The 245,083-nt window shown below is 37.5% G+C and overlaps 2 protein-coding genes across 7 annotated transcripts; both read right to left on the bottom strand.

Moving 5' to 3' along the window:
• Positions 1 to 14,321: 14,321 nt before the first annotated feature.
• B3GALT1 (beta-1,3-galactosyltransferase 1) lies at positions 14,322 to 185,856 on the bottom strand. 6 transcript variants are annotated; one of them, XM_063162051.1, is made up of 7 exons: positions 185,781 to 185,809; positions 183,838 to 183,939; positions 106,630 to 106,773; positions 61,836 to 61,939; positions 61,640 to 61,691; positions 17,144 to 17,182; positions 14,322 to 16,570 (listed from the first exon to the last, which is right to left on the bottom strand). In XM_063162051.1, exon 7 carries the CDS (start codon positions 16,339 to 16,341, stop codon positions 15,361 to 15,363), a length of 981 nt encoding a protein of 326 aa, XP_063018121.1. In that variant the 5' UTR covers positions 16,342 to 16,570; positions 17,144 to 17,182; positions 61,640 to 61,691; positions 61,836 to 61,939; positions 106,630 to 106,773; positions 183,838 to 183,939; positions 185,781 to 185,809; the 3' UTR covers positions 14,322 to 15,360. The 6 variants fall into 6 exon arrangements, 5 of the variants coding, with proteins under 5 accessions (XP_063018121.1, XP_063018117.1, XP_063018118.1 ...); XM_063162047.1 differs by lacking the exon at positions 61,640 to 61,691; XR_010028562.1 differs by lacking the exons at positions 14,322 to 16,570; positions 17,144 to 17,182 and adding an exon at positions 57,823 to 58,359 and having other exon boundaries at positions 185,781 to 185,832.
• A 12,479-nt stretch (positions 185,857 to 198,335) lies between these two features.
• Positions 198,336 to 223,414, bottom strand: XIRP2 (xin actin binding repeat containing 2). The gene is made up of 8 exons (XM_063161396.1): positions 223,343 to 223,414; positions 220,137 to 220,290; positions 216,178 to 216,314; positions 213,718 to 213,849; positions 207,497 to 207,563; positions 206,681 to 206,814; positions 200,618 to 200,751; positions 198,336 to 199,704 (listed from the first exon to the last, which is right to left on the bottom strand). Exons 1-8 carry the CDS (start codon positions 223,412 to 223,414, stop codon positions 198,336 to 198,338), a joined length of 2,199 nt encoding a protein of 732 aa, XP_063017466.1.
• Positions 223,415 to 245,083: the final 21,669 nt, after the last annotated feature.

Here is a 245,083-nt window from a genome sequence, read left to right as displayed (position 1 = left end):
GCGGCTGCAACAGGCCGTGATGGAGCCTTTCCCCAGGCACTGTGTCTGCGGGCCCCGGGCTGGGCTGGCTCCTGGCAGCCGTGCGGCTGCGAACAGGCCGTGATGGAGCCTTTCCCCAGGCACTGTGTCTGCGGGCCCCGGGCTGGGCTGGCTCCTGGCAGCCGTGCGGCTGCGAACAGGCCGTGATGGAGCCTTTCCCCGGGGCTGGCCGTGGCCGGGCGGCGGGCAGGCCTGGCCCGGCTGTGCGGCCTCAGGGCGCAGTGCAGCCGTCTGTGGGGCAGGACCGGCTCGCAGCTGGGAGTTCACCTTTGTGCCTGAGTTGAGAGTAAGTAAAAAGGGACCTGAAACGTGCACATACCAGTGACCCAGGTGATAACTTGCAGCACTGCGATGGGGAGGGGCTAAATTCTGAGCGTTGCTATGGGATTATTTTAATGTATATTTCTCTAAGCATTGCACTATTATTGACTAATCCACCTGCACTACTGCTACAATACTTTCTCAGACGAAGTGAATGTTCAGGGAAGCTTCTTGTTTTCACTGTTCTTTATATATATATCAATATATATAGAATATATATCTGGATGAAAATCATGTTTCATTCGCTATACACCTCCCCAGAAGCTGGGAAAAAGTGTTGGGATATGAGTAGCAACTGTCAGAAGTGCTCATCTGCTGTGCTGGTTGGGGCTACAGGCAGTATCTAAATAAAGAATCTAATGCTTTAATTGAGGCAGGCAGCAGTATTGTACCAAGATAAAGTTGTAACAGTTGTTGCTCACTTGTGGTCTGATGCAGAAACATGGTGATGCTCCTGTGGTTCAGTGAGGCAACAAATTTGTGTGGCACTGTTGTCACAGCTGTTGGGTTTTAAAACTTTTTTCTTGTTTTTACTGCTGAGATATTGTGTATAAATACAATGTGAGCAAAATGCATTTTTGAAAAGGTAGAAAGAAAGGGTAATTAAAGCTTTAGTGTGTTAAAATTACATTTGTAAGTAGTTTATACTTTTAGTATATACAGAAGGTAAAAAGAATTTGAAAATATATAGTGCATTGCAGTAGAAAGCAGTGAGCAAGCTGTGATGAGTAGAAGTAAATGGCAAACATCATAGCAATTTATATTACTATTAACACATCATTTTTATTATTATATACACATTCTCTGTTGGATAATAAGGAAGAAATCTAGCAGCTATTCATTGTTCATGTTTTCATGAAAAGTGTTTAGAAGCTGGGTGAAGTTCTTATATATGTGACATTACTTGCCCCAAAATAGTGGTGGTGCTGGCTACAGCACCTGTCTTGTTTGAAAGAAAAGGTCTCTAATTAATGAGGTGAAGCTGGAACAGGGGAGCTACCATGTAGCTGTCTCTAAGGCCAGGAAAATAGGGCTTAATTAGATGGTGCTAAAAATATAATCATCTGTATGGTGATTATATGCCAGTGCCTGCAGCTGGGCACTTGCAGGCTCTGTGGACTGATTAGTGTCAGGTCCATGGAGCCAGCCATGCCAGTGTGCTGGGCTTCAGCTTGCTGGGAGCAGCTCTGTGGACTGAGATGAAAGTCATCAAAACGCAGTTCTGCATTTATTAGTTTCAAAGTGTTAGGATGAATATAAACATAGAATTTAGCTTAGCACGAAGCCAGATCTGGAGACTGGTTTTGCATGTGTAAAGGAGTGGGAGAGAAGGGACGTTTCCAGCCTTTTATCCTGTGGGACTCCAGCGTGGGCTTTAGGCCAGGAAAGCTGTTTCCCATGCTGGCAACATATGCTTTTTGTGCCAAGAGAACAGGAGCACATGTCTTCCTTCTGACAAGTGCTGACCTCACAGCTTCCCACCAATGTGTACAGAGTTGTGCATTCAAACTGCAGTTCAGCTAGCTTGTTTGATAAGTATTCTTGTTTTCTAAAATATTACCGTATGTACTATCACAATTTCCTCTGTTGCCCTAGAACACCCTTAGTGAGTGGGAGTGGAAGGAGGAGCAGGGAGATTAGTCAGGAAACATAACTGAATTTCCTCTCTCTCCTATGTTCTCTCCTAAGATAAAAATGTGTGCCTTTACACATAGCTTGGTCCATTGTCACATCTCCAGTTTTGGGGCTTCCAGAGCAGTCCTATGAAATTTGATTGTGAGGCATCTCTCTTCAAAATGTTTTTAAACACCGTTATTTCTCTGAGAGGGAATGCTGTGTGCAGCTTATAAATGGTGTGCCTCCCCCTCATGCTTTTCTTTAATCAGAGATCTGTTTTCCTTTTCACCACCTACCTCTGCATAATGATGTTGAATGGTGAGATTTGCCTGTGCCTGAGATCAATTAGCTCTGATGAGGATTCTGACACAGACCTAAAACATTGCTAATTGAGTGCATTGAAAATGCTGATTTCTATTTAGCAGGGAGCAGAGGATGTTGCCACCCGTTCCCACCTTACCCTCCCCCATTTTACCAAAGCAGCAAAAAAACCAAAAGAAACCTTGTTGATAACAAATAGCAGTTAGTCTGTTTTTTCTCTGAATCAATTATGATAGAACTTTATTCAGTCACTTGCTGTGGGTTTTTCTGCTGCTTCAAGTGGGCAGCCTTTCCACTGTCTTGCAGTGTACTCATGCATGTGCATGCACCAAGAATGCTAATTATTTAAAAATGAGAAGTTGGAAAAGGATCAGGAACCTACATCTTTGGGTTCCCTGTGCATGAGCTCTGCTAATGAACAGCCAGGTTTGCTCAAACCACAAAAACTCCAGCCAGGTCTGGTTTCCTTGCATTTTGTTGCACAGTGGCCCAGCTGATGAAATAATCCAGGCATATTAATTGAGCATTGTGACATTTTAGTTATTCATTTTCCCTCAATGACTAAAAGTAACATTGCAATGGACATAAAAATGTGGTTTTATATCTGCTTTATGATTGTTAGATTGATGCTCATCAAGCTGCTTTCACAGTTGTGTTCATCTGAGATGTTCAAGCAAACTGAGTAGTTGAGAAGCTGTCTGCTACTAATGACATTGCAAATATGGGCAATGGTGGCTCAGTGAGCAATTACAGAGACATGGAAGAGTATGTGGTAAGAAGAAGAAATATAATTTTCCCTGCATAAACCAATAAGGAGGCAATCTTGCCCTCTTTGGGACGTGCATAATTTCTAAGCATGAATTTGAAAGGCTGTGCTTGTTTATTGTCTCAGTAGGGTGTAGGAAATCACTTGTGCAAGTGGATGTGTTTATGTAGAGGGACAGATATACAGAATAGAATTGGAAATAGAATTGGAGTATATGGAAAATACATGCCTTTCCTCATTTTTCCCCTTCTAAAAATTAATTAAAAAATCAGTAATGTTTCAAATAGGGAGGTTTGTTTTTATTTATTTATTCTTATGGAAAGAGACCAAATTGTTACCTGGTTCTTTTTCATCTATGTAATCCTTCAGACTCATTAAGGAAAGATGTTGTTCATGAGTAGGAATGCTGGGGTTCTTTAGATTTACTTTGAGTAAAAAGGCTTTTTGAGTTGTGCCATGTTTACTCTGTAGATGCCATCAATCTAGTTTTCTTTCCTTTGAGGAAAATTGAGTTATGACATATCAAAATGTATAGGAATGTGTGGTTATTTGGTAATACAATTGTCTTTTCACATAAAAAGCAGTGTGCATAGCTGTCATCAACAGGCAATTACAAGTAATGAAGTAGAAGAACCAGAGAGTGTCTAGAGGGTTTGAGTAGGTGGACTTTGTGCTACTCTTGTCCTATAAAAATAAATCAGTAGGCAAAAAGATTTAACCTCACAGGTAGTAAAAGTGCTGTGTTCTGGAAGACAGGCTGTGTAGCACTAAATTGCTGCTTTAAGGGAGAAGCCTGCATTTCTACCTGCATCTGTTTTTGAAAGCATGGAATTGGTTTTATGAAGCATTCTGGTATTGGGAGGGGGGAAAACCCACCGGACTGCTTCCCCCCTAACCCACACCTGTACTGTGCCTGTGGTGGTTTGTAATGGAGAGGGCGAGGAAGGCTTTTGAGGACTGTTACCTTATCTCTGGTACTTGTATTAAGGTTGCTGAAAGTTTGGTTGTTTCCTTCTGGCAAATGAGAATCTTTTGTCAGTGCTCTGCATTGTGCTACTGCTCTGCTATTGACCAAGGAAGAACAAGGTGTGAATGGTCAGCAAACACAAGGATTTCGGGAGAAGGGAGGCGTGGGTGTCAGCGCTGCCTCTCCTGCCCGGCCTCCCCGCGGTCGGGCCCTGCTGCTCCCTCCGCTGCTCCCCGCCGGGAACTGACCTGGGCTCCTTGCTCTGAACGTGCCTGAGCCAGAGGTTAGCAGGGCTCCATTCTCATGGGAAAAGTACCTTCCTAGAGGCACATTTACTGTGCCTTTTTTGCAGGACTTTGTACTTAGGCAAAGAAATTGATTTTATGCTTTCCCAGCTTGCTTCTCTTGCAGAGATCTTATCACATAAGCTGAAAGCTTCAGCTTTCTGATAATGCAAGATGGGCAATTTGTGAAATTAAATAAAATTCCTAACCCTTTTTCCCAGCTTTGTGGAAAGCTTTTTGTGAAGTGTTTACAGTGAGGAAAAGTACAATAGTTATATGGTTGAGGTTATTAAACCTGCAGCTATTCCCATCATCTCATAGAATCAGCTAGGAATCCTGTTGCATTCAGGATCTATTTCTCTCTGACTCTCTCTCTTCTGTCTCCTTGTTAGATCACCTCTGATTAAAATAAAGCACTGGAACATTTACTCTGTATTATGAGAAATAGGAAAAATGTGGGGAAATCTGCCTTGAATTAGAACAGAGGATCCAGAGGGAAGGACCATTATTGAAATCTTGGCCCCATGAATTACTAATACTTCAAAACAGCTTCAGTGGGACTAAAATTTCACTCCCAATCTGTGTCGATTATGAGCTCCTCAGTTTACTCCTGGGGCTAGAAAATGGAAAAGGATCCAATCCTGATTAAAGAGTAGGTGTGATTTGAATGGAAGGTGATTACTAAAATCTCTCTGAAGTCTTCTACCCTGCTTGTGCTGCAAGCTTTTCTTATTTATAATAGCATAGCAGAGCTATCCAAGCAGAAAATTACACCAGAGAGAAAGAGTTTTCTGATTATCTCTGATTAGGTTCAGTGCTAACCTTGTAAATTTGCCTGTCAGGTGGGGCACGGCCAAATCACCCATAAACCTGAAGCTCTACAAAAGATGGAGAGGAAACACCTGCACTTTGTATTGCTTGTTGCTTTCTTTTTTGTTTTTTCTCCAAAAGGATTTTTGCAAAGATGAATCTAGACACTGGGATGAGAGCTACTGAGCTACAATTTAGTTACATTAATTACTCATGTAGAAGTGCCTTGTGTTCATGGCATTCCTTGTATTTATGGATTTATATTTGTTGTATCAAACATGTAATTTTGGCCTAAATGCAGTGACCTGAGTTTATTGGGAAAGATGTTAGAGTTGTGGGAAGAAGACAGAATGCATACTAATCCTCCTGAAAATGCTGCTTTTCATCATGATGTGGCTCCTGATGTGATTAAAATTGCAATTTCACAAATATGTACTTTCAGAACTGTTCAGATAAATCTGTTGCCAATTGTCTGGTGTGTTCCAGGCAGCTGAAAATCCCACAAATGATGATGTCTCACCCATTGTGAATTATTGCTTAAAGCAAATACACGTCCTGGCATTACAGCAAACTTGAGAATAAACACACAAATTAGAAGCAGTGGTGTACATGAAATTTCAGGACATGTTTATTTTTCTAAAGCTTTATTATCTGACACAGGTTTGAAAGAAATGAATATTTTTGTCATCTGCAGTTCCCACGTTTTTTGTCTAGTCCTTGTACATAAGGTCCCTTTGCTCCTCCTTCACCTCTGGGTGGTGATGATGTGGTGTTCTCTTTGCTTCCTGTCAGGAGGGGTTGGCTTGCAAGGGACCTTTAAAGGGTCATCTGGTCCAACCCCCTGCAAGGAGCAGTAACACAGAGTCATAGACTGGTTTGGGTTGGAAGGGACCTTTAAAGGTCTTCTAGTCCAACACTCAGTCTTTGATTAGATCAGGTTTTCTTGCTCTCCAGCAGTAGCACAGCAGCACAGCTAGTAAAAGTAATACCTGGCAAAGGGCAGTGCTGTTTGCCCTAATGTCTCCTCATGAGCTGTCACCCATCTTCACAGTACTTGCTGAGGAAAAAGCAAAATTTTCTCATTTTATTTCTGTATTTCATGTCCATGTTGCCAGCCAGCCATGCACATACAAGTACAATTTTCCAGATGGATTTTTTCTGGTTTTTCTTTTAAAAGTTTGCATTACATTAAGCTTTTTTTTTTTCATTAAAAAAAATGCAGCTTTACAGAAATTGTGATGCATTAAAAAATAGAAATTAAAGGCATAGAAAAGAAATTATGAAATTATTGCTGGAAAGGGGAAACCTGGCCAGGTGGTAGTTTTGACAATTCATATGATTTTTAGTTTAGTTACTGATATGTCTGTCCCAGCATTGAAATAAAATGTAGTGTACTCCTTTGAAGTGGTGTATCTGTGGTGTTTAGCAGAAGATAAAAGTGCAGGCTTGTTTTCAATGACATTTCACACAGCTATTTCAAAAGCATGAAAAAAAATTCAAAAGCATTTCATTTTAAATGTTCAGGAAATAGGTGATTTGTCACAAATGAGATAACTTTGTCTGCTAAAGGTTCACTCTCCTTAGTTCATAGAAATCCTAAAATGTAATATTTTGGGCCACCATAATCTTTTCTCCAAGTTAAAAGGTGCTCTTCCCCAGTGTAGAATTTGAGGCAAAGTGTAACCAAAGATCCAAGGTTTTTGCCTGCTTATGCCAGAAAGCTTTCCTAAAATTGCTGCTACAGGGTTTGGTGACCATTACTGCTACAGATTTTGTTTGCCTGTCTGATACAGGTGTAGTTTGCTGTGGTACTTAATAGGCTAGACATTTTTCTACTTGTTGACTTTAGGGGATTTGGGGTCTTCCAGGAATTCAAGACAAGAAGCAGCCTCTGGAGTTTAAACCTTAAATTGACTAGAGTAGAGGCCGAGATATTTCAAAACCTGTTACGTGTGCTTGTGGACCTTCTTCCCAGTGTCTCGTGTTTCAGTGAATGCCTTTGTCCTAAAGAAGGGCAGCAGTAATCATCCCACACCAGATAACCAGTAATGTAACCAGTGGGGTATTTTGGGGAAAGTAAGGGTCACCTATTTACATTTACTTAGTCTGATCATCTTCACCTGTCTCTGAGATGCAATTATACATCAATATCTATCATGATAGGCCTGTGGTCTTGTGTGAATGGTGAGCTTTTTTGGTCATGTTTATGAATTGATAAAACAAACAGCCAACAACTATTTTGTCAAATACTGACTTGCAAGGCTCAGTTTATTTTCCTATAGGTACTACACGTTCTAAGTCCTTTTTAATGGAATCTCTGAACCATTGTGTAATTTATTGTGCCAATTAACACAAGCCAATACCTTTGCAAGTAATTAAATCAGTTTAAAAATGTTGCACAACTCACCCATCTGTTTGAAGTGACAGCTAAATTGCAGTATAATACAATTTAAAAAGCATACTTCCATAACCTCTACTTCTGTGACAGCACCTGCACTGTGTGCATGTATATTCCCCTATTAAAAAATGTAATTTTAATTACATGCTGTATATATTCTTTATCCTAGCCCATTACTTTTATCCCCATGTGTAGAAGTGCTGAATCCAAGAAACAAAGCAGTAAATAATGCTGCCTTTTAATGAGCAATTAAAGCAGCCCATCATCAACCTTGGCATCAGCTGTGTGACTAATTCAAGGTCCAGCTATGCTCAGCATGAAGCGGTGCTGGGGAAGCGCGGGCAGGCTCATGCTGACAGGACGCCACTCTCCATGGGAGCGGTTCTTCATTTCATAGCCCATCCTGCCAAAGTGGCGGCAGACGTAACACGGAGCTGAGTGCACCTCGCGCGGTTTGTCCTGAATGCGCTGGGCCTTTCTGTGGCCTTTCTGAGGGGAAATGGCGTTCGGTGTAAAACTGATTAACCTCAGACTTGTAAGGAGTGTGGGCATGCCGGCAGCTGCTGGGGAATTGCTGGCGCCGGTGGCGGGGCTGAGGCTGCGGATGGAGCTCGGGGGACACGAGAGGCCGCGAGGCGCCAGCTCCGTGTGACAAAGGGCGCCGGTGCCGCGGGGATGGGCACGGCGGGAGCCGGGGCTGGATGGGATCAGAGCCCGGCCGTGCCCTTGTTGGGAGCGCTCGGCGGAGCGTCGGACCCGGCCGTGCCTGCGTCACCCCGGCTGTTTGTGTCACCCCGGCCGTGCCTGTGTCACCCCGGCTGTCTGTGTCACCCCGGCCGTGTCTGTGTCACCCCGGCCGTGCTTGTGTCACCCCGGCCGTGTCTGTGTCACCCCAGCTGTCTGTGTCACCCCAGCCGTACCTCTGTCACCCCGGCCCTGTCTGTGTCGCCCCGGCTGTGTCTGTGTCACCCGGCCTTGTCTGTGTCACCCCGGCCGTGCTTGTGTCACCCCGTCCGTGTCTGTGTCACCCCGGCTGTGTCTGTGTCACCCCGGCCGTGTCTGTGTCACCCCAGCTGTCTGTGTCACCCCGGCCGTGCCTCTGTCACCCTGGCCCTGTCTGTGTCACCCCGGCCGTGTGTGTCACCCCGGCCGTGTCTGTGTCACCCCGGCCATGCCTCTGTCACCCCGGCCGTGTCTGTGTCACCCGGCCGTGTCTGTGTCACCCCGGCCATGTGTGTCACCCCAGTCCCAGCGGGGCAGTAGTGTCCCTGGGAGTGCCGGAGCCTCGGGAACGGCGCGCTGGGACATTCCCTGTACAGCACCTGCCATGTCTGTAGCTGCTGCAGCCTCGCAGACTCAGTGTCTGTTCCAGAGGCTGGCGGAAGTTCATCTTCTGCTGTGAATGTGATATCAGTAAGATAAGCTGTCCTGTGTGGTGAAACGAATCTGATAATGCAGTTTTTGATAGCTCAAAGACAGCGACAGAGTACTGCTGTGCTCAGCCTTCATGCAAATACTCTGGTAACAGATTCAATACCAGATGTCTGACTGTTAGGGAGATACGAGGAGAGCAGAGGCAACACAGAGAGCAGAAGCAGATAAAAAGGTTAAAACATTGAAATTGTGGAAAAAAGCATACTTGATTAAGTGGAAGTTAAAGTGAAACATGAAAAAATGCTGTTTTGAGTTCTGATGAACTATCCAAGGTTGTGAGGAAAGGTAAAAGGAATAAAAGCCAAACAACCTTAGACTTGTGATAGTGATCTCTGCAGGCAGAGGCAAGATGAAAGATGATAGATCTTTTTTCCCCCATATACCTGAACTAGGTAATATCAAAAAAAAAGATTTTTGAAGAAACAACTTAAAGTGCTTGTCCCTTGAAACTTGCTGAAATGAGTTTGCCAGGTATTAGACAGTGCAGGACTGTAAACGTATCAGGTAAGGGCCCTCTCTTCATAGAAACTCTGTGTTCTTGTCTTTGTGGCTGGTTTGAATTGATACTTTTAAATGAGAGAATGTTAGATGAGAGAATGCTGAGTCATACAAAATCAAATAAAGAAAATTGAAAGAGTTTAGGAAATAACAGGGAAATGTACCAGATTGAAACAGATAGAGAGTACAGAAGGACAGTGGCTAAGTGACTTATGTAAATCAAGGGAAAAGCTTGTAATGATGCTGTGGGGTGTTCTCTGCTTCCCTCTTGCTTTTACTGCTATCCTAAGATACCTGGAGGTCCTGTTTCTCTTTGGAGAAAGATGTCATGTTAGAAAATAGGCCAGAGAAAGGAGCTCTTAAAGACAATAGGGATGCTTGATAGATGCAGATATGGTAGGTGTTAGCCAGCACACCTCAAGTTTGGGGTATTTGCTTCACCCAAATAAAAGTTGTCTGCATTACAAAACCACCACACTTGATTCTGTCCAGCTTGATATGTAATGCTGCCTTTGCAGAACAAGTGCTCAAGGATAAATCTTGCATGACTAATAAATGCCTCTTGCTCTTGGCTCTTTCAGGTGAGGCAGAGCTATAATGCAGATTCAGCTAATATGCAGACCTAGCAGAAAAATGGTTTTTTTTCCTGTGTTAGGCAAGTCATCAGAGGAGATACTTGACACAACTTAATTGCAGGTGCGCTTGAATAAATAAGGTACACTCTTTCTTTTTTTCTTCTCCCCAGATGACTCCTCTTCTTCCATTTCAGAAATTCATATTTTTTAACAAGAGAAAAGGAAGCAGATGCTATTCAGTACAATGTTCTGTGTCATATATATATTCCTTTTTTGGTGCATTGCTGCTGTAACAGGCCAGTGTCAGCACTTTAAAGAAGGTTTTCTACATGCTATTTTCACTTAGGGCACTGCAAATTTCTCTGGAAAATCTATGAGAATCAATTAAGTAAATGAGAAAATGGAATGCTTGTAATTAAGATAATCAAGCTACATGAAATCTGCCCTGCTAGTGCTGATATCTGTATATCTCCAAACTGTCTATTAATTAAACACCATGTAAGTGTTGCAATTAGACTCAGGCTGCTTTGGTGGAAACAAGAGAGATGAAAACGATTGGAGGGGTTTTGCTGTATGTGAAACTCTTGGTTGCTTTAAAGCATCTCAGTGTGGTTTGTAATGTTGCTGCATTGCTGCAGACATTCCTGGGATGCCTGAGGACTCTGTTGCAGCTGCAACTACTTCTGGTGACCACTTTGGTTTGCCAAAGCTACCTTTCTTCTCAGGGGTGGGGTTATTTTTCCCTCCATTGCAAGAATGAGTTTTGGATATTGAGCTCCAAGGGCAGTGGAAAAGAGCTTGGATACTTTGTTCTATGTAGGAAACTGCAGGGGAGAAGGGGGAGAATGAAGAGGAGAATGGGGAGATATGAATTTTTCTGACATTCTTACAAGAAAAGAGACTTCTTCCTACTTTTGTGTTATTTAGGTTTTTTACTTTTATTTTGATATGAGGACACTAAAGTTGGCCAGACCTCCCTGAGAGACAAAACAGTATGTTAAGATATGTGTGTTGGGAGACAAAGGCTACGTGAGACTTCCTGAGTAATCTGAGTGTACTCAGACTGTGATTCTTCATTTATTTTCTGGTGCTTTGTGGGGTGTGGGGAAAGCAAAAGGCTCTGTCATGGTCACTGTGTCTGTGAGAGACTGGGAGGACCCCTTCCCTCTGCATGGGTGACCCAGCTGATGATACAGCAACTTCAAACACCTTTATTGTGGTTTTATGAGATGTGGGGTTTGGGACATTTCTCCTTTTCTCCCGTGTGCAGCTTTTGATGGCTGCAAGCCCACACGTTAAGACACCGTGCCAGTAGCAGAAGAGCCCTGCTGAGGGTGCCAAAAAGCTTTGCCACCTCCGACTGGCCAAACCTGGGTCTCATCGGCCGGGGGTGCCAAAGCAGCTAAATAGGGCAGAGCAGGGGATGAGCCCGTGTGCTGCTTTGCCAGATATTGCCATGGCTGCATTAATATTACTGCTTTGAAGTTCACAAGCTTTAGATGAAGTAATACACCTGATCCGGGTGGACATCAGCTTGATGAAGTTGTTGCACAAATAATGAATAAAAGTAATATTTTGTTTGGCTTATTTATTTTAATTTTTTAAAAAAATCTGCATTAACAGCACAATATTCTTCCTCATGACAAATGAGCCAATTCACTTGTTTTCAGGTAATACAATTTACATATCTAGAAAGAGGTGAAGAAGAAAACTTACAGGACACCTTCCATTTTTCACTTGATTTTTTTTATTATTATTTGACATTGATACAAAAAAATAGTATCTTGATTAGCAGCTTTGCTGGCAATCCCACAAAACTGTAAATAATACATTAATCTAAAAGAATGCACTCCTACAGACACTACAGATAAAACAATATATACAATTTAGACAAATAAATACATAAGTACAGCCAGTCATATATAATGATACACCTAAATTTCGGTTACTGTTGACAAGCTTTTCTAGGTAATTACACTCTTCATTTACAAATTGCCATTGCCATCTACATTATAAAGACAAAAAACCCTCAAAGAATCAAAATTAATACTTAACATTATTATTAGGAAATGTGGAAAATGAACCTTGAGGCTTCTGTTTGAATACTCTCACAGTTTTAGCAAAATAAAAAAGGAAAAAATGCTTTTGTGAAAAATTCCTCCTAAAGAGAGGCACTTTCCCCCCAGCTGTTTCACTCAATGTGCTTTTTTCATATGCATTTTGGAATCAAAATGTGATTACAGTCAAACTTTTGAAGTGACGAGAAGCCAGCATGTTTAACCAAGTTGTCATTTGTCCCATGCCCAATGAAACAAAATGACCTTTAAGTAATGTAAATATTTTTTTGATTAAAGGAAGTCTATTGAAAACATTTGTTTCTTAACAGTGTCCCACATGGCACAAATACCACTGAGTGGAAGGGAAGACTGTCCCTATAAGTAGATGTATTGCTACCTTTCCATATCCAGTTTCCAATAGTGAAATTTATGAGCAAAGTGAAAACAATAAATCTAAGTGTAACGAGCTAATGAAATCTAATACCAGAAAATTAATACAAGTAGAAAATTAGGATTTTGTTGTGTTGTTTTAAATTCACTTGACAGCAAAAGAAAAAGTATCTTGTACATTCAAAAGTTAGGGCACACATGCTTAAGGCTCTTGAAACACTGGACAAATATAATGTCTCACTCAGCTCCATGCATAACAGAATTCTACATAGCAAGCAGACTGACACATATATACAGCTGAATACAGAAGAAAATGCCTTAGAAATATGTACATCAGTTTCAAGATGAACATTTACATTTCTGTTGAAGGTCTGTCTATTTATAAATGGCAGGAAATACACTTTTTCAGATACTATTTTCAAGGTGTACCTTGCAATTGTTAATGCAATCTACTTGTGTTAGGAGAAATTCAAGGCTACCATGCTGCTTGAGCCCTGAGGTATCTGGACTGGGAGCCCTGCTGTCCTCCTGGTTACTAAGCAAAGGCCACAGAAGCATCAGCAGAAATAAGGCAACCAAATCCATTTGTTTGTGATTCAGAACCCCCAAATTGCTGCACAGTGCAGAGGGATAGCAGCAGTGATTGCAGCCTGCGGGTTCAAATTATTACAAAATATGTTCTGGGCAGGATGGCATCTGTGCTATCTGATTTACCCAAGGGCTAGGGATGAATTCCTCCCGCATTTCCATTCATAAACAAGAATATTATGGGACTTATGTAAGGAACTCTGAACTTCACCCAATCAGTGTGTTATATATTCACTTATGCAATTAGTTGTACCTTGGAAGTTCTGGATTTAATAGGGCATAGCAGCTTTAACAAGGACTATATCAACTAGGGAAGGATAACTCTTTAATTATGCTGTAAGAGATTTAGTGTTCTTATAAAATTACTGGGGTTTTGGTTTGGGTTATTTTTATTTATGAAGGGTACACAAGCTCCTGTTAACAGTAACTCCTAGGCTGCCTATTGTGTATCTTCATCTTCAGATCTGACATAGATTTGCTTGAGATGGTTCCTGCTAGTGCCTTAAAAGCCAGGTACACTTTACCTTATTTACAAGTAGTTTCTTTTGAAATGATAGTGCTGCATCTGTGAACAACACTAACAATTTGCCATGAAACTGCAAACCTTTTAGGATAGCATCTTCATTCCTCTGTTACTGTTCTAAAGTGCTGGCTATGTCTATGGCAAAATCAGGTCAAAGTTTCCCTTTAAATTCTTCTTCAGTTAATTTCTGACAACTGTATAGACATTCTGAATAACATACAGACTTAACAGTTTTGCATATGTTACACATAACGCCCGCTGCAATGAATGAGACTGTGTATGCTGAGCATGGTGTGAGCAATCTTCAGCTGATAATGTACATGGTGAGTTTTGGTTTTTTGTAACTTGTGTGTGAGTTCTTCATTCCAAGTTATTTGCTGAGCAATACCATGTTTCACCTCCTTATTATAAGGTGGTACTGAATAGAGATGGTCTGAATTTATCAAAGAGTTTTCATGATATTTCATAAACATTCATATTCAAAATACGTGTAAGCATGTTATGAAATTTGAATAAGTCTTGTGTACTTGATCTCCTGAGTGGGACCTCAGTTAGTATTGACTGTGATGAGTAAACTGAGAACTTTAAAAGGTTTTTTAAAAGGATATAATTTGTGTAGCTTTAATAGATTTTGCTTAAAACCCCTCTCTTTTGCTGTGAAATTTGTACATATATGTTATGTATTCTGTTGTATGTCCAGTCAACAGAAAATTGATTGCATTCTTTTATTGGGCTAAATTCCTCATTTCTACACCATTAAAAATCTGTTAGGACTTGTTTCTAGATGTACTGCAGCACAAAGTAAAGCTTCCCCTTAAAAAGTTGCTATTGTGTTACTTGTTTTCAGGTAAATAGTGCACTGACTGATGTTGAAATGTGCTGTTTATTGACACTTTTAGCATTCAGGATAATTATATATTGCTATTCAAGGTGTTTAATGGAGAATCCATTAATACTAATGACAGACGTTGCCTTGCTTTGAAATTAAGAGTTAAGATATTCATGCTTTTCTCATATATTTTAAAGATAGTTTTTCATACATTTCCCCTGCCTTATTTCACCTACAGATTTACTTAATTTTTAAATTGTGTTACATATTTTATGGGCCATTTAAGAAGTGTAAAGAAATGGGCTATTCTGAAATAATTTAAAGTAATGCCATTTGGTGGATGAAAATATATTTCAGTGTGTGGGTTTGTTTGTAAGGCCAATGAAACTTTGATGTTCTTACCTGTCTAAATTCTGCTATTATACCATTAGTAAGCTATTTGGGAATTGCACAAGTACTATAAAATACACATGTCAAAGTAGGTACATCATTTCAGTGCAAATGTATGCTGCTTAATTTATTAACAAGGTTCTAAATAGAGACGGTTGTAGGGTGTCAAAAGGAGAATAAAAGTATGTTTGTAATTCTTCATTTCTTAGAGCCTGAGTCTTATCTCAGAGGCTGGGGTGTGAATTGTTAAGCAGCTCATAATAGTTGATTACTGTCCTTTTACACACAGATGCAAGAATGGATATGTGCAATAGATGATAATTTACAAAATCTGAGATTTGACTCCAGATTCTTTCAGTTGGCATAATGTCCTTATGAAAAAGAGCCTGAAGTTTGTAAACCAGTAGTCAAAGTGAGAATGAAAAATCAGTCATTAAAAAGCCTCTCACAGTTAATATCCCACAGTTTAACCTGTAAGTCAGCAGATCACTTTGTCAAAAAATAACCAAACTCAACCAAAATTTAAAAAAAGGTATTTACATCTGTAAAAATCTTAACATCTAAGGTGTTTCTTGCTGGACATGTCATTCCAAATTTTGTGCATTTCTTCTGGTGTTATCTGGTGCACTGTGATCACCCTGCGGTACCTGCACAAGCTGTAGGCCATTTTCCAGTGATTGAAGCCACTGTTTTGGAAGGGGTGAATGCCCAGCTTCCGAAGGCAGAGTCCAACGTACACATCTTCAAGATGTAGAAGTCTGGTATGAAGGGAGGTTTTGTAAATCAGTTCTGCTACATCAGCTGAAAAAATGTAGCCAGTGCCTGAACAGAAGGGTGGGTAATTGCTGTCGGGATACAAATCTCTGGGCATGTACCACTTACTGCGAACATCTCTTATTGGTCCTCCGTTTATAACATAACCTGTGAAGTACCTTCTCCTTGGCTTGGTGTTAGGTTTCAGCAGCTTATAAATAAGATTGTCCATATTTACAAAAATATCACTGTCTGTCTTCATGACATACTTCGCTTTTGAACAAAATGTTGCTACCCACCTCATCCCCATCAACGTTTTCAGAGTGAGGTTATGGTAAGAGTCGATAAAATCTTCCACAATAATGTCATGAAAAATTTGGCTTTCTTGCTCTACCATTTGATTTAACACAGGATCTGCATTTTTTCCAAGAAGAAACAGTGTGGAGATTTTGATTCCTTTGAAGTTGTTTTCATCGCCCCACGTTTCTCGAATGGCCTGCCTTGCATCAAACTCTTTGTGAGTTGTACTGATAAGAATGACCAAGAATGGGGCACTCTTCTCACATTTGTTGGGTTCATTGATAAGGAAGTCAAAGGAATGTGGATTTATAGGTCGAGTTCTTATGTTGCCAAAGGAAACGTTTTTTCTGGCTATGGATATGCTACTGACCTGTCTGTGGCCCGTGTAGGAAGAAGTCGGACGAGTTATACTCAAGTACCAAAGAGCACTTGCCCAACAAACTACTGTCAAAATGTATAAACACGAGACCTTTGAAGCCATTGTTCCTCTAGCTCTTCTATTCCACGTGACGAACCGATAGCCTTTGTAGCGTGAGTGCACCTGTGTCCTGGAGAGGCAGCATATTATTAATGAAACTTGAAAGTTCGATACAGAAAAGTAACTCTGTACTCATTCATGGATCTCAAATAGGAGCTATTAACCCTGATGATACTCAGCTTTTCTTCTTTCACTGGCAGCGGCTTCCATTTCTTGGAATTTTCTGTTATTTCTGAAAAATATGAAGAAAAATTTTCCACTGTGAGACCATAAAAGCCTAGGGCATGAAAAATGAGCTTATATATAGTTGGCCATTAATAAGATAAGTGTCTTAATGCATTTCTCAGATATTTCTTTTTTTTCTCATGAGGTACCAAAATGCAAGGTAGTGTAATGGAATAGAGCAGTGTAACTGAAGTAATGCCTTTATGATTGGTAATTTCTCAAAGATGGTTTTATATAAAAGAAGATAAGCATGCATAGCATGTTGACCATTTAGATAATTTTAAAAGTATATGAAAATAATTTTATGGTTTCTAGCATTTTCTTGCTTCTTAGCATTTCTTCTGGCCAATCTTTCAAAATGTCCTGTGGAACATTTTAAAATTATTTAAAGAATGAAAAATAGTGTACTTTGTTCTAGGATCAGCAGCATCTGTGGCAGCTATGCACACAAATACAAGTCTAATTTGGTCTAAATGTTAATATGTGTCCTGCTAACAAGAACACACTTTGGTGGAAATCAGACAGAATGGAACTGATTGGGAAAGGTACAGAAGAGAGAGAGATATGTATGCTGTCTTACCCATGCAAAGATCAGCGCTCAAGTAGACTCCATAAAAATCTAAAAATAAAATAACACAGTTCAGTTATTCTTATTGGTTTCCTTCTCCTCTCCCCCCAAACCAGTCTTTCCATGAGCAATCCTAATTTGTGGACCATGTAAGATGAATCACGATGGCAGCCTAGTAGTGGTGGTACTTCGCTGGCTGGTGTGCAGGGAGTTGCCTGCCTGGACAGGGCTCTGGCACTGGCAGCCCCATCTTGGGCTGTTCCAGTCTTGCCTCCAGCATCAGGTATTTTTCCTGGATTAAGGGAGTGTTACTGTCCCGAACCTTCCATTTCTCTTGGCAATTTTGCTGGGAACCAGTTCAGTTTATCATAATTTTGTGGAAATGAGACAGGCTGCCTCAAGCCTGCCAGCTCAGTGCTGACTCCTCCAAGGCACATCAGTAGCTGGAGAGTGCCTGCAGGCTCCACCTTCCTGAGTTTTACTGTTGCATTACTTCAGAGCTAAAGGATAGTAGAAGCATGCAACAGAGGAGCTTTTTGCAAGAGTCTCAGAAATATTTAACATTTACTTTGGATAGAAAAAATATGTATTCAGATAAAAAGATAGAAGCCTTGTCTTAGAAACGTCCTCTCTGGTTTCACACCACTGACAGTCAGACCACCCCCTAGGCAGGTCATCGGAATGAAAGGACTTTTAGTTACCCTGTGCATTATTTCACACTGAGGTTTAACAACAACAGAGAAACAACCTGAGCATTTGCTAAATCTATACAGACTGTATTCTCCTTATAAATTCTTACAGCTAGTCTTCATTACATGCACTTTTAATTGTTTAATGACCAGAACTCACATGCTGCTCTTCCCTTTCACAAACTAGGGTAATGTGAATTTTTTGCCTGTTTCAGAGCTTCATCACTTTCAATTCGTTTTGCCCTATAACTGGGGAAATTTAATTATCTAGAGGTGGGCTATGATCTCCTTCGTTGCTTGTCACAGGACTCAGGGTTTGCAGTCTTTTCCCATCAAGCAGTACCAGCAAATGTTTGGGAGCAGTGCATTTAATTGGGATCTCTAATTGTTCCACAGGGCTGCAGAAGACAACAGTCTTGGGAGGGCAGACACATGTACCTCCTAAATAAATGTGGTTGTGATAAATTTATACACAGATGCTACTGTAATGTCCAGAGAGGGGATGTATCATGCTTTAACAACCTGCTGTGATACAGTTCTAAGAAAGGCAAAACTCATCCCTGGTCTGGTAGGTTGGTTGTGTTTCTGGCTTCACTGTGAAGCTCTGCTAATGTTCCCACTGGAAATGCCAGTGAGGAAAACCACCAAGTGCAAAAAGCCATAATATAATGAAGACACAAGAGTGTCAAGTCTAGAAAACTGCATTAATAAAGAAAGAAATACAGCAGTCGTGGATTGGAGCTGTAGAGCAAGAGATGCATAAGTCAGTGTGTTTAATGGACTCCAGCATTAGGGTCTCACAAGTAAGTGTAATATTCTGCATATGATGTATTATTTTAGGAAACTATATATTGCATTATCTAAAAGTGTATGATATTCTACATCTTTTCTTTCATAAGGATAGGTGCATTAGTTACCATGAGCACTGTGCAGATCTGAGGGAAAGAAAAATTGTAACCAATGCCTCTTACAAACTGCAAAATTACATAAAATTGCTTTTCAGTCCACTAATGTCATGGCTGTGATATCCAATCTTGTGTGCTCTGAAAGGATTAGAAGAAACAAAAGCCTTACTCCATTTTGAAAAAAGATCCTGAGCTGTTGTAGGGAATTTTTTTCTCAGTTATGAAATCTATAGGTAGCTGTGTGGGATGAATGCTTCTTATATTGACCCTTGGATTGCTGGGTCTTGAAACAAATTTATCTTTTTCTGTTGAATATTTGGTGGGGTTCTTTTTTGGTTTACTTGTCTTTTAAAACAAACAGTAAGAGTTGATATGGTTTGATTTGGTTTGGAGCGTTCTACACCAACCCTGCAGAATTTTTGAGCAAAGTGCAGGTGAAGTGGTTAAGAGTGCACAGGCTGTAGTTTTCCTGATGAGTGAAATTTTATATTTACTTATTTTTTAGGAAGATTGAGGGGAAAACCAAAATGAGAGCTTCCTCCTATTCCAGCTTTTGTGAGGTGAAAATGTAAAAATTAAAGTTCGTATTCCTTCTTTACTTGAGCTCTGTGCTATATGTGGGGAAGAGATTTGAAAGAAAAGAGCATAACCAAAATTGGCAAATAGTGTGAATACAATACAAGTACAAATAGCTAATGCAAGTAGCTGAGAAGTCTTGGTCTGTAATTCAGGTGAGATTATTTTTGCATCCAGGATTGATCTTGCTTCCTCTTTGTGGGATCACAAAGGGGTTGGATAAGTAGCTATGTTGTGTATTTTTCTGGCCACAGGGCACATGCTCCTACAGGTTATTTCTGGTAACATTGGTCCTGCCCAGTAATTTCAATAATGTGTATTTTGTATTTGTGTAAGAAAATACCTAGCTTGATTAGGCCAGGAAATATGAACTAAGCAGGGAAAGACTTACTTTGTGATGATTTAGCAGTCAAGAATTTCAGAGGTAGCCAAATTCTATTATTAAAGATGATGCTAATTAATCAAGATCCTAAACTAACACCTAACTCAGGCTTACTGCAGCACAGGAATAATTCTAGGAATTTTGCAAAATTATTCACAGTATCAAAGTCTGTGACAGCAGACCTTTTTGCTGTCATGTCTTGTGACCTGTAACAAATTTACAGCCTTGTGGGACTTGTATGTCAAGGATGTGAATTATATGGACGGAAATCAGTGTAAAACTCATGTACTCAAACTATAGTGAATTAAAAATTTTGTGTTAATTACTCATTTGGAAAGAGGAGGAGTAAAGTATGTTAACTAAGACCACTATGATCAGAATAATGACTGAAAGCACTTCAATGCCCACATTGCTGCACTTCCTTTAGCAGTTTGGCCAGAAGTTATTCAGAATATTTTTAACCTCATCAATTGTAAGTATTTCAAAAGTTGCCTTCAATATTTAAGTGTGTAGCAAATTCATTTATATATTGTATTTTAATCCATTTAGATGATGGATTCAGTATATCATTACTAGAAGAATATTCTTTTTTCACTTGTGCCATGATCTTTAATTTGGTGTTGAAATTCGAAAACCTTCTAACCAGGAGGATAAGGGATGTCAGAGGGAGAGTGAAAAGCTTTTATCAGCTTTGGATTTTGGAGTAGAAATAGTCTGTTGGAACAGACTTTATCACATTTGGGGATAAGTAGACAGGCAAAGGAAGGTGACATGTCCTTTCCTTTCTTCTTTCAAGTGAAAGAAAGCTTTCTAGCAGGACAGTTGCAATGGTTAAGCTCTTGGATCCTTGTTTTTAAAATTGTTTTAATTTAATCTGTCCCTTTTCTAACCTGGTAGTCATACTATAAGTAATAAAAGACTCAATCACTGAGGATAGACGATGGCAAAAAGCAAATGTTGAGCACTGTGTTTCCATACTGTGACACGAAGTTGTGCATTTGGTTGCACTGATCACAGCTCGTGCTGTGCCAGCCAGTGGGAGCACAGAAAGCTGTACTGTGTAACTTCTGTAAGTAGTTGTCTGGATGAGGACTGTATTTGCAGCCAACCTTTTATGAGCTGACTGCACATGAAGAATAGTCCTCCAGATAATGAGCACATTTGAGAATCTTGATAACTACTCATGGGCAATTTTCAGGCAGATGCCAAATGAGTTCAGCTAACGCCACTCATCAAGGACAATATTTTGCCAATATTTTGGAATGCTGCTGTCTCTGTGAGAGGCTGTTGATCTTTCTTTCAAGAAAGCCTGTCCTATGTAAGTGCAGGTGCAATAATGTGTGTAGATCACAGTGGACGCCCCTGATAGAAGCCACAGCTCCTGAAGCCTGGCTGGTTGCCATAGCTGTAATCCATGCCATGCCACTACTGCTGAGGGAGGTGCTGGGTGCAGGATGCTGACTGAGTCCTGGGGATGACCCTGGGTGAGAAGCCACGGGAGATCACAGCTGTTCATCCTGACACCCAGGAGTCTGTTAGGCAGAACACAATTGAGTCAAATTAACACTCTGCATCTCTGCTAAAGGGTACCTTTTCCTTTCCCTGGAAAAAAGAGGGAATGCAGCCACTAAATTATTTAGTAAATGTAGCAAACTCTTCTCATTTTCCCTGAAGAGACATTTTTGTAAGTTTTCTATGATCATGGCTTATAGACCAAGATGCTGAAATGTCTTCACCATTTATGAAATCTGTAAATTACCTAAGGAAAAGTCTGTCATAATTACTAAATCTCGTTGAGAAGATAATTATGCTGAACATTAAGAACACATCTACATGGAAATCCAGGGATCTCTTACGTTCTAAGCTCTATGTTTTCATAGTTTCTGGGGGAAATTTTGGACAGATGGCACAGGTGATTTAGCAGAAGATTGCAACCTCCTTTCTGGGAACTTAATATAAAGTTTCTTAAATACTCTAAATGCTTATTCTGCCTGGGTGTAATGCATCTGAAACCAAATCAGTGCTGCAAAGAAAGACTTTCTTCTCTATAACATTGTGGAAAGGGGCTGTAACAGAGGCAGAAGGCACAGTCTTGGGCTGAATAGAGAAAAGTACAAACCTTCATTTCAGGTCCATGTTTTTTAGACAAAGAAATTCTTCTATTAAGAAGGTTCATAGCTGTCATATGTTAAAAGAGGCTGGCTTCCCTTCTCTTCCTCAAAGACAATGAGGGCAAATATTTTCTGGATCATTCCTTGTTCACAAATATATTGATGATAGATTTTACCCTAGGCAGACCCTTAATGTGAAAGCAAGTATTTGCACAAGTACCTATTTCATACTAACAGTTCTCCTTTCATGAATCCTGACTTGCAGGTGGTTTTGATTGTAGCTCATCATTAAATCAAAGAATTGATCTCTGGAAATAAATGTAGTATTTATAAATTGTTTTTCAGTATTTATCACCTGCTTGTAATGTGAACTAAGAGTAAGAATGTACTGTCCACTGGGGAGTCTTACCAAAAGCTTCTATAGGGAAAATGCAAGTTATAGAATTTTCAGCATAAGCTTCTGTCCTACTGAAACTTCCCTAATCTTTAAAGAGCTGCTGTAGTCTTTTAAGAGTTAAACGTTGTCTACATGAAAGTAAATCTGCCTGAGTGAAAATACAGGAAAATACAGAGATCTGTATTTTCCACTTCAGATTTTTTCAATGAATCTATCTATAAAACCAGGATTTTCTCTTTGTTTTGAAGAAGTGCTGAAACAGCCCACATAAAACAACTAAATGGCAATTTAATTGCTTTCTTTCTCATGTTTAAGAACAAATCATGGAACTCTTTTTGGCAGCTGATTAGTAATGACTGAGATCCCCCAGTTTATTGGGGCTCTCTTGGTCAGGGCTTTCTGAAAGCATTGCCTTAAGCCTGCTGGTTGGAGCAGTGTGGGCAGTACCAGGCGGGCAGGGCTGGCTGTGCCCCTTCCTGTGCCCTCTCCTGTGCCCCTCCTGTGCCCCTCCTGTGCCCCCTCCTGTGCCCCTTCCTGTGCCCCTCCTGTGCCCCCTCCTGTGCCCTCTCCTGTGCCCCTCCTGTGCCCCTCCTGTGCCCCCTCCTGTGCCCCTTCCTGTGCCCCTTCCTGTGCCCCTCCTGTGCCCCCTCCTGTGCCCCCTCCTGTGCCCCTCCTGTGCCCTCTCCTGTGCCCCCTCCTGTGCCCCTCCTGTGCCCTCTCCTGTGCCCCTCCTGTGCCCCTCCTGTGCCCCTCCTGTGCCCTCTCCTGTGCCCTCTCCTGTGCCCCTCCTGTGCCCTCTCCTGTGCCCCTCCTGTGCCCCTCCTGTGCCCTCTCCTGTATCCTCTCCTGTGCCCCTCCTGTGCCCCTCCTGTGCCCCTCCTGTGCCCCTCCTGTGCCCCCTGCCCTCCGCTGCTCCACGTTCCAGGGGCTCCACCCTCACTGCTCCAGCTGCCTCCTGCAGCTCTGCCCCGGCTTCCCAAGAGTTACCCTGCAGGGAAGGGACAGGCGTGTTGGGAAAGGGACTCGCTCTTTGACTGAAAAGAGGAATTGTTGCCTTGGATGTTTGCCTTAAATACCTGGAGTGGTGCTTTTGTGCAGAAGTGTTGGTGTGGCCACCAGCCAGTGTGGGTGCTCACAGGCCCACTGACCTCAGCACAGCTCAGGGCCAGCACTTCTGGCTTTTAGCTGTGCATAATTGCCTTGGAACAAAGAAACAGCTTTCTTTTCACTTTGTCATAAGTAAATGATAGATAGGGTTTTTCTCAAACCTAAATCAAAACCTACTTTTATTGGGGATTGAACAAGAAAAATTTCTGCTGCAGAAGAGAGGGCATTGTTTTGCAAAGCTGTTAAGATTTGAGAGAAAGCTAGCATCGGACTCAGCTAGCACATATGGAGCATTTCACAGACATGACCCCAGACTATTTGTCAGCATTTAGTTTCCTGAAGCTTGCAGTTGAATAGATGGCTGGGCAATGTTACACTCAAACATTCATTCAACACTAGAGGCCCTATCTCTTGTGGCATGATTTTGAAATGGGCTCGTAATAACTGGAGTTTCTTGGATGAATGAAATAAAGGAGTACATGCTGTAGTTATTTGGTAAATATATGTCCTGGTGAATCCATGGGAGTAAAACTGTCCTCATTCTTCTATGATATTTCAAAAGTGCAGCAGCTTGTGTCCTCAGCTGAGAGGATGTTTGAAAAATACTGTTTGGGATCATAAATGGGTGGCTGCCTCCTAAGCTGAGGTGAAAACCCATTCTGGGTTATCAGCTATGCCTACCTAGTCAACCCACTTGCTCGAAAAACTGTTTCTTCATTTTTCCACTGTATCTCCTTTACGAAAATTGTGAAAACTGTGTATTAGTATCAGTGAAAGAAATTTGGGTGTCTCTGTAGAAGGCAACCAGTAAACAGCTTGTCTGTTTGTGCTCAGATCAGAATTTAACCTGGCTCCTGTGAGAATTGTTAAAAGCAAAAATTGAGGAAGTTTTCTTGCAAAGTGTTTTTGATGAATATTTTGTAAGATTTTTTTGTTAATAACTCTTATCTCCCAGCTGGGCAGAATATGGCTGATAATCTTAGGTATCTGATAAAGCAGCAGGAAGAAGTGCATTTTGGTAGAGAGTGAATCTGAATTCCTGTTGAACTTACTTTTATCACTTTTGTCCTTAGAGATGTCCTCCATGTGTACTTTAAAAGCTTTCACTAGGGAACATAAATTTCAAATCCCAGCTATCTCTGTGAGCAGTCAGGAATACTAACTAATTTCTTACATCTTTTGTCTGTGGGCATTGTTAATTAGGGGTATTCACAGTGACTGGTAACTAGGAAAATAGCTAAACAAACTTCTTCCTAATGTTTATCCTTATGTGTTTGTCTGTCTGTCACTGAATGTATCAGTCACTAAATGTAATGGGCCATTTCTGAGGGCTCATTATGCTGATAGTACATTTTGTTTTCTCTTTACCCTATTGTGATTAAGGAAGCATAACCAGAGCTGCCCAGAATAATTGGAAACTCTTCAGCTGGCTTCTCCACCTGTAATTGCATGGTCTGTAGTGGGCTGATGTAGGTATAAATGGAGACTCATTTGTCCATTACTGAAGGATTTCTCAAAACAAAGGCAAAGAACTGTTATATAAAAGATGACCTCAAGTATATTCAGGATTGAGAAGCAGGGAAAACAGTCTTGCTCCTCTATGCTGACTCTTACTGAAACTGCTGTGGCACAGGTAAAGTGTGTGATTACAGGACTGCTCCAGAGAGGATTATGCAGCCACTTGTACTCAGTGTTGCTCAGAGTTTTCTGTTCCCACTCCTGGCCCTGCACAGCACCCCACAGGAGTCACACCATGTGCCTGACAGCATTGTCTTCCTTCAACTCAGTTAGGCTTGGTGCTGTGAACACTTCCCTGGGGAGTTGGTTCCAGTGCTCAACCACCTTCTGGGTAAACACTTTTCTTGATACCTAAGCCTCCCCTGACTCAGTTTCATGCTGTTCCCTTGGGTCCTTCACTGGTCCCAAGAGTGAGGAGACCGATGTTTGCCCCTCATGTTTCCCTTGTGAGGGTGTTGAAGACCCTCACAAAGCAGAGGTTTCTCTGCTTTGGTGTCTTGTGCCTTGATTCTGCCTTGATTTTGATGCAGTTCAACATACAAAGTTCTCTTTTTATCACCCACTTTTCCTTGGGATGTGTTGGCTCCTGCTAGGATAGGAATGGAGTGCAATACTGATAGAAATCAACTTTGTGAAGCAATAAACAGAAAATATGTTCTATCACTATGCCCAAGGGAATCATATCAAACCTTAGTTATCCATGTGTTTGAGGCCAAGCCTTAAGGAAAAAGAGGGTACATGAATATATGGTATAAAAATATAGATTGCTTCTCTTCACTCTCTGTCTGTGGACCTTCAAGAGCTCTATAAATACAAGCTCACTGAGCAGCTGTATACTCCAAGGAGGCAGATAACACAGTCATAAATATGCCAAGCAATTTAAGGGTCCAAATCTTGATACATACCACAAGGTTGTAAGAATTAAATAGAGTAGTTTTAACAGAGACACACTCTTCTGGGAGATTTTTCTTATAGAAGCAGTATAAGATCAAACACCCCTTTTGATCATTTTCCAGACTTTGGAGGTGCTTAGTCTTTGAGCAGAATCAGAAGAGATTGCTATATAAATAATGTGAACCAAGACCTCTGGAGGAAGGTGTTTGGTTCATCTAGGTGGCTGAAAACAACAGGGATTCTCCTGAGCTTGTTTTAACTCTTGTGTAGGGCTCCCTCAGCATACTGAAAACTTTTCTCACTTTTAGCAATCTCCTTTCAGCATTATTTTAATCTGAAAGATCTCTTGAACAAAAGTGATTTTAAAGCAGTCTGCAATTTTTGATTCCATTTATTTCCTGGCTACTCTGATATCAAAGGCAGCAGGAAGCAAAAGTGAAAAGAAATGCAGTAAAGCAGCTGCAGGACCAACTATTGTGGGATCACACAGGAGCCCTGCTTTGCTGTGTGACCAAGTGCTCCATGTGGGGCTCCCTTCCATGACACAGCCAGGGTCTGTCTCCACTGGCACTCTGTCTGTCCATCAAGGAAGAAGGTGTGCTCAGATTCATTCTCCTCATGTGGAAAAAGGGCAGGAAACATGAAAATTGATGCAAACATCAGTAATGCTTTGTCCTGCTGCTTGGGAGAAAAGGAGTGACTTCCTGACACTCTCAGGAAAGTGGGGCAGGAGCTGCTGGAAGGGCAGGTGGTGTCTGGCTAAACCCTCTTGGGTGCACAGAGGAAGACAGGGAATCCTGCCTGGATTGCAGAGTGAAGCCTCCCCATAGGTAATGGTTCAAGGTGAGAGGAGGACAAATGATCTAAGTGCACAAATTTTCAATTTATTCTTTAAAAACCTTTCTTGCCAGAAGAGTAATGCCACAAAACAAAGGATGTAAATAATTTCTTATTTGTCTCTTGTGTATGTGGTAACAATGTAACCAAGAGCTACCCCAGTACTTTTAATGAGAACTTCACTGCTTTGTTATTCTTTCTCAGTCTTCCTTTGTGTTTTTCTTCGAATAAAACAATTTCCCTGTCTGTATAGCTCAGAGAGTGTGTACTTTGCAAAGATGCTGCCATCTGCCATTTACTTTCCTTTCTGAACTGTGATCTTAGACATATATTTCAGGGAAAAGGAAGTCAAGTGGTTGAGTTTATTCTCCTTTTGTGTGAACAACAATGCAAATAATTCCAGAGCCAGGCAGTAAGGCTGCCTGAAATGCCAACTGCAAATCTCCTTTTCAGCAAGGCATTAATTCATTCTGTGAAAAATATGCTGGGTAAAAAACTACATTTCAATTCCTCCTCCTGTGCACTGGCTGGATCAATTAAACTCCATATAGCAATTTTTTGAGATAAAGTCAAATAATTTTGTACATTTTCTAACCCTTATTCCAGATCATTTTCCTCTCAGCTTCCTGCTACAGGTGCAGGGGACAGGGGAGCAGTGGTGGATGCTGCTGGACACATGGCAGGGCCAAGGCTGACTGTCCTTGGGTCACCCTGTGCTGCCGCGAGGAAGTTTCTCACCTCCAGCCAGGACATGGCCCTCTCAGAGCCCAGGACCCCCCAGTGGGTGAGGGGGATTAATGGTCTCCTCCTTAACAGGGAAAATGAGAGTGTGAGAAAGGAGCTCATCTTGCTCCTCCTCAGCTGCTTGTGCCTTGCTTTTGGAGGTGAGTGCTTCAGGAGCTGATAAAAAAACTACATGAGATCAAGATGAAAAACATTTCTCTGCATCTGGGAAACTAGAGCCAGTGTGTCTGTAAGCTGGAAGTGCCACAAAAATACCCATGCATTCATTAATGCTTCATGATGATTTTTAGTCTGATCAGTTCCCTGGTCAGATGTGCCTCATGGTCACACAAAAGCCTGGATCAGCACAGCCAAGGGGCATTGTCACTTTGAAATGAGAGGATGAGGCAAAATGGGGCAGACCTGTTTTCATGACCACACTCCTGTCTTAAATGACTGAGAACTGAGGCCTTATTAGGGAACTGAGGGCTCCCCTTATTCCCTTGGGAACTGTAGTAATAGCCCCAAGATTTCCTTACATAACAGTAAGACCAAGCACTCAGCTATTTCCTCCTCTTGCATCATTTGCAAACAAGTAAAAAACAAAAAAGCTTTTGCCTACCTATCAAATATTTATGTTTAAATTTCAGTATCTACTGGAAAGTTTTGGAAAACAATTCAAGGACTTGTCAAGAATTAAGAAAAATACTCTCCCTTTAAACTTTATTTTTTGTTTTCACAATACCAAATAAACTGTTGGATCCTTTAACTCTCCTGAGATCACTCTGAAATTAAACTGGAAACCTAATTGGATTTTAACAGGAAATCTGATCGTGCATCTATCAGCTTTAAGTGGCATGAATAGAATAGCATTTGAGAATGTGCTGCTATTTTGAAGATGGATGTGATTTTCTGATTTTGACAGAAAATGAAAACACAGTGAGAGGCTGTCACAAGCTTCTGAATCAGCCAGATTCTTCTTAGAAGCCAAAGACAGCTTGGCTGAGGTAGGCTATTCTCCCACACGTGTCTTTGCCAAAACAGAGAGTGTGCTGAGGCTTTTTTGCTGTTGTTTTTTTCCTCCAGATGGTGTAAGGAGGGATAGACTGCTGGTTGCTTGCCAAGGGTTGTACAATATTGTGGCAAAATGCAATCCCAAGCTGCAGTTTTGAAGGTAGCATATCAATCACTTACTCATCAGGTTCCTATAGTTCTTGCATGTGGGGTCAAACCTTTGTCATTGGGCCAAGGCTATTAACAAGTTTAGTCCAAATGTTTTGAAAAAGACAAAATTTGGTATGGTTTTCTCTCCAAATGTTGATTAAAGTGTCCACTGCTAGGAAGGTAAGAGCCAATATGCAGCTAATCCTTTATAAAAATCTCTATCTCAAACCTAAATTGCTAAATCCCTCAGGTCAGCTAAAAATAATAATGCTTTGGGTTTGCCTGTGATTTTTCTCCATATACATCCAAAGTAAAAGCTAGAAGTTACTTGGTGTCACAAATTATTTACCTTTATATGGTTATGGTTTGAAACAGATTGAGTTTTTGATGTTTTAGAAAATTTCTTGCACTTAAATGAAGTTATAACAATAAATAGAGCTAAAGATGAAGATTTTTTACTAAAAGGTGTGCAGTTTTTCACCAGATTGATATGTACATCTTCCTCCTGTTGACATGTGTTTTCAAAATAAACCTGATATTAATTGCACCTTCACTGGGTAACACAGTGGCAGAATGATCCACCTTCTGACAGTCAGGGCTTTGAGTGGGATTAAACACTTCTAAGAACAAAATTACCCCCTGAGAGTAGCAAATGCACACTATTTAGCCACTGTACTTGGGAAAACTTCCAATCTAGGCAGGGTTAGTGACCAAAACAGTCGGGGAAGTCAATCTGTCTCGTCATCTTTCAGGTGTAACTTTATTTTACATAAACTGTTCTTGTTCTAGGTGTTCATTTGGCCTTGCAGCAATCTAAGATGCCCAAGGTAATGGTGACTTAAAATAAGTGCACTGGCATTTATGAACATAAAAGAAATTTTAATATAGGAATATGTTGCCATTTTAATAAACTACTACAAGTAGTCTCTCCCTTGTAGCAGGAGAGGGAAGGGTTGGTGTTGGATAACAATTTTTAAAAACTTCAGAATGACAGCGTATACGAAAAACACTTGTAAGAAGATTGCTTTGCAATGAGTTATAAAACATAGGAAAAAGTTCTCCAAAAACCAAGATCAGTTTTTAAAAGTGACTTGACAAGCTAAGTAATAGTAAGCTTGCTCTCTAATTTAGGCTGTTTGGAAGAAGCATGGATGGGATTTTTAGTGTCTTAGTGATATGACAACAGACAAAAATCTACAATCATTCTTTAGGTGCCCAGTGTGCTGTATCTGGACCACCAAAAGTATTTTCTTCCTCAAGCAATAACAGATTATCATCCTGGCTGGCAGGAAATAACCTGTAAATTATATCTATATCTAGCACATATGGAAGAAAAGCCATCAGATAGTATCATACATGAAAAATCAGTTGCCTTGCTCTACTAACTAAAAGTTTAGCCATAACATTTTTTAATTTGAGAAATGATGAAACCAGCAGCAGCAAGAATAACATTGCTAGTTTCCAAAAGTAGATATATTAGATTGAGAGGTAGGTCATTTGTCAACCACCCCTGTAGATAAAAATGACAAAGACATTTGCTCAATATCACAAAGCCAGAGACTGCAGCACAGTATTCCATGTCAGTATATAAGACTATGTATTCTAAGGCATCTACCTCTTTTTCTGTATACCTCTAGAGTCACTGAAGAAGGTCTCAAATGTCAGCATGCTCCAGCATCTCAAGTTCTGGGGAGAGAGAGAGGTTGCAGGGAGTTGTCTTTATACAGCTGGATCTGTAACCTTGAATGCCAGTCATAAATTAGACTCCTATTGAATAACAGTGCCCCATGGCACCTGCTGTTAACAACTGCCCTTCAGAGGGACTGAGCAATCTTCTGTAGGATGGATTAGGCATTTTACAGTGCTCATAAGAAACCAATCTGAAAAATAGGTCCCAAACCAATTAAATCATCTCTGTTGGTGGATCTCTAAGTTTTTAAAAACCTGCTGTGTGAAGTTCCTTTTGCAGTATGTTTTAGAAATTAGTTTAGCTATAACTTTAAGTGATAGATGCAGAAAAGAAATGTAGTGGGCCATTTCAATTCTACCTTTCTACTTTCTTTGGCAGTTGATCTTGAGTGCCCACAGAGCCTATTAAACTCATTTTGCCATAGCTTTACTGTTGACATTTGAGATTAAATGCTAGGGTATGAAGGAAATTTTTTTAAGGACTATCATTTTTTGTTTCAATACAGCATTGTCAGGACCACAGGACTGTAACAGCCTGCTGTGGCATGTTATTTCAATCATTTCTTCTTGCCTAGGGAAAATATTTCTGATTAGTGTAGTTACTGTCCCTTTGTTACAAGGTTTATACAAAATTCAGCAGTGTTACTGCAACTGAACTTAAGAGGAGCTGTAAATGCTTGGCCATGGCTTTTCCTGTTGACAGTACTTGTTTATGTCCTCTTGTCTGATAAGCTACAAACCAGGATAACTCCTTTCCCAGAGCAGTTGTGAATCCTGGTGCTACAATGAAAGATTTTTCAGTCCCAAAACAATGCCACCCAGTTGTCCTTCAGTCTGAAAGAGATGGAGGCTGGAGTCCTGGCTTGTGGGGGGATAGAATGTAAGAGAACAGAGAGAGTGCAGAAGGCAATCTCACCCCTGAGGAGCTGCAGCTGTACTAATTACCAAAGATTGGGAACAGGCCTGCCCTTAATAGGCCACAGCTGTGTCCAATAAGGATGGGTGCTATAAAAGGGTGGGTTAGCTGCTTGAGGAGAGAGTTGGAGTTGGCTGTGCTGTGAGGAGATGGCCATGGGAAATCACTGGGAAGGTATGGCTCTTTTGCAATAAGATGATAACACTGGGGTGCTTTGGAGGCTGCTCCAAGAGTTCCCAATTGGACTGCCCTCCCCACAGCTGGCAGTGGGGATGGGTTCAAAAGAGGCCAGAGCCAATGCCTCATGGTTTTACCTCTTGTGTTTGTTCTGGGACAGCATCCCAGCATATCTGTGTTAAGGCCTGGGAATTTAGTTCTGTATCTTTCTCCAAAACACCCAGGACAGCCCACGGAAATGGACTTCTGCAAGTGTAGAATACCCATGTGTAAATTACACACATTTTTTAGTGTTTTTTCATGCCCTGAAATGATCTGAAACTTTCAAGGGCAATGTGTGGTAGAAGAGGTCTCATAAGGTGTTTGTATAATTGTGATAGTATGCAGGCTAATCATACACTTTCTGCTCTCCTGCTTGATGGAAGCTTTTCCTTGATGTCCAGTGGATATTAAGTAATTTAATGACTTATGAGTAAGAACAAGGTGATTGCAGAAGTAGTCTCAGCCAGCTAAAAGTGAGCCTGCATCTCTTTTGCTGCTCTGCTTTCTGTTTAAATGGTGCATTTAATTGTAGGCGTTGCATTTGGGAAGAGGTGCTTGGTTTGCAGCACGTACCTGACAATGTCATTGGGAGTTTTCTGTTACAGCGAAGACTTAGCCTGAGGATTTGCCCTGAATGGTGTTATATTTTGTATCCCACCCAATGCATAAGAAAGGAGCTTTGGGGAGCAAACCAGTCCAGGCTCACATCTACTGCTGAAGTCACCCAGGACTAACAGCTTGCATGCAGCTTGGAGTGCAGTGCTTCTGGGTGACTTAAGAGAGGGGTTTTGGCCAAGTGTGGTTAAGTCTTTACTCTTACTTTTGTGAGGTTATTGCAGTCTGCCTGGGCCTCTGTGTTAATAACATTTACACAAACCCTGTTGTCAGCTGTTGCTTGAGGAGAGACTCTTCCTTTTTGCTGCTCATTCATTCTCTCTGCTCCAAGATTATGTGCACATACAGATACAGCTTCCAGTTACAGTTTTGACTTCTAAATTTATAAATGAGTGTCAAGCTTCTTGTGCTACTGCTGTTGCTCTCATCTTTCATCTCTAGTGGGATGGGTCTTGTTACATTTGCAGGGTTTTTGTTGCTTAGTCTTCTTGAAGGACACTCAAGATAGCAACAAATACTTCTGAAATGGCTCCACAATGTGTTTCTTGTATGTGTTTTGGCCTCTGGTTCAGCTGGCTTTCTTTTTTTTTTTTTTTTTTTTTTTTTTTTTTTTTTAAGTATTTTGAATAGAGCCTAGATTTGATTGATAGATGTAGTGGGAAGAAATTGAGTTGTTTACTGAGAACCCTGTCTTGCCCCATGGCAGCATAGTTAACTACAACAGCAGCTACAGTTGTAGACTCCAAATATGAGAAATCGAGAATGTGTTCTGAGGAAAGGCTGTGATTTACCAGGGATCATTTCCAAGTCCTGCTGATGCCTGGTTTTCTGTCTCTGGTGTTTGAAATTGGCCTGGGCAATGCACGGCTGTTGGTATCTCACACCATGCACTGCTTTATTTCTCTGGTAAAGGTTAATTGTTTAACTGATTAATTATCCAAACAGACTAGATTTAGCAGTGGCAGCTCTTGGATTTTGAGAGGATGCAGCACATTGACTTTATAAATGTAGCATCTGGCTTTTCCTATTTTAGCATGTGATAACATTTAAAGAGCTGGTCAGGCTTCTGGAATTTTAAATACCAGATGGGAATTTTATATTCCCTCTTTTCTTTATTATGCCTGGTAAATACTGAAAGAAATAGTGGCTGTCCCAAAAAGTGGACCTGTGCTTTTCAACTCCCAAATGACTGGGTGATTATTTCTGTTGCTACTTTTAGAATTCTCATTATCACCTCTGCCCCTTTGCCACTCTAAGCCTTGTCCATGTCCAGCACATCTGCTTGTTGTTTCTAACACCTTTTTTAGGGGCAGGATGCTCCCTTCTTTTGTTGTCACAGGAGCTAAACTTAAGAGAAAATGGCAGATAGGAGTTGGGCTATGCCCAGATCAAGTTTCCAATGCTCTCAAGCATTTTAATATAAACATAATTATTTTCAAATTAAATAATGCTTTTAGAGCCTTTACTTTGCATTAGAAAAATAAGATAAAATCCGAGAAGACTGCAAGACAACAAAAATTCTTAAATGCCAGTGGACTTCTGATGTTCTCACATACAAGTCATCTGTTTTGTGTTCTTTGTTATGCTTTACAAGCAGCAGAGAAATAAACTTTATGTAGTCAGGGTAAAGTGAGTCTCACATTCTCCTGAGAGAATCTAAGCTGCAACAGGCATTGCATCTGCAGCTCCTGTGTGTCAGCTGCTGGATCTAGTCCCCAGTGGAAAGAAAAATTAATTGTTTCTGATGAAATGGCTCTTTATGATGGGTGGTGTCAGTAGTGGAGATGCTGAGATATTTGCAAAAATAAACATGTACACTCCAATATGTGAGCTCATTAGATAGTTGCAATAGTTGTTGATCAGTGCAACTGTAATATTTTCTTTGATTTTCTAGCTAAAGATCTACATCTTCCTTAATGAGGATGTTGCTTAGACAGAAAATTAATTATTCAGAATTTTGATATAAATGGATCCCTCAATATTATATTAATTTAGATTTAAGTGTGTAGATGCAGAGAATTTTGGTTTCATTTTTAAATATAATTTTAAAGGCTTTGAAATAAATAAATGGGGTTTTTCTCTTATTGTAATTAAAAATGTAAGCACCACATAACTGAAGCAGAAGGGCCTGTTCACTTAAGATTTACAGCTCTCTACTGCATGCTCAGAAATAAGACCCTCATCTGACCTTCAAACTTCTAAATATTTGATTTTGTCTTCTGATGTACAGGAATTCCTTCAAAAATATGAGATCACAAAAAGTGCATAATTAGCACTGAATGCTCTGCATAAAGAACAGTACTCTAGAATTTTCACACTATAATGCCTGTTCCTCATGGTAGATCTGCTGCACAGCCATTAAGTTATTATAGCATTATACAGATAAGCAATTGAAATGAAAATGAAACTTGTGTTATCTGAGATTTTTCAATTGTGGTTTTGATGAACAACATGAAAACAGGAAAAGTGAAAGAAAAGTTTTCTGTTCCTTACATTTTGCTGACTCTTATCCTTACTTGTAGCTTTTCTGCTAAATATCAAAAGATCTGGCATAATAGAGGATGACAGGAAGCACATCTGACCAAACTCTCTTAAGTCTTGTTGAATAAAACATTTGGTGGAAATGGTTCTTGGCACCATCAGGTTAGCATTGGAAGTGTAATGGCTTTAAAGCAAGCCTAAACACCCCTTGATAAATGACAGTTCCAGATTTTAACATGAGCATTACAGATGCTGCTGAAGATATCAAAAGGAATGTGCCCAGCAGTTGCCTGGTGCACTTGCTCATGACAATACTGTTTGTGTTGTGTCAGAAAATCATCCATGGTGGTGATCTAACACTGATGATGCTGCCAATTTCTACATTATGAGAAGTAGAAGCCTTGATCATTTTGTCAGTTATGAAGCCAAGGTTCTTGGCTTTCTCTTCTCTACCAAAAGTTCCCGTTTCAGATTTCTCTAGTGTAGTTGGAGGGACCAGTTTGTCTGAATTAACAAATTATTTCCATTTACTTGAAAAGTAAATAAAAGAAAAAACAGCCAATAAAAGCTATTCTATTTTGCTTACTGGTTTTCAATAACAACCGTGCTAAATACTATATAGATTTTGGAAGATGTAATCCTGGACAGAATCCAAACTACACTAGGTTGCACCTAGATGGTCTTTAGGGTGTCTTCTAACCCAGAAAACTCTTTTGTTTCTATGTTGAAGACTAATATAAGAGTAAATTCCAGGCAATTATTTGGACTTAGCTGCACATGTTTCCCACACGGAGGTTTAGCATACAGTTTGGAAAACCACAGGCATGGTATGTGCTGAAGTTGACAGCTGCTATGAACTAGTCATTGTGTTTGCATGAGTTTTGTAGCATTCTCCAGCTCCCCCAAAGCCAAAGCACCAGGGAACATTGTGTCCTTCCACCTCTGATGCTAGCAGAAGTGCCTGTTCATTATGGGCAATTATGAATGCAGAATTCTTTTTTATTGCCATACCTAGACACTTAAAATGAAAGACTCCTAATATGGTCTCCTTGGCACTGGTAAGGTCAGGAAGCATTCAAGGAGGATCAGAGTCACTGGAATGAGAATGAAGGTCTTGTCACTTATTTTACATTTCTCTTGGAAAAGTTATCTTTCCGGGAATTATTGTACCTCCACTTATCAAAAAGGAATATCAATAAAACTTGGAGATTTGAATGTGTATTTCAAAGATTTATATTTAAAAATTTAAAATCAAGTTAATTGAGCAATCCTGACCAAAATTGTCTTTTATTTGGTTTCTTGATAACGGAGCTTGGAGATAAATTGAATAGAACATTACTCAAGCTGATAGATACAGTTTTAGATTTAGAATTCTATTTAAAACATCAAAAGAAAATAGCTCATTTAGCTTTTAAATGCTCTGATATCAGGCACTTATTTAAAAGTAGGAGTATTTCTTATTGAAAAACAGTTATGGTCTCATCCTTATTAGACACAACTCTCATTGGTATCATTCTGAACTTTGCTGGGCTCAAATGAGACCACTGACATTTTCAGGAGGCTCACTGTTACATCACTTCTGCTTTGCTACATCTTCCCTGCCACTCCTTTCTTGTGGCAGACCACTTGTCCAGTTTCTAAAAATCTATTGACTTTTTTTTAAGAGGAAAAAAATAGGGGAAAAAAAATCTGTATCAAAGGAAATGAATATTTGTGTCTCAGGGAATACTTCATTTTGACAGTTCCTTGAAAAACTTCAGTAATACAAAACCTGAGATAGTCTTGGTAGACTGTTGTGTATAAATATCTGTATTTTGACCCAATCTGTTTCAAGTGAGTCCATTAACAAGAACATAATGTATTTGATTTTTACATTGGTATAAAACAGCAATCAAATTAGCTAGATGCTGAGTGTATTTAAACTGTATTTTTTCTTCCAGTAGGTCATATGGTGAAGTAATTTTTCCAGAGATCCCTCTTCCTGCCTTCTAACAGCATTCTGGTTCTGGCTACTATTGCAATTAGAAAGTTCTTACAGGAGAAAGTGTGAGAATTCAGTTTTATCTAGCATCATCATTTCATGTAAGAAGAATATGGAAAAGAAATTCCTCAGTACTCTTGGATACAAATAATGTATTCAATAGATACTTTTTTAATGATACATTATAGTTTTCTGTGTAGGACACCCTCAATGTTTCAAGGATAATAATTAATTAGTTGTCTGTCAAACTTGTCCCACAGGACCTAATCATCTCCATTTTTGCTAATACTACTTTCTACTCCAAAGGTGCTTTTTCTTTCAAATTTAATAAATGATTACCATAATTAATTTAAACATGGAGATTTGTTTGCAAGCTACCCTTAGGCTGAAGTCTGTGGCTTCTTTTTCAGGCCTTGCTGGTACTGTGTACCTAAAATCACATCTGTTCTTTTGTCTGCTATATAAACTCATCTCACAAACAGTGCTACCTCTCTCTGCAAACTCAGGAGTACTTAGAAAATACACTAATTAGTTTCCATTATCCTTCTAATTTGCATATTTTCCTCTCTACTTATAGTTTTATGTAATTTGCTTTGCTGGGCTTTGGTTTTTTTCATTATTCTGTGAGCTTTTAAGTTTGGGGATATAACTTAATAGGATCTGATTTAATAAGATGCCGGCAGGTAGTACAGGATATAAATAGTTGAAATAATTGTTCATAAATGCTTTTAATGCAAATATATCTCCAGTACTCACTGTAGAGCGTTTTATTTCAAATTTTCTATTTTGATCTAAAGGTTCCCTTTGTATTAGACTCTTGCTCATCCAGCCCTGTGAAGTTAGGCACTGAAAGTTCTGCTGCTGCCAGGGGGTCAAGGGGAGATGTCACCAGCTAAAATCTGAGTGGTTTTAATTGCTTTGTGCTACTAATTTGGTGACCTGCCACATAGGACAGGTGTAATAGGGTATTTATTCAATGTTCCCATGTTCCCTAGCTTCCAGGTATCCTTGTCAGGTCTAAACAGAGCCCTGGATTTTTTGTCATCAAGTTTTGGGTTAGAATCTCAAACTTAAGCTACTTTGAAGCAAATAATTTTGTGAACTTTATGAAGATGATTAAAGAGAAAAGAAGTTCTATCATCTCCAGACCATTAATGACAGACCAGATAACATCTTCCATCCTAGAAATGAGGTTAAGCACTTTGAAAGCCAAGGCATATCAACAGAAGTGAAATTGAGGTTTTTCAGAGCAGGCTATCCAATCATCTCACATTGCAAGTGAATCACTCTGATTTTTATAATGTGGAATGTTTTTAGAGTGCTATTGCGAACTTCATATCCTCCTGAAGCATAAGCCAGCATAGGCCTTCTACAGAAATGACCCTATTAGGAACAGCTGAACAAGTGACAAATCTGCACACAGACTGCCAAACGAAGTAGTACAAATTCTGTGAGTAGCTGTGCTATTTAAACCTTTGTTTTGTGAGATACACTTCTCTGATGATGCTCATGTTGTTATTCCAATCATAGATTACATCCGATCACTCTAGGATTTTAAAGTTAGGGAAAATATCAGAAAATGTAATTTATCATGCATTTTCAGTCAACTGTAGTGATTGAATTGACATGCCTCTCCTCCTACAATTTTTTGGATCACTTTTGCGATTTGGTCATGAATTTGGGAAGAGCAATGCTGAGCCATTCTACGCTCTTACCACAATTGTGCTGGTGATGCTTGCTATCTTTGTCAAAGGAGGATAGAACAATATTTATCTTCCCAAAATTGGAGACCCACTTAAATTACAACCAGTTTTTGCACCTCAAACCAATCAGATCTATAGCAAAATTCAGTGAGCAGTCCTCACTAAATATCTCAGGCTACTAAGCCACTGGGTACTTGGCTTTTTAAAACCTTCTGATAAAACAAAAAGACATTTCAGCATACAACATTATTTAAATCCAGGCTTGAGATGTTACTTCTCGTGTTTTTAGAGTTTTCATATTTTAAAAATCTTCCTATTCATGGCCAGGTAATTTTGCAGAATGGAGTGAAAGGAGGATATGGCTAACTTGCCAGTAAAAAAAGTGTCATTGCTTTCAGGATATAAAATTGTGCTGCAAAATTGGAGACTTGTGGAAGCTGTGCCATCTGTTTTGTTACTCAGTGTTACTCAGACGGATCTGGTCTTCTGTTTCTACTTTGTGGCCAGCCACAGCCATGTGGTTCCAGCACAGATGATGGACATGGAAAGCTGATTTGCTTTAGCCAGTTGAGGTTGTGTCTGCAAGCTGACTTGTCCTTACTGTGCCCTGCTTTATTCTTCTCAATTCTGTGTAAGGAAAATGGGTCTGAATTCTGCATATATTCTCTAAAGCACTTTGAATGTTTGTTTCACGTTATCATTGGAGCCTTACTGGAGCTGTTTTTAATCCTTTGTTTTTTAATCCTTAAACATGGTTTAGTAGAAAGCATAGAGAAGAGAACATAGTAATCCAATGTCCATGAGGATTTGCATCAGTGATGTAGGATGGGCAAAGGACACATCCCCCAGAGCTGTAGATCCCCAGTTACAGGACTTGCCTTGTGCATGCTGGAGCAGCAGAAGCTTTCAAGTCTGCAGCTGCTCTCTACACCACTGCTGTTGGCTCACAGAGCAGGAATTGTTTGCTTTGAACCTCTCCTAAAGTTTGATTCCCAAAGGGATCTTCACCCTGCAGTGTCTGAGAGATGTGGTGGGTGGAGCAGCTACTTCCTTGCTTCTCCTCACTGTCAGGCTGTGCCCATGTTGGGAAGCACCAGTAAATGGATGTGTGTGTGGGGAAGGCAGAGGGATGTTCTCTTTAAGAGTCTTTCAGTTTTCCCATCACTGAAGCCTGACAGAGACTTCATTACTTATAATGACTGTAATTTTCTGTTGCTGAGCTATAATGCAAAATGCCTGTGTGGATATTTTTATACATTTACACTATTGTCTGGCAGTTGGGGACTTTATAAAGATGCAACTTGTGAATTCTGGGTGGTTTTATGAAGCCATTGTATCATGACTGCTTTGATATACATGTGACCCATGATAAGCTGAAGAGGCAGAACAGGACTGAGGGCTGGGTTAGGAGGAGGTGAAGTGGCTGCTGTGTGTGTTCTTCAGGACTTGGGTATGGGGATGTGAAAATTCAGCCTTTAAAGGTGGCCTGAAGAGACTGGAGCAGTTATATCTAGTCACTGGAGTTGCAACAAGCCTAAATTGTACTCATTAATTAATATTCTAATGTTTGCCTTGAAACACTGTTGGTTAATTTCAGAGCATGCCTGTATGTGTTCTCTCCATGTAGAAAATATTTCCAAGAAAAGTCATAAGATTTCCTTTTCCATTCCCTGATTTAAGTTAAACAGGAGGACATGTGCTGCAGCCATCTTTTTACCTTGCAGCATGCTGCTATGGTAGTGTTAATATTTTTTTGTGAACTTGTTCATTTTGTTCAGTAGCAAAGTAAAATGCTAACAAACAGTACCAAATTAAAATGCTAACAAATGAAAAACACTAAAGCAGAACTCAGTAACACATCACATGTTACTGCTGATCCTTTGATGAAATTATCTTGTTGTTCTAATGTAGCAGGATTAGCTTTGCCTTTCACTCCAAAATGTGATCACATCATAAATAGCACATGCAGCGTTCTGTGTACATCCTGTAATTGCACTTAGGTTTGACTGATTCTTGTGCTCTTTGTTTCACTGAAGTCAATGAGGTTATGTGGTTCAATGAGAGCAAAATGTCCTCCTTTCATTTAGGCTAAAATGGCAAATTACAGCTGTGAGTGCTTCTGGGAACATAGTGAAAGTCACAATAAAATTTAAATCTAATTTATGCATTGATCTGAAATAGGAAACTTTGAGTGCTCAGGAATGTTACAGAAAATTGGAGTGACTAGTGTTGAATGTTGGTCCTGTTTCTTCATTGCATTTTCACCACCTCTGTACAGCTCATTACAGAAATTGAGAGCTGGTACTGCTTCTTACAAAAGAAGAAAGCAGTTTTTGTCTAGTGACCAAAAAAAAAGTGTTGGATTCACTCTTTACCAGAAATAATCTTTTAAAAAAATAATTGAAGGGGATAAAATATTTTTGTAAGATTTTTTCTTTTTGAATGCAGATACAGACTGAAATTAATACCATTCCATAATAAAACATCAGAACAGTGACTTACTTAATCTTCATCATTATTTTAAATCTGAATGAAGAGGGGCTGTGATTTGCACAAGTCAAAACATGCTCATCTGCATCAGATGTGCAACAAGACTTGGCTTTTTCCTATCTCAGCTTTTTCTGCTCATACTATGGTATTTTCTGCTTTGACACATTAAATAAAATGGAAGATTAAAACTTCAGATTCTAACACCCAATCTAAGTGTGAAAAATCACCTACATGTAAGTTTTAAAGACCAGATTGTAGGATGTCTACTAGCTTTTTTATCTGGAAGTACAAAGCACTAGCAGCATTTGTGATTTATCAGGCACTGCAAAGAAGAGGCTGGTTTCTTAAACACACTACAGCACTTGTCTGGCCCAGGCCAGAGCTGGTTCTTGGTCCACTGCTGAGTTTTCCAGTTAGTGGGATAGATGCTGCATCCTCTGTGGGGACAGTGAAGTCAGTGTCCTGATGATGAAGTGAGGAAGGCTTAGATGGCCTCTGGAAAGCAGTGCTTGGTGTGATGGCATAGGTAATGCTCTGGGGCATCTGTGAGGGAAGTGGTGCAGCAAGGATTTTGTGTAGATCTCAGAAGTCTGGGGAGTTTGGTTTGAGGTAAAACTTATGGCAAATGGAACTGAGATATGAATTGGTGATGTGTGAAAATTACAGGGATGAATATTGATTCTCAATAGAAAGACATGATTATCTCCTTTTTAAAATGTGCTTAGCTTTATGTAGAAAAAATAATCTAGTTCTAAATATCAGTGTAATATTTCTGCAGTAGTGAATATTGCACATAGAAAAAACTGGACAGATAAACTGCACTGACTCACCTCTACATAAGTAACTACTATTAATACCACAGTGCACGACCTCACAGTCAGTGGTGGATGGGTGTGTAGCACTGACCTGGTTTTGCAGAAGTGGAACATAACACCCTTTGGGTCCAGTTGCTTTTCCTGCACTCTCAGAAGCTGTTTGGAGCTTTCTGGATGCATCCTAGGGAGCTATAGTTTTATACATGCAACTTAGTACCTTTTGAAAAGTCATAGAGCAAATAAAAGCCCCAAGCTGTGGCTCTCATGTTCCCCTCATAGAGGCTGTATGTAGGCTGGTTAAATGGATGAAAGGAAAATGTAGCTTGGCCACAAGAAAAATAAGTTCTCTAATTGATTGGGTCAAGAGGACCTCAGCAACCCCTGCTTGATGAAAATGGATTGTCATTTACAGCAGAGACAGGAAATCTGACCTAACACAGCTAACACAAATCAGGAGCCTCAGAGATTCAAGCTAAAACTAAAGTTAGAGGTAAATATGAATAGCTAAAGCTGTGGAGGGCCAAACTTTGTACGCTCTGAGGCCGTATTAATTCCCAAGCTGATAGATAGGCCAAACCACTATTGTTATACTTTCCATGAAAAGCAACTTTCTTAGGAAACTGTGCTCAACATCAGAGTCTCACTGGGTTTTTCAGCTGATCTCTCCCCCTAGATGACAAATCTGGCAGGCAGATAGGTAAAGTCAGGGTCTTGAATTGATTTGTTGGCAATTTGAATGGGTGAGGACAGGTGAAGCAACAACAATAAAACCAGCCACAGTTTCCTGTACAGTGGAAATTGAAATAATGGTTTAAAGTTACAGTTTTCAAGGAATGCTCTTGTATTCTTTCATCTGCATTTTGCATAGGAAACTGAACAATATATTCTTTATGCAGTAAGAACAATCTGGAGTACTGTTGATAATAGAAGCAAAAATCTAAAATCAGCTACTATGCCCATAATACCAAGTATTAAAGCCTTTTATGTCTCTCCTTCCCATTCTAATGTTTATATCTTTTTCCACAAGTGTTCTGGTTCAAGCCTCCCCAGCAGGATTTTCCTGGCAGGCAGAAATTGATGCAGCTGCTTCTTGCAGATGCTCACAAACATCTTGTATTGGTCATGGGGCTGTGGCAGGTGAACAGGGTGGTTTTGTATGATGAGTGATATGATGGCTTGGTGGGAGGAGCACAGCCAGCTGGAACAAAGGAGTGCAAAGAGCTTTCATGTGCTCAGGAGGTGGGGCAGGGAGCCCGCCCAGCCGGGGGTGCTGTGGCTGCAGGGCAGCCCCGAGTTGTGTGTGGGAGGTGAGTGCTGTGCACAGCTGTGGGCAGCAGTGCAAGGGAGGGAACAAGCAGCTGCACTGACACCAGCTTGGGGGCTGCACAGCTACAGAAGAGCAAAGGTTTAGCTCATTTGTATTAATTGTCTATACATGTTGGTGTGGGACAATAGAAGTCACTAAACCCATGGGTTTGGTGACTATATATAGTCATATATAGTGACCTATATAATGTACTTGTATATCTATGTAGCAGTGAGGGAGCTTTCTGTAACTATGTAAATGCTGATGGTTTCCTATGGCTGAATGATGTGACCCTTTATTTTGAACTTTGAAATGGATTTTTTTTTCCTAACTAGAATATTAATGAGCCTACAGGAAATGCTTGCTTTTCAGAAAGTCTGTGATTTTTTTACAACAGTTTTCTCTGAATTAATGGCAGAAACTGATCTTGACCTCATTTTCCAGACCTTGGAAAAAATGAATCTGAAGCAGTTGACAGCTACATAAAAATGACAGTTTTGCACAATAACTCATTAATTAATTTTCCTACTTGGAGATGACTGTCCTTGTACACAAGGGTTATTAGTATTTTTGTTATCTTCATTTTCCATTTAGCTAATATAAACATGCTATTAGTGTTCTATACACTGCTCTAGTCACACGAAACTTATTTTGTTTTTGTGAAGCTGTTAATTATTTTTTCTACACAAGTTTTTAGTGGGCCTGCAGGAAAGAGTGGTTCTGGTTTTGATTTATTTTGAAGTAAGATTCCTGAGGGCTGGATTCAGTAATACAATCTATTTGTCTTAAGCACTGCAAAGGCTCCTGGCAAAGCTCTAAAAATCAATTTTTTGAGAGACATAAAACGTATAGCTGTGCAGTGGTTTTAGCAGTCCAGAAATGTGAGGGTTTTTCTTTTTTTAACCAGTCTTTAAATGCTTATAGATTTGTTTGTTTTAATAGGATTAGAATCAAATATTTAAGTTGCAGAATATAGACCCTGTAGGCAGAAAAAAGTGGACATAATTTATAAAAGCAAATAAGATCTATTAAGGAGTTCAAAATAAAATGTTATTAAAGCACATTGATTAGAGTGTAAGATCTCTCCTACAGAACTGGACGTAAAACCAGAACTAGAGTGTGATTTTAATTGCAAATAATTTAATGCTGTAGTTCTGTTCTGACTAAATACAAAATATGAGTGGCCTGCCTGTCAAAAAGTTAACTTAGAAGCAAAATCTGGGATAATTTGAAAGGCTGGTGGCCCACCACACCTGCTGACATGGGGGGAAAAGAGATATTTTGGTCTTGTTGGTGTTGCCTTGAGTTCAGGTGTGTCCCCAGTGCAGAGCTGGTGGCTGGGACAGAGCAACCTCTGCAGCCTCTCAGGTGTGTGACAGGTGAGGCTCTGCCCGGCCTGCCTCCCTCTGCAGCTCTGCCAGGCTCCTCCAGGGACAAGGAAGGTGCTGGCCCCTTCTCGGGGGCTCAGCCAAGTGCTGCTGCACAAGTGGCCTTGCTTGGTCACCAGCACAGCGAGAGCCTCATCTCACAGGGTTAAATCAAATTATAGAGGTTTATAAAGTGAGTCACTTTGTGAAATGGTTTCCAATTTTGTGATGCAAGTTTGGGAGTGCAGATGAGGTTCAGGGTCCTTGGTGTTATTCAGCCCTTTCTGTAGGGAGAAAAGCTGTGGTGTGAGACAGGTTGATTGTAGATTTAAGTGATTACTACTGACTGTAGTAAATCTGGAAAAAAAAAGGGTGAAAGATTTATGGATAATGTTATACAAAACAGAAGGAAGGAACTTAAGTATGATTCTGACCTGCAATACAGCAGGGGATCCAAAAGATGGTTTTGCTTTGCTGCTGTGGGACGAACACTGGATGTGCAATATGTGTACTGGTAATATTTTACCTAAATCCTTAAAATGTTAATATTGGTGTAGATTTGTTTGAACAGAATAGAGATCTGTTCAGTTCATTGAAAGACTTTGCAATATTAGCTTAGAACAAAGCTGAAAAAATAATTTAGTAGACTTTTTGTGAAATATGAGAGACCTAATCCATGCTTCAAAAATGCATTTGCATGGTTTGAGGGAACTTCTGGGACTGAAAGAAGGTGAAAAAGAGGCTTAAAAGTAAAGAATTATACAGTGGTGAGACTTTAAAAAGACACCAAATTTAATCCTATAAGTCCTTGTAGGAGTTACAAGGCCAGACTTCAGCTGATAAAGTTTTTGTTGCCCCATTAAAGTAATTCTTGTGTATTTATGGAGGATATCTGAAGGTTTATATTTTCAAACTGTATTCCTATTAAAAAAAAGATCTCTGAATGGAAGTCTGTGATCAGGGATTTTCCTAAATACAGGTTATATGGCACTGCTGTCTTCTTGTAGAGCTGCCCAGGGCTGAGGACAGGGGCTGGGCAGAGCCAGTGCTGAAGAGCAGGTGATGAGACAGACCTCAGTGCTATCTTAGGGCAGGGAAAATGCAGGTTAATCTGAAGTAATGATGCACCATCCTCAGCCCATGCATTTCCTGCAGGAAAGCATCCTTCCCTTTTTTCCCCCCCACCTTCTCAGCTTGTCAGCCCTGGCACAGGGAGTCTGGCTGGACATGGGATGGAGCGAGAGCCCTGGGCTGTGCCCCGGCCCGAGGGGTTCTGCTTGGCACGGTGTGACAAACAAACAATCCCACCTTGGGCTTGGGCTGGGGGGTGTGTGCTGGGCACTGCCCTCGTGCCTCAAGAGCCTGTGACCACTGGCAGCTGGTTGGAAAGGCAGTGTTGCTGTGGCCACATTTTGGAAATGGAGCTCTGTGGCTTTTTGTTTGTTTTGTGAACTTCATAACTGGTAGAGATGAAGCAACTCAATGAATGAGATGAAGCTGGAACTTCTAAGATCAAAAATAAACCAGTTTAGGCACTGACTTGCTGCAGGGACTTCATAACTAAGGACAGGCACTTTTGCTTCCATGTCACAGTTTTTTTAAAGAGAGATGGGTGCCAAGTAAAAGTTGATATTTAGCAATATATTATTTGCTAAGTTATTAATGGGTTTGCTCCTGTTACTTTGTTAATTTTGAGGCACTAACTGCTAGCAAATTCTCTTTTTAGGAGTAGTGACTACTTTTAAAGTTATAAAGATTTGCTAATCATAGCAAAGCATGGAATTACGTAAAAATGCTAAAAGCTGGCATTTTAGTTTGCCTAAAAATTATTAAAGTGAAATTCCTGGATATGTATCATCCTAGTTCCTATAACTTGAGGAATGAATAATTCATCTGATTAATGTAGTCTTTTTTTTTTTCTGTTGGTGCAATATCAATATTTAGGTCATGATTTCTTAAGTGTTCATGTTTATTTGCCAAAACATCTTGAGTTTTTTACCTCAAAGAACTGCAGTTAAAAAAAATGTGCAGTGCTAATTAATTGTGCCTGTTTGGATAAGCAAAAGAGTAGTTCTTTATTTTAATCACTGGATAAATTTGTGTTGTTTGTGTGTCTGAATTTACCATTTTATTTCTATGTATTCTCGTTTGGAGCTGTGCTGGCTTTTGTGGATGCATCTGTGGATGTCGTTGCTTGTGGGATTCTACCCTGTGGTTTTTAAACCAATCAATTTTAGAAATTTGATTCTTGCATAATTATTTCATTAAATATTTATTAACTGTGCAAAAATTTATTGAAGTTAACTTTTTTCCTTATCCACTCATGTAGATTTGCTTATTCATGTTCTACCTGTCTCACTTGGAGCTATGGGACACAATGGTCACTGATGTCCTACTTTTTCTGCGAACATCACCTAAAGGAAGCGGTGAGGAGAAGGACACTTGACTGGCAAAACACCTTTCAGGTCCTCAGGCTCCACTTCAGATGGGAAAGTCTAAAGCATCAGGTGAGTCTGAATGAATGACTGCTTTACTATCAGATACATATATCACAATTAGGGAGCCAAGAACAAATGCAACTGTTTCCTGGGCAATGAGGCATGAGATGAAAGGTTGATGTCCAAATGTAAGAATCCAATTAGCAAGTGACTTATGTCTGTGGTATAAAATCAAATGCTCCCATTGCAGTTACATGTTCCAGCACAGTGTGGGTTCCTCTCCTTGTAAACTACAGAAGAATTTTTTCTGAGAAGTTAAATGTGTATCTGGAATAATAATAAGTGGTGTTATAAAGAAATGGCATGTGAGAAATAGTGTACAAGTGGTGCTTTCTTCCACTTCATGTTTTCCACACTGAATGCTGTACACCAGGGCCTTTAGTGGTGTAAGTTATTAGGGATACTGATTGCAGTTTCATAGCTTCTGATAAGTTTGGGGATGAGCCAAATCAGTAGTTAGACACTGGGTAGGAGAGGCATGTTCTTGAGAGGATGCTTGCAGTATCAGACTGCTGCATTTTGCAACGGCAATCAGTTCTCCACAGTCTAATAGTGCTTTGGACCTTCCTGTGATGTTTTTCATAAACCTAAATTAAATAGAGGGGAAATTGTACTGTTCCTTTGTGATATATTCCTTGAGGAGTGAACCTATGAAACTTAAGAGATTACTTTATGAGAGGAATGTGGTCATGTTAAAGACTTGAGATTTTGGTGGGGGAAGGACTTGAAGGTTATAGACTAATTTAGATAGAGGCTTATTTCACAGATCATTTATTTGGAAGATTGGGATTTTACAAAAGGAGTCTGGGGAAGTACATTAATTTCTTTGAAGTGACTAAAGTGTATGGTTTTATGATCTCACTTTATTGGGTAATGCACCTTTCTGATTTCCTTTCAACAGCTCCCCAGAATGTATTTACAACTTATAGGATCCTGCTTAAGCTCAGTGCCTAAACATGCATGTTCATTGCCTGCATGTAATAATAAATGATAATGGAAGAAGAATATTGAGCTGTTAGTTGTAGGGATTAGAAACCTCTTATTTGATGACCAAGGATAAATACGACTGATGGAAGATAACTGAAACTGTGTTTATCCTCCCAGGAGCACTGGGCATAGATTGAGACAAATGTACATGCAGAGGGGGGAAAATTGAGGACATATGCTGGCCCTTCAAGCAATGTAGGGAATGTGCATTTAAATATACTTACATGTAGGTCTATAAAGTTGACCTAAACACCAAATAAAAAAAGTCAACCAGATGTGACCCTGTATGCCTCATAAACCCTACTGAATAACTGCTTTTGTTGCTTTGCATACAGTGCCTTGCTAAATGTGATTATGGAGATCTTAAATCCACATTGGTTTAGGGTAATGCAAGAAGAACTCTGTTTAAAATCAGCAGGTGAACACATCCCATGTTAATAGAACCTACATCATCTAGGTCTGGCCTTGTGGTTTTTATTATCATGGTTGACTTCATCCTAAATTGTATAATTGAAATATTTCTATATTACTTGCTTATTAGAAGGGGCTTTGAATGAAGCAGTTGAGAAACTTGGGGTGAGAAAATAGAACAATTTCACTCTTTCATTGTTCTTTATGCTTAGTGATGCTTGGTTCATCCTCACCCACTATCACTGTTTGTGGTGCTTTGCTCTGTTCTCATCTTGTCATGACACCTGCTCAGTCTGTGTTGTGGATTTCACTACAGTGTCATGTTTCCTGATGCTGTCAGTGTCTCTTTTAAAAAAAAATACAGTTCAGAAGGTAGCAAATGTGAGAGTTAATCATAGTCTTTTATGTGAGTTTTGCTTTGCTAGATTTTCTGGTTTTATACCATGAAACAATTTCATTAGAGAGCACATAGTTACTGTAACCTATCCTGATACTGTTTGTTGTTTTACAGTGTTGATGCAAAAATTTACAGTGAATGAGAACCTCCTGAAAGTCTTCAGTGTCATTATTAGTCACCACAGTACCATTGGCTCTATAGTGCTGCCAGAGACTAAACTCCATTTTTCTTTTCTGGTCCTTTCCTGCTGCAGTTGCATTTTCTGAAATTAGGACCACTGAACTTTCTAAGGAAAATGTAGGATTTCATGTTAAATTTTACCTTACTTCTACTCTTCCTGTTATAATTTAGGAAAATATACTCAAGAGATTGAGAAGGTGATTCAGATAAGGCATCAGATGGAAATGAAAACCAAAAATTTTGGCTCTGAACTTATGGATGAGGTTATTGAACCTCCTAGGTAGACCCTGTTCTATTGGTGGTACTACTTGTACTGTTCACTATGGCTTATGAAAAAGCATAATACAGAGAATGACCTGACTTTTTTTAAACTTTTTCCTTGTTTATACCTGGTACTTCGTTCTTTCAAATCCCTTCTGCTTAAACTTCAGTTTTTCAAATTCCCAGTAGATAATTTTTTTCCTGCTAATTAATTTACCAAAATTAGATTGAGTTTGTCTTTGGATATAAACTGCATGAATCCTTGTCTACACAGAACAATTAATAAACTTCTCTGTAAAAGGAAGATGGGTACAAACTAAAGATGGAGGAGGGAGCAAAAAGTTATAGGGAAGAGAGAGGAGAGACCTTCTTGATTTTAACCATCCCAAGTATGGAATATTTACAATATTCTTTGTTCAAGAGATTCAGTTCATTGTTCCAAAATGCCTGGTATTTTAATATCTATAGTGGAGTTAATGTTCTTAATTTCCTAAGATTTCTGCTGTTTCTTGAGATGCAGGGAAAAAACCAAATGCATTTTAAGATTCATATTTTCTTCATTTATTGAATAAAATCATCCTGACAGGAGAGGAAATAGCTATCTCCCTGCTGTGGATATAAAGGATACAATCATCTTTCTGCTGAACCTCTAGATCTCATGCATGTTATTATAATAGACTTTGTTACTGTTGAGACATGAAATAAAGCTTTCACCAAAAGTTTATTTGAAATGCACTAGTTTTGAAGCCTAAAGTAAGTGTTAAAGTAATGAAATGTTTTATATTCAGCTTTAACACTGGACAGTCATGGCAAAAAGGAAATATTGCTGCATTCAGCCAGGTATTTTGTAATTCATATTACTTATGCTAGTCAGGGAGAATAAGACATGCAGAGATAGCATAGAGATGTCTATGATTTTCCTAGAATTTTGTTTCTTGGTGAGGTTTGTGAAAAATGTGATTAGGATTTTTTTATTATTAATATTGCAAACTTTATTAATATTGCACCTTGTTCACTGTTCTGTTAAATATAAATTGTGAAGCTCCAATTCATTTCAGCTTTGTTGTAACGTAGGGCCAGATTCCACTCTGCAGAAAGGGAACATCCTTCTGCTAGGCCTGACTGTATCACTTGAGAAGTCCTTAATGTCAAAGTAGCTTCTATAAATAGTAACACACTAGTGTGAACAGATGGGAAATGTCTGCTCTTCCCTGGAAGTTCACAGTAATTTCTTTCATTTATTGAGATATTTTCCACTTCTTTAGAGAGGTGTGCCTCTATGCAGTCTGCTTGGCATCTAAAGGGTGTGGTTCTGGACAGTTGTAAATGAACCTTTGGTTTAAGGGGAGGCATTAGGCACACTGAAAAGTCACTCCTATTGGACTGTCTGCTACATAAAAACAGAATTAATGCAGACTTGAGTAGCTGGACTGGTGAAAGCATAACTTATGAAAAATAAAATATGAGCATTTCATTTTGTAGGACTCTTACAACTGGAAGTGCAAAGAGTACTGGGTAATGACAGTGCCTGGAGGGGCGAGTACCTTGTAAGGGTTGGAGATTCAGTGCAGCCATCATTTGTATGACTTAGATTTTATTAAAACCAGCAGATATTTTACCACTCATATTCACTCCACTATCCCCTGTGGTATAAAAGCTCTCAGAAAAGTACAGAGCATTTGTCAAATCTCACCATAAATTGTACATTTCTCTAAGCTTGTTGCTGCACATAGTTTCTTTAGAATTTCAGTCATCCATATCAAACCAAAGCATGTTATCAAACCTTTGGTCAAATGAGTATGCAGTGATGCACAAAGCATATATTTTAGATTCTGGATTTTCAGGAGATTATGTAGGCTTACATGGACTAATATGAAACTAAGCTCTTGCACATCTGTCCAGAAACTAATGTTATTTTTAAGTAACACTTCAGTATTCTTGTATGTTTTTTGCAATGCCTTTTCTGTAAATATCTGCTGTTGCAGATATTCACAATGCAGTGTTTAGATGAGTGTAGCCACTGACTACTAGGAAGTGTGAGAAGAGTTGTGTAAATCAGGTCTAGTAGGATAAACACAGGTTACAGTACTAGAAGTATTATGTTAAAGGAAGTACAAGTTTAAGATTTGACATGCCATTGTTCCTGGAAATGTTTATGTAGACAAAAATTAAAAAGCCAAAAAAAATCCTTCCAAAAGGCCAAGGAAAACAAGGAAGAAGAGTCCTAAATGCTTAGGTCCTGTAAGGACAAACTGATTTGTTACACGATACATCTAAATAAATTTTAAAATGTCTTGATAAATTCTCCTTTTCCAAGGAACTCAGAGGATTCTTCAGTCTCAGCTTTAATTGCAGTCCTGGCTTTGAGACACAGGTACAGTAAAGGAGTGTAGTCAGCTGCCAAAAAAGACAGGCTCAGTCTATTGCTGTGCAGTGTGGCATCCCTGATTGCCATCACCAGGCTCATTCCCTGAATTCAGCACTTCACAGTGGTGGTCATGGTCTGTCTCAGGCTGGTAACATGCAACACACTGCACCAGAGGAAAGCTGCAGTCTTGTATCTGTCCTGTTTGAGGCCTTCCAATTAAGGTATTCATCTGATCCTTTCTATTCTAAATGTAAAAGAAATAAATAGTCCTGAAAGTGAAAATTAGAGCTCCCTGTTCTTAGTGCTCATGGGCTACAAAACTCCTTCTCCCTTTGTTTCATATCCATAAATCTCTCTGTGGAGGGCAAGTGTTTTAACTGGCCAGGTGGGCACTGGGATATCATGAGATATTGGAGACAGGCCTGGATTTAGGGTGTCTCTAATGCATTTCACTTTGGAAAAGCAAAAGTATATTTCTGGACCAACCTGAATTCCCAGGCAGATGTGCTGGATGAGCCAGCGGGGCAGGGCAGGCCTGGCTGAGTGTGGCTGAGCCGGGCCCTGCGGTGCCCCAGGACTGCCTTTGCCCTCGGGAGCCGCTCCCTCACTTGGCTCCTTCAGGGCAGGAGCCACAAGGCTGCAGCTCGTGGTGTGAGGAGCAGCAAAGGTGCTGAGTAGGACCAGCTTGTGAGAGCCACTGAAGTGGAGCTGGCTGCTGCCCCATGCTGGGTTTGCTTGCTCTGGGCTGAACATCTGAAGTTAGGCCTGCTGTTAGATATTGAAGATTTTCTCTTAGTGGCTGAACCAAAACCCTGCTTGTTAGCACACACCCAGACCAGGCTTTCTTGGGGCAGACACAGCTTTATTTCAAAAGAATCCACATAGGTGCTCTCAAGCTGGTCTCACCAGAGGTCTTTATTAAAAAGTGAACTGAACCCTTGGTAACCAGTGTCTGTCAGAAATAATAATCTGAGAAATGGAGATAGCTGCTGCTTTAATAAATATTATCTTCCAGTGAAACATTTCCTAGAATCTAAAACAAGAATATATTTTAGGAGATATTAATTGTGCTGTAAGGTTTCCTGCTGATTTGGTTTATGGCCTCTGCTCTTCTCTATCTATAAAATGTAGGTGGTCTTACATCATTCAGTGGTTCAGTGATGTTTGTATCATTAATAATTCTCAGCTGCTCCTGGGGAAAGTTGCACAGTAGGATAAATCTTATATGTGTTGCTGCACTGTTTGTCAATAGGGAATTCCAGGCTTTTAAAAAAAAGTATTTCTCTATTAAAAAGATGATTGGTCAGGAGTACTGATTTTATGATGATGTATGCTAGATGCAAAAGCTTTAGAATAGCTAGAGATGTACATAAGTTATGTGCTGTTACCCATTTTCTCTTGGTTTTTTTCCCCCCTCGTAATTTCTGGATGGATCTTTCTTTGGCAGGCTCCCAGAACAGCAAGTAACTAGGCTGTTGGACATATGCTGTTAAAACTGATTGTCCATGGCAGTGTTCAAACAATTTATATATTCCCTAAAACTGATTTTTAAAAGGTCTTTTTGTTCACTCTCTATCTTAAATGCCAGTTTCAACAAGCATTGCTGAGGTTTTGATTTACTGTTATGAGTGAGGTTTTAAACGTGCTGGTGCTTTCACAGCAAGATGAAAAATACTCTTGTCTTATTTTTTTCCAACCCTGCCTGTGATTTCAGGCACAAAAGGCATATTTTGCTTTTCCTCTACAAAGGCTTCTCTGAAATTCCCAATGATATTTAGGTGTGGATTAATATTTTGTTGATTATTTTTAGGCTAAGTGTTACTAAATACCAAGTGTGACCATGTTGCAAATCTTATTCAGAGACTATTCATTCTTATCTGTAGAAGTATCTGTCAGTCCATAACTTCATTACAGTAAAATAATCAGCAGTTATATACCTGAATGGGATTATAAAATACTAAGAATCTATGAATGTTATAGCTTTGTTAGTAATAGGATTACTAAAATTCTGAGGGTTCTATAGAATTGTTCTATAGAAAATATGGGAGGTGACAAATTTGGGGAATGCTGAATCAGTGCTGAAATAATTGCACTAGGAAAATGCCAAACTGAGTTTACAAATATTTTGTGTTGATTAAGAATAAAGATATATGGGTATATATTCAGATTGGGTAATATAGAAAGATAATACTATTAACCAGTCAATAATGCCTCTTCCATCCATTTTTCCAGACCTTTGAATTGTGGTCCATCCTGTAATATGGAGTTAGACACTCTTGACCAGCTACCCTGTAACCTTACCATGCCTTTGTCATGTTTGCTAAGTCAGCTAATAGTCTTTTTCAAATACCTGCTGCTTCCTTTGACAGAGAAGCAAATGCCTTTGTGGTTTAGGGGTGCAGGTTTTTGAGTAATGAAATTTCTAATCTGTGTGCATTTAGACAAATGTGATGACTGATAAATGTGGGAAATACACAAGAATTATAGCCCACTGAGAAGCCTAAACATCCAGTCACTTGTGTTGGTGCCTTTTGCTTAATTGCTTAATTATTCTAAATGCTGTGTTGCTTCTGAAATACACACTGAAAGTGAAGGTCTTAGTGGTTTAAATTTTCATAGAAAGGATGTGTAATGGCTGATTCTTAGCACTTCAACTGACATAATCCTCTCATGCAGTGGGCAAAGTTTGATCCTTGGAACCACTGATTTGCATGGCTTACTTATGCACTAGCATGTAGCTAGAGGTACAATAGATGTGCTGTGGAATGACATTATAATGGCAATATAAAACTCCAGTTCCCTAATTAGACAAACAGAACTTTCAAATTAATACCTTGGTACTACACATAGAATGAAAAGAAAGACCTTTTCTCTAATAGTATGTACAAAACCTGCTATTTTAACTGCTAGCATTTGCAGTAAAATGAAACCTAATGTTGACATAGCTCTGAAGTAAAAGAAAAGACGACCATATCATTTGCAGGTATTTACTAGTGTGCATTTAAATGACTTGTAGATTACATTCCTATGAATGTATTCTACAACAATTCTAGTTGGTTTATGTTCCTTTAGGTTTAAAAAGAAATTCCCTTCATCTCTATTCCTAGTCTGTTTTCAAACAATAGAAATATGCCTAAATGTGAAAAAATTAAACCTTTCCAGTAAACATGACCACACATCTGCCAGAAGCTGCCCTAGGGTAGGACATACGTTATGGTTAGCCACAACATTATCAAGTGTTTCTAATCAATACTTTTGTTCTGAGTTACTGTTCCATTAGTGATTTTTGTGATATTAACTCAACTTTTTGGGTCAAGGTGCCTCTGGAGACCTTAAAGTTTCAACACCTTTCTGAGCAATTAATAATCTATTTGTGCAAATCAGGAATTTTGGCTCTATGGAGACATGAAGTAGCATTGCAAGTTTGAAATTAGAAAATAGTGAACCAAAATTTTTATATCCAGGTAATCAGTCAAGTCAAGACAGATGAAAAATGTTAAATACTCCCCATTCCTAATCTCACTGTTCACAAAAGTGTCTCAGCACTACCTTCAGCATCTTCAGTCACTGTAATAGGAAATGTTTTCCTTCATTGCCTATCATGTCCTGATGCAATTTTAATTCTATAGTTGTAGTCAGTCCCTTTAAAACTAATGTGTCAGATTGTTTTCTTCAGAATTATTAGACCTGGGATATGTGCTTAAGCCATTTCCATATAATGGCAAGAAGGGCTTATGGAGTCTGAGGTACTTGATAGCTTCAGTGCTTGGAATAGGGATTGAAACAACATAATTCTCACCGCAAACTGGGAATAAGCAATGTTTGTGCACAACTTAATTATTAATTAAAGGGAGCTTGAAACTGAGGGTATTATTGGTGAATGGTAATGCCCATCCTTGGCTACTGTACCATGTTTTCTGCCTGGGTGGGAGTTTGAAGCAGGATTCTCCATGGGCAATGCTGTGAGTTTGTCATTGTTCTGCCCTTTGGTTATTTCATCCAGAGATGCTGTGATACACTGTGCATTCAGAATGGCACCAGATGCAACAAGAATTAAAATGGAATTGTCAAACTTTTTTTAAAAAATAGACACTTTTCAATTTCCTGGAACATTTGTTGATACTCTAGGGGAGGATATATCTTCTGATAGTATTTCATCAAGGTTGCTCTGTAAGTGTAATGTAACTTATTCTTGTATTTCAGGATCATTGTCTTGCACTGTCCAAACTACTTAGGCTTTAGACTTCATCTTTGAGCTTACATAGTAGGAGACATTAAGAGCATTGATAAGGTTCATTTCATACCTGTCATGGAATATTGATAAGTTATGGTCTTGTGCCTTTGCAATGCACAGGAAGTTATGGAATGAACTAAAGATCCAAGTTCTGTTAGACCATTTTTGTGCTAGCTTTACTGAAAAAAAAAATCTGTATAGAATTAAACATTCAGTTGCACTTTTATCCATAAAACTGAAAAGGTTCAAGGATGTACAGTTATTACTACATCTAAAATGTGTCATTAGTGTCAGTGTTGAATTGCTTCAAATTCTTTTGTTTTTTCTGGAATTTTTCTTTTAATAGGATTGTTATTATGTGTGTAAGGAAATATTAGATTTTTCCATGTGTTTGGATTTTGAAATATTTACTGGTGGTAGTAAAAATGCTCATTATTTGCTGAAAAGTAACAGCAGCTGTAGTCCTGTGCAATAATTTCACCATGGTATTTGATTCAAGATGAAGTAAAAAGCAAATTAGTCATGTGTCCAATTTTTTCTTCCATTACTTTGCCTCAGATGCTTTATCATATATTGCCAGTGCATGTTCTCCTAAGTGAAAGCAGTTAGTAGTTCAACATATCTTAGCCTGAGGATATTCATCTGGGTATGATGGATACACAATACACCTGTAAGGAATGTCAGCTAGTTTATATCTGAGCTGATGCATAGTTGAATTCTTATCTTTCTTTAGTGTCACTTTACTTGGGCCAAAATAATTTTGTATGGAAACTGTTTTACAGCTTCTGTGGAATGAACTTGTGCTTTTGATTTGTTTTCAAATAAGGTGATCTGGGTTAGTAACTGTGAAAGCTGCCTTTACCTGGCACATTTTATGGTCCCTTTGTCAAGATTGAAGAGATAAGGAAAGCAAATCTTCAGGGAACTACTAAACATGCAGAGTTTTTTAGATTACTGGTGAGATATGAAGTGGGTAAGTTTGATCCTCATGATGTAGTCTGTTCTGTAAACAAAGAAAATGTCTCATCCACAATGTTTGTTTGGACATTTTCCCCAAAAGATGTTTTCGTTTATGAAAACCTCAGAAATTTGAATGTATTTTGTACCTTGCACCAGAAGATGTGCAGGCACTGTCAGAGAAATGCTGATCCTACATTTCACTATCCTGTCTTTAATGCAGAGGATGCAGTTATGCTGTGATGTGTCTTTTACAGAGATATCAGGGTACTTTTTACAACATGGGAAGAAGAAATAAAAGATTCAGCAGGACAGGAAATTATGTTAGTAGCCAAAACAATAAAATCTGTCCAAGAAGTGCCACTTTTGAGCAGCAGTAATTCTAACAAAGACATATAACTACTGTTGATCAGTTTTTACATGAATAGATAGGGATATAGGATAGTCCTTTCTCAGGTGAAGAATGGGGAAAAGGGGCAATGCTTAATGACTGCTGCTGGCTGACAAACTGCTGTATATAAATGAATAGAAAGGAGTAATCACTGTTTGACGTGTTGCTAGGGTTGTTTTTTAGATTTTTTTATGATTTCGTCTCATCTGTTTCCTAAATGTGTTCAAAATATGGAGCCTTTTGAAATCCACTTGTAAGTGGTGTGTATACTTATCCTACAACTCACTAAAAGGATTGAGTGTACCTCTTGTTTAAAGCTTTGAAAACGTACCCTCTAGATACTAAGCCTCCTTTCTTTTTTTTTTTTTTGCAAATTGATTGTCAAAGTCATCCATATATATGCAATGAAATTATAATGTATGAACAGAGGTGGCCTTATGCTGTCAACACTGCTCTGGCCACAAGTTCAAAACACAAACTGCTGTGAAGAAAACTGGCTGTGTCCCAGCCAAAACCTGAACAGTGTCTGAAAGGAAGGGACAAAGCCAGCAGACAAAGAGTTAATCCAAAACAGGTTGCAGTACTGGCCTGACCAGAAAAGATCAAAAGCTACCAAGCAGTTGTGTGTTACCTATGAGTGCTTTGGCACAACAAGGAAAGGAACAGGCTGGCCATTAGTGTGGTGTATTTCAGTGTGCCACCAGTGGTTATCATGGATGAATATGCAGCCTTGACTCTGCTGAGACCTGGGCCTATCTATGTTCTGTCTTGGACATTTCTACAGTTCTCCTTACTATATAAGAGCATTCAGTGGTTGCTTTGCAAGTAAGGATATCAGCATCCTCTGAACTTGAATAAATAAACCAAGGAAATAGAGTTTCTTCCTAGGAGATCTGACACTTGAGTGAAGTGGAATGTCACCTCTTTGCTCTGCAGTGGAGGTATCCCCATTTTTGTGAGCTGAAGATCAGTGCATGTTGTTTGCCTACCACGGTGAAGAGCAATTCCATGCCAGACCTATGGCCCTCTGCAGAGGGCTAACCCTCCCCATACATACATAACTGCAATTTTAGTGTATCTCCTCAAGTTGCTATCGTGAAACTGTAATGGCTTTATTCTTTTAATACCTTGATTACAATAGATTAATCAGTATCACAGGGACAAGGCACAGCCAAGGTTGCCATCTCTTTTGCCATGCTTGTGGCATCTGGACTGCTGTTTATAACTTTGAGAAGGTACAGAGTGAGCTACTGATAATGTTGAATGTGATGGTGCAGGAGTTGAAAAGGGAGAAAAACTTATCCCTCTGATGACTAATAAATTCAATTTAACCTTTCCAGTTTATTTTCCTATTTTTCAAAAGGCTATGTAAACACATTGTCAACATTTTCCATTTTTTCTTTGAATCCAAGTAAGTAGCTGGTTTGTTGCATCTCTTGCCTTGAGGATTCTCCTCTTTTTCTTTGCCAGGTTCTCCAAGTCATCATTCCCACAAGTTGCTTGATGTGATTACTGTTCTTGTTCTCACCTCCAAGATGCCATTTAGTTTGAACTTGAACAGGAAACTTTCCTTTTTGTAATGTAAGCTAAGGTTATTTCAGTTTGTTTCCTTCTTGCTACTCCCCCCTCCAAGGTTTGTATGTTTTTGAAATCAGCCTTCTGGAAGAACATGAAACACCACAGACAATCGCTGTGTGATGAAGTTATTTGTCAATGAACTATAATTCTGAAGTGTAGTTTTTAGTTAATTAAATACTATAAAATACTATAAAATACCAAAAACTGCTACAAGCCCTGCTATTTTGAGATCAAGTTCCATCTCTTTGAGTCTCAGTTTTTGAAATTATGCAGATTTTCTGCATTAGCAATAAAGTTTAAAACCAAGAATGAATGAAAAGCACGTTCTGATCAGTTAACCAAGGAAAGCTGGTAGTTTAGCAGCTGTCTACAAATCAAAAGTTGTAGAATAAATTTTCAGGTTGTGGTCTCATAGTGTTGAATAGTTTGAAATTAAATAATTGCTGCTGTAGCTATTTGAATGAATTTTCTCTGATCTAATTTTAAAGCTTTAGCTTTAAATGATCATCTGCATTCCTCTTTTACCATGCTCAGTGCATCCACTTAGACTTAGTTACATAATTCATTTTGCCCTTGCTTTAAGGTAGACTGATGTGATAGTGCTGTTGCACTGAATCAGGAAGTTAGGACTAAGAATGAGTGATTTGTTTGAAACTCATGTAAATGCTATTTAGGTTAAAGACCAGCTGGTGTGAAATTGGTCTCTGAAGGCACACACTAGGACTGATCTAGGCTGCAAGTGCCTCTTGCTGCCATTCAGGGGTCCCTATATTTGTGCAAATATTCTGCACTTCAGGGTAGCAGTATATGGCAAACAGGACAGGTGCACTGGGTTATTTATTCCACCCTAGGCTCTGCTTTTTTGCACATTGTTATATGTTCAGTGGCTTCGGTTTATTTTTGTCGTAGAAAATGTATATGCCAAACTGAAGTGGTTTAGAGTAGTCCCTTTAAAGGTAAAGGGTAGGGGGAAGGGATAATGCTTACTGCGGCTGCTGGCTGGCAAAATGTTGTATGTAAATTAATGTGTTTTGCCTTTTTCTGTGGACAGATGGTATTTTAGGACAATCCTGAAGGTATTTCTTCCCATTATGATTTTTGTAAAGCAGCACAGCAAATTGTCACTTTGTACGCTGTTCTAATGAAACACGGTTTTTGGCTGCTGCGTTGCTGTGCAGCACTAAGTGTGAATTATAGCTCAGTGCTGTATCCTGGTGAATCAGTGTTTACAAGTGTCTGCAATAATACAGATCAGATTTCTGAGTGACCCTGCCTGTGAAGAATAATAATTTCAGGTATCTTAATCTCCCTTCCTTTAGCACAGGTGTCTAAAAATAAAGGCCATGGTTGTGCTTAATTTTGTGAAATCCAGTATGCAGCTTTTAACTTTGCTGACTTCTTTGGGTCCATCCAACCACCTCTTCCTCCCAGCTTGCAAAGAAAATATTTTTCCTGACTCAGGTCTGTTGCAGTCCTTCTAAGGGTTCTTTCCAGCTCTGAGTGGCTGAAGGGTCTTATATTTTGTCCTTAGCCAGCCTTCTTTTGCTGATATATAAAGAGTTGCTATTTGCTCTGAGAAACAGCTTGTTATGCACTTCTGCAGTGACTCTGGGGAACATTACTGTCCAAATAGAGGAGCTGAGGTACGCTTTGAAACTGGGGAGCTTTAACACCACCTTGGCAGGATTGATTCAGCATATTTGAAATTTCAATCTCACTGCTGACCCTTATATTGTATGAGTTTTGGGGTCTGAACTTTAGCCTTGGATTAGACTTGTTTCTGAAATTATATTTATAGCAGGAGAATAAAAGTATGTTAAAAGAAACGTTATATAAAATTCCTGGGAAGGAATGGATTAGGTTGCCAAGTACTCCCTAAGCCTCTGGTTTTTCAATTATGAATAAGAAAGCAATATGAGCAGCACCTGACTTGCTGATCTCTGTCTAAAAGTCAGAGCTCAGGCATTAATTTAGAGGTCTGAATGCTTTTTTTCACTAGAGCCTTTACAATTCTACCATTCACAGTTAATATTGGTACTCTGCAAGGCAGGTAATTTTACTAGAGAAAGAATACATCAAGGCTTATTCTGCTTTTAATGGAATTAGTAGAAGTTTTACTGTTGCTTGTAAAAGGAGGAAGATTAGACCAAAAAGATCTATGTGTTAAATATGAATCTGTATGATAAAGATTTGGTCACACCATTTTGGGTATGTTTAAAAAAGGTTGCCTCTTTCTAGGGCATTGTCTTGGTTTCAGTCTCTCCATAATTAGTTTCTATTTATGGAAGAGATTGAGATAAGTAGCATGCAGATGTCTAAAAGATAAATGTTTTTGCATGTGTTCTCTTGCTTTATCTTAATGCAAATGCTTAATTATTAATGCTTTTTAAAGACCACAGGAGGTATACAGACTTTTTTTTTCTATATGGTTAGTAGCAACAGTTTAGTTCTTTGCTTTCATTTGTATGTATTTCAAACTCTGCCTCAGAAAGGAAGAATTGACTTTTATGTATTTAAATACACATAAAGATTAAAAGAATTGCAATCCTCATTTTTCAGTCACCTACATCATGATAATGGATCCGCAATATAAAATTTCTACAAAGTGCTATTACCATAATTTGTTTCTATTTTTCAACTTAGAAAAACATTTCCAACCTAAATTCTTACCATATATTTTCAAGTTTCCTGATAATATAACCACTTCTGTATCTCAAGAGGTTATGTAGTTTATTGCTTTTGACTCAAAAAAAAATCTTTCAGGCAGTTGTGCTACTGAATTTTTAGTAAAATAATGTATGGCATAAAAAAAAAAGAAATTAGAAATACAGTTACTACCACCTAGATCAGTGTTGTGTGTTTAAATGTGTCTTCCTATGCACTGTATTCTGTATGCTAGTATTGAGTATTCTATTCTGTATAAATTCAGTATCAGTTAAAAGAGCTTTGTAGTACAAAGCAAATGTAACTATTCCCTTTTAATGTGATGCCAATAGTGAAGTTGTAAATGCATAAACCAAAGGCATGTAGGTATTCAAGGTGCCATGTTAGTGTGGAAATGAAGGATACCATGAACAGAGGGACTTATAATTAAAGTGTGAGCCATTTTATAGAGTAACAGCAACCTCCCTTCTTGATCTTCGACTGACCTCGTGTACCACACTGCCTTAAAGATGGGATAATAATGGAAATAGCCTTGGCTTATAGCTTCCTGTAGAAGAAGTGGGTTTTAGTACTAGCTTTTGTATTTGTGCTATGCAGAACTTCATTAAATTCATTTCAGCCTTTATATTTTATGTTCCATTTTGGATTGTAAGTAGGGAGTGCTTTCTTAGGTTTTCTTTTCCTGTTAAACACTTACATTTAGTGTAAAGAGTGAAATCCAAATCTTTAATCATTAACAGGCCAAAGAACTGTTGAAGAATAAAAAAAGTCAGTCAACACAGTTTAATAAAAGCTATATAATCAAATTATGTTATATTAGTGTGCATTTTTACTGTTGTAATATCTATAAAATCGAGGCAGTCTATAAATCATAAAATTATGTAGGTACTTACCATTTTAAAAGCAGTATCAAGTGGAATTGGTGAAAATCCCCAGGGTGTAATCAATAGTTGTTTAAAATAATGAGCCTTTATGGTATTATTTCCAAGTGTACCATCTGAAATCAGAGGAAATTTACTGACAGTTGTATATTTTGTTGAAAAAACCATTCCGAGATATATTAACCACAAAATCCATGTCTGTTGCCTTCTACAGAGTACAAGGAGAGTGATTATTTTGAAAATGTCTTTTAGCTGGGTTACTAGGTAACTTACACTGTGCTACATGAAAGAGTTTGGACTGCATTTTGTGAAGCTGAATTCCAGTGCAATGAGTGAAGGAAACAGATGGAGTAAGAGGAGAACAGATGGGTATCAAAAAAACTACAGCTGCCATTTTCAGTACCTGTGCATTTACTGCCATAAATCAATTTATTTTCATTTACTGAAGAAGAAAAATCATAAATTATTAAGCCAAAGCACTACAGGTCCCAGAATCACTATATGTTGAAAGCATCTATTTGTAGTAGTTAATTCGGGTCCTAAGTGAGCTACATCTGAGAACAAGTTTCTGTGGATAAGAATGTCACCACCAGTCCAGTCATTTTGTTCTGCCAGGGAGATTTAAATATCTCTCATCCTGTGGTGGGGAGGATTAGTTGGTTATCAGTTACTATGTTGGACAGCTTTAATGTTTTCCTTGTGGACAAGAGGTGGGCTACTCGAGTGCTGCAGTGAGTGCTAATGGACTGCTCTGCCACAAGGCTTCAAGCAGGCACGTGAACCTACAGCGCCCAGAAGCAAGGCGAAGAGTGCAGGAGGCCACTTTGCTCCTGCAGCAGCTTTGCATTGCAAGACATGAAAAGGTGGTTGAGGAAATCAAAACACTATTACTGTACATATCAATACACCAGCAGCCCTTATTTGCTGTGTGGCACAGCTGCTCTGTCACATACTTGACCTTGACCCAATTTGATTATCCCTGTGTTTAAACAGGAAGTTCAGCTGAGAGTCATCATTTCCCTCTGCCCTCACCCTGCAGGTTACTGCTAGCTTGTTGCTGATCCTCTTGAATTTTTATATGTGCACCTGTCCATTAGAAACTGGATGGTGGCTGTCCAGACAATTTGCATTTATTTTGGAATGCATTGCAATTAGTGGATTTGGAAAATTGTGAAATGCAAATAGAAATCACCCTTGTATTAGAAGTATGTGGGAAATGGAAAAATTCAGGTCAGAATGTGTAATTGCTCTCTATCTTGTTGAATTTATATCAGGGAGTTTTATGCCTAGAGGCACTGCATGAAGTTACCACTATATTTTGGTGTAACAGAGGCAGAAGTATGAAAAGGTCTGTAACTTGGAATTGGTTTTCTGTGACATTTTTGTCACAGTTCCTTTTAGATTTTCCTGAGTAGTTTGAATTTAAAAATTCAAACTATTTTCAAAATTGGAAAAAAATTTACTGCTTCATTTTCTAATTGAAAAAATAGTAGGGGTTAGAATCACTACTTTTTGTAATGCAACATAACTGAAATACAGTATTTTCTGGTCATATGTTAAAAGATTGGTTAGGCTATGGTCCTCAATCTATTTAATGTAATTTAGAGCCTAATGTGGTAAACCTTGACGTTTTTAACCTTTGTTAGCTGCTTGTAGATTACCTTGCCAATGTTGTCTCATTCAAGGTGAGCATTGTAGTGCTAGCTGTTTCCCATTCTGAGTCTGGACTACAGCCATCAACCATCCTGTTTGAAATGCATCATCTTCTCACACTGTTAAGCACATTTCTGTTGGATTGGGATGTAGCCTATGCATTGGGCAAATAGTTCAGAAGGGGTGTGATGGGATGAAAAGGATGCAAGATGATTTGCCTTCATTTCATAATTGAAGTGGAAGAGAAATCCGTGGTTGGTTTCATTCAATTAAGAAATATTAGCAATATCAATCCATTTTCAGAATAGCTCTATTTATGCAGATTCAAATATACTAGATTTTATTAAATTTTTGAGTTGAGAATCATAAATGCAGTTGGCATTAGTTTTTTTCAGTGAGGCTTCTTACAAAATTCTGCCTCTCCATAGTAATCGAGCTGCTTCTGCTTCCCCACCAATCACTCACTTTGCAGTCTGAATTTGAAATAAGTGTGAAATATTTCTTTTAAGCAGGTAGGACATAAACTGTAAACTATAGAGCGTTTTTAAGCTATGCATCCAAAAGAGTTTAAAATCTTCGCCAGGGTCAAAAGAGTGAGAAATTATTTCTAATTTTTGTAGTTTAAAGATGGAAAGGGATTAAACTTATTCGTTCTAAAAATATAAAATTGCTTTATGAATTAAACTCAGATTTGTATTTACAATTTATTGCTGTAATTATTTTGAAAACATCCTCCAACACCCAAAGTAGTGACTGTTAAATTCCTATTAAACATAATGGCCACTAATGAGTCTGCCCTAATAGGTAACCTTCAGCCCACTGAAATCTGTCAATGTTGGGTCAGGAGCATCTTGATGCCAGTATGGAAGAGCAGTGTAATTATTTTGGTGTATAAAATTAGACTCAAAGACTCCTGGGAAAGGAAAAAGGCCAATACTCTCATCAGTAAGTGATGTGCAATTTCATTTATGTATTTGATTTGTATTCAGCCCAGGCTGAGATTGCCATTTCTGAAACTGCCTGATCATTTTGAATTCCCTGGAGTGAATGCTTTTAGAAAAGACAGCAATCTTGCACAGTGCTCTTGCTGATGACAAAATCTGGGCTTCTTGCCCTGACATACAGACTGTAAGAATGTGTATGTACTGCAGAGAAGAGGGCTCTTTCAAAGACCTCCTGGCAGACCTCAGCTATTATGTGTTGAAGACTGATGTAAGTTGCAGCAGAGGAAAGCTCTCGTAAGTGGTCAAAACTCAAGTGCTTGGTCTTTTTAGAATTCTACCCACTATGAAGGATGGAGTGCTGGTTTAAATGTTTCTTGGAGCTCCCATCCCTGTGGGTTTGGTTACACTTCTGCTCAGGGAGAGTCCGTACACTTTAGCTTGGTAAGGTAGTACAAGGTGGCTGTGAAACAGCTGTGGGACACAAATGGGAATAAATGCCCAGTATTCACTGGTTTTGGAACATCTGTCAAGAGTCCAGTGTCCAGCACAATTCCCATATTTGTTTCTTCCTGTATTTTTGTCAGGCATGCGATCATTTGTAGTTAAGTAGAGATTCATCAGGTGATCCAACAGTTGAAAAAAATGTGTTCTCAACATTATGTGCATACAATATGTGTGAACTAGTCTAAGGGGCTAGTTAGTAACTTAACCAAACAGCAGATTCAATTCTGTATGTGAAATTAGAATTTTATATTTAAGCTGTAGGTATCACTTTGAGATAATGAGAACTTTCAAATAAAATACTCTAGTCTGGTTCTGCTTTATTTCACTGTTAAGTAAAAATGAAACTTAAAGTTCAATGTATTTGTTGGTCCTAACACTATTTGTTTTAATTTTGGGATTCTCACTTACTATTCTTAGTTACTTATTCTAAACTATTTGGAAAAAAAATCAACAGGCAAGCACTTTTTCTCCTGATGCTGATTGTTCATGTTGAGATTTATGAGATTCCAACTTCTTTATGAGGGGAAAGATGGAGTATAAAGGCTTCAGGCAAGTTTTAAAATTTTTAAGCCATGGCTAAAGCTAATTTAGATCACTTGGTGTGGGCTTGAGTGAATGTAGGGGCAAGCTGAGAGGAGGTGGTTAGGTCCATGCAATGAAAAATAAACAGGCAAACAGGAATGGGATGAAGAAAAGTGTAAATGAAGGTATAAAGTAATGTAAACTGAAGACAGAACACTGGTTATTATATATAGCATAGCATAAAACCAAAGGAACACCCAGGAAACAAAATTCAAGTTGAAAAAGGTTGAGAGGTTTTCTGAAGGTAACACCTGACTTTTGTTCCAAACTCTGATTCTGCGATCCTTCACTTTTTAACAAATAATTCTCACTAAATAGTTGCATGAAAAAATTTCAGTAACTAATCAGAAAACACAGAATGTCAAGCTTTTTGTGTGAAGGGAGGGAATGTCGGGGCAGTATCCAGGAAGATTTCTGGAACACTGAAGAAGAAATAGGATGGAGAGTCTGAAGAAATATTTTTTAATATTTAGCTCTAACAGTCAAATGTTAATAATTTAGAATGATAGAAACAGGAATCAAAGCACCTTGTTGTCTGTATATGATTAGTAAAGGAACACCTGTGAATGAGATAATTTTAAATGATCCAGTTCTGAATATCTGAGAATATATCTGACTTTTTTCTGCCTTTAGACAACTATATTAGCAGAATAACTCATGTTATTTTTCCTTGGATGCTTTAAAAAATTATAAAGTTTCCTGCAAATAGAAAATACTGGCTGCAGACACAAATAAAGTGTTAAGAAAAAAAGCTTTGGAAGGAACCTAATTTTCTGATGATGTCTGTTCTGTAGAATGGCTGTTATATGTCCTCCTACTTAGCAATAGGAGAGGGAAATACAACTTAGGAGAGGGCTGTATAACTAAATATCTCATCAGAATGATGATCATGTTTAATGTACATTCATTCTGATGAGATATTTAGTTATACATTTTATACATATATTCATATGTATAAAATGTATATATGTATATATAGTTATACATTGTACATATATTCATTTTCCCTAGCCTTTTTTTTTCCTCCAAACATTCATCTCACTAAAGAATTTATCACTGCAAAGGATGATGCCTAATGTATAACTTTCTTTGTGCTAGTTATCTTTCACTGATATTAGTGTGACTTTATTCCCTTGCCTCCATCCAAAAGGAAAAGTGGGAGTGGCATCATTGGTGTTCCAATGCTTGGGTTTTGCCATGCATTTACTCAAGCCAGAGTAGTTCAGTAAACTTCAGCAGCAGTCTTTTTAAGTAAGCATAAACCAGTTATGACCACTATCATAATTGCTCTTCTTAAAGCTAAGGGCTGATGGACTGTTGATGAAGAACTAAAAAACAGCAGCTAAAGTTTTTAGAATGAAATCTTTTGTTGCTTTGACTTTCTGTAGCTGTTTCTGTAAACCTAGAGTTGAATCTCAATTATTGTTTTTTTCTGATGGTATTTCTATTTGGAAATGTTAAGTATTTCATGAGAAATTTTATTCCTAGAAGATCTTGAATTGCAACTTTTTTGAGCAAATATTTTTTTTGCAAAGCTGAATGGAATTCTAAATATATCCTATTCTAAGCTTTAAGCCTTTTTAAAAAACTAATATTAAAATATGGGCTCAGAATTAGGAAAAAACCCAACATCTTAAATTAATCTAAACTAATCTAATAGAGTATATTGTGTGTGTGTCTGTCTTTACATGACAATTTAAGTCTAATATATACAACTATAAATATCCATTTCTTTTGTAATGACTGTTACATATTGTAAGTAGGGTATCTGTATGCTGCCTGAGATGAAGTAGTTGCTTCTTCACTGAATAGTAGCAGCAGAATTTGGCTGCTTTTAAAATAGGTGTTCATTGCAAAATTCATGCCATCCTCAACAAACTGAGGCCCTTTTGTGTTTAGATAAAATAATGACCAAGGTCTAGTCCTGCAGCCCACAATTATGAGTTATTTTTGCTTAGTGGTGAAGTCAGCAAAAATTTGTCATAGGTCAGGGACTTAGAACTGATTCTTTGAGTTTGTTGAGCACTGCAATTCCATACCAGCTTGACTTACAGTTATGTTTCTGACATCTTGCTAGGTTTCTGTCTGTTTTATATGCAGTGACAAAGGCTAAGTATATTTTAAACAGAGACTTATCATAATATTTTACAGTGTCATTAAGACTTTTGGCCACTCTGAGCTACATTTTCATCTTTTCTTAATGCATTTCCATTTTCCCTATATTGCCTACACATACTGAATTTAGAGGAGACTTTACTTCATGAAGTGTCTGCTTTTGTTGCAGTCATTTTACAGTCCTTTCATCATTATTGCATGAGATTTGTATTGAGTATATAATTTAGCCTGCTTCTTGCTCTGTGTTCAGTCACAACATGAATCTTCTGCCATAACACTTTCATAAAAAGAAAAAAAAAAGACAGCACTTTAACAGGACAAGAGTATTTCAGCATGGTGTGCTAATGTGGAACATCATACTTGTGTATGCAGGTTTGAATCCCCTGGAGCTTGGCAGTGTCTTAAATTTCTTAAATGGCTGATGAGTATTTGGTTGTTTATGTGAACAGTTTCAGGGCTTCTGCCTGCAGCTCATAATGCAAAAGCTTCTGGCACTGCTAAGACCCTTTTTGTGCTGGCTGGAGGTCCCAAGGCAGAACAGGCAGGGAGTCAAAACTGCTGCAACAGTCATGGAATCCTGGCTCTGCTGACTTCAGTGGGAGTTTTGCTGTAGCTGACAGTGGGCCAAAGCTTTAATCCAGAAGTAGTCCTCCCTTCTGTATAATCCTAGTGGATGCCCTAGGGGAAGTTTTTGCTCTGTTGCTGCCACCCAGACTGTGTTTGTGTAGAGAAGATGTAAGTCTCTTATGGTGTCACATTCTGCCTTTCACAATCACAGCATGTCTGGGAATGAAACTGGGACAGAGAAGAAAGAAAACCTGAAGTGTGGACACAGGCTGTCTAATTGCTTGTGTCCTGAGTCACTCCCAGTAACATGGATCAAGTGCCCTGACCTGAGCAAGATTAACTTCTTGAGATTGCAGTGGACTTCAATGACTGCAGCCAGTGTGCCTCCCAGTCCCTGCTTCTGCATTTGCAGATTATCCTTTTAGCCATGCTTTTGGTATGGGAAGCAACAGCACGTTCATTAATTCAGTCCTACTTAGCCTGTGCAGACTGAGTTATCCATGTAAATGTGATCTAGTAAGCTGTTCTCGGATGCCTCATAAATTTTTATGTTAAATGACAGCAGCAAATGGGAAGTGTTTGACACTTTTTTAGTTATGAAGAAGGTGTGTGATGCAGAACATCAACTTGTGTTTAATTGATGATGATTAAAAGAGAAAATGATCTCAAGTTGTGCTGGGGAGATTTAGATTGGATATGAAGAAACAATTCTTCACTGAAAGGGTTATCAAGAAGTGGAACAGTCCGTCCACTTATGTGGTTGAGCCACCATCCATGGACATATGTAAAATATGTAGATGAGGCACTTAGGGACAAGGTTTAGTGGTGGACTTGGCAGTGATAGATTGATGGTTAGACTTGATGATCTTAAAGCTTTGGGGTTTTTTGTGATTCTTTAAGAAGAAAACCAGCTAAAAAGTAACTCCTGGTCCATTAGGAAAATACCTTTTATTATTTCTGTTAGGTGAAAGTGTTCCCATTAGAAATATTGTCAAGTTGTCTGTTTTCTGAAAGTATTTATTCTCTTACGCATCCCGTGTAAAGCATCATTTTGCTGCTTTGTGAAATAGAGTCAGACTTTCAAAATTCAGGATTGTTTAGAGTTGTAAATAATGCTCATCCTATCAAGTGCAAAATAATAAACCATTGCTGCTTCACAGTGTTGGAAGTAAAAACAATCTTTGCTATGTGTTACTGTCTTAAGTTTACATTTAAAAAAAAATTAGAAAAGTAATTTAAAACATTTTGGGGAGTTTTTGAAGGGTTGGTGTTTGCTGCCTGTCTTTATATACCTCAAATGTATGAAAAGAAATTGCTGTTGCTGCTTCTGTGGTACCAGAAATTAAATTCAAAGCTTGTTTATGCTGCTAACAGTTATTAATTTTATACTGAAGGTGGAACTCAGTATTTTTATCTGTAATGAAGTGGGAAGGCTCGTTAACTTCAAAGCATTGCTACAGTGGTTTATCCTGTATGAATGAGAATTCATAGGCACAATACATGTATCCATTATGCTTATACAAGCCTTGTGATAATTTTACAAAAACCCAAAATAAACAGTAATTTGGCTATAATTAACTTCACAGAAAATTAGCATATTCGTTTTCTTACTTCAGTCTTCACCACACAACTTACTTCCTTTCTACAAACTTCATAGATGGTGGCAACCCAAAGAGCACTTGCATGTTGGGCAATCATAATTTTGGGGTCTGAATGTGAAATACCATGCTAGCTGAGCATTATTCTAGATTTGAATCTCAATCAGTCCTTTCAACTGCTTTTGAATCTTTGAATCCTTATAAGACTCAATTCCTTCATAAAATTCAAGTATTAATGAAGTAAATAAAATATTTTTGCATCACACAGAACAATTGTGTGCAAATGTGAGAGATGTATTCTGAGATAATGTTTCTGGATTCTGCTATCTTTAGGGTGTATTTTGGGAGCAGAAATTAACTGGTGTTTCTTCATAAGAAGTTCTGTTTGTGTTACATCTTTTCTGTAGCTTTTATAGAAAAGACTGGTCTTTGAGATGACATCCTTCCAGGAAATAGTTTTTGCTTAGTGTTTAAGACCTCCTTCTCAGATGTGTCCCTGTGTGGCTTTTACTATTATGTATTTTTTAGTCTGACACTTTTTTCCCCCCCAAGACTTACCCGCTTATCACTAATTCCTGTCTGAGCACCTTACATTGTATAATGACACTTGAAGTCTCATTACCAAGACACTAGCTATTTCTTCAGAATATTTAATTGCATTTTTTATTGTGATAACCAGAGGATAAAGTAGGTCCTATTCCACAATAATTTAACTCATTCTACTTCTCTTTTCATGTCAATTCTGATTTCACATGCCTACTCCTTGAGCTATCTGCATCAATTTAATTTTTGTATGGCAAAGCACTGTACACTTCTATGCAGGTCTATATATAAAAAGCAATAAGCCAACATCTTTCACTTGTATCAAATGTATTTCATATCCTTTTTTTCTGGTATACTTGCTTATCTGTCTCTTTATATGTACTGCCTGTCTGCATTTTCCATATCACTCTGCCCCTTTTCTGTCAATTGACAGAATTTCAGCTGCAGATGAAGGGTAATACTTCTTCTACCTCTGTGCTGATGGGTTCACACACATTGCAGACAATTTCTCTTCTATGGTATATAAAATAAACAGCCACATATTTGCTTTCACACATACACAGTACTGCTTCTTTCAAGCAATATGTCTGTATATATGGAGAAAGTTCTAAATCTGACTAAAATCTGTCTCTGAAATGAAGAAAATGCTAAAAACCCAGAAAGCAATGATGGGCTGGGATCACTGTCAAAAGCTCTCAATAACCTAATCAGGCCTCTTACTACATAGCACTATCTAAGATATTTGAAGTGCTCATGTTGTACATGGAAATTGTCCTATGTTTATAAAATTCAAATGGAGATGCATGCATTCTTTTTTAAATACTAAACTACAGAAGTGGCCTGCATGGAACTGGTCTCCCAGGATTGAAGGCTGGTGTCAGACTGACTGACAGCTGCTTACCCATCAGAGCAAATTGCACTCATTGCCCTGGGACACTCAGTAGGTTGCTTTTGTTTTACTCACACTGCGTGTTACTGTACCTGTCCTTGTGCCTTGGATAGCATCCCTGATCTTTAGCCCCTGATTCCTGCTCCTAATCTTGAGCTCCCACTTGCAGTGCAGTCCTGCTCTGGGTTTTGCTCGCTTAGTTCCCTTACTAGCAGTAATCCTTTTTCTTATCTCTGTCCTTCCATGATTTGTCCAATTCTTAACTAGATATGTCATCTATTAAAAAAACAGGTAGCTGAGCAGCGACTTTGATGGAATCTCAGTATAAGTAATTTAACTCTTTCTTCAGGTTATTGTTGTAAATTGTTCTGGCAATCCCTGTTAATGGTACTCAATCATTCAGATTTTTTCTAACTTTCAGTATTTTGGCCTTAGAAAAGCCCTGCAACATCTAAAAGGTTCACTTTTAATTTACAACCAAAATAGATTGATTGAAGCATCTGTAAACCTAAGACAAATATCTTGTAAGTAGTGTGAGATTTTTAAGACTAACAAATTATGGTGACAGTGTGGTCTGTCACACCAATAAAAGTGACAGGATTTATAAATCTAATTAAAGAGTTACAGAGAAACAAGGGAAGGAGTACGTACTTTGGGTGTCAGCAAAAATAGCTGATACATTTCAGCTTGAATTTTATTCTCATTTAGCAATATATATAAATAAAGATGTGTCTCTGGGTAGTTTTAAAATGTAAATGTGTCAATATTAAAAACAATTTTTATCAAATGAGAGAGTATGTAGAAAAAGACAATGAAAAAGTTCTCAGTCAGTGGTGAGGTAAGTCAACATGCCCTCAAGTGGTAACAATCAGATCTTTAGGGGTCCTAGATTGCGTCTTGTGTATTTGTCCTTTCTTACTTCCTTTTTCAGATGTTAGGCAAAATTCTGTTTGCTTGGAGGCAAGAATAGCTCAACTGCATAATCACTTTCTAATTGCAGATGTCACTCTGGCTGCTTTTGATTGAATTCATGGCATTCCTCAGTATTACCAGTGGGGGCAATAACACAGAGTATTGCAAAGCCTGGCAGTGTACAGAATATTGTATGGCATTGGTATGGATGCAGTGCTCAGGTTTACCCTCAGAAACACAGATCTGAGGTTTCTGATTCTTCAGATTTATCTGTGATATTAGGGTCTCATGGGCACTACCACACAAACTTTTCATCTGCAGAACTGAAATGTGAGACCATAATCTAAACAAAGAGAAAACACAAAACCAAACTCACCTTAGTTTAGGGCCTGCTTGTGCTTTAATACTTCAGTACTTTGACTAAGTTTGTGTGTGTGTGTCTTCATGAGATCTAGTATTTACTGTAGGCTTGTTTTGTTAACAGAGTGCTGTGTCACTAATTGTTATTCGTAGTGGGTTTTTCACTTCCTATTTTTTGGAAGCTGTTTGAATGCCAAATAGTAGCAATCTGTTGGATAATAGATAGGAGTCTGGGATTGTAACTAAATGTAGCTATAGTACATGCACTTAAATATTAATTAAACCACACTAACTCTGAGGTCATAATCTGAGTGATTATACTAGACTCAAATCATGAACAGATCTTGTCAATATAAATTTTTTTTCATTCCTAACTTGTGTCTTGAAGAGAAAATAAGTAGCTCATATTCAAAAGAGAATTTCTGTTTCAAAATTCTTAAACAAAGCCTTTTGAAAAATTTGATCTTCCACCATTGGAATGCTCTTTGAAATTGCTCTTGTGTTTGTTTGCGAAGTGTTTCATTAGTTTTGTGAGGATTTTTGTAATAAATGTGTGTTAGATCTAAGGTGGGGAACAAGGCTATATTTGCAGTTCCCAGAACTTCTCTTTGTAAGAGTTTTCATTCAGTTGCTAGGAGCTTAGCCAAACTTTTAAAGTATTTGGGCTGAAATGTGTTGTGTTATGATGCAGACTTCAATTGTATGAGAGCATGCTATTCTTCACCAACTCTTTGCCTGCCTCATTCATGTCAGAAGATGGACAGTCCTGATTTAACAGACATTTTGCAAATATGTCATTAAAAAGGAGCTTCATTCAGTTTGTGGCCCTCTGACTCACTGCAGCATTCAAATCTTTCTCTGAATTGGACACTGTTGATGTTTTCATAAGACTGATGGGCTCCATAAAAACTACAAATGTTAGTGTCTACATTTCATAATATTCTTGTGGAATGAGTGTTTTGTATTATTTCCATTTTGCAGCATGGTACTATGGCACAATAATATATCCTCAAAGCACAGACCAGTTTGAGTGACTAACGTGAAATACTCATTACCTAATTTCTCAAAGAACACAATTTTTAATATTTGTCCAGAGCTGGAGTTTTTAATGTGTGCAAGTCAATTCACTTAACTTGTACCTATGAATTGTTGAAACTTCTGCAAACCTAAGCCTTTGTTTGCCAGAGTATGTGCTCAGAATACACAGCAGTTTTGACTGCAGTGGCAGGAAGCAGTGGCAAAACTTAAAGAAATTCTGGTCTCTGCTCTACTTTCATTAATACAAGACCTAGACCTTCTTTCATTTCTGTACCAAAAGAAAGTGGGATTACAAACGTCAAGGTCATTCTCTACACAGCTGTTTCATCCTCTGAATCTCATCTTTTCTGTGCACTGCAGTGACAAGATTTTTCTTTTCAAATTATAAAGTGCTGACTCTTGATTTTTCACAGATGAGTAGGAGTCAGCAAGACATGCTTAATTTTCAATCTTATGCCCATAGAAGAAGCCATTTTTTTGAGGTAATATGGAAATCTTTCTGATAATCTTTGTTCTAGAGTTTAGCTTAAAACCCCCATTGGCGTTTTACTCCATATGACATACTCCAGTCACATGCAAAATGCTCATGCTTGGGATCTACATGAAGAGCAGCCCATGCCATTTTTGTTTTAAGGTCCACATTGAGATACACTGGATTGACCTAATGACAATTCCAAAATTCTTTTCTGGTGATATCCTCAAGACATCTTTACTAAAAAAATGATTTGATGATAGAAGCTGGAAATTTCTGAATAAAATGGCTTTTTTCCCCTGTTCTCATGTAAGCAGCCAACTTTTGAAAATTATGAAATACCAAGCCAAGAGCTTCTTTTACAAGGTGGAAAAATGGACAACCCATGCTCTGGGGCTAAAAGTGTGGATATGGAGGGCTCTGCTGCTGAGACTGTTTAACCACCCATGACCATGTGGTCCTGCCCTAATGTGGCAAAGGACAGCTCTCCCAACTGTATTGTTGAAATATTTACTATACTGATGTAAGCATACTAACTTGGGAAAACAGTTTTTTTCTGGAGAGTTACTCTTAACCTGGATCAGTTCTTGACATAGTTTATAGCAGAATTTCATAAGCATTTACAGTGCTTCAAAGGAAAGGCAGGACCTTCTTAAGCCAGCTTTTCTCCAAAGTCCATTGGAATTACGAGTTAAGCATTGCAGTATGGCACCTAAATAACATCCCAAATACTGTCTATTTGTGTGGTTATTTACAAATACTCTCTGTTCCGGTCAGGATTAACATTTTGTCTTCTCCAAGCCTACTTAGATGCAATCTGTCTTTATGGCAGCAAAATGGAGCTATCTGGCTCAGTTTTATGTATAAAATAGAAAAGGATGGAGACCAGACATTGGACAAATCACAGGCAGAATGCTGCTGCTGTTGTTCGGTTTGGTTTTCCAAACAGAACAGTACATTCAGGAACATAAAACCAGTTACACATGATAGTATATTAACCTAAATTAACCTTCAGGGAAATGAGTATCAAGAACAAAATGAGGAATTTTTATGCCTTGGCATTGGGAAAAAATGAATATGTGGTCAGCTGTGATCCAACTGAAAAGAAATCTGGTCCATGAGAGAAAAATGAGAAAATCAGTTTTGTGTATGTTTTGGTATTTGGAAATCTTCATAATATACATCTAATTCATCTTTTAAGTTGTCCCACAAGACTTGGGAATGAGACTGCACCCTACACTTGATTATGAACTGCAATGCAGAGAGGTATGAGCATGGTCATGAACAGAGTATTTGGTGCTGTGTGAGTAAACTGAGCCCTGAGGCCTCAGAACCTGGCATTTTGATATTGATAGGTGGGCACAGTGGATGGGTGAAAAGACTTCAAAGTTAACTTTTTTAGGCAATAATATCTCATATGGCTTTCACCATCTTCTATACCTGATTAATGCATCTCTGGGTCCCCAGGGAAAAGGACTACAGTACATAAGTACAAAGGTTGTTCAGTAGGAAGCAAAGATTGGAGAACCTACAGAATGAAGAGTTTCATACAAAGAGTATCTCTCACTAAGGGGTCATAAAGTGGAAAGCCCTGCTGAAGGGTTTCCCCTATGGTGTAGGTGTGTCCCTGAATAGGTCAATTGAGCCCACTCCAGTCCAGCAGGACTGCTCAGTGAAGGGTCTCCCTAATGCGATACCGACAGACTGGCTGGGCACAAGGGTCTCAGCTTCCCTGAGGTGCACACAGGCAAATATGAAGAGTGGAGTAAAGGAAAGGGTAAAGGAAATCTCCCCTTTTCATGTGACATGGTGCTATAATGTGAAGTTTATTACAGCTAAATAGATATGGTGGTACCAAAAAATAAGTCAGCAAATCATACTGAACTGCACCCTGTTTTACTAATTACTTTTAACTATCATTCAGAATTTCTGCTATTTTTCAATTTTATGCAACAACTTAATTTTGTGAAACTTCACGGTTTTGTTTTGTATTTATCCTTTGTCAGTTTTTTATTAATATAACCATACTCTTCATAAATCATAGAATAGTTTGGATTAAAGGGGACCTCTAGTTTTAACCCCCCTCCATGTATATGTAGATTAAAAACATTAAAAGTAAGACTCCTTGCATTTAAATAAACCCATTACTGAAGGTGAAAGAGAGAACCCTAATTTCTTTCTCAGTAACAGCTTTCATGAGACTGCTTGAAGACTCTGATCAAATGAAGAGATTTTTGTCCTGCTGAGCAGCTGTCAGTAAGAAGGTTCTAAACTAATATTAAATGTCTTTCAGCAAAATATTGTCTACATCTGAACAAAAATTTGAATTTTCTGTACAATACTGTAATAAGAAGTATTTCTCTAGAAGTAATCATTCATCATTGTGTGGAATTGCCAAAAGGAACAAGAAATAATTTATACAATATAGAGTTGGAAGGTAACACCCAATTATAGACCTGCAGCAGTGTCAGCCAGTTAGATATTACTAATTTGTGTTAACTTCATGGAGCTTGCTTTAATGCTCAGGAAAGAAGACTGCAAAATTGAAAACATGTAACTGGTTGCAAAACCATTTCTATAACCCAAGGAAAATAACTGTCCTGGAAGATTAAAGTCACAAATGTCTGAGATTCATAATAAATAAAATACAACTCCTTTTTTCCAGTGAAGCAAGCACATTAATCCTGTGTGTATTCTTCACCAGCAATTGGAAGTAAGCTTGGTAGAATTTTCTTTCTGTAATCAGTGTCACTTATCTACATCTCTATGGCAGTGCTATTGCAGGCTTGCTAAAAGGTTTTTGAAGAACTGCTGACAGCTACAGATTGTCCTGATGAACCTCTCCTGGCAACACAGAGAAAAACACACCTCAGGGAGGTTCAATTCACTGGCCCACTAGAATTTATTTCAAAAGTAGCAGTTTTCCCTGATAACTCCTGTATTTCTAAAGGGAACCATAAGTAGGAACAAAGGGAAAAAATCCCAGGATGTGTATTTTGCTTTTAGTACTTTATCTCCACTGCCTGATGATCTAAAGTGGTCAGCAAATGCACCCAAAGAAGTGTAAGCTAATAGACCATCAGGTACCCATAGTGTATAAAGTATTTGCAAAGGAGATAGAAGGTCTGACATCTTGTGAACAAATAGCTGTATTTGTACTAGGAATCATTGTGGTTATTTTTCTTTTAAAGAACAACCATATTAAAGTACTTTAAACATTTTTCTTGATCTTACACAGGCACTCACTAAAGCTTTTCTTTTTTCTTATATAGTGAAAGTGATATGTCTCTTCATAGCATCTCCAACATTCATTGCAAGATTTACTGGTATTCACAGTGTCTTAAAAAATGTGGTTGAACATTAAATCCAATGACAGCACAACCTTAAGTTGCTGTGGTGGTACCTTGCTGTTGCTCACAAGCTGACATCAAAATTGAGTTAAAGATACCTATGTTAGACAAGAAGCTTCTTTAATGAGGCTGTAAAAGTTTTGAATTTTTAGAAATTGCAGCAAAGTGCATGGAATAGTTTATAATGTAGGTTTCACTAGCAGCATGTGCTTCCTTAACTGTGGCCAGCTCAATGACATGAAATGCATTGCAGTTCCCTGTGGGATGCTGTGTGTGCTATTGTCTGTGGCTTCATCCACACCAAGATAACACATGAGAAAGGCAAAAATCTCAGATCCTAACCTGGAAGGGAAAAGATCCAAAAATTGTCTACATTCAATGTACCTCTGAAATGATAATAAATCATGTAACCAGTGCATAGATTTCCAGCTGGAAAAAAGCCTTAACTGTTTTAAGATGTGAGGAATGATGATACTAGATTAATTATTTGTATTATTGGGGAGAGGTAATGGCTACAGAATATGTAAAATGTGCAAAATTAATACACAAATATCTCAAAATATTTTTGACAACTCCACAAGTTCTCCCTCCTGGGCTGATTTTTTTTTCTCATTAAATGTGTTCTAATTATGGTATTTTTCTACTATTCTAAATCAGTATTGTGCTTCAAATGCTTTTTCATTCTAAAACACTTTTCCCACTGCACCATTCCCATTTTGTAAATAAGGCTGGCGTTAACACAATGAAGAAAGCAGACTGGTAAAAGAATGTAGCTAGCAATTCCATGAGAAAATGAGATCTTTCATGGAAAGGAAGTTATGGCTAAGTTGTCTCAGTATTCACTAGTGGAAATGGAGCAAAATTTTAAAAAATTATCTTTCCCTTGTACATTTTAAAAAAGTTGTTTCCCAAAGAGACAAATTTTGAATGGTTTCATTAAAATCTGGTGGAACTGTTAATTCTAGCAATCATTGAATTTTGAATCCGATCATTGCTAGTATTAATAGTATTACTGCCTTTGAGTTCAGATTAAATTATCATCAAGGGGTGAATCAGTGTAAAATTCATCCCTCTGCAGAAAAGTTTTTGTGAGTTTGTGTGTCGTTATGATATTATTTCAGTTCTAATTCTTAGTGCTACATTCCTCTCAAATTTGTAAAGGAGCCCTGGAGCACTGCTACCTTTCAGCAATGGCAGGTCTCTCATATTCATTGCATATCTCTCAATACCTGGTGTTTACTTTTAAGTCCCAGTAGCTAACAAGGGTTTCAAAAAATTGTTGGGTCCTTCAGACTGCAAGAAGTCTGAAGACATGAGCAAATGTATGCCAGGTCTCAAAATATAATAAAGCCAGAAAAACAAATTGAAAAGGCTTTCAGTTCTTGACCTGTGGTGAGAATCTCTACAAATACTTGGAGGTCAGTTTTATGAAAATTCTGGGGCTCTGGATGTATAAACTATGTACATCCAGAGTGTGATGTATAAACTATACACTTTTTTTTGTATATTTCCCTTTTCCTCTTCTCCTTTCCACTAAAACCCTAGCAGTTTTAGAGTCACCCTACAATGATGTAGCAATTAAATAAATGATTGCCATATCGCTTCAAGCAGTGCTTGGAATACTTGGAAAAACTTGGTACAAGAAAAATGTAAAAAAAAGCATCTACTTCTGCTACCCTGGTGTTCCTTATTTTGACTAGGAGGAGAGGAATAGGACCTTCTTGTTGGGTCATTTTAGCTGGTCAGTAATTGAGATTGTACTGTCTTTTATTGGTAGGCTTAGTTGGTCCTGAAAGCAAAATAACCCCCAATATTTATACAGATTTTAAAACTCAGTTATTTCATGCTGCTTGCTTGTGGTGAATGTTTTTTGCAAAGGAGCTTTACAGGAGTGTTCATGGAAGAATACAATTTAAGTTCATACTTGAGAGGAGGGTATTTGAAGAGCTCATACTGGGTATAAAAATAATGTTCAGGCAAACGCCGAACAAAGTCTAATACATGGCTTAATTAGTTTCACAGACTAAATTGTGAATAATAAACATTCACAATGGGATTGAGCTACAAAAGAGGAACTGTTTGCAGAAATTATTCAGCAAACAGTTGTAATGAATAATAAATATGAGAAAATTGTGATCCACTCATGGACATTTCATTACTAAGTAAAAAAGGCAGAAAAAATTTGAAGTAAATATTAATGGCAAGTAAATTATTAATAATTTCCACAAATTTACTGTTGAGATGATGTGCTGACTTTGAATCAGTGTAGGTTTGTGATTTCTTCTCACTGGTTTTGTGTTATTTTAACATGACAGGTTCTGAGTTCAAAATGCAGATACTGTTCAAAAGAGTAATAAGCTCTAATAAATCTTAAATTCTAAGCACCATATTGTTCTATGCATTTATATAAAATAAATGGAAGGGATTTATCTGAAATAAATGAAAGGTGTATTTGCCTTCAAGCATACAAAGTGCTGGTTGACTGTGCTGACCTGTTTGTGTCTGAGGGTAAGCACCTACCCAGGTGTGTGCTGGGTCCTGGGCTGGGTTGCACACAGGTAGCTGGGACAGACTGGGTGGTCACAGCTGATGAATGAGAAGAGCATGGCCCAAGTTCTTGTTTTTGAAGTACCACATGAAGTGAGGTACCAATTTCTGGTAGTAGCAGTGCATTTTTCACTGTACTTTAACAAGAGGGGTTTACAGCTCCCAGTTTCACAGAATCTCAAAATAGTTGAAGTTAAAAGGGATCTCTGCAGGTCAACTGGTTCAACCTCAGTGCCCCCTAGAGCTGTTTGCCCTGATCACATCTGGACTGGTTTTGGCTGTTTCCAGGGCTGAAAGGTCTACTTTCAGTGCAGTTGGGCTTTTATGCCAAAGGGGTGAATGCTGCTGCTGGATTACCATCCTTGGTGGATCCCTAAGCATCATAAGTGGTTATATCCTATTGACATGCTATGGAGTCAATATGGAGATATTTATTGCTTGAAGATCATTCAAGGGAAAATGGAACTTTGGTGTCATAGGAAGTTTCTTTATGCTTTCTTGGCTTTTAATTAATTACTTGTAAGTGGAATGAGTACACACCCGTGATGCAATGATTTCTCCCTATTTATAAAGTTTTTTTGAGAAATCATTCTGAAAATTAGGAAAATATATGTAAATATTTGTTATACTAAAACACTTTGGAGTGGAACAGTAGAAGAATTCCATTGCTTGAGTCACACACTGCACATAAATGAAAAGATTGTTTTTTGCCATGGAAATATTTATCAGTAAAAATTATTTCTAAAATGTCTTACTGGAATAATCTACTCAGGAATTGGAGCTTTACAAAAATGAATAAATAGTAAAATAACATTCCTTGGGAAATTCACAGGATTTATAGTTTGTGAATCCATAAATTCATCTGTGATATCAAAAGGTGGTAGATTTTTCTGCTTTTCTCACATTCTTACATGCAATAAAGCCAAAATGCAGTTTTGAGACAATATTTCTTCCTACATTGTACAAGGAGGTGTGCTGGTTTTATAACTGACTATTACTTTCAGATCCCAATTTGTGTACCATTGAGAGTAAAATGTGTTGTTAACCATACATCTATATCACACATTCAGAGAGAACGATAAATGATAGTTTACCACTTGTCCTTGAGAGCTACTTTTTTCTCAGCTTCCAGAAGCATTTATCTCGTTCCAGTTCCTGAAAAGTTTCTTTGAAAGGTTTACTTTCTTATGCTTTTTATATCATCCTATATTTAAGATAGTTTAGATTTCTAGATTAATGTGTTTCATGTCTAAGCTTTGGATTTCATCTCTCTACAGTGTTAAAGAAGGAAATAGTCATATAACCTGAGATCTTACTGTGCTTTCTTACCGCTGTTATGCCTGTGAACATTATGCTAGATGAATTTGGTATTTAATAGGAAGGATACATGTTAGAATTAGTGAACTAGAATTCTATCCCTGAAAAAACTGTTCCATTCTTTTTCATCTCTCACAATGGACTGTGATCAAAATTCTTTTCTTCTAGTGGGAAATCTTGAGAATGAAAACCTGGTACACATAATGCTCGTTACAAGACCATGTTCTGAAATACGCATAGAATGCATAAACAGGCAAAACTCTGCTTTTAAACATGTATGACGAAAAACCAAAAAGGCTTCAATTTAATACATTCCTGGACCCACACTACTGTTGGAAGCATGAGAAGCAGTCATCTCTTTTGGCTGCAACAAAGAATGAGATAAAAGTTTTTCTATTCTGAGTAACAGAAACTGATCTCAAGAGCACCTGGCAAGTTTTCTCTTCTTATCTGCTAATTCCAAAGTGCTGATCTTTTCACTGTTGAACTGTAATGTTCTTAGACAGAACAGAAAGAAGATGGATGAACTTAACACTATTTTTGCCTCAATCCCTAACTACATCTGTTGGTGTCTTTTCAGAAAATTTTAAGATAACATCTTAAATCTCCAGCACTGATCTTTGGCAGTTAGGGAACTGTTTCTGTTAATGCTTTGAGACATCCATCTTTGCTTCTGAATAAATGGAACAGCTTACCCACCTTTGCAGGTAATAATAAGCATTACTGAAGACCAGGATTAACACAGTTTCCCACACAGAAGATCAAAATGCCAAGTTACATTGAATTGTAAAGTTATAGAAAAACTCTGCTATCTCTTAATTTTAGATATTGGTAATTACCTATGTTTCTGTTATTATGTCTCTGTACATAAGACCCTAATAGCAGTTATTTGCCAGGTGAAATGGTGATGCTGCTCCCAATGTTATTTAGCCAATGAAACTGTAATATGATGATCTTAAGTTTGGAAAATGTTCCAGTGGCCTAATTCAACTAAAATATAGCCTGATGGATAATGTCAGAAGTCAATGAAGAACTTTTCATTTTGGAAATATTACACATTGGGCATTTTAAATTTCAATGTTGTGACATTTAAGTTATTCAGTCTTATTCTTGGTACCCTGTGTGAAGAGATGGTAAATGAAACACCTGCATGTTTCAGACTGGGCTAATTTCTATATTTTAGCCTTCAACAAGTTGCTGGCTAAGTGGGTAAATGCGCTGACAGAAAACCAGGGAAACTTCCTTGTGAGAAGCTGGTTCTCTTAGCATCCTCAGAAGATCTGCTTTTGAATTCTGCTATAATTTTATTGAAATCATTCAGTTGTCTACATAATGGTTTAATTTTGACAAATTGGCAAATTCTCATTACAAACCTCCAACTTCCGGTTCTCTTTCTCTTTTCTAACTTTGATGCGCTTGTAAGGGACAGCACAGTCTAGAGGTAGTGCTGCTTTCAACCACCTCTGCTGTCAGCAGAAGTAAATATTCAGGTGGTAGTTGTTTTCATCAGTGCACACCTGACAAGGCTACTTCTTTTTAAACAATTGTCAGAAATACATATTCTGAATATGTATTGAAAAGTAAAAAATTGCCAGCCAAAAAGGTGTCAGTTTGATGAATAATATATGGGATATATTTGACATGTTTTCAAGGTTCCATTAAGAGGAAAAATGCTGGGCTTCATAGCATATTATGCTTAATGTTATGGCTATGTTCTTATATATTTGATCTGATAATTTAATAACATACCTCATGGAAGTTCTTTGGAGCATTTTTCATCCTAACATAATCAATTTTCAGTCTAGCTCTTCATGTTCATGAATGACTGCTTTAGATTCCTGCTATTCTGACTATGAGAACAGCCAGAGAAGGAACTGTCTCAATACTAGCCTTTAATTCTGAATAATGTACACAGGATGGGGGTTTAGTTATCTTTTGCAAATAGTTTCGTAACACAGACCTGATCTCAAAAGGTTACTGTGATAGGTTTCTCACTCTTGCATCTCTCTGCTTTAATTTAAGGCATTTCCATTGGGATGCAGCAGTCAGCTTTTCTCATTTGATATTTACTTTATTTCCGCTGTGATTTAAACCTACCTACATGTCAATTTTCTTATTGCTTTAGAAGATTCAATGATTGCTTTTCCTTTCCACTAAAATGTCTTGTTTCTAGGATTTTTTTTCCTCTTGTATAAGTTGTCATGTTTCTAATGAACTTCTTGGAAGTTTCCTTGCTTCTTCAGTCATTAAAAATCTCCAAAGTTTGAATGTAGGACTGACTTGTTACAATTCTTGTGTGCTGGGAGATTAATCAATGCTGAAGTGATATTCACTGTAAACTCCCAGGATTCTTTTCAATGCATATCTGGAGAATGTTAAATAAAGGAGAGCCATTAGAGTTGTAGTAGCAACTCTATGGTAGCAGTAAAATAACCTAAAATGAAGCAAAGACTGCGTTTTTGTAGGAAGGTTAGGCTACAGTGCTATCCATTTAGCTTGCTATAGGAGAGAATGAGCTATTCTAGGAGTCCTATGAAACAGTTAAAATAATAATCAAAAGGTGTCTGAATACTTTCTTAAACATAGATACAGACACTGGTTGTGGTTGAAAATGGATTCTGTTGTTATTACTTCCAGGGTTTCTGCATTGCAGTTGCTGAGAGTTACTTAACATTTAGCAGTTGGCTCATGATACATTTTTTTACCTTACTTTGCTTAAGTTGTTTAATTTTCATTCTTTTTAAATTGACATGTTTCTATTTTACAGTCTCAAAAATTCCAGGTGATAAGGAAGGGCTGACAGAAGTGTAGGTGAGAGAACTGCTGAGTTATGGATGCTTTTGCCTTCTGGCCTTTATATGTATCAGTGCACAAGTGACTTTTAAGACCTAATGTTGATTATTCACTGGTCCTTACTGAGAAGTAGTTAAAAGGTACTGCCATAGCCAGTGGAACTTAGTAATAAATACTAGTTTTGTTTTGGTGCTGCTGTTGTGCACTTCAAGTGGCTCAATGTGATAATTTCGCATCTGATTTATATATTTCCTTTTGGCATCACAGTCTGTTCCTCTCCCATTATGAATTTGTTTCAACATGGGATTTGGGCAGAAATGTGTTCTAACTTTGCTAACCCTCTGCACTGGGTGTTGTTGCTCTGAAATGGCCCTGCAAACTTGGATTCTCTACATTTAAGAGAGGAGGCCATGTAGAAAAGGTATTCTGGAGATGCACAAGTGCCCAAGAGATCCCTTGGGCTGTGAAGTCACATGGCTGACTAAAATGTACTGTCCCCAGTGCTTCAAGTAGTAGGCTGCTGATAAAGATCTACAGAATTGTTGTCAGTGGAGGAGACAGGTTTCTGGTAATTTTTATCAATCTCCAAACTTGGAAAGAATGGGGGATAAATTATTGTTTCATGACTACTGATAACATTTTTGTGCTAGTCAGTGCAAGTTCCATTTCATTATGAACAGACTCAAGGTAAGAATGCTGGTTCTACCTTATCTGTACAGGATTTAGTGGAATCCAGGCCATTTCTCTACTCTTCTAAGTGAAGTCTCCATGGCTGGAGACTTTCCTCTCTGCTTGCTGAAGGATGAGCCTTAGCCACATTGGTTTTTTGGGGGGGAGGGCTGGAAGTGTTTGGTTTTGTTTTTACTTTTTTTTTTTCTAATCTCAGCACCTATTTATCCATCAAAGCAGATTTATGCATTAAGATGGTTGTAAAAACATTTCACAGCAATTCTCTGTGGGCTTCCGCCCCTCTCATAGTTTTTACCTCCCCTACATAGGTCCTTGCCTTATTTATTATTGGTGAAATAATTAAAACTGCCTGTACCAAAATGCTTCATTGTTGCAAACTGCTACGTGTCATAGTGATGGATTGCCAAAAAAATGTTTTCAATCGTGTAGCAATAATTTTTAAAATTACAAATGGGCATTAAATGAATAGCTAGGAAAGTTAAAAGATTGTACAGTCAAAGGTCAGAATAATTGTGGAGCTGTGAGTACTTTTCAAAAGGTTAACTCATCCATTTTAACTTCAGTGGCATTTTGGTGGCCTTTTAGAGAAGCAAGGAGGTCTGTACCAGTGCAAAATTAAAATATGCTTGACTTGGATTTTAGACTACTTTGGAAGATCATGAAGGAATTTTTATATTCAGATTTCCATGTAGTTTAACAGCAGTGTCCCTACATATTTCTGAAATTAATTTAACTTTCTTGGCAAGCTTTTCGTGGAAAAGGCAGAAATTATAATTTTCATAATTACGACTTGAGATTTATTTTCCACTCAAGGTCAGGCCTTCTGTTCTTTAGGAAACAGGTTTTGGTCTGGCAGATGCTAAATCTTGTAATTATGATAAAAATCATTAACTGATTGCTCAGCTGGTGCCCCTGATCCTTAAGGAAGATATTGAGGTATTTTTTAAAAAATAAAGCAACAACTCATTAAAAATATTCGTAGGTGCTTCTGTTTTGGCATCAATTAAATTATAAGCAAATTATCATTTTAAATTATTAAACAAGAAATGCATTGTAAGATATCTTAAAAGTGTGCGTATGTATCTGTTCATAAGGAACAAATGAAGCAACAGGACCAAGAAAAGTAAGCCCTTTAAAATATGTATGTTCTCCTTTTCAGTAGAACAAATGAATTAGGCTTCTACAGACACACAAATCCTGGTTTGGACTGTAGGCAGGCAGGAAAAATCTTTATTGTTAAGATAGAAATGATTATAGCAGTTGTGTTGACACTTTTCCTTACCAGGGATATCTTGTTAAAAGGAACAAGTACTGCCCCCAGCTGCAGATTTCAGTGAGGCCTGAAGGAGAACTAGACAGTTTTCTGAGGTCACGGAATTTCTTGTAATTTTGCTATTGTTTTGGATGATATTTAAGGACCTTCTAAATTGTCTTTCTGAGCTGTCCTCATTATTTGTATTATTCTACATGTGATCTGCAATGATGTTGCTGATATTGCAAGCATTGGAACAGATTAGCACTGATTACACATTGAATTCAGTATGCGTGTCACAATAACAGTAGCAAATAAATTTCAATGCTTTCTGAGACATTTTAATTAGAATTTTGTGTATCATTAAGAACATCTTTGCTTTTGCTCCTGTTTCTCCTAGCTGATATTATCTCTGCCTCATGTGTCACTAGAGACCCAAAACTGGAATAGCTTTGCCTAGAAAAATTTTACACTTACATATTCTCAAGGCACTGATTGAAAGGTGGTTCTTATTCCTTGGATGAATGCTCTATCTACACTGCATGGCAGCAAAAGGCGGTGAGTGCAGCCTGTATAAATCTGCTGTTGAGCACTCTCTGATCTTATTTGGCCCCTCCCTGGCCTGACAATGGATGAAGTTACAGACTATTGGGAAGCTGAGAATGATGTGAGATGTTCTCTGTATCTGATGACTTCCCTCCATACCTAGCTAGGATTTCAGGGATTTGAATTTGCCTAGGGTGTAAGCCTGAGTGCAGCATATGGAGGCATAGAAGCCTCAGCAAACAGAAAAAATATTCTTTGCTGCTCAACCAGTGAATAAGTGCAAACCCTGTGTAAGCACCATGGCACAGGAAATGTGTGGGGAGCCTCTTGACTCAGGACGTGTTGGTCTTCCAACAGATGGCTGAGGTCTCTTTTATCTAAGTAGCTGTAGTTTACCAAGTTCATCCACCTGAGATGGTACTGGTGGTGTCCAATCAGCAAATAGTGAGTCAGGCCTGTTTATCCTGGACAGGAACAAAGTGTAAGGTAGATGTGTTTCTTGAATTTCATATGCTTGCAGTATTAGCAAGCAAACTGTCATTTGAATGTTGTCTTTTCTGTGTTGTCCTTCACATTCAGTTAGTGTGTCCCTGAATTTAACCCGTTGTTATATCCAGACTATCCATTAAAATGCATGTCCAAATAGACATGGGTAACTATAGCATAATCCAGTGTTCTGTGAATTGCAGTCACAGCAGCAGAACAAGAGAAGACATATTGAGGGACAGCAATTGAGTGAGAAATGACAATTGAGAGGGGTTGCTGTTAAAGGTGACCCAGATTAAAAGCAGAGTTGCTTCTATGAATAAAACACCCTGTGGGCTGCAGGAGGTTCTGTCTAGGCTGTGCAGTACAAAGCATCCACACAACCCTGACAGGGTATCATGCCCCACTCGTGCTTTAGAAACACTGCCGAAGATGAGATTGACATCTTATTCAATTACAACACTGTAATGAAGAGCAATGATATCCAGCTTCCCAACACTTCATCCTTCATCCCTCACTCAGATTCATTATCCAGCTCTTTTCCTTGCACTTCTGCTATGTCCTATCACCATCACAAACCCACATTGCAAAGCAAAGTTCATTTGCCCTTCCTCATGCTTCACTATCAGTTTTTATTTCCAGGTCTGCTGCTGGCTTTTTTCTGACCTGTCATGACAGGACAGTTTCCATAATATTGTCTTCTCTCCCCTGTTACTGAAGCTTTTTTTTTTTTTCCTTTTTGTTCTCACTTGTATCCTTGCTGACTTCTTGAAGACCAAGATCATCAGTCCTCTCTCTTTCCTTCTTCTTTGATTTTTACATTTTCTTCTAGTCTTTTAAAATAAGACATTCCTGGGTCATGGAGGGAATGGAGCTAGTGGCAGCTCACCTGAAGGGCTTGTGCTCAAGCTGATACAGCAAGGCACGGCCAGGGCAGAGCATTGTGTGAGCAGGACAGACTTTGCATCCAGCTCCCTAAGAGCATGGGCAGAAAGAGCTCGGGCTGCCTGGGGGAGACCCAGCCTTCTGTTTCTGTGTGTTACCCACACTCAGTTATATGCTCAACTCATGACTGTACCTCACATCAGATGGGCCTAAGCAGGAAGGAGAAAAAGGAAAAAAGAAGTTTGTTAAACATTATTTTGGAAGCATGGCCACACTGATAGGACTGTAATACTTGTTCTGCCAGGCAGCTCAATGGGTTTGCATCTTCTGCAGCAAGTGCAGCTTTACAAACACACCAGCATCCACACAGCAGTCACTTGGTACACTAGGTACCTTCTGGCTTCAGGTAGTAACCAACTGTGACACATCTGTCTGATCCCTGTTAGGGGTCACAGGTTATCATACTGGAACATAATTTCACATCACAGTGCAGATTAGTCTGTGATAGAATAATCAGTGTCATTGCCCTTCCTTAAATGGCAGTTCTGAACATTTCCCATGTCATTGTAACGCAAGTCACTTTTACATTAGCAATCTCACAGAAGCATTCTTCTGTCTCATAATTTTTCATTTTTTTCCAGGGTATAATAGAAAAATTGGTTCTGTGACAGTGCCATTCTTGACACCCTTTGAAGGGAGGAATGGAAATGCTAATGTTTACTGTAGGTGGAAATGTGTCTCAGTCTCCGTCTCTTGGTGCGAGACTAAGTCTCTTGTGTTTGTCATAGAATACTTGGATATAGCTTGCTCTGGCAATTTCTTAATTGAAAAATCAGCTCTTAAGAAATTATATAAACCATAGATTTGGTCAGGTTTTTTTATCTAATACACTTCTACAGGATATTTGAAATATAAATGACAAATGAATACGCCTTTTTTTTCTTTCTTTCTGTGAACTAAAAGCAGTGAAATAGCTGAAAGCTAAAGCTATATAAAAAATAATTCTTCATAGCTGTAAGTGGACATCTGAAGAAGAGAACGTGCTCAGATTAAATGCTTTTATTCCCAACAAAATAGAAAATTTTAGCCTTTGAGATAGGACTGCTATTTGTTGGAGAAGGCATGCAGGCATGACAGACTGGATTTTAAAAATATTTGCATCCCTCTTAGCTTTTTACTTTTAAATAATTGCACAGTCACAGAGGGCAGAAGGTGGAGGATGACTCGTATTTGGGAACAGGAATATGGAATGGTCATGCAGTTACCCCCTTCCAAGTGAAATGAGTATTAACAGACAAAAGGAGAGACAGTGCTTTAAAATAGTCATTACCATGGTGGCTAAGGTGATGTCTGGAAGGAAAGGAGGTAAGAGCAAATAAAGGTAGTGAAGTGAAAATTTTGTTCCAACAGTTTGTCTGACATCCCACTAGTGAGTTGCCCTGTTCAATGATATATAGATGTTTGTTGGGCAGGGAGGCTGACAGTCATGGAGCTGACATATCAGTAGTTCTGATTTACTTGAGAAAACAATTAGATGATTTTTATCTTACAATCCAGGAGTGGACACACAGTTAGAATGAAGTTTCTAATTTGTCTGAAACTTCTTGCTCAGCTTTACTGAGGATCACTGAGCAACACATCAGTGTTTTTTGTAGTTTGTTGGAATAAATCCTTTCAAAACTTTTCACCTTGATGTGATTTTATTTTACATTTTTATCAAATAATCAGATATATGCCATGGCTTTTCTTTCTGAATGTAAAGCTTTTTATTCATGTTAATAATATATTTTAGCCTTGACTCCCTAGATAAATCTGTTTCTTGAAAGACTAGTAGCATTAAATCTTATTAGAGCATATTCTAAAAATAGAGATTAGTGAAATTAGATGGTGTTTTGAATATGTTACATTTTTTCAGAAATTGTAGTTGGCTTAACAGCATATGTTCTGCTACTGATTAATTATAGTTATGGAACTACAGCTATCATGGAGACAGTACTTAGTATTGAAGAATCATCTGCTTTCAGGTTGATGATTAAAATCTTCCTGTCTGTAAATATTACTCTGAAAGGTTTAATTTTCCACTTTTCACCTCATAAGCAAGGTTCTTTATGGTTTTAGGGCCCTTGAAGTCTTCGTTAGTATATTTGTTTCCTTCAACATAGAAATAGCCCTTCTCATTCACTTCTCATTCTATTCCCTACACATACTTCCATATATTTTATTTAGTTCTCAGATGAAAGGAAACAGATTTTACAGAAGAACAAGGAGTTCTTTTATGCATCTGAAGAAATGTACTTTAGTATAAAAGCTGGAAAATTCAGCATAGCACTCAGAGAGGCAGGTCAGCCAGTTATTCAATGGATAGACAGTCTAAGTGACAGAATGGGTTTTCTGTGACTGTGTGGTTCTGTTCAATTGAATGTTTGGAATATAGCTTCAAATAACTGTGTACCTGCTGCAGGCTGATTTAAAATGACATAGAAAAGGTTGTACATCTTAATGCAGAATTCCAGGCAATTAACACATGGAGATGATGTATAGAGACAAATTATTTCTTTGGTTCTCAAGTTCTAACTGTCCAGTTAGAAAAGCCAAGATTAGCTACAGTTGCATCACAGAAAAGATTTCTTAGTGAGATATTCTGCAGGACTATCCTGTTGAATCTTTTCTCTGGAGGACCCTGAAAGCAAAAGAATTCTAAAATAGCTACTTTCCTTCAGTACAAGGTCTGTCTTAAAGTGTTGGAGCTTGTAAGGAGGCCAAGATGTCATTAATTACTGACTTATTTATGATCTACAAGTAGCTTTTATACATTAATTGCTACATTTATGTAAATTCTTATTTAGTTCTCAGCATATTCTATCAGGATCCTCCAGCTGACTGTGCTGTTGTATTTTTAGGAGTTGGATTTGTCAATTCTGTCTTTGTAGAAACAAAAAATTAATGCTATTTGAAGGTACAGAACTGCCCTATGATCACCGTTTCTGTATTGGAGTAGCTAGTTGGCATCTCTTGCCTCCCTTCTCAGAGTTCATCAGTCCCATACAAGTTGCAGTTTGCTGGTCCTTCAGTTCCTCTGCTCATTTAAGCACAAGAAACTCTTATAGAGATGAACAGCCCTTGTGCCTCATTTGCACAGATTACCTGCAGCCACACTAGCTGGACACTGTCAGCATTTAGGAGCTCAACAGAGTTGGTCCCTCTGGGCTGAAGGATGTTTGTGGCTGGTGAGAGACTTTGGAGAGACTCTCCCATTGCTGGCAGGGATATGATTCACCCTCAGAAATGGTGGCAGTTTTTGAAGTTAATTGTGTTTAATTGGATCTGAATCTGCATTTTCAGATAAACCAAATAATATGTTCATTTGAATTTGCTATCAAACTTCTAATTCTTGGTTTAAAAAGCAAAAAGAATTGCATGAGACAAAGTCCTGTGTTGTAATTACTGATGGCATTTAAGTAGAGTAAGGAAATTCAACTCCTGTTTCACAGATAAGTTTTGTTGTTTTTTAGCAGAAACTTGGCCATAATGTATATAGAAATTTAGCTCATAGCAGAAATAGAAGAGCTTGAAGACATTTTTAGACATTAAGAAAAAAAGCTTATGGGAGACATGTAGACACATTATTAAAATATATTGTAAGAAGATAAGAACAAGAAATTAGACATGGGACAAAATTGTTGCCCTTTTTTCAGATGCATTGACTTTGGAAAACAGGAATGTATTGAGCTATAATATCTGTATATATAAGAATTCATGCAGTCATACATATTAATTATTTTTGCTTTCCCCAGTAAATACATTTTTATGAACTGCTGCCATGGAAGTTAGGGGTAGAACCCTCGTCAGCTTTAATGGCAGTGAATCAGACCTTAATTGTACTCAATCATAAAGATTTTCCAACTTCCCACATGAGGATCAGGGTTTATAGTGAATTATTTCTGTATCATCATAGCCTCAGAACTCAGTTTAGCATTATTTTGAAGCATTTGATAATTGTTATTATGATTTCCTCATTTGGAGCTTTAAGGAACATGTTTTCAAAGGAAAAAGTCAGTGGGACTTCCAACACTTGTAGCTGCCTGCCAGTTCCACACAAGCAGGCCCTCCTGCATGTGATAAATAACTGTTTTGCACAGCTGAAGGCTGTTGAAAAGGAGACCATTGCACCTTCCTCTGTAGGTGAAAAACCACTGATTAATATTTATGGAAACAGTAAACCCATGGCAAGTCCTACTGCTGTAGGAAGGGAAACAATAAATCTATGAGAAAGGACTAGAGAAATGTGCACTGCAATACTTTCAAGAGTCTGTTTTACTATCTAGGTATTCAAGCAAAATATAAATTTAAATTGAGTCTTGAAATGTGTACCCTTGCTGTATACAAGTCTAGCCTTTTCCAGCCTGTTTCTTTGTAGTGTTGATGCCACCTTGACACAGGGAAACCTCTCTCACATTGTGCTCATCATCTAGAACCAGAATAGTTGAATGTGGTCAAAGTGAGATTGATTCTGCAAGCACTCAACAACACTTAGTGCACCTTGTGTCCAGTTTTTCTTTAGAGTGCATGGTGGTAGAAAATTGTAAAATTTTGCAGGGAGAGTAATATTTGCCAAAAATGCTTTTCTTGCATGATATTCTCTCTGAATTCTCTCAGGAAAAGATGAAAATGATAGTCTTATATACACCTGACTTAACAGAATTGTTATTTTAGAGGCAGAAGGTAATTGAAATGGTTTGAGTACTGTTTTACACCACCATGCAGTGGAACTTGCTGCAAAAATCCTCAAGACAATCCTCAAGTCAGCTGATGCATTAGTATATTGTTGCTTGGTCTTGCATGGAGGCTCTAGTCCAAACCCTGAGGCCAGTTGCTCTGCAACAAGGCTAATCATTTCAGACCAAGCTGAGAATCTTTGACTTTTGGAGCCAGATGAGCAGCTAGCTGAGATTTCTTTGCCTATAGTGTGTGATAAAGGGTGTGTATGCCTGTCCTGGAAAGCATCTTCAGCTGGTCCCACAACTTGTCACTCAGTTCTCCTTGAGGAGACAAGACTAGTTTTAATTTAGTAGTGTCACTAAATTGTTTAATGGCAGGTTTTTGAAAAAGAAGTTGAAGATTTTTAAACCTGTAAACTAAATTAAAAATGTGAAAGACTATAAAGAAATAAGACATATGTACATGCAAATACTTTCTTTTGTACCCTGCTTCTTTCTTATTTTGGTTCATTAGCACTACTGCACTTACAAAAAAATTTATGCCAGCTCTTTAACCCCTCTTTCTGTAGTCAAAGCCATCAGGTAAGTGTAAGATGACCAATTTTACATACTTTGCTACATCTTATTTAATTTACATGGGCAGTTAGACATATCAGCATGTGAGAAGGCCACCTTTTAGAACAGTTTCTTAGGAGGGGATGCTGTTTCATAAATTGTCTGCAGTTGAGGCAGCCATGGGTGAAATGGTCTTTGTTATTAAATGTCACAAGATTTAATGTCACAGTGTAATTGGAATGGAGGGATAACTGAGCAAGGCTCAACCTGTCTTTTTCTGTTAACACATTATTAATCTACAGGAGTGTTAAAATATGTCTTCTAAAGGACCTATTCTATTGAAAATTGTTGGATCATAGGAAAAAAATCCCAATCTGTTTTATTACAGAGCTCATGAAAAACAATTATAAAGTTCTTTCACAGAGAATTCAATTTTCAAGTCAAGTATGCAGCAGAATGAGGCACAATAAGGAATTTATGAAACACATAATCTTAATTTTTTTTTAAGAAACAAAAACCTACACATATAGCACCCAAACACCATAAAACAGGTAATAACTGAAAACTGATTTCCTTTGGAAGTCTCAGCCTTTAACCCTCATTTGAGAATTTTTTTCATTAATTTGACATGATTTAATTTAACAAAAGTTTATTGGTATAATGAATTCCTAGAGAGCTATTAGAGTTATTACTAACCAATTTGCTGATGAAGACACTTCTGTCTGAATAAAAAAGCAATGTAGACCATTAAAGACACTGTTGTGTCTTGAAATTTTAGATTTTTGCATTGCTTTTCAAGTAAAATACCAATAGAGAAGGCTTTTGCAGACATAATTTATTTCTGATTGTTACTTTTTGAAATATAGAAATTTTTTATGGCAAGAGTTATATCTTAGAATCTTGGATTTAGGTTGGAAAAGACCTCTAAGAACATCAAGTCCAGTCATTAACCCAGCACTGCCAAGTCCACCAGCAAACTCTGTCCCAGAGAGCATCTTCACATCTTTTAAATACCTTGACATCTTCTGGGGAAGCACTGTCTTACATGATACAGCTTTACCAAAGAATCATTTTGAAAAAAGGTTGAAAAAAACCCCAAAATTCCCATATGCCTTTGTTACTGTTTTCTCATTTGAAAAAAAATATTGACAAATAGTTTGTTATTTTATTTTCTCTCAGAAAACATTCTTTCCAAAGAATGACTTTGCAACACAAATGCTACATTTCCACGCTAAAAGTCAGAAATGCTTCTAACCCAGAAATATTTTGTGATGAAATAGTATTCTCTAAACAAAACAAACCAACTACTTTTACTGAAAATTTGAGTGCCACTTTGCTGTAATTCAGAGGGATACAAAGTTTGCATGTGTTATGCTTCTCTTTCTTGGTGGGAATATATGAAGCTTTTTATAGCCAATAACTTCAAGTACTTAGGAAGCTAAATCTTTATAAATGTTCTAGAAAAGCAACTCCTACAATTTAAGAGTAGAGACTCTAATTGTAAATGAAAAATAAAAGAAGGCTACCAAGCAATATAGTCTGCCTTCTTCCCTTCAGAGAAATAAAAGAAACAAAGCATACTTGTACTGATTAATCAAAATGATAATAGACAATAAAAATGTTTAGAATTTGATGCAAATTTACTCACTTTGCAGTTCTTTTTTCCCATTTAACCATTTCCTCATCAATTATGTTCTGCATAATTTATCACATTATCTTAATCTCTATTCACACTCTGAGTTTACAAAATGTCTTAGTCATGCAGAGTGGTTGAAATAAATTTCAGAGAACGTCAGAGTACTGCCTTTTCTAAAATAGCTGTAATAGAAAAATATGAAAAAAAATCCATCTGACAGTATTTACAGGAGAGGTTTATCATGAGGAGAGCCTTCTTGCAAAGTAAATGTTTGCATTAAAGGACTTTTATAAATCTTGCTTCCAAGAGGAAATAATCAGAGACCACCAGCCAATTCGATAGAATGCAACGCTATGCTTTTTAGTGTGGTAGCAATTCAAATCTATTCAGGCCTCCAAGGAAGTGGGATGCCAGGCAGAGCATGTAGGTAGAAGAATTCTAGAAGCTAATGTGTTATTCTGTTGAACTGTAGTGCAGCTTCCCCATCTGTCAGTTTTTTATAGGCTGAAAGTACTGAATAAAGCCAACCTTAAATGACTAATTTCGAAGTGGTGATTCTGAGTAATGCACATTTAACAGGTATTCTGTCTTTCTTGTTGAACTGCCAGACAGTAGCCCAAAGTTTACACATACTTTGCCTAGGATGCCTATTTCTGTAAGAAGTAGCTGAGGGGAGATCTCATCTGTAAGAAATCTTCCAGTGATGAAGTTCACTTCACTCTGAAATACTGCATAGCTGAAACTCAGAAGTGTAATTCCCTACAGAAGAACCATACAGCAAACTCATTGTTTCTGGGTACTCATAAATTACTGTGCAGTTCTCCTCCTGGTATTTGCAGCTTAGCATTAGAGAAGACGAAGAACTTTGCTTTTAAAAAAAGGAAAAATTTTAAAAAAGCAGCTATTTTATTCCAGCTGGCTAAAAAATTCCATAAAAATTTGGGGCCAGCTTGTGTTCTTGTGAATTCAACTGGAAGAACCCTCATCAAATTCAAATCTCAATGAATTATAGACAAGGTTCTAGTGGCTTTGGTTGTTTGCTTTTGTGGTGTTTTGTTTTGTTTGGGGGTTCTTTTGGTTTTATTTTTCTTCTTTGTTTATTTTGTTTTAATCTTGGAATGCTGTAAATACTTAATACAAATTCTTTGTGATAAAAATGAGAGGACGGAGAACTCAAGGTGCATTTCTTCCTATTGGAAGGAAAAAATATGGCAAAGTATCTCAGCAGTAGCTCTTTGGTGAAATGAGGGAGATGAAGTGAGAGTTGTTCTCAGAATTAAATTACTGCTAATTAAGCTCCCTATCTAGCATAAGGGAAAAAAAGCCTTTTATACTCCTGGGTTTTTATCTCTACTGATAGTCATACAAATCGTAAGATAAAATCTGCTCTTGTAGAAACAATTTGTAACTGACATAGGCATATCAGGTAAACTCAACAAAGCTGACAGAAAATTTGGGCAAAAATTATTTCTTGAAAGTTGCACTAGTTCTGTATCTGAAAAAGCATCTGTAATTTCTTGTGTTTGGGATGGGTTTTTTTTCTTTTGTTTGTATGATGACATAGCTGCAGTTACCTGCAGAATTATAAGGGCTTTAAGTGGCCATTACTGGAGTCCAAAATTTGAAGTACCTCTTAGAGGTCATTCTCAATATTACTTTGGGAACCAGAGATGAAAAATGGGAATAATATGCCTTAAAAAAGCTTATTTAAATATTTCCATTTTGCATGAATTAATCCCATTTTTTCTCAAAACATCATGTTTGCTCAGACTAAAAAGATCTGAAGCATTTCTGTATCTCCTGGAGCAACCTGTCAGGAGCCCAGACTGTGATCCTATCAATGTGACTTCCATTCAGTGAAAATTCATAAAATCCAAAATGCTTCAGGAAAATACTTCTGGTTTATGGAAACAGATCTTGAAAAAATCTGTTTGCTGAAATATTTCCAAACAGTTCTGTTTATCGTGGTTTCCAAGGTATCTGGGCATAATTTGCTTAATGCACATAGGTGTCAGCAATATTTCTAGTAAAAATGGTGAAAGCACAATTGTTCTCTTCAGTGTGTGCATGTAAATAGGAGCTATTGAATCAAGTCTGGGGAATGATAACAATGTAGTCTTCAACTTTCCAGATGAATGAATTCAAGTGGTACATTCCTAGCACTGACAGTGTTCCAAGACTGGTTGGTTGTCTATCTCCAAGACTGTCAGTTACAGGCAAATGTAAGCAGAATTCAAATGAGCGATTGATTAATTATTGGCACATTTGCAGTCATAGGTGCAGCCCCTTGTAGGAGTGGATAAATAGTTTTTCCATGAGAGGAGAGGGCATACTTGCCAGTGTTTGCTGTGATCATTCTGGTCATTGATACAATCAGTGAACATCAAGTGAAGTGCCACCTGCAATAAAAGTCAAGTCTGCAACTCCCTCTCCCACGTGCCAAGGATGTAATTTGACCTGTTTAAATATGTGTGTGTTTTCAGTCCATGTTCTTCTACGTTAAAGCCACAAAATCTAATTTCACTCTTTAAGAGACTGAACTGCAAGTGCACTAATTAATTAGTACTTAGCAACCGATGTATGTTACAGTGCTGGAGAGGAAATTGCAGAGAGTGTAGAACAATTACCTCCTGTAGGATAGCTCAGAGAAGCTTTTGTCTGCTTATTGAACATAAGTTACAGAATGTAAGAAGAACGAATCTCAGAAAGCATATGTGTGAAACTCATGCGCCTGATAATCACAGCAATGATGTTAATATAGCAGCTTTGATACAGACATCTGTTGAAAACTTAATATAATTGTGTGGTATTTCCTGCTGTGAAATTACACCAAATATTGATGAGCCTTCTATTGAAAATTGTAGCCAAACTCTTTTTGAAGTTGTCAGTTTTTTTTTTTTGTTTTTTTTTTTTATTTGTAAGGCAGAAGTAGGGGAAAGAGAATTTTTACACCAACAGTGTAGGCTAAAGGAATCTTGCTTCTTCTGAAGTTCAGGAATGAAGCTACAAACTGTAAGGCTAAACACAGCAGCAGTTTATTGTTAAGTTTTTGGTTTCTTCTGTTAGGTCAAAATCTCCAGCGCTACATTCATTATAATTCTTATGATTAGTAAAAAAGCAAAAACCCCACAAATTCTAAAAAATGCATAGGTTTTAGAGTAAGGGTTAAAGATAATCTTTATCTCTGACTTTGTAGTCTTCCAGAGAGTGTGGGGGAATTCTTTCCCATTTCACTTCATAGTAATATAATTAGTTTTCTGAACAAAGCCACTAGAATATACATCCTCTGAAAAGATGGAGAAGCTGATGGTTTAGTGAAAGCTTTTCTAGCAGATGTTTTGTCCAAGTTTATAAAACATACTCAGACACCTCAATTTCATTTGAATAAAATAGTATTTGTGTGGCCTATTCCTCTTTTCTGCTTCCAGCTTATATTCTTGCTTGGCTTTGCTGTGCTCAATATTAACAGGTGCTATTCATAGTAAAAAAAAAAACAAAAACAAAACAACAAACAATTCTTCAAAGCAGAAAATGCATGTTTCAGCTTCTAATTTTTTGCATACATGTTCTGATGAGTTTTATGCCATTGAATATATGCATATTTGAATTATCTTATGGGCCAAGGCATACTAAAAGTGTTGGGTACTTGAGAAGGAGTAAGGCAGGCAGAAACTGGGAATCTACACTCTGGAGTTTACTTTAAGGAAATATCTAGTTCCCTTTTGTGTTAATAAATAAAATACTATATATTAAAATAGTAATTGAATTACTGGTATGCATTATATGATGTCGCCAGAAGTTCTTAAGGAAGGCCCACCTGATAAATTCAGCGTTGGAAATGGAACACATTTTATAGGACTCTCTTTGTTGATATTATCAAACCTGGGAATTCATGACCAGTGAAAATGATTTGTCTGAATAAGACATTAGAATTGTATCTACAGGCATTGCAATGCCTGAATGTGTTTTACAATAGAAAGATTAAAGTTTCATTAAATTGGATAAAAGAATAGAACTGAATTGCTTTTTTGAACTCCCTTGTCCTGTTCCATCAGATTACTGATACATGTGCCATGTACTTTGTTCTCCTTAGTCATGATGTTTTGCGTCATAATTGAATTTAATGTCTTCTTTTTTTCCCTTAGATTTTATTTTCCACATAGCATTGGGAATTGAAAAGAAATTATAAGAAAAAGAACTCGTCTAAAAAGCCACCTAATCTACACTTAGCCAAAATTTACTTTGGGAATTGCAGAACTGGTTAGTTTTTTATTTTAGTCCCAACTTATTCTGCACTTGGTTTCACCGGGTCTATAGTGTCTCTGCCAAAGTAGAACAAATGCTAATTAGAGCTGTGAAGTGCTAATATACAACAAATAACTAATAGTAGTATCATGAAAACATAAGAAAAAATGTTTCTGAACAGATGGTCCAAAGGCCACAAGTCAAGTAAGTCAGAGAGGTTTTACATATACCTCTATAATCAACCAAACTTTCATATTATGATTTTTCTAGTAAAACAAACAGGTACATAATTGGAGGTTCCCCTATCACCAACAGTAATTTTCTGCCTTTGCAAACCTGCACAAACTAATCAAATAGTAATGAGAAAGGTCTTGATCCTGTTCTCATTGACTTCATTATGAGTTTAGCAGTGACTTGGAAATGCTCACTGCTGGGTAGAGAATTATTACATAAAATAGAATGTGTAATGCTTGGCAGTTTTGACTTGGAATTTTGCTAGAATTATCATAAGTAATTTTTACTGTTGACTCTTTCCTTAATTTAGTTTGCTAAAATAATTCAGTGCTTTGTGAGATAGGTTCTCATCTTACCTTGTATAACACTAGGATAACTTCCTTGTTTGGAAGAAAATTACAAGACTGAATTAATTGAGTGTTCTTTATTTGGGAAGTATATTAGATAATTTTTCTAAGAGAAAGTAGAAAAGTAAAATTATCAGTAGACTTTAGGAGCATGTTGAAATAAGAGAAAAAGTAGAAGAAACTTTTATTTACAGTATTCTCATACAGTTGGTATTCTCTGCATCAGAAAATTGAAGTCAAGAAAATTCCTATAACAAAGCACTCATGCAAGTGAAATCAGTAGGTGCCTTAACTTTGTAAAGCTCTTTCTCCACTTTGTCCCTTTTCCCACTTTGTTAAACTTTATTGAATGATCTGTGACTTAGATCCTGACAATATAGATGTCTGTGTTAGAAATGCACTGGCTTCCTGCGTGGCAGAATTTTTATTAGTATACTTACATTTTCAAGATTTATCTTATGAGCATGTTAAACCTCAGAGCCTGCTGCTTTCTCAGTTAAGAAACTTTAAAAATTGTTCTATTAAGTTTTATGTTGTCACATTAAAAAAAAAATACCCTTTCCAGTCTCTCACATTAAACTCCATACACCATTTTGTCATGATCCAGACAACATTTTCTGTCAACTTTATTTTACCTACCTCTTTCTCTGTCATGGGCTTCTCTCTGCCACTAATGATTACTTCTCCCTTCTTGTTGAGGTGCTTTGTGGGTTTTTTTTTTTTTGGCTTTTTCCCTCTTCAGACTGCAGGAAGTTTTGCAGTTTTTTTTTTTTTTTTACTGGAGAAAAGGCCAAAGGTGAGGATCCTTCTCAAGTTTGGAGGTGATTCTCCAAAACCCTGTATCTTTCCCTTTATTGAAGGTTTCCCTCCTCTCTTCCTACCATTCTGGGGAATGCTCAGATGAGCCAATGAGTGCCTGCTATGTACAGCCCAGCCAGCTGTAGCAGGACACTCGCAGCTGGGTGGCCGTCCCAGGTGTCAGTCCAGCTGGTGCTTGGTACCAAGGAGCATGAGCTGCTTTTGCATCCCTTAAACATTGCTTCTTGCCCATCAAATACTGGGAAAAAACCAATGTAACTGTCATTAAAAACTGTCTTTACTGATAAAGACCAAAGCACTGTGTAATTTTAAAGAAATGTTAACATGTAATTGAGTAATTTTAATGGGTATAGAAATTGTAAATCTCCAGACATGCATACATGTAATGAGAGTGATTACCATGCAACAATAAACCATCACTGCTATTATAAAACCATAAACTGTTATTCAATATACTATAAAATTCAAAATCTAATTGAATGTGCTAGTTTAGCATAATTCCTACAAACCATCACTCTTTAATATTGTGAAATGAATGGGAGGGTCTGTGGAGCTATTAATTGTCACTGACAAGTAATAACCACTCAAATGAAACTCCAATTATCAGCAACCATTAATCACATTTACTGTCATTTGCAATGTCAAAAAAATAATATTCTAAACAGCTAAAAGGAATTTATATCTCTTACATTTTAGCTCACATTTTAGAAATCAGATGGTCTTTTGCGGGATAATCAGGGAATTACAAAAGGGTATTTTCAGTCCTGCTCAGTCTTACGTTTTCCAGTTAAAAAAAACCTCCCACTTTATTTATTGCATTTTGATGGAGGCTTAGGTGCTGTGCAGGTTTATTTCTCTACAGTTACGTACGATTTATACTGTAATTGTTGCTAGCATGATGTTATTGCAGTCACTGGCTTTAAAAATAAGAAATTATAGAGATCATCTGAGCATGCAGTTCACCAGTCTGTTCCAGGAAAGCAATTAATGTTGCTTTTAGGATTCAGCTGGATCAGGTGTAATATTATTGGAGATGAGGGTGTAAAGACGGGTGGCAGAGTCTTGCTCAGAAAACACTGTTCTATATTTTTCATCTTGTTCATTTTTCAGATTCTGTTTACTTCAAATAAGAGTTTTCCTTTGAACCTACCCGGTATTTCAAAAGCACAGAGGTACATCTCTGGGAATGAGGGCATAGGGAGCTGTTCAGTTCTCGTGAGTGGATTGGCCATTGGTGCAGTGTACACATGGCAGTTAAAAGGCCTTGCTTGCAAAATGGGATCTGCTCACTGAAAATTTCCCCTAAAAATAGCAAATAATATTGCTGGACTGTTAAGGGCATATTGTGGCCCTTTCTCTCAAATGATAGTGAGGTCTCTTCTGAACTACAGAACATCATTCTGAGTGATCAGGATTTGAGTATTTTCCAGTTGTTTGCCTTGAGAGTCTGTCATCTTTTGCTGCCATAAAAAGACTTATATTTAGAATGAGGAACATTGATGAAGCATTTTGGGAGCAAAATAAGGAAGAGGACTAAGGAAGAATTTGGAAGCACCAGCTATGAATAACTTCATTTAGAAAAAGCACTGAAATCCTAAATATTTTCTTTACTATACTACTGTTCACTCATGGTTTCAACACTTAATAATCCAGTGAAGAGACAAGTACTCTAACACAAATCAGCAGAGTGGGTATAACATCTGTTCATAATGTACTGAAAATATCCAGCAGAGTATCTTTTTAGAAGAAACATTATAAGAGTTGACAATTGAGCTATATATCAAAAGAAGGCAGGCCTAAAATATACACAAATTGTGTTTAGCTAGGTCTGAGACACCTCTTAGGCACAGAGCAGTTGCTTATTTTTCAAGTTTTTGAATAGAGATATATTTATAAAATTGGATTTAGTGGTGCCTCTGGAAGTGAAAGTCAGAGTCAACTGTACTAGCAATTTTATTATTCCAGTTATTATTTATATAACCAGTTTATTATTTACATAACCATTTTCCCAAATTTTCAAATACAGCGTTTTCACTAAAAGCAACGTGTGTGTAATTGACAGGATGGTTTTATAGTGGTCAGTGGTCTTCAATAGGTTACATCTTTAAGATTCTGTCATTTCTGAAATACTCTTAAGATACTACCGCTTGTCAAGCTTGCTTACTTAAAAACCGTGGTTAGATAAAAATACCTTATTTCTGATCTTCTTGCTGAGTGTAATTGAATGTTCTTCCTCTGAAACACAGCAAATTCTTGGCCTACCAGCATTTCCTTAAACTAACTGAACACATTGAAAGTGAACACATGTAAGATAATCGATATTATACTATAGTACTGTCGTGATCAATTAATAAAAAAAATTAAGTGCCTAAATGAATTGAACTAGCAGAAAAAACTTCATCATGAGAAAACTATGGAACATGATTCTTTTCTTGACTTCAAATCCCAAACTCTATAATTTGTCATTTTCTTGATTTTTCCCTGAGTTTTTCAATGTGAAACTTGAATCATTTGTAAGTTTCGTAAAAAATTGTAGTAGAAATAATGGCCATGCTATGATAAGATTTTCGTTTCAAGAATTCATACTGACATTCTATTTCCCACATTTAATTAAACATTCTGTCTTTCCAGAAGAAATTACTATGTATTTTAAAAAGACATTTTCCATTTGCAATTTAGAACTGCTGCTCTGAAAATTTATCATAACTAATACATTCGTTTCTGGTTGTTGTCAAGGTGACAGAGTTTATCAGAATAGCAGAAATCAAAGTATTTAAAATTTAGTTTTCAATTCCCAATGTAGTTGGATAAGGTAAACACTAATTCTGTTAAACACTAGTTATCTTTCATTAGTATGGAATTAAATTCACTCTTAGAACAAAAAATACACAAATATTGCTCTGTCATCTAATAATAAACAGATTTCCTTTAAAGAATATAATAATAGAAGAATGTTTGGTAATTTAGCAAGTCTGTTTACAACACTGTGTCTTTAAACTTGAGCTGTCAGTTAAGTCATATTCAAGATTTCTGCTCGCTTAACAAGGAACACCCTTGAGTGTAGTAGTGAGAACTGGCTTTTTCCCTCCCTTTCTTTCTTTATCTCTCACTGAATAATAACCTTCATTTAGTGACATCAGTCATTTCTGCCACCAGCCTTTTTTATGGCTGGAACAGAAGCATGAATGGCACACACACTGAAATAAATGTGTGAAAACTTCATCGATTTTGATAAGACACTGGAGAATGTGTCATGAGTTGGTGTTATCATTAGCTGAAAGATATAAATGGATGCAGTAATTTGCACAGCAATTACAGCTTGGCCTGTCCTACCATCACTGGGCAGCAAGTATTTACAGATGTTAACCAGTGCAGTGGCAAACCTTGAGACTGGTAAACTGCACCCAGTGGGTTTTGGTAGTCAGTACAAGCTAGCAAGGGCCATACAGCCACGATCCTCTATTTACTCTCCTGTGAGCTTCTGTTTTCTTCAAATGACGTTGAGACACTTAAATGACTTATTAAAAAAAAACCAAACTTCCTAATAGCTGTAAAAACTAATACAAAAACACACTGCATAACCCATAATAGGAATATTTGGAATTAATAGAATCCATCTGCTTTAATCCTGCTAGAGTTCTGGCTAAATGGAGCAATCTACTTTTTGGCTGCTCAAATGGAGCACTTGAATAGATGACAGATTTGAAGATGTCATCTGAAATACTGCACAATTATCAGGAATAATTTGAAAATATTCTGTTCTTTTAACAGATCTTAAAATTTCTTATTCAATAGACAGACTATGGCATTTAGAGCCAAACTACTCCTAAAACCAGCAGGCCTCTATGTTTCTGGTATTTGGTATCACAATATTTGTCATTTAAAATTTCAGTGGTGACTGAATAATAGCTCCCAAAGAATCATCTAACCTGGGCTGGATTTTGTTTCAGTCAGATAATTCTGCTTGTGAATGCTGATATATTGTAGAGAGAAAGCCTTTTTAAATGTGGAGTTGTTGTTCGTTTTGAAATTTCTTAGGTCCTAGGGACAGCTCACTTACCTGATATCAAATGGACATAATTAATTATTTGTTTACTTTAACTGTTTTCAGCAAATAGCCTCCCACTTTATTGTTTTAATAATTCATTTATTGGTTTTATTATAGCTGTGCCTATGGAATCTCATTTAGAGATTACTGAATAAATGTTTTCTCCAGACTACCCCATGTAAAATTATCTTAGATGTAAAGCCATATTTTGGGAATATGTGTAGCATTGCTCATAGCATTTGCAGACTTTTAAGTCAAATCTGCTTTAATGTTGTCTCTAGACCTCTACATGTAGTGGCTGGCAATTTCTTCCTGTTAAAATATTCCTGACAGAGTTTGTTGCTTTTCAGCAATTGGAAAGTAGAGTATTGCACTTTCAACTCATTATTTAGTTGCATCTCTGTTTCAGTTACAGACCTTATTGATATAATTAAGAACTATGCAATTTGCCCTTGTTTTTCTGTATGCCTTGAGTGTGTTCTGTTCTTTCCCTTTTATTGCCCTCCCCAGGGTAATGCAAAATAATAACATAGCATATGGCAAATGGAATCAGCTGTAACACCATGTAGTGTCTTTTATCCTGTAGATTTTACAGTGTGACATTCCCAAGTTTGTAACTGATGAATATTGCATGGCTTAGAGAAACTCCAGCTGAACGATGCTGCTTCTCCCATTGGAGGCATCCTTGCTGATACTCTGCAAGCATGCAGCAGCCATCAATCAGCAGCACACCTGGAAGTGGCAGGATGTCCCAACGTGTGGCAGTGCTACCAAACTGCACAAAGTTATCAGCAGCAGAGTATTGTGTTATCATGAGTTGTGCAGCACATAATTGATATGTTAACAGTAATAATGAGTTTTGTATAGTTTGTATACAAACTACAAACTATAGTTGTAGAGGCTTGGCTAAGGACTGATGTATTTTTTAATGTCTTTAGAGCTCTTGGGAATTCAAGCATGTGTTTTTTTCAGTTTTAGACCCAGGTTTGGAGTCTATCTTCTGAAGCATGCTCTCTGGAAGCATTAGATGCTGTTCTATGAAAACTAAATATTAGCATAAGTAAGGATTTTGTAGATGAGTTAAAGTACTTATACAGGGCCAATCTCTAAAGGAATTTCTGCTTTGTGGATATACTAAATGGGTGTGATAAGCTGATGGTGTTACTTAGGAATGCAAAACCTTGTAAGTAACCATTCTTAATACTTCATGTGTGTTGCTATACCAGCATCTTAGGTTAGCTTTAGTTTTGTGAGTGGAAGGGAGAGATATTAAGTAGATAGATTTGTAATGTTTAGCTGTAGTTTTCTTTTCATCTTCTGTTTGTGGCAAAAATACAATTTCCGACTATTCTGAAAGTAAGTATCACTAAAAAGTTTATAGGATTTTTCTGTCATGAACAGTTCCACCAGGTAATGTGCAGTGAACCCAGTGTCCAGTTTGTTTTAGGGAATAGAGGTTATACAGTCTCCACCACATTTATGCTCCTATTGTGACACTATAAGTGGTGCAGCAACTTTTCTCCAAAGCAGGAGAGCAGATGAGGAAAGGATTAATTGTTCTTCCCTGTTTGTCCAGATTTGGTGTTTGGTAAAGATATTTCTACTCCTCTCTGGTCATGCTTAGGAAATCTAAGTATGCTCAAGCTCTAACAAAGTTTCCACCTGTAACCTGTATAAGGGAGGGGTGGGTGACAGCAGATGTTGCTTTTCTGCAGTGTGCTTGTAATGCCCCAAGGGTTTGAGGACGGGACATTTTAAGGTTTGGGAACTTGGGGCTGTGGAGAGGGAGCAGGAGCACACACAGCACAACTCCCTTTTACTCCTCTGTCCAACCACTACTCAGTTGGCTTCCTGTAGCAACTAGTATAATGGTTTATTTAAAGGAAATAAAATGAAATACAGGAAATTGATTTTGTTAAAAGAACTATAGGATACCAGTATAACAATTATTTGCACTGAGAGTAACAGCAATTTTGCTCAAAAAGGAAATTCATTGTGTGAATGGGAGTTAGTAGGGATTATGTATTGTGTGTTTATATGTCCTAGACACATGTAGAAGAAATTCTCAGAAATACTAGGAAGGGCAGGATAAACTATTTGGCGCAATTATTATTGTTATTATATATTTTACACTTTATAGAGAATCACCTAAATTCCTTACCTCATTTTTTTAGAAACAGCTCCGTCTTTTCGTCCTTAATTTTTCTTTCTTGCTTATCTGCATTGTATCTACGGCTGCTCTTCTCCACTGTTTGCTTGTCTCCTCATCACATATGAAACCAGTGTGAACTGTATATTGAAAAACCTGCATTGACAAAGGCATGAGTTACATATGTGCAAATGACAGACTTCTTGTCTCATTGTGTTTTTTTCTGTCTTCCATGAAAACAGAGATAGAACAATTAGAGACTTTGGGTCAAGTACTGAAGTAATAAGCTTACAGATATAAACACTGTCATAATTTTATGCTGCTAGCCACCTAATTCTATGCACAAAACCTATTTATATACATTTTTTTCACAAAATGTGTCAACACAAACACGTAGAAATAATGTGTATCTTAAACCAGAAATTGCATGCCTATGAGAAACAGAGAATACAAGTGTTTGTCAAGTTGTCCTCTGGAAGCCCAAACAACACCTTTAGAGTGACCACTGATGCTGAGAGGTGTCACAGATTAGTTTACTTGCAGCACTGACCTGATTTCTTTTAGACCTGGTCTTGAAATTTGCAAGGTGGCTATGTGAGACACCTCTGCAAAGTTCAGTGATTTTCACAGAATTCTGATATCCTTAAATTGCAAATGGCAATTTTGTGAACTGTGGTTCTAAGGTTCATCTGTTCTGTTTTCTAGTTTATAATTCTTTGATGTTTTTTGGTGGTGTGTTTTGATTTGTTTTGTTCTTTGGGGGGATTTGGGGTTTGTTTGTTTGTTGAGTTTGTTTCTTTTTGTTGTGATTGTTTTTTTTCACCCAGAACTTTTATCTTGGCTTTTTCCAGTTCCAAACAATCCCTTCTCTATCTCTTTTGCTTCTTTTTCCCACCTTTGCTTTGAATAATCATGCCTTTAGGTGAGAAGTTGTAAATTCAACTTGTACTGTCCTGTGTTATGACCTTAACTATTACCAACATTCTTATTTCTAAACCTCTGACTTCCTTAAGTAAGTCCAAGGTGAACATTTCTTAGTGGAATCTGATGAAGACTATTTGAAACAACGCATTTTTGTCATACAACCAGATATGAAAAATAATTAAAATTTGGAATGTACGATAGTGCCAAGGAATTTCAGTTGTATTAAACGTATTATTGGGATACTATTTCTAGAATTAAAAACACATTTTGAAATATTTTTTATGTTCATAATATTATTTATGTTTATGGGGAATTTATTTGCTTGAGAAGGATAGCAACTATCTTTTTTCATCTTTTTCCAGTAGTATTTGTGCCAAAATGAAGACAAAAAGCATAGAAGTACTTTAAATGAATTTCTTTAAATGGTTCTATCTTCAATGCAAGGAGTTCATGAGTGTCCAGTCTCAAGGACTGCACAAAGCTCTGCACAAGTGTGCCTCACAGCTGAGCCTGGACTGGCAGCTTTCTGTGGCTCAGACACCCAAATATTGTACAGTGGACAGAATAGAAGATGTAATTAGCTTAAAAAGAGTAGAATTAGGATTCGTGTTTCCATTTGTCTGATTACCAAAAATCTTTACTTATAATAAACACAGGCATCAAAACTCACTTATGACAAGTAAAAGTTGCCTTGAGCATCATTTATCAGGGAGTTCTGCCACAAGGCTCATCCTCATACACTTTAACATGTAAGATGTGTTGCCTTAAATCATGCCACATTTCATTAAGTATCCAGCTTTTCACAGGGATGATATTAAATGAAAAACATTCTTATTTGCCTGGAAATTTATGCCGTACACCAAATACCATTTTATCTGTGAATTTCTTAGCAGGAACCATCTGTCAAGTCCCCACCCCGTCAGTGCTGAGAAAGGCAGAGACTGAAGGTGAGAAGTATATTTACTTCTGACAACAAAAGCAGCAGCTGCTGTTACTTATAGCTGCAAGGCAAACCTGCTGGAAAAGGTGACTCTCTGTTGTGGTTCCAGTACACCGGGACCAAATCTGTCTGTTGATGACAGCAAACCTCCAAAAACTTGGACGAACACTGTTTTATAGATTGTGTCAGAAGGCCATGTACAAACACAGCTCATCTGGGAGGTAGAACCAAGAAGAAACTTTGGGCTAGAAAAGTATCAGGACAAAATCAAGAACCTCCCCCTTCTCCTGCCTTCCTTTTGGTAGAATATAATATTGCAAAAGACATTATTTTTCTCTAATGATAACAGATTCTGAAATTAAGCACAGCAGGTAGAAACACCCAGCACAGAAGTAAAAAAAAAATAAAAATTGCATATTCATATGCTGAAATATTTTCCAGTGCTGCCAGCTAACTATTCCAAGTGGAAAAGGTACAAGCTCTGCTGTTCATTCTGCCAATTTCCTTTCTTAAAACTCTGGCACTGTGCTTTGAGGGCTGGGTACTCTAATCTCTGTTATTTTTACCATCATCCATCAGGCTAAGAAAGACATTTACAGAGACAAATAATTTTTTAATAGGATTACAGAAAATAGGTATATTTTTAAATTTATAGGAAAGGGAAAAGAGGTATTTCTTCTGTAAAATCCCTTAATTCCTGTTACTTTCTTTCACAGTGTACAAGGGGAGCACTATGCTAGGACGTAAACATACCTACAGTGTATTTCAAGACCAAAATATAAACATTGGTGGGAAAGGGCACTTTATGCAAATGTGTTTCCTGAGAGATGGCTCTCCCTCCCTGACGGTTCTAGTAAGACAGAATAATTTGGGAAAAGAAGTGGAGCGCCCTGCCCTTTAGCTCTTTTCTTGTATATTCCCCTTGCAAATATGATAATGACAAAATAAAAGGTTCATTTAGATGGGAGCTTCTTCCAAAGTATTTTCAATGTATCACCATAGAAAATGTAGAGATAAAGCAGAGCTATAAATGGCAACACTTCTGTGAAGGGGAAACAGGTCAACATGCCTTACTCTGTATTGCACTCATTTTCCTTTTACAGCCCACCTGTCAGTCCTGTTATCATTGTCTAGAAAAGAATTTACAGTAAATCTTTGCTTCAATCAGTTTCCATGGTAACTTGGTTCTGTTTTAAAACCTTTACATAAAGATGGCTTGTTTAAAATGATAATGAGCTCCAGTGTTCCTCCATACCTGAACTGCCTTTCCCATTGCTCACAAATAATCAGCTAGGGGTGTCACTCCATCTGCTCTAGTTCCTTTGGTATCTACAGCAGTGTTTCAGTAACCAAGTCAGATCAGCTTACCCTCTGGAAATCTCAGTTTTCTGAGTTGTAGGGGTTGAGGCTACCGGGTAGTGTTTGTACATGACGTGCTGTGAAGCAGAGGAAACCATGTTGGGGTCTGGAGTCTTGAGTTCACTGGGGAAGGATCCCTGTGCATGTTCAGTACCTACACTGGGGCTGAAAGCTCCAAGGACCATGGTGTCTTAACATTTGAACCAGAAAAGGCAGACTGTCTCCTTTGCAGAAAATAGTGATCTCAAAAGCATGAACAATCCCTTCAGACCAGATCAAGGGAAGGAAAAGTTCAGGGGAAAAAAACAAATGAAAGTTTAATTGATTCTAAGAGTATTGTGATAATACCCCATCATTATGGATACGTATGTTTTATCCAGCCCTTTGTTATCCCTTATCCTAGTTTCAAGCTTATCTCTTGCACTCATAATTTCTGATTCTCTGGCCCAGTTGGACTTTGACAGTATTGGTTTTCTTTCTGATTACTTTATACCAATTCTCATCTGGGAGAAAAATCAGAATTTTTTAAATGTAACTTAATAACACAAGTTTAAATTAGAGGAAACAAAGAACTTTTAATGTATATCTGATAAAGCTCTTCAGCAATTACTCTGAAAACTTGCTGCATTTCATAGAAGATGACACCTTCCAAGTACTGTCAGAAATTACAAAGACTCTGTACTAGATCCGCTCTTGTTGTATTGGGTGGCTTAATATTTATATAAGAAGTTTTTTGTTCCATTAGAGGCACTGATAGAATTATTTAATAAAGTTTTACACATCTGTATCTTCCCAACAGGCATTTAAAAAGATGCTGAATGTAGGTACACACCAGTTAATTTATGCTTGAGTTTTTCCAAAGACACAGTAAAGATCTTGTGTTTCACTGTGGGACAATGCATTATTTTTCCATGGTAAGTGGTTGTCCAGCTGGTCTGTATTAAGCATCTTAAATAACAGTCAACATGGTCATCTACTGATTCCTTTGGGTAATGTAATCTCCCTGTAATTTAGTTGCCCTTTAAAAGGAGTCCGTATCCTTGTCCCAAGCCAAATAATTTGTGTGTACTAGAAGTTTGATTTAGACCTACATAATTCCCCCAAAAAACGCTGAAAAAAAAAGCTTTCAAATGTATTTTTTCCAGCTCTCATTTTTAACTAACAGTTTCATTTACTCCTGATGTCCTAGCACTGTCTTGTAGTCATTAATTTCTGAGGGAAGGGCACTGTCAAATCAGGGTATCATAAATCCACTGAATTCCTTTCATCAGTCATGGCAGTAACGTCTTCACAGTACTCCTGTGTCAGTAAAGCATGACCTTCTCTGGCTGATCTGTGCAGACCATGCTTAATTGAACTGTGCTTTTCCAGCGAGCATTTTAACTTCCACACAATGATTTTTTCAACAGCTGACATCCAAACAACTGGTTTCTGTTTGCTGGGTGAAAGAACAAATAATATCTGATGCTTTGTCATTTGAAAAAAAAGTAGTTCCTATTTTTAGTACTTTTAATATCTTTTATCCCAACTGAACAATTAAATCTGCTTAAAATGTCCATGTTTTCTAATTCCTTTTATAATCCTTTGTATAAAAGAAGAGGGCTGATTATGTGCCTCTTCACATTTGTAGCATTATGGATTCCATCCTGATGAAAAATCAGTGCTCCAGAAATACTGTACCTTGATATGAGAACTGAGCAAACCAGCTGTCTGCCTGAGATGGGGCATTCCTGGTTATACAATGGGCTTTATTACAGTTCTTACTTCATTTAACTAATCTGCTCATTACAGTGTAATGCAAAAGGCTATACTACTTTTTGCCCTAGAAACTTTTTCAAATGTACAGCAGATCAATTGCTAACTGCAAAACCATCTTAGTTATATTGTTTGACGTTTCAGCCTCTGATTAAAAATTACTGTTAAACTTAGAGTGTCTTATTTCTTAATTTTTAGCTCATGATGCTGACTTACTTTTTTAGGAAAGACTCTTCTTGATTAATTATTTTTTAATGTATTTCATCATCCTATATTATTACCAAGTATTTGAGACTACCAGTATCTATTACTAATTTGCCTGCTAGTAGCAGTCTAAATAGTTAATCTCTGTGCTTTAAATAATTGTATGATTTTCCCCTCTTTTTTCCCTACCCTTATGTGCTGCTCTATACAGCTGGGTTTTTTTATTGTGTATACAATTAATAAGATTTTGATACCTATTTTCCCCTTCAGTGCTTTCTAAAGACACATATTTTGAAATCTAGTGCACTGTGATTAAAGTAGAACAAACCTGTTTGGATAAAATAATTACAGCTCAAATATTCATGCATCCATGAAACATCATGTTACAAATCTCAGACAGCTCTGCTGCTGAAGGCTGAATGGGCTATGTATAAACAAGAGTGTAAAATGAGGATTAGTAGGGTAAGAAGTGAACTGTATTTGCAGTTGCTGCTGGTGTATACTTTTGAGCTGGATGAACTCTGCAATGGCAATGTGAGCGTAATTCTCTCTCTTTCCTGCTTCCTTTGTCCTCTTACATCCTACGTCATGCGTTGTCCAAACTTCCACATGGTGTCCTAAACTTTCAAGATACCTCTGTCTCTGATTTCATTTTTCTTATGCCAAGTATCTCCTCTCCCTGGTTATGTGTGAGAAATCATGTTTTGAAGTGTGTTACACAGGAAGAGATGAGCAGAGGAATGATGTCGTGAGTGTTACCAGAGAGGAACTGGAGGCGCAGAGAGAGTTTGCAGAGTGTGAAGACAGGAAAAGCAGTGCTTTGTTTCTCCTCTCTGCTTGCTCCTTCTGTGAGTAGCACAGCCAAGACAGGAGTTTGAAAGCAAGTTTATCAGGATCACAAAGTTGTTTTCTGCTGAATTATCCAAGTAGAAGGACCCATAGAACTGAATCAGACACTTTCCCTTTGGCATTTGTGGTTTGTTTGAGTCAGAACTGCAGCACATGAATAATCTCACACTCTTTGCTTCTGCTCTTCTCTTGCCTCCAGTCCCCTTCCTGGCAGAGGCACTGGCCTAAATGCTACTGATCTTTATTGTTGTGAGTCGTGAACAATAATTATTTTATTATGGTGCAGGATAGACAGAGCAAATAGTTGCAATGGACAGAAGAGTTAAATCTCAGACCAAACCTTCAGACATAGTTCAGAGACCACCAAACCCTGTTCTGGGGTCTTTGGAAGACCAAAAAATATATCCAAGAAATTTAATTTCATTTAACCTAATTAAGAGGTTCTTGTCACTAGAAGCTCTTTATGATGACTATTGACACATGAAACTATCTGATCAATTACTTGTCTTTTAACAGAACTGTTTTAAAAAACACACCCCTTCAGGTCACACTAAAATTTTAAAAGTTCCACCTTATTTAGAAGATAACTGGTAATCACAAACATAATGTTTTCATGTCCCAAATAGCACTGAAAAATTAGATATGTATAGTTTCAAACTCAGTTTGCTGTTTCAAGGTGGCAAAGACATGGTGAACCATTATGTCTGGAATATAACAGAGTTAGCCTAATGAGTAGGACTCAGGGGAATTCAGATTCCCTCCATGGCTTCTAGGCTTTTCTCCCTCTTCTATAAAATGGAACCCATGAGTTCCAAAATTTGTGCAAGGATAAGAAATACATTCCAGACTGTGATTCCCAGCTCTTATGAGGAAGAATGAGAGTGCTGCAGTGTATTTAAGTACCTAAACAGTCAATAATACCGAGTTTCCAGTCATGGTTTGTCTTGATTTACTTCAAGATTGGAATCTCCAACATGAAGATTTTCAATGACATTATATAAATAAATCAAGTGTAATGTATCATTCTTCCAAAATTTATATCAGATCCCAGATGATTTCATTTCCAGAAAGAAATGCGTGCTTCCCCTATTACTTTTAGAAGTATTGTGTAAGCAATTAGTTTTCCTCTGTGCACTGAGAATCTGGGGTTTGTGGGTTTATTTATAAAATCCAAATTAGTTTGATTTTTCTCTTCCTTTCCTTCTTTAAAAAGTGTAATTTGAAGGAAGCACAAAATCAGATTGAAGAAGTAATTTTGGGCTCTTGAGATTATATGGCAATTATGTTTCCTTTTACAAAGGGAAAATAATTAATCTTTTCTAAATTACAGTGTGAAAAGAGTCAACTATGGAGGTATATGTCTTAAACTGCAACAAAAAAACCAGGATCAATCAACATTGTCTGTCTGAGTCTTGCATTGTTCTAGAAAATGGGGCAAATACCAATCCAATGTACAAAAATATAATGAATTCCAAGGTTACACATGCCATAGCTATGTGTCTGATTCACCATCTTTGAAGTCCAAAGTGCCTAATGGATGACTGAGCTTTTAAACTGGAAGTGGAGCTCAAAGGAAAATGGGTTTGATAATTTTTGCTAAGATGTCAGTTTAGTTGATCAGAGAATAGCCTAAAAAATTAGGATTAGGATGAAACAAAGATTTTTGCAAATCTGTCAATGTGTAAATGTGCAAGCTTCTCTAGTCATCTGTATTTTCCCACATCATCTTCAAAAACAAAAGTATAAAATCAAGACTTATTTAAGATAGTGTAGCCTGAAATATTTAAAGAAGCTCAGCTTTAAAAGAAAGGAAAAAAAACAATATAAATTCATGTGAAAAAATTAGTGTAAGACTCTCCATAAAAACAGAATTCAAAACATGTGCTGAGGAGCTGAATGCTGATCTGAGTCTAGTAAAAACATAAGGAAAAAAAAAATATATATGGCAAATAATGTCATTTGTATAGTGCTTTGTGCCATTCAGGAGTTTTCCTGTCAGGATTATTTCTGTTACTTTTCCTCTTAAAAGGACTATAAATCTCTAACACTGCCTTTAATACATACAAAATTACCTATCTAGCATCTTTTTTATACTGTTAAAATGCCCAGTCCTTTATGGTTCATATTCAGAACTTTCAATAGCTAAGTAAATTGTTTATGCATGACTTGCATTAGGAGGACACTGTAGTTAGTACTTAGTAGATCAAAAGCCCTCTGAATCCCCACTCAAACTTAATTATTTTGATGGAGGAACTTAATAGGCAAGCTTTTTATTTCTAGCAATTTTCTTTTAATAGCAGTATAATAGTGGGACTTGTTGAATTGCGATTCGGGTGGGGTTTTTGGTCATTTTTTGTTAGATTTTGAGAAACACAAGTTACAAGACAATTTTTTTGACTCAAGAGGCTTAGTCACTCATGAGAATTTGTTACCTTTGCTACTGTAAAATTTATAAATCCAGTCATTATTAAAGCCATGAAAATTGAGTAAAATCAACCATGCTAGGCTTACAAATACCTAAAACAATTTTTTAATGCATCATCTCTTTTTAATTTCAAAATGATGGCTGTAATGTTCTCAGCAATGCAAAATTTAGATTTTTAAATTTGGGGAGTGGGAGTTGAGAGAGAACAATGACGCATCCTACAAATGCAATGCAAGAGCTCAGTATTTTTAAGGTCACTTCTCCTTGTTATGAATATCCCTGATGGCTGCCTAAAATCAATTAGGTTTAATATATTCTCACTAAATTTCTGCTCCTCAGTACTATAGTAACACACTTTATTAACAGCATGAGAGGTAGTTTTGGAAATTCTACAATCTAGAATTGAAAACAAATATAATAAAAAAAATGCTGCTTTTCTATACATACGGTCATGGTTTGAATTATGGGGTTTTTCCTCTAAGGTTTGCTTTTCATTTCTATGAATATTACATTGGGAAATCATCTTTTAGCTATTTTTTCTGGGTGTGCATCAGATGCCCAGGTGGCATAAATTAGCTACATTAACTTCACTGATGGAATACAGATTTGTATCACCATGGAATGGAGAGCATAGACATGTAACATAGCATGCCATAAAACCTTTCTCATCCAGCAGAGATTATCTAGCTGCATGAGAATTTCCCAGTACTTAGTATCTTGGACTAAGGACTAAAAATCTTGGTGGGAGCTTTGCCACTGCCTTCTGTGGAGATAATGGGAAATACTCGCATAACTCAGTTTTAAGCTACTAGCTCAGATCAGATGATTACACAGAAATTTAGCAAAGGTAAAGTTGATTTTATATGGTCCAAATGCCTATTTAACAAAAAAGAAAGAACTATATTCTGTTAATCTCTTTTTTGAAATTCAAATTATGTTGATACCTTAGGGAAATGTCTGACTAGAGGCTAACAGGGTTTGCATGAGCTCTAGATGATTAACCTACTTTATATTGCTCTCGCCACCCTGCATTGGTTAATCATTATCTTCAGCAGTGTCTTCAACAATTAGATAAAACATCATTTATTTCTTTTCTATATTTAGAAAACCTTAAGCTAATCTTCTTTTTCCTTTATTTTCCATCATGCTTGGCATATGATGGAACATGTATAGTAGAATTAATGTAAGGGAAAACCCCCAGTCTCTATCCTTGACTAGATTCAGATGAGTTAATTCTTTACTGTCCCTCCAGGCCCAGTATCCATTACTGTTGAATCAGATCCTATGAGTTTCTAACTGGCAATGAACAAATTTTAAAATTCAGTCAGGCATTTTCTCACTCAGAATCTGGCTTATCAGCTGTTTTGTTTTTCCTGAAGCATTAGGCAACTGATTGGGAAGTCTGGTAAAAAGAAGCCAGTCTGTTGTTATGGTAGTTTTGTGATACAGTTCTGGGTGTGTGTGGGATTAGATGATGTATTTCCACTCAGAAAACAATTACACTGAGGTAGGAGGACTATTGGGTTGCCAGTTTTATAGATGGGCTTTCTAGTGGTGACTATATCATGGAGGTGAAAAAGAGTTTTTCAGGTTCATGTCCAGACCTACCAGCTGTAACCCTGCAGCCACAACACAACAAGAAATACATAATCTGTCTATTTTTCCATTTCTCTCTTCAGGGATGCAAATATTGGTCTTCAAGATTTCAAGATGGTGTTTCAGAATGTTGTCAGTTACTGGTGTTACAGTGATTTTTTAAAATTGCATGAGATTTTGCAATGGTCAGTTCTGCTCTGAATTTGCAATTCACAGAGGAATCTGACAAACAGTTTTATTGGATTGGTAGAAAATTTTCTTTCTGTATCCTCACATTCTCCTATGAATTTTTTAGTATTTTTGTAAAGAAAATACATTAGCTGGTTCTTACAACACTCTGCATGCTTGAACCATAATGTCACATCACATGCAATATTTTTAACTTTTCTTAAGATGCTAAATTAACAAGAATGTAGAAGTATATTCTTTACCACATTTGCAAAAAGGCCATATGTAAGAAAGGAAGATACAGCCGTGCTTATCAGTGCACCTCATCATGCTTTTATAAATTTTTTTCTGGTAGAAAACTATGTCAGCTTATTATTAAGTAGAAATACATTTAGACATTACTGAAGAAATCTTTTGGAGGAAAATAAATATAAGCAGTTCATAAAATCATTATATGTATAAACCAGACATTTGCAAAGAAATTTTATCTTATCCCACAAGGAATGCCATCATAATACCAGAACATGTAATTTCTTTTGAGAGAAGGTACTTATCTATGCCCAGTATTGGGTCAGAGTCAGCCCCTCAAATTAAGGAACCAATTACAATGAAGAAAATGCAATAGCTAGGAAAAAAAACTAGGTTTCAACATATGTACATTTCTAGATTGTATAGTGGATCTGATTTGCATTAAACTCTGTGCTGAATTCCACAAGAATATCTAATTCTTGTAATTTGTGAAACTATAATCCCCAGGAAAAGTCAGTCTTTTTATTTTTCCTGTGCACCATCAAACAGAAATATGCCTCACTAAAGATAGTTATTAAACCTTTAGACTTATTGAAAACACACAAATCCTTGAAAACTTTTATGTGGCATTGGAAAAGTGCAAAAGACATCATGTGACATCATCATGTCCTACAGAAAAATAGGAGTGCTAGCTGGTGAAAGTGCTCAAGTGACTGAGAAAGAGACTCATACCACATGCTGCAGAAGGATGCAAGTGAAACTCCAGAGTCTGTCTGATTCTCTGTTAACAACTTCTTCCCCAAACTCTGAAGATTGATTAACCTGAGCATGCAGCCATGCTGCTCTCACTGCAGACCTCAGGTGCCCCTTAGCCCCTCAGAGCATCACTGCCCTGGGCTCAGCTGCTGTCCCCTGCAGCAATGTGTGACAGCCATGCTCAGGGGCCTGTCACACCTACCTGAGCTTGGAAACTTCTGCTTTATTGGATACACTGCCTCTAGATGGCCAGTGCTACAAGTACAAATGTCAGCTGAGTAACTAGGACATCTTTGTGATGGTAAAGACTGCCTAATTTGGAGACCTTTTATGAGAATCCCATCACAGTTAAGAAAAGAACTACGTATTGTGGGCATTTATTAAAAAAAGAATCCAACATGCAAAATTGATGCATAATATTCTTTTTAAATACAGCTTCTTCAAAGAATTCTGTGCCACATTTTTAACATTTCCCAAGCCCATATGTTTCAGAGATAGGTATTTAAGTATCTCTTTCCCAGAACAGTACTAATGGAAGATTTCATTAACAACATTTAGGAGTTGAAATTATTGCGACAGAAACTGATATATTATAGTGCAAAAAGAAAAAGAGAAAATAGTTTCCCCCCTCCCCGTATATTCTCAGGGTATATTATATGATTTATAGGGAGAATTATCACATAAATAAACTATGTTTTCCTTTTTGAAAAGATACAAAGCTAGATTTATATCCAAATTAGGGAAGTGTTATCAAAATAAAATAAAAACTTTTCACCAGCAAAAATCCTACATGAATACTAAGCACATACTGTATAATCTGTGTGCAAGGAATTTGTATTTGAAAAGGTTCAAAGCTATGGGTTGTAGAAAGAAACTGTGTGGAGCTGCTGTAAATTCTTGAAAATAAAAGGTTTTCTAATGTGCCATAATAAATACCTTATGATCCTGTGGTTATTTTTTACTATTTCTATGCAGACTATGTACTGAGATAAATTTCCCCATCCATCCATCCATCCATCCATCCATCCATCCATCCATCCATCCATCCATCCATCCATCCATCCATCCATCCATCCATCCATCCATCCATCCATCCATCCATCCATCCATCTTCATTTTTCTTTGATTAGATTGCCTGCTAGGTCTCATTCATTTAGTACAGACTTGAGTCCTCTGCTTCCCACCCAGTTCCATGCTCCTTGTTGGTAGCATGTCATGTACTTGCTGGGCAGATCCTCTCCTGATCCTGGGCCATGCATGCTGGAGCTAGTGGATCTGCATGGGACAGGTAGTTTTGCCTGCAGTTTATTGTCCTGTTATTGGAATAGAGCAGAGGCACCAGCACTGAAATTTTGCTGGCTGTTTGTGCCACCACCCTTTCAACCATGAATTCTCTCCATGCAGAGATAAATTATTTCCCTAGTGTTACTAACTTCTCTGGTCAGATTTGCAAAACAAAAGAGATCATGGTGCTGGATTTGAGTATAACCTTTTAAGCCATGCCAATATTGTTTTAAAATTACATGCTTACTGTTTAACAATTAAGATAATGTAAGGCTATCTACGCACAAGCTATTTAATTTTATCCTGCCCATGACCTCTCATGGCCATCTGTGTACTTTGAATTGCAGCTAAAGTAACTTCATTTTTGACAACTTGAACACTGATGGTGCATCTGCTGCAGAAATGAACTTTATGTAGGATAAGAATCAGTGTGGGAGCCCATAGTGCAGGTGGCCAGTTCACACTGAACTTGCCTGACTGCTGCCTTTCCCTTGGTGAATTCATGCAAGCTGCAGCCTACTTTTAACTATGTTCAAAACAAAACTCAAAATTTGAAAATCTATATGGTCATATTTATTTTGTGCTTTAGATGCTGCCATTACACAGGCATGGAAAGTACCTTCACTGTTAGTTTTCAGCTTTAAAATGCTGTAGTAATTCCTGTTGGAAGAATCCACATAATCCTGTGTATTTTTTTGTGTTTACACATGTAGCTCTCTCAATAGTTTTGATGTGTTTATCAAAGGTGATTAAATACTACAAAAATTTTCCAGCTCAATTCTCAGGTGGAAGAGACAATCCAAACAAACATACTCTAAAACTAGAAGTGGGCTGAATACAAAACTGTATTGGCAAAATTAGGTACTTTTAGCTAGGTAATATGGTGTAGCACAGTTGCAGCTATGTTTATTTTAGTCCTCCTTGTTGTGGAGCAGACAGTCAGAAATTCTCCCTTCTGCTGAGCAGAATTTAGTTTGTGTATCCCCCTGCCAGAGTCTATTGATCAGATCCAGGGCAAGTACACATTGACTTTTTTGACATTTTGTTCCTTTCTATGAAACAAAGTTTCCATTATAACTCTAAGAAACTGAAACTTCAGCACTGAATCCAGAGTATGTTTTAGGGCTTCTGTAGGTATGAAATGTAGAAAAACAAAGGTTAGTAAATGTTAGTTGTGTTTTAGCATTGGTATGTGCCTGACCCAATACTCTAGGTGTGCTCTGTTAAGGCTAAGTTATCCTTCAAGCCAAAGAAGTAAAAAAAATAAACGGTAATAGGACATTTTGGATAGCTCTGAAAACCTAACTGTTGGCTTGGCCATGCCATCATGCTGTAATCATAAAGTATTTTTTCCACTGTTTCAAGCCAAAATACAAGTTTTATAGGGTATTTTCAATCTCTTAGTATTTTTCTTTTTAATTTTATGACAATATAATATCAACATGGTGAAACTGAACTATGACATTTCCTGGAATGCTCTGACTGTATTAAACCTTGTCCTGTCTGAACTTGTGTCTGTTCTGAGAATAAGGCACAAGGTATGTATTGCCAGAATCTGAGAACTGCCTCTACCCAATGCCGTTTAATCTCTTGCAAGTATTTGAGTATCATCATGTTACAACAGTGAATTTAAGCTTACATGACCTGGTAAAGATGCTGTGTACTCTTTTTTCCTTAAGTTCCCTTGCACAGATCTCAGCTGATGCATATCTTTACGTTCTCCCAAGTACACTTTTATCGGTGAACTTCTGAGATTTCACACCCTGTCCATAAAATTATTGCAGCAGCAAAGTAACAACAGTGTATACAGATTATTGACTTTTTGTTACTACAAATATTGAATTGACTTGATAGAAAAAGATTTATAGACAGCTAGAAAAAGCAAAACTAGGATTTGATTTCATACATAATTCAAATGAACTCACTATTGGAGACTGTTTCTGACACAGGTTTGAACTGAGAAAGAAATTTAAACATACACATTTGCTATATAGTACTAAATATTAAAACAGCATCCTATAGAATCATTCTTAATGTACTGCTTAATGAGTGGAAGGGATAATTGGCACTAGCTGTGACTTCAGATCATTGCTTGCCGCAGCCATTACTGTCCAAAGTTGCATTTTAAGGCTGAATGCTGACTATTCTGTCTGTGGAGAAACTTTCTGTTCCCTCTAATTAAACTGGATAATGCAATTCATGAACTGTTTCTGGATCAGTGCACTCCTTATTTTAATGGAAATCAATGAAAAATAAGTAGGTTTCCACAGGAGGAAATAAAAGTACAAATTCAATCTCAGAAAAACAGCCCGTGAAGATTTGTCAAAAGTAAAGCACATTGGTGACCAACAGCCTTTTCTGGCTTAATGCACTGTGCTTGCCTTGGAAATGCTAAGAGCCAGATGGAATTATTTCATGCTACTTTGAAATGAGTTATCAAGTCCTGCTGCTCATACGTAGCCAAATAAGCCAGAGTTTTGAAGTAAGTTATCAAATCTTGGCACCAATGCACCACCAACCAGTGGGTTTGCAATAGACTGCTGTGGAATGACCAAAACAAATCTCAGTAAAAGGGAAGCCAGAACACTTCTGTGACTGCAATTACAATAAAAAAGGCTGCAGCTTGCCCAGTGCTGCAAATCCACCACCTCTAGAAACCTCTTCTTCAGCAGGTTTGCTACTTCAGCTTCTCTTGAAAACTGGAAGATATAACAGTCCCAACCAAGAACAGAAATGCAGCACCAAATAAGATTTTCCTAGCCCTTTTCCAGTTTCTTTCCTTTGCCTGTGCAGAGAGGGTCTTTAAATGATTTGTGTTTCTTCTGTGGCCTAAAGCATTCTTGCTTTAACAGAGAGAATAGCTCCCTGTAGTAATCTGGACAGACATCACTTGGGTAACAGTGCATGATGTGTTGCTCCTAGAGGAAACCAAATGGAATTTTGGACAATAAAGCAGAAATTGGGCTGCTTTTCCACTTTTAATAATGTACCTGTTCAGATATAAGTCTCTTTCTTATTTGTTGGCAGAGGGTGTGTAAGTCTTTTTAAAATATTGTCAGAAGATGCAGTAAAGGTGGTTTCCAATTTCTAACATGTGATTTCTAACATTTGAATAAAAATATTAATAAGTATGAACAAACATTTTCATAACATTGTATTGCTATGATAAGACAACTTTGTTGTCTGAAAGCTAGAAAAGCCCAAACTTTGTGACAATGCTCCAACTCTATACTGAAAAAAAATCTATCAAAATTCTAGTTTTAAAATTCTCCAAGAATCTTTCCTCTGCGGATTATCTCAGAAATTTGAGTATTTATATCTCATTTAATGCATATATTTTGTAACTGTCTAGGATGTTTAATGATGATACTTAGGTGTCTATGGAGAGTTTATATATTATAGTCCAGCAGCAAAAGCCCTTCAGTCCTGCAGGGGCAGCAAGGTGGATGAAACAGTCAGGTGTCACCTGCTTGGGAATGATGCCCATCATGGAAAGGATTGCCAGGGAAGATGACCAAGCCTCTATCTTTTGCTACAAAGCAGAAGCAGAGGGCATCTTTAAAAAGCTGCTTATCATCATGTCTCAGATTCTCAATTTCATCTCGCTATCTGTTGCTGGTTTTGTCAATTCCAACTGTTTTCCCCAAACTGCTTCTCCTCTGTGTATTTTTTCTTGCCTCCTAAGCCTCAATGGAATGAAAATGTTTAAAACCATTAATTTCAAAGGCATAATTTGTTTTCCATGATGTGAAATGAATCCTTCCAAACATGGACTGTCTAGATGAAAAAAAAGGTGAAACTTATCTGTTAAAATGTTAAAAACAGTAAGTTAGCCCTAATATTGTACATGAAAACACATTCTTACTCAGTATTTTTGAAATTTTCATTTCTCAATGACTATTTCATCCACTTGAGTTAGCTTCTATCTCTTCTCTGTAGCAGTAGTATTTGTTGCCATCTAAGAACCTCCTTAAAAGAGGAAGGACCTACTGTTTAGTGTTGAATTGCAGGGAATTAAGAAATTCCCATGAAAACCTTTTTTAAATTATGATGACAGGATGCCGGTGAAATAATGACAAAAGTATTTCTTTCATGAGTCTAAGACTTGCCTGGCATAAATAGCTGCACCTAAAATGGATGTCTGTGACTCTGTATCTGCCAAAGGTTACCAGCAGTTCCTGGTAAGAGAAGCAAGAGGCTTCCTGGTGTTCCTCTTAGCATGGATTTAACAATTTAGTCAGAGTCTAGGCTCAACAGTAATTATCTACCTTAAATGTCACCTCCAAATGATCCTTTAAATATTTATGCATAAAACATTTAAACATGACAAATGCAAGCAAAATCCTGTGAAATATAAAAAAAAAAAAAAAAAAAAAAAAAAAAAAGAAAGACATTAGGACTGGCCTGTAGATTCCTTAACAGTGTGTAACTGATTTTCCCAAGTGACAGATTACTTAATATTAAACTCAAGATAGTTTCCAAACTTACTTGCTTTTGAGGGGAAAAAAAACCCCAAAACCCAAACTGAAAACCATGCAGAATATAGATCTCTGAACCCTTACTCATCTCTGCCCCTGTATTTGTCATCCCCCTACCAGAAATAATTAGAGCCATCTCAATTCTGCCTCTTAATCTGACTAAATAATTTCCATATAGATTTCCCTTCCAGGGGTCTGTTTATGATCTTCAAAGCTATTTCATCTTAAGAAACCCTGTATCTTTGATCATTTGTTTCAAACAGTATCCTATCATTCCAGTAAAAGGAAATTAACATTTAGAGGACACCTTCAGGTAATTCAGAATCCTAAAACAGTATAATTATAATTACTTGGAGAAATACAAATACAAATACTTGGAGATCAAAACAAGGATCTAATCTTCTTTCTTATTAAGGGATGATTTTACAAAGAGAAAAGCCCTTTCTGAGAATTCACATGTATCAATAAACTATGTGGTGTCATCTTTCTCTGCCTGCACACAGAGATTGTAAATTTTGGAGAATTAGGAAAAAAACAAAGGCATTGTGGCAGGTAATCTCAACGATGTCTTTTGTTCTGCATAATTGCACCTCTGTTTTTGTTCTACCTCTATGTCTGAACAAGGCTCCTAAGTCTTGGGAAGGCCCAGTATGAGCAAGGGGAACGTGCTGTGTGTCATCCCCATTGTGCCCTCTGCCTGTGCCTTTGCTCCCTGAATCCAGTGTTGTGACCTACAAGGAAATTTCCTTCTATGACAATGGTTTTATGCCAAGAAAGTCACAGTGAATAGTTGTGATGGCAGCTTGCTTTACTCCAACAGCCAGTTATTTCCTTCTGTTACAAAGCACAAATCTGTTGCGTCCATTTGGGAAGAGAGAGTGAAGCACTGAATTGTGGGGTTCAGTGCAGTACTAAGGTAACCAAAACATGGATACCTCCTTTGCAGCTAATAAAATCTGACTACTACTTCAAAATCTAGGAGCAGACAGAATCAGAGTATATGCCAGGTTATCGCTTTGCCCCTCTATTTTTTTGTAAGAATTATATTGTCCTGTCCACTGAAACTCATTAAGGAACAAATTAAAAGTTGTGAAGGAAAGTCATCCTTCATTGACCATTCATGCTGTGTTGTTGAAAGTAATTTTATTTATGATGTTTCCCTGCTTTTTCAATCTACCATATATCAGACAATTTATCAGAAAGGTGTAATGAACTCATGATTTGATACCATTAACAGCTGCACAAACAATACAAGCTGTAGATCTTCAGTTTTGAAAATTCAATTTTATGTTCAAGCTACAGATTATCTAGAGTTTAGACTTTAATTCATCCTGCCAAAGGCTATTTCTTTGTGTAGTATCTCTAACTGATTCCTAGGCTACTTTCTAAAATTAAAAATATGAGACTTCTGAAATATTTTCAAACTTGATGCCTCAGTGATTTATACAATTATTTTGATTTAAGAAAGTAGTAAAAAAAGGCTTTGGTTGATTCTTGGGGGCACTGCAAAGTTACAGCTCTCTCTAAACTCAGTTAACCAAAATTGTACTATCTTTATACACATCCAAATAGCAATGGGAGGAATACCTTTTCTGTTCTCTCCTTTACTGCTGGACAGTACTGAAAGCTATTCTGTATTCATACTAGCAAAGGCAAAGAGACTTGAAGGACTCTTTTGTAAATCAAATCTATTTCTCCCTACCCTAACATTTGAAACAGTATACTTTTATCAAAACCATTCATTTTGTTTCTGTGATACACTGTAAACAAAGTCTCAATTTTAACCAGTAATGAAGTTTTTGTGTGAACTAAAAGCAAATGCTACAACAATTTTGAAAAATGCAAAGGATTGGAAAGGATGTCCCTTCAAAATTTAGAAAGTAGTAGTGGAAAGTATTTGAGATAATGTTGTAAATTGAAATGACCCCAATACAATAAGTATTCATAGATAAATAATGACTATCCCCATAGTGCCTTATAGAATTTTAAAAATAGTTTATTGCCTTCCAATGAATAAACAGCAATTCTGTGAAAACGGTGTGAGGATATTACATTTTGTTCTGAACAGTCAGCCTTTTTAAATGCATACTTTTGAATAGGGGATTGTAAGGATAATACTTTTTGAAATACTGTATGTACATGCCAAAGAATCCATTTGAAAGCACTGCTCTATGTGATTTTACACTGCCAGTAAGACATAGCACTTTAAACTTGCTCTGTCAAATACACCATTTGTCTCAGAGATTACACAGCACAACCTTTCTTTTTAAGCTTGTTAGTACTAAGTATCCTTCAACACATTGGGGATGGTATTTAACACTTTGCCTTTTACCCTGAAACCACTCTCTGGAAAGGGAATTGCTTTGTCACAGATAATTCACAATAGACCACATACTTAAAATTTAAAATATGGTAATTTACAGCATAGAATTAGCAGTACCATCAAATATTTCCTGTAAGGATAACTACGATGTTTGAATTAAGAGTACATATTTGTAACTCAAAAAACCATATATTTGAGAGTAACAATTAATTGTAAGAAGCTATCCCTGTATCGTGGTTCAATGAGAGGAATGAGAAATTTGCTCTAATGCAAATGAAAAGCAAATGTGAAAGTGCAACTGTGAAGGGCTATAATATTTGCTGTCCCCAAGAACAGAAGGGCAAACTGAGAACTGACAGTTTCTACTGAGAGGCTGTCATGAGACTGGCCACAGATTTGAGTCCAAGGTAGCCTTTGCAGGGACCTCACTGTGGCTTTCTTCCTTCCTGTGGTAGCATAGTTTAAGATGTTTTTCAAAGCCTTACTTCATTATTCTCTCTTGAGAGCCCACAGTTCAGTATGCAGATAATCTGATAAGGGTGCTGCTACAGGAGTCGGCAAAGCCGCAAAACTAATAAGCAATATAGCAAGGAAGAGAATTATCTTTTTTCCCCCAACACATTTAGTAGCCTAAATTCCACAGAAGAATCACACACATAGACAATATTTATATTCCCCATTTCATGTTGATAAATGCTAGAAAAAATTAGGAGCTTGATCCAATATCTGATGAAATTCAGGTTGTCCTTTGCAGTCTTCCTTGTTCTTTTGCTCTCTTTACTCAAATAGGCAAAATGCTGGCAACTAGAAATCAAATTTGAACTCTGAACTGTAACTTTATACTGAATCATATTAAAAATTTAAAGGTTATAATCAGGTCATTGTAATTTTGTTATCTAGATACTTCTTTACTCTTCAGTCTGACGTGTTTGGTGTAGCTCTCTTGCCTGCTTTTTTCACACAGTTTTCCCTTTCGTCTCTTTGACTGCAATAGTGAGAGAGTAACCATTGTACTTTGTTCAGAATGCATTTTTGGCCAAGTCATTCTGTTTTCCAAGATTTCTTTCATCTCAGTGTGTTTTTCTGTTGGGAAAGAACTCATTGCTAGAGCAACTACATTTCAAATAAAACATTTTAGCGAAGAGGCCTTTTATTATTCTGAGTTCCAACTGTGTAGTGTTCTATTTTTCCTGGACAGCAAGAGTAACTAGTTGTTAATTGCATCCTTCTCTTTTGACTCATAATCCCTATTGTTTTTGAAAATTGTGGGCAAGTTAAACAGCAGAGAAGATGAGAAACATTCCAGGAAAAAATGTAAAAGGTTGTAGGGAAAAAGAAATTTTAAAAGCTAGAAAATGAGAAAAAGAATAAAGAAAAATTACAGAAAAATAGAGATTACTGCTCTTGAGACTTTTATATGAAGTCTCATAGACTGATCATGATCCTCTCCCCTTTCATTCCCCTTTCATTGCAGAAGAGGGTACTGAGACCAGACAATTCTAGCACAGCTCCAGTCCTGCACCAGGATCCCACATGCCTGAGTCTGCAGTTTTCTTTGTGATCTGTCAACCAGACAATCTTTCAGCTTCCAGGCTGAAAAGAGGCCAGTGCAACTTTGCAGCCACATACTCCTCCAGGCTCCTCCTTCTTAGCACTGCCTTGCTGAGAAGCGCAATCCTAACGATGTCAGCCCTTCTGTCTCATGTGACAAGGCAGTCACAGCACTTCTGATTCATAGGATTGAATGCCTGCATCCAGCACGGGGTGAAAGATAACAGATACCCAATTCTGTTGTGGGAGCCAGTGCTGAACTTAGTGCATTGAAGGAAGTTGAGAATTCAAACCTTCTGTAAGGTCACAAAATCCCCAAATAGGGATTATGCCTCACTGACCATTTGGGGCAGGAGTTTCACATGCACAGTTGGCTCAATGCCACTTCCATATGGGATCAGCCTCTTACTGCCTTCATTTGCAGCAGCAAGCATCTGATAATGAATGTTTTGGAAAGCTCACCTGAAAAAAAATTATTTGTGCTCATTCTGATATCTGAGGTGGAATGCAGGCAGCATCAGCACACTTTTAAAGATGACTGTGCTGGCTGGATTGCAGAGCACTTCACATCCTGGTAATTAGACTCCAAATGCATTGAGAAGAACAGTAGGCAGATAACAGTTTTGGGGTTTTTTAGAATCTTGCTTACCTCTGCCACATTCCTAGCTGGACATATGGCAACCAGGTTGGCAGTCTAGGCAGATTCAACAAGGACGACTTCTGCAGGGAAACCCTACCCTCATTTGCATTAGAATTAATTCCTCCAGCTCCAGATTTTCAGCATGCTGGTAGAGCGTGCTGGGTCCTTCAGTTTATGAACAGCATACTGCTCTCAGATTAGTGCCTTCTGAAGAACACAAAATTCACTAGGGAGAAAAAGAAAACATTGATGTGTTTGGGTTTTCACAGACACATCTGATGATTTCCATAGGTTTGGGGGATCTTTGAAATTACCAAATACAGTTATTTCAGTATTCTGCAAATGGCTGAGGGAGATATGTTACAGAGTGCTGGAAACTTTATGCAGTATGAACAAAGGCTGAGGCTTTTCTTCCATAGTGAAGTCAAAGCTGTTGGTATATTTTGAATCATTCTACAGATTCTATGCAAAATTTGTCCTCTGCCATTCCACCAGTGTGATACTTGGCTCTCTGTTTCCTTTATTTCTTTAGTTGTACATGTAGCCCTCAGTGTTATTGTCTCTCTTTTCTTTTGTCTTTCTTATTTATTTTCTCTCTTATGATTCATGTTGCACAGTATTCTGGTAGAGATAGGAATTTTCATTTGTTCTGTCATGTGAAGCTTGACTGTACTATATTTCTTTGTTCAGTCCTCCTACTGATTCATTCCCAAATTGCAGAAACAGTGGGTTTCATATGTATTCAGCTATCTTCTTGTCTAAAGTATCAATACAAATGCATTGCCTTTAGTTGTTAAAGACAGTAATTAATTCTAGTTTAAACTGCAGCTTAACACATTTAACACTAAGCTAAATTTTAAATGAAGAGTTTTGGAGATCCAATATAGAAACCAAAGTGTCCTGAAATTTGTCATGGAATGAATCTTTATCCCTTCCAAAATCAGTTTGTTTTAATCAACCATTTTCTATCAATAAATCCAAAATGATTTTGACCCTTTAAATTACATATTTTACTTACAAATGTCTTTTTAAAAAAGCTGTTTCAAAACAAAGAATGCACGGCATTTTGTTTGCCTTTTTAAAAAATGTCAGATTAGGGCATATTTCTAGTTGAAGTAGTTAAATCATAAACTCTAATTTCAAGAGTCATCACTTTGTTATTAAAAACCATATTTTACAAGTATTTGTTGTTTTACAGATTATGATGAACATGTATTTTCTTCCTGAAAAAACATTTTGTCAGAATGCTTTAATCAGCTCTGAGGAGAACCCAAATGATTAAGATGTTGCTCAACACAGCCCTAAGCTAGACCAGCACTCACAGACTCACTGTCCATATCAAGAGGACAGAAAACATCCTCACTGAGACAAGGACAATTTCTCTAGCATTCACTTTTATATTTCTCAAGCATTCAGGCTCTGCAAAGTAACTGAGCCAAAATGCAACATCAGAAGTATTTTTTGGAGTTACACTGTCAAAGAGATGACAGGCTGTGTCCCAGCCTTCTAACCAGGTCATCTTTATGGCTGCTCACACCAGGCTGCCTGCTGCTAGAAGCTGTTTTTCTTATGTTGCCTTCAGGAAACAAAAAAATCAGAACAAGATTTTTTTTTCCCTAATTAATGTTTTGGGGTTTTTTTAATGGAGGGTGCTGAATTGCATGCAAATAGATATAGTTTTGAATATATTATAAATTTATGTATCTATTATATAATTTATATGTATAATATATGTATTATATAATATATATTATATCTATAATATATAATATATATTATATATTATAGATATAATATATAATATATATTATATATTATACATATATAATATATATTTATATGATGTTTTTCAGTTTTATACTGTAAATAACAAGACTTTACCATAATTGAATAAATTAAAGTTTTCATTTTCTAGGAAACTTTACCATTGCAAGAAACCTCACCATACTCCTAATGTTGTGGTGTTCTCATTTACTGAGTACTGTTCTTATTTATTGTAAATTGTAAGAGTTAAGCACGTGTGTCTTTACAAGGCTGTATCATGGCTTCACCAAGGCAATGAAGAATTATACAGTATTCTCAGCTACCTCTTCAAAATGTGTAATTTCCTTCAACACAGTTTAGTTTAGCTAAGGAAAAAACCAACTCATCCACAGTATATCAGGAAGCTGCTATGCAACTGCAATAATGCCAGCAGAGAGATACTTGCATCTGCCTAGACATTTTCTGTCTCTATAGTGATAGTTTAAATGTAGTTTGAATCAAATAATTACAGCACACTGCTGTGATTAGTGCCTTGAAACTGTTTTGATATGGAGACAGAATAAGCCACCTATTAGAATTTACTCTTCCCTTAAAAAATATGAAGTATTTTCATGTTGGACTAATTGGCAAGTGAGGACTCATGTTTCCATGATTGGCTGCACCCTCTACAGCCTCCCATCACAGAATCATAAAAAAATGATAATGATTGTGTTCCAAGTATGAGCTCATGGTATTTTAAACACTGCACAGCATGTTTTCAAGTTTTCCCTTTCATCCAGTCCTCCACGTTTTGATACATTATTTATCGAGAAAATTCTTATTTCAGTAATGTTGGAATTCAGAGTATATTTTCTACCCTGTTCTTGCTGCTGCAGCATCATAATAAAAGAGAGACTCAAGTTTTTAAGGGACTTGACTGAAACAGTAGTGTTCTAAGACATAAGCTCTGCGCAAGGAGCAGTCTCCTGTAAACATCAGGATTCTGCTACTGCTTCAGATTATGTCTCTCATCTCTGAGTGTTCAGGCTATGGGAAACTGGAAGTTTGCGTGTCTCAGCCAAGATTTGCAGGTTTTCTAAATACTAATAGCACTACCCTCCTTTTTTTTCTTGTTGTGTCATTAAGTCATTCTTCATTTGTCGAGGAGTTAAGAAACATCATCGCAGTACTCATCTGTCATATGGGGAAGGGACAATAGCAGAACTCTAGAAAGGCAGATTGGAGCACAGTTTGAAGAAGAGCACCAAATTCAGGTTAGGAATTGGCTAAGAAAGGAGCAAACCCTAGAGGCTTATTCATGTCTCACTTTTGCTTATCTTCACTGGAGTGCTCCATGAAGTTACATAGGCTGTGCTCAAACAGCCTGTACCTTACAAAAATAAATATTACCAAAAGAATGACAAATGCTCAGCACTTCTGCAAATTGTGTTGAATATATGCTGTAGATATGAAATCAATATTAATTACATTAAAACACATGTATTACAAAACAGTAATATTTATTGAATCATAGAATGAGTTGGAAGGGACCCATCAAGATTATCAAAGTCCAGCTCCTGGCCCTCCAGAGCACCATCCCCAAGAGCCACACCATGTGCCTGGGAGCATTGTCCAAATGCTTCTTGTACCCTGTCAGGCTTGGTGCTGTGACCACTTCCACAGGGAGCCTGACCACCTCTTAGGTGAAAGAGCTTTTCCTGATGTCCAACCTAAACCTCTCCTGACACAACTTCAGGCCATTCCCTTGGCTCCTGTCCCTGGTCACCAAGAGAAGAGATCAGTGCTGCCCCTCCTCTTCCCTTTGCAAGGAAGTTGTAGATCTGTGATGAGGTCTCCCCGAAGTCTGTTCTCCAGGCTGAACAGGCCAAGTGACCTCATACAGCTCCCCTCAAGCCCCTTCCCCATCTTTCTTGTTTTCCTTTGGCCAATCTCCAAAAGCTTAATGCCTTTTTTTTATTGTGGTGCCTAAAACTGCATGGAATATTCAAGATCAGGCTACATCAGAGCAGAGCAGGAAAATCACCTTCTTTGGCTGTCTGGTGATATATTATTTATTCAAAAATAAAAATATTTTTTTACTTTGGAAAGAAAAATAAAAATTATTTACTTAAAAAATGTAATTTAGCATTTTTAAATGTTCTGAATATTTATAAGGCCTTTTGAATCACTACTAGAAAACAGAAATAGATGAAGCCATCCCCTTGTGGATTTAAAATATAGATGTTTGCAGAATGTAATAAATAATTAGGTTAAAAAAATGTTGACAAACATTAAAATCTGTATCTCAATGGCTGCAGAAGTAGTATTTTTAATGTGCTGTATTTTTTCTTTAGATTTTAGTATTGGCATTATACTCTATAAGTCACATTAATAATTCACAATAGAGATTGCCCTACAACATGCATACTATGGATTTACTTTGGGACTATTCCCCCTACAATTCCTTTAATGTTCTTCTCTCCATGCCTGATAGTATTATGTTTTTCTCAATTTGTTGTTCTTTTTAACCATCCCTTCAGATTTCTGTATTTCTTTTTGATGCTTTTTAAACTTAAATAGTTTATAGGGTTGCAGATTATAAGAACTCCATCACCTGCAGTTTACTAGAAACCCAGACCTGAAATATTGAGTATCTGTTAGCTGAGTGCTTGTTCTGCCTAGAGGATATGTTAGGAGCTCTGCATGAGTAAAGATGTTTTCATATCCATATACTGCATACCCATTTGGAAGTTATTTATAGATGTGCTGCGCTGTTTCCATTTTCTATCCCTTTATCTCTCTCTCAAGATTACTATTGCTTTCTGCCTCCCTCTAAATGTGAGCATTTCTGTCATTGTAATTCTGCTGCTCTGATCCATTATTGTTCTACCTCATTTATTTAATACAAGTCATTAATTGAACTTCATACATTTGGGCAAAAGGAAGAAACATGATACAAATGGATTCAGTTTGAAAATTTGAATTCATTGTTCACTGCCAAGTGTTTGGGGAATATATGGGATTAACTTTGTGGTGAGTTAACCTCATCTCATTCTCCCTTCTTCCTTTTCTCCATTAAGGCATGATGCTGTACTTCAGCTGTAGCTGAACAGTTACCTTGACCTGTTTGGAATGCCACCCCTCACTGAAGGTGTGATTCCCATTGCTCCCTTTATTCATGGCCAACACTACATCACCCCACTGTCATTTGTACAGCCAGATGATATCGCAGACATCTTTTCATAAAAATCCTTTCTTTAGGATTTTCCCTTCTGGGAAGCTGAGGCCCCAGAAAAAGAATGTAAACAATGTTTATCTGCTGCTGTGGAATGCAACAGGTGCACCTGTGACTGGCGCATCTTGGGTGTTTACAATTAATGGCCAGTCAAGGACTGAGCTCTCTCGGACAGAGTCGGAGAGAGCTCCTTTGTTATCATTCTTCTCTATTCTATTCTTAGCTGGCCTTCTGAGAACTTTTCCTTCTATTCCTTTTAGTATAGTCATAATGTAATATATATATCATAAAATAATAAATCAAGCCTTCTGATCATGGAATCAACATTCTTGTCTCTCTCTCATCCTGTAAACCCTTGTGACCATGGTCACAAAATGGTAAACTGGATCATGGACTAATCTGGCTAAAAAACCCCAAACTATCAAAAAAGAGCAAAAATCAGTTGGCTCAGCCAGATGTACTACATTGCCATGCAAATCTGGGAAAAGATAGTGTAATCACACTTATCAGCAGCTGCCCATATATCTTGCAGTAAAGCAGCCGTGGAATTGTGTCAGTCAGGCAGTAGTCCTCGGGGGTGGGAGGGAAAAACCCTATTAACTGTTTGAGCTAGAGATCAGGGCTCCCCTTTTCACAAGTTTAGATGTCTCAAAGTTACATCAGGAAGGTGTCAAGAAACATTAGACTCGCATGTTTTTTGCATTACAGTAGACAAAAAGCCTTTTCCAAGACAATACTGTGAAAATCCCATTTTATTTTTATCATTTAAAAAAGTATTCAGCAGCCCTTATTAAGGTGAACAGAGAAATACTAATGGAAAACAAAATCTGTCTAACAAGATTTAATACGTGGGAGAAGGGGAAGTGACGTAGTACTAAGTTAATCTCAGCTTACAGTAACAAATTGTTTCAACAAAACTACATATGAAGGAAGGAATTTGTCTGAGTTCTTGAAACAGTGGGAGGGGAAATTGAGCTGCTGGAGGTTGAAACAAATTGGTTTCTGGGGCTCTTGGGATGTCATGCCAGCCCTGTGAGCAGTACACTGTGCATTGCTTTTGATATTAGTCTGTTTGTAAAGAGAATAAAATACCCAATGACTTTATCTACTCAGTTTCTTCCAAACAGGAAATAATTCTTGCTAGAGCCATAATTGTCCATAGGACTTGAAAGTGATGGCAATATGGAGTACATTAGTATAATCACAAATAAAGCATTTTATGATTTTCAGCTGAATGCTTTCAAAAAAGCTGGACACAACTTTTCCAACACTCCTCTTTCAGAAATAAAAAGAAATCCATTTGAACTTGGCCAGTTCAAAATGTACTCTTGGCAATGGAAACTTTGAAAGATGCATATTTGTATCTGTTGGCTTATATTACTTCTAACATAAGCATTTCAAACAAAGATAGGATGTTTTCTTAATTCCTTTGGAATGCTGACGTTAAATCATCCCTAAGACTAATTCTGATTTTGGAACCAAAAAGCAATCAGTAGTCAGAAAAAAAATACTAATATCTAGTTAACTAGAAGGGTAAAAGGACCAGGAAAAATGAGGAGTATTAAGGAATGCAATGTTATTTTGGGGGAAAGAATTTCAGAATGGGATCCTATGGAATATTTCTGGATATCAATCTTAGCCTTGTGAAATATTTGAGAATTTTATTTAATTAGTGAAATTTTATAGTATTGTTTTCTAGTTACATGTATAAGCCAAGCCTATGTAATGAATCTTAATAGCATTAAATGCTTCTATAAATATTTTTAAATTCTTGTGTGCATTGAAATACTTCATTACATTAATATTAACAGGAGCACAAGTGCCAGATTCTGCTCCCAGTCATGCTGGAATCATGCAGTTCACTGGATGGAGATACCCCAATTGCAACAGGATCACTGTAAGTAAGACTTCATCGTGCTTTTTTTGCCACAGTCAGTTAAAAATTAACTCAAATATGACGTAGGCAGTATGGATTCTTTTTCACCATAACAAAGATTAAGGTTCCATACAAGTGCTCAGGTTCCAGGGGAGAAAAAGCATTCAAAATCGTGTAAATTTTTTGTTAAGGACAAAATTAAAGAAGCATTCTCTACTATAAATAGGGGGGGAAATTTTTCTCCCACTATTGATACATTACTCATCAATAACTTATCCTTACTAGACCTTCTGCAATTAAGGAAATGTCAGGATTTACTCATATATCTTTTGAGCATAATATTGTATTAGCAAAATATAATAGTAAATGATACAATATTAAAAATGGAATATAATAAAATATATATAATCAAAATATAATATATGTAATTAATATAACAAACCACATCAAAATAGCAACCCTCCCCTCCTTCCCCTGCTATCACAGAATGTGGCATCATTTAAAACCACTGAAGGATTTGTGTGCAACAGAGACATTTGAGACAAAGTCACCCGTATGTTCTTGGTGTTCCTTACTAAGATTGAAATGTCAGGTTAAAATTTCACAAAAGAGAAGAAGCCCAGCTGCTCTCAAAGCAGGAAGAGGTAGGGCCTGCTTCACACCTCGACCTGGCAGCCTCCTTCTTAAGATAAATGGGGGAAAAACAACAGAAAGCCAGCACTTCCATAGGAACATTTTACAGTTTTTGCGCTATACTTTTTGCACAGAAATGTAAATTTCTCTTCAGAGTATGTTTTCAAGAACTTTTAAACAGGTTGGTAGTTTGATGCACATACAGCTTCCATTATGGAAACAATTTCATATGATTTGGTTTTCAGATTACTAGCAGGTAGCATTTTGTTTCCACACAATCAGACAAGAACAACAGGGAAATGTGGAGAGCTCTTCTCATGGACAGAGAAGGGATACGATTCTTCAGTTAATTTACAAGAGCCCCTTTTTTGACAATATATTTACACATATGTTTGTATTTTTAAAATTAATACTGTATTTAATTTTGACACAATAAATACTCTTTTTCTTTAAATATATTGCTTAGGATGAAACAGTGCATTTAAATAACATTTGCTCTTTGTCCTTTTTCAGTGTTTTGTTAACATGTCTTGAATTGTTCTCACTGTTTTCCTAGAAGTATTGCATTCTAGTAACTTCTAATATTTTTTAATATTAGTCATTTTAAGTAATTTTAATAAGTGCTTAAGAGGAGGTTTCAATGAAAACCTTCAAGTAAGAATGTTTTGAGAGTAGGAAATATTCTTGCTATCTTTGTGAAGAGCTTTCAGACTCCTTGTCTTGTCATTCATGTTCCAAACCAAACTAGTTTTCATGGGCTAAGACTTCTTGTTTCCTCAGCTTTGTTAGTAATATCTTGTGGAAAAAACCCCTGATTTTAGCTCTGTTCCATTCATCACAAAATAAAAAATCCCTGCCTTTATACAATGGCAGAATGATTACAGCCATTTCCAGCAGCTTACATTGTAACAAGATTATCTATATATGGCACAAACCCACATTTCTGTAATAACTGGAAAAATGGAGGAGGGTAGAATTCATGCCTAAGTTTATTTCCTCCAGTATTTCTGTATGTGCTCTGTAAAGCTTATTTACTGATCTGTTTGCTGCTGCTGATGCTAACATTTTGAGGTATCTACCAAAAGGAGAAAAAAGAGCAAAGAAAAATTTGAGACAGAGAATGTAGAACCAAAACGCAATAAATCCGTTACCTAACCATAAATATAAGGGGGCTTACACATCCAGCCTGTCCTACCTAGAAAAGATAAATTATGTTACAGTACTTTGATTTGTTCTTGCAAGTCCTCCTGTGTTCTGTCTGTGCACTTGCATTTAAATTTGAGAACCTTTGCATCATGTGCTGCAATAATTTGCTGCCTATTAAAAGGAAGTTCTATCTATAAATGTTTTCCAAGTAATACTATCCTTCCCAGCTGTAAAAAAAAACTGGTGTAAGCTTCTTTAGAAAGAAAGCAGTCATAAATTAACAATTAATCATAAATTAACAATTGTCTTAAAAAAATTGTATTGGAATGTCTGTTCCCTTAAGAGGTGCCCCTGTGAGTTCATCTTCTTCCTTTTCCTTTTTCTTCTTGCCTTTTAAATCTCTTTATTGAAATTGGAAGCAGTGCATTGATCATCTTGAAAGATCAGAGGCAGTAATGAGTATTCAAAAAGGTATTTTTTCATATACCTCATACCTGTAAGCTTTCTTTTGAACCGACAGACATAATCTGGATTTACTGTTGTCCTCAAAACATCCTTGTTTTCATTTTAGTTCTGCAAGAAGTGCCCTTGGTCACAGAGTTGATCAGACTTAATATACATTTTGCTGCACAGTAACACTGCCTTTTACAGTCATAAATACTGTAACTATAGTTTTAGTCTCCTTTCACTTGAACTTAATTCTAAAAAGAAAATACAAACAATGAAAGAAGACTTAATACTGTCAATGTTTCTGAAAGTTGTACCTTAATTATTCATAGAGATCTATATGAAAACACATGTTTTAGCAATCAACATGCTCTTAGATACATCTGGCACACTAAATTATAATACTGTGATGCAAGAAGTTCTCTCCAAAATGGACTTCAGAGCCCAAGGCACCTGTGAATACAAAAATTTTTCTATTTCTGGATTCCTCACATATTCTGATCAAACCTGCTACTCTTACTGGGTCTTGCAGTGACACGAAGCACGAAGAGTACAAAAAGTCACCCCAAAGCTTAGGATGCCTCTTTAACAGAACATACTCTGGCTGTCACATCTGGTAGATGGCAGGTATTTAAATGACTGCAGTGTTACTGCAGAGTCCTAGGGCAGTAATGTCTTCTTTAAGTTGCTAATAGTTTAATATTCATGGTATTTTCTACTTATTTTGTAATATCTGGTGCTTGACACACATAACAAACCTCCAGTGCTAATGTAAGTTACCACGCTGCTCCTTGCTTTAGAGGTTCTACTGCATAGCAGGACCCACATGCTTTTCTCTGGAGACTTACTGTTAGGTCCTTATCTGGAATAATGTTTGAGATGTGTCTATATTATTTCAAGGTCTTCTTAATTTTGATCTTCAGGACGGAAATTTCAGTGTTAGGGTTGGTGCAATGTTGCTGTTGTCTTTTCTATCATCTTCTCACTCTTGGGTGCTGGCTCTGAGCAAACTGCTCAAATGTCACCACATTGAACCATGGCACAGTACTATTTGGGACAAGTATTCCTGCACATTGGACTGTGAAAAGAAAATTGACTATATATATTAAATAAGGCTGTTCTCCAATCTGAATTAATAAAAATCCTATTTTGATATGTGTGGATCACATCTAAACTGTCCACCATTACTGCAGCAGTCAGAGCAGGCCAACTGCTTGATCGTATTTCACTTCTTTTAGTGTAGGTCATTTTATAAATAGCATTATTGGTCAAGTTGTCAGCAAGATTAGACAAGCATTCAGTGGAGTTCTGGGTTACACATTACTGGGTTCAGGCAAACTGTGTTTGGTACTAGATTATTTACTTAAAATATTGTGACCTTGTATTCATGAAAACCACTAACATCTTCATCTCCAGACTCATGCATAACCTTGGAACTAATTTTATTAGCTATTACATATGCCCTGACTGTCCCAAAAATGTGTATGTACAAATATCTCAGGTCTTATATTTCCAGCATTTGCAATTGCTAAATTCTGTTCCTATCCTAGCCGATCAGCAAGGACAATCTCTGGTTTTACTCTCAACTAGCACCTCAGATAAAACAGCATATAGGAAAAAGATGCTTCTGGAGATCATGCATCCTTGGCATATTATATGGCTAGTTTATTTCTCCATCCTATAAATGATTCCTTCACTCTGACAACCCAAAAAAGATTCTATGTTCCTATGTCTGTCATACTTGATTCTCAATTTTGAGCTGCAATGATCTGATAAATTAGTTTTGTCCAACTGATATTTTTATATTTTTTACTGGCATGCTTCAGATATACATTTTGAATCTTATATACATCAGCTGTAAACCTTTTAATTTTTTATTTTGTTGTTTTAGCATTTTAGTAATTTTAAGATTTTGGGATAATCTCTGCCAAAGTTGTGCCGTATTTGGAACAGCTCAAAACTGCAGTTTATGTAAGTTCTTCTTCTGCCAGGTGTACAGAACATGCTCCTTCATGTTCATGACAGACTCTGACAGGCTTAGAACCCCCTTGCTTTAAGACTCATTCCTGTAAGAAAATCAGTTGGTAGTAAAGCTGAGTGTAAATGTATGGCATGATCTCTACATCCCAGCAAAGACATGTGCAGTGCAGTGTGCATTCAGGAGATTCCTCCACTTTAGCTACAGGGATATTCCCATAAACATCATTATACTGCAAAGGAGAACTGAGTCCCATGTACTGTTATTTCTTTCGCAACTGTAGTGTTTCCTTACACACTTTGCCCCATTTATCCTGAGTTCTGTTTGTGTTATATCCAAAAGTGTAGCTGGGTCCTTGATTGCTTCTTAGCAGAATTTGCAGGCCAAGCTAGAGCAAATGGTTACATACCAGACACAACATTCCATGTCCTTATGTGCAGGGCGAATGTTCAAACTAGCACCCACAATAAAGCAACAAAATGGACCAAAAGCCTACACCAAAGGCATTGTTCAACCCTTATAACCTGTTCTGCCAAAACACCTCTGTAATTGAAAAACAAAGGAGAATTAAACAGAGCAAATTCTAGGAAAAAAACCTGTGAAAAAGTGTTCAAAAGCACACCCCATATGGTAGCACTGAGAAGAGTAAGCTATGCTTACAATACAATGCAGACACAGACAATGAAATGATTTGCACCTGTGTGGTACACAAGTGCTAAATAAGCCTCTACCTTCCCTATGTTCACCACCTTGCAGTGTCCTGTTCTGTGAAGCCCCTGCCAGCATTTGCAGTCTTAGTTCCTGTCTATATTTAAGAACCTTCATAAAAGCCTTTCATAGAAATGAAGTATTGGCAGCTCTTAGGAAATCTCTAACAAACACTTTTGTGTTTTAGTTGATATGCTACAGCTTCACTTGCTTCTGATCACAAGGCCACACACCAGAGCTGAATTCTTGGACTCAAGGGTCCTCTGATATTCAATATTCTGTCCAGCTGCCTTTATTGCCTGTCAGTCTTCCCAGAAGGAGCAGATGCTGTTGCTCATTTTCTCTCATGTTGTCTTAGGCTTAAGCAAAAAGGAGATCCTTGGGCTTTCAGAAGGGGATCATTAGTGAGTAACTCTTCATTTTGGTTCTTAGAAAAGAAGACCATGAGCCCATTGGGTATGTCTTACCTGTAGAAACTCTTCACCCAAAATGACAGAATATTTTCACATCAAAAAGTGGCTTATCCAGTGTTTGTAGCAAACCTTACAGTTCATTTGTCTTTGAGAGAGAGAAAAAATATTCTCTATAGCTGGTACTTCCTTCAAAATAAGCTTTGTGAGTATTGGATCACACAGGAACCGCAATATACAAAGACTGTAATACAGTGGTTTAAGCTTCTTTCTATTTTTCCTTACTGGTAAAAAGGCATCTCTGAAATAATCTGCCTCCCACCAATGTCCTGTTCCAGACCTTGTTTCAAGGAAAAGGCACCCAGTCAAACTGAGATGGCTTAAAAATACATCAGTGGCATCTCAGTAAATACCTACATGCAAACTTCTTAAGCAAAGACAAATATGCATGCCAAGGGGAACACAGAACTGCCATAACATGGCTGCCTCCTCTGCCTTTGTAGTATGCACCAGCCTCCTCCCCATGTGTCTTGTACTCCCTCTCCTTGGGATAGCTGATGCCCAACTTGCTTCCTTCTTAAGTCAATCTTGCCCAATCCAGCATTTGTCAGGAACAAACTGTGTAGGAGCATGTAAGCTTAACTAAATACTGTTATTCTTGACTACCATGATCATTTTGTTTTACAGCTTTTTTCATGAAGAGTCCAGAAATTTTGAAGAAGAGTAAGCTCTATTATATTACTGTGCTAATGTACTTAAATTTTCATTAATAATCTGAAGCTAATGGTATGCTGGGTCAGCATCTTAATTTTCCAACCTTAAGACTTGACTATTAGATATGGAACAAATCTAATTCTCTTAGATCAGAATTCACGTGATATTAGATATATTCTGACCGCATTGTGATAAGAGTAAAAGAAAATAGTGTGCAGAGCTGTACTGGGTGCATTCATCTTCATATTACTTTGGGGATGATTTTTTCCCACTTAAGCTTTGAGTTTGAAGAACCTCCCACAAAATGCAAATAAAAGGATGAGGATTCAAATCTAATCTATCATGTTTGTTACCATTAACAAGCCTCTGATGTCATCAAAGTTATAACAAGTGATTTGGATATATTATGCATCATCAGATAAAAATTCAGGCATATTATATTAAAAAACCACAGACATTTAATTAGTATCTTGGAATAATGTTAATTAATAGACATGAATCAAATTTTTTTGGTAAAGATCTCCACACAGCATAATATTGACTTATTACTATGAATAAACTAACATGCTATGATCCCCAAAATGTACAGAAAGTTTAGCCAAGTGCCCTTATAAATAGCAAAGATGTCAGACACCAGTGTGAAATAGCATTGCCGAATTCCTGGGTATCTTCTGGTTTTGGCTGGTTTTTGACCCTGGGCTATTATTGCACAGGCCAAGGACAGATAGTTGTGATTTGTGTTTCTTCACAGCTACTCACAGCTTTCTGAACTGGAAAACTGCTGACTGGACAGCAGCCAGCAACTGCCTAGGACTGTGCTGGAATGGCCAGAAACTTGGGAAGGTAATCATTAATCTGTGCCCATGCTGCTTGGGCAGATCCAGGCTCCCTCATGACCTGCCTAGGGCATTGAAGAATTAAGATTTCTGACAGAGGCTCAGTGTTGCTCCCTCACAGATCTGAATGCACAGGCAGGGCTGATGCCAAGCACTCAGCCATCAGCAAAGGACACAGTAAAGAATCCTGAATAGAAGTGAATATATGAACAGAAAGGAGATGGCAGATGTCATTGTTTAGTTTTGTTTCTTTGCCCCAGCTTCCTACAGACAATATTTTTTTTTAACCCTTATTATGCTTTTGAACGCTTTCCCTGTGCATGTTGTCAACATTATAAAGATTTTTTTTGTGTATTGGCGTCCCTTTTGTTCATGTTCCAGCCTACCATAGGGAACACTAAGTTTTCTTCCTAGTCTTTGGGCCAGAGAAAGCTGCAGATGCCTCAAATGCAGTGTCCTCAGCCCTCCTACTAAGTACACTGTTGTGCTTCTCTGTAACATCCCAGTGCTTCAAGGGATTTAGGCTAAGTGAAAAGGCACAGAAAGCTGAAACTCAATTTATTTTGAGGCTGGACCACTGTCACCTCGTGAACTTGCCCTGAAGCTCATATTATATCATTAAACATGTACGAGCTTGCAATAGTCTGTTATATCTGAGCAATTGATTAAATGGATTCCACAGAGAAAACCTGGAGATTCAGGCACTTTGGACTTGAAGCAATTGCATGTGTACAGCAGGAGTTGTAATTCCTTCTCTTAGGCATAAGATTTGAAAATACTTTTTCACAAAATGAAGCTCACAAAGGGAAACACAGGATTTATTTTTTCTTGCATGTATTAAGATTCATTTTTTAAGCAATTGTATTAATAAGGGATCGCTGGAGACATTCACTGTCTCAAAGTCTCTAGTTTTAGGAATCTGTTCATTTGATCTTAGAAAATGTTAAGCATTACTTGTGATCTTTGATCGCTATATTTTAATAAAACAGCTCAACCCTTCTTTCTTCTATCCTCTGCTTCCCTGCTCCTGGAGTTGTTTTTCTAGTTCACCTTTTCTTCTAGTATTACATTGTTTATATAAATAATTTCCATTGTCCAATTATTATTCCATAAATAATTTCCATTGTGGAGCTTTCCTTCCAGTTTGACTTCCCAGGAAATTGCATTCTGTTTTAAATAAGGACTAAATTCAGTTCATTTTTCAAGCTCCACAAGGCAGAATATGTAACAGTGCAGCCAAGCCATGGAGTCTCCTGATCTTGTCTCTCCAGGTTGCTTTGTACCTTACAAAAGTATTGGTGTTGGGGTCTCTGCACATGTTGTTGCCTGCACACAGACCCTCACGGTAAAGACTAAGCTCTCCCTGGAGAACCTGGGCTGATGGAAAACCTGTATGTGTTTGCTCATAAAAAAATGGGAGTTCAAACTCAAGGAATGTTTGTACACAATCCTCTAACAAATTTGGGTAGATTTAAATCAAATTTGATTCGATTAATTTTAAACTGTAATTTCTGATTCCTGTTCCTGACTTGTGAAAAGGTATATATGAACAAATCTGTCAGTTTTTTTTTCTGTTCTGTCCATTCAGAAATTAGGTTTTACTTCAATGATTTCTACATCGAGCATTACTGACAATAGTACTGAGAGTACATTACTGACATTTCCTTCTTATACTTTAAAAATTCTCCTTACTGCCCAAAATTTGCTTTTAAAAATGTTATTTTAGCTTTCCTAGTGTAAAGCATTGAGTATTTTTATTTTTAAAGATATCATTTGAGCTGATACTATTATATCCATACCTTGTAAAAGTAGTATTTAGAAAGTTGTATGACATAAAGCCAGTATAATATAAATCAACCCTGTAGGGTAGATTATTTTGTTGGAAGTACTCAGAGACCTGAGTTCAACATGCATGAAAAGATTAACACTTCTATTTTTAAAAATTATCTTTCTGCTTCAAAACAAATACCACATTACATCACAGTTAAGACTTTTTGAGGTAAAGTCCATGAAAAATAATCTGCTTAAAACCAAACACAGTCCAAAACCTACAGGCATCAGTAAATCTGTGTAAGAAAATGTACTTAAACACACTATTTTGACAATGGCATGGGGTATTTTCAGACTCCTTTAACACATGAAAACCACTAATTAGAAAATTTAATAATATAATTACATACATTTAATCACTTTATGTAATAGAATGACAGAACTTCACTGAAATGTTATTAGAGCTTTTAATTTTAAATTGCTTATTGAATGGACTGATTTTGACCTTTAGCCAAAGATAAAATTAACCATAAAAGCAAAAGAATAAGATTTTCAGGTACTGCAATTTGTGATAGTTACTACAAGGTCAGCAGAGCTTTGAAAGTTTATCACTCCTGTCTACTCAATTAATTCAAGACATCTGTTTGGATTCTAGATGTACCAAGAGACCTAGTGCAAATGAAGTAATAACTTTACAGAGATAATATTTTTTATTATTTTTTAAGCACTGAAGTTACTCCTGAGTTTTGTATTAAAAACACATTATCTGTTGTTCTTAAATTCTGTCTATACGGTAAACCAATTATAAGCTAATTTTTTAATGTATTATATTTTGCATATCTAACTTCACTAAAAAGAGGATCGAGAAAACTGCAATAATTTTTACTTTATCATTTTAAAGCATCCTACTGGAATGGCCAGTGGACAATTTTGTTTTCTTGTGGTTTTCTCTCTCAGGACTTGCTTTTGTGAGGGCTCATTATCATTCAGTCACTGCAGTTAGCAAAGGTAATAGTGCCATGGAGCTGCAGGACAGAGGTGAATGCAGCCCCTCTCTAGCGCTGGGGCAGTGATGTGTGCACGTGTGCACTGCAGCGCCTGCCTGCTCTCACCTGCTCTCCTGCAGCCTCCTGTGGCACCAAAGAGCCACCTTGTCTCCAAGTGCCTCGGTGCTGCACGTTCAAGCACTGCACAACTGAGGATTGCTTTGGTACTTGATTAATCCTGACACACAGTTTACATGCACTGGCCCTGACAGGAAATTGTAGCATGATTTGGTACCTGCCATTTTGGTGTCTCATGTAACATCTCTAAACATGAAAATCCACGCAACTTTGATATTTTAAAGAAACATAAATGTCTGGCTTTGGAACTGAGACTGGTCCAATGGTTAAAGCAAGACTCAGGATGTAAAAATAAAGACTTTGAATAGTTTCTCTTGAGAGGTAAAAGTACAGTAATTGCTAGTAAAAAGAAGCAGAGGAAGGCATATAGTTATAAAGACAGAGCTTAAGAGGTAAATGTTTTCAGACGTTGATCTTGGTTTACTGCTAGCACCATGGAGTTTTGCCAAATGGGAAATACATTGCAGTCTATATTTTAGATAAAACATGTGGAAAGTAGACTGGTAGTAAAGCTGCTAGTATTATTTCTACCAGGTGAATCTTGAGACTGCAGGCTTTCTACAGTGATGTTTGTTTGTTTTTCAGTCCACAGACACAGTGAGGCTGTGCTAAATAAAATAAGGTATAATTACCTGAAAAATTAAGATGTATCAGGACACTCTGAAATACATGTACTATAAAATGTAGATATTATCAGAAAATTACCACCTCGCTAAAAAAACCCTTTATGAATTCTGAGCACGAGTTCTTATTTTACTGGCTGAGATTTTTTTAGCATTCTCACTACTTTTAAATATCATGTTTACTGCAAAACATGTAGTTGCTGGGTTAATATAAGGGATTACAGTAATCAGTTATATTTAAATGGCATGTTAGTTTCCTTAGCAGCAGTTTATAATGAATTACTTCTAGAAAATGTGATTTAAATGAGTAATTTCCTTCTCTTACGTCAAAAAGAAATTGAGACTAAATCCATTTTTGCCTTTTAGATTTTCTACAATTATTTTCATGAAGAAGACAGACCCCTACAACCCAATATAAATAGACAGCATTTATCAATTAGATCTCCATGTACATTATCTAATACTTGAGTGTAAGCAAAATGTCAAAAAAAAAAAAAAAAGTTTCATGTCCTGTATCTCTCCCAAGAATAATTACATGGACAAATATTTCAGACTGTAGGCTGGTCAGTATAAAGTTACTTGGATCTATTATTAACTCTTCTCCCTGAGGTTATCCTTCCCTCTGTGACCTCATTGAACTGTTCTTTTCCAAAACACTCCAGCTTATTTTTTAATAATACTCTGTTGTATTTATTAAGTGAAATCATGGCATGTTAATGACAGTAACAACTTTTTTTCAGAAAAGCCAAGTTAAAATCGGCTATCTGGGCAACTACCAACATTTTTGTTTCATTGGCAATCTTGAAATCTGTGCATCTGAATTCTCATACCAGTTTTCATTTTTCAAGCAACTAAATTCATACCACACTTCATAACTTATCACCTGGCTTCCTTGCTGCAGAACAAGCAATTTTTCAGTTGGCAACCATCTTGTACCTTGCTAGCATATATGGTGCTGTATTATGGCTGGATAGCCAGTGCTGTCTCAGTTAAGAAACAGGAGAAACGTCTTCACATCCATCAGGTTTTTTATTGCTTCTCTTATTATTCTCTTATTATTCTCTTTTAATTAAGTAACTTTGCATCCTGACATGATTATGGATTGTTATCTCATGTTCACTGCACTGCTCTACTTTTTATACAGCATTTGACAAAATCTCTGCTATGTGTATTGTAGGGTTGCTCTTCTTCCTCAAGCCAATCTGCTGGCCAATTCTAACTTGCCACTGTCATCCTCAATAGCTTTATGTGCTACTGTAAGGGAAATGAAAGAAATGCTGTTCATCATCAGAGTCTGGAGAAATCTCTACAAGGTTAGGAACATACATTTTTAGGCTCTTTTAGAATGAATGAATGACACAAAAGGCAGACCCTAAAACAATCCCCAGGAAGGCCTCTGAAAAGAGACCATGAGTTTGGGCTATGTACAGCATTAGAGAAGATAGAGGGCAGGGATATTTGGGTTCAGAGAATCACTGTCACATGAAAACAACATAAATATAGGGCCAAATTTCTTAAAAGTGTAATCTCAGCTACTAGCCTGGAAATCTAAAGTAGATACAAAGATTGCTAATGTATTTTTGGAGTCTAAGAGGTATTATGAGTATTAATGGTGGATGTAGCCATTAGATGGTGCTGACAACTTTCAGCTGTAAAATGAGAAAGCTAGAATTACCTTTCCTTCTGGTAAAGACTGGTGAATGTCAGCTTGAGGCTTCTGACATTCTGTCTAATGCTATTTCCTTTCTAAAAGTAAACTTTTTCTAAAAATAATTTATTTTAGACTGTCACATCTAAATAGGAAGAAACTATGCTTGCTTTACATCTTCTGGTATTACACATGTGTAGCATTTGGCTTATGTTATGAGAAAATGTGGAACTTGAATCAATACCTTCTCTTGTTACTAATTTTTTAGTATTTTTGTTGCTTACTGTGAGACACAGGAGTAGTATGAAAATGAAATCTTGCTTATAATGAAGTGCTATTTGATGCTAAATGCTGTCCTATTGTTGCGGTATCAGTCATAGTAATATTTTAATATGTGAGTAACTCAACTAGGTAAATGAGGAATGTAATTAAAATGCTGTTCTTAACATGTAAAATAATTTAAGAGAATAGTGGAGTGATGGATCAGTTCACATACTTCACAGGAAACATGAACACAACCAGCATTATTGTCCTCCCCCTTGAACAGTAAGTTAGCTGATTTCAACATGAAACCCTCCAGAATGCTTTGAAGTACAATATTGCTTTCTTTTGGGGGCACTGTAGGTTAATAGCATACCTAAACCAAGCTAAAATAAGACAATGTTTCAATCAATTCAAATGACATAGAGCTGAAATTCTCAACTTAGTGTCTACTGAGACCTACTTTTTCAGCTTGAGAGTTTTTATTTCTCCAGTCAAGCAAAGAAATCCACTTTCCTTGGAAATACGGAAAGTCTGTAATCACCCTAATGGCCTGACACTTGCTTGCCACTCCATTGAGCATTACGACTCTTTGGACTCATATCCTTTGAGACATGATGGGAGTTTCTTTTTTTTTTTCCCCAGTTAGCCAATTAGACTCTAGTGTAGATTAAAATAGTTGAGTGCCCATCCAAAACGAGAGCGAGATCAGTTCTTTGGAACACCTCTCCTCTCCTCTCAGCCTGACTTACAGATGTTCAAGAACTCAGTTTTCCTGATCATTAGGTAGAGCCATAAAATCCATGGTAAACAGAATTGTTCCACTTACTGCCAAACAAGGACATAGAGTGTAAGAGGTTTTCCACTTGCCTCTCAGTTTACCTGAAGAAATAATTCTGCTGGCCAGGAGCTGGCTTACCCACAGTAGCCACTCTCAGAGACACATATCTTGGAAATGCATGTACCAAAGTGATTTGCCCACCACAGGGGTCCACTTCTGTTGTAAAATAAATCAACATGTACTAAACTAACTCTTTTGAAAAGATGTTATTTTCTTGGTTTGCAGAAATCATGGCCTCTTCAAGCTAGTAAAAAACCCTAAAGCTGCCAGCATACATACACAGAAGGTGGTACCTCTGATTTGTTACCTAGACACTGTCTTAAAACACAGACCCTGAAATGGGCAGCAGTCTCAGGCAACAGCTCAGCATTACAAAAGGGCACAAGTTAATAAAAGTAGGAATACCTGTTCTTTAAATATATTTGTATATATAAAAATTATACTTACATACATATGCAAAAATTATACTTAATATATATGCAAGTCTTACAAGTGGCTGAGGGAGCTGAGGCTGTTTAGCCTGGAGGAGAGAGGCTCAGACCTTATTGCTCTCTATAGCTGCATGAGAGGATGTTGTAGCCAGGTGGGGATCAGGCTCCTCTCCCAAGCAGCAAGCTTGGACAAGAGGAAATGGCTTCAGGTTGCACCAGGGGAGGTTCAGGTTGCATATTGGGACAAATTTCATGAGAAAGATTTAAATTGCTAATTGAAATTAAGTTGAAAGATTGATTATCAAGCAATGAAACAGGCTGTCCAGGGAAAGGGGTTGAGTCACCATCCTTGGAGATATTTTAAAGATGCATGGATGTGGCACTTGGGGATGTGGTTTAGTGGTAAACATGACAGTGTTAGGCTGGAATCTGTGACATTAAACATATTAAACATCTTTTCCAACCTATATCTTTCTGTGATTCTATATACTTACACATATATCTATACATACCTTTATATGATATATTTTTTAAAAATACACTATTTAAACATTGTTTTTAATATAAAAATTTGCTACTTCCCCAGGAGGCAAAAATTTCTTAATCCTACTGAGTGCAGGAAAGGTAGACCAGCACAGGAGGTGACCAGTATGAACAGACAGGGGTGGAATGGTAACCTACACAGCCAGTATCCCCATTTAATAGAGAACTGGGGGTGTCATCATTACCAGCTTGTTACACCCCCATTTTTTTCTTGACTCTTCCTATTTTTCATGCTTTACTTGAGAATTGTCTGTTGCATCCCCTTATTTTCCTTCCTACTTTTTTCCCCTCTTTAAACTTTTTTGTCTGCCTTCTCTTTGACTTCAGTTTACCTTAAAGGATTCAAAATAGTAGCAGTGAACTTTCAACCACTGTCATTCATATAGGATCAAAATTATGTCAGAGGAGCTCACACCTCCTCTAACATTGTGTGTTTATAGACAATGACTTGATTTCTGGCTTCTCAAAATGTAAATGCTCATTATAAAGGGAAAAATATGTCACAAAAATGAGATACTAAAGATAGCAAGAGGCTTTACACTCCCCTCTTTACTTCTCATGCAGTTCACAAAAAGTGCCACATTTCATTTCACTCTAAACCTGCTCAGACTTTGGTCTAAAAAGATCTGGAATATTAAATTTGTGTCCTTTGGGTCATCCACGAGTGATCTGGAATTTTCACACATGTTACCTGTGAAATACCTAAGGAATACAGAATACTGCATTTATACAGAATATTAAGCCAATGTTAGTGTCAAAATAAGAAACTAAACAAAAGAAAAAAGGATCTTGAGAAACAAACCATGAAAACTGCATACCTATGTAATCTTTTATTCATTCATATATTGTGTTAAAGGATGTATGAAAAAAAAAATCACATTTTTTTCTGTTCAAAATGATGATGAAGTTATCCATGTAAGGAGGTTTCTAAAGAGTCAAAGGATGTACATAATGTTGCTTCTTTCTGACTTTAGTAATCAAATAATTCCAAGGCACCTGAGCTCCTCATTTACTACTCTAAATTGTTGATGTGTTGATTTAAGATAGCATTATTGTCACCATCATATTTTGAACTCATTAACAACCTCATTTTCAGGCAACTGTGAAATTTTTAAAGAGATGCCAACAAAAACATGAAAATCTTTCCTTCCTATAAACAGAGCTTCAACTCTGCTTTAATAATTATAGAATAGCATGTAGAACACTTCTGATCTTTTTGTGGTGTATCACCCATCTCTCAGCCAAAACTATTCAAATAAGGAGTATTATTTTTCTGTTGTTGACTTGAAAAGCTCTAAAGTATTTTCTGATAAGATCTTGAAGGATGAAAACAAAGAAAAAGAAGACTGAAAAAAAAATGAAGGAGCCAAAATAGCAAATATTCTTGCCATTCTTCTACTGCATTCATAGGAGATGATAACTAGTAAAGAAGGATTAGTAGAACTATAATGAATAACTAACACAGATGACTGAGGAACAAAGATATAAAGAAGTTCCCAACAAAGCACTCTAGGTAGCTTTCTTTTAAATCACATTTTCAGTGTTCCAAATAGTTGCCAGCACTTTCTGCCTTTGTCTATGTATGAGACACTTGTGGAAATAACAGTTTAATTCAGCACAGAAAAAGTCATCAATTTGTTCAGCTGATGTCCCTGACAAAAGACTGTTAACTGATTGCATATGCCATCTTGCCTCAAGTCCCCTAGTAGGAAGCTACAAGAGAAGTAACAATCCCTGTCATACACAGTTTTTTGTCTGTATGAATCATAGCACAATTCTGAATAATACCACCAGCTGCTGCAAACATATGGACAATGGCAGGGAGCACTACATTGTTCATGTTTAGGATTTAGAAGAAAGATTGATGCTGCTTTCATTTTTTCTCCTTGTCCCCATTTTTCAGATATTTCACAGAACTATATTCATACTTCTACAAAACTAATTCCAAGATGTTCAGGAACTCCATTAATGATTTATTTTAGCATCTAAAAAGGAGCACAAATGTTGACAATATTTTGAATATTAAAATTCCTCAAGCATTTTCTTATTTATATTATTTAAATAGCTATTTTACAAGTTCTGTGTTGTATTCTGATCGTCCTATCTCTTGAGAGCATATTTACCAAAATAAGTTTATTCAGCTTGCCAACTATTTTAAAATTGACTAATTTCATCAACTCTTCATTAATCCGTATAACAGTTTTCTCCTTGTATTTCTATCTCCCCTGCAATCCATTTATAAGAGCTTTTATCCCTATACTGCCAACTGGGAAAACCTTTAATGAGTTGAAAGCTGTAGTAAGAGATTTCCTGTTTGTATCAATGCCTGCTGGAATGTTCTCTGTTTGATGAGTACAAGGACAGACCTAAAGAACAGCAACCTGAATATGTGGCACTAAACTTTCAGGGTTTGCAATTGAATTTTACAAAATCCAGTACCACTTATTAGGCTTGAATGATGCTGCAGCTCTCACTCTGAGAAATGCGGAGTTGATACAGAGGATTTTAAACAATAAAGACTGGACATATATTCTCCAAATATTCCTAGTAGGACACTGTAACTCAGTGATCTTCAAGAGTTACCACTGGGTTTCCTGGTGGTCTCTAGTCTTGTCTAGCCCAGTAGTGCAGCACCACAAAATCAAGTTGAAGAGAGTTTATTTGAGAGGAGTTACCTGCATTAGGGAATTCAGCATTTTTTTCTTAGTAAGTCTAGTGATTTGTTTTGCATGACCTTTGCCTTTTGTTACTTATTTTCTCTTTTACATGCCTTTCTCCATCACCCAGTTTTCTGTATCCTGAAATAACAAACAGTCTAAAATGAATTGTAGAGTTAAAAAATTATATGAAAAATAACTACCTAAGGAGGGCATTTCTCTTTGCTTTTTAAATTATGGGAAATAACTTTTTTGAAGCAGAATAATCTTGATTTTTCAGTAGTCTCTACCTGTCCATGGAGGAATTCAACAGCTCAAGCTCCAGCAGAGTCAAAACCATCTCTGCTCCAATGGCACTAGTTTAACATCTGAATTCTTATCAGTCATCCTAAAAGCGATCCTGCAATTGTCTTATAGAGAACGAACTATTAGTGTTAATGAAATACTAATTAAAAGTACTTCTGTTACACTTGAAGACAGAGGAAACACCCCTGTGGATGGCAAAGAAAATGCCAGCGAGTCAATGAAATTTTTTAATCCCTATTTTAAATATTATCTTACCAGAGAAAAGTCAATCTGACACCAGTTACATATTACAAGTGAGGGTTGGGGGGGCTTTAGGCATAATTTTTTTTTCTTTAATATGAAAAGTTATTTTCATATTAAATAATGACAACAAACCTGCTATATACAGCTCATTTGCCGTAAAATCTTCATAGCAGACTGGACAAATAATGATGAACTTCTGTTATTTATTTTATGAAAAAATACGTTTGTTCAACAATTTTTGCAAGGTATGTGCAATAGTAAAAACTTATGACTGGATACATCATATAAATTCCTCAGGACTCTAAATGAAAATCAAAACTGTGACAGGAAAATAACATTTTGAAAAACTACCTTTTCCCCTCTCTTTTTGGAGCATTGACTATTCAAAAGCAGAAAAAGGCCATTTTCAGTAATTAAACTAGAAAATATATGGTGTCTAGTACGACCTCCTCTATACACTAAAAAATCAATAATATTAAGAAGCACCATAAATCTCATTATTGATTATTTTATATTTCTTTAATAGCTCTATAAAATGCACAGTGAAATTTTTTCTTTAAATCACATTCAGCATACTTTGGTCATAGGATTCCCTCTTCATTTTATCTGAGATATCTGGTTAGTATTTCACCTATACTTTAGTTGTTATAAATAGAGGCAAACAGGGATGCCTGGAGATTTAACCTCAGTGCTATTAGAATACATTCTTATTAGTGAATGGTAGCAGTCCTGTTCTTTCTGGAGGTGTGAGCCTGCACATTTTATGCCTGACCTAATTTAGTAGTATTCCATGAAATTAATCTTAAAAAGAAGAAACCATTTTTTTTTTTTTTGTAAATTTGCTGCTCATGTTAGAAATCTCAAGAGTTCTCATTAACAGAAAACTACATTCATGTGATCAAGAAAGCTTTTGTCATCCTGCAGATGAAATAAGCCTGTGTGGAGTTATGAACTAAATTGAAACAATTTGAAAAAGCAGCTAAAAGAAAAGGAGGCTTTCTTCTGATGATCTTACTAAAAGGAAAAAGGAATATCATTTAGCCTTACTGGAAACCCTATAAATATTATTTTATTGTACAATATTGAACAAACTTGAATGTGCAAACCCTGCCAGTTCCAAAATGAGATCATCAGTGCACAATAAACATCAAGAACTTTACCCAAAAAGTTTCCCTCTTACAAATTACCTTGGACCATCTGCAGCAATTGCTAATAGGCTGCTGAGCCATTGTCTCAGCACAGATGCTTTGCCTTCTCCTCAGCCATGGCCCCCCACCTAGGTCTTCACTGGACCACCACAGTAAATGGCCACGGTCCTGTGCACCACCTGCTTGAAATGTGGTTGGACAGAATTAGCATGGAATTAAGAAAAATAAATCTAGTTCCTATAAGTTTCTTCAAAATACTTTATCCCACAAGGATCAGTACTGTATCTCAGTAAATTGTGAGAGCTAATTTATAGCTTTAAAATATAAAAATATGCTTTTGTATTATTCTGATTTTACATAATTGAGCACAGCCTGTTCTGGCAGAAAAGAACAGCTGTCTGAAGTAATTTCTTGTTGCATCTCCAATGGCACATATTTTTCTATCTAGTTACAGATAATTATATGCAATTACAACATTTTAGTAATCTTTGTGAAACAGCTAATTTAGTTGTCTCTTCTTTTGTCTTTTTTTTTTTTTGTCTTTTAATTCTCTCCCTTTATATTCTGAAGAGTAATATGAAATGCAGAATTGATTGGAGAAGGATTTCACAACAATTTTTAATAGTCTTAAATATGGACCATCTACAAATCTCATCTTTGCTGCTACAAATTTTGTCCAGGCATTAAAACACTGTATTGAGTACAGCTCTCCTATACCTTGTAAAGAGTTTTCAAACTTTGCTGTTAGAAAAAGTCCAACCAAATGGAGTCAACGCGTGGTTCAGCTAAATTGACTGTTCATTTAGAACTGCAAAGAGCCAAAGATCTCCTCTAACTCTTCTCAGGACTTTCCCTTCTGAACTGCCAGTGGAGCAAGTCCCTGCCCCTAAGTTGCTGCATGTGCTGTACTGCACCAAAAAGAGCCCAGTGCCAAAACTGCAAGGTGACTGCAGATTTTCTGCCTGTCATGCACTTCAGTCTGTGGCCAGGTACAAAAATCCTTCTACACTGCAAGTCTCTGTGGTCTTTTAACAAGTAGGCACAACAGAGTATTAAAAAAAATTCTTCATACAAAGAAGAGAAAGAGTAATTTATTTGTAAATTTTAATAATACCTTAATTAGACAAGCTAATTAATGCTTCTGGAGCTTGTGAATTCTGCCTTTCTCAAGTAGGGGAAATTAGAGAACTGTAGATCTCTTTGAAAGTCTTGGCTATTACTCAAATTACTTTAATTCCTATGGGATTTCTTCTTGAAACACAGAATTTTTTCCCCCTGAAAACCTGCAGTGAGTCCCATAAGGTAGGTACACAGAATCATATAAAAATGAACTAGCTTTGATTTTTCACTGCTCAGCAACCAGAAAGAGAATCAAGGTTAAATGGAGATGCAAGTATTGTATGGTTCTTATTATCAGGGCATTTCACTAAAGCCAACCAGTTTTGTAATATTACATAACATTCTTGCACTTCCAAATAATGGGATGTGTATCATCTTTGAGTATTTAATTTTGGTAAAGGTCTGCTAATCTACTGACAAACACATGCAGGTTGGTTTTCACTAAAGCTGGTAAAACAAAACTTCTGGATACAGGCTATGGAACCGACAGAAAGACGGTTCTGGGATTTCTGCAATTGTGTGTTTATATAGTGTGTGAGGAAGGAAGTAGTAAATAAGGAAGCTTGTTTCAAGTAGGGACTGTATGAACGATTTTGTACATTTCCAGCCTTTTAAAGGCAACTGCAGTATAGGGACAAGAATAAATGCAGGGTTGTTGAAGGACATAACCTGTTTTTCATCTGCTGACTGCCATTTGAAAAATGCAGATTTCTACTGTTCTTTCAGTACCTGGGAGAGTCTTTTCTTGCTAACAGTAGACTTTTAAGTTTCAGTGCCAAAAAATTTTAGTAGATTATCAGCCTTTGCTACAAACAGCACTCAAACAAACCAACTTTCCATTTGTAGTTTAAATTACCCAGCAAACATAATGGAAAACAAAAACAATATAGCCTTGTAACACACCCAAAAGGCTTCTTAGGTAGACTTCATATGCCTTTTAAAGGCATGACAAATTAATGACTATCCTTGTATAATCAAGCATTTATAAGAAAAATTTCAGAAAGAAATCATTTAGTAAAAAATGAAAATATTGTACAAGTCAGCTGTGAAGAATTCAAAAGGGGTTTCTGTGTATTTAAGCACAATGCCTTATTTTTCATACTGTCATACACCATAAATTTAAGTGCTCAATATTGGACCAGCCAGGTGTCAAAAATGAGTAGTGAACCTGCCAGAAGAGATGTTTTACATTTCTTAAGCAACATCCTGGTCCATGACAGAACTGTTTGGCTTTTTCACATATACTGATACTACTAGCAGAGATAAAATCCTATCTCTCTTGAAATAACTATCTTTAGACCAAATCTGCTCACTTCAAGCAAGTTCAGTATCATAAATGCTTTGATTTCTAAAATGATAAATGATAAAATTTCCAAAACAATAAAAATCATCAAAACACTTAGTACTATTAAGTTGTTTTTTGAGAGTAAATTTCTGACAAAGGGTTTATTTTATAACTTAAGCCTACTGTAAGCAGTGTGCAGTAGGTTTTTCCCTTTTTTCAATGGTACTTGACCTTTGCTTCACTGAATGGGTATCTTAATCTATTAGGCACTGTATGCTGTTTCCTGTGGGAATTTGAGTTCTCAGTCAGACTTGATTGTTTTCCATTATGGTTTAAGGTGTTAGGAGACTCAACAAGAGTGTTCCACTGTCAGAACAGCGATCTAAAAAGAGCTCATGAGTGACTGGTCACTCTTTAGCAGTCTGCTGTATGATGTAGCATTTCCTATGATCTGTGGATTATGTGATCAATTTGCATCACAAATCTGAATCACATTCCAGTTATTCTTTTCTTCTGTTGTGCTTCTCCCTGCTGGCCAGCCTGTCCTGATGCCAGCATGAGGCTCTCATAAAAAGGTCAGCATTTCTAGGTGAGTCATCTGCCATTACACAGAGAAAAATTTCATTGATCAATCATTCAGGTCAAATCCTTTTCATGATTTTATTAGACCTCAGTAAGGTTGGTAATTGAGAATAGGTTGCCTCAAGATTATTCTCTGGAGTGAACTTGTTAAAATTTTTAAAGGATGAACTTCTCAAATCTCCTTTGACATGTATCCAGTTTTTAAATTAATTCATTTAGAATGTGCCTGCATAATTTGGTCATATGTTGGCACTGATTGTTGTGATTTCCCTCCTCCTCTGCTTTATCACTAAAATAATAACATAAAAAAACTGTATCACTGGTCCAAAGTCATCTATCTCTGTGTCTCTTGTAGCCTTGCAATGAGTAGGCAGTTTTGTTGCTTTCATTGCAAAAAACCAGATTGTGATCAGGAAGCCTATGGAAATTCAAGTTCAGAAATATACTTTAATTCCTGCATGTTGCATTTGAACCAAAGATAAATCAGTAAATAGTACAAGAAAACACTACTACTAGGATACTCAAGTTTGCCATGGTTGTGGTTCCTTCTTTCATGACCTCAGTGTTCACTTAAGGTACAGTTGTATGTTAGTATGAAAGAAGCATTATACTGACTGTAACAAAATTAAAATTTCAAGTTACAAGAGCATTTTTCTATACATCTTGACAGATATTTTAAAACAATAGCAGAGGACTACCACTGATTTGTCTGAATGAAAAGATTTCCATCACCCTTACAACGTTTCCTCATCTTCCATTATGATGCTTTCCACAGTGAGCTGGCAAGATAAAGGTATAATTATGCAAACATGAGTAACTGTACAGTTCTCTTTAAACAGTAAGTTATCTTCATAACAAAAAGGATTCAAATCTGTTTCCAAAGGCATATCACTCCTGGGGAAGGTTATATTTCCCTAATTACTCTCAACAGCTCCATCTCAGGATTCTCAGCACATAAAATAGTTTTTATTTGGAGAATACCTATGAAAAGCCAGCTGCAGCTCTACAAATGCTGCATATTGTCAGATTGTATAAATTTAGCTCTTGAAGTCCTAATGCCTAGAAAAATAAATGGGTTCTGTGTCTTGAAAATCTCAGACAAGGGTTTAGTGATAGTAATTTGTTTTAATACACTGTTGTGAGGTCTTTATGTTCTGTACACTTCAGTGATTTCTTACGAGTTTCATACAGCACTGATGCAAATAGTCCAGCCCTGGAATGAGAGGGAAAGGCACAAATGCACCAGCACAGAGCCTGCTCATGTCTGGCAGTAATGGAGCAGTGAGAGCATGAGGCAGACGCTCCTGCTGGTGACTCAGAGCCAATGGTGCACACAGGGGATGCTTTGGGGCCCCACTGCTCTCTTCAGCAGTGCACAGGTACAATGCCCTCCCTCAGCCTGAGCTCAGCCTCTGATTTATTGACTTGTAGTTATTTATTCTGCCCAACAAAATAATAAATTGTGTTTTTATGTTGTGCTGCAGATAAAGCCACTGAAAGAGCTGAGTGGCCAGTTCAAATTATTTCTCTGAAAAATGTGCTCCAGGCTCCATCCTTAGCAGATATTCTTGCTAAAGAAACAAAACATGAAAAGGACAGAATAGTGTGTCTATGTTTGCATCTGTTCTAGCTAACAAAGCCACTATCCAGAAGCCAGTACATCCACCATGAATAGAGTTAGGATCATAAACAGTGATTAGTAAGAGTATGCAAGTACAAAACATTTGCATTGTGAAAGTCAGCCATATTGCTCACATGCCTGCAGGGATCACTCTGGTGCAGCTGAAAAGCTGATCATGAAATAGACATTTAAAAGTTCAAGTTATTGATTTTACTGATACAGCAGGAAAGTTAAAAGCCTAATGTCACATTTCTGGGATCTTCTGGAGTGTATATTTGAGTAAGTGACAATGCTGACTCAGCTTGCAAATCTTGACTTTTGTCCTTTTCAAAAATAACCTGCTCTTACAGGCTACCTGCCACTTCTAGGTTTCCTCCTTGGTCTCACTCCCATCTTCTCATCACAGTTGCACAGCTCTTGCCTGCAAAGTATGAGCAGTCTGCTTAGGAAACACACCCCAACACCTCCAAATCTCATTCTTAACCTCCTTGCTCAGTTGTTAATTCTATTCTCTGGGCACTTGTTTTGCCTCAGTCTTTTAATGATCTCTTGCCACCATCTCCTGTATCTCTCCTTCGTTCAGAGTACGTGTGCACACACACACCACACACACAGATATTAAATATTTCCTGGAGCACTCCCACCCTCCATCCCTCTGGTGTCAGGTTCATGTATCAGGATCCTCACTCAATCTTTATTGCTTTCTGTTTCTAATTATGAAGGAAAGATGCTCTGGTTCTCTACTACGAACGAAACACTTATTAAAAAGAAGTTGAAAATAATTTTCTTTTTTTTTTTTTCTTTTTCAATTTTCTTTTTTTTACTTTTATTTCCATATATTTTGATTTGCATTGTGCAGAATTCAGCTGATAAATATCAGGACATAACTCAGAACGAACTAATTTCCAGCAATATCAATTTATACTTGATAATTTTCCCATTCTTTCCAGTAATCTATTCCCTATTTAAAAAGATTAGAAGTCTGTATATACATTTGGCTTTTTTACCAAAACTCATGAGAGGCTCACAAAAGTCAGTAACAATAAATAAATAGAAGGACAGAGAGCACAGCAAACAATGAAAACTGAAAATTAATTTATTTGAATTCAGTATTATAGGAAGTGACACAGATGAGGATCCCACAGATGAGGGTTGAGTGCCAAGTGAGTACACTGGAAAATCACTGAGCTTTCCCTTTGTTTCACAGTGCAAAAGGTTATATACATGTTACAGTATGATGTGCAATTTTTTTTTTTGTATGGCTAGATTTCTTCCTAAGTGTGTTCTACTTTTTACTCAGGCATTCTACTCAAATTCTGCTTGACAAAGGCACAACAGGGATGCCTTGACAACATCCTAGATTAGTGCAAAACTGAATATGTACTAAAAATACGTGGTTAGAGCAGTGCCCAGAAAATGAATGGATAAAAAGTTTTTTTTTACATATTAAATACATTTTCCTATTTCTAAAAACCCTGCTTTCATTGTTACTATTTGAGATACACAGCTGAGATACACACTGGAACAAATCAGTCCATTGAAGCTCATTCTTTCACATGTATTATTAACAAGAAAAGGATACTTACAGTAGATTAAAGGTACAGTAAGAACTTTCACTATCTCCCTGCATTCTCTGGATGCTCATTGATGCTTTCAGGAAGGAAAAAAGGTAGACTGAATTAAAATTCTGCCATGTTTCACTCTTCAGATTGTAACTGGAATTAAAAGGTATAGAAATGTTTCCTTTGCATTAATCAGGTGATAGGTTTGGTAAGAGTAGAGTAAAAAGAGTGCAATTTTTATGTAATTAATACAGAGAGTTGGGTTGTTACATATCCAAAGAGGATATGGCATTTTACTGCAGATCTGGAGTGGTACTAAAAAGGTTTGAATAGTGCTGCTTTAACCAGAAAATTCAAAGCTGAAAAGGAGCATCGAAACTTCATGTCTTTTTTTAGAAATTAATGCCAAGAAATCCATGAGCTTCTTCCATGCCTCCTCCAAGAGGAGTATCCTTGGAGTGTGCATAACACAAGTAGCTGTCTTCCCTAGTCACTGTAACACAGCCTGACTTTCACCTGGGACCAGTGACCTGTAGTAAATTCGTGATGGATGGGTTGATTCTGGAAGAGTATAAAAGTAAACCAAGAGTAAACTCTAGAGAGTGATATATAAATATAAGTCTTCTAGATTTTTATGTAGAACCTTCCTTGGCAAATGTCTGTGAATACAGTCAAGAAAAAGATATTTAATTACCAGAATACCTCATGAGCAAACTAAGGAACTGGCTGCTTTATTTAGGTATTTAAATGTTGGTTTAGATAATGGAAGTCTCTATTTTCCCCCTTTACCTTCTGTGCCCCGGATATATAGGTGTATAGTTAGCATAGAGGCCTCAAGAATAAAAAAGTCAGGTTTATATCACGAAAAATGGTAAAGACAGGTGTGAATGACAAGACCAATTGCTCAGGGGAAAGTAGTAACTTTTTTTGTAGCTGATGATGACTTGGATACAAAACATCCTCTGTCTGACCTTATCTGCTAACTGCAAGTCATTCCCACTGCAAGCAAGCATTTGCCCTGTCAGATTGTCAATACCATCTATCTCATTTTATTACAAATTACCCTTTTTTCACTGTGCTGGCTTTGGTTGGGACTTTCTCACCTCGGTGTAAGAATGTAGCTGAATGCTGTCTTCCATGTCACTGACACTACACCTCAGCATGCCTAGGGAGGGGGCTGATGAAGAAAACAACATAATAGATGTTGACTGTCTCCCCTACATAAATAATGTCAGGAAAGTTGTTGTGGCAGTGCTTTTGGCATTACATTATCTAATGGTAGAAGGGTCCTGGTTTTTCTTCTTATTGTTAACATGCAAGTAATTCCTTTTACATGGAAATTAGAAAAAAGCAAATGCAGTATCAGGACAGAGCAATTGCAATACAGCTTTTCTCATTTCCGTGCACCAATATTGCCATTTGGGGAAGAATAAAGTGTGATTATTTTTCTTAAAGGCATGACATGATTTATTTCTTCATCCAGAAGACAAGGCAAAACAAAGTAGTTTCACTTTTCCCATAGGCTTTCAAACCAGAAAACTGTCTGCCTGGTAGATTTTCCATTTTCTAATGTAGGCAAATAATTTTGTAGAAAGCTAGAGAATGAAGGAATCCTTATTCTCAGAGGCTACCTAGAACCAGACAGAGCTTCAGCTTGGTGTCCTGAATTTACCCAAACACACCAAGACCATTACATGATGTTTCCAGAGGTGCTGGAACATCATTTGTTCCCAACAGCGAGTTCATTTGTCCCAACAATTAGCTGCCACAACAAAAATTCACAGACTTTCAGTGCCAAACATGGCTTTGAAATGGGAGTATTTGCTGATGCATTTAGCAGCCAGGCTGGTGAGTGGCAGAGGACAGGAGCCTCTGCTGCTCTGCAGGCAGGGCTGGTCACTCAGCCAGAGCTGCAGGAGTCTGCTGCATCCTGGGAGCCAGGCACAGCTACACAGCTCCTGCCTGGCTGGAAAAAGGGCCCCTGCTGGATTATCTCAGCCACTGAAGGTGCCTTCCTGAGAGGGACCACAAAAAATGCTGTGCTTTATCCCCAGTGACTGTAAAAGCTTACCCAGGGGAGAAAAACAACTCCTACTGCCAGACAAGCACAAACAACTGGGAAAATGGTTGTCTTGACTTTCAGGTTCTTTCTTGTATTTGTGTATTTTCCCATACTGAAAAGCCCCAAATACCCCGTTCCACACACTGGGCAGAATTTTTAGCAGTTATTGTCTTGTCAATGCTTCTTAGAAATGTAAGCTTCAATATATTTCTAGTTAATAATAATAATAGTGAATAGATCTTATCTAGTTAACAATCTAGTGAATAAGATGCTATAAAGTTTATCAGTATATAACGTCCTTCTTGATGTTCTGGGGTAAACCAGGAAAATGTAACTGGCAGAAATAACATGAATATAATTCCAATCCACTTAATTTAGTGAATTGCCTCAAATTTGATACATAGATCTGAGATTACTTGTGGGTCTTATTTGATGATAGTTTCATAGTTTCTTTGAATTTCATCTTTGCTTGGAGATATTTTATTTCAAGCATATTTGTAATTAGCCTAATCAAGTACAAAAGACAATTTTTCCTTCCTAAATTACATACATTTTTTTTTGTATTAGTGAACATGAGCTGTCTAACAAGTCAATGTGTTAGAATTCCATATAGATATTTTTCTATTTTTGTAAGACTTTGATTACATTCCATCCAGATTCATCTTAAAAGTGTGGTGGTTGATTGCAGAGGTGGGTTGAACCAACAGGATCTGAATTGGTGTTTCTTCAGAGATCTGCACAGGCTTCTCTGCAGAGGAGCATGGGATTAGGAAGCAACACAATTCCCTGTACACTCAATTCAGAGCAAATGGACAACTGACCATATTGTGTAAATCAATGAACATCCCAAAATCCTTTTAAGGATATTTATATGATAAAGTTGTTAGACTCCATTGATTCCATGAAGGATTGAATGCTTCAGTTTGCACCAGGAGCAAGCTGTACTACTCTGAGGTACCGAGCTCTAGAGGCCACTGGAAAGGATCAGAAAGAAGGGGAATGCATTGAATGGTTAATATCCTAAAGGGTTAACAGCAGCCTGTTTTGAGGCCAAAACCATAACACACTAGACTCCAGATGTCACTGGCAGCAATAGGAGACACAGAGAATTCCAGGAGGTTTAATTTAATACAACCAAACACTAGGAGAGTTTAAGTACAGCTTTGATATACAAGGGAAGGTGGGAAAGGCATTTATACAGTCTGGCAGCTTCTGCAGACTTCAAATGCAAAGCACAGAACCCTGTGCCTCCATGACTGGAGTGGTCACACTGCTCTGCCACCTCCTGAATGAGAATGCATCCAAATATTTGAAGGGAAAGATGTAAATACTAATGAAGATTGAGTTGGATTTTATTAGTTCATTATAGTTTGAAATTGCAAACTAAACCACAGCTGGGTACTGACTGACAAAAACAACATTATTTAGGTGCATTATGATATACCTTAATGCAACAAAATCTTATTCAACAGAGAAGCCAGTCTTGTGATGTTTAACTCAGGAACAGGAACTTCAGAGAGTGAGAGTAAAGTTACAGTAGAAGTATCCAAAATTCCAAACATGATTTTAGTTTTTAAGGACTGATATAATAAATCTTTTCATCCTTACTAATTTTAAATAACTTTATTTTTTAACCCAAATAGAAAAAGTTTAATGTTTATGAAAATTAAAAAGATACTTGTTCCGAGTATCACAGTTTTCATTGCTTTTAATATAAATTTGGTTTTAGTTTTTATCTTTATTTTTAAGAAAGGTGACAAAAATTGCTGTATTTAAAAAATGAATACTCATAAGAAATGCTTTAGCTGGAGGAGAAGCTTTATTGATTTTTAGGGGTGGGATTTGGGAATTGAATTTTTCTGGAGCATAACATTTTATTTACTGGTGGTTAATAAACTGCAGTGTCACCTGCCAGCTGGCTTCAGGTAAAGAAAGTTGATTGATAGCCCAGGACATACATATGAAGAACAAAATTATAAAAATAGTAGAAACTTCTTCCCCCCCACACAATTAGTCAGGCTAAGTATTCCTTTGGCTTGAACAGGATCATTCTTATTATTTATTGGCAGCATTATTCTAACTCTTATAGGTAGAGATTGCCATTAAAGTTTCTGTCTGCTAGGCTCTCAACATTCTGTGCAAAAAATTGGTTTGGACACACTATACAGTCCCTGAATGGACATCATCATACAGCAGGGTTTAGACATTTATCCAGGTGTCACTGCTATTTCTTGCCCTTTCTATGAAGATGCCTGTGTTAGGCAATGTACTCCAGTGTTCAGGAGTAAATAAAAAAACCTTAAAATAATTTCATGTTAAATGCAGAGGTAGAAAGCAATAGCTTTTCCCTGGTGAATTTTAGTTTTGTTTGGGGTTTTTTTCAATTTCTTTTGGTTCGGTTTTGCTTGTTGTTGTTTGTTTGTTTGTGGGTTTGAGGGTTTTTTGAGGTTTCCCAAACAACCTAATGACTAATTCCTTCTGTTTTCCATACACTACAACTAACAAAATAACAGTCACATAACCATGGCTGTTTCTTCATTGCTCTGCCTTACTCTTTGTCTGGACCTTGAATCTTCTCTTAACCTTTTTCATGCAGCTGTGGTCTGCACACAACTGCTGTTCACACCTATTAATCCCGTTCCTGACTTGTGGTTTGAAGCAGGTCCTTCTGTCAAAGGACGATGCCCTTCTCAAAGGGTCAGAACTCCAACTCCACCTGCCAAGTTTTCTACTTGAGTTAATAATAAAGGATTGGCAGCAAGGCCAAGGAGGCCTGTACTGTCGTACCAGTATTTCATACCTATCTTCTCTGTCATCAGATGTCCAACAAAGAATGCAAGTGGCAGACAGTAATCTTAATTTTAATTAGTATTAACAGCGATTTATAATTTCAATTATATGTAGGTTTCTGGACCACCAATTTTGGTGAAAAACAATGCTTAATTAAACTGCTGTTATCAGAAAGGCGTATCTTTATCAGATACACTTTTTTTATAATTTCAAGAGGCTGTGAATCCAAACAAATTCATGAAGACTACAAAATATATATGTAGCACAATTGTTCTGTTCTGTTTTGAACATCTAGAATATGTCAGATTAGACCACAGTAAATCCATGTAATGTTTGGGGAAAAATGAGCCAGACATATGGGCACAAATCATCTTATGAGAAATTTGTGACTTTAGAGGCCTCTCTTTTGAATACAAGCTCTCATTATTCCAATTTTCTGTCCTAGGAAAGGGAAAGAATGATCTGTCATTTACCTTTAGGATTCTCTAATGCAGCTATAGAAGAGATCTGTACTGCCTCACATTCTCTTGGTGAACAAAACTCCCTTTCCTATTCATGGAAGTCTCATTTGTCAAAGAATGAATAATTGTGGCATACCATCCTGACCCCATATCTTATGGTACCAAATACAGCAGCTGGAGAGTGGGAAAGTGCAAATAAGTCTGCTTTTTGTGGATGCTATCAATCTGAGTGGTGCCATACTTCAGAAAAGCAGACAAGGAGCTCTTAGTTGTTTATTTCCTTTATTTATCATCAAGGAAATGCTGATCTCAAGTTTCCTCAAGATTAGTTGGCAGTTAAAAAACCCCCAAGAACAAACAACAGAACCAAGTCTGCACTAAACAAGCATAACCCACATGGAGCCTCTGAGCCTGTTCAGCATCTCCAGAATCTGCAGGAGTCACAATGATGTGACTGCAGTCTACAATGATGGAGCTCCTCCGTGGGTCTTCTTACTTGCCTTTTAAAAGCAACTGCCAAATTAAGACAGTGTTACTGATTTAGGTACCTTCATCAGTTTAAAAAAAGCCAAAACCAATCAGAGCTCTCAGCTTCATTCCCAGAGGAATGCAGAATCACAGAATCATTGAGGCTGGAAGGTCCATCCAGTCAAAGCCCCCTTCCAAAGCAGGATTACTTAGACCAGTTACACAGGATCACATCCAGGGAGGTTTTGAGTATCTCCAGAGGAGACACCAACCAAAGGACATAATCATAACAAAGCTCACTTGCAGTGCAACTCCTGCAACTTTATTTACATTTAAAAGTGGCATTAAGGAGATCTTGGCAACATAACTTAATTCATGCCTGACTTACAATCCTTAGAGCTGGAAACAGGGGTCAACCAAGGTTTAAAACTTGATGCCACAATGCAGCCAGCTGAAGGAAATTGCTTCTTGGTCAGTCTCTGCCAAGTGTAACAGTCCTTGAAAGACTTTCCTACATAGGTTGTGGCTTTCTTACACAGAAAGAGTAGCTGGTCTGTGCACAGGGAGGAACAGGTAGGAACTGCCTGAGCAGACTGACACTAGTCACATTTAACAAATTTAACACAATTCACCTTAAATTATTCTTCCTTGACTGAAATGCAGCTATCTGCTTTGTCCAACCTCACCTCCATCTTCAGGCAGCTGGAGACAACCTGGTCTCTCTTGCACAATCCAACCATTTGGTAGGGTTATCTGATTTATATAAACTACACTGTAGAAGCATTTTTTTTCAGAAAATAGAGCTATGGGGGGGGTCTAAGGGAATTTAATGAATCAAAGTTATTGTTTGAAATCTAATATTTGCTTGCTGAGCAGCAATAGTGGAGTCTTTATTAGGAGGAACAGGATTGTTAGACCTGAGCTGTGATTCACTGTACATTCTATTTTGTCTGGCTGTTCTAGGTTATTTTCTTTTTCTTACAACTTGAATAACCACTTTACAGCCATCCCAGAGCTGGGTGGAAATGCTGGGATAAACACTGTAGGGAAAATTAAGGGTGTAATGGCAGAATCAGATGATTCACTACTGTTCAGAATCTCTGGATCACTTATGCAGAGCAAAGCCAAACTTTTTAATGTATGTGTAAGCACATATAGTACCAAAATTAAAATGTAGAGATCTACTGCTGTAGGTATATCCTTGAGTAGCTACAGTGCTGTCACCTTGAAACAGCTTCCAGCCCTGGCTTGTGATTCCAATATAAAACAGCAGGGAAGGATTGTCCCTCCCACAGTCGCTGTCTGTGGGCAGCCCAAAGTGCATTCAGCCTTTTGTAAACATGCAGGTACTGTCTGGGTAAGATGTTCATCAGGAACAAGGTAACATTAAGACTACAGAATATATGGCACTAAAGAGGTCATGATTTCACCTTGGAATTAGGGGTGTGAATTCCTCCACTGGTCACAGAATTGCTACCTCTGGACATTTAAAGTTGTATGTAAGTGGTGTAAAGCAGCCAAACTAACTGAATGGACACAGCAGTTCAGCCAGCTCAGACACACTACCTATAGATATTTATTAAAGGAGCAGAAGCAGCGTTCCAGTGTTTTCCCTATGCCACTCCTCAAATTCCTGAACATTCTCCTCAGAGGGCTCAGGATTTCCATGTAAGTGCCTAAACTTTTTGGGTGACTGCTCCTCTGGAAATAGAGAGTTCACAGATGTTCACTTTGCTTCCTGTAAATATGTGAGCTTAAACAGCTCAGTGCCAAAGCCTACTTATTTTTTTTTCAACAAAATCAACAAGAAGTATCATGACTGGTAAAATTAGAACCCACTACTATTACCATATCGTTTTCCTCTGCAGTAGTATTGAAAAATGAAAAAATATGGGAAGTGCAAAGACATTTGCAGACAGTAGCAAGACATCATAAATCATGGTGACTTTACAAATTTCTATTTGTGATGAAAACCTGAATTCTCAGTTGACCTAAGAAATCAATCAGAGGATTGTCAACAATCCCATCAGATTAGAAACTAAAGTCTGTGAAACTACAGCTTACTAGAAGATATTTCCCTCCCTTTAAAAATATTTTTGCTTGACAGCAAAAATTACAAATGCAGATATACCCTATAATTCATATATCTAATGTGGATTGAATCATTATCAGCAAACTTCAAGTACTGTGGAGAAGGGGCTGTTCTTTTTTTATATTTATGCTGCTTCATGCAAGGGCATCCAAATTACATACATGTAAGAGGAATACTATAATAATTAACATTATTTGTTACACTATTATATATGAAATTAGGAAGACTGGTGGAAGACTTCTAAAATTAAATATGACAATGAAATGCATTCTATTTTGCAATATATGTATATGGCTATCTCACAAACTGAACTATGGTGCTATTGCAGACTTCAGTGAATAGAACTACCAAGAGTAACTCCAGGAAAATTTTCAATTAACTGCAATCTCCATGAATGACCCTCATGCAGACATATTTACTTAAAAATCCTATCTTCCTTCATAGACTACTGGTTTTGGCTGGGGCAGAGTTAGCTTTGTGCACAGCAGCTGGTAGGGGCTGTGTTTTGGGTTGTGCTGAGCACAGGTTGATCACACAGAGAGGTTTTGTTGTTGCTGAGCAGGGCTCGCTCTGAGCCAGGGCCCTTTCTGCTCCTTGCACGGCCGCACTGCAGAGGGGGCTGGGGGTGCCTGGGAGGCACAGCTGGGACAGGGACCCAACTGACCAAAGGGACACGCCACACCTCGTGACATCATGCCCAGCATAGAAAGATGGGAAAGAAGGAGGAAAAGGGGACAATTGGAATCACGGCATTCGTCTCCCCAGCTCGCTGTGAGGTGTGGTGCAGCCCTGGCTGTCCCGGAGGGGCTGAGCCTGCCCATGGGAGCTGCTGCTCCCAGGGTGAGGGCCTTGTTTGGCTTTGTTGGTGTGCACAGCTTCTCCTGTACCTCCTGAACTGCCTTCACCCCAAACCATGAATTTTCCAGATTTCATTCTTCTGATTCTCTCCTGATCCCACCAGTGGGGGAGAGACTGAGCAGCTGTGTGACATTTGGTTGCTGCTTGGGTTTAAACCATGGCAACAGACATAAAAGAAAAATATTATTTCATTATGTAAGATTGGGTATGGTCTCTGTGAATATTTGAAAACTCGGGTGGCATTTTCAGATTGAAAGGGTTGTTTTTAAAGAAGATAGAACAAAATTTTGCCTAGTTTTACAAAAAGGTGCTAAGAAATTAGAGCTGGACTTCAGAAAAAAATAGATTTTAATTTATGACTAAGAGATCCAGACAGCACTGTGATTTAGAATGGGCAAATTACATCCCATTTAAAGATTTATATTCCAGTTCTAGATTTATTTTCCAACTTTTGCCCCTTCCTCCCATAAGACATTAGTTATTTGCATCCAGTACTTTGCATCAAATCTGCTTCAGGTTTGTAAAAAAAGCCCTGATCCAGTACTTTGCATCAAATCTTCAGGTTTGTAAAAAAAGGCAACTGTCCTTTCCACAAAGTTAGTTGGAAAGCAAACTATAAATCTAATACAAAAAAGTTGTAGCAGAGGTGCAACTTCTCATCTGCTACGTTAAATAAAATAGACATTTTCCAGGGCAAAAAAAAGGACTTGAAAAATGCCAAACTACAATTAATGATTTTCTTTCTGCTCTAATGCTTCAGAAAGAATGCATAACAATCTCTTAGTCCTAGGTAGCTTTTGTACAGATTTTTCAAGGTTATTTTAGAAACTGTTTATATGGGTATTAGGATCATTACTGGTAAAAAATCCCAGCAATCTTCTTGTAAGTACCAAACATATCAACTGAAAAAAATTATCACTGGGAGATAAGCAACAACAGACATTTAAAAAAAAACAGGTAGATATTTTCATTGTACCAAGAAAAGCAAAAGTTGTGCAGGACTGTGCCTTGGTGTTTCCCATGCCGTTGTCCAAGTCTGAACACTTAAATTGAATAGAAGGAAAGAAGGAATAGAAACAATGTACTTCATATTTTAAGAGATAGATTAAAATATTTTCAGACTGTTTCTTTACAAAATATTTTTCTTTGTGTTACTAACAGAAATACATTATGCTATTTCAGAAGTGATGTAGAACAAAAGTGGGATAGCAGACAATTATATACAACAGCAATTACAATGTCTAGTCATGTTCTCTTTTGAATTATTAATTTTACATCCTTCATTTACAAAAGCAAACCCAAACAGCTAAGTGAAAAACATGTGACTGTATATAATAATTACAGATTACAAAAATCTAATCTATTATATAAATATGTAAAAACTACAGAGGGAAGTTATTGTATTTTATTTAAAAAGAAACATTTCAGAAATTAGAAACTGCTTCTCAGAACAATGCATGGGGAACAAATCTATTCAAAAGGAGGGATCACTTTAAGACTTTACTGTGAACAAAGTCTTTGGAATCAATTTGAGATGTTTCTTCAATATCAAAAGTTGTCTTTGGGAAAAAAAAGTTGGACTTTTATGAAAAACTTAAAGGAGCTAAACTGTTGGAAGAGTCAAAGGCTGACTAGAGAAGGGAAAAAAAACCTCTAACATTTAAGAAAAGGTTGGAGAAGTCAATAAATTGCAAAAGCAGATTATGAAAGAGTTTTTTTTAATCCTTGGCTAGGGTAGCTAGTGTACATAACTTCATTAATTTCAGCTGCATTTTGATAGTATCTGTTCACAAAGTTTTGTGAAGGCCAAGTCCAATGGCTTTCAAATTGTTGTTAGGAATAGCATCATGTTTTCAGACAGCTTACTGTGAGATTGCTTATTGAAAGCATCTTTCAAGGTGAAGCAGATGAGTCTGGAAGGATAAAATTACTTGAAAACTATAAATATTTGCCATACAGTATTTCAAGAAACAGCAGACCTTTTCATGGCACAGTACAACTCATTGTCCTTTCTGAATTCTACCATGGCCTAAAAATGCTACAGAATACCTTTTGTTTTTATCTGCACATCACACTACTTGCTGGGCTCTTTAATCATCTAATTAAAGAGTATTCCTAACATTTTTGATTTTCTAATTCACTTTGAACAAATGCAGTAATTGCTGAGGAAAACATACTCAATCCCTGTGTACAGTATGTGAGACAAACTTGCATCAGTGCTTAAATAAGTGAAGCAATTAACAGACAGTATCACTGTATTGGTGCAGTAAGGAAAAAATATTGCTGAGATTTTAACTATTATATTAAAATGGAAATCTATAGCTATATTTTTATAATTTTGGAAATGCTTAATGCTTGCTATAAAAGCAAGTATCCAGTGTTATAGTGTATAATTTATGTATTGCATTTACAGTTTTAATAATATTGGACTGTTAAAAATGTGTTTTCAACCAAAATAATTCCAATTTGACAGATTCTGAAATAAAATTACGAAGTCCTGTAACCAAGTAATTATAGAAGTTTGTATTACAGATGTTGACATTTCATAGCTAAGCAGTTTTGTTTCCAAAAGCAGTGGAGCATTTTCACTTGGGAGCAGGGCTACTCAGATTCCCCCAGTTTACCCATCCTCATTTTGTTAAAACAATGTACCACAGGTAGCACAGACTGCCAGTCAAGTGAGCTGGCCTTAAAAAAAGACTACACTATTTGGGATTCTCAGGACTTTGTTCATTCCAAAGATCTGTCAAATACATGAAAACACAGGTTTTACTTCTCCTCTGCAGTGTTCTTTCCTCCCATCTAGGCAATGTATTAATTTTCTGCTCACCTAATCAGAACCCCACCTAAGGATCCTGTAGCACTGACATGCTCCTGTAGCTGACTGACATGTGTACTGTGCCTTGTGTACCACCGTGGCTCTGTCACCTAACATTACTCAGAACATCCATCTCATCTTCATTTTTTGTACAATGAGATGTGCTCTGTGAATGTAATATTCAGCTCTAACCACTCTGAGGTAAATTATCAGCATAGTGCATTTTACATGACTCACATTATATCCCACAGATACGGTGTAAGCTGCTCCCTAGCAACTGCAGCAAAAATATACCCCTTTAGGCATTTTTTTTCCAGCTAAAGAAACCAACTTTCTGTTTGATGAACTTCATATATAAAACAATCTTGGCAACTGTCACCTCAAACTGTTCTGACTAATGGTCCTTAAGATGCATTTTTAGCCCTTTGCCTCATTTTGGTTCTGATGCTGAAGTTTCTTTTGCAAACCTTCCACCTCAATGATTTTAGCACCAAGGAAAAAAATAGTATTTTTCCAAACCAAGAAATATCTTCCCAATAAAAACTAACCATTTATACAAGAATTATAATCATGAGCTAGAAATCCATTTTAGGTGGAAAATGTAACTCCCAGCATGCTGGCAAGAGTGAAGACTCTGGATTTATTTAGTGGAATGCTGAAGTCTTTTGTGACTTTCAGTATTCACATACTGAATGGAATTGCAATTATTTTCAAAGAACTATAAGATTTTAAGTAGACTATTGCTTCCTGTGTCATCCAGAATCTATTTAAGTGAACTTACTTAATATCTGGGGAGAGACAGAAATTAGTCCTTGTTTGAAAAAAACTAGCCTCATGCTCATGCATCACACCTCGTGAATAAGATGTGGCTGCTGTGACATTGTTATTGATTTTAACACACCATAAAGTATTTTAAAGGTAATAGCAGAATAATAACAGCTCATTAATACTTCACAAATTAACAGAACCCTCCACCAATATTTAGGAATTTCCTCACCTCTGCTAGGGAAAGGGTGTTACAGCAGATACTTAACTTCCCCAATGGAAGCCAAGCCTTCAAGTCTAAGGCTGCCCAGGTTAGCACATTTAGGCAGAGGCTAGTTTGCTATTTTTGTACTGATCTACATCAGCCTCCACTGGCAGGCAGCCCTGTGCATAGTCAAATGACAGCAGTTCTAGGACAGAAGAGCAAACAGCACCTGTTAGCTAGCCACAGCAAATAGCAGAAGCAGAACAGCACTGTCCTTTCCCTTCAGGAAATTCTGTTTTGGGAACTGTTACAGACCTCTGAAGGGAATTAAATCTGTCCTTTCAGTTGAACAGGACAGCAACCACCCCCACTCTGCTGACAGATACCTCTGATAAAAATCAAAGCATGTGTTATGTGACTACACTTCAAGCATCTTCCTTGGTACCCTTTAGTGAAACTGACCCTGCTAAAGTGTAAATAAAATTCACATACAAGTTCATGCCGATTTTTTACATGACCCTAGAACAGGGCCCTTTCTAAGAAGTCCTGTGTCACCACCAGCTGAAGTCAAATACTATACATAAATCGGCATGTTGAATAAAATGCCATTGAAATAAATGCTGGTTAGAACAGTGCTAACTGACATGCCCAATTCCTGAACCAAAGTACTCATCCTCAGTCACTGGGTAACTACCTGGCACAAAAAAAGGCATTTCTATTAGAGCCATGTATTCATCCATATTGAGCAAACATTGGAGTTCAAACTGCATTTCCATCAATGCAGTATAGCTGGTAGTGTGTTATGAATTCAACCTTGATGCAAAGTTTTATTAGTATCAGTACAGTCTTTTGTTCACAGAGATTCTCATTTCATGAACAAACATCCTATTGACTTTTCTGTGACATTCATGTAATTTAGATCTGCCAAGTCTTCTGTATATGTCTTAATGATCTAATTAAAAGAACTATTGTCATACCACTATATAATGTAGCAAGTAGATGGGCAGGCTGTTTCCCTTTTAAGCTAACAGGCACAAAAATCTGTAGGTAACAGCTTTTAGTTCAGTTCTGAACTTCCTCATAACAAGAAATAACTGGGTTATATGAACACCCCAAATGATGCGGGAGCTACGTATTTTAAAGGAACAAAGAACATATGGATGTGACATGCCTTCCCATGTATGAAAATCTAGCTGGATCAGAAGAGAAAAAAATAAAAACAGTTTTGCAAACTACACTCAGAGAAAATAAAAAAATAATATACAAGCTTTCTAGCAATGCTCACACCATCCTTATAAAACAGAACATACCATTTGATTTCAAATCTCCTTTTGAACCTTAAAATGAATGTCAACTTAAAATATTACCTGTATTGCCAAATTAAATTTCTCAACCACACTCACACTGTTTTCACTTTTTTATCTCTCTCATTATTTCTAGTACAAATATAGTGCAAAAATTGAGCAAGGCGTTCCTGTCAGTAAACAAATTCAGTACAGATACTATCCTCATGAAGGCTACAGTTTTTGTGGAAAAGGAAAGTATAAATCTTTGCAACATTGTGTTCTAAAGAAAGCTGTTAAATACACTGAAGCTACCTAAATCCTGAAAACTGGATTCACTGAAATTCAGGCAAGTCCTGGCTTTTCATTCTTAGGGAAGAGGGGAAGGAACTTAAGACTGACTGAATTTAACTGAGTTGCTGAAGATCACTTTTAGTTATTCCAGCAGGCTTTGAATAAGGACATTAATGTGAAACCCACTTGGCAACCAACTACTTCTACTTTTGAAAAAATATTTTATTTCTATCTGCATACATATATACTAGACCGCCTTTTATGCATTTGTTAACATTTAATATGGTCATTTCATTCTTATGGTTCTGTTTATTTTAACTGTTCTTTGCATAAAAATTATTTCAGCAGAGTAATTATACTGTTTGAAGAGTAACTCCAGAGAGCTATGGTTGATGTTCTTCTCTAAAGGTGTGCAAGGTTATTAAAATATTTCATTAGCACAAAACAATGCATCTTCAGATAGAGGCAGTATTAGCTTGTAATGTTTCCTGTTCCCATGCTATGAACCTTTGCTTGTAAAGCAATTTAATCACTTCCATATTGGTTATGCATGAAATATTAGTGCTGTGCTTCACAGGGAACACCTCCTGCATTTTCATTACAATATAACTGTATTACTTAGAGAGTCAGAAAAATCTATTTGTCTTTGAGCATGTCATAGCATCTCATTGAAAAATTTCTAGCCTAAGTTTTACCAGTTAAAGAAAGAAAGTCTTCCAGGTTTAAGTCCTCAATTCAACCAATATGGGTTTCATTATTTTCTAAATGCCACATGCCACCTCCATGGCTTTTTTAGTTATCTTTCATATTACCACCTATTAGAACTGCTAAGATACCATAAGTCTTTGTTTTCTGAAAGAGAAAACAACTCAAAAATTTTAATATACTATGAGATCACCTGGTACTTATACATCTAACATTAACATTCTTATCTAGCTACTGTATAGTAAAAGAAACTAAGATTACAACAATCTTTATGGTTTTGCATATGAAAGATGTGGTCATCATCTTCAAAATATCAACATTTTATTTTTCAACAATGAAAATATATGAAAGTCAAACAAATTGCTTTATTTTCCTTCATTAAAATAGTCGATCAGATAACAAAGAAGAGATACTGTTATTAGTACCATGCCCTTCTTGACATATCAGGCAAAAACGTCATCCAGTGAGTTGTGAAATCCTGGCACATAAGAACAACATGTACAAAATGGAAGCAATTACAGAATTGTGAGGTAGTACACAAGACAACATAACAGATTAACAATGTAGGCATGCATAAATACATATACAGCATATTTGGATTATTTTTGAACTGAGAAATGTTGAAACTAAACTTCTGATCAGTGTTTTTACTGTCACTTTGGAACTGCTAGGTCATGCTCTTGAGTGTGAGATTCTGCAAGAGGAGTAGGCTGTCACAAAACCAGTTAAGACCACTTGAGTTCTGTAGTGTCCTCACACAACTGTGGTGCCACTGGCAAAGGCCCAGCCAGGGGACCCAGCTGTAGTGTCCTTGAACTTCACCCAGCCAGGCAAGTACAAGTGCCACCAGGTACCCGTGTATGTCCCTGCACCTAAAAATACTTCCCAACCCAGCAGATCTCATCCCACTCTCCCAGCTGCTCTCTAGTGGCTGGGACCAACCAGTTCTGGCCATGCCATGTGCATAAAGGGACTGAAACAGATGCACCCCGTCCAGCCAGGACTGCTGCTTTGATTATCTCTGGCCTGAGCAAATCTGCTGTGGTGTTCAGAGCAGCAGGGAATCCAGGAGCCAGACCTGACACCATGTGTGTGCTGCACTGTGTGCAATCTTCTTAACATGCTCCACACACACCTCAGTCTCAAAGACGGCTTCTTTACTAAAAGCATTCGTACTATAACTGATACCAAAACTGATTTCTGGTATTAATCATCATAGTTTTTATTCAGAGGATGTTTCAACATACAAGATGGTAATTGCTTTGTTCTACCTGACACATATGCTTTGTTTATAAGAGACTTACAAAACACTTTCCAAAATGTAAAATCAGGTATTTTTAATACAGCTGCTTGAAGTCATGTTGTTAAAACCACGACTAAAAATTGCTTTCAAACAATCGCATGTTGTGTAAGTGTCCTTGAATTTCACTCTGGAACCTTGGCCCAATAACATAAAAATTGATAGTCTGAAAGATGGGAAAACCACCTTAATTTTAAAAAGTTTGGGAAGATCCATAAAAGTTGGAAAAAACATACAGAACCTTTACTGGTATCTTGATAGAAAGAATTGCATCAACAGTAATTCTAAATAGTTCCAAAATATCAGGTCACATGCAGTCAAAACCACCTGAGCCCAAAAGGTCTTACACTAAAATTGCAACAGGTCTGAGTCTTCATTTCACTGACAACTGTACAAAGTGCACTGGAATTGCTCAGATGTAACTGATTTGTTTGCTCATGCCAGAAGTCTCTCTACAGAACAATCACCTCAAACACATCTCTAGCAGCAAAAGGAAAGCATGCAGCAACCTGGCTGAATGACTGCTCAGAAACAGGGAAATAGTTTACAAAAGACAAGATTGATTAGCACTTGTAGGTTGCTTACTTTCATGGGTTATAAAGAAATTTTCCTTTCTCACCATTTTCAAATTATGAGGGAGATGATTTCCAGGTGACCTCAGCTGGGATACATTACCTGATTTATTTTCCCCCGACTTTGGGGTTAATATAGTAATGTATCATTTAAAATGATATAAAATCTGGCCAAGGCTCAAACTCCTGTGCCTTGGTGTGTGTCTCTGAGTGGACCTGTGATCCCAGCACAGCCAGCCAGAGGGATCTGCAATAACCCAGCCAGCAACACTCAGAGCCTCAGTCAAAAGCCACTGGCGGAATGCAGCAGCAGGGACTCAGGGCAGTTTTCCATCTCCAGGTGGGCTGTCTTTGTTCTGGTAAGTCCTTGCAGGGCAAACAGAACCTAGGAGAAGCCTACTGTGACAGATTGCTTGTTTATGATGAACCACTTCTGCTGCATCATCCAAATTCATTTACACGTTTTACTATGACTTGGTGCATAGCCTGCTACCCAGTACAAGTGTAACGTCTTCAGAGGAAAGCCTATTACTTTTGACTCAGTTATTTTCTGTAAATTTTTATTGAGCTGTTTTGTAGTGTCATTTTATGTTCTACATTCTTAAAAGAATTAATGAATTTTGTTTCAGAAAATTGAAATGAAAAAAAAGTCTGCAACTGGACAGCTGATGCACGCAAAACCTGCAGGTGAGCTTTTCTGCTTTTACTGCTAAATTCTCCTGCTATAAACTTTTGTCATGATAGTTCATAAGATTAAAGTTCTCATTGTGTCAGATGATAAAGAGCCTTTTTAGAATGTGAGCTGCAGTACCAAAATCAGTTTGCCAGGGACTTCACCTGGTATCAGTACCCAGTCTTAAAGACAAAGAATTACTGTTTTTTCTCTGAAAAAAAAAAAAACAAACCAGTTCACAGTAAACATCTTATTTAGGAACTTCTCAACAGAATTGAGTCTGTTTATGTTTGGCATCAGCAGCAATAACAGAAGTATTTTATTTTTTTCAGTATTGAAAATGAAATTAATAAACAGTACAGAACTTCTACAAATTAGTTATTAGTTTAACTGGTATTTTGTTTGATGTCTCTATGTTCAAGCACACATGAGCAAAAAAAAATATTATTTTTCCTAAGAAATATTCAGAATAAGATACCAATAAAATGGTATTCAGTATCTCCTCCTCACTTGAAATTAGGACATAATATGTTGAATACTGCTCCCATTGACTTCTAATTTCATGAACTAGATAGAATAAAAGAAGTTTTTCCCCAGTAGCAGTATGTCTTCCAAGTGAAATGTTTAATATGATCCAAACTAGATGCTCAAATTATAATCCAAACTTTTCTGGCCCAGTTCAATGCCTGGTTAATCAATGGGAATGTTTGACTTTGTACAGTAATCTGAAATCTGCACATGAAAATCACCAGCAAGGAGTCTCTTCAGGGCTTACAAACATATTTTCACCTTAGCTGCAAAACAGCAAAATATTTGTGTAAAAGTATTTCAGAGCAGAAGAAGTAATGTGATCTTTAACAAACTGATTGGGTAGAGGGGAATCCCACACAAGTAAATTAAAGACATCCAACTCAACATGACCTAGTTGCCACTAACTTGGTGAGAAACTTTCATTTGAAGTTTAATTATTGTGATGAAAACCTCATATATTTGAATTTTTTAGCCAACTTTTAGCAGTGCTTTGTTACTGCCTAGCTTATTTTATGCAAATACAGTATAAACTACATAAACAGAATTTGGTTTATGCTTATATTTGTGCTTTGGTGCATTTTCTGTAGCCTTTTAACAAAAATTTAGCATACTTAAAAGCTTGGCAGAAAGGAAAACCATTTGCTTTACTACAAAGTCTGAAATCCAAGTTAAATGTATTATTTTTCTACATGGAAAAATATTGCAAATGCTGAAAGCTTTAGGTAAACATTTATATAATAGATTTTCATCGTACAATGCTATCACTGTACTAAAGCCACTCTTACTAGCTGCCTAACAGACCTTATGAAAAAGTATACACATGAAAGAAATTAACTTAGTAGAGTATTTTTTGGATGCCCACAATGGTGTGGCTTAATTTACATGTACCATTGTACCTACAGCTGAGTATTTTTTCTAGGGAAGACTGTAGTAAAATTTGGCTGATGATTCTGAAATATCTTATAAAAATGTTAGATGAATGCACACATCTTAACACAAGAAGATATTGTCACGATTGAACAATGGAACACAAGTTCCACTTTTTGCAATGATAGTCTGTTTAAGGCAGATAAGAAGCACATTTGGCACTGCTCTATCACTGCTGCCAAATGTATTCAGCACAGATCCAGCAGTTATCACCTCTGTGGCCTGTAAGTACTGGGGAAAAAAACTGTGCAGGCTGACAGTGCTCATGTCCATCCCTGACATCCTTGCAGGCTACCATGAGCTCACTAAACTAATTTTGAGCTGCTTCAGCCAACAGAAAGCAGTTTTGACTTTGCAGGTACTTGTACACATGGACATGCTTGTTGTGAAGTAGCACTGGGTGTGTTTCAAGCACACCATGCAAATGGAATACACCAAACCCTTTTTCTTTGGCAAACTGCCTTGTTTTGGTTGCTACAGATTCCAGCAAACAGCACCCATTTAATAGATCAGGAATATAACTTTAAACCCCCATGACAAAAATCAAGTAGTAGAAATACATTTGTTATATACTTGAATACCTGCTAATTTGAAAAAGCTGTTCTGATGAACTGTATTACAGAGCAAAACAAAATGAAAGAAAAATCCTATTGCTGCAGTCAACTACAGTTGGTAACAGTCTTTTAGACAACCAGATTTACACAGCATATGACCTCATAAATTGGTAGTACAGCAGCTGGGGCCTTTCTTCAAAGGAAGTAAAATGTAATTCTTTAAGCAAAATATTTAAATTAACAAAGCAATAGGCTGCCCACTAAAATAGTCCTGTACTTCTGCCAAGTACTTGAACAACACTAAATCAAGAAACAGAACAGCACTTCAGACTGGGGTTTGACAAGCACATATTATTAACTGCTGCTGTTCAACCATATTGCTCTCCTCTTGCATTTGCCTTCATAGTTCTATGTCCTCCCTTGAACAGCCTTCATAAGGTCCTCTGTGAAGCAGATTCAAGCTGGCAGAAATGAGTTTCTGTTTTGTTTTGGCTTTTTAAGTCAGTGGCCAGGGTGGAGGAGTGATTTTCTGCCAGACTTATGAGCTGAAGTAGTTCTGCAAAGGGTTAGGGAGGATGGGAGAACAGGACTGGAGAGAAGGGAGAACAGGACCACCACAGACAGGCTGCTGGAGTTACCTGCCCTGCTGTGAAACCACATTCATTACTATGTAGCACTAAGTAGTAACACAGCACACTAATAATGCATTTCTGATGTTTCTTTAAATCTCACTCTCAGTGCTGTTGGCAGTGCAGCAGCTTTTCCAAGTGACATGCTTTGAGTGCTGAATGACTGGCCTGGCTTTGAACAAGAAACATGAAGAAATCCTTTCTAAATGGCAAGCTTCCAGCCTAACCTCTAATACAACTGGGAGGGAGGAAAGAAAAGCTTTAGTTATTATTTTCATCTTACTATGAAATGTAGTTCACAAATGAAAGGTGATTAATTAGATAGCATTGGAGTTAAGGCTGTTGTGCATTGAATCCATAGAGAGGCTAGGGAAGCATTAAAGGTATTTGAGTAAATATCATTTTGCACTCCAATATTTTTAAAAGCTTCTTTTGTTTTAATTGAAAATATTTTTAACAGCAATCAACATGGATCAAATACCATATACCACCATTCTCACTTCCCCTTTCATTGCAGTTGGAATAAGTGCTAGGAATGGCATTTTTTAGTTTTCTCTCTTTTTATGTGGTCTGGATTTCTGGACACTGCTTTAACCCGTTTGAGTTTACTGAGATGGAAAAAACCCCCAAAAAACAAAAAAAAAAAAAAAAAAAAAACAACCAAAAAACAAAACAAAAAAAAAAAAAAACCAAACAAAACAAACAGGCAAACAAAAAACCCAACAAAACCCCTAAGCCTGTGTTACATTCAAATGAGTTTTAAATCTATGAACACCCTTGTCTGATATGCCATGGCACTTTTACTCTTTACAGACATACATACAAAAAACTCATAAGGTATGATACTGTTGGCAAAATGAAGACAAACACAAGAAGTTGTCTTTGAGCACAGAACTAAGTTGTCTTTGCCACACCATGGTGGCAAAGAGCTCCAGAAGCACTGTGCAGGACTCAGAGTGGACAAAAAGATGACAAATGATCTTCAGTATAGATAAATGTAGGCTAATACATCTCATGAAAAATAATCTCAGTCACATACACACCAAGCTGACAAATGACTGGAGACAAAAATCCAGCAGTCATTATTGACAGATCCTTATGTACAACAGCAAGAAAAACCCTAGCAAAATATTGGGTGTCATGAGGAAAGGCACTGAGAAGAAGACCGTGCACATTTATACAACCTTGGTCCATCCATGTCTCAAGTACTTCTCTGCATCTCAAGAACAGCCTCTAGTCAGAGAACAAAATACCACAAGGATGGAGTGCTTGCCTTAGAAAAAGGGATTTGAGGGGCTCTTCAGTTGAAAGACTGAAGCAAGATATGATCAATCAAGTAATGAAGATGGTAAATAAACTAACGTAAAGCTGCTTGCTAAATCGTTTTGTAATAGAACTAAGGGACCTTTTACAAAGCTAGCACAACATCAGTTTATAAAGAAGTAAATGCTTCTTTACAAAGGTAGTAGTAAGCTTCTGGAACTTGCTTCCACATGAGGTTGTGAAGATAATAAAGCATCAGCAAGTTTGACAAAGACAGGTTCTTGGTCTGCGGGTCTACAATGGGCTCTAAAACCACTGAGCAGATATATACCCAGGATCTGTAATATGACAAACAAGTATGCAGGAAGAGTACAAGAGAATAGGTTCATAAAAGAGCTAGGTTTGTGTATAGTCCCTAGCAGCATCCCTTAATGTCACTGAAGCCTGACTATGAAGGTCGCCTGATCTGACCCAGCAGAGCTTTTCTGATGTTCTTCACTTCAGTTGCCTTTAGTATCTTCTATTGAGCTCTGAAAATTCCACTAAGGTTACACCCCTGCTTCTTAGTGGCTGCGAAAGATGGAGGTCAGATTTGAGTAACAGCAGTCCTTCAGTATAAACTGCAACACAACATTCTATGCTAACCAATAAATTAGTACTGTATCTTTAAACAAAAACAAGGATCAGACCCAGGAGGAAATATTTACATTACTCCAAGCAGTGTGACCCCAGAAAGCCACAGATGTTGTTCCACAGCAAGATCAGCTGTTTCAGTGAAACTGTAGCCACCTGCTGAGGGACAAAAGAAACAAACATCAGCCCTTCAAAGAGCTGAGCTGCAGAACTGCTCAAAGGGAAGCAAGGTTAGCCATGTAAGTCATTCACTTTTTACTAAACTAAGTCTCAAAAGACAGTAATAGTTAAAGCCTGCTGGTACTCAGATGGCAGTCTTAAAAAATTGAGTGCAAAAGCCAGTATCTATCAGGTGTTTTCTGCCTTCCTCTACAGAAACTGTTTATACATAAAATAGTCATATTACAATTACAGTATTTTGAGACTACTGATAATACAGAACACCTGCAAAGGGAAAAGGTATGCTGGTAACACTCCACAGAAATGAATAAATGTAGCTCAACAGTATTTTCACAAGATTTCAGTTATGTAGCATTTTCTTCGTTCCCTGCACTCTTCACCATTAGATCCCTCACAGTTTCTGCTAACTTCTTCTAGTGCAAAATGCATATTTATGTATTTCATAAATATTTGTAGTGATGCATTAAATTATACACTTATATAAGTATTAGATTACACATTTAAATCCTTAAGGGAATAATAGAGTTTTGATGAGTAACTATTGCAGATATCTGGATTATTCCCACTAGTTTGGGAGTTTGAATTGAAAGGTACAAAAATCAGAATGCAAGAGGGTTAAGAAGTGTCCACTCCCCACTATATCTGCAATACCTGGCAATTTTATGTTTTAGGTAGTGATACAAGAAGTGGGGTGTCTTGTAATTGAGATCTGTAATTCATTCATTATCACACCTTGATCATCTGTATTAAAATAGGCACAGACAGGCCCCAGACTCTTGTACATCCTTTCTTTCTCCTGCTTGTGCTGGGGAAAGCTGATCTTTTCCACCAACGTAGCTGCAGCCTGTCAGTCAAAGAACGACCTGCCCATCTTTGCCTCTCTCCCTCTCTTGAGGAGCTGTGTTCTCAGCACTGGGAGCTGAATCCTGTTTAAGAGAATCTTTTCTAAGTTCCTTGAAAAGCATTCTCAGGAGACAGAGGTGCTCAAGCAGAGCACTCTTGGTCACTGTGCCCATGGCACTGCTAGGCAGCAGCAGATACTGTCAGTGTTTGGAAACATCTGAGACCTGTGGGCAAGCAACAAAGGGAACACTTGGGTGCTGAGGCATTTTATACTTCTGTGTGTCTGGAGTTCTGCAGAGCTGCCACACATCAGCATTTAGAGCTGCTGTGTTTGATGGAGACAGCTAACAGCTATGAGTCCATATTTTAACTGCAGTTCAGAAACAGCATTAGCTTTTCCAAACAGATCAGATTTTTATAATCTAAAACAACTAGGAGATGCATCATTCATTCATCTTTTCCCTGAGCTTCTGCATCTCTTCATTGGTTCAACTGAATATACATATGTACTTATTTCTGAAATACACTTAGTTCTAAAAGCATACCACTTGTTTTCTTTAGCAGTATCAAAAGAAATAATCTTCCTACTAATCATGGCAAATAACATCAATAATATTTTACTATCCATCTTAATCTATTTAACTAAATAAGCAATAGGGTGGAGAATGTGACAGAATTGACTGCTTCAGTTCCAGATTTCTTATTATACGACATATAGTGAAACTACCCTGTAAAAATTACTACTACAAAAGCAGCTTAGGAAAACTCAGGATATCTCCTTTTGGGAGGCATACAGATGGACTCCTTTTCTTTTATAGAGAAGAAAACCATGAAAAGCAAGCTAAAAATTTCTGAAACTTCCACATTTTCCTCTAACTTTTAACTAGGTATGAGCATTATGTAACTATAATACCTATTAATATTCATTCATAAGTCTACAGCTGATTAATATTTTTTAACAAGTAAATACTTAATACACTTATATTGACTTCAGTGGTGGAATGATTGCTGCTCCAAAAAGTTTCATTATTTACTTACAGACAAAGAAGATGAGTAAACACTGAATTAAGTACCCCTCTGAAATGACAGCATTGAAATATTTTGATGTTTTACAAAAGATTTCCTCAGAATTGTGCATGGAAAAAAGGTATTTAAGACAAAGATGTAGCAAATACACTGCCATACATTCTCCTGCATGCATGTTCTCTTGGGAACCACCCCACTGAAATGACTCTCACAAATACAGTCTGCTCATGTGCTGAAGGTTCTACAGTTCACCCATTCACAAACAAAATTTTTAGATTAAATTTTGTTGTCACTTACAAGGCAAGGTGGGGAGAAAGCTTAGTGTTTTCAGCCTGTAATCTATAAAGATTTCACTGCTCTCTTCCACAAAGCAGCCACAAAAATTTGGGATTTTCTTTCCTAAAAAAGCACATAAGGAAAGAACGGGTGATGTTATGAGGCAGATGAGCAAAACTGAGTGCATCTTGGATATTGCATCGAGGCTGTGTGAGACATACTTGGATGAGGACTGTTCTCTACTATAATCTAAAATACTCTGATGACACTGAATCAGGTTAACTAAATCAGGTTTCTGAAAAACTGGTTTGACAGTATCACATTTGCTGAACCTGTACAGACCTATCCAGAATTAGAAATGTACAAGAACTGAAATTTCATTAGCAATTTACATTCTGCCAAAAATGTTATTTAGTGGATAACTGTGGAGGGAGGGAACAATATTTAACCTGTGTCAGCTCTAAATTCCACACCTCAAATCCTTTACACTCACTTGTGCCTTCCCCACAGCTGTAAAAATGGGCTTCAGCTCCCCAATGCAGGGCATGTATGTGTTACAATGGTGTTTACACTTGTTATTCACCCTTGCATCTGTCATGATTTAAAACATTTCTGAAAACACTTTATGCATCACGTGATTGAACACATCCTTATAAGTAACTAATCAGAATACTCTATCAAGAAAGAGTGAACAAGATCAATAAAATCCTAGAAAGTAGAAAAGGAAACTTAACGGTACAGAGGAACCAAAAAAACCCTGAATCAAACTAAATGCTCTTTACATTTTCTGCAGACAGTGTTTAAATGTTTAAAATACCCAAACCCATGAGATGCAAAATAACCAACACATAACATGAATTAATTTCTCTTGGTCTGTTAATTGAGGATACTATCCTGCTTCCTACCGAATCAATATCAAAACACCTCTTTATTTCCATGACTGGAAGATCAGGTTCTTCATCACAAAGTCTGGCAACATCCTGGCAGATTCCTTGAAATGTTATATAATCAAGATACTTAATGTTTACAACGACATCTCTACAGAACATCTAAAGGCTGTTTTTCTCTAAATTAACAAGATTAGACAACACTTCAAAGCCTTCCAATATTGCCTTTATCACTAAAAGTACAGTAGGTTGAAGAACAATGGAAAGGAGTGCATAGGGACAAACGGGATTTCCTCTTTCTAATTCCTCCGTCTCAACAGCCAGTGGTCATGTATCAGCCGTCACCGACACGCTTACTTTAAAATAACTTTTCTTTGAGCTAACTGTGTTAACAACTTTAAGATCCAGTCTGCGGCCACACCAGCACCGCTGCCGCCTCCGCTGGCGTGACTCTCCCCGCCGGGCACCCGGGAACACGGATTCGAGTAGAATCCTGCCTCCAAGGGTGAAGTTCATCCCGCCGCCCCGGGAGCAGCGCGGCCGCGCTCAGCGCCCCCAGCGCGGGCCCGGGCGCGTCCGCGCTGCCGCTGCCGAGGGGGCACAGCCGCGCCCGGGGCAGCGCCGCCGCCGGGACCCGCCACGCCGCCCTTCCAGCCGGCAACGCCGTTCGGCGGCACCGCTCGGCGGCCCTCCCGAGGCGGCGGAGCGAGGGGCAGCGCCGCAGCCCCTACCGGAGGGCTGATGTCGCCCCCCGCCGCGGCGCCCGCGGGCACCGCCGGCCGCCGCCAGCCGGGCGGGGGCAGACGAAGTTCCCACCGCACCGCCGGTCCCGCCCGGGGACCCCCGCGCCCAAGGGCACGGCGAGGGGCGGTGGGGGACCGCGCCCGCCCGCGACCCCTGCCCGCCGCGGCCCAGCGCCGCCGGCCGCCCCCGGCATCCCGGCATCCCAGCATCCCGGCATCCCGCCCGCTCGCCGCTCCGCCCGTGCCGGCACCGCTGCCCGGCGCTGCCAGCCGCCCTTTCGGCACCGTACGCAAGGGATGCGCACGAGGACGGGCATCCCCCGCCGGACCTTACCGGCCGCGCTCGCCGCCCTCGGCCACCCGGGCTGCTGCCGCCGCTCCGCGCCGCGCTCCCGCAGCCGGGGCGCATCCCTGCTCCGCCCGCAGCCGCACCAGCCGGCAGAGCGCGCGCCGCGCGGGAGCGCAGCGCGGGCACCGGCGGAGCTCGCCCTCGCCGACTGGCACCGCCCGCAGCCAATGGCCGCCCGCGCCGCGCCGAGGGGGCGGGACGGCGTGACGGGAACGGGCCAATGGGAACCGCTCCGCGCGGCAGCGCCGCTTCCGGGCAGCGGGAGCCGCTCCGGGGCCGTGCCGCCCGTGTGCCCGCGGCCGCTGTCCCCTCCGGGCGCTGTGCTCGCTGTCCCCGGCGGGCGCTGTGCTCCGCGGGCTCTCCGGGACGCGCTGCAGCCGCCGCAGAGGGGGCCGGTGGTGGTAACGCGTGCGGCCGGGCCAACCTTGCCCATGCCCGGCCGCTCTGGGGAATGGGAGCGGGCTGAGGGCCGGCCGTGCCGGTGGGGAGCGTGTGCCTGCCCGCTCCCCGCGTGCCCAGGAGCACGGAGCTTCACACCAGGGCGCTTTGTTTAAAATAAGAAAAATTCAGTGGAAGAAGATGTGGTTTTTGCAAGGAAATCCCACTGGGCTGAGTCCGTGTCCGCAGGCACCATCCCGCAGCCGCTGCCGGTGCCGCCGACCTTGGCGCGGCCCGGCGGGCACAGGAGCGCGTCCTCGGCCGCCGCCGCGCTGCGCTGCGGGACCCTGCATGGCTCCGGCTGTCACTGCGCTGCGCGCCTTGCGAGGCCTCGGCACTTGTCCCGCTGGCGGTGCCCCACCTGCCCGCACCTGTGTTTAACTGGTTCCGCTGTAGCAGCGGGTTTTGCCAGTGGACCAGGTGCCCGTTTCTAACTTTTGTTTCTGTGGTGCATCCATAGGTTTGCATTGTTGTTACTCTGTAGAACGAGGTGTTCTGCACGCTGACCACAATGATGTACTGTAAAGGTGTACGCGTCTGCTAGGGCACCGCAGGCCCTGGAGAAGGGAAGATCGAGGATGGACCATGGAGGATTATTGGTATAAGACACTTAGGAAAGGGTCATGGGCTTGGTACTGGAGGCCCGTGGTGATAAAGGGCTCACTTGCAGTCACTTAAAGAAATAGAAGTCTGAAGCTGGATGAAAGTGGGCTTGGAGGTTGCAAAGAAACAGTACTTGACATGTCTAAATTGTAACATATTAAATTCAGGTGGAGAATTACAGGTGCAAACCAGTGAAGAAAGAAAAAGGTAGAAAAGTGTGCTTGCAAAGATAAAAATGATCTTGAGGGGAAACTAGAGGAAGGGGAAGAAATCATAAACCTGAATATTGGACTTCTCCTGGCCAAGGACTCCAAATGCTCACAAAGTCACTGTTATCACCCCTTCACATTAAAGTGGAATGAAACTGATCAAGAGATCCAGGGGAGCAGGAGAAGGGCGAATGTAAGAGAGGAGTACATCATCTTCAACTGCGTTATTATTACTCTTCTTCTACAACTAATAATTCTTGGACTCTTACGATTTCAGTTATACAAAAAATAAATGTCTCTTCCCTCTTTTCCAGTCTATCTAAAAAGCAAGGTGGAATGCATGAAAATGTTTCAGAAATGTATTTTACTGCTGGGTTCCTTTCAGTGTTGATGGTCTTTACCCACTGTTTTGGAATTTGCTTGTCCAGTAGAACCTCTTGCCTAGTTCCATGCTTTCTTTGCTGATTCAAAAGGGTGTGGAGATGTAATGATTCCTAGTGGCTTGCCATTGTATTTCATGCCTAATAAGAAAGGTTTCTAACATCAAATAATATATCATGTTAATCTGGTCATAAGCAAATGTTTGTTGATTCCTTAGTGAAACATTGTTAATGCCAATATTAGATCCAATTTATAGACAGAATTCCTTGTTTAGTTGTACCAGATGCAGGGACCCTCATCTGTGCTGAGTTCAGAACTGCTAGTACTGTTAAACAATGTAAAAGTCATGCTCTTTACCTCACACTCTTCAACAGTCTACTTTTTTTTTTTTTTCCTTTTGGTGGCAATCGAGTTTGCTGTGTCCAGTGTGAAGACTCAATGCACCCACTTTTGTTTGGCATGAAATAAGGAGAAGTGTTTTAAATGCTTATGTGCTTAGACACTTTGCAATGGCTCAGTCAGAGATGTTTTCTTCTAGCAAATGGGTTTTATTACTTCAGGAACTGATTCAAGCCTTGAGAAAGTACATTTTTAATAGTAGCACTATATAGTTAAGAAAAGGTATCAGGTTTTTTACTCTTTGTTAAAGCAGGGTTTTTTTAAACTTTTGATATCAGCCATATTTTATCTTGAAAGAAACTCCAAACACTTTATTTACTGTGGACAGTTTTACAAATATTACAGAACTGACTAGAACATTGCATAGTTACAGCTTTATAACTCCTGCAGAGAAGGAGGAAATATTAAAAATAATCTTTGTAAAGGAATCTCTTTCTAGTAAGCAGAACATACATGTGACTAGGTTTAATACTTTAAACTTATCCAAAAATGTAAACATAAATTCAGATCATCATGTCTGAATTTTATGTGCATGTTCAAGAGTGGACTTTAAGGTTCTACTGCAGCTTTTTGCAATTATATGCGCACCTCAGTGTGTAAGCGAGCTAAATCCTTAAAAAGAAAGAGAAAACACCACGTTTCAACTAAATATCCTGTTTATGAGATGAAACAACTCAGAGGAAGGTGTTATAGGTGTAGAAGCATCCAATAATTTAAAGTAGAAAAGACCTGAGAAAAAAGCAGCACACTTGAAATACAGGTCTGTTCATTAAAGTGCTTTACAGTACACATATTCTAAAGTTTAATAGATAAACTGATAAACTAGGGGGATTTTTTGGTATCTCAGCCCACAAAACAAATTTAGCCTTCAGTCCCATTAGACAGTTCAACAGTTCTTTCTGAAAAACAATATTGTACTCCTGGAAAGCACTAAAGGACATAGATGAGCTTAGGTGCTTATATTCATAGCTGAAACAGTATAAGAAATGTAATTTCTGTACAGCTCTGTGAGCTGGAGTCCTTTCTGTCCAGGATCAACAGGTGTGATAGAAGAATCACACCTACTAAAATCATTGTTTTAGCTGTTAAGACAGGCAACAAGATGTGAACTTCGGGCTAAGTGCTGGTGTTGGGGATTCTAGCACATGGTGGGGGCTGTCCTGAAATTCCTTTATGAAGAAAAGAAATCCTCTAGATTTTAACTTCAAGTTTTAGGAGAACAGTACTGTAGTACTGGAGTGTACTATAATTGGCAGATCTTTTACATTAAACTGTAAATTGACCTCTTAGAGATAAACATTATTTCACTCCTCTCTTCTGATAGGGTTTGAATACTTAACTGGTGCATGGATGCAGCACTGCTTTTGTAGATCCGGGGGAGGAATATTTATTTATTTTTAACTGTGTTACAGTTTGCTAGCATTATTCAGCCTCATTTGGTAACCCTTTTGTTAATATCATGTAGATGTATGCTGTGAGATGCAAATCACAGTTATGTGCTAGGCACTGTACAGGCAGGTAAGGAGACAAAGGCTTCTTGCCCCACAAACTTGCCCCCTCATGCACTCCCCTGAAGGTGCATTGGGATTTGATTTCACACTGCATGACAAAGTGTTTCCTTTTGTTATCTCCCGTGTATTTTGTCAACTGGAGGGAGCTGATCTCCCCTAAACAAAGCAAGGCAACTTCCTTTGTGTGCAGAGTGAGTCCTTCAAGGTATTTGTTTATCTGCAGTGATCACTTGTAAGCACAGCTTCCATTTATATAGCGTCCTTCAGAGCAATGTCACTGTGAACGTAATGAATATACTTTAAAGTATTTGAAGAGTCTGTAAATATATATTTAATTGCAACTGCCTTGAACAGTGATGTAAGATAGGCCTTTTGTGTAGAGGAATGGATTGAGTGGTGAACCATTTTTCAAATCCAAGTAATTCTGCTTTGCATGAGTGACCGGTTCATATAAAGAACATTTTTTCCCCCCTTCATTGATTCAGTCAGTTTGAGTATTTTTTATCTTTGTTTTAAATATATTACGAGTTTTTATTGTTCCCCACCCCATATTTAATTTTGTGGTGGATCAACTGCTTTGACAAATATTTGCACTATTACCTAAGAAATTAATTATAAAGAATTAATCCAGCTCTCAGCAGGGTTAACCAAGAGAGAAGAGCCTTCCCACCACAGTCAGTGGATGAATCCAGCTGGCAAAAATCAATGTGGTTCTGTTTAATTATGATTAATGTTTTCACTGATTTTATAATTTTGCATGCAATTTCCTTTTTTTTTCAATTTTTCATCCTCTTGGAGGATGATTTGGCAATTGCTACTTGTAAACCAGAGAGCTTGGTTCTGTCACCTGATTGCTTATCAGCAAGAGTGTGCAACCAGTAGTGGAATGTGACTGGTCCTTAATTTCCATTTTCTTGAAGTACACAGCTACCAGAATACAGTAGTTATTTTCCCTGGTGCTAACACTGCAAAGCTTGGAATTGTCATCACTGGGACTATTTTATGATTGGCACCCAGAAAAGTTTATATTACTCTTATTTTCGTTGAAGAGCATTTTAAGAAAAATTACTCACATGTTTCTGTTGCTGGAGTGGCATCCTCCTGGTCTGCCCACTAAGGGACTGAGGATATTGGTACCAAAATTTATTCAGAGATAAAAGAACTACATGAGGAATATTTGGCTGTGTGCTTTTTCTTATCATCTGGAAGAAAAAAGTTGTGTAAAGTCTCAGTCCCAAAGAGCTTATAATGATAGTAGAAGAGCAACCAAAGGAAGCACAGAATTTATGATAGAAAAAGAGAGAGGGGGAGAGCAGTGAAGCCACCTCATTATGAAGCAGTTTAGTGGCTCTGAGCTCCCTAGTTCTATATATACACAGCTGGTGTTACAGTAATTTGCTGATTGCTTGTGCTTCTACTTATGTATACATGAGTATCTATATATTTATATGCTTACAGATGTGATACTCATGTATTACATTAAAAGATCATTAAGTTTGAAAATGTGAATGCCTGAACTCAAAAGCTATCTTTATAGTCTTTAATTTTGTGATTGCACTGTGTTTTTCTTGGGACTCTTACCTTATTCAGAGCATAGAAAGGATGAATCCTGCTACTTCCACAATTATTTAATACTCTGAATTATTAAAAATATTACCTCAGGCTTTATTGATTACAATCTCCAATTTGTCTTCTAGCTGCTGCACCAATTCAGAAAGAAGTCCTAACAATAATATTCTCCTGGCTGTACATCAAGAGGACATGATTTGTACCATAAAAAAATAATATCATGTGATGAAATGGAAAGTTATATTGCAAATATGGCCAGAAGAGAACCAGATCAAAGTTGAGGCAATAGATTGATTTAATTTTTTTCAGCTGAAAGTTATTTTTTTTAGAATGGGAAAAAAATGTATGCACTTACCAGGTATTTTTCCTGGAAATGAAAAAACTCTTTGGATAAAGCTTTAAAAGTAAATCAGTCTGTGTGTCCTTTCCTGTGTGTAGAAAGCTTCTCCCCAAATGGATAATGAGACAAAATTATCAGCAATCAAAAGCTGCATTTTTCAAATGGCAAGTATGCAAAACCATTACTAGAATGGCATTACATTTTCCCACAATTAAAATACATACCTGCCTGTGTAGGATAGAATAAAACATAGATTTTAACATTAAAGCTTAGCTTGAGTAGGAGTGTGTAATTTACAGAAACCACCCCAGACAAGTATAGGTGGGAATTTTTTCCTGCTTCACCAAATCATTCAGTGTGTGTTAAAGAAGAATCATTCTAGACAGTTCTTGAAAATTCTGTGATTTATTTTTTATCATTCCAAGACTTGAAAATGGGAAGGAATTTCCCCTAGTATTTTAAAAGTCCAGAAATCCATAAAGCATGATGCCTTGATGCTGGTCTTTAACAGTTTTCATAACTTTCAAGTTGATCCAGATTTTGAATTTCCAGAACTCAATCGCTTGAACTGTATGTGGCACCTATGTAAGTATGTCTTCAGCTGATATATTAAAGGAACATTAAAGTTTCAAATTCAAGCACTCAGATGTTGGACAATGGTAAAATTAAAGTTGTCTGACATTATTTCCTGACCCTGTGAATTATGATTAATGTTTAGAAATTAAGGTCAGTAATGAATGAATCAGTAATATAGTGGGTATTAGTAAATAGAGTATGTTTGAACAAACTCAGTAAAGGTACAGGAAGTGCAGAATTTCATTTGTTAACCATCTTCTTCTCTCTGTAGCTGGGTCTTCATGTCAAAAAAGCAATGCTGTCACTTCTGTCTCTTGTAGGTGATGATGAAATTTGTAGCTGGTTAAAGAAAACGCTTTGTTTTCTGGATTGCTGCAGTAGTCTTGAAATGTCACAGAGCATAAATGTCTGGACACTTAATCCAAACCCCACCTAATTGGTTGGAAGCTATTTCTAAGAAGTTTATAAAGCTGAGTTTTTACAGGTACTTAAAAATAAGGTATATTAGCCCTATTTTTTCCCTAATTTTCCTTTTCTTCCTATAGTGCACATATGCTTTCTCTAAAAGTAAAAAATTAAGATAATGGTGCACTCTGCAGTATGTCAGTTTATAATATTAGTATTTTCAGATATAGTTTGCCATAAATTATTGGCGAAATGTTTATATCATGATGCCTTCAGAAACATAGAAAGGTATTCTTGGTTGTCATCTTAATGTTTTATTTTGAAAAAAAGGTTTAGGCTTCCTATTCTGGCCCCAGAAGCTGAGTCGATGCTGTTACTGTTTTATGGCATGCTGTTGGCATGGATAGCTGCCAGTGCCTCGTAATGCAACTTGTCCTTTCCTTCTCTCTGGGCACAGAAGAACCACTGCTGGCAAAATGGTTTTCTCAGCCAAGGCCACCCAGACAGTACTGTATAGCAGTACTGTCCTACCAAAAGCAGTTTATAGGAGACAATAAAGAGATTCTAAACACTGTTTAGAACAGTATATGGCGCTGTTTATGTGCTATTTCCCCTCTAATATTGTTTTATGAAAAGCTGTACAAAAGCTCTTAAGATTGGAACCGCAGAATTTTTTTCTGTGCCCATCTGCACAAGCTGACTTTATAGCTATCTATTTCTTTCTTTTCATCTAATGTCCTGTAGAGATCTTAACTGTGATTGCAGAGAGAAACTGGAAGCATATTATAAGTGGTAAGAGGATATTTCAAATAGATTGGGTTTTATTTTTATTATGATATGTGTGCCAGTATTACAATTAGGGTGACAATCTAATTTACCAAGCAGTATATTGAAGTACTTTGTTTAGTGTTCCATCCCCTCATGGTACAGCTGCACCTTCATTCCCCCTTATTTTAACTATTTCATCTCATTTATTGAAAATTCATCTCTATTTTTGTTGAGAGATGACTTCTTGATCAAGAAATTTTGTGTTTGGTCAATTTTTTTTTTCCTAGTAAGGTTTAGTGGAAAACCAGCCTGCTTTTTGATTTGAAATATTCAGTTTCTGTGGGGAAGGAATGGCTCCTTCATAGGTATTTGTTGTGACAGGACATTATTCCTTGTCAGCATCTGTTACAGGTACCATTTTGTCAGTCTAAGAGTAATTTTATATGGATTCTGATACTGATGGCTGCAGCGTCAAGAGCCAAAAGGTAAAATGGGTTGCAACTCTGAGGTTTTCCTAGGTTTTTTGTTATTTAAACAGATGATGGGATTTTGCAAATCACCTGCTGAAATATGTAGTAGATTTTTCATGTCTCTTTTTAGTAAAATTACAATGTACAGTCAGATTAAAAATAAATTTAATTTTTAATAGACCTTATTCTTTTTAAGAATTTAAGACCTTACTCTTTCTCTCTCATATCCTACCTTAGGAGAAGGGAGGTTAGGGAGCAATAAGGAACAGCAATTTTTTTCCTCTTTTCCCAAAGTAGTACATTACAGAGCTGCCTTAATTTTTTGTTTAAGGACTATACTGAAAAATTCAGATCTTTCATGGCTGAATTGTAATTTACTGTTTTAGAAAGCCCAAAAGTAAGGTCAGTCTAATTATGTTTCTAAGCTAAATTTAATGCCGATCCTCTCTTTGAAACATTTAAAAATGCTTTTCATGTCAAAATCATCAAATACAACCCACATACAAGGTGAAATGTTTGTGAAAGGCAATCAAATTTACCCAAAGGATTTAACTTCGGTTCCTCTTAATGGAAGAAAGCATGCAAAGAGCCAAAGGCTTTAATCTATGTTTTTGTCTTCATGTTTTCCTGTTTTTTTTGTGAGTGTACCCCGGCTAGTTAATGTTTTTGCAATTACACCTACCAGTTGGAGGTATACTTGACTGAAGCCACCCAAATCTTTGATAAGTAATTCTGATAATCATCCTGCACTTTGGAAATAAGGCCTGAACTGTAATTATTTATGGGAGGGATATTTCAAGACATATTGTGTTAGAACGAGGCAGATCCATGGCATAGATCAATTGTCTACCCTGAGCACTGTCATTTAAGATAACTAGTGTAGGTCTGCCTGTTGATATGCATGAAGGAGGTAAGTGCTTAACAGAAGACAGACCATGTATTTACACTTTTCCAAGCAATCCAGCCTTTGCTTCAGCAAGTCCTTCACTTAAGGGGAGTTCACTTCAGCTGTACTGGCAAAGTGTTAGGTCTCTTTCAGGAGTTTTGAGGATGCCCGACTCCACAAAGGCTTCAAAAGAATTAGTTGATATGCCGCACTATTAAAACAATTTAAGTAAATCTAAGTAAGTTTTTGTGCCAATTATGTGAATGAAGTTGCAAATGGACTGCAAATTTAGAAGCCCTCTAAAATTCAGTGCTGGCCCAGCCATTAAATCAGGCTCTTTAATCTCTCTAATTGCTGCTTTTCAGTATTGAAGAATACACAAACCCTGCTGTGTTCTAAAAGCAGTAGAACATCTTCACTAGCCAATAGCAGACAGTGAAAATATACTGCTCAGACTGCAAGTCTCCCGTATTAAATAACGATGTGGGAAAGTTTCATTTTACTGCTACTTGTCAGTGCAGCTTTGCTGTGAGAAGTGCTTGGCTGCAGCTGTGCTGGCAATGGATCAGCTCTGCCCTCCATGACTGCAAGGTCCTTTCTTAGGGTAAATATCCTGTCCATGAGGTGGAACTTAGGAGTAGCCAGAGGAAGCTATCCTGCTGAGAGAATAGGAGGTTCAGCACCAGAATTCTTCCCAGGAGCCATCAAGCTTCTCACAGAATGAGACTTTTACAGACTGATGGCTGGTTATTTAAACTCAGAAAGCAAAACTTAGAAAGCCTAGAGGATAACTTGAACATACTTAAACCTGGAATAGCAACCTCCTCTCACAGAAATACAACTCTAGTGGACACTAGTTCTTGCTAAATCAATATAGACCAGCTCCTTGGCCGCAGTAAATCTGTATGGGTTCTCTAAAATGTATGAGGTTTTTTAGCAGCTAAGGAGTATCTATTCACTTAGTATTTAATTTACAGAAAACATATAAGGTTGCTACTTTGTACACACTTAATCTCACTTTCAGCTGCTATATGCATTCTCTCCACAGTCTGACTTCTGTCTGCAGTGGCAATGTGTGTATACATCAGGGTGACATCTCTGATCCTTTTGCCTTGGAAAGAAAAGAGTTTAAGACTCAGTGAGTTCAAACCTTATTTCTGATTATTTCTGCACTGAGCTTTTGGCTGAAGTTTTGAAGAGCTCTTCTACTTCATTTTTTTTTCAGGTTATTTACATTTTTCTACAATATTTTATTACCTATGGATGTTAGTTTTCTAGACCATGTTTAGAGCATGTCATCTTTATGATTTGTATAAGAATCCCCAAACAATATAATAGGGCTTGTGCTTCAAATAAATAATTCTGCAATAAATATTCATCCTCACTAATGGCAGAAGTAAAAAAGCCACTCAGTAAGAGAAGAGAATGCAAAGCTGGTGAATCCACTAGAGGAAGGCTCTGCACTTCTGTGTCTGTCCCATACTAAACAGAATTTCAGTCATGGAATTTCCAAAGAGATTTACCCCATATGGTATGTCATTTATGTAAGTTGACTTTACATAATATTCTCTCTGGGAGTAAAAATTTCTGTTAAGTCTTGCTCTTTTATACTATTTCAACAAAGCCTTTGTTTTAGTCATATCTAGCTGGCCATAAAGAACACACTTTTTGTTTGACTCATTTTTGATTTTATTTGGGGGAAGCTAAAAGGTCTATATTTTCCAAGGATAGTTCCAGAGGTTCTGATTTCTTGGTGTGCATTTTATTATCATAATTGACATCTGTCACTTCTCTAGATTTTAGTATATACAAGGTTAAATTCATCCAAATATGCAGAAGGATGACAAATGGCATAGGATTGTACTTTATGTACAAATATTGCAGCCATGTTAGCTTTTTCCTGAATCACTAACTTGCATATGATCACACCTGTGCATGTGCACATAAACACCACCATTTCACCTTCAAGATAATTCCTCTTTCCTAACTAATACAGCCAAAACCAATCTTCTATCTAATAAGAAATTTTGAGAAACTGGGGAGATTTAACATTTTAATTCATGTAGAAGTCCAAATATGCCAGTCAAATTCCCTTTATTTTCTTCATGCATTTTCTGTTTTTGTTTTTATTTTTTTTTTGCTGTTGTCTTAGCAGGAATTTTGTTGATGTTATTTTTAGTTGTGTTATCTACTCATAAAAGAGAGCAAAGTCATTTAGTGCTATGTAGTAATCTCTTGGCTTTTTATAAACAAATTATGATGCTTACACTCAAATGGGGGGAGCAATGACAGAGAGGGAGAAATCTTGCTGAAATGATTCTAAGGTTTTCAAAAGCAGCTGTAGGCTAATGCTTTTAAATAAAGTTCTCAAATACAGTGGTGTTGGAGTGTCTTGTGCAAAAGGCTGTTCTTCTGGTAACATTCTATTTCTGCATTTACTGAGAATACTTTGGAGCAACATACTATTGAAGTATGCTTGTGGAAAAATGCTATTCATGGTTTTCTGATGTGTGTATATAGTTTATGGTTGTTTCTGTGTAGGTGTAGAGGAGTCATGTGGATTTCCCACTTCCCCACAACCCTGTTGCTTTGGGCAATGCGTTGTACTACAGATAATGTTTTGTTCTAGAAGTCTGAGGCACGCTTTCTTAAATATTTTAACATTAGCTTGTATTTCCTGTAAATTATTTCAAATGCCTGTCTCTGTTGAGTCCTTCAGGAATTATTTTGAAAAATGTATTTTGATTATGATTCCTTTTCTCTCTGACACTTTGGTTTAAACTAGTCATTGCATGAAGAATTTACAAACTGTTTAAGGAAAATAGTATATATAAATTAATCTTTAAAAAAAAATCACAGAATATTTTTTGTAAAGTGCTTTTTTATTATGCATTGTCAACAGTTAAATTATATGTTGCTGGTTTATACAGGATGGAATAGTGTTAAGTGAGCAAATGTTAATCCCTAAGCATAGGTTTTAAAGAAAAAACTACTAGATCTGCATAAGTTTGTACAGGTTTAAGTATGACACTGGAGAGCTGCTTCAGCTAAAATGACTTTGAATTAATTGCTGAAACGACCACTAGCCTTCATTGCCCAGTGTCCCCAAACCCTGTTTCAGTTCTATTTAGGATGTTTAGTTTTATCAATGTTAAAATTTACACACTTTTTCTCCCCTGTTACTCAGTATAACTTAGTAGCAGCTCTAGGAATATGACAAAACAGTGCTATTCACCAACCAGCTGTGGTTACTATTCAATAATGATCCATTTCAAACTAAATATTACATTATACTGCAAAAACAGAAACAAAAAAGATTAACCCCCCAAAATCTCAACCAAACCCCAGATTTTCTAGCATGAGCTAACACAACCAGTGTACATAATATGTCATGGAGCAACAGCTCAGTTAGAGTAATAATACATTAGAAAAAACAATAAAAGTATTTTTCTTCCTTTGTGCACACTGAGTGCTTCACATTGAAGTTGTTACAAATAATAAATACTGAAATGGATTATGTTTCTCCAGGACAGTGTAATAAAATATTCCTTGCAATGTTCAGAAACATAGAAAAACAAGGGGTGTTTTATAATTACAGATGGAAAAAAATCTACATCTTCATTGTCTTAAATATAAACTAACTGAATAAAGTCTGGGTATTACAATCTCTGGATATTAAATTCTTCATGAAAGACTAAGATAAGTAGACTGAAGAAATACCTATTTCTGACATACTTTGTAATGAGTGACAGACATAGCTGACCACTTGGATGTTTTATTAATTTTCATCATAAAATCTATTTTTTTAATTTTTTCATTTGCAGTGAGCCATTTGAACTTGACTTTCTTGCCTTGGAGTGATGAAACAGCCATATGTCTTGAGCTCAGTAAATCTAAGCTTGTATTTGTGTCAGTCTTTGCCAATTGGATTATTTCACTTTCTTGACAAGCGTTAATATATTAATTCAGTTCTGTATCATAATTTTCATGTTCTTTTGAATATGGACTGCAGGATTTTTTTATCTGCAGAGTCTGTTAGTCCACAGTTTAAAACCAGGTTGTCTTTATTAAGAAAAGATTTCTTCAGAGTGTCAGATAAAATAGTATTTAACTTGTCTTTTTTGTCATATTCTGTTTCTTCTCCAGTGCATAACAACTCAGTATCCACAGACAATGTTGTATTAGTTGCCTTCTTCAAACTGAACGTGCTGCTCGTACGAGACTTCTGACATGTGGCATTGTTATTGAATTGAACAAGACTCTTACAAGTAACAGCATCTTCATCTTTTGACTTCTGTTCATCTTGTGCAAGTACAGTATCACTAGAATAGCTCTCATGAGGTTCATATATCTCATATATTTCTTCATTTCCAGACTGACTGTCCAGCTTTGCAAAGGCATGTTGTGATTCAGTGCAAATAGCATGGCTTAATGCTGTCTTTGGGGTAGACACAGCTGAGAGAGTTGTTTTCTGTGTACAAATATTTCGATGTGAGAAAGTGGCATAATTATTATTGTTGTTATTCAAGTTGCATTCTTTGTGATTCTTTTGTACTGTTACATCATCAATGTTAGTAACCTGTACAACTTCTGAATTATCAGTTTCATTAATTTGTTTCTCTTGCTTCCTCCCAGTACTATCCACAATTACATTATCACCCTTATTAATATCCTTTCCACTTTGCTCCCTCTTCTCTGATGCTTCTAGTTTATTCACCATATCTTGCACTGTTCCAGCTTCCTCATCCTTTCCATTATTGCCTGCTTCATTTTTCTGTACTTTACTGGTATTTGTACTCTGTTTTTCAGACAGAGTGGATGAGTGTTGATTTTGTTGTGAATTTGTGGTGTTTTTTTTATTTTGCTCCATCACAGTGGGATTTTTCTGAGATTCCTTTTTGTTGTCCAGAGATTTATTTGTATATAAACTAGAATCTTCTTGAGCAGAACCTTCTGGGGGCCACTTTGACTTATTTACTTTAGCTGATTCTTCAATAGAGAATGTTTTCTTAGATGTTGCATCATCTGTTGAAGGAGGCCATGTCATTTTTAATTTACCTCTTTCTGTGGTTTTCAAATTATTATCCAAAATATCAGGACGAGCCCCATCAGTACCTGAGTACAAGCCTTTATCAACTTCTGTAATTGGTTTAGGATCAACAGGTATACTATTAATGGGATTTGTTTCTTCAGCTTGAGTTTTGTTAATTGAACTAAGTTGATCCCTAGAATTCCATAATTCCTTATGCTGCTTGTGTCCAAAACCTTCATCATAATTTCCTTTTGATTTGAAAAGTTGCTTAAAATGGGGTTTACAATATATTTTTCCATGGAGAGATGCATAATTTCCCAAGCTGCCAAATGGAAGAAAATTTGTTTTATGCTTTTACAAATAATAAATTACCATACACATCTCCCTTTCTACCCCTTCCTCCCCCCCCAAAAAAAAGTATCTAAAATCTTTACTTGTGAATTTCCATAAAATTTCAAAGTCAAAATGAAGGAGAAGAGTCATGCTTGGTGATTTAAGAAAGAACATAAACTTATTTGGTTGTTGCACAGAATAAGTTTCAAATAGAAATGTTCCACAGCACTTCTGGGCATTTTGGACCATTTTTCTTCATCTTGTTAAAGTCCAAATCCTCAGTTTTTCTACAAAGTAGCAGCAGAATTTAGTGTTTGTGCAAATTATAGAAATGTGTGTTTGATTTATATTTGGATTCTTCTCCCAAATGAAGTAAAGAAAATGTGTGTAAATAACCCAGAGTGTGTTAATATCTAAATTTTTGGTCTTTGCAGTCAGATAGGGGTATAAATTCTACATTTTATATGAAGGCTACAGACTGATTTGCTAATGCAGAGAACCATCATAATTCACTTTATGAATGAGGAAAATTAAAGAGAAAATTTGGTGTTTTGCAGATATCTTAAATTACACCTGAATTCCTGTGTGTACTGCCTTTGTTTCATGCTGTCCTGAAGGTCAACAACAGTCCATAGGAAGTAACATGGGGAAGAATTTGGAAGGTTCTGGGACAGAACAGTTCTATAAGAAATTCTATAAGAAATTTCTATGAGAAATTGAGAGGCCTCATTCCATGTCACAGTGCAGATGTTAGGAGCAGAGAAGAAAAGGAGAACTCAGGATACCACCCTGTCAACCCATCATCCTGCAGGCTGAATAATCCTACAGTTGGAAATAATTTTACCATCTGTACTTATATTCAAAAGCAGGGTTGTGTGAGTGAACATGCAGATACTGCTTACCTCAACTGACTGCCACAGTGGTGACATCGGAAACACGATTTGTGAAAATTCTGCTTATCAGCAACAAGACATTCCATGGCGTAAACTCTCTGTTGGCAGAGTTTGCATGTTTCATATTCCTGAATCTGCAGTTTCTACAACCACATATTAAAAGGTTACAGATTAGTCTAAGCCACATGTTATGATTTCATTTGAACAGTATCAGTCCATATATTTTGTAAAAAGATTTTCCATTTTCTCTTAACTGGTATCTCAGTTGTTTATTGTAGGACTTCCTTTTTGTTCAACTAACAGTAATACTTGTAAAGTCAAAGACTACTTACCTTTCCCTTTGCATGAATCCATGCATTTGAAAGGACTTTACTAGGTACAATATCTTCTGTTTATTTGTAATAACTAATTATTGTGTGAGAAGTGGTAAAATAATAGAAGGTTTTCTAGTATAAGTGGAATTGACTATAATGTATGTACAATATTTGAATGTACAATGAAAGATCGATAAGTAGGGATGGATGTTTGAAATTCTGATGAGGATTTTTTGCTTAGCCATGCCAAATACACAATAGGGGTTACTCCTTCTGTGGTAACCTCCAGACTGCTCACTCACATGGTCCAAATATGCTATGGGCATAATTATTTGTGTTTTACAATTGTAGTTGTCAGACCTGATACTTTTTTCAGTTCAATTTTAATACTAAGGTAGCTATATTTATATTAACAGCTTTATAAAGTCTTCTGTGAAGCTTATTTAATTTATGAAGAAAACTATTTCTCTATAAAGCACAAAACATGAATAGAAAGTTTCCTACCAGTGAGGGGCACACAGACCAGAAAGGGGCAGTCTGTATGTATGGACTGCTTGTGAGCCAAGCACCAGGATAGTCTGAATATTCTTAGGTACACAAGTATTCTGATTGTGAAGAGGGAGGAGAGGAAGGAGATAAGGTAATTAGGAGGGGGAAAATGGTGACATTGAATGGTTACTTCACTTAGTTGAATAGTGTATGGATGGAGTGCCTCAGAAGGCAAGGCAAGAGAAGAAGAAAGCCAAAAGGGAATTTAAGGGAAATTTATCCCAAAACAACTTCTAGGACTGAATAGTGAGGCAATATTCGTCTCCTTGAAATTGAATTGTGTGTTGTTTGGCAGTGGCACAGTTTTGGTGGCGGGGGGTGGCCTCTGTGAGGAGCAGCAGGGCCTGCGCCATGCTGGGTACAACCAGCTCTGGAGGCAGTGCATGGCAGGGCTGCTCAGCCGTGCTCCTCCTGTCTCTGGGAAAACAGGAGTGTTCCAAGAGGGCAAAAAGCTGCACGTGCAGCCAGGACTGAGGGGAAAAAGGGTCAGAAACAGCCCTGTGAACATCAAGGTCAGAGAAGAACAAGGGGAGGAGACACTGCAACCGAGATGCCCCTGCAGCCTGTGGGGGAGACCAGGGGAGCAGGTACTTCCCTGCAGCCTGGGAGAGGACCACACAGAGCAGTCATCCACACTACAGCCTCTGGGGAACAGTGGAGCAGGTGGGTATTCCCAGAAGGAGCTGTGGCATATGGAGAGCCCACACTGACGGAAGGGAAAGGCATGAGAAGGAAGGAGCAGCAGAGAGGAACTGGTATGGACTAACCCCAGCCCCCCATTCCCCATCCCCTCTGTGCTACTGGGAGTGGGAGAGGGACAAGGAAGAGGCAGGAGTAAAGCTGAGACTATGAAAAAAAAGGAAGGAGGGGAGGTGTTGTTTCTCACAATCTGAGTCTATCTTAATTGGAGATTATTTTTTCCCATAGCTACAAAAGTAATTGGTAAGTGTCCTTATGTTGTTCCCTGTCTTTAAGTTGTTCCATGAGCTTCTTCATCTTATTTATTCTCCATATCTTGTTGAGGAGGGGGAATGGGACAGTGGCTGGAAGCAGGTCAACCCACCACATGTGAATGGTCCTAGAAAATCAGTGAGGAAAAGGCTGGTCTGCTATTTGAGGTCATCAATATTTACCAGATAGAAAGATAAGAAGAAAATCCAGATGGTTAACTTTTAGAAAACTCTCTATTCTACTGGAACTGGGTATTTCTACTTACTTCTAACATACTTGCTTTTACTGAGACTATCTGGAATGCAGTTGTTTTCTTAACAGCAGCCCATGTGATGCTGTTTTGAATTTGGACTCAAGTGCTAATAACACAGAATATTTTAGCTGTTGCTGAACTGTACTTTCCCAGTGTCAAAGTCCCTTCTTCCTCCCACTCTGCCCTCCTGACCAGTCCCAAGCAGGTAGACTGGGGATGTGCAAGAACTTGAGAGAGCACAAAAACAAGAGAGCTGACCCCAGCTGACTGGAGAGATATTCCATAGCATATGGCATCATGCTTAGCAATAGAAACTTTGGAGGGAAAGGAGAAGGAAGAGGGACATTCAGAGTGTTTGTCTTTCCAAGTCACAGTTGTGCATATTGAGGCTGAAGTGACTAGACATCAATTCCTTCTTTTGCTTTACTCTCGGCCCAGCTTTGCTTTCCCTGTTAACCTGCCTGTTCCTCTGCCAACAGGCTCTCTTGCTTTTGCTCTTCTGATTTGTTCTCCCAGCCCACTGTGGGCTGTGGGTAAGTGGGTGTGGACTTAGCTGGCAGTGAGAGCCAGCCCACCACATGAAGTATTTTGTTGATCCCCACCAGTCTGTGCCTCGTTTTACAGGCTCACAACCTACCCATGTTTAATTCTGCTCCTGGTGTGATTAGAGGTAGCACTCCTCTCTTGGTGCACAGTGCTGGGAATGCCAAAGCAAAGCTCTCTCTTAAGGAGTTTTGCTGGTGCAGGAGTGTTTAGCTTTGTTCTGCCATTTCCTCTGCTGTTCAAGTGTAAGCATTTGGTTCATCTATGAAATGGCTACAGCTATGGCAACATCTGGTCCTCCTGCAGGATCCCATCCATATTCAGTGCCCAAAATAGATGCAAAAAAGGAGGACACTGATGTTCATCTTTCAGTAGCATATGTAATTTTTTCTGCGTTTCAAATGCATAACTTTGCATTCTAAATGCTATTTTAATATAATTTTAAGTAAAACATGCACCATAAGAAAGAAATCATGCTTAATTTTCCATGTTTACTTCATATTAAAATATAAATATATATATATATTCACATCATATAGTTAAAAATTTTGTTCAATATTAAACAAATAATGGGTTTCAGCTCTTTGACAGACACACTGAGTGGCTTTACTCCTTAGTGATGTGAAACCAGGACCCTGACATCTTGTTTCATTGCCTAAATTCAGACTAGAGCTTTACGAACTGGTTAAATCACCTAGCAGGACGTAGCACTTTGTTTTTTAAAAAAAATGCATAGTAATTTTTATACCATTTCAATAATTATACTCCAACAGAAAACCCACAGAAACAGTTCACTTTGTCTAAAGTCACATCTTGTATTTTACTGAACTAAAAATGGATGTGCACAAAACATGAGCATTATTTTGTCTGTACAGCTGTTTTATACAGATATTTTACTTCAGTTTATAGGATATATTAATTTTAAACATGAAAAGTGAGGTGCATTCTGTGCACATTTTCTAGCATATTAATGTATTTCAAATACAACAGTAATGCTATTTTAATTGTAATATTTATTTTTAGTATTTTTTTGGTTTGCTGCATGTAATTCTTCAGGATAGATCTCTCAGGATTAATGCTAAATTCCTGCATCTTCAGCTTCTCGGTCTTCTGGACTTCATGGAAATCTATCTATTTGAATTCCTATGTCTTATATTTGTATTACTTGGGTATTGTTGCCATCCAAGTCAGAATCAGAAACTCTGTTTTGCTCTAATTTACAGGAGCTGGTGCATCTCCTGTGGGACCTTGATCTTGCTTGTCTGATTTTTCTATGGATGTTTCAGATGGACTTAGTTCCTTTGGATCCTGTGTGTGTCAAGGCTGTATTTCAGCTTTTTTGCCATGTGTGTAGCACTGTTTATGTTTTCCCTCACTGAGATTGCACATACGAGTTTTATTTTCACAGGTAAAAGCTGCATTCATCTGGCGTGTTATTGTGTAATGCCTCTTTTCAGTGTCTTATCCATGGACAGCTTCATTCTCCCATCTTTGAAGCTCTCTGTGGTAACACACAATGGCTGAGGTTCAAAACACATTATACTTCTCTTTACTCTTCTGTAAAGGGGTCAGCTTCTCTTTCAGCTCAGGCCTTGTCTGCTACAAGTTAAGGGAAATAACTGGGTTGAGTTGCTGAAGTTTATCCAGGTTCTGTGTTTCCAGCATGTACCTCAGATTCTTTACAGCACCATTAGAAACTTCTTAGATACGTGTTTCAGCTGATACTTGTTCCTCTCTGGGGATTTTTATTCACATAGTTTAGTAGCTGCATTTCAAACACCCATCAGCCTGCACCAACAGCTCCTGTTCCTAATGCATTGTCCATAGTTCCTGCAGAGCTCGGGGCATGTGCATGCAGCACGTCAAGAGGCTGCATCTGAAACATTCAGGCTGAGTATTTTACCAGTTCTTCCTGCAATGGCTCCTTCTCTGCAGTACTTCTAGCTTCATCTGGGTCTGGAGGATCATGGAATGGAAATGGAACAAAAGGTTGGTTCTCACAGACCTGTCTTAGAGAGAGGACCTCTCCTCTCTGGATTTCATGCCACTGAGCATTATTTTTCTGGCCTTGTGAATGGTGAAAACAAAGCCAATTAGATGTACCTGCTGCGTATCTAAAATCAAATTCTGTGTTTCAGATGTGTAGGGGGATAGAATATAAGAAAATAAAGATAGTGTAGAAAGTAATCTTACCCTTAAGGAGTTGCAGCTGGGCCAATTATCAAAGATTAGGAACAGGCCTGACTTTAACAGGCCACAGCTGTAAGCAATGAGAAGAAGAGTGCTATAAAAGAGTGGGGTGGCTGTTGAGAAGGGAGCTGGAATCAGTTGGCTGCTTTGTGAGAAAGAAAGAGTCAGTGCCCTGAGGAGCTGCCCACAAGAAACACCAAGAAGGTATGAAACTTGTGATAAGGAGACAACAGTAGGAAACTCCTGCAATAAGATGGAGACACAGATCCATGACATAAAGTATTAGAAAATGTTTTTTTGAGTGTTTTCTTAATATTGGATGTAAACAACTATGTAAATGTCTTAGTTCACATAAATCGCTTTAGGTACAGATCTGTGGACACAGTGGACTTTGTTGGAGAGCTGGCTGGTCTAGTGGACTCAGACTATACTGACATTTCTATTGGAGCTTTTGCAGAAGTATTGGGAACTTTTCCTGTGCTTCCATGTATCAGGAGCAGATAAGGGGAGAGGTAGAAGTTCATCCCGTTTTTTCCTTGGTGTAGAAATTTCCTGTACTCTGCTTGCTAAAGTTGTAGCAGTAGCAGATGAACTGTTCAAGTCTTTTTTTTCCCCCCTTTTTTCTTAAGCACAGTAATATAGAAAGCATTTTTTCTATTCTGCACAAAAGCTGGTTCTGCAAGCATCCAAGCAATAGGATTATAATAGGATCTGGAAAGACACAATCTATCAGCTATTGCTCAGAATGCATAAAACCAATCTTTTGAGCTAAGAGCTGTGATATTTGCATCATAGAATATATGTGAGAAGAAATGTGGAATTCTTGCAAAATGATGATTGAGCAGTCTTGGAGATTTTGCTGCAACAAATGCAGACTTTGCACTATGAGCATAACAAACTTTAGCTGTAGCTTGTGTTCATTTTAATTTCTTTTGAAAGTGTTATTTTCCAGGCTTCTGAGAGTTTGTGGTAACAAATTATACATATTTACAGATTCAAAACAAGGCAAGAGGAGAGTATTCATCAGAGGAGAAAATAAATGCAGAAGTTTTTACCTTGAATTGTTTTTGTCACATACTGTAAGTACTTATAGAGCTTTCTAACGTATTTCATGTTAGGTTATGTGCACTTAATTCCTGAAGATTATATATTCCCACAACTTCCATAAATTACATTTTTAATCATAATTATTCAAAATAGAAAATCGGACAGCATGACAGACCAGAGTCTTAACTTCTAATTTGCATAAGATTGCTCATTAAAAATACTGACCTTTACTTCTTTAGCAGATGTTGTGATCTCTCTATCAGAGTGAACAGCCTTTTCCTGAGCTGCCTTCTCAATCTGCTCTTTTAAAATCTGTGTTACAGTCTTTGGGAACTCTTCATTCTGAGCTGAATTGATTACTGCAATGGGAAGAAGAATAAAAAAGATTGGTTTTTCTCCAACCTGCATTTTATGAAATAGATTTTATCAGTGAATTATAAAACATTAATATCTTGGAAAAATTGTGTTTAGCCTTGTAGAAGTCTAGAGAGTCATTTGATCAGGGCAGAACTCCATAGAGAAAATGTCAGAATAATTGTTAAGGGAAATGATATAAACTACTGTTTTGCCATACCCAAGTGGTGTGGCAGGGCCAAAGGGTGACTGAGGTGTGTGGGAGAATGAAATGCATGAATTGTTGTTCAAGGGCTAAACTGCAGCAGCAGCACTGTCTTAACACTGATCTTCTTTGCTGTGATATTCTGCAGATTATTCAGGTCAGCTACAAACTGAACCTTGCCCATCCACAGCTTTGTATGTACAAGGACTGGTGTTTGCTTATATTTTCAGACAAGTTGTCAGGTCCCCTGTTCTTTCAAGCTACTCAGACCATACTTAAAACCACATCCTTATGCAAACATAATCTCTTCATGCTGAATTCTAACTCCTTTCTGAAGTCCCATTGAAGTTAAGGAATGAGCTGGGCTGAGAATTGGAGCAGTGTGTGTTTTCATGTTTAAATGCTAAGAAAAGTACATTTGTGGGAGTAAAGGCATTTGCCATTGCTCATTTGTGAGCATTTATTCTCATGCCATTTCTTACCTGTTTCATGCTGAGTGAATGTAGAAGCCTTTTTCATTTCATTAATAACTTGCTCGTGAGGAGAAACCTGTGCACAAGACCTTCACTTTACTCATGATTTAGTGCAATGCATATGAATTTTACATACTACTGAAACCATATTTAAAATATTGCATCAATGAAAAATATGAATGTAGATATAGAAATTATCACGATAAAACAAAGACATGAAAAACATGTAGTGAAACACCTGTAAAAATTATGCACTCAGTAATGCAGTAAGCTCTCAGCAGAAAAATCCAGATCTTGCTGTAGCAAGAGGTAAAGGAGGAAGAAACAAAGCAGGTATGTATCAGTGTAGTTACCTCTTGTGTTTGAGAGGCTTCTGTCTGTCTTTCTTTGGAGGTCATTTCATTGCACTCAGCTTCCCTGGTGCTGCTTGACACTGTGTGGTGCCTGCTACTTGATGTTTCCTCAAGACAAATAAAAATATTCACATTAACAGCTAATAGTAAATTAGATGGTTTTTTTTCCTGAAGGGCTGTCAGAAATTAATTCTGATGGAAATGGTGTAACAAGAGCAGCCATTTTACAGCAGAGTGCCATTGTTTTTGATATGTATTGCTATCAGCGTTGGAACTGGCTTTTTTATAACACAGATGTCAAGTCTTTGTTACTGCAGCAAGATGCTGGCCAGCAGATATGGCAAGGTGCATGAATAGATAAAATACATAATTGGACTGGAAGGGAGCAGAGGTGACAAGGAGGACTTGTTCTGGCTTTATGTGCTGTGCCGCCAACTTGTTGCCTGACAGTGGACATAATGCTAATGCAGTTTTTAAAAGGAAGTGTAATATGTCTGTATGAGGTGATGACTCCCTGCATATGCTTTATAAAGTTCTTCCAATGCAAAAATAATGCTGAACTGCAATTGTGGAAAATATGACCCATAAAGTAACCAAAAGATCCTGTAAAATATACAGGGTCTGTATATTTTGTAACTACAAGCCTGACAACTGCAGTGTAATAAACAGTGTATCCTCAGGAGTTTAAAGCACCGTCCAAGATGTCTGTATAAACTGATTTCTGAGTCTGTGTTTGGTTTGGCTTCAGATTCTGACAGTGATTTGTTTTCTTATTTGAAGCCTGCCATCGAACCTGTATTACATCATTACCAGTGTCTATGGGGTACTTTGAGACTCAGTGATTAGAAGAAATAAATCTGAAAGACTGATATTATTAAGCAGTCCTGGGCTTCCTCTCCCATGCACACAGAGCCATCTGACGAATAATTTCACTCATGTCAAATTATATTTTCTTTCTCATTTGTTAGAAGGAAGCTTGTCTATTAGTTTCTACTGATAATAAGCTTTCAAATGAAAGGAGCTTCTGGTCCCTCCAGCAAGAGTTTCTCAAGTGTTCAATGTAACTTGAACATGAATGGAGGCAGTACTGTGTTTCTGAGATTGCTGGTGTACATCTAGTGCAGCATAGAGCTCTAAGCTTCCTGCATCTCAAGTCCTGATTACTGCTTGAAATTCAGTTAATTGTGGGGCAAGAAATTACTTTTTTCTCTTAGTCATGCCATGAGAAAGCATATATTTATGGAATTTATTCCACCTTCAGACAAAGGAATGCTTACACAGCTTGCATCTCCATTAATGCTTCTGCTGAATCAATATAGGGGTCATCTACTGCTTGGCCTGTGATTCCTGCCATGCAGTGGGCAGCAAGGGTTCTTAGATCTATGGCAGAGAAACAATGAGCATTCCCTCCATGGGCTTTAGGAATTCTTTTCCACTTCTCTGCTGCCAAATCTTGTTTCACCTCTAAGATGAATTAAAATTGTACAAACAAAGGGTAGAATAAATTTTCTTATTGCTATCCCAGTAAATGATTTAGTGCACTACCAGTATCAAAAGCAATCCTGTCTGAGCTCTTTGAGTGCATTGAGGCTTGAGCTGAGCAGGTCACAGCATGTCCTGCTTTTACAGGATGTCCTGTTTTACACTTGCAGGTTCTGTGTACATAACACTTGTGAGGGAGCTGCACAACATACGAGGAAATGCTGAGCTAACCACATATCAGGTTGAAAAGAGGCAGTTCAAAAAGAATGAAGTGTAAATTTTCCCATCTATTCTCTGTTTAATGACTGTGGAGGTGTATGTCTAATATGCCTTTTCATTCTATATGGATATGCTTTTTAATATATTTATGCATATATATGCTTTTTCATTTAAGATAAGCTTTTCTGTTCTAATGTGCATGTTTTAGATATGTAATTCAAGCTCTCATTACTGGAAAAGCTCATTCATGAGACGTGAAATATGTTCAGAGTAGTCATTATGTGTCCTTTGAATGGTGTGGGGCATTAAAAAGAAATATAATTAGCCTTAATGTAGTCAGGAAGCAAATCTAATCTGAATGTCACTAGTGCTTTATTGCTGTAACTTTGGTACTGCTTATGAAGTAGTTGCCATATTGCAAAAGACCATAATAATTTAATGCTATAGCAATGGCCATTGAAAATGCAGCCCAAACATTGAGCCAGATTTTGATGGTATAATTACACAGCCTTGCTCTGGGCATGCTGGGAGGGAGAGGGACATAGAGGATTTCTTATTTTGTGTGTCAGTCAAAATGGCTAATTGAAATTCCTGTAACAGGAATTTATGCTAAATGCTGCTTATTTATTACTCTGAACAAGTGCAGAGTTAGACCACCTGTGGTTTCATCCCTCCTCTGTAACTGCCAACTGGTGGATATAGCATTACTGTAGATAAGATTAATTTAGTCTTCCCCATTATGTTTTGTAGATCCCATGGCCTTTGTAGTATATTCTATAAAATTGATCAATTACATTTTATTTATGGCATAAGCATAAGTAAGTTTCAGAAAACCCTTTCAGCTGGAGGATTGTTGGCATGCTGCTTGCTTGTGGACAGTTTCTTTCAGGCTTCTCTATCCTCCAGTCTCTCACATTTGTTTCCCTTCACCCTTTGTGTGGGCTGCTGGCCTTCCCATGCACATCTGCATGGTGCTTAACCCAGAGCACTGTAGTGTACTGGTGTGTCGCTGGGTAATAAGGTGCTCTAACCTGAAACAATACTATTTATAAATAAACATGTAAGGCTGAGAATAAGTCTGTATAAGTTTTGTTAGAGGAGTGTTTTTTTATGTAGGCATTCAGATTCTGTTACTGCACGGAGCTGTAATTGCTACACATGTTTTATGTTAGTGGCCCATACAACAACTTTAGTGCTTCTGTACTGCAATAATTTAGATAGAACAATTACTGATCATTCAAATCTTGGCACATTTTTCAATAAGAATTCTGTGTAATTTAGTAATTTAGAACAAGATTTGCTTTTTTGTGCTGATATTTTTAGTTTTCTTTTGTTCTAATAACAATTGAAACGTACTTTCTCTTTCAAAAGTAGAATTGTTTTTCAGCTCAGAATATGTACACTACATTATATGTAAATATGCATTAAAAATGTATACAGTTCTCTGTCTATGTCAGTATGTGTTTCAAGGGGATCAAATGGCTCAGAGGTTCATCCAAGCACAAGAAAGACTTTTACTATCTCACAACTGATGCATAATGTGTTTAGCTGAACTGTACCACTGTTATGTGGTACAACATAACATTATATCAACATATAATCTGTCAGAAGTTGGCTAATATAATATTGTTTATGTATTGCAAATTTAGAACTTTCTGTTCTGAATGAACAGTATGTACAAACTTGTAAGCAGCAGTGGAAGTAAATTGTGATCCTGAATCTTCAGTTACAAAGTTAGTGACAATGGAATGACTATTTGGCATGGATCTTCATTTCTTCCTCAAAGCAATGCTTTTTTATCTGTTTACGTTCTTTAGCACAGTCTCGCTGCACATCAGCTCTGTGAGAGTCTTGCAGAAATTTCATAAAAGAACTTCACTTATCTGCACTTCATCCCTATGATTTGTCAGCCTTGCTTATTTGAATGTATATACTTAAGATGTCTTGGGCATTATATGAAAGATTTTCATAAAAATGTGAGGTGTTCACTGACATTGTCCCATTATTCAGTCTTTCTCTCTGCAATTGCTAGAAAATTGGCAATTGCTACTGTAGCCATCTTAGAAAATTCCTCTGGAATGACCCTGAGTGAAGGAGAAGTAGGTATGCCCGTGTCAGTTCTGACATTCTGCACTGAATGGGTGAGTGAATATCAGATGTTTTCTTTGTATTCCACTCTGTGTGTTGGAGGTTCAGCTCACTTGCCAGCGATGGCTCATTTCTGACACTGGGCACTGAGGCTGTGCCTGAGCCATCAGGTGGCTGAGCTGGGGTAGCAAAGCACTCCAGGCTGGCTCCTGCCCAGGTGGGACACCAAAGCTCGTGGCCTCTTCTCATCTTGGTGGCTGAGCTAGAAGGTGCTCATGGTGCCAGTGGTCAGAACACAGACCAGGTCTCTAATCAGACTCTGGTTGAGTTTATGAGCACAGAGCAAGTCTGTGGTCAGCTTTCATTGCTGCTCACCATTTTGGACAAGAGTATATTGAGCTCTACTGGTATTATGACACCTGTTACAAAGAACCAATTTCCAGTACAATGTGGAGAGCCAAGAGTGATGGCTGCTGCCTGAGAAAAACAGGAAGATGAATACTTATTATTTATATATTCGATGACAATATTTTGAATTAAGTAATGAACTCTTTATAAAGTAATTGAATGTTTAGTAGAATGTTCATCTATTTAGATTGCTTTTTAAAAATTTAATTGCATCCTTATTTTGTCTTGGATTAATACTTTGAATTTATCCCTATCTGGAGCTCTGTCTTCAAACTATAGGTTTTCTCTGTTTTGCCCCCGGATGGATCCAGTGACCTTAAATAATCTTTCAATTACTTAAGTGTATAATCCCATTTTCCATGAAAGTGCAGTTATGTTACATAGAAATGGGATTTTATGGTCTTGCAGTAAGTTATTTAACCTAAATTTAAAGATGGTTCCATTTGGTCTGAGTGATTTCATTTTTCAGCGTATGTGACTATTGCTGCTGATGATTTGAGAGAGCCTCCTCAACTCAAAATACATGGGTAAGTGTGCTTTGAGGTCACATCTTGACTGGAGAAATGGAACCATTCTAGTGGCTTTTTGGAGAGATGGATGTCCTGGGAAAATGCACCTAGACATCAGAGAAATGAAATGATTTGGTTCTGTGTAAGAGAAGTCACATAATTTCTGGATAGGCCTCTATATTCCTTCACCCATAAAACTGGCAGGTGGAGTAGGCCACATCATCTGAAAAGTATGTACACAGCACTTCCTATTAGCACTGATTATGCACCATTATGGGTACGTCCCACTATGGCATTTTTCTTCTTGCTTAAAGATGTATTCATACCCCTGCAGCAAACTGTGTCTTCTTCCCTACAAACTGGAGTTTTGCTTGTTGTCTGTGCAAATTGTTGATATAGATATTAATGTATAAGAAATGAGAGATTAGTGGTAGATATGATGATACTTAACATTAAAAGAAGCCTATGGCAAAATGTTAATGCGTTTTTTTATACTAAGCAAGGAGAACAATATTGCTTAAAAATCCCTCCAAGAAGTGCAGGATGGTAAAGAAATTTATTGTTTTTCAGAGTGTACAGGATGGATTGTACAGCATTTTATTGCAGGGGATTCGCATAGTACAAAATCATTATCTCCTACAACAATTATTCATGGTATAGCCTAATGAAGCAATGAAATGTAAAGGTCTTTTGTCTGAAGTAACACTTAGTTACTGCTTTGTTCTACTTTGATGTAATGTCTGGGTTTTTCTGTGCAATTTTTGATCTGTCTAGGGAAATTTATTAGATTTAATTCAGTGGAAGCAGGAAACTCCTTTTGAAAGAGAATGACTTACCATCAAGTGCAATAAAGGGAAAATATCACCATGACACATGATAATGTATAAATCATAGTCTTATAGACAGGTTTTGGTATAAAATACTCATAGTAATAATCTGCTTTACTAAATCTAAGTCTAGTTGAGTCTAATCTATAGCGAGTGTTCATCTGCATAAAAAATATATTAATCCTGTGGTACATCTCAAATATTAAATTCTATGAGTATGAACACTAGAGAAATGTTGTCTTAGTCATAATGAAAACTCATCAGTAAAGCAAGCACTAATATTTTTTTCCTCAGTTATCTGGCAGGGCAGACCAGGTTTGATAGTATTAAAATGCTATTGTTACCTGTAGAGATCTTTGCTGGTGCTGGTACTGAACAAAGGTCTTTTTTGGAGACATCCTTTGTACTTTCTCAAATTGTTTCCTCACGGCTGCCAGGCCACCAGGCACAGTACAGAACTTGGTCTTCTGTGAACTCTAGAGTGATAAAGTAAGACCAGTTGTTTTCTATTTGCACATAAAGCATACTTCTATGAACTTTTTTTTTTAAGCTAGTTAACAGCAGTAAGGAGGAATGACTCAGAGAATAATAAATACTATTTTTGCCAAGTTCATAGACCACTGCACAAGAGGCATACTTGATGATTTAGTCAACTTAAAGGTATGTTTGGTCTGAATCTTGAGCACCAAAAGAAGTAAGTCCCATCTGCTTCACTGGCAGTACCAACCATTTTCCAGAACAATCTTTCTGCTGTTCCCTGTTCTACTTGTCTCTTCTGAATTCTGTGGCATTCAGAGCTGCCACAGAGGACCACAGAGTTGGTCCTCTGTGTTTCCAGTGGGTATTGTAGAAAAACATGCAGAGACCTTCAAGCAGGCCTTTGTGAGACGACCTTCTCTTCCCCAACAACAGCAATGAAGGTCACAAGAGGGCACTTACCCTCAGGTTTCCTGTTCTAGTTCTGCCCCTTTTGTCATACTTTTTAGATGGTATTGGATGAAGCTTTCAGCATTTTAATTTATTAATCTCTATACAGGAGAAAGCCCATCCAAAAATCAGGAATACATTTGTAATGAAGCTACTAAGTTAAGTTTACTGCTAATATATGAGTAAGTAAGCAGACCATAAAAAACAGGTTGTTTTTTTTTTTTCCCTGTGATGAAGACTGCATGATTATATATGTACATGGTTATATGAGTTTGAAAGGTAATTGTTTTAATGAATTAACATTTCAGGCCCTCCTTAACAATCATTTGGAGATATTTTGAACAGGTAAATGCAGTTATGGGTCCTCCAATGAAATGTATTAACTCCCTTTAATGAAACCAAATATTAAGTTCCTTTTTTTCAGGCAACCATCCAAGAAATTGTGAGATATTTTTGAGTATAAATGAAATAGTTCCTATGTGCTCAACACAGGTTGGGTCAGGCTTCATGCAGTTCTTTTCATTGTGAGAGAGAGTACCAACTTCAGCAGAGTTTCTAATTGCTGGACTAGAGAACTGGGACCTTCTCAGACAGGTGAAATGCAGGAATCTGCTCTGAATACACACCAGGCAGTTGGGTCATCAGGAAGGAGTTTGATGGCTGGAAAACACCTGGACTCTGGTGGCTGTTTTCACTGTGTGGTTTCTGGATTATCCAGGCAGCCAGAAGGTCCCTTCAGGCAATGCCAACCCATTTTTCCTAGACTGAAGTGCAGGCAAGACTGGGAATCCTCTACAACTCTACTTGCATATGGATGAAGGTAATGTCTGGTGAGAGCTGAATTGTAGTCCTTCTTTTGCCAGGTATGGTCTCTGATTTACAGAAGTTACTCTGGCTAGTTTACAGTGAGAAGGTGTTCTTTCCATGTGCTGAAAGTGCAGTGTAAACAAAGACCATTGTCATTCTCACATTAGAGCAAGCCCTCATAATGCCTTCATTCCTTATGCAAAGGATCTGAGCTGCAACTTCTGGCTGGGATTTTAGGATACAGTAAAACCACAGTTTTTAACCCGTAGTGTTTCTGCAGACCTGAGGAAGGCTTTCCTGGCTGAGATCTGAAGACACAGTTTTCAGATATTCTGGACTGATAATTCACTGTGTAGTGAGGAGGTCTGGACTGATAATTCACTGTGTAGTGAGGAGGTCTATTTTAATAATTGACAAATTCTTTTAACCAAATACATTCTGTGCTACATGGTATCAATACTTTAAAATTTGCAGTAAAATACTTAATCCTATTGATAGACATTTGGAGAGAGTTGTAAAACAAAATAAAATAGTATCTTTTTTGTAACTACTCTTGTAATTTTAAATAATTTTATTACAAAACAATAGTTATTCATACACTTTGTCTCATAGAGCGACTATTTTAAAATGCAGCAATTTCAAATTCTTTAGTTTGAACAGCAGGAGGCCTAAACTTAATGTGCTTTTGAATATGATTTTATTATTTAGTAATAATTTTAGTAATGCAGAAGCTGCTGGCTTAAAAAAGTAATGCAGAAGCTGCTGGGTATCACAAGCCTATAGCCCTCATAAATGCAGCTCATGCAACAGTGAAAGAGAAACCCAGTCCTTCTAATGAGTTAAAGGGAATTGTCCAGATGACCAAAGCTCTATAGCATGAAAAATCTCTCTCAGCAGAGATAAGAGACTGATGCATCAATTAGTTTGCTGAGTAGGTTTGTTAATTTAGGTGTCAAATTTTGGTCCCCATAATGGTCCATCAGTCAGCTTGGGTAAATAAAGAATGCAGGACACATCACTGTGCAAGGCAAATGGAGAGGTAGGAAGGTAAGAAACCATTGATATCTTACATGGGCAAAGGACACAGCAGCCTTGTACATAGCCATTCTTTCTTTAAAGGAGACAGTCTCCTGGAAATCCAGCAGTGTGTTATCAGCCCTGGCAGTGCTGTCTTTAGATAGTCCTCTTACAAGTTTGCGAGACTCCACTGTAAGTAAAAACACACATGGTATTTTCTAAGAGGAAAATAACTACATTTTTCTACATCTTGAGATAGAAGCAGTAGCAAAAGGAAAAAGTATCATCATTTTTTAAACAAGTTTATCTTATTTTCAACTTAGAGCTTAGAAAGTACAGAAAAATTTAAGTCAATGAAACTCTTCAGAGTGGGGAAAATTTCTTGGGTAAAAGCAACAAGCATTTTTAATAAAAAAAAAATATAAACAACAAGCATAGTATTTTTCTAATAGTGATATATTTGCAGTATTTTATCCTGTGAAAAGCAATTTTAAGTACTACAAGTAGTTTATTATAATTAGATCTATTATGTTCTAATTACCCTTAGGCTTTTTAGTATTTGCTTACCAGAGTCTGTTCTGAGATTTTGTAGATTTTAGTTGTTTGCTGATCTTACATTAGGGTGTGTTTTAGCTGGTTTAGTATTACTAAAACCTTGTAGAACATCATCTCCATTGCTAACTACATTTCAAAGTTGTTTCAAGGTGTGAAGAGGTTATAGGCTTACCTAGAAGTATTGGTAATTCAGCTACAGTGCATGTGGAGACAACAGCTCAGAAGATGCCTGAAAAAGCAGCTCTGAGTTACTAGCACTAGGGGGTTCTCTGCTGCTTTCTGCACTCATTTGACTGTGTCAAATAAATTCCATATACCCCAGAAAGTGCCTTAAATTTAGTGTAAGGATGTTTTTCCTTCTTTTAGACAAAGACAAGAATATGTTGTGATCATCTCTCTTGTCTGTGACAGGAGAAATGCAACCAAAATGACTTTTTAACAACTGTCTGTTCCTCTGGCACAGAACATAGTGCCAGGGAAGGGGTATCCCACCAAGCACCAAGTTTCCAAGGCACATCTGGCCTTTCTGACCGTTCCCTCTAAAGCTGGCATAAGTGTTCAAGATTTGGATATAGCAAGCAAATATCACAAGTAATTCTAATCTTCAATAAAAATCAGATACAGACATGCATAGAAGAGTGATCTCAGTGTAAATATACTCAGTTTCTTAGTATTTTACCTGACCCTACTCATAACTTACAAAAGGAAAATTTTCTTTGCTATTATGCTTGTCTCATTCAGTAATTCTGCATATTTCATGTTATCATGGTAGACAAAAGATTTTTACAGTTCAAGAAACAATAAGAGCAGCAGTGAAAGAGTCAGTGAAAGTCAGCTGAAAGTAAAAGAGGTTTTTAGAGGAAGTAGAAATGAGAATAGAGAAAACTGCTGTTTTTCAAATAAGAAGTCTGTGCATTAAATGAAAGCCAACCAAAACCATGAAAAAATTGAAAGTAAACTTTGGCAACACAGAGGGATAGTCCACCACAGCCAAAAAGTGTCAGTTAATATTTAAAGACAGATTGAATTATGTAACACACAGAATAAAATGTGTTAGCCATTGCCTTAATTTTTAAGAATGTTAAAAATCTTTCTTGGTATTTTGGTTCAACAAGGGATTTTTGGATTGTGCGTAGTCATAAGCATGTGAATGGTTTCATTAAGTGCAATGGGAATACTCATGTGCATGAAGTTAGATGTGGTTTAATTCCTTGCTGATATGAAGCCAATGAATTTAATGGCCTGTTTTAAAAAACATTTTAATAGATACATATTATTAACCACTTGGGGAGTGAAGGTAATAGAAACTATTCTCTTGTTAGCTTTAAAAGCTTTAAACAGAATTTTTTTTTGTCTTAAGGAGCTAGTTAGTTTACAACATAATGTGAAACTCTTTGTGGTGGTATGAGAGATTAAATGTTCTAAACCTTTGCTCATTCATTTTGCTCTAAGCTTTGCTCATTCAATTGAATTTGAAGGTGTAATATATTCTGATTCTTTCAGAGATAAATGTATGTTTTTAAATTGAACTAGTTGGTAAGAAGAGCCTTATCAAGTTGAGCTATGCCAACAAAATCTGTTTCCCTTTGTTGTATGGGGCTTGTATGATAGTATCTATTTCAGAGAATTTAGTTCTTTTATTTGTCATGAGTTACATAATTCTATAAAGTAAATGAAGCTTGGAAAATCATTTGTGTGTAATAGAACTTCAGAGTTCTAGCTTTTTGCTATTTTTTTATTCCAACATTATGCCGGCATAGCGATCCAGTATGGGCTTCTCCAGCATATGAACAGCAATATGAACATTGCCTTCATTGTTTTTCAGTGGAGACAACAGAAGTTTTTGGTACTCAGTCATAGAGCAGTAAATTTTGCTCAATACCTCTTCTAGGAAAAAAAGATTTTGGTCTAACTGGAACATTTAGGAAAAACTTCCATAGCACTTTAGTGGTTTGAGGGTATTGTTCTTGCAGAAAAATTGAGGCAAGTTGTCATATATTGTTATTGGTTATAAAAATCTCAAATCTCGCAGTGATGGGAGAAATAATCTATGGATCAGCATGATCTTATTTTTTCAGGACCTGAGTATTTGTTCAAGAGCAGAGTTTCAGATTTCACTGCCTGACTTCAGCTATCAGAAGTTTAAGAGTTTTCATGCGTGGTTTCAAACTAAAATGAGCCTATAGGGAATTTACTTCTCATAAGATTGTCTGAATCCAAAATGGGATATTATGGCTCTCACAGGAACATAGAAAAACATTATCCCCTGTGGGGCTGTCACATTTTTGGAAAAAGCTTAATGTTTAAGAAGTATGAATTGTTGACTGTGCATTTTTGCATAAATCATATTCTTTGTTATTCCTGGTGGATCAAAAAATGCTTCTGAAACATGCTGTGCCATATTTAGACTCAAAGGCAAAGTGGATGAGGAATGGAGGATTCTGTTTTCATGTCAGAGAGGAGGAAAAAAAAAAAGGCTTTGTGCTAGAAATCTCTAAAAGGAGAAGTAGAAAACACCCCAAAATAGTCCTTAAATCCAAAGATACCTGAAAAACTTCAGAAGATGTAGAGAAGTGGCACAAAAAATACTGCCACAGAGAGAACTGTAGCTCTGTCGAGTTAATGTTGGATAGTTGTGGAGTGATATGGTCATAATATATAATTATCCTTCCATGAAGAAATGAGCAGCTATTAAAGATCTCTTTAGTTTGGTAGGGAAAAAAAGGAAAACAGCCAATGGCTGAAAGTTAAACTTGATAAAAGAACAGGTCTGAAGTTTGAGCAATGAGCTTAATGAACTTAGCAGCATTAGTTAAAAAAAGGTCTTATGAATTCAAATTTCCCTTTTCCTTTATAATTCTGGAGTCTGACATAGATAAATATGCAGTCTAAACACTTTCTGATTAAAAAAAGAGTGGAATCAATAATTGTTTGATATTATGTAGAAAGCTAATTAATTTTATTGGGAGACTGGACTAGTCTTTTAATGCTGTTTATTTGGATAATCTGTTATTTTATGTAAGGTCTAGTCCTAGACACTTAGAAGTCAATAAGTGGTTTTTAATCAGAAAATTTGATCGTGCATATTCTTTCTCTGTTAAAACAAACCAAAGCACAGATATAGCAACTTTTTGATATCTTCAAGCATTGGTCTCCAAAGCAGAATATGTGCACCCCAGGGGCTGTTCAAGACTCTTTGGGGTGCAGGAATCTCATCTTTTTTGTGAATAAACACTTTTTAAATATTTCTTTTTTCATCCATCCTACTTTAACTTTTATTTTGGTATATGATGCCTAAGGTTTTACTAGTAGAGTAGTACATGTACATGATTTGTAAATAGATATACAACATTGGGAGGGCAGACTCATAAATATTTTAATGGTAGAGGTGACCATCAAAAGGGTTTGGAGACCACTGCCTTAAAGCAGGGTATCAGGTCAGTGGGGTAATGCTAACCTTCAGAGCTGTTGCTGTGGCCATTTTCTGATGACATCTTTTCAAAGATTGCTCTCCCTCTTTTCACACTGGACTCCTCCTGAGAAATGGCAGAATGGTTCCCAGGCTGACTCTTCAATGGTGATGAAAGTGAATTTCTCTCACTTACTGTTTCCTGTTAGAAGACATCAAGAACAGGATATGTGTTACAAGTTATAAATAGGAAAGAAATGTGGGTTTTAGGGCAAATGGAGTGTACAGACTACCAATGGATTAAACATCAGTTGCTCTTTAAACACTTTTTGTGCATAGAAAAGGTGATAGAGGGAATTCTATTAACTTCATTTATCATTATGTAAGAATGCGTAAAACCAGCAAATAATGTCTTGGAAATCAGATGTAGATGAGCATTTGTACCTCAGAAATTTGATTTTCAATTCTGCTGTGACTTATCAACTGAATTTAAGTTATCACAGCAGTGGGCCAATGTTCCATGCAGATAGTTTACACAATATTATTAGCATCTCATAATAATTCTGTGGCCTCAGCCCTTCAAGGCACAATAGGTAAATTATTGCTAACTAAGGCTTTAATATGTTGCAGTTTGTGTTTTGGGGTGCTTCTCCTTCCTTCCATGCAATCAATGTGCTGCTCAGTATGGACTTGGACACAATGGCTGTAAAATCTCATCTATAGCTCTTATGTTAAGTAAATAACTGAAACTGCTGCAGTAGAAAAAATACTGTGGTTTTTTTTGGTTTTTTTTTTTGGAATAACTTGGAAGGCTCACTGGGTCTCCATTTCCTGAAAAAGAAGTTCAATATCAAAATAAAAAAGGACTAGTTGGTTGGTCTGGTGACAGTATAAATCTCTCCAGCAAGATTTTGCAGCACTTATCTGCTAGAGCCCTTAATTACTTAAATGGTATAGGTTTTCAAAATGTGCAGGCTTCATTAGACTACTTCCTTTTTATTGTTTGCAGGCAGCTTTATTGTTGTATACAAATTTTGTGCTATTCTTGTATGTGATCTGACTGAAGTAACTTCTAACTGCTTTTAGACTTAGATATTATCCATGATTTGTATAAGAAGCAGAATAGTTTGACCCCTGAGTAGATTATCCTAGGTTGGAGAGTATTTTCCCATAACTACTGAAAAAAAGAAAAAAATATAATGCTTTGCAAATTAGTGAATTCTCAAATAGAACTCTTACAAAGGAAATAATGAAAAATAAATTGTAAAAGCCATTTTTGCAGTGAAATGTAAGCAATTTATGTGTTCACCTTGAATTTTATGCAACTAAAAGCGAGCAAGCGTTGCAAATGTACTTTTAAAATGAGTGCATCCCTAGCAATCAAGGACAATTGTGCTTCACCCATCTTTAATAAATTTATGCTTTTCTCAGACCTGCTGCTAGTTTTTATCTTAAATATGGGTTGTATTTCACATCCTGACCAGTAGTCATTCATTCCAAGAGTGTTCCTTCCAGCACATGTGCAATAGGTTATGCCTTGTGGAAATCCATCATTTTTTAACAGTCTGTCTACTTCTGTGACTTACAGTAGCTCTTGCTTGACAGCAGCAGGAAGTTTTTGCATGATGTGTCAGCATTGAGAAAAATTATTAGACCATAGAGGCTAAAGGTGTTTTATTACCAGGAGTATTGCACAGGCCACTTTTTTGGCAAAAATACCCAAGGTATCACCAGTCATCCATTATCTTGTGGCATCAATCTGTTCCCTCTTCCCCCTCTGTTCCTCCCAACAACCACAGCTGCTCCTGAATGAAACGTGAGAAGTGGTCTTGGACATGGTGTGTAGTTTTAGCAGAAAGGCCAGGAGGTACAAACAATACACTGGAAAACCTAAACAAATTTACCTAAAAATGGCCCAGGGGATCTTAGCCAATGCTGTAAGGTTTGTTGCCTTTTATTTATCAGTTTTACAGATTTAATAATGACAATAAAACATAATTGGTTTTAAACTAATTCTAATTATTCTATTATTGCTTTTACAGTTGAAGCATATTTCCCTTGACTATTATGGAAAGTAGTTTTGGAGGCTAATAGCAAGGTAAAGATTTCTGGAGTGAAGGAAGCAGCTGTTCTTCTGCTCCATGACACTTCCATGCTCTTTCCTCACTGGTCTGTTGATACGCTGGGGCTGTACACCCCAGTCAGAAGTGACACAGTGGCAGTGAGACAAGCTCTGTGACCAGGCTGGGTTACAATACACAGCACAGGTAGGAGACAGAGCTTGGCCAGAGTGAGGGTGTGCTGAGAGCAAGGGCATGCTTGTGTGCCAGGGGTAGCAGGAGACAGCACGTGGCTGAAAGGAATTTGTGTGGGAAGGGCTATGGCTTAAAAATGCTATTAATTTTGCACCTTCTTTCAGAGTTGGTTAGAAGTTAAAATTACAGCCTAATATTAATGATGTTTTTTGGTTTAAAACCACTCAAGAGCTGACCATTGTTGTCTTATGGACAATCTGTGATGCAGAAATGGCTCTGCAGAGGAGAAATGAAGGATGGGGGAGGGAGAGAAGAAACTAAAAGAAATGCAGCTGTGCATGTTGTTAGATCACATTTGGCTCCTCCAGGTACTGCAGGCATAAATGAGAACAGCCTCAGGATCATCTTGCCCCAGCATTGTGTGTGCTTTCCCAAGTGAACACCAGAGAATCACTTCAATGATATTCTAACTTCTACAGTATTAGAACAAAATAGAAATCTCAAAATTATTGTGTTTTCGGTTACCATTGGCATCATTGAGGAAAAAACTCATCTAGGTTGGATTTTTTTTGTGTTTTGTTTTGTGTTTTTTTTATAATCTCTATTTTTTTTTTTCTGTAGATACCAGTAATAGCTAAAAACTTCAGAATTTACTGTTTCTTACTCTTATTCTTGCAATCCAGGGACCAATATAAATTTGATTTGCATTTCTCTTAACTCTGAATTTTATTAACTTGTAGCATGTATCTATGATGTTTTTCCAAATTTACATCTCTGTGGGAGCAATTCCATTACCTATAAAATTTAAATAACTTAGTATTTTTCACATGAACTTTAATAGGAATTTAGAAAAAATACATCTTTTTGGACCATTTTTAATATGAATTACAGGAATATTGGTCCTACTGAAGAGGTTTTCATGTAAATTCTCTTATGAAGAGATTTCTAAGATGTGGGCTACTATGGCAGAAGGTCCTTTCAGTCTCAAGCTGCTCTAACCCTATTTTGCAAAGAGCAACCCTGTCTTAGTGGGGGCTTTGGGGTGATGATTTTCTTGCACAATGGCTCCATCCGCACTGCTAGAGCTCAGATTTATTTGCAAAATTTCACAGTATTTCCTACTGTGAAAAAGTTGTTGAAGAGAATTATGATTACCATAAACTCAATTTAATCTGGATAAATTTAATTTACATTCTTTTCTATAGGGGTATCTATACAGATAACCTCATGACAGTGGATGTCAAAGACATCTTCTTAATAAGGATAGAATTAACATTTGAAAAGGCACTGAGGTAGTGCCAAGAGGTACTTAATTAGAGGCTAATACATGCAACTCTTGCAAAACTTGCCAAATGAAAAGTACAAGATTATTTTTTTTTTCTGGTTAATGCAGCATTCAGTTCATATCAGGCTTTTGTCACTACATGTATGGTATTGGTGGGATCAGGTATTTAACTGGGATATAAACTGTTCTGTTGAGCAGCCTGTTAAAAGCATTCTACTTTTTCACTTTTGTTGGACATAATTTGTTGGTCTGTCCATACTCAAGTAACTTCCTGTCATGTAATTACTTCAGTTTTATGTACTGCCTCTGATATTACATTCTATTTTTGCATGTACTTCTCAGAAAAAGGTGACACAAGAAGCTATTTTTATGTTCTGATCTCATACTCTAGACATGATGAAAAGAATGAAGCACTGGAGTTCCAAATTTCAAGGAATTTGCAATCATTGCAGTTAGAAATGCCAACAGTAAAGATTCCAGTTTCACTGGCCTACTGCGTGGCTATGCTTCATTTAGATAGTGAATTTTCCACTTGCTATCCAGTCCTGCACTAATCTAAAAGTCAGCAAGCCAGAACACATGAAGTTTTAAATAGAGGAAAACTATTTACCAAATTACTACTACCTTTTCTGCATACATAGAACTACCTTGGATTGCAAGAAGAATTTGCATTCAGCATATCAAGTAGATTTTCAGATCTACTGTTAATGTTCACAGTATTGAATATTTTTAAAGGACATCTTTAAATGTATTCAAAAGATGCACTCTTCCTCATCCTGTGTGTGTTAACTTCATCCATTACATTTGCTACCTAAATGAAAGCTGTCTACCACCTAACTTTCATTTTTTTATTGTGGTGTCTACTAAAAGGATACATATGCAAGAATGGACAAAGAGAGATAGAAAGAATAGGCCCAAAGGGAAAAGATAAAAGTGTAAGTTGAAAGGAAAATAATAAATCTGTAATTGTATGAGGGGGTAGGACATGACTGGAGCAGTAGGATAAGTGTTTACAAATCTAATCTGTTGCTCTAAAGTTAGATAAAATCTTCACCTGTTAATGCATTTTACTTGGGTTTTAATTTTGAGTTCTATTCGAAGAATTGTTTTAATGGCAATTCAGGTTGCACTTTGCAGAGCTGACTCCTAACATTTACATGGCCAACAAAAAGTTGGCATCTCAAATTCTAATTCAAAACAAGAAGCTGCTTTGCTAGAGAGTATGCAGAAATTTTTTGAGGCTAATTCTTGTGCGGAGCAAGTTGATAGTATCTGTAAATGACTCAATCACGGTGAAAAAAAAACCCCAAAAACAAAAAACAAACAAACAAAAAAAAAAAAAAAACCAAAAAAACAACAAAAAAAAAAAAAAAAAAAACCAAAAAAACAAACAAACAAACAAAAAAAACCCCAAAAAACAAAGTAAGATAAAACAGTACCATCTTGTCCTGTCTGGAAAAAACCTTTGGCAATACCAGCATGAGAAAAGCCTCTTTCTGATACGTTTCTCATCTGTAATTAAAATTGTGGTGAGAATCCATTCTGGTGCAATGGGAGTGCATGGAATCATGTTTGCCATCTGCTGGAATGCTGATGGCATTATTAAGATTGATGACAGCCCCCCTCAAGTGACTGTTAGAGAGGAATGCTGATAACACCTGCTGCATAAACTCTCTGAAGCCAGCAAGGACACTGTTGAGACAAAGCCATGGTTCTCGGCTGATGCTCTGCAATGCTCCATTTCACTAAAACAGAATTTCTCTGGAGGCTTTGAAAAGAATCCCTGCTGGGATTCTTTCAAAGCTGCCTGGAACCTGCTCATTCATCTTATCTCCAGAGCAGATCCAGAGATGCGTAACCTTTTCAGCTGGAGACTGTTTTAAAATAAGACAGTTTTCCTTTGGAGGAAAGGTGGAAAATAGCTGTGCTGTGTTCATGAAACAGAGGCCCTGAAAGGAGCATGCGTCCTCCTGAGGAAACAGAAGATCTATTTGCAGAATTGCCATCTCTGCTGGTTTTGGCTAGGATATAGTTAATTTTTTTTTCACAGTAGCTGGTATATTTTGAATTTGTACTGTAAACAGTCTTGGATAATGTGATGTTTCAGTTTTTGCTGGGGTCACACAGTTATATTCAGCCAATTGTATAATATTGATTTGAAATGTTACAGCATTTCTCACAGCAGGATAATGAAGATTGGTGCTAAATCAGCAGCTAGACAATGGATTATATAGACAACTGGAGGACATACAGTACATACAGAAACTTCCCTGCCTAAACTAATCCTGTGCACTGGTCCATATCTACTGGTATTATTGGCAGTCAAAATACTTGTGTCTTTTATAAGCATATAAAGAAACCGTGGCCACAGTCAAGTAATTTGACAATAGTCAAACAAGTTTGACTAAGCCTTTTTAAAGTATTATGATACTATAGTGATTGAGTAACATTTTTTTAAAGCAGGGCCGGTAAAATATCTTTTAAAAAAATCAAAATAAAGCTTAAAAAGACTAAAAACTAAAAAAAAACAACTCAGTAGAAGTAAAACTTACTGCAGTATTTGAAAGCAAATTTAAATAAAATCACATAAAAATCAAAGACAATTTATACTAAGTGTGTACCAGAAATCTATATAACTAACTAGCAGTACATTACCAGAAGAAGATGCAGAATATGAAGTCTGGATCCAAGACAGCTGTGTTTAATATGAAATATATTAGAAAGAACAGCAATGCAAGGCTATAGAGAGTACAGACAGCACAGCTTTCTGAGCAACATTAACAGACTACAATTTCCAGGCTTGGTTCAAGTCATGGAAGTCATGGAAACTGTTTACTAAACCAGTGTTATTAGTAACCAAGAATATTATGAGGGTTTTTCCAGAATCCTGACCTGAGGCAACATAAAAGGCTCTCCACATAGGAGGCACAAACTGAGGTTTGAAACACAGCAAAAATTAAACATAGTATTTTTCTTTCTATATCTCCTCCAGCCTTTTAAAATGTACAGATATATACCAAGCATTTGAATCAAATATAACTGGCACATTCTGTTCATGTGATTCCAAAGTAATTGGAAAAACATCTACCACAATATTAAATAAGATCCACACTAACACTTTTTTTTATAGAATTCTGGTCTTTTTTAGTGCAATAAAGTTTTATTTGAAGTGTCCACAATAAACTTATTATCTTCTTTGCATTGCAGATGTAAAAGGAACACTGCTGTTTACTAAATTCATGTGTCAACTTATACAATAAAGAAAAAAAAAGGATAAGCATTTCTTTTAAAGAGCATATTTAGGGATGTAATTTCTTATCTCTGTTTTCATCTGTACAGTGGAAATTTAGTAATCTTTATCAATGCTACTGTTTGAATGTATCATTTAGAAACAAACATTATTTTTTGGGAGTTTCATGCGAGCATGTGAAGGTTCCAGCTTTTTGTTTGTTTCTTATAAAATCACAGACAATATTTGCTTTTCTTGGCACATTCTTGCTGAAATTTACTTAGATACAGAGGCCTATCGGTTTAGACCTCTCAACATTCTTAAAATGTCTTGGTGTGTGTCTCTGCCTTTCAGCAAAACAAAATGATTGTGAAAGTGGTGTTTTCTAACATAATCGTTTTGTGTCTAGTACTGCTGCAGGAATTTACATTGTTCCTGATGTCATTTTCCGCAGTCATTTGCTATTTCATGAATTTTGTAATTATTTTAAATAGATGCCAATTACTAGAAGTATGTTGTGGTGTGAAACAGCAAGTAAAATACAAAGCAGAAACAAAAGCAGAGTGGGGAAGCAAATGGCTTACGAAGTGGCCAGTACCTCTAGTTCTTGGTAGGCACTTTGAGCTGCACATACTCTCTTTCTTCAACCCTCCCCTTTGTTTCCTGCCAAAATGTTGCCTGGGTGCTAAGATTTGACAATTTCCTGTAAAGCTGGTTCCCAGGTTTCACTAATACCACTTTTTGAAGTGGACAGAAGTGTTTTCCTTTAGTTTTTCAAGAAACTGAGGTGGATTTCTCTGTTGTAGTCAAGAGCCTAAAGTGAAATGCACAGGCTTAAGTCTAGCTGCAGTCTTTCCCTTAGTACAAGGTCCAAGGAGTTGACACGTTATCAAGGCTGAAATGTATTTATTTCCATTAAACATACGATAATTAAAAAAAAAATTAAATATGTGGTGCATTCTATGATGTTCTTTCCAAAATTACAGAAAGTAATATACGTTCCAGTGCCCAGCATTTGTCATTTATTCAGGAATTGTACAGGGCACCTTCAACATAATTTGCTCAGTATGTCCCCAGAGAATTGCATGCTGGGAATTTTGGTGGTCAAAGCACTCATGAACTTAAAATTCCTTGTGAACTTTTTTTCAGTGAGCTAAATTAAGCTTCAGCCCATGCTTTTTAAAATTATTATTTTTAATAGAATAGTTGTATAGGCTCCAGATAGCAACTATCTTTAGCAAAGCCTTTTTTTGTCTAATATTCATTGCATGCTTTTAAATTAGGTTTTTTTTCCCCCCCCCCACAATATTACTATCTATAAAGAATAGTAAAATTGTGGGTTATCAGCATTCATTTTTCTAGGAAATAGCATTTTATTTGGTCAGATAGTAGACTGATGTTTGAAAATGAGCAATAATGAAAAATGAAACATACTCAACAATGGATGATTAACAATGAGCATATAAAGAGATTATTATGTAAGAGATGCAGCTGCAGGGAATTCAAGATGAGCTATAAATGATGCAGTTTGAGTCAATGGGTATAATTAGGGAGAATCTTAAATTTAGTATTACTCTGGACCATTTTCATATCCACAGTCCAGCAGTGATATTTAATATCTGTGACAGAATTTCATATAAACAGCTTTAAAGAAATACAGTACATAGTTTGGACACCCCTGGGTATTCAGAGCTCACAGACTGCCTAATCTGCAGTAACATCTATTATTCCAGACTTGTTAATCAGGTGTTACAGTTGAAACAAACATAACATCACATCATGACAGGAAAAAGAAACAGTGTTCAAGTATGGCAGTGGTATTTTCATTTAAATTTTCATTTCCCATTTGCTAAATGCCCCATAATTGCTAAGCTGTAGGATAACATGCCGTGTTGCTTTAAATCTAGGCATTGAGCATCTGGGAGGCATCTTCACAGCATGTTTTTGAAGGAGACAACAGAGCAAGCAGAATTGCTGCCAACAGGAAAAAGGCAGAGCTAAAGCAGCAGAAACAGAAGCACACAGGTGAGATCTTTATGGTGAAAAGGATTCCTGAAGGATCTCTTCTGTTAAGATGGCTGATGTAGTAAAATGTATTTAGCAGGTGATTTGTACCTTCTGCCCTATAATGGCCAACACTGATATCTACCCATAAATGGTACCACCTGTGCCTTGGACACATAAGGATGGCAAGTCCTCTATGCTGTACTTTGAAAATACAGAAACTGTTCTGCTTTCATGAAGATTCATAGCAGTAACATGCAACTCCTGAGTATGGTTTGTTTGGACCCATTCACTTCAACCTCACAACTTAAGAAGCACGGTGAGTCCATTTCTTTTTGTGCTAGATACTGTCAGAGAATAACAGAATTGTTAACAGCATTTGTGAGAAGAAACTGTTTAGGGTGGAGGAAAGATAACGCAATAGACATAGTATAGATGTTATTTTACACGTATAATATCCTGTTGAAATATTAATTATGAGTATTGTGCAGATGCTTATTTGATTAACTTGATCATGTTCATTTGACACATTACATGTTGTACTCTGCAAGCTGTTGTACTCTTTCACTCTTGTTTAATTTATGGATATGCTCTCTCCTGCATACCAGCATCTGTATGCCTGATTTCTCAGGCTTCAGGTCACAAGCCTATTTCCTTCCTAATCAGCTCAGTGTTGTGTTTTCCTACAAGTGCTGTTTCCAAAGACATGCTAGTAATGACATATTTACTTCTCATCTTTCCACATCACTTTCATGCTTCAAGAATTGATTGAGCTCCCGCAGGCTGGTAAAATGTTCCAAACAGAGCAGACAGAATCAAAGTGAAAATATTTTGAGATTTGTTCTGACACATAGGATAAATACTCAAGAAGTTCTTAAGATAAGAAGTATTGTCTATAAAATATTATAAACAAAATGTGGAGATGAAGTGAAAGAACATGTTATAAATAAAACATACCTCTCCAAACATCATTTTCTGGCCACTGACTGTGGGAAGGAGCTGTGCCTTTCCATGTGCTCAGTGGTCAGTTTCCCACAGAGGTTATCAAGCTCTGATGCTGCTGGTTAATAGGTTGGAAACCGTACAGCAAAAACAGACTTGGCTGAAGCGAGGTATTTACTGACTTGTGTCAGAAAGGAAAGAAGTAATTTTTTTGGATGACCTAGAAAACTCAGTCCTTCACCCTCAAGGTCAAACTGTACAAACCACAATGCACATGGTGATTTGTTTCTAAGTTAAAAGGTGCTAGCTTTACTGATCCCTGAAGATTTAAAAATGTTAATAATTATTTCTACAACACCCAGTTTTTGGATGATTTGTAAGTAATTATATTTTTAAAGAATGCTTTCATGACTCTGTGTGTGTGTGCACCTTCTTAAGAAATCCCAAGTGTCATATTCTTCAGTTCCTCATCCTCTTGGTGTGCTTATTTAATAACACAGAGTCACATAAGAGATGGCATCTGCACATGAAGGCAGAGCTTCTTTGCTTTTCTCTGCCTTCTGGAGACTTGAGCCAAAGAATTGTCAGTCTGCTATAATCCTGAACTTAGCAGAAGGTAATTTATAAACCAGGCCCTAAAGAAATAAAAAAAAAAATATCAAATCTCTTCTCTGTTTGGAAAGAAACTACCGTTTTTTGAAAATGCAGTTAGTTGTAAAATCTAGTTTCTTCTTGTAACCACCACAGCTTTTTTTTTTTCTTAAATTCACTTGTTCTTTCATGTTTCATGTAGAAAAAAACATAGATACTTCTATTCTACAAATAGATTTTTGTTACATTACTAGCCTATGGAAAGAAAAACCCAACCTGATGCTTTTTTTTTTTTCAGTTTTCCTGAAGCGAATGAGATTCTTCTGTGTTTACTCTATTTAATAATTACAAAAGTAAATTATATTGCTCTTTAACATCAATGGTCTTTACTGAAAGACCTAAAGGCAAAACTCTGTCATATTTGCAGTGATAGTCTTTTATTTCTAAAAAGTCTTTCGTGTAATACACTCTTTTCATTTTCTAGACTTCTGCAGTACTTTATAGAAGACCTTTTTGTGTCTGTGTATATTATACACACACATGCATAACATACTGTAATAGTTTGGGAAACTCTTTGTGAACAAAGGAGGGTTTGGGAAGCTTCATTTTTACCATTAGAATAGCTGCTTTTCCTAGTGTAAATCATTCTAAATTCCAGTAAGATGTCTGACATACACTTTCTAGAAAGGCAAAAATGTAATAGATCTTCCAAACTGTGAAAAGCCAGGCCAGTTTAGAGATGAGTTAAATAGGAATAACTAAAGTGAGATGAGGATTGTTTCTTCAGATGCTTTGTAAGTTACCTGTAAAGAGCTGATGCATTTACTTAGAAACTAAAAGCACAGGAAGAAGCTTTCCTCTTAAGGAGAAGAAAAGTAAAAAATCCTGAATTTTTACCAAAGCTGTTCTTCATGATCTGCAATTAAAGATTCTTTAATTTGGTCTTTCCTTTTGCAATATTTTGACATTAGAAAATGTTGATGAAAACAAAAGGGGGAATGCACGTGTCACAAAAAGAATGAATTAAAGAAGAGATGAAGCCAAAATCCATCTTTCTGCTTCTGTCTAATCTATATATGCTGCATGGCTGACCATACAGCACTCCCCTTAATAGCAAGCTTTTCAGCAAGGGAATTTTGGGGCCATCCTGTGCACTCACTCCCTTTCATTATCCATAGCAAAAATAGAAATTATGCGAGTGCTAACAGGGTACAAAACCGACCTTCAATTTTCATGGGGTTTTCATTCTTTTCCACATTATGTGGCTATGCTAAATTAATATAAATGTTTCTGAGAGTGCTAAGGGAAAAAAAGATGTTGCTTTTTTAGACAATTTTAATGAAGGTCTAACCTTTCACATTAAACATCAGTTGCCTTTATTTATTTCCTGGCAGCAGTTAATATGTTTTCAGCAAAGGACACAATTTTATGATCATATACCAGATTATTTAAAAGAATGGTTTTAATGAATTCTTTGAATAGGTTTCTCTAAGTAAGCATGAAATTACTTCGTCAGTTGGGATTTTTTCACATATTTTAAGAAAAACTTACATAATCACTGTGCAGAATACACAAGTCTTAGTTGCTTTAGCATTTCCATGCCTTTGTGTGCTAATAAACTAGTTATTTCATATGAGTGAGACACCAGTATAGTAAGTTTATGTTTTAATATATTGTTACTTCCTAAGAAACATTATTTTCTATAGAAAAGGGGAAAGTACTTTTCATTTTAACTGAATGGAATTATTTACCAGTTTATGTCTAAAAAATGAAAAGATGCAGACAGGCCTGATACAATAGGCCTAAATTAAAGGGCTCCAAAACTGGACTTGATTATTAACTTACTAATACTACTAAGAAAGAAATACATCTAAGTTCCACATGAATAACCTCAGGTGAATTCAAAGTAATTTGAATTCACCAAGTGATTTAGCTTTGAAATTACTGAACTTTGTGTTTACTATTTCCTCAGTTTGTGTTATTTATTGCAGTACAAAGTATTGCAAATAAATAGGATTAGGAAAAGTTTAAATACATTTGCAGCTGTCTGTAATGATGTCTTTCACTTCTGAAGTGGCAGAGTGTTCTTTATATGATTGATCTTGTTCTTTAAAAGTGTGTTTATGGTTTAGCGTGATTTAATTGACATGATTTTCTCTATTTATTTTGTACACATACAAATAATAGCACTGAAGCAAAAATGCAACCTGAAAGAGAGATTTTAGAATATTAAATCAGCAGTATTTTGCTTCAGAATAAAATCTGTTTTTCCTATGGAATAATGTAATAAAATGGGCCCTGTGTTGAAAGTCTGGTTAGTCAAGAGATAGATAGTCCAAGCAGGGTTCCAACACCTGGCAGTCTTTTCCTGAGTATAAAGTTAGTAAAGATAGTAATTTGTGCATAAGGTAACTGATGTAGTTCACTGGAATTTTGTTTAGACATTTTGTCTAAATTTTTCAGATTTCACAGTGGTTTCTATGGCTTTGACTTAGTTTTACATATTGCTGTTTCTAATTTTGTTCTAACCTTCTTTATGGCTTCTGGGTGAAACCACTACAATAATCCAAGGAAAATGCATAATTTCATTCTTCCCTCCTCCTTCCCATGGAAATGTACTATGGCTGAAAGAGATTGAATCTTAAGCAGTCAGAGCACTGAAACCTTTCCACAGCCTTTTATTATATTGTGATATAAGTATCTTCTTGTGTCAGTCACTACTTGAAGATAGAAGTGTAGTCAAGGTGTGCCTTCTGAAGGCATCCTAATATAAAGTCTGTTGTTTTTCATGGGAAGTTTTTTATCTGGTGGTATAATATTTAACAACTGAAGTACTTAGCAATCATTAATATTAATAAACGCCACTGTTAACTCTAACCTCTTAAGTCCTCAGCACTAGCTTGATACACATCAAATTCTTAATAGGTACCTTTAAATCTCTTCAGTATTATTTAAAGAAAAGTCTTCAATTCTGTCAAGAGAATAATGCTGTTTAATTCCAAAATATTATTCTTTCTCATTCAATAAGGAACTCTTTGTTCCAATAAGACTAAAAATAGAACTAATTTGCTCCTACAAGATTGATCATGTTTGCAACACTGAATGATTTGCTGCCTATAAAGAAAAGGGTTTTTTGCTACCTTAAAAATATTTCTAAGATCAACCAAAAGGGTGTCCACCTTAAAAGCATTTGAACATGGTACTTAGAAGCAGTCTATGGCTGTTTTATATGGTCTTTAAAGGGCTCAATAACCCCATAAAGTTTTAACCTTTATTTTATTGGTTCCTGTTACTTTGTGTGTTATATGTTTAAAGCCAATGAAAAGATTTTTTTCATGAATCACATGAATTTTTATTTTAGTGTTCACATAAAAAAGCTTTATAATACCTTTTAGTACCTCAATTTTGTGTATGAATTATATAATTGTCAGCAGGTATTATTCTGAACTGCAGTTTCTGGACCTGAAAGCCCTGTTTAAAACACCCTGGGAGTTAAAATGAAATGGGTAAATGACTGCATAGACTGGCGGGGTCATCCTGCAGCAGAACACATTATGAAATCAAGTATTAATGTGTCTTTAATTGTGAGGTGGGGTATATAAGTTATTTAATTTTTGTTTTTAAACTGATAAGTGAACAAAAAGTGAGCAATTAAAATGCAGAAGGTATAAAATACTCTATCAGCAACCAAACCTTGCAAGGGCATCTCAGGTTTTATGCAGAAGAGGTAAAACTTGGTGAAAGACTTTCTAGCTACAATAATGAATCAAGTTACCCTATCTTAAAAATTACTAACCTTTTCAGTATCCTTTACTTCTATGAACCATTTTTAAGTTCCAAAAAAATTCTAGCTTCTCCTCAGGTAGTTCAAAGAAATCAGAGATGTTTCTCGGACAAAAATCTGATGCCAAAAACAGGTTGCAACTTGGCCAGGCCTGTCATGTTTATGCCAATGAAGGCCAATGTGTAAAATGGCAGCAAGTTTCTCATTGAAAGGAAATCAGTACTGTTCTGCAAATAAGAAGCTAATGCTTCAGAAAATTTTAGAGTGTTTTTAAATAGTTTCATTTGGGAATTCTTCTCTCAGCATTGATATGAGACCCTTAGATTCACTCAGTTGGTCAGAGCATGGTGCTAATAATGCTGAGGTTGTGTTGGCTGATCCCTGCTCAGGCCATTAACTTAAGAGTTGCTGATCTGTCTGGGTCCCTTCCAACTCAGATTATTCTGTGATTCTGTGAAATATCTTGGTTATTTCCTCTTCTAAAAGGCACAAGCCAAACACAACTGCACATTAATTTACCTGATAGCTTGGCAATTAGCACCAGTCAGAAACCATTACAATGAAACAGACCAATAAAATTACCCAGTAAGGAAAGCCACAGATAATAATAGCTAATGACAACCACTATTTACAAGCTGATGCCAACAGTTCACAGGACATCCATGGGAGCTGTGGCCAGTGCTTGCCATTCCCAGCAGGGCACAGCAGAGGGGCAGCTGAGGCTGGGGAAGCTGCTCTGGGGCCCCCTCCTTTCCTGGAGGTGCCACCCCATCCAGGCACTCACCTTCCTGCCGCCCAGTGCCTCAAAGTGGCTCCGCAGCTCCTCCACTGTGACAGGGACGTGCTCCAGCTGAGATCCACCTACAGGCTCCTCCTTGAACACATCTGTCCTCCTGCTGTCTGATGGCATCTTCTCCAGGACCATCCTGTCTGGCACCAGGGGTGGTGGGAGTGGTGGGTGCTGGAACATCAGGCCCGGTCTTGTTGCGTTGGCAGACTCCCATCTCTGCTTGAGGAGCTCCACGGAGCCCTTCTGCAGGGGCAAGTCAGCCAGCTCCAGCATGCCCTGCCAATGCAACATGTACCTGAGGTCAGGGACCAGTGCATGGTGCCAGCAGAGGCCACCACAGACTGGTTCAGGAGCCCTTGTGGGGCACAGGACAGGTTGGGACACAGGCTGGTGGCTGGGACAGCAGCCACTTCCCAATGGAGGATGTGAGATCCAGTAAGATTAGATCCAGTAGGAGTGAGAGAAAGGGTTCAGTGTGTTCATACAAGAAGAATATGTGAATTATAGAGTGAATTAAAGGTGCTGTTCAGACATTTTATTCTTAAGCTTGACAGCAGAATTGCTGTCTATCATGAATGGAAAAGGAGCAAGCATGCAATTAGTGAGAATTCCAAACAAAGTGGGGTTAATGAATGAGTGCCTGGTAATCAATGTGTGCTGCATGAAAGCTGTTGTGACAGGTGACTGATGATTTCTTTAAGACCTGATACAGCTGTCTGTGTTGTGGGTTGAGTCACAGCATTTTAAATCAGCTGGGAGAGAAGGGCTACTGCATTAGCTAAGAGACTGCTTGGGTAGCCTGGAAACACAACCCAGGGTAGTTCTCCTAATTGCACTGTAACTCTTGTCAGGTAAATTGCTAAGTGTTGATATCCAGCCTTTCTGATCAGTTGACTGTGCTCACAAAGACTTATTCTGTCTTTCTTACAGTACACTTGGGAAGGAAAATTGCCATTCTGTTATTTTGCACCAGTTAATGAATTCTGCTTCCATTTTCCTGAAATCAGCTCCCAACAGGTTTGAGTTTATTTCTGCCCTATAGCAAATACTAAAATGTAAGTTTTCACGTCTCATTCTAAAGGACATTTAAGTAAAAAGAATGTGAATTTAAAATAGAAATGAGAAAGAAATGTTAACAAGAACTGCAGCCCAACTAGTAACTAAAATCTCAATTCATTAGTCCCTTTCTTTTGGAAAGGAATTCTTGTGTGTGAGTGGCTGTCCTTTGATATGCTTATGTTTGATAGAGTTTAATTTAATCTGCATTGTTGGGAGTTGGACTTTGGGGGCTTTAAGTAATTTTTTAACCAGAATTAATGTGGTCTGTAATATTTTAATTAGGAAATACATGAGGAGTGCTGGGTATTTGATCTATTCCAAGAATAATTTTAAAATGAGACTTCAAGGTCCACCTTTCTTGAACAATATGGAAAGGAGGTTCTTCACTCAGTTTTCATCTTCTGTATAACTAGAAGTTGGCCCAAGACTTTTTTTTCTCCTTTAGTTTTTTGTCAGAACTACATTGTGATTATGGTTAGCATCCTGCTAGGTTTCTTTGAGTGATACCAGCTGTCTCCCAAACCCTTCCTGCAAGCAAAAGAGTGACATCCTTCCTTCCCCTCCCATGTGTGCTTCTTCCATGGAAGATCCTAAGTGGGTCTGGCTTCTGGCCCAAAATGAAGAACAGCTGTTAAATTCCCCAGCTTCAGGAGCGTTCATCCTAACTCACAGCTGTAGGTTAGAAATACTCCTGATTTATGCTGCATCTAAGGATTGCCTTTAGGCTGTGGAGGAGGGTTTTCCTAACTTACTTGAGAGTGCTTATGCAACACCCACATTCTTCTGTATTTTGTTTCATTGCTGGTGGGTCGTTTTGTTGGTTTCAGTAATTTTCAGGGTATGTGTTATGTCATCTTTCAAAAATAGTCTGGAGTGCACCTGCCTCTCCCTCACAGCTCTCAAATCCTGTTAACAATTGTGGTAGATTCTTTTACTCTTGCCTAGTGTGGTACCCATGGCTGACAGTGGATAAAGTGAGTATCTACCTTGTTCATGTGCAAGTGTTGGATGAAGGGAAATTGTGTGAAAATGCGGTAATTTATAAAATTGGATCCACACTCCATTGTAATATCTGCATTTGTGTCTGGAATAAATTTGAATGTAGGCCCAAACTTGGCTTTCAGCCACTTTCTAAAAATGTATTTTAATGAAAGTGTACCTCTGAAATTTGTGGAAGGAGAGGAGAACCAAAACAAAAAGCCCAAACCAGGTTTGGGTGTGTTCCAGAGATTGTTTGACGTTTTCAAAATTTTTATTACTAGTGTCTCTGATCTAATTTCTTTCCCTACTTGTTCATAGTAGTTTCAACCACTGTAGAATACTAACAGTAATTTATGTTATGTGAAATATTTGAGGAATATTTGATATCTAGGATTGTAATTTATTTTCATTGTTAACTGAGCTTTTTAGCATCTTTCTGAAATGTAGTGCCTTTCTGAAAACATAGGAAGAAAAAAAGGAAATGGGAAAAGCACAGATTTGGACTTTGACCTAAGTCATTACTATAATTTCTTACTGGTTCTGCTGGTTGTAGTTTTTAACTTTTACAGTCCATCTGTAAAACTATCTTATTTAAGTGACAGGGAGAGCAGATACTGCTGCTTTTTTCAAGTATCAGAGCTTTTTTCTTTTGTATCAGCTATTTTTGGCTTTCACCTGTCTATATTTGTCCTCTGGCCTATTTATTTCTCCCCCAAACATATCTTGAGTTACTATCTCATAGTGATAATAGATATCCAATTAGCTGAAAAGAAGGCAAATTTGGATGTGTGGGTGTGTGACTTTGCTCTTCCCAGGAGGTGCATAATAGGAGCCCACCCATGAATGAGACTGGTGGCAAGGCAGAACTTACAGTCGGTGACAGTCATGTTTTCAGTCCTATGACACCTGCTCATGACAGGTAAGTAAAAGCCCATAAAAATGAGCAACGTATTTATTGTTAATGTGATAGGATAAAGGTTTCAGTCAGATTAAAAGTTTGCAGGGAGCATTGTCCTCTCATTTTCCTTGGCTTGGAGATTCAAGTGTGCTTTTATGGCAGAAAATGGAAAAGTGAATATTACAGTATGAAAAAATTAGTGAGCAGTCATTCTGGCAGAAATGGATGATGGAGTTTTTGTGAAGAAAGTATCTAAAATGCCATATAAGCTTCACAAGTAAGTTTTTGTGATGGCTGCCTATAAACCTTTTGCATTTGATTTATGAGACCAGTGATGATATAGCGTTCAAACACTGCAGTCAAAATGTAGGTTTTCTTTTTTTGTGTTTCTTCTCTGGGATCTTTTATATCTCTCTCCTATTAATTTAATGAGGCCTACAGTAATTATTCATTTCATGATATAAATCTGATAAATTGTACAAACAGCAATGGGAAGGATTTTGTGGACTCATGAACTGCAGGCATCTGGTAAATATCAGGATTTTTTTTTAAACCAAAAGTTGTTGATAAATCTGTCTTCACAGTATGGTATTGAAACAGTATTGGTTTTCTGGTACTGTCAATGAGAAATGCCCTCCTCTACTGTTCACAGACTGTGTATTCCATTAGTAGATGAACATATGCATTCAAGGAAAGCTGTTGAGGAAAACTATATAGGTTCTGCTCTCTGTTCCTTTGGCAAAATGGCTACCTGTATTTTCATCATATTCTTGCTATCTTAATTGTTTCTTACATGTAAACTCTTTCATTTGTTCACTAGTGAAGGAGAAACTGATACAGTTTACTTGTAGAACTATTTGTGAATAGTGTTGCTTGTATCGCCATGGGATGATACCATCATGCATATTGTGCTGGTAAGTCCTGTACTGACTTGAGAAAAGTCTGTTGTCAAATAAGTGGCAATTGCCACTGCATATTGAGCTGGATTTCCTTCTCAATTGAAAAAAAAAAAAAAACCCAAAACAACAAAAAACCCTAACAAAACAAACCACAACACAAAAAAGACCTTCACACCAAAACCCCCCAAAATCTTTTGACGACAGGATGTGACAAGTCCTTTTCATGATCTGCCATGCTACTTTATCCAGCTCTTACATCTGAGACCTCCCTTTCAGTTTCACCCTAATTCCAATTAATCTGCACTCTCAGGAATCCCTGGCATGAGGCTGCATAGGACATCTTGGGATAAATTATGAGAAAACAGCACTTTGCAAATGAGGACTCTGTATCGTTCAACCCAAAGTTTTTCCCAAAGCACTGAAGAACAAGCCCCAGGATCCAGAGGAAGCTACAGATCAACAAGCAGCTGATCCCTTACTTTGTGGCAATTCTGGGAAGGGGCACAGAGGGGTGAAAGAGGGGATCAGTATTTGCCCAAGATCTCCAATAAATCTAGTCAAGAACAGAATAAAATTGTTCAGTTGGAAGGGATTGACAACAGGCCTGTATTCCAACAGCAAAATTCACTGACCACATTACTAAATAATCTGTCTTCTGCTTAGGACTCTTTATATGTGCACACAATAGCTGGGCACGTTTCTGATGCTGTTGCTTGAAAAGCTGGCAGTTTCTTCTGCAGGTAAGCAGAGCCTCCAGTATCTGTAACATTTCTTCATTTACATTTCAGACACTTAACAAAACCAACTCAGGCAAGTTTATGAGGCGCTAAAACAGTTCTTCATTACTATAAATTCCTAGTCATATTTTGAGAAAATACATTATTTGGGGCTATCATTTAACATGCCAACCTTTATCCTGATACAAATATGCGTAGGTAAATAATAAAACTTTAAATGTTGTTTCAGCTTTGAATTATGACAGACACTGTTCTAGCTAGTGTAACAAGGTTTCCAGTATTTTAAGGCAAATCAGACTGAAACAGTAATTTCTCATACCTCACCAGCAAAATGAACACAATTTATCATCTAATAAGAGAGGACTAGAAAGTGCATAATTCATATTCATGGGATTGAGGAAAGACATGCTTATTATTTTTCCTTTTATCACATCATTCTCATCTATTACATGAGCAGTATCAGGCCCCCCACTAGACAGCCTATTTACATAAACAAAACAAAAAAACAAACAAAAAAAGTGCAAATTGCCTATTTGCAGTGAGGTTCTTACCACTGTGTTCTTTTCAGTCATGTTTTCCAGTTGGGGCTCTGCTGCACTCATTTTGAGCGTATTAAAAGAAAGAAAATTTGGAACATTCTCTAATTCATTGGTCTCATTTGACTAACGAGCATGAGGCTTGATAGACACACGTCTGGTAGTAGTTATGAGACACCAAATCTCTTGCGTGCTTGCGTTGCCAATGCATTATTTAGTGAGGCATGGAGGTAAGGTTTGCTTTCTGCTGTGCCTCTGCTGGGCTGTGTGTGCTCACCTTACACTGCTTAGCACTGCCAAAGGCTGCAGCCAACAGCTTTTGTTTCAGTGCTCTTTGGCAGGAAACAAAGCACCTTCCAGTAAAAAATTGTTGACTCTTAAGTACCTAGGAAGGGTTTGGAGGAAAAGTACAATTGGCAAGTTGTAAGTCAAATGGATAAAAAAATACTGTCAGTTTGTATAAAGAGACACGTTCCAATGCAGCTGGCTTTCCTAATAACAAACAGAATTGCTTTTAAAAAGTTTCATTGTGAACCAAAAATACAGAGTGTAAGTCATACAGGAAAAATGTTAGAAGGATTTTTGAAGATCTTCCACTCCCTTTCGCTCTGTTTTCATCTGCTATATTCCAAGGCTGTTATTCTGTCTTTTCTCTCCCCCACCTGTCCCAGTCCACATCTGTCACAGTTGCGTGTTAGCAGGTGAAGACTGTGGTCAACAGGTGCTGCCTTTTGACATTCACCCACCTCAGCACTGTGGAAAAGCACAGCTGAATTCTGGGTTTTCTGGGCTGCTGACCTGGTGGGCAGGCATGAGCTCCTCAGCACAGCCAGCCTAGCCTTCAGAACTCCTTTTCCAAGGACTGCAGCCAGGAGGGATAGAACATGTTCTGCAAGCTCTCCCCAAATGTCTTGGTGTCATTAGGGACAGATCTTTGGGGGGACTGTGCTGTAGATAATAAAAATACCCTCACACAGTTTTTTCATTGTTACTCTCAGTTACTTGGCTAACTTGAGATTTTCTTGCATAGCCAGCTGGGGAGGAATAAATATTCAGTCAGCTCTAGTGTGCCATGCTTGGTTTTCTTTGATTTACGCTAGTTTTTCTTTCTTTAGTGTAGTTGAAACTTTTTTGACTTTCAGACTAAAGGTCCTTGTCCAATAGAAGTTTAAAGGACTCTTCAGCTAAGTAAAGGGTCACCAAGGTACCCTCTTGTTCCACTCTTGTGCCACATTTTTTGTAATTCATAAAAATGATAAGAAATCTTACTTTAATAACAGAACACCATAGAATGTACAAAATAACAAATTTATTTAAAATATTTCAAAACTCTTTCAGCTTTCCCCCATGCCTTTGAAATAGTGATAAAACTTACTATGCTACAAGTTGATTATATGTGACTTGTGCTTCTGTCCAGTGTTTAATGAGAGGTGGGTAAAAATCTATGTGCAGAATCTCCTCTATCCGGCCCTTGCCACTTATATTTACTCCTTTGTAGTTAGTACACAGAATTGCCAAATTACTGCGCAGGTTTTTTCCCTCTCTCAAGTTTGATCATGGCTAAATGACTACAAGGCAACAGGGAATTGTTGTTTCATGGTGTGTCTTAAACAGAAAGTTCAGAAAGCTCATGGCAAATGTTGCTGAGCGTGAAATCCCTGCTCTGAGGATCATCCATCTCGTTGCTACACCTCCATAATTTCCACGCACTCCCCCAGGTTTGTCCTTGTGAGCTGCTAGAATGCTCCTATATACTTTTAAAGCTCCTGTAACTGAGCAGCCTAACTGGAGCTACAGAGGAACTTTAGCAATTTATTGCATTTAGCTTTTGCTTAAGAAAATCTATTTAATATCTTAATTTTTTTAACAATAGGATTATGTTTTAAAATAAGGATTTTCTTGATTGGTATCAGCTTTGTCATTCCTGATAAGTCTTCAAGCACAGTCATTGTGAGGCTTTTCAGTCCTCTGAAAGTGGCTTTCTTTGTTAACCTGTTATTAGCAAAAGTGAAAGTGGAGAGAAATCCTACACAGACCTCTTTGCTTTTATAGAGAACAAGGAAAGGAAATCTATAAAGACATAACCTGGATTACAGTGACTTGTTCCTCATGGTTATGAAAAAAGGTGACCCAGAGATGCACATTACCTGTCTACTTTAGGGTACCATCTGTTCTTCATTTGTATCTGGCTGACAGTTCATAAATGTCCTTGGGAATATATTGTAGGTGGAGGGTGCACCAAAAAAAAAGTTTTAATGTTTTGTTTTAACAAAAAATCTCTGAAACTTGAGCTTAAATAAGAAGTTCTGGGTTACATGAAAACCTCATCACTGTAGGCAGTGTTTAGGGAGCCCTGAATTGCAGCCACATCTAACTGTTACAGCTTCAGCTTGGCAGGAATCTATCAGTCAGCACACTAAGCAGTATCATTTTGTGAACTTGTGAGCAGAGCAAGCCTTGGCAACATGTGTTGCATATCTGGGTGAAATTCCCAGCATTATTGTATGATTCACTCAAATGGGATAACTCTTTAATTGATCAGTTATTTTCAAATTGAAAAATTGCAACTGGCTAGCTTGTTGGGAAGACTGTATTATGACTTTGTTATTAACAATTCCATTAATATAATTCATTGAAAATAACCCTTATGTGATTGCATGAGACAGTGGCATCCATTAAAAGCACAGCTGGTGACAGTGTATGGCCACCCCTCAAACTCTAGAGACCAGAGCTCACTGTGCTTACTCCTTCACCCTCCATTACAGAGAAAAATATTTAGGATGCCTTATTTTTGCATTTAACATTTCTCAGGAATGGCTTGTGAAATTATGTATGACATTGTTTTCAGCATGAGGGATTTTATCCATAATACTGCTGCATCTGAGTTAGAAGGGAGTTCCATACTGAGGATCTTAAAACAAGTATACTGTAGTTATCTCAACCATCTTTCTGAGACTGTCATGGGAGGGATTTCTGGTTAAGTTTTCCACATGAAAGACAGCATTACTAATATTTATTGTTTACATTATTACTTTTCTTTTAATAGCTATTGCTATGTGCCTTCAAACGGAAAACAAAGGTTTCACTGGAGCAGTTATTGCTCTTTTGAATATATTAATATTCATTATTATTGTATCAGATAATTATTATGAGCATGTGAGTATCTCCTGGAAGTAAATGCATTTTGTATTTAATCTTCCTGTAGTTCAGCAGATGGGAGCTTCAGTGTGTTACAATCTGGTATACTGGGGTCAGTCAACACCAGTGTAGCCTTGGTTGTCAGTTTTGACAATATTAAACAATTTGAAAAAGAGTGGGTGATTTAAAATTTGATACTGTGAATGAAACAGAGATTGAAAAGGTCCCACTTTTTTGAGGGAAGCAGAAATCAATGTGGACAAGCCTTGAGCTGACCTAAGCAATTCACCGAAGCTCAGAACAAAGATTAAGACAGGCTAGTCCAAGTGCATTGGGTAGCATCTGTGCAATAGAAGAGTGTTCTGAATCAAGTCTTATTATCAAGACAGACCTTAAAGACAAAGTAAAGAAAGAAAACAAAGGTCATAAAAGCATCTAGTTTAATTTGCTTCATTACTGAAACTCTTTCAATGGAAGGAATAGGGTTTGTGCACCTTCTAGATGGTCATGGTGGGGAGTGTATTTGCTCACTGGCTCTTTCCATTAAACTTCTGTAAAGATATTTGGATTGAAATGCCACTGAATTCACTTTCCTGCCTCTGAGGTAATTTGCCTCCTTTCACCTTCTTCCTCATTGAATAATTTCAACATAAGTCACAGTATATTTGTATGCTGGTGATGCTCAAACAGAGGACCTGTTTTCCAGTATATGCAATGATGTACAATGTTTTTTCTGAATGAGATTAGTTTACAACTTCAGAAGCTGCTTACACTCCTGTCAATTAAGCCTGATATGTTGTTATTGTCAAGAAAGGCAGTCATAACTTTTGTAATCTAATTCATAATTGTAATTTACATTTCTAATTTATAATTTTTTGTAAGTTAATTTATAGGGACAATGACTTCTTTCTTCTTAAGAAGGCAAATTATTTTGTGATTACTAATCAAAGTTATGGCTAATTGATTTTGGTTAGCTCACCAATGAAATATTAATTCTGTATTGCCAGAAGATAATTAAGGTACTAGGAAGGGAGAAGGAGCTCTGTGAGCTCTTAAAGAAAAGCCTCCTTAGAAAGCAAAGGACAGTGCTAACTGGAGGTGGTAGCCCTTGGCATTATATGTGTTTGGGGCCTGCCACAGAAGACATGAAAATGCTCTCTGGTCTCTGCTTACACAGAATGAATATTTCTTTGAGAACTGGAGGTGGAGGGAATACTGAGCCTGACCTTTTAGCAGCATTTAGTTATACTCTTTTAAGCAGGTCGTGAAACAATATCCACAGTCTCATTAATTTTCTGTAAGACCTCACAGACCCAATGTGGTGACTGTATAGGCTTGAGTTATAATTGATTGGATGAGTGAACTCCTTTGTAGGGTCTCACAAGTTTGCTACTTTGCAATTTTTACTGCCAGCCCATGGTATTTTTGTTTTCAACTCCCCTTCTGTATTGGAGGAAAAGGATTTTTACAAGAATGTGATGAGTTTTCTGCAGTGTGTTAAAAACCCCGGTGCAGCCAGTGGTCCTGCCGGCATTCAGAATCTTTTAAAATGTGAGGGCTGTTATTTAGAGTGCATGGGGACATAATTTCAGACATTAGCATTACTTTTGGTATTAAAAGGAAACCTTAAAAACAATCCAAGAAGAGTTTGATATCAGGATTAGGATTTTTAGCACGCATCAAGGCTTTCCTTCTTGCCCCTCCTTGCCTTCCCAAACCATGCAGATTGGCAGCAATGCTGTTCTGAGGCAGCTGTGCTTTGAGTGTGTCTCCTAATCCTTGTCAGCTGTGGCAGGCAGTCCCCACCACAGTGCCTATTTTATTTATTTATTGCTGCACTCCCTCTTTCTTTAATTAGAAAAACAAA

This window comes from Melospiza melodia, chromosome 8 (genome assembly GCF_035770615.1).
Source record: "Melospiza melodia melodia isolate bMelMel2 chromosome 8, bMelMel2.pri, whole genome shotgun sequence".
Classification (NCBI taxonomy): domain Eukaryota; kingdom Metazoa; phylum Chordata; class Aves; order Passeriformes; family Passerellidae; genus Melospiza; species Melospiza melodia.
This window is presented reverse-complemented; position numbering and strand designations above follow the sequence as displayed.

What these genes read in the sequence shown, in the direction of transcription:
- B3GALT1 (XM_063162048.1), bottom strand. Translation starts at nt 16,341, where the DNA reads ATGGCTTCAAAGGTCTCGTGTTTATACATTTTGACAGTAGTTTGTTGG.
- XIRP2 (XM_063161396.1), bottom strand. Translation starts at nt 223,414, where the DNA reads ATGGAGCCATTGTGCAAGAAAATCATCACCCCAAAGCCCCCACTAAGA. An exon ending in CCACAGCAACAGCTCTGAAG is followed by an intron (nt 216,315 to 220,136) that starts GTTAGCATTACC and finishes TTTTACTTACAG; the next exon opens with TGGAGTCTCGCAAACTTGTA. An exon ending in ATTCACTCAGCATGAAACAG is followed by an intron (nt 206,815 to 207,496) that starts GTAAGAAATGGC and finishes TTCCCATTGCAG; the next exon opens with TAATCAATTCAGCTCAGAAT.